Below are 288,358 nucleotides of genomic sequence, written 5' to 3'. Positions count from 1 at the left end.
GAAATTGCTGAATCCTGATTGACCCTGCATCCTGTAAGCCTAAGTGGCACCTGTCTCTGCGTTACCCTAAAGATTCCTTGTGGCTACATATGTACCACACTTGCTTTACCAAACCTCTCATTCCTCAGAGGGTATTTTGTCATGTGTTTCATCAATTCATACCCAAATACATTGTATAGCATTATCTGCCTTTTAATTGTACCATATTTGTTAAATTGTTTTTGAATACCAAAATCATGGCCCATCCCTTGTCTGGGTCTCATGTATGCATGAACGACAAAGTGTGACAGTGTACCAGGGCCATATGCAGGGTTTGGGTAAGGTGCCTCCAGAGGAACCAGCTACCTCGGATAATGTCCATGAAAAGTCCACACATGTTAGGACCCTGACAGTTCACACGCTGAATCACATTGCTCACAACATATTGATGGGCCGTGTGTGGTGAAAAGCTGCGAGAATAATCAGCACAGAGGCTATGATGTTCCCAGATGCAGTGAGAATTTTAGAGGCCAACCTGTGTACAAATGTTGTAATGACACCTGCCGGAACATGACACCTGAGACATTATCTCACTCAGCACACCAAGGTTGCCCTGTTGACAGTCTCATAACAGGTCTTCAGTGACAGGGTGGGACCATCCCCATGTAGGCTCTCATGTCCTCATTGACTTTACTCACATTGATCTCCGAAGGATACTCAGTAGATACAGGAATAGCTGCCACTTACTCATTATGAGACCTGGATGTAACTGTGACATCATACACAACTAAAAATATACATGATAAACATTGGACCACACACATGAACAGGACATCCCTGTGCAATTGCTCACTGGAAAAATGTGGACACATGCTGCCTCGTCTGCTGGTGCACCACAGCCACTGGAGAGTTGTGGCTCAGTTATATGACCTCAACGGTGGCGTCATCATACATTTGTGGTTCACCTTTGGCTTTCTGGGCCAATTACATGGTACCCACTTCCTCAATGCATGTGTCTGACTCACTGTGGGATTCACCAACAAGTGAGTAGGAAGCTGGTATCAAAAATCCAGGACGTAGGATGGTGAAATTGTGGACCATTGACATGAACAAGCGTCTGCCATCTATCTGGTGCATGCTTTGTCATTTGTGGTGTCTACGTTACCCAAAATCTTGGAAGTGCACACAACGGATGTTGCTTCATGTATGACTAACACATGTCCTCTCTCATTTCCACAATGCCTTGCATCTACGGTTTGGACACATTGACTTCACATTCATTCAAGCATATTTGCAATAATGCATCTTGTGATGCACACCCACTGGGTCCACTAATACATTAGTAGCCACTGCACACACATTGAGCAATAGGCATTGAGGTATTGTACTCATGTGCGTCACCTTGCAATCCTCTCCTGATGCTAAACATGCCCATCTGTAGGCCACACATATGGCCATCTAGTGTGTCAGCCAAGTGTCAAAATCCTGTTAAGGAAGTAGCGGATCATGGTCCGCTGCAGTATGATGTCTCACAAGTGAACATACACCAACCACACCAAAGTGGGTGCAATCAGCCTATCTCAGGTGTGTCCCAAATGTAACATAGCATTAAAATGGAAAAAATCCCCAAAACCAGTTCATGCCCTGAAATGTTGACGTTTTTATCGTTATGCGTCATATTTTTTCACGTATACAGATTGTGCGTCATATTTTTCGATGCACAGGAGTGAAAATTAGGCCGCATCCAAATAATTGTAAAGACTATTTACTATTAATTGGATGCGGCCTAATTTTCACTCCTGTACGTTGAAAAATATGACACACAAACTGTATGCGTGAAAAAATATGACGCATAGCGATAAAAACGGCGGCCATTTTATGCAGGAAGCAATGTAATAGGATATCCTGTTTACAGATTATATACAGTGGGTGTACTTTCACTTTCACTTTGCAGTCTGTGAATCTTCTAGACTGTGTGGCTATGTTCAGAGTGTTGTCCAGTGATTTTGTGCTTTTGTGTCCTGTGTGCTACCTTACTTGTTACTTTGTGAAATAAATATTGTTGTTGTATACTGTCTGAGTGTGTTTTGTTTACAATTGCCCGGTATTGTATTGTATTTGTTGTGTGTGGGAGTCTTTTGTGTGTAGTGCTAGTTTGGGGATAGTTGGGCTCTTTAAGTTGTTAAGTTTACTTATTTTTTGTACTTCTACTATCTCCCTTTTCTCCTTTCTTCTTCTTTAATACCTATTCCCCTTTCCGGTGCTGAGATGTTGGGTAGGCCACGTCTTGGCAGGATGGGTGAGGAGGAGCTTGGCAGTTTTATATGGCTGGTGTGCCATTTCCTCCCACTCATGATCGAGGCAGGGTGATACAAGGGCATCACACTGAGGAGTGACGAATCCGGTGGGGAAAGGTGCTGCATCACTTGCAGCGCGTGTATGGGAGCCAGAGGAATGACCACCAGCTGAAGCCCTGTTGGGCTGACATCATCACCAGGGAGCAAGATCTGCTGGACCACCTGGGAATAGTGATTGGTGGCACTGTTGGTGAGTACAAATCATGTAAATCTGCACAATTAAAAGCTCTGTAGTGACATCAGATGATTTGTACAATATCTGCCGGCTAAGTTTCTGAGTGTGTGGAATGCTGCGGAAACATACAGGGTCATTGATGGACTATGTGAAGGACCACAATTGCTAGCTGTCATGAAACATGTGCTCTGCAAACTTACTGAATACTTTTGCTTAATGTAATTTGGTGCCGCCTTTGCGTCAGACAGCAACACAAAATAGGAGCCAATCATGTCTATATAGGTCACATTTGCCAGTGAAGTATAGATTTACTAAAATATTGGCAACATTTGTTGACGCAATAGCTACACTGACTTTAGAAACACTACATGATGCACAAATTGAGTGCTGGCTTCACGTCAATTGATGATAGCAATGTGGCCCAGAAATATGTCTCATGTGTGTCTGGTGAGTGTGTAAGGAAAGCGTTTTTGGAACGTTAGGGATTATTGTGGTCCTTCATTTTTTTGGATACATGTCAGATCTGGATTTGAAAACATCAGGAAATGTTGTAAGGTGCCCTCAGCTAACATCTTACACTGGTATTTGGAATTTGTTGTACCACATTCCAGTTAGGGATGGCAGTCCAAAGGTATGCACATGGGTTCATATCTCTATGTTTGGTGCAAATAACCATTGCTGGGCCACATCAAATGAAGAAACTGTAACAGCATGAGGCCTTACAAAAGTCCCTGCCCCTCTTTACATTGTACCTATGTGTCATAAATGTGTCATGGCCACATAGGCTGTTTGACTGGTAATGCAGTCCTCAAGTAACCAGGCTTTGGATGTCTCTCTTGGATGCACATGATGAGACGATTACACTCCATTATTATTTCTGCTCACTAATGAAGGAGCATGATAGCCACCACATGATAGTTAGGGACACTGCATGTGTGCAGATATGTGTGTAATTGTCACAGGAGACCCATGCTATGTACATGTTAGCCTTGCTATATCAGATGCAGTATCATCATGTCTGAATGGCTTTCATTACTTATGTAATCTTACACATTGTTTTTGTCTTTGGAATTGTTGGTCAGTGCACAGACTTCAGCACATTTCTTCCTTCAATGCCTTACAGGTGGACCGGCACCCTACACTGTGGGAAAGATGGCTTCATTTGAGGACCCCGACCGCTCCAGTAAGTGTTGATATGTCTGTTGTGTGTTGTGTTTGCTGGTGATGTGTGATGGACTCCTGTGTGTTGAACACATAGCAAGGTGTGATGCGCTGGCCAATCATTTGTCTTGTTCCATGAGTGGGATTTCATTTTCTCACCATTTTTGAGTTGGCCAATGTCTTATCCTATTGTATTATCTAGGGATTGTAGGTCATTCCTGTAGGCCCCGCAATGAGAACTGGGATGAGTCATGTGGATAACACTTGTATCAACAAGAGTCAACCTGGAACTCATCTCAGATTTAGTCTGCCTGTCAGACCCACATTCTCCCAGATTGGGACTGCAAATCGCTTTCCAACAGACTTCTGCTTCCCTATTCACCAAAGTACTTATTAAAATGTAGGTTGAACTTCCTAGCAGCATGTAGCTCCACATGTAGTGCTACAAGTGTGTGGCACTTGAGTGCAATGGCTTAGGTGTGCATGCAAATCATGATCATGGGTGTTCTTGCAACTCTGTGTATGTTGTAAGTCATGCCTTACTGGAAGTATATGATGTGGACAAAGGACTGCATTTCCTGACATGTGTGGCGCTAGGATTGGTCAAGGGTTTGCTGTCTCCTATTTGTTGATAGACCTTACCTGTGGTGTGTGTGTAGAGCCAAACACATTTCCATATTTCTATAGACTCCTGGGTGTCCATGTTGTTTGGAATTGTTCATTGTTTCTCCACCCCCCCACCCTCAAACAAAGGCATGGGTTTGTGAATAGGGTACCTAGGACTGATGCTACCAGTATGTTACACAGACATGTGAATAAGTGAATGTTTGGTCGGAACCTAGTATACACACTCAGGTATGGCACATGAGTACCATACTAGCAAGTCCAATTACAACTTGCAGATCATGTGGCTTTAGATTTCCATCCCGTACACTGACATCTGTAGCCTTGGCATTGGCTGAGGATGTGCAGCATGTTTGTTAGCTGACAACTGGCAGAACTCAGATGCCAAATAAATGCCAGTTGTTACCCATCTTGTAGGGTTTGGATGTGCTATGTGTGATATGACCTTTGTAGGCTGCCCTGCCATGTACTTCCTCAGGTACATTCAATGATCTGTATGGTGATGTGAGCTGTTACAAGTACAGTAGATGTACTGTCTGATTTACTTCTTGTGCCATTTCACACAATGCAGTTCCTAATGTAAATTGTTTGCCTTTGTCTTCACAGCTGCGAACATGACACCCATCCAGGTCCGTGAGTTCTAGAGGTGGGCTATGAGGTACCAGCATATCCTGCTGGTAGAGTCGGGGTTCAGACGGATGGCCCGAAGATACCGGAATGAACGGGCCTCCGGAGCATGGAGGGCTTTCCCACAGGGTGGCCCTCCTTTGCCCACCACAGCCACCACCAGCACAACCTCCACTTCCACCCAGGTGGCACCACCCACAGCTGGGACTGTTGTCCCAATGTCTGCAGTTGCTCCAGGCCCCAGCAGTGGAACACCTTCAGGGCAGCCCACAGGCATTGACTCTACATGCCCACACACATCCTCCGCTGGTACCCAGTCTGCCCCAGCTGCTACAGTTGACCCTGCAGCTTTTCAGGCAATGGAAAGAAAAACGGACCGTGTGCTATGGAAAATCAGTCACCTGCAGCGGGATGTTCGACATATGAACAGGCGGGTGCAGTCCATAAAGCGGACCCTCCGGAGGGCCTTCCTCTAGACTTTTAATATGGACATGATTCCCTCCCCTTCCTCCTCTTTCCTTGTTCTTATACTTAGTGGGCTTAGGGGGCTTAGTGTTAGGTTAGTATAGGCTGTTAGTTTAGTTAGTGTTAGTGGGTGGGGGGGTCCTGTTTCTTTCTATTTTTACTTTTTGAGTGTGTGGGTGGATGGGTGGGGTGCTATGTTGGGGTTCTTGTGTGTTTACAAAAAAAAATAAAAAAAAAAAATGTAAAAAATATCAACAACAAAAAAATATATATTTGTTTAGGATAGTATAGTATGTGTTTGGGTTAGTATCTGTTGTCCTCCATGTGTCCCGCCTCATAAGGGGGGTGGGGGGTTGATGTTTAGAATGTTTTGTTACATGTGATAAGTAAGTTTAGGTTAGGTTAGTTAGGGACAGTTGTGGGTAATGAGTAGTTATGGTAGATTAGGGTAGGTAAAACTTTTCCCCGAGTTTCCTCTTCTGTCATTACCGTTTAATAAATATATAGTGAACCCTTTTCAGTATGTGTTAAATGCTTGTTGATCAGGGCCTTGGCATTAGTGTACTTTAATTTTGTTCTATTACATTTGTGTCCTATGCTACGAACAAATCCCAGCTGAGCTGTAAGATTGGCAGCTACCCCAGAGCTACCTTGCAAAGATTCCACCATTCATTGCAACCACCAATCACAGTTAATATTGATCCCAAAGTGTTTTTGTCAATAAGTATGTTTTCAAAGTCACAAACAGTGCTTCCAGATTTGGTATTGGGGGAACTGTTTTAGGTGTGACTGCAGTGTGATGTTTAAGGACACCCTTATAAGGTGAGTTGTCATAAGCACTCTTGTAGTATCGTCTTCATGACTCACAGACATTATTTGTGACACTGTTTAGTATGGTTTCTCACTTCATCAGATATTACCCTCAGGAAGGGCAGAGTATGACGCAATCCTGGCCAGTGTCCAAATTTATCTGACTACATACTTTCAGGACAGTTGTATTGTCAAGCTATGTAATTTGGCAGGAGTCACATTTCAGTTATCTACTGCACAGTTAAAGTGTCACATTACACAGAGACAAAGTTGTTGTGTAAGTGCTATTTATTGAAATGTGCTGTAGTGCTATATGTACATTGTCCATGATTGTGAGTCCATTACAGTGACATCTTCCATTGTGATCCTATACAAGTGGTAAAGGGAAATGCTTTTGACATGCTGGGGTGATGTGTCAGAAAGTGCAGAGGGACAGGATTTGCCAATGAGTAAGTGAGAGACAATCACTGGGCAGGATAACAAGATTAACAGTGGTTTGCAGAACAGTCATTGAGTACAGTTGTTGTAAGACTGGCATGTTACAAAGCGCTGGACCTTGGTAATAGTTGGCCATGTGGCAGGGACTAGTGCTTCCGGGTACTTTTCCGTGTGAAGGTGATCTGTTCCATGTCTTCTTCTTCTGATGTGTGTGTTGCCTCCTCTGTCCTTGGTGGTGGTGGTTGTGAAGGGGCAACACACACCTCAGTGTTAGAAGACGTGGAGTCAGACATCCCGGTCACTGCTACCTGTGAAGGTCTTAAGGGCAGTACTGCTGCGAGGAGGATCTGCTGATTCTTAAGAATAGCAGCCACATCACGATGGTAGGCAGCCAGGTTGGCCCTGAGGGGGTCGTAATTAAATTAGTGCATGCAGTGGAAGGTTTGGGGTGCGAGGTGTTGTGGCAACTCCCTTACTGCAGTGGTGAATTCCTTGACAGTTTCTGGTAGTCCTTGCAGGATGGATGTTAGGGCTTGCATAGCTGCTGTCTGATCTGTAGATGACATCATGCACAAACGCACCCCCTCTAGGCTGGCTGCCATAGTTTGCATCCGCACCGCACCTCCTTGGCCAGCTCCCGCTGTACTCCAACTACAGTTCTCTCAAAGCTGGTGCCTGTGTCGTCTGAGTCCTCAGCTGTATTGGAGTTGGCAGGTCATACAATTGGGGTGGTGGGTGGATCCTCTGTGATGGCTGCTTGTTCTGTGCTCCTCCTTGTGACTGAAGGTGGGGTCTGGAGGGTTCCAAGGACATCTTGGATGGTCTGCTCGGGAATGTTTGTCAGCTCGTCATCCATGTCATCAGGGTATTCCGGGACAGGCATATTTACAGGGGATCCATCGTCCTCTGAAATGAAATAGGGTACAACTAGTGTGTGTGTGTTGTGGCATTTGTGATGCGACATGCCTGCCTTGTGATGATTTCACATTGTGATCTTGTTTCCTGTTCATTGCTCCAGTCTTTCAGATGGGTATTCTCCCAGGCCTATGGCCCACCTGCATGTCACATGTATTGTTTTAAGTTATTGGACTTGTCAGCATCATCTCCTCTAGTGTTGTTTTAGGCCAAATAATGAATTGCCACCTTCTTGTCCTACTCAAGCCTCCTTGTACATCCATTCTCATAGTGAGACCTTTCACTGGCTGTGGGTGCTCTGATGGCACTGGCACCACACTTAACCATCTGGACCTGCCTCAGTCTCTGATCTTTCACATCCACTTATATGTAGTTGACATGTAGTGTATCCTATGCATAGCATTGTTATGGCACGATATGGATGTTGGCATTGGTAATGTGTACAGCTGATGTTAGGGAATGTGTGGTACATTGGATTGCCCTGATAGTCGTAGCTGTGTCCTATTTCCTTCTCTGACTGTGCAGGTGTATGTCAGTGATCAGTTACATGTGCCCTCCCCCTCCATGCTGTTGTCTGAGCAGTATGACATTTGGGATGTTGCCTTCTGACCCAGGCACAGGATGGACCCTGGCATATGCAGCATGGGTGTGACCTTAGTGCTGTGTAGCTCCTAATGTGGATGACATTGGCTGATGTTTGCAACAACTATGGGCATTCACATTTGACAGGACTGGAGCCTTTGTCTTGTTTCAGGGGATTGTTGAAGTTGTCATCCTCAACCCTCTCATTTAGGTGTGTATGATCCATGGGGATGTTACTGCCATTGGCTACTTGAGCTGCACACATAGCGGAGGTGGTAGTGGCAACTGTTGTCACTGTTACATTCCAGTTGTCGGTATGACTAGAGGTTGTTAATTGGGCCCTAGTTATTGTAGGGGGTATAGTGGCTGACGTGTGCCAGGATGTCAGTTTGACGTTGTGCCCTTCCCTCCTGGCGTGGCTTTACCTTTGCTCCATCGTTGGCATGGCAGCATGCCCTCATGGGACTGTTGTTGGTGTAGTGTTATGGTGTGCCCCAGCTTCTCTCTGTGCAGGCCATACCCCCATGCCATACCCCTTTACCCATGCCACTCTATGTAAATGATGACTGCCATGCATTTTGTGGTCGGTACCCCCCTGCTTACAGTAGAAATTAGTGCATTATGATTCCCCATGCGACTTACCGTGCATGTTGTCTCCTGGTAGTCTGCGCTGTCCTGTCCTTAAATCCCTGTGCCAATCTCCTCAGGGATGACGGCTGCGACCATCTCCTCCATGTGGTCCAGGGCCTCCTGGTGTGCTGGACTCCCACCTCCAGTCTGCAATGCCGCCTTCCGGTTCCTGGCCATCTTTTCCTTGGTCCTGAGCTTGCAGTCATGCCAGCGTCTCTTGCACTCAATGACTGTTCTGCGTACTTCTGCCACACTATTAATCTTGTCAACGATTTGTTGCCATATTGCCTCTCTCCTACTGATTGGCAACCTTGAGGTGACAAACAGTTGGTGCTGGTGTTTCGTCACCTCTTTAACCAGAATTTCCTGCTCCTCTTCACTGAAGCCACACTTTCTTTTCTTCTTAAAAGTGTCCTGGTTCTTGTGTGGGTCCTCCTGACTGGTTCCTGGTCTGTTGTCATCTTCCTGGCGTCTGTACAGGCATCTGGGATCCATTTTGGCTCTCCTCTGCTGAAATGGCTGTGTTCGCTGGGAATTTTGACGCTATTGCGTCAAAAAACGCCGCATATCCGGTGTGCGGGGTTGTAAATCGACCCACAGTCATTTCCGCTGCGTTAACGTCGTTTTGCTTTACGACTTGACGCTGAGGTGCGCGTAAAAAAAAAAATGACTTACACCTGAATTGTGGAGTGCTAAGGCCAGAAAAAAATTCCAACAGCAAAAATAGGAAGGGTGAAAGCAAAAGGTTTGGGGAAAATAAATCTAATGCTTGCAGGTCTATCACTGACTAATTAGTGACCTCTGGTAACTGCCTTATGCTGCTGTGCTATTCTTTTGCTGAGTAACACAGTAACACAGTATAAAACAAAACATTATAAGAAACATGTTGCCCTATAACATTGTTGGAAAAAAACCTATAAGCTCAGCAGCCATGTGCTGAGTCCCCATATAGGATGATAAAAATGCAATACAAAAATCTGGAAAATAAAGAACAAAAATAAAGTTCTGTGAGGCCTGGCCTCCTTGCAAAGAATGACAAGTTGAAAAGCAGAGTAATGTGGTCAGAGCCTTTGTGAGCTCTACCCAGAGACACATAAAAGCATAGAAAGCAAAGGAATTAACAAATAAGATGTGCATTAACAAATACCATGGGAAACAGACATTACAACAGCCATTACAGCACAGCTGTTTCCCCTTCTAGCCTTTACCACCCATGCATTACAATGCATGTGTCATTACCACAAATAGCCTTTACCATGCATACCTTTACAACAAATTATCTTGTAATGGTATGCATAGTAAGGCCTTGGCGTGGTAATGATGGTGAAGGCTAATTGCGTCTTTAGAGGAAATGGAAAGATCATTCCGTTTCATCAGAATGAGCTGCACTGTGCCATAGGAGTGAGGTAAGGTGGATTAGGCCTGGGGGTTGGGGGATACTGTTTTAGGGAGGGGGCAGGGGTGGGGAGATTATGTTTTATGGCAACAAGATGGTTTTTTGGGTTTAGGGCAAGCAGGATTGGGTGGATTGGGCCTTTAAGTGGGGGGATACTGTTTTAAAGAGGGAGCGGGGTTAGGTTTTAGGGTGGGGTGGTTTTCAGGCTTAGTGCAGAGAGGATTGGGCCTGGGGTGGAAGGGTACTGTTTTAGGGAGTGGGCAGGGGTGGGGGGATTAGGTTTTAGGTTGGGGGAGCTGGTTTTCTGGCTCAGGTAGGGAGGGATTGGGCCTGGGGCGGTTTTAAGCCCCTCGCTAAATCAGTGCACCCACCCCAGACCCAATCCCCCACTCTAAACTCGAAACCACCCCACCCTAAAACCAACCCCCGCCCCCTCCCTAAAACAGTAACCCCCACCCCCAGGTCCAATCCTCCCTCAGCCCAAAAACCTTCCCTGCCCCAAAACCTAACCCCTGCACCCTCCCTAAAACAGTACCCCCCGCCCTGAGCTCTAAAAATGTCTCCCTGCCATAAAACTAAACCCCAAACCTGCACACCTTCCATAAAGCAGTACCTCCCACCCCCAGGTCCAAACCTCCCTGCCCTAACCCCAAAAACCGGCTTCCCCGCCCTAAAACTTAACACCTTTGCCTCCTCCCTAAAACAGTATTACTCCACCCACATGCCCAATCCCGCTGCTCTAAGCCTGAAAACTGCCCCCCTGCCCTAAAACCTACCCGCCCCTTCCTTAAAACCGCCCCAGGCCCAATCCCTACAGAAGTGCTAAGCAGGGCCTGGCCTAGCTGACCAGGCCCGACCTTGTTTAGTGCTTCCAAGATCGGGTACATTCAGGACTCCACGGGTCATGGAACTCCTCCTCTGTGGAATTCCACTGAGTCTTTTTTTTAAGTCTGTGGAATTCACCTGAGTCAGACTCTGCTAACTCCACCCAGGCTTTTTTAAAACACATGGGACCATATTTATACTTTTTGACGCTAAACTGCGCTAACGCAGTTTAGCGTCAAAAAATTTAGCGCCGTCTAACGCCATTCTGAAGCGCCATGCGGGCGCCGTATTTATGGAATGGCGTTAGCCGGCGCTAGCAGACCGGCGCTGCCTGGTGTGCGTGGAAAAAAACCACGTAGACCAGGCAGCGCCGGCGTAGGGGGAAAATGGCGTTAGGGCGTCTTAAAATGGGGCAAGTCAGGTTGAGGCAAAAAAATCGCCTCAACCCGATTTGCGCCATTATTTTCGACGCCCAGACGCCATTTAAATGACTCCTGTCTTAGTAAAGACAGGAGTCATGCCCCCTTGCCCAATGGCCATGCCCAGGGGACTTATGTCCCCTGGGCATGGTCATTGGGCATAGTGGCATGTAGGGGGGCACAAATAAGGCCCCCCTATGCCACCCAAAAAAAATTAAAAAATATAAAAAAATATACTTACCTGAACTTACCTGAATGTCCCTGGGGTGGGTCCCTCCATCCTTGGGTGTCCTCCTGGGGTGGGCAGGGGTGGCAGGGGGGGTCCCTGGGGGCAGGGGAGGGCACCTGTGGGCTCATTTTGAGCCCACAGGCCCCTTAACGCCTACCCTGACCCAGGCGTTAAATAGTGGCGCAAATGCAGGGTTTTTTGACCCGCCACCTCCCGGGCGTGATTTTTGCCCGGGAGTATAAATACGACGCATTTGCGTCGCCGTCATTTTTTTAGACGGGAACGCCTTCCTTGCATCTCATTAACGCAAGGAAGGCGTTCACGCAAAAAAATGACGCTATTTGCCCATACTTTGGCGCTAGACGCGTCTAACGCCAAAGTATAAATATGGCGTTAGTTTTGCGCCGAATTTGCGTCGAAAAAAATGACGCTAATTCGGCGCAAACGGAGTATAAATATGCCCCATGCTTTTAAACATAATTGTAAAGTTCTGCGTGGTAAAGTATAAGTGTAGTAATGGCATTCTTGTTGTAATGCACGCATGGTAACGAGGTGCATTATAACGGAATGCGTACTTCCAACATATAACCGATAATACTAGCTGTCCTTGTTGGCCTCTTATCATGTATAGTCGTATTGCAGTCTTGATGCTGTCACACCGTGAACTCTTGCGACAGTCATGTTACAGATTCATGCACTGCTAGCTCCCGTAACAGCTGCTGTAAATAGATGTCCCTGTGAAGTCAGAGAACACTGCAGTACCACATGCTGACTTAATGCTAACAGCTAGTACAAGTACTGAATAAATATACTTATTTAAAAAACGTTATGTGAGGAACGCAAATAATGCATTCTGCATTGACTGTTATTTTTTAGGAAGTAATACAAAGATTCAAGAATACTTTGTGATTTGTTTAAAACAAAACATGCAATACAAACAAACTACAACTCTAAAACAGTATTATGTAATGTGAGACAAATCAAAAAATGAGAGTGATATGGTGGGCATGAAGGGGGAAAATCTTTGCAAACCTAAAAACATATAAAGAACAGACAGGTATTGTAGAACGCAAAAACACAATCTGTTCCATCGAGTTACGAAGGGCCATCTAGCGATAGCTATTGCAACTGCATTCTTCAAAGTCACAGAGTAACTGCATCTGTCACCTCTAGTTACACCTCGTATTTCTGCACTCTTTTCCTGCTGACTGCAGTAACACAGCCAATTAATAGCGATCCATTAGAAGCTAGGAGAACATTGCGTTTTTGAGACTATTAAAAGATATCTCTCTGAAATAAGTATATTACTTACCAAATAGACCAGTAATAGGCTCAACTACTGCCTTGTTAATATTTGAACCAAAAGGTTATTAGGTGAAGTGCTCATTAAAATGTTAATGCATGCACTCAGATTTTTAAAGTCAGCCTAAACCCTGCAACCAAACGCAAAAAGCTCTGTACAGGTGGGTAGTTGTCTGCGGACATCAAGTCCAGAGCGTGGCCAAAAATCACAGCCCATCCCCATGCGTAACTGCACATGGCTGAAGGGGATGCATAATTATTTTAATGTATGCAAAAATTAGGTGCAGTGCCTAAGCAAAGGCCAGATCGTCCACCCTGAGTTTGCTGTCCTGTGGCAAATATCATGCACAGCTGGGTTTGTTGGAAAAGTGGCTGGGCACATTTTGCCTACTGCCTATGTTGCATGCCTGAAGGATAGGTGCAGTAGGTTCAGCAAACAGTGAAATTAAGAATAGAGCCTTATTGAAGGTAAAGTCCTGCACCCACATTACACTGCTCACAGTTGAATGCCATGTACAGATGGTTTGGTGGGTGTATGGGCTTCAATCTAACCGACAACAGGCACACCAAAAGTTATGCAGTTTGGGTTCCTTCTAAATGGATACAGGCCTCCACACCAGCACACAAACTATACCAAGTAACTAGACTCGTGCTGTGCAGACTAAGTGCTAGGGGATAAAAGGCTGAGTGTACATGCTAAGGAGTTGTGTTGAAACACGTCTCGATGTATCTGGTTAATGATCATACACAGAAATTCTTTACATTAAATAGAGTGCAGAAATATTACAAACCCCCCAAAAAACATTGAAAAGTGTTGTTAAAGAGGGAGTTATTATTAAATACTTAAAAGACAAATAGAGACATAGGCGGTCATTCTGACTTTGGCGGGCGGCCTCCCGCCGTCAGAATACCGCTGCGCGGTCAGAAGACCGCCGCGGTAATTCTGAGTTTCCCGCTGGGCTGGCGGGCGACCGCCAGAAGGCCGCCCGCCAGCCCAGTGGGAAACCCCCTTCCATGAGGATGCCGGCTCCGAATGGAGCCGGCGGAGTGGAAGGGGTGCGACGGGTGCAGTTGCACCCGTCGCGATTTTCAGTGTCTGCTTGTCAGACACTGAAAATCTTGGTGGGGCCCTGTTGGGGGGCCCCATGACACCCGTTACCACCAGCCAGGTTCTGGCGGTCAAAACCGCCAGAACCAGGCTGGCGGTAAGGGGGTCGGAATCCCCATGGCGGCGCTACCTGCAGCGCCGCCATGAAGGATTCCCTTGGGCAGCGGGAAACCGGCGGGACACCGCCGGTTTCCCGTTTCTGACCGCAGCTGTACCGCCGCGGTCAGAATGCCCATGGATGCACCGCCAGCCTGTTGGCGGTGCATCCGCGGTCCCCGGCCCTGGCGGTAGTCAACCGCCAGGGTCAGAATGACCCCCATATTTACTAAACGTTCAAGCAACACAGGGCTGCAAGCAAAGTGTTGCGCTGCCCTGCATGAATGGGCAAGAGCTGAACAGCCCCACATCTAGTACAATATGATTGATGCTTTTCAGCTCTCTACCTGCACTGGCACACTTTAGGCTGTAAACTCCAACACAGACACTTTTGGACAATGGTGCAAGGATGTCTGCATTATGGAGAAGATTATTTTCATGCAGAAAAGGATACCTAAGAGGCAATTTACTCATTCTATGTGTGCTGCACTATATGTCACGCATAATGAAAGAAAGTAAAAATATTTCTCCTTGTTACACCATGTTCGGGATGAAGTACTATTTTGGCTCAATTCGTGGTTTCCTGGTTCCATTAAATGTGGGGTTCCATCAAATTCCATGGGTGGATGCATGTTAATGTTCATGCTCAACCCATGGAATGCCTACAAATAGGAAATGTAATGCAACGCATTGTCAGCCACTTCATTGCCTTACATTTCTTTACAAAGTCACACAACGCAATGGAAATTGCCCCTGCGTAGCTTTGTAAATCTGACTGAGTCTTTTGCATTGCCTTGTGATGCATTCCCCGCTTTACTAGCTTTAGTAAATCTAAGAATGCCAACTCCCATGCTCCATCCATGGAACGCCTTCATAGAGCAATGTAACATATAGCACTGCCTTGCATTACTTTGTATTTAATAAATGGATAAAAGGATGTAGGCACTCATTATGAGTTTGGCGGGAAACCCAGCCGACCGCCATGCTGGTGCCCACCAAAAGACCACCAGTGTCGGCAGAATGCAGTCTGCCGTGTTATCAGAACAAAAAAAACAAACCGCCAAAAATATGCCAACCATCACCCACCGCCAGGACCAAGGTGGGACTCATCAATCCATCACTGCCACACCAACAAAAATCCACCCACAAACTTATGACCCATAAATGAGCCCCATTGTCTTTCAATGGGGGTATTCCATTGGCGATACGGACTGCTGTGGTCAGTAATGGCACCCACCAACAACAACTGCATGCATTGTGTTATTCAAAAGCCCCACACCTGAGACACACATGACACACACCCACACACACTACTATAAAACACACATCCCACAATCCTTTGCAACACCAATTGCATGATAGCTATTGCCACAAACACTACTCACACCCTCTTCAAACCTATTACACAAGTCACACACACAAAACAACATGCATAACACACCTCCACACACCCACAATCATGACCCACACATACACACACACTACACCACCCCCACCAACTCACCCTCAGAACACCATACAAATCACACACCCTGGCACTTCCTAAGCACCCCCGTTTCACTCCCAGTGAGCTAAGGACCATGGTGGACGAAATACTCAAGGTCGAACCACAGCAGTTTAGGGCACTGGTACAGCAGACATCCATCACCAGGAAGATGGGGCTATGCCAGTGAACGCAGTGGAAAAACATCCGCGGACAAGGGACGACATCAGGTAGTGGTGAAACGACCTGCTGAGGAAGACACGTTCCATGGCATCACAACATCAAATTGCAGTACAGAAGACTGGAGGTGGCCCCTCCAACCTGCGAATACATTGACTGGAAGCAGAAGGTCTAGGCTATCCTGCACCCGGAGGGCCTCACTGAACTCACTGGAGGACTGGGCTCAAGTAAGTCATATAAAATCCCCTTCCATGTATCCCACCTGTAATGCATGTCTCACCTTACCCCTCTCACTACCACCAAGCACCCTACCCCATACACAGTCAAAATACCCAATACAACCGCAAGTGACTGGGAATGGAAGCACACATAACAGGTGGCTAGTGCTGCAAGGATATGGCAATGACAGCTTAGGGGGCAGAAGACAGGAGAAAAACATGGCAATGGCAACAACTACAAAACAAACACATATACTACAACTAAAATACTCAGGGACAGTACTGTCAATGCCACATCCCCTCCAGCACTGACACTGCACTATCACCCACTAGCCACCAGACACAACACATTGCAGGAAACCAAATTCTCATTCATGAGACACACAGGTACCATAGTCCATGCCACCCGGCCGGAGATGGCAAGATGTGCAAGATCCCCACCAGAAGAAGAATGCCCCAGTGAGTAAAGTTCAGCTGGATTTCTGGACCAAGAGAAATACCATGGCCCATGCCACAGCCCTGGGCAGTCAGCCTCCAGACGCCCCACCCAGGACACCACTGACATCCCCACCACTCAGCCACCACAACAGCCATGGCCTAACATCCCCACAACAGTGTCTGCAGGCCCCAAACAGTCTTCCCACCTGTACAGGGACTGGAGTCACCACCCACCACCAGGCTGGACGATGAAGGCCCCAGTCCAAGTGGGACTGGGTGACCTGTGGCGGGGACACAGGCACAGGGGGTTAAGCCCAGTAGGAGGGTGTCAGTGGCCCAAGGGGGTGGGCAAAGGAGGGACACAGCTGCCCATGAGGCCATATGTGAGGTCTTGGGGGCATACCATAATTCCCGGGACAAGATGGGCCAGATCCTGGCCAAGTTGCAGGACAATCAGAGGCTGCAGGTGGCACACCACCAGGAGGCCATGGAGCAATGAAAACAACTCAATGCTACCATGGCCTCCATTGCTGCACCCACCAGCAGGCCCCTTGTACTAGCCAGGACTTAGCCCAGCCATCAACAACTGCAGAAGCTAGTGGAATCATGGCCCTGCCAGAGGACTCACAGGGCACCGGCACCTCTTCTCCTGTAGCCCAGGAAGTCCCTCGCAAACATGGCCAGAGAGCCATACATCCCAGTGACTCTGTAGCCAAGACCAAGCCCACCGCCAAGAACTGACTCTGCCCTGAACTGTCTCCCTTGTGTGCCACTGAGCCAGCTTGTTGACTATCCACTGCCATTTGCCAATTTCACATTGGCCCCATGAATTCTGCACCTGTGCTACCAACAGCTGCAGAAATGAAACTGAGTATTCCGTTCACCATGTGCCAAATCCCTTCCACATTCCCATCCATTTTGTTATGCACAAAATCAATAAACATTACAGGATCACAAAAAATGTTAATATTTCAAAACAATGTATCAAATTTCAATGTATCCTACATCATCAAACATGAACCTAAGTACACACATCTTGCAAGAACATATTGTACAGAGAGGTGGGTGCTAAGTAAGTGACACTGCACACTCCAGGAGTGTTAGATAGATCCCTTCATCCTCCATGATGTAGCCCTATGTCAGGTGTAGGACATCATAGCTGAATCTGTCTGCAAGAGAAATGTAACACATTTCAACTGCACTGTACTAATACAACAGAAGCCACATTTGCTGCCAGACCTACACACACACTCCATTTCAGCATAGGAATCTAGGTTAAAGTTAACACCTATAATCAATGTGGGATATGCACTACTCAGACATGGTGCAAATACACATTTTCACACATATGAATGTAGAGTGGCAGATGGAAACTAAACATAGCATCATCCACTGTAGTGTATAGGTATGCCAACCTGTCAGTACAACTGTCAGCCCTTGCCTCACCACAAGTGTCACATCCATAACAAATATCCAGATGAGCTCCAGACAACAGCCCTGTCAGAGGTATGTGGAGAACAAAAACATCACTGTGTCATGCAGGTAATGATGATGTGTAAACCTACTGTGACCACTCTGTTCAATACTCAGCAGATGGTCAAAAGTGGATCCCCAAACATCCACACATAAACATATTCCTGTCCACACTGTACTGTGGAGGTACAGTCTCCATCTACCACTGCCATCCGGCCCAGTCTAGCTAATACCACAGTGCTATGTGTCCCTAAGAGTCATTGGAAGTAGAGCTGTATTAGCAGGGTCCTGGAGTCAACTTCTTTATCCTCTTCTTCTCCATCATTGTCATCCATTGCCTGAGATCCTATGGGTGGGACTGCAGCATCCTTCTCTTCCAGTAGTGGAAAATGTTTCCTCAGAGCCAAATTATGGAGCATGCAGCAGGCCACTACAATCTGACACACCTTGTCAGGGGCATAGCACAGTGATCCACAGGACATGTGCAGGCAGCGGAATCTGACCTTCAGGAGCCCAATGGTCTGCTCAATCACCATTCTTGTGCGACCATGGGCATCATTATACCAGTTTTCTGCATCTGTCCTGGGATTTCTCACAGGTGTCAGGAGACACTGCATGTTTGGATATCCCGAATCACCTAGGAAGAGGGGTAAAAGATAGTTCAAAATACACTTTACTGCGATGCAAACAATCTGACATCCCGGTATGACTGAAAATCTGTGTCATACACACCCACCTATTAGCCAGGCTCCCTCCCCCTGTAGTTGTGTTATCATGTGTGGATCAGCACTGTTCCTCAGTATGTAGACACCATAGACAGATCCAAGGACTTGTGCAACCACCTGTGAGATATACTGATCTGCAAGTCAGACCAACTGCACATTAATCGAGTGGTAGTTTTTGTGATTCCTGTACACCTGTTCATAGGCTCTGGTGGGTATTAGGAGTATGTGGGTGCCATCTATGGCACCAATCCCACAAGGTATTTTGGCAATGGCATAACAATTTGACTTGATAGTAGTGAAATCAGGGCTTTAGGGAAACTGTATACCTTTGCATAAGTTGTAAGAAGCCATGCAAGAAATGCATCAGAATGTTGCTGAACCTTGGCTGTGACACACTGGATGCCATGCCCACTGTCCCCTGAAATGACCCAGTCACAAAGAATGTAGAACTGATAGTACCTGCAATGTTGGAGGGATAGCATGAGGGTTTCTGATTGCAGGCACTAGGTCAGGCTCCAATCAGGCACACAGCACACGGATTTTGTAACGGTTCGAGCAATAATTGAGGATGATGTGGTGCTCCTCCATGGTAGCCAGATCAACCAGTGGTCTGTAGACAGATGGTGCCCTCCCTCTCCACATGGGTCGATAGTTATGAGGAAAAAAGGTAGATACATGTTGAGTAGGACTAATAACTCTCCATTCATATTTCACATCCATTGCATGTGTATTCCACACACATTTCACACTATCAGATACGAAGCAGTATCAAACCCAGAATGGACAATGTGTTGTGATTGCTGTGGAAGGGACATTTAACATTGTAGGCATACTTGCACCCATAATATGGGTTTAGGCATTAGTTATGGCACCTCTAAGTCCCTGACAGTAGATGAAATTGTGCCATATACACTGCCCCTGTCCTGTTTTTGGTACATGTTCTGTTCATAAAGCTGGCAGCCTCCAGTCATACAGGTTGTAGAGAGTAGGAAGTGACGTCATACCGCTGGCATGTGTCGTCATGGCGGTAGGAGCTGTACACCACCGTGCAACTGTTCATTGGTTAACATTATTGTCTATGGGAAACAGGGGCCAATCATGATCACCACTGGCGATGACGGTGCACAACGCCGTGGTCTACACTGCCATTTTGGTTTGCCTATGCCACTTAACTACTGCAGTTCAAGACGAACACTACTCCACTGCATGTGCTGCTGTGTCCTGACTGTGGTCCTAGAAACAGCATGGGCTACCGGGGTACAGGCCCCTGGCTTCACATCGAAGGAGTTGGAGAAGCTGGTGGAGGGGATCATACCGCTGTACGCAAAGCTGAATGGATGACAAGAGGTCCAGGTGAGTTGTATTCATGCGTCCTAGGAATGTGTGCCAATGCATTGGATGCTTGTGTGCGTGAATGTAGAATGTGGGCATGGATAGTTGCAGTGTGCCAGGGCATATGTGTGTTGGCTCATGGATGACAGTCATTTTGCATGGTAAATTAGCAGATGCTGTTGTATTCTATGTGTTAATGGTGCATCTCCTCTCACAGCTACATTCAAATCTGTGTGTTACATTCAGGTTAGCGCCCATCAGAAGAAGGGATTCTGGTGAGCCAAGAAGTGCAGACTCTGAGGTTTTACAGCCGGTAGAGCATCCACTGCAGGAAGCAGTGGGAGAACCTAAAACAGTGGGCCCGGAAGACCACAGAGACCCAGCTGGGGACAGCCTCCCAAAGAGGAAGGGGTCCCTGTCGGACACTGACCACCCTAATGGCCTGCATTCTGGCGGTGGCCAATCCGGAGTTGGATTGGTGCTTGAAGGCAGCACAGCAGCCACAAGGAGGTGAGTACCAGCATTGTTCAGATTGCTTTTTGTAATGTATAGGTTCAAAAGGGTGAGTGGCAAGTAATGGCTGGGTTGTACACAGGTGTGTCCATACAGGTGTCCCCCTCTCCGTCAGTGGAATTGTGAAGTATTCTTGGAAGGGGTGCGAACTTGCCCTGAAACAGGTCCCATGGGTGGGCTAGCAGATCTGATGTATGTCCTCTGAGACTAGTCACATTGTGGTGGAACAGCATCCCTCTCTATTGGGCCAACTCATTCTATTTTGAGATGTAGGGAATGGATGGTGATGTAGTTGGCCAGTAAAGTCTAGGTAGGTCAGTGTAGTGTGGGAGCTAGATCAACAATCAGAGGTACCAACCTTGATGTAGTGGGTGATGTTGAGGGATAGTGTCTGGGATGGGTGGGAGTGTATTTGTGCCAACATGTCATTTAATCAGGTATTGACAGCCTACTTTCTTTTTTTTAACCCCCGTGCTCTTGTGTACCTGTGTGCATTAGCATCAGCTGGAGAAGGAGCAGAGGCACTGGCAAATGGGGAAGCTGCTGTTCACGGGACCCAGGAGGCTGATACCACCAACAGAGTCAATATCCGTTAGCCTAAAAGGGTGTCTAGGTCCCAGTTCACCATCAACATGGACTATCATTGTCTCTTAGCACTTTTTCATGCTGTTTTCACTTAAAATTTTGAAAACTCCTATATGTAGTTCACCTTTCTGGAATTTTGTTTTTTGTTTTTTGTGACATCTTGTTTATTTTAATTTACTCTAATTTTTAATTTGGTTATTCATTTGGATTTTTTATTGTTTGTTAATTTGACTTTATTACATTTTTTTTATTGTAAAATTACGTTATGCTTTGCCCATAGCTACCATGGAATTGAGCTGAGGTAAATTTTGTGACTTTCTTCGTTGGATAGTGTTGTTATTCCTCAAGTTGCTCAACTGTCCATCCCAAATATATATAGGTGTATCTTGGATGCCAGCCCCTGGATGGCATTCACTATGGTTGACAGCACGACAGAGATGGATCTCAGGAGGTCACTAGCCTCCTCAGTGAGGGCAGCAGGGCTGACTGAGGCAGGGCCTGAGGTGCCTGCAGCGAGGGAGATGCCCACCCTCCTGGGTGAACAGGCACAGGCAACTAGGTGGGGAACTACTGGTAGGGCAGTGCTGTACGGGGGTGGCAGAAGATGTTGTAGCCGGGGTGGTCCCAGAGAGGTCCGCCACCACCAGGGAGCTTCCATTCCAGGAGTTAGATGTTGTAGCTCCTGTCTCCCCCATGGTGCTCCCTCGCCCTCCAAACCACTAGTCCCCTCGGCGTCAATGGACTCTGCCTCCTGGGTCCCGTGGGCTGCAGCTCCCCAACTCACCGGTGTCCATACTCATTCGCCAGATGATGTTAATGCACACAAGCACAGGAGGAGAAAAGGAGAGAGGGTGGGAAAGAAAGAAAGGGAGTACAGGGTCAATTACAGCAACAACAGCACATATGGCATACACATCATAAACAGTCAGTCACTGGGACTAACACAGTGCAGTATGATCCACAATGCCAAACCATTACCTGGGAACAACAGCGAAAATGAACCCAAACACCACCATCTGCACACCTACTAGGACTCACTAAGCCATGTCTGCCATGGTATGCCAGCTACTTGCCATTACTAAATATACATACCACCCTAAGTTGCTAAGCAGGACTCCACAAGATTAGCTATACCGGCATATTGGGGCATCCACTGATGTGCCACGATTCCCTGAGGAGTCTATCTTACCATGAGCTCGGTTGTCACAATCATCTCTGTCAGAGATGGGGTGCTGCTAGTTACCCAGAAACCCCGGATTAGGCTGACAGGTGTCACCTGGTGTGGAATTGTACTTAGTACCCACAACCAAGGAGATCCTACTGCCAAAGATCCAGTAGCCTCATTACCCTAATGAGAACCACATTACGTGACAGTATAGAATAAGAATAAGAACGTCTAAAGAGAATGAGTTGTGCCAGGCAATGTGGCAAGAACTACAAAGAAGTTGTTGGGCTCTTGCACATCGCAATTCAGATCAGGCAATAAATGATTTGGGTGTGCATGGTATTTAGGAAGGTGTCCCATCTATAGAGTGTTTTAAGAGTGGAGTAAATAGCAATATGAAGAACTCTTATCAAAAAGATCCCTTGCATGGGGAGTCCTGAATGATTATGAGACTCTCTGATATCAACCATATTTTGAGAAAGGATGGTCTTTAGTTTTGAAACTAGCCTTCTTGCATTTCCGATTTGGGAAGCTGCCAGGTGAAAAAAATAGTAATTTATGGGAAAAGGACACATTGCCAGGGTGTTGTAGGCTATGTAAAAATGGAAAGAGGAACCTTATTAATTTTTTGTGTATTTGTCCAGCTCTGGTGCAGGAAAGAAGACTTTTGTTAAAATCTCTTTTAAATCAATGTGGCATACAGACGTAGACAACTAGTAATAGCATTTCCTAAACCAACAGAGCCAATACTGAATTCCTGTATGATGAAACTACTAAAAGTCACAGGGAAGAAGCTAGTTCTTCATGATGTTAGCCATGGTATATACGTAAAATTGAGAAAACCTTTTTTGTAGCTGGCCCAGACTAAAATTGTAACATCTAGCATGTGAATGATTTGTTCTGTCAGATTTGCATGTACATTAATTCTGTCTTAGATTTCACAATTGCACTCTGCACAAACGTTAATTGCTGGTTAAAGGGTTTAATTCTGTAATCAATGCAGCGCTTGGTGTTACAGTCAAGCAGAAATTGCTTGACTTAAACCAGTAGACTCAATATTGAATTTCCACATGGTAAACCGATGAATAGTCGTAGGGAGTTAGACAGTCCCTCATGATGTTAGTAATGTGGTATACCTCTGCATGTAGTTGGTGCAGTCTACAATAATGTCTTATAGCATGTGAATGAATTGTTTTGTTGGATTTCAATATTAAGTACATTTGTTTCAGCTTTGCACAATCGCATCTTGCATAAATGCTAATTGCTGGAGATAGAGGGTTTTACTTTTTGATCTGTATTACAAAATACTTTTCTTAGAAAAGCAGGTGTTTGGGATTTGGGTGGTACCCTGTAGTAGAATTTTAGAAAGGATCAGAGTTATTTGTACAGCATTTTTACTTTTGTTTCCAATAGTGCATTTTGTAGTGTTTTTTTGATAAATGGAATTTTATTTTTTTGTTTTGATACATGTTTTTGTAATAGTTTTAATTAACTATATAATAAAATAATAGAGTATAATACAGTACATCACAGCCATTATTGTACATGCCTTGAAAAAGCCCCATGCTTTTGAGCCAGGAAAGTGTGAAGCACGTGTTGGCTGTCTTTTTTTAAACATTGGAGTCCAAATTGTGAATCCTTGAGGGCTTTCCACAGTTGCAATGGATTAGCAACAGGCTTTTGCACCAATTCTGAACATTGGACTCATTGTGTTAATTCAGGATTACCGTAGCACATCAGCTCTGCCCTTCCATTCTTAGTGAACTTTGACTGAATGGGTTAGGGGGATCCCATTCTCAGGGACACCTGAGCATCTGATTTTACCTATTAATCAAGGGTTGGCAACATCTAGGACTTTTAACCTTGTTCCTCAGTGACACTGTCCTGGACTCCTGCTTTGCTGTGCTGACATGCTGCCATCTTGCCTGGGTGAGAAGGACATGACTTGATCTTTTGAACCCACAACCCAGAGTGCCTCCAAGGGCTAGTTGGCTGGCCTCCTGATCTGAGCCCTCAGGGACAGAACAGGCTTCCAACCTCTTGAACCTGGATTCTGCTATTTGTTAGCCTATCTTGCCAAGTGGTGTCACCCCAGCCCTGGACCCGTGGCAGTGGGCCTAAGGTGCTTTTCAGCCAAACTGACTCATCTTCTCTGCTGAGTGGCACATCCCTGAGCAGAACTAATGCATCTCCTGAACTGAGCAGTGTATCCCCAAGCGGAGCAGATGCATCGCTGATGGTGCATGAATTGGACCCATTGCAAAGACCTACATCACGTACCACAGTTCTTGAAACTAACATATGATCCCCTTGTCCTGTTGAAACGATATTCACCAACAATGCAACAGGACCTTATACTGCCGCCTTGATGCATCTTGGAACCAACGCATCAATTTGGCTGGGTAGCGCATCTTCAACATGATTCAAGGTACTGCTCCAAAACCACGATTTAAGTTACTCTGGTCAATGGTTCTAACTAGGTTCCTGTAGCTGACCTGCGCTCCATCCTGGTCAGCATGAACTTGTGACTTTGTCCTGGTCCAGCTCAACCAGATATCCCCAGTAGCTCTTTATGCCTTTTGGTGCTATTTTTACCAAAAAATTTAAAATTCAAAATCTCTGGTTCAACTAAATGGATCGTTGTCATTTTGATATTGTTTTATTCATTAAAAACTACTCTATGTTTCTAACTCTGTTGTGGACTCTTTTGTGGTGTGTTTGCACTGTGTTTCTATTTGAATTGTTGCACAAGTACTTTACACATTGCCTCTGGGAAGCCTGATGCTTTGTGCCAAGCTACCAGAGGGTAGAGCACAGGTTAATTTGGGATTTGGTTGTGTTTTATCCTAACAAGGGTTATGGTTGCTGCTTGACCAGGACTCATAACCTAGTTAACAAACAACCCAATGTCTTACATATATAATGCAATCTGTAACCTAATAACTGATTCGCATAAATGTCATATTAATAATCTGGATTGTCACTGCTCTCATTTCACAGCAGTGACAAAGGAAATGTATTCTTCACTTCTGTGATGACACCAAGAAAAGTGTTCACATTGTTTGCATTTCCCTCACCTTATCTAGGATACCCAGCACCCAAGAGATATGGGCTAAACAATGCTCCTCCTTTGTCCATTCTTGGGCCCATCTAAGGTGAAGAAATACAGATACTGTTATTCTCCTGCCAGCTTACATCTTCACTCTTAGATGCAGGCCTGGCAAGGCTGTACTGACAGGGCACTTTTCTCCATGCTGATGAGTATGTCTCACAGAGCTGCTTCTCAATGCGGAGCAGACTCTCCTCTCAAGAGCAGGAAATAAGTAGGAAGCAAAGAGGTAAATAATGACATGATGAGTGTGGCCGGATATCTGGTAACTCTTTAACATTGTTTAAAATTTGGCCAGGTGGGAGCACTGCTGAGAGTGATTGGAGGGGACAGATAATCAGTGGGTGGGATTGCTACCCGGCTAATTTTCACTGGCATGAATCACCTAAAGGCCATATCAAAATGAATCCAAGATATTTTATATAAAGTTTTAATAAAGTATCCTGTCTGGGCCTTTGCACAATCTTAAAATGTGAACAAATAGGCAGCACTTTGCTGTGGAAAAAGTAGCAACCCTATAGTGGGTAAATGGAGTATGTGACAGAAAGAACATCAGACATAATTTTCTTTTTGTTGTAATACCAGGTAAATAGGTTGAGGTCAGGTTGTTCATGGCTTCCTATGAGTTTTATAATAAAGATCCTATTAATTGTACCTCAGTGGTACCAGGCTTTGGTGTCAAACTCTAGGATTACTGTTCCCCTGAATTTTGAAAGATAAATGGCTTAGGTTATGAGAAGTGAAAAAGTGGGTTGAATTTGAGAGTACTGCAAGAGTAACAACTATCAGGGAAAAATTACTGAGTATTGAAGCAGCAACATCAAATACAAATTCTGTACTGGGGCAAGGTTAACATGGAAGGAAAATGAAAAAGAAGTCATAATTGGTTTCAATAGCCATTGTCTGTTATTATAGGAAGCTATTTGCCAGGGACTTTGTGATGCCCCCATTCATATTAAAAAAACATGCCATTGAAAATTGGCCTTCTCTAGGTCAATTTACATAATACTGAACACTATGGCCCTCATTACAACCCTGGCGGTTGGTGTTAAAGCGGCGGCAATACGGCCAACAGGCTGGCGGAAAAAAATTAAATCACGACCATGGAGGAAACCGCCAACATAGACAGCCACTTTAACATTCCGACCGCCACGGCGTTAGAAACAAACACCGCGTCGGTCACGGCCAACAGACAGGCGGAGGACAAAGTACACTGTATCACAACAGGCCTATCCACCACCTTTTCCGGGGCGGAACCAACGCTATCAAAAGCACGGCAGAAACAGTACACAGAAAGGAAACCACTCACCTATCGACACCCAATGAGGAACCAGGACGCCATGGAGCCCAAACTGCACGTACTGCCTATGCTGGTCTTCCTCCTGCTCTATCAGGAGCAGGACAGACACCGTCGACGACCACGGTGAGTACTGCACCTACAACACAGGGGAGGGGAAAGAGAGTGACACACACATGCAAAACGCAATACCCACCCCCACCCTCTCCCACAACAACATACACACAAATAACCGCAGCAACATTACATATACACCCCCCACCCCCTGGAAGAACGCAAGGACAAAATGAAAAGATTGTAACAATTGTAATCATGAAAAATCAGATAGTGAAAGTTCAAAATTCAGTAAATGCAAAAATGTACACCAACTACACAAGTCCGGATAGTGTACCAATCATTGTCCGTGGACCAGTGGTCCCAAAATGCATCAGCAAAGCACACACAAGATACCTGACTTGAAACGGTGAGAACACTGCAGGGGCGTCAGATCAAAAATAAACAGGCACCTCAGGGGGAAGGGAAGAGGGGACACCTCAGCCGGATGAACGTACGACGCCATTGCTTCACGAGGGGGCTCCATGCCCATTGCTGTATCCTGGGGAGTGCAAAGCCACAGTCTCTCAAGTCTCTTCAGTGGGTGGTTTCCCCACTGCTTTATTCTGGGGAGTGCAAAGCCACAGTCTCTCAAGTCTCTTCAGTGGGTGGTTTGCCCACTGCTTTATCCTGAGGAGTGCAAAGCCACAGTCTCTCAAGTGGATAACAGTTTCCACTGGTTCTGGAGGGGGCATGGTGCCCAGAGTGCTTCATCCTGCCAAGGACTGAGGTAGTGAATCTGATTCTCCACTGGTTCTGGAGGGCGTCGGGTGCCCAGAGTGCTCCATCCTGCCAAGGACTGAGGTGGTGAATGTCATTCTCCACTGGTTCTGGAGAGGGCATGGTGCCATGGTGCCCAGAGTGCTTCATCCTGCCAAGGACTGAGGTAGTGGATGTCATTCTCCACTGGTTCTGGAGGGGGCATGGTGCCCAGAGTGCTTCATCCTGCCAAGGACTGAGGTAGTGGATGTCATTCTCAACTGGTTCTGGATGGGGCATGGTGCCCAGAGTGCTCCGCATGCAGTGTGGCCGGTCCCATTCCCTCACCTGGGTGTGTGTGCCATGAGATTGCCTAGGAACAGGTAGCATGATACGCCATGGAGGCAGAGACATACCCCACACTGCTGTGGCTTTGCCTTCCACCTGCAGGTGCAAACAGTGATGGAAGTCATGCCTCATGGAAGCTGGGCAGGGTCCAGAAAGTCTCCTCCAGCCTCGGACGACTGACCTCTGGCGATGGTAGCCATGTCAGCGGTGGTGCCACTGTCCGAGCACGTCGCGGAGCTTGTGGCCGTGCTTGCAGCATTGTCTGTGGTGGCGTTGTTGGCGGTGGTGCATGGATCGGCACCTGTTGAGGGACACAGCAGTACGTCTCCTGCAGCCTCAGACGGCTGCCCACTGGGGAAGATGCTGGGGACTGTCTCTAAGGCTGCAGACGTGCCGGTGGCAGTGCAGGTGGCTGTTCAGGTGGAGGTGCAGGTGGCGCTGCAGGTGGCTGTGCTGGTGGCGGGGCAGCTTGTGGTGTTCACCGCCGTACAGGTTGGTGTAGTCGTGGACAGGAGGGGTGACACTAGTCCCTCAGTCGGTGCCACCGTGCCCTGTCCTGACCTTCTCTTCTGCTTTTGTCCCTTCCCCACCTTTGATAGTGCTGCAGGTGTCTTGCCACTATCCCATTATGTTTTGGCGGAGCCATTGGTGGCTGGTAGGTGCAGCTTTTCCCTCTGGGATGTGGGCACATTCTTCACCTTGGCAGGTGGCGGAATGTCCTTGCCCTCGCTACGTAGCACACTGGCAGCCCTGATTGGTGGCGCACTCGATGACCCCGTAGTTGCTGGCACCACTGTGCCTGGGGATTTGGTGGCTGAGGGGCTGGGCTGGGACCTGGAAGCCTGGACCAAGGGGACGGAAGGGGGGAGGTGAAGGGGAGACGTCAAGGTTTGCCAGGAAAAGTTTTTTAGACACACTGGGACGGGAAGATGGAGTGGGTTTGGGAGTGGGGGAAGAGGTGGTGGTTGTAGGAGGTGCCCGATTGCTGAATTTGGGTGAAGGTGCATGGGCCACAGGCCTTTGTGAGGTGGATGGCTGTTGGATGGGTGTGTTCCTGCATTTGTGTACTTTGGGAGGAGGGCTCACAGACACACTGGGAGAGGACACTGGGGATGTGTGCACAGTAGTGGGGGTGGTGATTGCACGTGAGCAGTGTGTGGTGATAGGCGTGCTGGTGATGGAGGTAGTGGATGAAGATGTAGTGCATGCAGGTGTGAGTGGAGACAAGACAGGGAGGGAGGAGGAGGACGTGGAGGAGGAGGACACAGTGGAGGCAGTGGATGTTGGTGTGTCTGTATGGGGATGGTGCTTGTGTGAGTACCTGTGGGATGTGTGGTGCTTATGTTTTCCATGTGCACTCTTGTGTGTTGATGAGTGTGCATGCTGGTCTGATGGTGTGCTTGGGATAGGCTGAGGTACAGGGGATTGGGTTGGGGTGGAGGAAGTTGTAAGGGGGAAGCTGGACACAGGGACAATGGCTGCCATCAGTGCTGAGGCCAGAGCCTGAAATGCTCTCTGTTGGGCCGCCTGACCAGAATGAATGCCCTCCAGGTATACATTTGTTTGTTGCAAATGCCTCTCAACACCCTGGATGGCATTCAAAATGATAGATTGCCCAACAGTGAGGGATCTCAGGAGGTGAATAGCCTCCTCACTGAGGGCAGCAGGGCTGACTGGGGCAGGGCCTGAGGTGCCTGGGGCGAAGGAGATGCCCACCCTCCTGGGTGAGCGGGCACGGGACACACGCTGAGGGGCTGCTGGCAGGGCGGTACTGGTAGGGGGGTGGCGGCTGTACCTGTTGATGCGGTGGGCACAGAGGTGCCCGCCACCGCAAGTGAGCTCCCATCAGAGGAGGAGTCGCTGTCATTGGTGTATGCTCCTGTCCCCGTCGTGGAGCTCCCCTTACCCTCCGTCCCACTGGTGGCTTCAGAATCCATTGCTTCACCCTCTAGGGACAAGTGGGTTGCAGCTCCCTCCTGCTCTGGTGCTATTGCACACAAGACAGGGAGACAAAACAAAAAGGGGGGGGAGACAGAAGAAAAAGATGTTCAGTGCATGCAACACCACTACCGTTGGCGGACACAACACACAGGGAGCAGCCCTCAGCACTATGCCATTCACTAACAGTTCATAGCAAATTCACATGCCCATGGGGTACGAGGCCCAATTGCTGCACACCTGGAAGTCACAGGACCCTGACCAGGTGTAGATGGCTATTACCACTATTGGGGTTGGGGTGCCACAGAGCCTGCCTCACAAGGGATCTTGCCTAACAAGTTCATCCTGGCCTAGGGGAACCCACTGACCACCTCCCCCACCCAGACACCTCGTAATGCGCACTGGGTCAGCTGAATGAGAGTGTACTCACCCCCTTGTGGCTCCTGTGATGCCCTCAAGCGCCCATCCAACTCCGGATAGGCCACCTCCAGGATCCGATACATCAGGGGGGTCATGGTGCGACGAGCACCTCTTCCACGTTGGGAGGCCATCCCCAACTGGCCCTCCACCGTCTTCTTGCTCCAGCGGCACAGGTCCTCCCATCTTTTACGGCAGTGGGTGCTCCATCTGTAGTAGACCACCAGGGTCTGGACGTCCTTGGCGATGGCACGCACAAATATCCTTCTTCTGGTGGGCGCTGACCTACAGGAAAGGTACAGGAGGAAAGGAAATTACTCACCCGTCCGGACTGTCATACTCATTGCCCACCAGTTACCACCCATGCCCTGACGCACATTCACTCACCATCCGCACATGCAGGCCTCAGACCCCCATGTATCTTCCATCCACACCACTCAAAACAGGCATTGCCCATGCAGCATGCTCACAGTGTACTCACCTGTTTGTCTGGATGACCGTACAGTTGTGTGTACTGGGGGAGGACCTCATCCACTAGTTTCTCCAACTCCTCCGAAGTGAAGGCAAGGGCCCTTTCCCCAGACACTGTAGCCATCGTCGCTTCCAGACACAGGTCACAGCAGCACTTGCATTGTAGGTCCTCTCCTGTTGAAGGTCAGGTATCAAGTGAGTGAACAGATAGAAAATAGCGGTCACGTCCGCGGCGGTGCGTACATCGTCATTGGCTCCTGGGACCCATAGGGCCCAATGTTAACCAATGCAGAATTGCACCGCGGTCTTCGACCGCCCACCGCGACGGTGTACAATGCCAGCACAGTTACCTCATTTCCCCTTGTCCCACCTCACATGTCAGGCAGTCACCAGTTCAGGGCGCCACATGGGATGGATAAAAAATGCGTCACACCTATCTAGGCGGGAATACAGACAGCTACCGGCACATTGCGAATTACCAACTTTTCTTCAAATAACACATTGTGATACCTCATTGTTGGATGACTCTCTGCTCGCTGTTCTCCATAGGGCACATCTGCTGGGGCAGGTGATGACATGGTGGCATCCTCCGGTGTACAGACTCCTGGTGGACCTGTCGACAATGGAAGAGAGACACATCACAATCACATACAGACTTGATTGTGCAACAATCCTGGAACTGTGTGCCCAGTTGGAGCCAGACCTGATTTCAGCTATCCGCCATCCCAGAGGAATCCCCCCTCTAGTGCAGGTTCTGTCTGTGCTCCATTTCCTGGCCAGTGGGTCTTTTCAAACAACAGTTACGATGGCATCAGGGATATCCCAGCCAATGTTCCACTGACGTGTCGTCCAGAGTGTTATCTGCCCTGCTGAAACACATGCACAGCTACATCGTTTTCCCTCAGGTGGAGGATTTGCCCACAGTGAAAGTGACTTCTATGCCCTGGGACATATCCCCAACATCATTGGTGCCATTGATGGTACACATGTGGCATTTATACCCCCCGCAGGAATGAACAGGTGTACAGAAACAGGAAAAGCTGCCATTCGATGAATGTGAATATGGTGTGTTTGGCAGACCAGTACATCTCCCATGTGAATGCCAAGCATCCTGGCTCAGTGCATGACGCTTACATTTTGAGGAATAGCAGCATCCCTTATGTGATGGGGCAACTCCTGAGGCACCGTGTGTGGCTAACAGGTGTCTGGGTATGGGGTTGTCCCTAAGGGTTAGTGTCTGTCTAACAGTTGTCCCTCAACATTTGCAGGTGACTCTGGTTACCCCAACCTGTCATGGCTACTGACCACAGTGAGGAATCCTAGGACAAGAGCAGAGGAACGCAACAATGAGGCACATGGGTGAACTAGGAGGATTATAGAACGTACCTTCGGCCTCCTGAAGGCCAGATTCCGGTGCCTCCATCTGACAGGTGGATCCCTATACTACTCACTGAAGGTGTGTCAGATAATTGTGGCATGCTGTATTCTGCCCAACCTGGCTTTGCGACGCCAGGTGCCTTTTCTGCAGGAGGATGGGCAGATGGTGGTCTTGTGGCAGCTGTGGAGCCTGTGGACAGTGAAGAAGAAGAGGCAGAAGAAGAAGATGTCGACAACCCAAACAACATCATCATGCAATACTTCCAGTGAGACACAGGTAAGAAGATGTAACTGCTTCCCACATCTCATACTATTGTTTGAGCTAGCATGAGTCTGTCATTTTCACTCCGTGTATGGATCCTGACTTGTTACTTTGGCTTTCATTTCACAGATCTGGGTCCTACTTTGTGCCCTCTGCTATGTTTACTGTTGGCCTACAGCTGTGTTACATTGGTATGTGAACAAGTACATTGACATTGCTATATTCCAGAGATATTGCAATTACACATTTGTGAAAGCACAGACGGACTCCAGATTGTTTTGTAATTCAAGTGTGTTTATTTCTGTGCAAATAACTGGAGGGGGTTGTAAAATGGGCTGGGGTGATGGTGAAGGAATGTCCATGGCAGAGTCCAGTCTATTTGTTTCACAGGTGCATTGTCCAATGGGGCATAGGAAGTGGAGCAATGGCAGTTTAAGGTGGACAGGGTGACAAAGCGGGACAGAGGGGTGACATTCAGGGGAGTCTTATTTCCTGGCGGGGGTCTTGGCAATGTTCTCTGTCTGGTTCCTGGATCTCAGGGACCGTTTGCGGGGTGGTTCTCCATCTTCAGGTGGTGGGGTGCTGGTGACCTGTTGTTCCTGTGGCGGTGCCTCCTGTTCACTAGCGCCGGTGGAGGTGGAGGGCTGTTCATCGTCCAGGCTAGTGTCAGGGGCCTGTTGGTGTGCCACTGTGTCCCTCCTGGTGTTGAGAAGGTCTGCCAGCACCCCTGCAATGGTGAAAAGGGTGGTTTTGATGGACTTCAAGTCCTCCCTGATTCCCAGGTAGTGTTCCTCCTGCAGCCGCTGGGTCTCCTGTAACACGGCCAGTACCGTGCCCATGGTCTCCTGGGAATGGTGGTAAGCTTCCATGATGTTGGAGAGTGCCTCGTGGAGTGTCGGTTCCCTGGGCCCCTCCTCCCCCTGTCGAACAGCAGTCCTCCCAGCTTCCCTGTTATCCTGTGCCTCTGTCCCCTAAACCGTGTGCCCACTGCCACTGCCCCCAGGTCCCTGATCGTCCTGTGTTAGTGGGTTTGCCTGGGTTCCCTGTAGTGGTGAACACACAGCTGATTGACGTGTCCTGGGGACAGAGGAATGGGCCAGCTGGGTGGGTGCTGTGGTGGTGTTTCCTGAGGGGGGAAGTTAAGTGGTGGTTTGTGACTGTGTCAGGGGAACCAACTGTACCGAGGTCCCTGATGGCCGGGCTGGTCATCTTGATCCAGGCGTGCAGAGCTGCTGTTGTCACTGTGGGCCTCTTCTGTGGGGGGACTGGATGTGGCTGGCACCTCCTGTCCGGTGACATTGGGTAGGGGTCCTGTTGGGGTGCAAATGCATAGTTATTGTATCTGTGTGTGCCTTCTGGTGCAATGGGTGAATTACCCTCTACTCCTGTGCTTGCATTATTGGCTTGGCCCTTGTGTGATCTGTAATTTTGGCACATGAGTGAGTCTCTCTACTGGACATGCTTTGGGGATGGGTGTCCATGCATTGGTGTTACATGCAGGGCTTGGTTTTGGGATGTGTGGGTTGTGTTAGTGGGGTACCTGTGGGTTGTTGGGGTGATGGGTGTGAGGGTGAGGGTGGGAGTATGTGATGGCATGCAGGTTGGGTGGGGGGATAAAGTAGTAAATATTTGCCTTAACAGAGTCTCCTGCTACTCCTGCGAGGCCCTCAGGATGCTTGATCGCCAAGACTTGCTCCTCCCATGTTGTTAGTTGTGGGGGAGGATGTGGGGGTCCACCGCCAGTCCTCTGCACAGCAATCTGGTGTCTGGATACCACCGAACTTAACTTCCCCCGTAGGTCGTTCCACCTCTTCCTGATGTCATCCCGTGTTCTTGGATGCTGTCCCACTGCGTTAACCCTGTCGACAATTCTGCGCCAGAGCTCCAGCTTCATGACAATGGATGTCTGCTGCACCTGTGATCCGAATAGCTGTGGCTCTACCCGGACAATTTCCTCCACCATGACCCTGAGCTCCTCCTCGGAGAACCTGGGGTGTCTTTGAGGTGCCATGATGTGATGTGGGCAATGTGTGAGGTGCTGTCTGTTGTGATGTGTGAGGGGATGTGTTGGTGTGTGTTGTTTGAGGTGCGTGGATGTTGTATAAGTGATGGTGAAGTGTGTCTGTGGATGCTGGTGTTGTGTTAGTTAGTCTCTCTCTCTGGCCTTCTTTCAAATTTTTGGCTGTAAGGGTTTGTGGGTGATGTGGGTGTGTGCTTCATATTGGATTGGGTGTGTGGGTGTGGTGTGTGTATGTGTATCAGGTGTGTGTATTTTGAATTGTCCAATGAGGTTGTGTTTTGTTAGTGTGTGTATTTTGAGCGCGGCGGTGTGTACCGCCAATGGTTTACCACGGTTGAAAGATCTCTGCGTTGATTCATGGGTCGTAATAGTGTGGGTGTATTCCTGTTGGCGTGATGGTTTGTGTTTTGGTATCACCAGTTGATCACTGACCTTTGGTGTGGCGGACTTGTGTGGGTGTCTGTATTGTGGCGGATTCCGAGCTTTGGGTCGTAATACCTGTAGCTGAATTCCACTGCTGCAGTGGTATGTTGGCCGTCTTCTGCTCAGTGGAAAGTGGGATTTACCGCCAGGGTTGTAATGAGAGCCCATATTGCCGCTGGTTTGAACTTTTGAAAAAAGAGAATGAAGGGGGTTTGGCTTGGCCGTCGTTGGAGATGGCCACCTAGATTCCAAGCTCTGCACCATGTCTTACTTTTGCATAGCACTGGAGTTACCTTAGAGGCCCTGGTGGACAGGACAGTGCAGCAGCATCTTTCTGGTGTTGTTGAGGTGTGCTGTAATACTTCTTCCTCTCCCGAGAAGCTTTTTACGATTAAAGACTCATGGTTACTAACTTTCTCACAGATGCTGGGATTGTTGGCCATTTTCTTACAGCGATGGAGCTGTGGAAATAAAGTTGGAATGTCCTTTTCCCTCGCATACTCTGTTGCCACCTAGCTGCTTTCTCTATTATTGCAGCGCCACTGTGGATAATGTGGAATTAATTTATTTGACCAAGAATGTCACAAGTCTGTTTATGGGTGAGCCTTCTTTTCTCTTTTACTTTGAGCACATGACTTTGTATTTTTCCTTATCATCAACTACTGCTTTTTCACCTCTGCGATTATGTCCGTACTCCCCCTCTTTCTCAATGTCCTTGTTTGGCCAGTATTAAAGGAATCAAATATAAAGTGACTCTGGCACTAGAAAGACCCCTGACCTCTGCACCTTGTATGCACAAGATATCACACAATACAGCTTCTAGTGAGTTGCTTCCATTGGCTATTAGGAAACTTCTGGCATAGTCTTCCTCCTCCAAGTTTTATAATGCCTCATGTACAACCAAGAGACTTATGTGGTCATTATAACTTTGGCAGTCTATTCTGAAGACCACTGTGATGACGGCTGCCAACAGACCTCCGCAGAGGCAGAAATCTGCCCACCGGAACATGACACACAAACACAAAACTGACAGTAACCAGCCACAACAACAATTCCGCCACACCCAACGGAGGAGAAAAACTGTCAGACGCACCACCCTCCCCGCTACACCAGCAATACACCGCCCTCCAAATTAAGGACCACAAATCACCACAGCAGACACTCAACGGCAGTCAGCTTTTGGCGGTGCACACCACCATGGTAGAAATGGGCACTCAACACCAACAGAAGCCAACATTGATCAGATTGAAAAACCCACACCTGACATGTATACACACACCGTACACACCCACCAACAGCACTATAAAACACCCCCACAACTCACAATCCTCTGCAAACATGAAAACCTAACTACACCTTGCCAGCAAAAGATAATACAAGAACTGGACTCACAAACCACAGCCACCTATCAACCTTTCATGCATCACACACCACACATTATACCCCAACACCTATTACACTTTCCACAACACACACACTACATCCAACACACAATAGGCATTTCCCCACAGAAGAATCCCTGTTTCACAGATGAGGAGTTGCGGGTGATGATGGAGGAAATCATCAGGGTAGAGCCACAGCTGTTCTGTGCACAGGTCCAGCAGATATCCATTTTCAGGAAGATGGAGCTGTGGTGGGGGATTGTGGACAGGGTGAACTCTGTTGGAACATATCCATGCGCAAGGGATGACATTCGTAAGAGATGGAAAGACCCACATAGGAAGGTGTGTGCAGTGGCTTTCAGGCACCAAGCTGCCATCATGAATACTGGCGGTTGACCCCCAACTCCTTCCCCACACTTGACAGCATGGGAGGAGATAGTCTTGGCAATCCTGCATCCTGAGGGCCTCAATGGAGTCACTGGAGGGCTGGACACTGGCAAGTCACCATTACTAGCCTACCACCACTGATACCTGCATGGCATGTCACCCCTTCACCCTGACTCCCTTCACCCCACTCCATCCCATACAGTGAACCACCCCCATAACCACCCTGCAAACGTTCCCTGCGACAGACACCAAAGGCTGTTACCAAGACCCAAACCACTGGCAGGAAATAAGCCCTCCTGAATCTATCCCTTGTGTGCCACTAAGACACCTTGTTCATTTTGGACTGCCATTGCTCCTTTTCCTATGTCCCCATGGATACACATGCACAAACATACACACAACCCCCCCCTCCTGTCGGAGACCCAACTTACTTGTAGTCAGGGGGTCCTCTGACAGGAGACGGGACGGGGCGCTGTTGCCACCAGCAGCGTCTGCCACCAGAACACCGGCAGGCATCTGCCGGCATGGCCACAGACGGATTTCCACCATCCTTCTGGTAGAAATCCGGCTATGGTCATATTATGGCTGATGGCTGGTAGCAGCGGCAATGATCTTTTGCCAGCCGTCGCCACAGCGGTAGGTGGATTTTACCAACATTGTTATAATGAGGGCAAATGTTTGCAAAAGGGGAATTCCCCAATTAGGGTGGGTAAAAAAAAATTGCTCAAAGAAATCTAAAAGATTTTTTTGTGTCATTTCTTTGGCACTTTTAACACCTGCTCAGAGCAAGCATTAAAAGGACACACACCATTGTTTACAATAAGCCTCAAAGGGCTTTGCAGTATTAGTGTCAAAATATTTTATGCTAATCCTGCAAAGCTCCGAACTAGCATCAAAAATGTTGACGCTAGTTCCCTAACTACCGCCATGGTGTGCAGTATATTAAATACTGCACACAAATGGTGGAGTTAGGGAGGGCACTAAGGCGCACAAGAAAAGTTGTGCTGACCCAGGTGCAGCACCACTTTTTATAAATCCACCCCTAAATACCCCTCTAGATGAGGCCACTACATGTGTAGGTGAATATACTAGCATATACAGTAAACAAATCACATTCAAATACCTCAAAGGATTTTTTTTATTTAGTTTGTAATTCACAAACACTATATTTAATTTGACTTGAATTTGGCAAATTAGTTTGAAGCATTTCTATTGTTCAGTTAAATATATCCGGTAGTTACATTTCGTCAATAATATTTTTAGTACTAATATTTCTTTAAACGATTATGTCAAGGAACATGAGGAGTTGTTCTATCTTGTTTGTTGGATATGGGAAGCGCTTCAGTGTCCAATAAAGTCCCCATAATACTTTCTTGTAGAGAGCTGCAATAATGAAATGTCTGTTCTCTCCAGGCATGCATTTATTCACTGATAAGCAGTACCCAGAACTAAGTTAGAATGACAGATAAAAACACAGCAATTCCCTCGGTGTGCATATTTCTCCATCTGGTGCACTATCTTCTGAGCTCATATCATTTGGTTTTCAAATGCTAGCAGACAGCTGGTCTAAAGGTTCTCATATTTACTGTGCACATGACCATACTTCATATTGTTTGCAGCATCCTCCACAGTAACACTCTTTGTAGATTTTCTACAGCTGAACACATTTTGTATTTGAGAAATAAAATGGCAGCTATATACAGCTTACGGTGCACATTTCTGTCTTGTTTTGTTATCTCACAATAGATATTTTTAAATAGGATAAAAAATGTAGTAACATGAATACGTTGGAGTATATGAGAAAGTCGTTTTAATGCTATTCATGCACAATTCTTCCACACATGCATACTTCTCATTTTTTTCATCTCTAAGGAGGATAATATTGAGTGATTTTAGAGTGTCTGCATTTTCAAATTAGGGAAGATGAAAATATTTTATGATGAAGAGGAAAGTTTCATTGAAGTCTGTTTACAGTCGTTTGTGAGTTTTGAAGATAAGGCTGAGACTCTCCAAATGAGGGTGACTTCAGAGGTATGTTTGTGCATATTTCTAGGCGTCATCCATCACCCACCAACCCTTACTGAATCCTAAATGACTCTTTCCAGTTCAGTCCTTATTGAACAGTTTAAAAGATGAAACCTCATATTTGATTTTTCTGTGCCACCGTGTCAGCATCCTTGTTTTTAATGCATGACTAGCCAGTTAGTGTTCATTGAGGGAGGCTTTGCTTTATTCAGTTTGTTGTTAATTGCTTCTTGTTACCTTCAGTCATCTTCAAATAGTTCACTGAATGTCAAGATGCATTTCACCTGTCCTCACTTTTAATGGCCTTGGGCCCCATTCACAAAGATACTTGGGTCTGTCAGCCATTTTGGTTCCAACAAATAGACTGATTTGCAAATGTCCTGTCTAGAAATGTCGCTTTTGCATTAAAAATGTATTTACTCTGACAAAGAATGAAATATGAGTAAAGCTATTCCTGCAGGCCAGGAGCACGCTGCCTAGGATGGGACTGTCTTAGAATTTGTGACAACAGACAAATATACTTTTGTGGTTATTCATAAATTATTGTGTGTCACTCTACCCTCGAAATAGTTGGAGATCTACCTCTTTCTAGATACAAGAGTGAATCCCTTTCCTGGGAGCACAGGAACCATGATAACCCCTCCCCCAAATGCAAAGGGGAGTAGGGGAAGTGTTTCCTCATTATGAAAAATGTATATCTTCCATGTGGATAAGAAAAGAGAAATACATCAGCATTTCCACACCAAATTTGAAGTTTCTCGCTTTTTATGTGAATAAATCCTCTTGTACACAAAGAAGTAGTTCACAATACATTTTCAGGAGGCCACCATACACCTGGAAAGATGGCAGCAGCCTCATGTGCTCCAATGCATCGTAGAGCTTCCTATCAAGGGAAAAGCTGTTCCTGCTTCTGCAGTTAGTCCCTTGCATCCCGATCTGGTGCTGAAATGCTACTGAATCTGGAGGTGGGGTTGTTTTCTATCAAACTGAGTAGTTTATAAGCCTATTTTCCCTTTCAGTATAAGCCGCTGCTATTTAGAATGGAATGCTAGCAACTAGTTTTTCTTCAGGAAGCTCTCCTGAGGAATTGAGGTTCTTGATCCACTAACCCTTACCTCTTCAGTTAATGGCCTTGTTTACTTGCATTTTGGGCTCAAGGAACTTGCTTTTGGTTGTGTGATATTCTGACTCAATGCTCTTTCATCACAGATGTTTATACTGTTAACGCCAAGTTTAATAATGAATATTCATGTATTTTGAGTGTTGAATTTGCGTAGAAAATGTACTAACTTAGAGAGACAAATAATGCACACATTTGAAGGTGCGCCTACCAGAGTGGCCGTCAATGTTCATGAAATGTACTTATCAATTATTGATATGAGATCTTGAGGTTATGTTTGATTAATGTAGTAGTATGTCATAATTAAGGGTTATACATTATGGATTAGCTTTATTAATTGTAGGTCTTAACTCATCGAGGTCTTGGCCTAGTTGCACTGCCTCACGTCAAGCTGCATTGCTTAGGCATTTAATGAAATGGTTGCTTAGAGAATTAAACTGTGATTTTTCACTGTTCTGACCATTTGCTCGTAGCTGAAATTCTTTCTCATGAGAAACTGCTTGCTAGAAGATGCTGTACTTGCTAGTGAAACGATGTTTAATGTAATGTGTGTAAGACTGACCATCCCAGCAGAAGACAATGGATGCACTGACTGGAGTATAAACTGCAACAATATTGATACCTGATGAGCCAAATGACAGGAGCGGGAAAAGAGGAGCCAATCGTCGACATCTGAACCATGTAGTATTAAAATTGTAGGTTTGAGGGTTTAGTTTCATTGCACTTAGTGTGAATATGCAATCCCCTAACCAATTAGTATGTGGAAAGTAGTTTTAGGAAATCTAACTTAGCCGTACTGCACTTGGAGGGGAGCAGCCATTCTCCTCATTCTTCTTGAGAGTTTACGTAATTAGCTATATTCTTTGCATAGAGAGACTTTGTTTTTCTGAACTTTGGTGTTGAATCCTGATGTATTGCTGACCAAACTGATGTCCTATTGACGAAGACTGTCTCAGCTTTCTGAACCATTTGAGGACAGTTATATAATTAAGTTACTGATTGTTATGTCTCTTTGCTTTTGTTTCTAGGTACCAACTGTTCTTTTGAAAGAGCCATAGTTAGATGTTTTTCCAAATTTGTGTTGAGTAAAATTGTTTTGCATGAAGTCCAAGCATGCTATTCTAATTTGATGCTACTTAGGGTCCTCACTGATTATGATTGTTACATGTTATAACAGTTGATGTCTTTTCTTTGCTGAATCTAAATGTATGTTATTTCGTTTGCGTAATTTTTCTTGTTATTAATTTGTACTGTAACATTAGAACGTGTAGTTGCTCAAGCTTTGATTAGATTGCCATTCTTTTGTCACTTTGGTCAGCCAGTGTTGTTTCTGTATGTTTATCATTTGATTTTGAGACTAAGTCACGTGACATTAGCATTGGTAATAAAGAGAAATAAACATTCTAACTTTACATAAAGGTGTGGTTATTCATGGTCGCATGGTCATAGTATGTGGAAATTACTGACTCCTATTGATTTTTGATATTATTGATTGTTATCGTTATTGATTTGTATTGGTTCGGGGGTTACGCTGTGAGAAAAACTTCAAGCGCAGTCAAAAGGTCCATTCACCTATTTGTGTCTCCTTGTAAGTTTCAAGGTCTGACGCACTAACAATACTTTAACTTTAATTTGGTAATCTTAAGGTATCCTCTCTCCTATCCTTTTTTTTCCTGCATGATATTGTTCTTTGCTACTTCCCTGCAGTTATCTAGTATGTGTGGAGAGCAAAGGCCCAGATGTAAGAAAAGTTAGCCACGCTTTTGCGTCCATTTTTTTTTACGCAAAAGGAGCGCTAACCAACCACCATATTTAGATTTTGCCGCCATAGCAATCTAGCAACAGAATTCCTTAGTTAGGGTCATTTTTTCAGAGCGCCACCTCACATTGCATCGTATAACGACAATGATATGCAAGGTAGGTGCCTTCCCTTCAAAAAATGATGCTAGCCCGTTAGCTCCATATTTACAAGCTGACGGAAAAAAAAGAACACATAGGACCCGGTTCAAAAAATGACTTAAAGTCTGATTAGTGTCAAAATGTTAATGCCTGATCAGACCAGGCGTTAAAAAGAGCCCCAGCCACAACTACATAAGGCAAACACACAGAAGGAATACTGACAAGCAACTGGACAACATGGACCAGTTATTGCTACAGCTCGGCACCAGGAGAAGCCGACAGAGATGACACCAATTTCCACCAGCACCAACGTAGCAACCTCAAACACCACCACTGCAGCCACAAAGGCAGCGTAGAAGGAAGAAGAGGATATTTTGCCAAGCATATCCATCCTTGCCCTCAGGGAAGGAGAGATGATCAGACTCTACTGTCTGAAGCGGGAGTCCATTGTACGGCTGCTCCACCACATTGCTCCTGACATCACCACAGGAGTGGAGAGCCACACAACCATACCACCCATGACCAGACTCCTGGCTGACCTGTACATGCTGGACTCGGGATCATTCCAGACCACTGCTGCACGTGTGGGTGGTCCCTCCCAAACATACCTTTCTATCTTCATTCCCAGGTCCTGGATGCCATCATCCGCCTCACACCCCACCACATCCAGTTCGCCAATACCCAGCAACAACAGCAGGAGAGCAAACAAGGATTCTACCAAATTGCTGGGTTCCCACATGTGCTGGATGCAATGGACTGTACCCATGTCCAACTGGTTGCTCCTTTTGCAATGGAACACCTCTACAGGAACCACAAACATACACAATCAATGTGCAGGCCATTGTGGACCACCATGGAATATTCTCAAACAACCTTGCAAAATATCCCAGCATCGTCCCTGATGCCTACATCTTCAGACACTTAACTATCAACCAACAATTCCAGGATGGTCAATATGGCAATGGCCTACTCATTGGTAAACCAGCACATAATTCATAACACAGACAACACACCAAACTTGTGGAACAAACAATACATACACCAAAAGAAACACACGTCACACGCCACGCTACACTGAATTCAATGCACATCACCCGCACATACGCCCATATGTACAAGTTCATTTCACCATCTGACTGACACTTTACATGACCGACAGGTGGAGCCATATCCCTTCACATTGAAAAGCTGAGCTCAAAACACTACATATGTCCACAGGTTGAAAACAAAATACAGATCCTTCACACATAACACTTACCAAGCAATAGCTGAGCTATGTGTCTTGCATTGGCCATGCCACAGTCAAACAACTGACACATTGGCACTGTCTCACGTATACAATGCTGTAGAAACCTGAGGCATCATCAATATTTAATGCCACCCGAGTGGTGCCATCACTAACTACATATCACCAAAACATACCTGATATACTCATTGTGTAGACTTTTTTCTTTTGTGTGGTGCATAGTGAAGCACACATTGAAATACAACATCACCATCTTTGAAATATCATGATACGATTGAGGAGACATGAGATTTTGCAGGGCTGGAATGGTGATGTAGGGTAGTGCAGTGCAGAAAAGCATACCATGCCCTGTTCTGTCCCACAGGTGTCTGGAAGCTCTTGCCTACATACAGCCCCTACAACTGTGCATATGAACCTCATGCACATTTGAATGCCAGCCAGCGATTAGCAACAACAACACTTTGTGCAAGAGAGGCATTTCAAGGACAAAGGGTTGGGATCTTCATGCAACACACATGGTGCAACACCTGTTTAATGTTACACAACACACAAAATAGGTACAAATTTACCTAACATCACTCTTCTGCAGGTCTAAAGTTAAGGGACTAAGGGACACATGTTAGAAAAGTGGCACAGCATCTAAAGCAGCACCACTTTTCTTGCACCCCTAGGAACCCCATCTACTGGCACCATGTGAGTGCCATATTCAATATACAGTATACAATATACAGTGCACCATGGTGGAAAGTAGGTGCAACAGTGTCAAGATATTTGATGTGTTAGAAATGGGGTCTTTGGTTGGCAGTCAGGTTACCAACTGTCCAAGCAAGGACCCTCTCTCTAGTCAGGGTAAGTCACACACAATCCAAATGATCCTGTGCCCACCCTTTGGTGACGTGGCACAGAACAGTCAGGGTTAACTTAGAAGGCAACGTGTAAAGTATTTGTGCAATAAATCATGCAATAAATCATGCAATAACACATGTATAACACCACAAAAATACACCACACAGGTTTAGAATTTTTTTGAATATTTAAATCAAAACGATAAAAAATTGATAAAATACAAGTTGCAATATCACTTTTGGAATGATAAATAGCGTCTTTCAGTTCTTAAAAACAACAATGGTCTCTTGTGAGTGCAAAGTATCTGGTCTGCATCTAAATTATCCGCACAGGATCACAGAGGAGGAGATGCATGGAAAACGAGGAGGAATGTATTGGTTTCTCCAGGCGCACATAGTGCTTTTACATGCAGCAAGGGCTTTGAGTCAATTTCCGTCCAGCAGGCTTGGACCCTCTTCTGGCTGCGGAGTAATTGGTCACCCTGGGGATGATGCACAGATATCCTGGGCATGCAGGATGAAGTCACAGGAGCTGCGTCGATCCAGTGGGCGATACAGGGAAATTTCTACCGCACGGCAGGCACTGCATCAATTCTTCTCGCAGGAAGTTGGGATGCGTAGATCCGGTAGGCCGCGCGTCAAAGTTCCAGTTGCAAAACTGGTGCTGGCAGCCAGGCTGTGTCATTCTGGTTTGGCAATGCAGTGTTTTTCTCACCGCAGTGCAGGCTGTGCGTTGAATCCAGCAGGCTGTGCATCGATGTTCGTCGCACAAGGAGTTCTTTGCACAGATGAAGTCTTTTTGCCCCTGAGACATCAGGAAACAGGAGGCAAGCTCAATCCAAGCCCTTGGAGATCACTTCTCAGCAGAGCCAGAGGGCAGCAAGGCATCAGGGCAACAGCAAGGCAGCAGTCCTTTACAGAAAAGCAGTCAGGTGAGTCCTTTGGGCAGCCAGGCAGCTTCTTTTAGCAGGTTGCACATTCAGGTTCAGAGTTCCTTTCCCAGTAGGTATCTTGTTAAGAAGTGTCAATGAAAAGTGCATTTATGTAGTAATGTGATTCGCGACTATTGGTTATGTTGCAGAATTCTGAGTACTTATGTGTTCTACTGTGACGACTGCTTATTCTTGCAGAGTATTAGTAACCTGTGTAACGTTCTGACAACCTCTAAGGTAGCAGGGTATTACTGACATGTAATATTTGGTCTAATTATGTTTTGTGCAATACAATTTATTTTTACCTAGCTCAGTGTTGTGTTTACTTTGTGGTGTATATATATTGTGTCACGTGTGTTGTGTGTGTTTTGCAAACGCTTTACACATTGCCTCTGGGGTAGGCCTGACTGCTCGTGCCAAGCCACCAAGGGAGTGAGCAGGGGTTATCTTGGACGTGTAACTCCCTTACCCTGACTAGAGTGGATGGGTTCTTCCTGGCATTGGTGCATACCCTAGCCAACCAGAAACCCTATTTCTAACATGATGTTATTGATGGACTGTGAAGGATTAGTGCAATATTTGTGGTGCAAATTCTGCTCACTACATAGGGGCCCATTGAAAGCAATGGCATGCCTCTTCCTAATATCTGCTCTGTGCAGGTGTTAGAAGTAACCACTAAAAATGAAGCTTTGGAACCTCTTAGATTCCTCTGTACTATGTACATATACTTATGCGTTTTATATGTCCTAACAGTGAAATACTGCCAAATCCGTTTTTCACTGTTGCAAGGCCTATTCCTCTCATAAGTTAACATGGGGGCTGCCTTTAAATATAATTAAAGCGTAGATTCCCTTTGGGATCGGAAAAACATGTGTAGTTTGGGTTCTCTGAGCTCACAATTTAAATAAAGATGCATCTTTTAGTAAAGTTGTGTGTTTGAAAATGCCATTTTTAGGAAGTGATCATTTTCTTGCTTAAACCATTCTGTGACTCTGCCTGTTTGTGGATTCCCTGTCTGGGTCAGTTTGACAGCTGGGCTGTTTGCACCTCTCTCTAGACAGTTAAACAAAGGGAGCTGGGGTGTAGGCTGCATTTCCTGATGAGTCGTCTGTGCTAGGAGGGAGAGGAAAAGTGGTCACTTACACCTGAAAGGGCTGTGCCTGCCCTCACACAATGCAGTCTCCAACCCCCAGGTGTGTGTCTGGGGCCTGGGCTGGGAAAGGCAGGATTTCACAAACAAGAGAGACTTTCCTTTGAAGTAAGCCTACTTCAAATGCCAAAATGTGTATCAGAAGAGCACCCAAAATCACAGACTTGAGATCACTTCTAGACATCAAGAGGAACCTCTGCCTGGAGAAGAGCTGAAGAGCTGAGAAGTGCTGCCCTGCCTGTGACTGTGCTTTGTGGAGCTATCCTGCAGTTGCTGCGTCTGCCTGGTGAAAGAGGACAAAGACTGGATTATGTTGTGCATTCCTGCTTGTGAAGAAATCTCCAAGGGCTTGTTCTGAGCTTGCCTCCTGTTGTTGAAGTCTCAGGGCCATCAAAGACTTCCCCTGCCAGCACCTAGTGAGAGTCCTGCCCTGCCAAGTTTTGCCCTATCCATTTCCTGGGGCCTTGACAGGTGAAGCTGTCAGACATGCGGGGAAATTTCAGACGCAATCACCGAGATGCGGCTGAAGAGATGATGCGCCACCGGCTTTGCAGCTGAAATCGACGATCCACCTGCAGCACGGCTGAAGTTCATCGCATGCGGCTGGAGAAACGAAGCGCCACACTGCTAACGGATGCTGGTAACATCGCAACCCACACAGCTCAGTTTTGCTGATACCGTGCGGCAGGATTTTCGTTGCACACCTTGCTGCCCGAACCCGAGTACTTGCCCCGATCGCCGCATCGTTCTCCTGCAGAGAGGAAAAATGACGCACGCCAATCCAACCAGAGAAGGAAAAACTACACAAGTTTCACTTGCGGGTGAGCAATCAACGCATTGCTTAACTTTTTTGACGCACACTCGCCCTGACGTGTTATTTTGACGCTACCCAGGTACTTTTCAACGCTAACAGTGTTTTTACTGTTTATAAAAGAATTTAAAACTCTTTTGCTTTTAAATTAATAACTTGACTTGTGTATGTTGGATTTTTGTCGTTGTGGTCCTATTTTGTTCAGATAGATATTTCCTATTTATCTAAACCTGTGTTGTGTCATTTTGTAGTATTTTCACTGAGTTACTGTGTGTGTTTGGTCAAATACTTTACATATAGACTCTGAAGTTAAGCCTGCATACTTGTGCCAAGCTACCAATGGGGTAAGCAGGGGTTAGCTGAGGGTGCTTCTCCTTTACCCTGACTAGAGTAAGGGTTTTTGCTTGCCCGCGGGTAGCCTGACTGCCAACCAAAGACCCCATTTCTAACAATATATGACACAGAATCCTGACACAGACATCATAGTGCTCTACTAATGCATCGTATTGTTTCTGTACACTCCAGTGGTGGATAGTAGAAGCTCATAAGTACCATGCCGAGGTAAGGCACCCTGCATACCTTATCCTATCCAAAATCTAATTTCCCCCTCTCAAAACTGACACTGCATGTAGTAGGCATTCCATGTGTATATTTATGATCTTCCCATGAAACATGTGTGACCCACCCAGCTTCTGATTGCCTTTACAAATTTTACGCATCTGTATTTGGTTCATTGCAGTCCAGGAGCTCAAGGTTGGTGTGTGAGTGACAAGGGAGTGTGTTATAAGTTTATATTCCCAAAGACTGTAGTTATTCATTATGTGTTGCTTTGTGCATCACATATAGGGCAAACTTTCTGTGTATTTGGTACATTGATCCCAGACCACCATTTTCCTTGCAGCACCCTTACCCCAGCCACCAACACCATGGAACCTTGGTATTTACATTACTGGTCACCATGGTGGACATTTCCCCAGTAGCCTCTTGTTTTTTTCACAATTGTTTTGATTTACTGCATTGGCACCATAGATTTTGTAACTAGTGCAGCAAAGCACAGCCTCCACGAGTGGTGTTTTGCATTATGATTGCCTTCTGAACTTGCAAAAAAAATGATCTAACAAAAAAACTACACATTGTCAGGATTTCCACTGAAAAACCTTTTTGAATGTCAAAAAGTCATACATCTCAATGTAAGGTAATAAGACTGAGGGCTGATTACCACCTTTTTGAGAATGAAACTCCTGCCTCTGTTACGTGGGAAGCATTCACTGTGCAAAATGTTTCTCCTCTGGCGATTCCTCGTAATGCATTGATAAATTAATATTGTAATCTTGCGGATATGTGAACCACTAAATAATGCAGCGTGTAACTAAAGTTCCATTGCATGAAACAGGTGAGTCTAAATGGTATCAGCAAGAATGCAAGTTATATTTCCTTATGGAGAACATGAAGTAGGAACCAAATAAAAACAAATAAAAACATATTTCTGTGTCCTTTTTGTATTTGCAGCAACTATTGAGGATGCCAAAGTGGAGCAGTGAGCAGCAAAGACACAGGACCTCAGGTACAGGGCAGAAACTTCAGCAGCCTAGAATAGGACAATGAAGTAATTGATGGGGAGAGTGTGCCCTCCTGAGATGAAAAAGATTTGAAAAAAAGACGCCTGCTGGATGTTACAGCCAGGTGTGAGGTGATCACAACTGATATCACATGCCAGGTGGAGACTGAAGATGGGGCTACACCTAGACAGGAAGAACCTGTGATGTCAGAAGGCCCCTCTAAGATCGTGGTTTGTAACCACTACCATGGCTACCAATCAGTTCCCTACAATATTGGGGCATGAGGCTATCCCTCAAATGACAACATCGCTGAAAGAGAGTGCCCAGGTCAGCAATGTCTGAGGTTGTGTTTTGGCAAGGGCGCTCTCGTGAGCACTCACATAATTTACATCCTCTGCCCTTAAATGTGTTGCTTGGAAGGTGATCTAGGAGTGGTTTGAGAAGGTGGATGAAGGACCACAGGCCATATTGCAGGTGCTTGAGTGGGTTGGGAAAGAATTGTTGGCATCCTCAAGGAACTGAAATATGCCCAAATTGCCTGCTACTTGGAGTTTACCTCCTTTCCATCCTTGTGGGCTGACACTATGTCCTAACCAGTTTCCCCTCTCTCTGCCCCATGCATTGTTATTATTGGTGTAATCACCAGACCCTTCTTTTCCACCAACATGGATCCTGCATCTGAAAAAAGTATTTTGCATTCATGCTGCTTAACCATGTAAGCAGGACATTTGTGCATTTCCCTGCCCAACTGAATCCATGAGACTGACTCTCTTTGTTAATTTGGGAAAGTTATTAAAATGTTACTTTTACAGGTGTCTTCATCACATGAATGTAGTTTAGCACCAGGATTACTAAGTGGGATATATTCATGCATAAACTAAAAAACACAAGGTTGAGGTGATAATGGTGGAAATGAAGTAAGTCCATAGGTTGCCAGAGATCCCAAACAAGCTGCACTTAAGCTACACTCTCCTCTTTACTTTATATTAAATACTCAATATTCAAATATCACAACCATTCCCGAGACACTCTGCAGGCCTGTGGTCTAAGAAAGATTTCAGTTCAAGTCCCTATGAATAGTGCATAAATTACTCCATGGCCATACCTTGCACTACCACACTAATGTTTGTCAATCCTGCCAGCCTCCCATGCACGTGAAATTGTCTTCCTCGAATCTGCTGTAGGAATGTCCATATAAGCTCAAAGCCTTCTGTGGAAAGAATCCTCAACTCTCTCCTGAAAATAATTTTTAAGGTCCAATCTTGAAAACACTTCTTCCACTCTGCTTGTGTCTCATGATTAAGAAGTACATATTTAAGGCTCTGTTGCTTATTCTTGCTTACCATCAGATGCCACCTAAGGCCCTAGTCCCTTGCCAAAGATGGGTATCATCATTTGTCCCAAGTAAAAAAGCTTTTACCTCAAATTTACACCTGCAAAATTGCATCCTAAACCCAAATAGTCAGGGTTATTTCATCCTTATTCTTCTTGCAAATCATCAGAATATTTCAACCCTTTTATATATCTTTTCTTTCCCTTGTCTTCTCTAGTGCTCTTGTGTGATATGCATACAGAATTTAGCAGTTTCCAAATAACTACCCAAAAATCAATTTATTGAGACAAATAATGGTCCACCATAAACTCAATACTCAAACACAATAAAACACAAGAAAAATACCAACCACATTTTAAGAACTAAACCCGAGATTTCATAATATTCTTAAAAATTATTCTACCCTAAGAGCAACGGAAGGAGATTTTATATCAGTTAGGCACCCAAAATCATAATTAAAGCTCTAATACAGCTTTCTTTAAGTACGTGTCGAAAGTACAATCCAGTAGTTTGGTAAAACAACAAAGGAGAATCTGAGCCTGGTTGTTGCACCTTTTGGATGGAAAAGGTCAGTCTTTGCTTAGTCCTACTAGGTTCCCTTTCTTTCTTTATTATATTCTTGGGCGATTTCCAGTCATAAAAGGAAAAGAATTTGCCTTAACACCAATTCTGGAATGAACCTGAGATATTGTGGCATTATGTAATATATGTTAAACTGAGTGAGGAGGGTTAGCATAGGCATGTTTTTGTTTTAAAAAAAGAACAAGTCACAAATAAAAACAAAATCAACTAAAACAGTTTTTAACTTTATCAACTGTCCACAGACTATCCACTCAAATAGGGAGACAACAGGGAGCTGTATCTCAAATGTCGCAAAGAAGTTCTATAGATCTAGAGCAGGTCTACTGTGTTGCTGATGTTTATGATGGATTGCCACAATAGAAACTCAAATTAACATTACAAATTTAAACCTAGATCATCTGATTTAATGTCCATAAAATGCAGGCCAAATTCCATGCAGACTACTTCAATCTCCATTGAATGTGGCAGTGTCAAGAGTCTTGCTCAAAATCATTGTTATGACTCAGTATAGTACACTAGAGGTGCAACGGTGCCTGCGTTGGCGCTAGGCAGCTAATTTTAGTGCCAGTGCTAGGGAAAACACTGGGGTGAGCCATTTTGTATTAAATACGGCGCATCCCTGTGTTTCTGAAGTGACACAGTGCGGTGCTGTCAACTTTGGTGAAGCGCTGCACCACTGCTTTGAGGCCAACACTACCAGTCTGTCCCAGTAAATCGCTGCACAGAGATCAAGAAAGCATACATGCCCTGCATAGAGAATATCCGTGGTAGGAAACACACTGAAAACAACTGATGCGCTGTAATACAGCATGAGCAAAAGTCACCTTGTTCCGTGCGTATCAGTGCCTGCAACGCTTTCTCTAAAAACTGAAAAATTACAGAATCAAAGATTTTAGAAGCAAAATCTAGAAGTGAAGTAATTCAAAAAGACACAGGTTTTTCCATGATGAGCGTTAAGGATGAGTGAAATCATTTCGAGGGATCTCATCTGGAGTGCTCAATTTTTCTAAAAACTGGCTGATACTCACCCAAACTTCATGAGCTTCTGTTTTTAACTACATTGAGGATGACGTTACGACCCGGCAAAATACTTGTTTGTTTTAATTGCTGATATCGATAGGAATTCCCAGTCTAAAGATTGTTCATGAAAACATAGGGGATAGAATTTTTTCCTCATATGGGGAGATTTCTTGCATTCCTTGTTGGGTGGGGTTAAATACACACAAGATCGTGCTATCCAGGTATTCAATTTTCCTCTTTAAAATGTAATTGTTTACGTATCATTTTTGTTTGCCAGTAGATAGTGAAGAAAATCAAAAGCCACAGATGGATTCACCTGTTTTAGAGCCGAGACCAACCATGTCTGAAGGCTCTGTGTCTGGTGTATCTAATCAAGACTCTCCGTGGGCCAAACACTACAGTAGAATCCAGTGAAAAATGATTTGTTAACAGAAATATGTCTGTCTAATAATATCCAATTTTCTATGAATAAATTAAAAATTACATGAAAAATGCATATATAAACGACGTCATTTCATCTACGACGGTCGATCTATATGAATCCAACTTTCTTAACAATATGGTTTTTGGTTAAAAATCTAGGCCCATATTTATACATTTTTTGTGCCGCATTTGCGTCATTTTTTGACTCAAAAGTGGCACAAACCCACAAAATATGGCCCATATTTATACTGTTTTAATGCTGCATTTGCGTTTTTTTTTTCTTACCCAAAAGCAGCGCAAACTTACAAATTACAATTATGGCCCATATTTATACTTTTTTAGTACTGCATTTGCACCGCTTTTTGATGCAAAAATGGTGCAAACTTACAAAATACAATTGTATTTTGAAAGTTTGAGCTGCTTTTGCTTAAAAAAATGATGCAAATGTGGTGCTAAAAAATTATAAATATGGGTCTATATTTTGCAAGTTTGCGCAGGTTTTGGGTAAAAAAATTATGCAAATGCAGCGCAAAAAAGTAGAATTATGGGCCCTAGTGTGGCAAAATGAACGTTTCTCGTGGGGGATCAGTTAAGTATACAAAAAATGACTGTCTTTTTAGATTGTTACCTTTATTTATGAACACCTCCAGACAGTTTTTTTACATCATCTAGTGACATGAGTTCACAGTAGATCAACAAACATATTTGCATATTTGGAAGGAAGCTCTGCCTGGTCTTATCACAAAACCGACTTTCCGTACTGAATTTCAGGAAGCACTTCTCGGCATTCTGCTTAACCATTATTTCAATTTGTGTTAGCCCCAAACACAAACGCTTGTAAATGTCGATATTCTGAACCATCTAATCATGCTTTCTTACCGTCTTCCTGTACGTGAGGTTTCATAGACATCCATTAAGGCTTAAAGTGTTTCAGGATTACTCACTGATTTGGCACGAAATAACGGTCTTAAAAAGTAAACCGTGGAAGGGGATATCCACCAACTAGAAGTAGATAAAAAATAAAAATTATATGAACAAGTATTCCAACTCTGTTTTTCATTCTAGTAAGATACAATTATTTTTTTAAAGAAATACAACCGTAAATAAAATATAAAGGACCTTATTTAACAAAAATGGTGCAGCGAAGTTGTAAGTAAAAAAAATCACTCTGAGCTAATGCCATTCCTTAGTGCCAGCTGTGCGCCATATTTATAAAATGATGCACAGTGATGCTAAGGAATGGTTAGATTAAAACAAAGTGACACTAACCGTGCGACATGGCGTAATTAAAAATGGCACTAATGCTGCAAAAGTGACGTTAGAATGTTTTGTCTCATGTTTTTTGACACAATATGTGTTAGCACCTCTTTGTCACCTCCAAACCTTTAAGAATGCACTGGTGGCGCTATGCACTCTGAAATATACACAACGTGATCTTAAAACACCAGCTTGTAAATATGGCCTGTACACACACAGCACTTTGCCTGGAAGGAGCAAGCAATCAGTGTGGCTGTGCCACAACAACACCCATTGCATATTGTTGTTGCCTCAGATCCAAGACTACATGTTAACCTGAGACTGTGACTAAAGTCAACACCACCCCAGGGGTGGTGTTAGAATGGCGCAACAAGGGGAAATGCTTTCCTTCCTCCTCGTGTCATTGCCCTTCTTATGTATGCTGCATCCTGCTGCACAATAGAAATGACAACTTGCCATAACAGACTGTTTATGAGCAGGAAGGGACACCTTCCTGCATATAAACAATCTATCCCTTCAGTGCAGGCACCCTTGAACTATGATGCAAGGATGCCTGCATTGATGCAGGGAACTTAAACCTGTGCATAGGGGAAGCACAGAGGTGTGCTGTATTCCTGTAAATACTGCCTATCCCTGTGTTTCAAAAGTGCAGCACGGTGCAGCTATTTTTCCCGCTGCACCAAGCTGCTCCACTTTAGGAAAAATCAGGACGTCTGTGTGCAACATGTTCTACGCAACTTGCACAGGATGGCCTAACAACAACTCTCACTTACCTCCGTGCACCATTTGGGAATGGGCACAAAAGTGAACATATAGAACATATGGGGCATGTCTGTGATCATCATTTGTGCTGCTGTACAAGGAGCTTCAATTTCACCGTATAACAAGGTTGTCTGTGTTGTGGGAATGGTTGGTGTTGTGCATAAAGGGACACCTTCATGCGTAAGAACAGCCACAAGTGGCATCAATGGTGCACTACGGGCACATTGTCAGAGCCCGTAATGTATCAGTACCATCATACAAATAGATGCCAATGTGAATCCAAGCTGCCCATTCTTCTCGTGCCACATTAACCAATACTCAAAATGCATCCACTGATCTATACTGTACATCCCTACACCAACATATGCCTGTGGCGGATCTGCTGTATGCAAGGAAATGTCTCTAATGTAAGGAGGGACAAACTAATAGAGCTTACAATCCATTAAGTTTGCACTGTGCCATCCAATTAGCACATGTGTGAGGCCTGCTAAAGGCAGATGACAAAGTTACACAAGCATGTAAACAATGGACACCCCTGTGCTTTGCTGCACTAGTGCCATCATTCATGGTGCCAAAGTAGTAAAACACCAGAACAGTGACAGCATTCATTACACTAGTGTGGGAATGTGGACCATGCTAAATAGGAATGTAAACAAAGTGCTACCATGGTGTCAGTGGCTGGGGCAAGGGGCCTGCAAGCATTATGGTGGTGTGGGATCAATGCACAAAATACCTTGAGAGGTTGTCCCATGTGTGATGCACAATGCAGCACATGATAAACCACTACATCCTGGGGTCAGTATCATGCCACTGAGCCACCAGTAGCAAGTAAATGATGAGCCACGTCAACAGCCAATACAGTCAAAGATTGACATTTCACTGTCCCATTGCAGAGGATGATGCTTTAGCTCCTGCCGACATGCCTGTCCTGGATTTTACAGTTGACATGGATGACCAGTTGCCAACCATCAATAAAGAGACTCTCCAGGATGTCCTAGGTTCCTTCCAGACACCACCTCCAGTCGCAGGGAGGACACACAGCATTGCGGGGTCTCCCTATGAACCACCCAACTAGCAACATACAGCACCCACCAGTCTTGCCACTGCCCTGGACTCTGAGGACCCAGATATCACCTTCCAGTGGGAGCTAGTGCAGCAGGTGCAGGTGGGGATGGAGACCATGGCAGGCAGCCTAGAGGGAGTGCAGAGGTGCCCCAGTCTAAATAAGGACAACTCAGCTGCCATCTGAGGTACCAACTCCCCGCTACATGGACCACAGCAGATCCTGGCCAACATAGCTACTGTCATGAGGCAGAAGCTTCAACATTTGCCATCCCAAAGTGGCAACAGCATGATAGATAACAGGCTTGGGGCAATAGAAAAGGTCCTGGAGTACAGTGGGAAGTGGCCTACTTCAGGGAATACCTGGCCGCCCACCACCGTGATGTAGCTGTGGTGTCGAGAAATTAGCAGTCCCTCATTTCTGGAGTGATGCCTTATATGTTCCCATAAATGGCAGCTGCTGGGAACTTTGATCCCACATCTCTATCCCCTGATGTGGGTGTGGCCCAGTCAACTTCAACAACAGCACCGCCCATGGCACTTGAGGCACCACACACATCAGAGGATGAAGATGTGAAAGGAACAACATTCACACATAAAATCACCACATAGCACCAGTCTGTGCCAAATAGAAAGTATCTCCTTAGCTCTGTGCTCAAGATCATGCCAGTATTGTGACAGCTGGCAATGTGTCCTCTTCACTCAACCACTATTGACTAATCTACTATAAACTGTCATTATCTCAGTTCCTACCTATTGCCAATTTGGACACCTCCTAACTATTGCACACTTCTCCTACCCATATTTCATGACATGCCCCTCACTCCTGGACTCTGAATGTAATCAAATGGCTCAGGATATCTCATTTGGTCAGTGAGTTGGACATTGTACTGCATTAGAAAAATAACTTGCACATGTAAATAAATGTCCATATTCACACGTGTCGTGCCATCTTTTATTGTGATCCATCAACCCATCTACATTTATGCATTGTGTGAAGCTATGTCAATGAGAACAGAACCTAATTGCATGTGTGGCTTACTGTAAGACACAAAGCCACACACTAGGGGCCAGATGTATCAAAAAAATATTTTGCGACTTGCAAATTGCGAGTCATAGCGACTCGCAATTTGCAACTCGCAAAATATTATGCAGAAAGGTGTCTCAGACACCTTCTGCGACTCGCTATGTTTGCGACCCCATAGCGAGTCCATGCACTCACAGGGATTGTGGCCTGTGACTGCTTTTTTAATAAAGCAGTTTTTTTTTCTTTTTGCAGCCCGTTTTCCTTAAAGGAAAACGAGCTGCAAAAAGAAAAACTTCAGAAACCATTTGGTTTCGGTTTTTTCAGAGTAGGCAGTGGTCCGTAGGACCACTGCCTGCTCTGAAAAATATTTTTTGGGGCATTCACAAATGCGAATTGCGAATGAGTTACCATCCACTTTAAGTGGATGGTAACTGCGAGTTGGTTTGCGACCGCATTCACGGTCACAAAGCAACTCAGCATGGCGATGCGGTCGCAAATAGGAAGGGAACACCCCTTCCTATTTGCGAGTCGAATTTGCGGTTGTGCATCGCGTTTGGCCTTTTGCACGTCGCAAACTGCGTTTTTTGCAGTTTGCGGCATGCAAACGGCTACCTACATCTGACCCTAGGACTCTAACATGAAAAAGGTGGGTGATAATGCTGTGGGCTACAACTAACTTACAGAGCCCTAAAAGCATGTATTGAACAGATATCCATGCAAATTGACATATGGCATGTATGGGTCACAACTCAAGTGTCTGGAATTTTTCCTGGTGATAGCACTATTACAGCAAACATTTGTGGAACAGAAGAGGCAAAATTGATCAGTGACAGGCAGCTGTCAGTGTGTCAGGATTCATACCCTAAGTAAGGTGAAGTAATATGTACTACACTTTACACAAATATTTGTGACAGACCTTAGTGATGACAGGTGATGTTTCATTCTTTCTTGTCAAAGATTTTGGATACGTACATACTGTGATTGTCAGGAACTGGGGATGAAAAATATTTTGAGTAACTGATGTGATATTGCAGCCAATCTGACAGCTCCTTGGTCATAGGGTATCCACAAAGTCATACATGTAAATCAATACAGAAAGCATACCTTAAGGTATTCCTCTATCTTGGCCAGTGTCCACATGAGAACACCCAGACACTTAATCATCATGTACACCTAATTGTCTAAAACTAACAGGATCTATTGGTTCTTAAAATCAACACCTTATAAAAAGCTATACTAAACACAATCCTGCACTAAGATAACCTACACTAACTTATCTAAACTTACAGCTATCTGTCCTCATCTAAACCTATCTTATACATGTAACGCCACACACTAAACACTGCCCCCACCTCCCTTAAGAGGCAAGATACAAGTAAGAAAACATAAACTAAAGCTACACACATACTAACTTAACCTATACCTTAAACAAATATTTATTCTATGTGGGGAGGCAAGCCAAGCCCCCATGAGTTCTCCCGCCAATATCTCCTGTTTATCTTCCTGTATCCTGCTTGTACCTCCATGATGTGGTAGAAACGCACTGCCCTGTTATCAAAAGCACACTTCTGTGCTGAGGTCATAGTGGCAGCTAAAACATGACAACAATATGGCATCAAATTCTGCATTGGGTAGAGGTAGAACAAACAAGTAACCTACTGAGGTGAAAGACTACAGACTGTTTAATGAAGTATGAAAATTTAATGAAGTAAGACAGAATTTGAACTACATTTATCATGATGCAATGGGGCTGACTGCATGCTGGGATGTCAGGCAGGGTGCTTCCAACTATTGTGCATTTAAAAAGGCTCCCACGAGCCAACGAGCTGATGAGCTCTGGTTGCAGCGCTGGCATGCCAGTGAGAGGTATTGAAACATGAGATGATTTGTGGCAGCTTTTCCTGCACCCGAGAGATTAACCTACTGATCTCTGCTGATGAAGGGATGAATAAACAAATACATGTCCAGAGATGAATGAAATTATACAGCACTGGCTGCAGCTACTGAGGTGAAATACTACAGACTATTTAATGGAATATGACAATTTAATGAAGTAAGACAGAATTTGAACTACATTTATCATAATGCAATGGGACTGACTGCATTTTGGGGTGTGCAGCAGGGTGATCCCAACTGTTGTGCAAACATTCAAAGTATACAGCATCATCAGATGATACATGCTGTCCACCAGATATTCCACAACAATACCAATTACTGAATCAACACTAAACTTCCTACCAGCCATCTAGAGTATCATGTTCATGTCACAGGGTTAATGGATAACCATTGTTGACCATGGGGTCCCAGAGGTAACTTGGACTAGTGCCTCCTTGTTCCACATTTCTGGATCATACTTGTGAGTATCAAGAGGCCCAACAAGTACCATATCCTTGTGCCATAGTCACTGTTGAAAATGGGGTCTTTGGTTGGCAGTCAGGTTACCCCCTGTCCAAGCAAGGACTCTCACTCTAATCAGGGTAAGTCACACACAATCCAAATGATCCTGTGCCCACCCTCTGGTAGCTTGGCACTGAGCAGTCAGGCTTAACTTAAAAGGCAATGTTAAAGTATTTATGCAATAAATTGTGCAATAATGCAGTGGAACACTACAAAAAGACACCACACAGGTTTAGAAAAAATTAAGATATTTATCTGATAAAAAGCATGTCAAAACGATCAAGATTTGATAAGTATATGTTGAAATATCACTGTTAAAATGATAAATAGAGTCTTTAGATCTTAAAAAGCAACAAGTGTCTCTTGCAAGCACAAAGTACCTGGTTTGTGTCTAAATTATCTGCATGAGACCACAGAGGAGGAGGTGCTTGGAAAACGGGGAGGTGTGTGTCAGTTTCTCCAGGCACACATAGACAATGCGTTGATTCTTTTTCATGCAGCAAGGACTATGAGTCGACTTCCAGCGTGTGGGCTTGGGTCCTTTTCAGGTTGCGGGGTATTTGGATATCCTGGGGACGATGCAGAGAAATCCTGAGTGTGCAGGATGAAGTCACAGGAGTTGTGTCGATCCGGTGGGTTATACAGGGAAGTTTCTGTTGCACGGCAGGCGCAGTGTCGATTCTTCTCGCAGGAAGTCAGGCTGCGTCTTTCCAGCTCAGTGATACAATTATTCGGTGGACCGTGCGTCGAAGTTTAGGTCGCAAAGCTGGTGCTGTGTCGATCTCTACTAGGGGAGCTAGGCTGCGACTTTCCAGTTCAGCAATGGAGTGATTTTCTCATCAATTCTGGCAGGCTGTGCGTCGATTTTTGCTGCACAAGGAGTTCTTTTGCAGAGATGAAGTCTTTTTAGCCCTGAGACTTCAGGAAACAGGAGTCAAGCTCAATCCAAGTCCTTGGAGAGCATTTCTCAGCAGAGTAAGAGGCCAGCAAGGCAGCAGGGCAACAACAAGACAGCAGTCCAGTGTCTGAGTTGGTAGGGTCACGGACCTGGTATAAATACCCAAATTTTCCTTTGAAGTGGGGGAGACTTCAATGAGTGGCTTAGAAGTGCACAAGGTACCCTTTCAGTTCCATCATGTCTGCCAGGGTCCCAGTAGGAGGTTTGGTAGTCCATTGTGTGGGGGTAGGCCATGTCCTTTGACATGTAAGTGTCAGGCCCTCCACCCTCCCAGCCAAGGACGACCCATTCAGTATGCAGATATGTGCAGGAGTGACCTAACATCCTATGTTTGGGGTTGTCTGAGTGAAATGCACAAGGGAGCTGTCAACTAACCCAGCCAGATGTGGATTGTATGGCACAGAAGGATTTAAGTGCAGAGAAATGCTCACTTTCTTTTAAAAGTGTAATTTCTAAAATAGTAATATTAAATCCAGCGTCACCAGTCAGCAGGATTTTGTATTACCATTCTGGCCATACTAAATATGACCTTGTTACTCCTTTCAGATCATAATCTACCACTCAAACAGTATGTGAGGGAGCCCCAATGCTAGCCTATGAAAAGAGCAGGCCTCACAGCAGTGTAAAATGAATTTAGGGGTTTTACACTACCAGGACACATAGAACAGCCATGTTCACGTCCTGCCTTTTACTTACATAGCAGCCTGTCCTATGAGTTACCTAGCGCCTACCTTAGGGGTGACATATGTGTAAGGAAGTTTAAAGCTTGGCAAGTACTTTTAAAAGCCGAATCAAAGTGGCAGTGAAACTGCACACACAGGCCTTGCAATAGGAGGCCTGAGACATGGTTACAGGGCTACTTATGTAGGTGGCACAATCAGTGCTGACAGCCCACTAGTAGCATTTAAACTACAGGCCCTGGGCACATGTAGTGCGCTTTACTAGGGACTTAAGTAAGCCAATTTGGTATGAGCCAATGTCACCATGGTTTAAGGGAGAGAGCATATGCACCTTAGCACTGGTTAGCAGTGGTAAAGTGTACAGAGTCCTAAAACCAGCAAAAACAGTGCCAAAAAGTGTATGGAGGCAGGCAAAAAGTTGAGGGTGACTACCCTAAGGCTGTCAAGTCTAACAGTCACAAAGTCGTGCAACGCATGCATTCAATTACTTTGACACCTCTTGCGCTACATTAAGCCTTGGCCAGGCATCATGGATGCAAGGTAGGGTTCACCTGGTAGGGGAGCAGGAAAAATGGCACTTAGACTTTTAAGAAATTCCAATACATCATGTATGTTTCCTTCAATTACCACCTGCTCAGAGCAGACATTACAAGGGTCATAACATTGCTTACAATGGGCCCCTATGTACAGTTCAGGGTTAGTACCAACATCGTTTGCCCTAAGCCTGAACAGTACATCTATAATGTCTACAGATTTTGTACCTCTTGCCCCCTACTCTGTGGAATGGTGTGCAACATTTCTTATGTGGCCCACACATGGTGGTGGTAGGGTGTTCTAAGGGACACAGGAAGAGTGGCGCTGCACTGGGGGCAGTGACAGTTTTCCTTCTTATTGAACTACCTATGCACATGCATGTTTTACATATCCTAAGTACCAGGTATACTCTCAGCATCCACATTCTATACACATGTGATGTGTCCAAACTCAGTCACAATTATCAAGATGGGTAGATTGTGTAGATTAATCTGCACACATCTTGTTTGCACCAATCCATAGACATGTCCCACATCTATCTGCAGCAGAGGTTAAATCTCATTGTGTACTCAACTGACTGTTGCCCAGAACAAAAAAGCTCCTTTCACTGCCGCTGCCTTACTTAATTTCAAAAGAGTAGTCAGACACAGGTGCAAGTGTCTCCTTGACAAGCTCCCTACAGACCTCACCATATGTAAATAATTTGTGCCATGTCCTAAGTAAATGAAAGCAATGTGTGGCACACAGTACTGCAAAATGTGCTGTGACAAATATGTTGGCAACAGGCATATTAATCAGATAAAGAGACCTCTTACACATATCTTGACTGACATCACTATTAATTTAGGCATGCTTTCCTTTTCCCCATAATTCAATAGCAGCACACATTAGCACTTGTGCAACAATCAACTTAATCTACGTCCTCAGCATTACATCAGACATGGGCCCTCATTCTGACCTTGGCGGGCGGCGGAGGCCGCCCGCCAAAGTCCCGCCGTCAGATTACCGTTCCGCGGTCGAAAGACCGCGGCGGTAATTCTGACTTTCCCGCTGGGCTGGCGGGCGGTCGCCTTCAGACCGCCCGCCAGCCCAGCGGGAAAGAGGCTTCCACGATGAAGCCGGCTCGGAATCGAGCCGGCGGAGTGGAAGCTGTGCGACGGGTGCAGTTGCACCCGTCGCGTATTTCACTGTCTGCGCAGCAGACAGTGAAATACATGTAGGGGCCCTCTTACGGGGGCCCCTGCAATGCCCATGCCAGTGGCATGGGCACTGCAGGGGCCCCCAGGGGCCCCGCGACCCCCCCTACCGCCATCCGGATCCCAGCGGTCGGACCGCCGGGATCTGGATGGCGGTAGGGGGGGTCGGAATCCCCGCGGCGGCGCAGCTTGGAGGATTCAATGGGGCGGCGGTACACTGGCGGGAGCCCGCCAGTGGTGCCGGTCCGACCGCGGCTTTACCGCCGCGGTCGGAATCCCCATTGGAGCACCGCCGGCCTGTCGGCGGTGCTCCCGCGGTCCTCCGCCCTGGCGGTCAAAGACCGCCAGGGTCAGAATGAGGGCCATGATGTCAATACCCAAACTCAGATGATGTTATCTTATTGATCACACATCCCATTTTAACATTGCATTGTACACATCATACTCTCTTACACAAAACCCTGGAAAGACACATGTGACACACAAGATGACACTTACTGGCTGCATGGGGGTCTTCAAACAGGGACACCTCTCCAATTAGGTAGGGTGGAGGTCCACCTTGAAGACATGACAGTAACACAGCTTTGTGGTTATTAAACATTCATGAGCATGGACAACTGTTACACATTCAACTGTGTCATACAGACTTTACTGGTTTACCTTGATGACACAAACCAACCATTGTAGGTAATTGATAACCCTTTCCTGCCAAAGCCATACACTGGTACAACAGCATTCACTTGTATTTCCAGATTATCTGCAGGCATATGAGAAGACAACACAATTGTGTGAAATGTGTCTAAGAATGTACATTGGAAGTGCTACAGACTAAGCCTCTATTCCACCTACACATTCATGTGGTGGTGCATTCTCCCATTTTATTAATCATTCTTGGCTATGGGGCATATCTGTAGAGAGTGGATCAGCATCCATTGCTGTTCCACTTGTTTTGCTGACCTAAGCACACTCCACAGCCAACTTGTGTGTGATATATTTGAGAGACAGCCTGTCAACGAGACCGGATCCTCTAAGTTTGCACCTGTTCCCAATATGTCCACCTCTTGGCAGCTCCAAACTCTACTAGATATCATAGCACAGAGTTAAAGATTGGCCAAGTGGGGGATGGGGTTTAGGTTGGGAACAGCGGGGAAGGAGACCTGTGGAAGCAAGAGTTAAGAACACAATAGCACGGTCATTCACATTAATCTTCATGAACTTTGTTTTAATTCTTTATGCTCTTATAACATGAGAGATCAAGAACTTTTCAATAACTTGACCGTTTTATAATCATATAATCTGCACATTGAACTCTCTCAAGTTAATTCTTAGAATAGCAATTACATCACAACAAGAGTCAATAAGTACATTCGTTCCCAAAGAATTAACTGGTATAGGATTCATGAATGACACTGTAGAATTTGCAAACTGACTAAACGTGTTTTGTCTAGAAAGATCACACTCTGTTTGATCTAAGTTTCAAGATTCAATTGCCCAGAAGTTATTGCGCACCTTATTGCCAGACTGCTCATCAAGACTCAAGTACCTGGAAGATCATGCGTTCTGCCGATCTGAACTGCAAGGGTTAATTGCCAAGAATGAATCGCGCAGACTGGTGCAGATTCAACAATCAAGATTCAAATGCCTCGAAATGATCGTGCACTCTGCCGATACGAACTGCAATGGTTAATTGCCAAGAATGAATCGCGCACACTGTTGCCGATTCAACCATTGAGATTCAAATGCCTCGAAATGATTGCACACTCTGCCAATCCGAACTGCAAGGGTTAATTGCCAAGAATGAATCGCGCTCACTGTTGCTGATTCAACCATCAAGATTCAAATGCCTCGAAATGATCGTGAACTCTGCCGATCCGAACTGCAAGGGTTAATTGCCAAGAATGAATCGCACACTCTAAATCACAAAGCCAAAAAATCAAATGTTTCTAGAAAATGGAGTCGAAGGTCTATCCTGAACTCCGCGTTAGCCCCCTGCTTGAAGATCAGCAAGATAATGAGGACAGGGCCAGGAAATGTCCAAGTAGACCTCCGGAACAGGAGCCCAGGAAACTGCTGCTGCTCTGCACCGGGACCTCTGAATAGTGAGCACGTGGAGCTGGGCTGGGATCCTTAAATAGACCCAAGCCCCGCTCACATGCCACACCCAACCAGGCCGCAGGAAAGGCTTGAAAATGAACAATACATTACAAACAGCATTAATGACATTTCAAGATAAATACCTGCAATGCAAAAAGTTAATATGGAATATCAACACACAATGCATGAATTATTACACTGCATAAGGTTTGGCGTTTTGCATTATGTTGCCCGTAGAGCGCGCACTGTCATGTTGTTGACACAGCCCACCATGTGGCAGGTTTGGGGCCAATAACTCATATGGTATGTAACGGCATTGATAAACTGTGCAGGCTTAGGGTCAATCTTCTGGCCCAGATCAGTACATAATGGCACATTGATACCAATAGTGTTCCTACTTGTCACACCTGCTCAGTGCTGGTGTTACAGCTACCCGCCTGAGATGTGACACAGTTTAGTTCCTTAGTTTCAAGTACACCATTTTGAAACAGCCCCTACCACATGTACGCCCCCTGTTGCATACATCTTGCCTGGCGTAGGCATGATGTGGTTCAGGGGGTCAGAGTTGGTGAAATTAATACATTACCCCACTTGAGCCCAGATTTATACTTGTTTTGCACTGAATTAGCGTTCTTTTTTACACTAATTCAACGCAAACTTAACTTCATATTAACATTTTGGCACTAGACCCATTAGCGTCAAAATATTGCAATTAAAGTAATTTTTTGGATGAGTGAAACCACCTTGCGTCAAAGAGATCCAAGGTAGGTTTCCCATCCAGAAAATGACTCAGACCACAAATGCCACATTTATCCACCCGTGCTAAAATGACGCACGGGTGTGAGACGGACCCAAAAAATGACGTTAACTCCGATTTGGGTCAAATTGTAATGCCCAAGTCAGACCAGGTGCTAAAATGAGGCCCACACAACACTACCTAAGGAAAACACAAAGAAGCAACATTACCAACCCACAGGACAATATGGAAGTGCTACTGCCTCAGCTTGGTAGATGACTCAGAGGACAGCAACAACAACTGCAACCACCACCACCACAAGGGGGCCCGCAAAGGCAACACACAAGGCAGGAGAGGATATTCTAAGACAGCCTCAGGGAACAAGATATCATTAGGACATACAGACTCAACCGGCAAGCCATACTACACCTGCTGCACCACATTGAGCCACAGATCACAGCCAGCCTGCAGACCACACATAATATACCACCTGTCACAAAGCTCCTAGATGTCCTGCACATGCTGGCAAGTGGCTCATTTCAGACAATGTGTCACAGCCGTCATTTCTCGGTGTTCCTGATGAAGGTGTTACCACATCATCTTCCCCAACACCCAGCAAATGCAAAGGGAGATAACACCAGGGTTCTACCAGTTTTCTGGCTTTCCTTATGTGCTTGGTGCAATGGACTGCACCCATGTGCGACTTGTTCCACCTTTAGCAACAGAGCATTTATACAGAAATCGCAAACACATGCATTCCATAAACGTACAGGCCATAGTGGACCACCAGGGACTATTTACAAACATTTTGGCCTAGAATCCTGGGGCCGTCCATGACGCCCACATATTCAGGCACAGCAGGATCAACGAACACTTCCAGAATGGGCAATATGGAAATGGCCTCCTTGTGGGTAAGTCAACAAACCTAGCAACATACACACAACACACCAACCCTGTAGGGCACACAAGACATACACCACTCCAAAAATACTTGGCTAGGGTAACACAGATGTGCAGGTAACAACACATATGCAACATGCTGCAGTACAGCACAATCAGTGCACATCACAAACCCATACACCCACATGTACTTAACACACCCACAACTTGACAGGTTCACCACATGAAAGACAGGTGCAGATATGTACCTTTGCTAACAGAAGATGCCCACAAACCACTACAAGTGCCCACAGGTTGCCTACTACGTACACTTCACACACACACTGTACACCAAACAAAGAATAGCACAGCAATGCCAATGGCATACACCATGCTCATATAACCTAAGGTCACACATAGGCACAGACCACTTAATCATAGTCACTGTTAAACAGTGCAGATCATGGATGCCATAGTGGACCCAGTAGGAGTATAGAGGACATCACTGACCTTACATGCACTGTGCTAAGGGACACATTTGCTAAGTAGCTGGACTACATCCCATAACCTGCACTGTGCATGTGTCAACAGTATATATGGTGATATAGGTAGTGGAATACAGGAGGGACCTGGTAATAATGTTGATCATCCTGAAACAATGGGCTACACACCCTTGGACACCTGAGCTGGAACAAACATCAGCTGCCACACAAGATCACTAAGGGACATATGTAAGTGCCCCTAGTGTCATTGTCATGGCCTGCACTGTCTGTACAAATTGGCGGATTACCACTCTTTTGTAACTTGAAGCCACATTGTAAATTGGGCACCCTCCCACACAGCACTTAGCATGGAAGTGGCGTGGAATGTGTATTGCTGGAGGTCTATCACCAAAAGATTCATAGCATGAAGATGCTGACTCAAATGTAGGTGTCACCCAAAAGCTGAGGCAGTGCCAACAACAAACACCACCCCAGGGGCGCCGTTTGCAGGTTGGAATAAGAAAATAGACTGTGATTTGACCTCATATGAATGTGCCACCTATGCATGCAGCATACTGCTGCCCACACAGAAAGAGCCAATTGTTCATCAAAACAGTATATGAATAGGAAGGTGTCCCTTCCTGCACAGATACCTCCACCTCCAGTTAGCCAAGCTCCACTGGGCAGCTAGCCAAGCACCATGGTACAAGGTTGGCAGTTTTGGTGCACGGCTACATATTAGACGCAGGTGCAGGGAACGACAAAGGGTTGCCTATTAACATGTCACACATAGTGCATTCCTGCATAGAGAAAATGACGCAGCACAGTGCTGCTAGTGTCAGAACTGTGTTGTGCATTGTCACTTAAAATGGGCCTTAAGTGTTGCATATCATCTGTAATGGCACATGTCAAAATGGCTTGGATGTCCAGGCTCTGTATGGCTACCACATTGTCACCACATCTGACCCCATTGTGTTGTGAGGATGTGTTATGTCTCCTCTTGTGATAGCGCACTGATACAAAGGTGGACTACCCAACACTTGGTACATACATACTGAGCATCAGTCAGGAATTCTATTGATATGTACCAGGTCCTTGACCCAAAACCCAAGATTGTCATGTCCAACAACACAGTGGCAATAAAACGTATGACAAGGCCAGGAACTCACACAATACCACAAACGCGTATGAGTCACAACCAACTCCAAATAACAACTGCCATGCTACACGACAAACCTGAACAACAACTTACATCTTTCATCTTTTGCAGCTGATCAGGATTATGGCATACAGCCGTGGCTGATGACCACATTTGCAAACCCAAACACAGCAGCAGAGCGTGCATACAATGAGAGACACTGTCAGTCACGGAAAGGACATTTGGCAAACTGAAATCAAGATTCAGGTGCCTGGACCTGTCAGAAAGCAGCCTCCTTCATGCCCCACACATTGTTTGTAAAATCATCCTGACAAATGCCATCCTGCACAACCTATGTGTGCAAATGAACGTTCCAGTGCATGACCAGGTTGCTGACTTGCCTGAGGAGGAGGAGAATGGTGCTGATGATATGGAGGGGGACCAGCACAACACAGCTGCTGAGGTATGCCGGGGACTGTAAATTGTCAAAGATGTTTTCACATAAAAATCACTGAAATCACCTTGTTCTATATGTCTATAAGCACTTCACATATACAACCAAACCTGTTTTGGTCTATTCAATCTCCACTACATATACCATAGTAATCTTAGTCTTACCTCAGGGAGTATGTAACAGTTGCCAATCTTACAAGTGATGTCGTAACATAATATGTGATGTGTAACATTGTACTGCCACCATCACACAAATCACTTACAGCCTGATCACTAATATGTGACAACAAAAGGACACAATCCATGGACCACAACACATATTGTACATTCATGTTGCCAACTTACTAATCAATAGCTCATCACACCCAACCACATCATGTCCCATTATGTCCTAATAGGATGTATGCAAGGGGCCCACACCTGAGGTTGAGGATGTTGAAAAATAGAAATTAAGTCATGTTGGAACTTAACACTGTCACAACTCAGTGTGAGAGTGGCAATGGCTGTATGGGACAAGTGTGGCGAGGCGGGGACATCTTTGGTATGGTGATCATGACATGCCCAGGGATTGTAACCAATGGAAGAAGCTCAGCCTGCATAGTCAATACATGGTAATCTGTCCTGCCACTTCCATGGGGCACAAGCTTGACACAGGGTAAACATGACTTCACTCATTGCACGGACACATCTGTGGTATGCACATTAGTAGGGATGAGAACATATGCAGCTAGGGCTGCAGGTCTATCATACAAAAGGCAACAACCATTGGTAAATGCAATGATTGAAATCCAAAATATGTGATCCTACCATATTCTGGGTGGAATGCACACATGTACCAAATATGTACACATGTCAGGCAAACATGCTGTCTTCACACAACTCTCACTAAACTCTAAATCCAAATATGGAGACAGATGTCGGGTCACATTTTCTAGGTAGCAATAGTTTGCCCATCATCAACAATGCCTGACCTGCGCATGCACCTCCAAAATAGTATGCTCTTTATGACAACATCACACATCACATACCAATTCACAATACACAATCAAATATCAGAAGTATTGCATTGTACTGAATGGTAAACATATGTGGACACACTGTTGTTACAGATGCACATATATATGCATGGCATGCAAAAATTTGCATGCTGTTAACACACACATTGGTTGAACAGACTAATCACACCCTTAACACATTGTTGCATGGACTACCACATGAGGCCATACCCAATAAGCCACACTGCAGCACAGCCCAAGTCATATGTATGTTGATTCAGTGTGCATCTACGAACAATGCAAAAATCCATGCAATCAGAAAATGAGTAATAAAATATGAAGCAAATGCATCTAAAACATCTGGAAACTTGACACATGGGCCCTTAGCGTGAATTGTATCTTTGCTCTCCTTTTTTATGCAGCCTTCTGTGAAATCGACTCACAATCATCATACGTCAATGTAAATGACCCACGTGCATTATGCATCTAAAAAAAACTACACAAATGTGAAATGCATCAAATTAATACCCGCAAAACTGAAACATATGACGCACGGGGATAGGAAGTGATGTAATAGGAAATCCTGTCTACAAGCATGGTACAGTGGGTTTAGTTTCACCTTCTCTTTGCAGTCTTGCCTTTGTGACTGTGTGGTTGTGTTTTGGAGCTGGTGGTTGAGCATTGGTTATGTCTTGGAGTTTGTGGTATCCCTTCTGTTGTGTGATCCTGTATTTTGTGTGCATTTTGTTCCAGTAGTTGTGGTTTTGTGTAGTTTTTGTATAGTTTTCTCTGTGTGCTATGGGGTGTCTGTCCAGTGTTGTTACTAATTTGTGATAGTTGTGATAAGTTGGTTGGGTTAAGTGTCCATTCTTTTTTTTTCTTTCTTTGTTTTTGGGGTCAACTCTGACCATAATTCAACATGTCTGGAAGGGGGACGATGACAAGGATTTCCGAGGATGCGCTAGTTAGATTTGTGTGGCTGGTATCCCACTACCTGCCTATGATGCTTGAGAAGGGTGGCCGGGACATCCAGGGATACTGGACCGAGGCCAGGTGGCTGCGGGGGGGGCAGGTGCTCCACCACCTGAAGAGAATATACAGGACCTGGAGGAATAAGCACCACCTCAAGCATCGCTGGGCAGATCTGGTGGCCAGAGAACAGGATCTGTTCGATTACCTTGGTGTTGAGATTGGCGGACCTGTTTGTGAGTCTCACATTGGCATACTATTTACTGTTCACTGCTTTTGAAAGACAGTGGCAGATGAGTTGGAGTGCTGCATGCACTTTTTGCAGACAGATTGTTTGCAACCAGAATGAAGTGTATCTGCGTCAGTTTAGGCCTGGAGCTCACATGTCTAACTATGATACCAATGCAGATAAGATGTCTGATGAGTCCTGCACAACCATCACGAAGGCACACATTTCAGAGGCCATAGTGACACCTGTGCCCCGGCATAGTGTTATGTAAGAAATGCAGAGGCACCATCAGCCTACCATATTTTCCCTGGACTCTGTCAACAAAGTTGGGCAATGCATGTATAGCGCAACTTTGTCATCATTTCATGCACATGACCCCTTCCATTGTGTTAGCAAAGGGGGTTTACCCGCCTTAGGGAGCAATGAATATGGGGCATTTGATACCATTAGACAACTTTGTCACGTCAGTCATGGATTATTCAACGTGTGATCATTGCAGACTTAAAACTGAGCGACAAGTCTATCACACACAAAGCACCTCTGGGTGCCTTGTAGGACAAGCTTGAGTACCTGAGTCATATGTCTTGTGAAGTGCCAGGGTAGTGTCAACTCCCCCTTATACCATGTTATTCTGTCTTCTATAGATGGCCCACATATGGTTGTTGCAGGGTGTAGCACTACATTAGTCTCTGACCCAGTGTTAGTGTTCAGATATGTGGCTTTAACTCACCTGAGTGTCTGTGTCATTGTGTGTTTGTAGTGGTGTTTCGGTTGCACTGTTTTCCACTAGGTTAACTAGCTCACTCCTCTCAACTAGTTCACACTGAAATTTGTTGTTTGTGATTTGACACTAAGCATGGTTTTCCATTCATGTCTTACATGTATCCCTGCCCCCTACACGATTGGTGAAGTGGTGCAATTTGAAGATCCAGCTGTATCCCGTAAGTGTGATCATGTGTGTCCTGTGAAGTAATCCAGGTTTGGTGTGAGTGAGTCATGTGTGTTGAATACAACGCCAGATGTGATAAGCTGTCCAATTATCAGATATCAAAGTAGGCTGGATGATGACACTATGGCCCTCATTACAACATTGGCGGTAAAAGCTGATTACCGCCGTGCAGAAGACTGCCAACACACCACCGTGGAAGCGGAATTCTGCCACAGTCATTATGACCCACAGCTCAGAATCCGCCAAAATTTAGACACCCACACAAGTCCGCCACACCAAAGGTCAGTGATAAACTGACGAAAACAAAACCTCCACGTCACGCCAACAGGAATATGCCCACACTATCACGAACCACGAATCCACGCGGCAGTCTTTCAACCGCGGTATTCCTTTGGGGGTACACACCGCTGCGCTCAAAATACACACACATATACAAAACACTACCACATTGGACAATTATAAATACACACACCTGATACACATACACACACCACTCCCACCCACAATATAAAACACACACCCACTTCACCCACAAACCCCTATGACCAAAATCCCGAAAAAAGGCCAGAGAGAGACACTACAAACTACAACCAAGCATCCACAGCCACATAACTTCCACACGCCTCACACAACACACCACACACCACCCCACACATCACCCACACCACCCCATGGCACGGCAAAGACACCCCAGGTTCTCTGAGGAGGAGCTCAGGGTAATGGTGGAGGAAATCGTCCGGGTGGAGCCACAGCTATTTGGATCACAGGTGCAGCACACCTCCATAGCTAGGAAGATGGAGCTATGGCGAAGAATAGTGGACAGGGTCAACGCAGTGGGACCGCACCCAAGAAATAGGGATGACATCAGGAAGAGGTGGAACGACCTAGGGGGGAAGGTGTGTTCCGTTGTGTCAAGACACCAACTTGCGGTTCAGAGGACTGGCGGCGGACCCCCACCTCCTCCCCCACAACTAACAACTTGGGAGGAGCAAGTCTTGGCTATTCTGCATCCTGAGGGCCTCGCAGGAGTAGATGGAGGAATGGACTCTGGTAAGGCAATCTTTACTACTATATCCCCCACCCTACCTGCATGTCATCACATACCCCCACCTTCGCCCTCACCCCCATCACTCCAACTCCTCACAATTGTCCCAATATCACAAACCACACATCCCAACACCAAGCCCTGCATGCAACAACAAAGCATGGACACCCATCACCAGAGCATGGCCACTGCACATACCCACACACCCCCCTAAACCATCATCACACAAGGTCCCACACAGTAATGCAAGCACTGGGGTACACGGTTACCCACCCATTGCACACCATGGCACACACAGATGCAATAATCATGGTTTTATACCCCTGCAGGACCCCTACCCAACGTCACCGCACAGGAGGGTCCAGACATGTCCACACCACCAACAGAAGAGGCCCACAGTGATGACAGCAGCTTTATCCAACTGGATCTAGATGACCAGCCCGGCCCATCTGGGACCACGGGATAGTTCCCCTGACACAGTCACGGGCCACCACAGAGCTTCCCTCCTCTGGAAACACCAGCACAGCACCCACCAAGCGGGCCATACCTCTGTCCCCAGGACACGTCAATCAGCAGTGTTTCCACCGCTACAGGCAACCCAGGCTAACCCACCACCCCAACAACAACAGGGACCTGGGGGCAGTGGCAGTGGGTACACGGTCCAGGGGACAGAGGCCCAGGGAAACATGGGAACTGGGAGGGCTGCTGTGTGACAGGGAGAGGACAGGCCCAGGGAACCCACTCTCCACGAGGCCCTCTCCAACATCATGGGAGCCTACCACCATTCCCAGGAGACGATGGCAACGGTACTGGCCAAGTTTCAGGAGACCCAGCGGCTGCAGGAGGAACAGTATTTGGGCTTCAGGGAGGAACTCAGATCCATCAATTCCACCCTGGACACCATCGTAGGGGTGCTGAAGGAAGTCCTCAACATAATGAGTGACACTGTGGCACAACAAGGGGCCCCTGACACTAGCATGGACGATGAACTGCCCACCATTTTGTTCCAGGTGCCTACCCAATAGCCACAAGTGGTGCCTCTGGAGTTGCCCCATCACATAAGCGATGCTGCTATTCCGCAGGATGTAAGTGTCATGCACTGAGACAGGGAATTTGGCATTAACATGGGAGATGTACTGGTCGGCCAAACACACCATCTGCACATTCATCGAATGTTAACTCTTCCGGTTTCTGTACACCTGTTCACTCCTGCGGGGGGGGACCAAGGCCACATGTGTCCCATCAATGGCACCTATGATGTTGGGGATATGTCCAAGGGCATAGAAGTCACCTTTCACTGTAGGCAAATCCTCCACCTGAGGCAACATGATATAGCTCCAGTTTCAGCAGGGCAGACAACACTCTGGACAACACGATGGAAAACATAGCCTGGGACATCCCTGATGCTATGGCCACTGTTGTTTGAAATGACCCACTTGCAAGGAAATTGAGTACTGACAGCACCTGCACTTGAGGGGGGATTCCTGTGGGATGGCGGATAGCTGACATAATATCTGGCTCCAACTGGGCACACAGTTCCAGGATTGAGGTACGTAAACACAGCTTACTCAGAAAACTATTCATAAACCGAAATTTGCCTGTATGGGTGTTGAGCCAAGGCCTAGGTATGTGTGACGCAGTTAAAAATAAAGCCATGTGGGCACCTGAAATGGCGGCTGCCTGACCTGTAAAGTGGGACAATGGGACATGAGGTAACTGCGCTGGAGTTGTACACCGTCGCGGTAGGCGGTCGAAGACCGCAGCACAATTCTGCATTGGTTAACATTGGGCCCTATGGGTCCTAGGAGCCAATGACGATGTACGCACCTCCGCGGACGTGGCCGCTATTTTCTATCTGTTCACTCACTTGATACCTGACCTTCAACAGGAGAGGATCTACACTGCAAGTGCTGTTGTGACCTCAGTCTGGAAGAGACAATGGCTTGTGCGTCTGGGGAAAGGGCCCCTGCCTTCAGCACGGAGGAGTTGGAGAAACTCATGGATGGGGTCCTCCCCCAGTACACGCTACTCTACGGTCTTCCAGACAAACAGGTAAGTACACTGGGAGCATGCTGTATGGGCAATGCCTCTGTGGAGTGGTGTGGATGAAAGATGGGGGGGAGAATGAGGCGTTCTTGAAACGACGGTGAGTGCATGTGCCACATGGCAAGGGTAGGGATGCGGGCCAATGACTGTGACAGTGCAGTTGGTAATAACTTCTTTTTTTCCCCTGTACAATTCCTGTAGGTCAGCGCCGACCAGAAGAAGGATATTTGGTGCCATCGCCAAGGACGGCCGGACCCTGGGGGTCTACCACAGACGGAGCACCCACTGCTGGAAAAGATGGGAGGACATTCACCACTGGAGCAAGAAGATGGCGGAGGGGTGCCCGTAGCACCATGACCCCCCTGATGTTCAGGATCCTGGCGGTGGCATACCCGGAGTTGGATGAGCGCTTGAGGGCATCACAGCAGCAACAAGGGGGTGAGTACACTCTCATTCAGCTGATTCAGCGCGCATTGTATGTGTCTGAGTAGGGGAGGTGGGCTGTGGGTTCCCCTAGGCCAGGGCGAGTTTGCTAGTTAAGTCCCCTTTTTCAGGCAGACCCTGTGGCACCACACCCCACCTGGGTACAGTGCCAACTACACCTAGTCAGGCTCCTGTGATATCCGTGTGCAGAAATCGACCATAGCCTTGTAAGCCATGTCCCAGGGATTGAATAGTGGACCCCAAGCGCGCGGCGTAGTGCAGGGGGCTTCTGTGTCTGTCGTGTCCGCCAACTGTAGCGGTATTGCATGCACTCAACATGTCTTTCTTCTGTCTCCCCCCCCTTTTTTGTGGTCTCCCTGTACTTGTGTGCATTAGCATCATAGGCGGAGGAGCAGTGGCACCAGAGCAGAAGAGAGCTGCATCCCAGATAGCCCTGGAGGGCGACACTACGGACTCTGAATTCACAAGTGGGACAGAGGGCGAGGGGAGCTCAACAGCGGGGACAGGAGCTGACAGCAGTGATATGGAATCCTCCTCTGATGGGAGATCCCTCGCGGTGGCGGGCCCATCTGTGCCACCCACCTCTACAGGTACAGCCGCCACCCCCCCTCCAGCACCGCCCTCCCAGCAGCCTCTCAGCCTTTGCCCCGTGCCCGCTCACCCAGGAAGGAGGGCCCCTGCCCCAGTCACCCCTGCTGCCCTCAGTGAGGAGGCCATTGACCTCCTCAGGTCCCTCACGGTTGGGCAGTCTACCATTTTGAATGCCATCCAGGGTGTAGAGAGGCAGTTGCAACAAACCAATGCATTCCTGGAGGGCATTCATTCTGGTCAGGCAGCCCTTCAGCGAGCTTTTCAGACTCTGGCCTAAGCACTGATGGCAGCCATTGTCCCTGTTTCTAGCCTCCCTCCTCCAACTTCCTCCACCCAGACCCACACATCTGTACCTCAGCCTATCCCAAGCACACCATCAGACCAGCATACACAAACCTCAACACACAAAGGAAGCTCAGGCAAATATAAGCACCACACATCCCAAAGGCACTCACACAAGCATCAGACACATGCAGACATACCAACATCCACTGCCTCCCCTGTGTTCCCCTCCTCCTTGTCTCCCTCATCCCTCCCAGTCTCGTCTCCACTCACACCTGCATGCACTACAACTTTAGCCACTACATCCATCACCAGCACACACACCACCTCACCCCGCTCACGTGCACTCACCTCCCCAACTACCATTCACACATCCCCTGTGTCCTCTCCCAGTGTGTCTGTGAGGCCACCTCCCAAGGTACACAAACTCAGCCACACACCCACCCAACAGCCATCCACCTCATGACAGCCTCCAGCCCATGCACCTTCACCCAAAGTCAGCAAACGTACACCTCCTACAACCACAACCTCTTCCTCCACTCCCAAACCCCCTCCATCTACCCATCTCAGTGTTCCTAAGAAACTTTTCCTGTCTACCCTTGACCTCTTTCCCTCACCTCCCCGACCCTGTCAGTCTCCTAGGGCCCGACTCTCCAGGTCCCAACCTAGCAACTAAGCCACAACATCGACGGGACCAGTGGTGCCAGTAGTCACCGGATTCTGGAGTGCACCAGGCAGCAGGGCAGCCAGTTTGGCAAGGAGCTAGAGCACGGATAGTCCCCCACCTGTCAAGCATCAAAAGTTGGCCAGTGCCCGGCGGGAGAGGGGGAAGACACCAGTCAGCAAACCTGCTTCCAGGGGTTCAGGTGGGAGTGTGGAGTCAGCTGCGACACCTTCCAAGGTGGGAAAGAGGCACAAGAAACCCCGCAAGTCCGGGAAGATCAGCACGGCGGAGAAGACCGCCATCAGCCCCGCTGCCCAGGAGCCGGCCAGCAGCAGCCCCGCTGGCTCACACATGACAGCCAGCAGCAGCCCCGCTGCCCAGGAAGCGAACGCCAGCAGCAGCCCCGCTGCCCAGGAGGCGACCGCCAGCATCAGCCCCGCTGGCCCAGACAGGACCACCAGCATGAGCCCCGCTGCCTAGGAGGCGACCGCCAGCAGCCCTGCTGGCCCAGACAGGACCGCCAGCATCAGCCCCGCTGCCCAGGAGGTGACCGCCAGCAGCATCCCCGCTGGCCAGGAGGCGACCGCCAGCAGCAGCCACGCTGGCCAGGAGGCGATCACCAGCAGCAGCCCCGCTGGCCAGGAGGCGACCTCCAGCATCAGCCCCGCTGGCCCAGACAGGACAGCCAGCATCAGCCCTGCTGCCTAGGAGGCGACCGCCAGCAGCCCCGCTGGCCCAGACGCGACCGCCAGCATCAGCCCCGCTGCCCAGGAGGTGACCGCCAGCATCAGACCCGCTGGCCAGGAGGTGACCACCAGCATCAGCCCCGCTGCCCAGGAGGCGACCACCAGCATCAGCCCCGCTGCCCAGGAGGCGACCGCCAGCAGCAGCCCCGCTGGCCAGGAGGAAACCACCAGCATCAGCCCTACTGCCCAGGAGGTGACCGTCAGCAGCAGCCCCGCTGGCCCAGACAGGACCGCCAGCAGCAGCCCCACTGCCCAAGACAGGACCGCCAGCAGCTGAAGCACTGCCAAGGACACCGCCGCCACAATCACCGCTGCCAAGGACACCGCCGCCACAAGCACCGCTGCCAAGGACTCCGCCGCCACAAGCACTGCATGCCCATGAGCGCCAAAAACACTGATGCTACTGAGGCCGCCACGAGCAGGATGAAGCACTCTGTGCACCAAGCCCCCTCCAGAACCAGTGGAAATGTACATCCACTACCTCTGTCCTTGGCAGGATGAAGCACTCTGGGCACCAAGCCCCCTCCAGAACCAGTGGAGTATCACATCCACTACCTCTGTCCTTGGAAGGATGAAGCACTCTGGGCACCAAGCCCCCTTTAGAACCAGTGGAGACTGTTATCCACTTGAGAGACTGTGGCTTTGCACTCCACAGGATTGAACAGTGTGCAAACCACCCACTGTAGAGACTTGTGAGACTGTGGCTTTGCACTCCCCAGGATTGAACAGTGGGCATACCACCCACTGTAGAGACTTGTGAGACTGTGGCTTTGCACTCCCCAGGATTGAACAGTGGGCAACCCACCCACTGTAGAGACTTGAGAGACTGTGGCTTTGCACTCCCCAGGACAGTGGGCATGGGACCCCCTCATGGATTTGTCGTCATGCACTCAACCGGTTGAGGTGCCCCCCCTTTCCCTTCCCCCTGAGGTGCCTGTTTTATTTCTATCTGATGCCCCTGCAGTGTTCTCTCCATCATGTTCGGGTATCTTGTGTGGGCCTCGCCCATGCATTTGGGGCCCAGTGGTCCACGGACTTTAAGAGTGGAATACCCTGGACTAATATTCTTGGTGTATATATTTGTAAATAGTGTATGTATATTATTCGACTACTGAACTTTAATAGATTACAATTGTTCACCTCATTTCCTTTTGTCTTTGCATTCTTCCAGGGGGTTTGGGGGGTGTAACTGTAATGTATCATGCTGTATTATTGTGTGTGTTGTCGTGCGTGAGGGAGGGGTTGGGGGTGTTGCGTGTTGCCTGTGTGTGTCACCTTTTTCCCCTCCCCCTCCCCCTCCCCTGTGTCGTAGGTGCAGTACTCACTATGGTCTTCGCCGCTGGCGTTCGTGCTCCTGGTAGAGGAGCAAGAAGATAAAGGCTGGTAAACGTGGAGCTCGGGTTCCATGGCATCCTAGTTCCTCGAGGGGTGTGCAGAGGTGAGCGTTTTCCCTTTGAAGTCCTGTTTCCGCCGTGTTTTCGTTCGCGGTGAATCCGTCCCAGAAAAGGTGGCGGATTGGTAGGTTGTGATACTGTGGGCGGTTCATTGTCTCCCGCCTGTCTGTTGGAGGTGACTGCCACGCTGTTTGTTTGAACCGCTGTGGCGGTCGGAGTGTTAAAGTGGCAGTCTTTGTTGGCAGTTTCCACCACGGTCTTAATTCCATTTTTTGTTCCGCTGGACTGTTGGCGGTCTTACCGCCGCTTTAACACCGACCGCCAGGGTTTTAATGACCACCTTGATATCACTTTTCAGTGATATCTCAACATTTACTTATTGCATCTTGATCATTTTGACCTGCATCTCATCAGATAAATATCATATATTTTTCTAAACACTGTGTGGTGTATTTTTGTGGTGCTATATGGTGTTATTATATACTTTATTGCACAAATACTTTACACATTGCCTTCTAAGTTAAGCCTGAGTGCTCAGTGCCAAGCTACCAGAGGGCGGGCACATGATAATTTGAATTGTGTGTGACTTACCCTGACTAGAGTGAGGGTCCTTGCTTGGACAGGGGGTAACCTGACTTTCAACCAAAGACACCATTTCTAACAGCGAGCAAAAGAGCTTGCTATGGCATAAAGCTGTACATGCTGTGTGAGAGCTCTTCTGACTATGTGTACAGCTTGAGAGTGTATAAAGGGAAGGACTCTAACCTAAACCCTGTAGGTTGCCCTTCCACATTAGAGGTCACAAGTAGGATTGTATGGGAACTTGTTCAGCCATTTCTTCACAAAGGTTATCACCTTTATGTGCTGTTACAGAAGCAGCAGCAGCCTCCACCGCACATATTTTGGAGGATATGTCAAGGCTGCAGGAGTGACACTTTGCTGATCGCATTCCTAAAACACACAAAAAGGATCGTCCATGTCATCACTGTAAAGTGTGCTCAAAGCATGGAAAGCGGCAAGAGAGTCGATATTACTGTCCCCAGTGCCCATCTCAACCAGGCCTCTGGGTCCCTACTTGCTTTATGTTATCTCATACTAAAGCAAAGTTCTGGGAAATCTCCTGTGGTGGAGCTGCTGTTAGGTAATCCTTTCAGTGGCTGTGCATGGATACTGAACGTCCATGGGCCACTGCTCGTTAGGCAAGCAGCCACAGAATTCTATTTCATCTACTTTAGGAAATCACAGACTTCCTTATGGCCTGCTTGACACCTTTATCACCGTCAGAATGTGGTAGGTGTTTTGTTCAATTAACATGCATTATAGTCCCTATACTGCACATACTAGCGGCCAGAACATATGCCCCACTGTCACAGAGTACCCTGTGTGGTAAAATGTTAAAGGCATGACTGAATTTTGAAGTGCTTGTTATGGAACTTATGTATGCTACACGAGGACCACCATGAATTCCGATGAGAGTCAGTGTAAGGTAGTAATTTTGACTGTGGAGGTCTTTACCGAAGACCGCCGCATAAGTCTGTGCAGGGAAAAGATTGACGCCACCGGCTCTGCAGCTCAGAAATGCGACCAAAGAATCGACGCACAGAGCAGGAGAAACGATGCGCAGCATCGCTGACGGAGGCTGGGAGATCATAACCTGCGCTGTGGGGTTTTCCGATCATCGTGCAGCTGGATTTCCGACTCAAGTACCGCTGTGCGTGGAAAAACAACACAAGGCCTGCCCAGACCCAAGAGTGCTGACCGGATCGATGCATCGCTCTCCTGCGGAGAGAAGAAATGACGCGCCCCGACCCAGCAAAAGGAAAAACCGATGCACGGTCCCACTCATGAGTGGAATTAATGCCTCGCCAGCCCTTTTTGACACACACTCGCCTGTGCGGGGTTATTTTTGACGCGCACCAGGTATATTTTCCCGCTAGCAGTGCTAGTGTGTGTTTAAAACTACTTAAAGACTATTTTTGCATTTTTATTGATAACTTGACTTGTGTAGTGTGGATTTTTGTCATTTTGGTCTTGTTTTGTTTAGATAAATATTTCCTATTTTTCTAAACTGGGGTTGTGTCATTTTGTAGTGTTTTCATTATGTTTCTGTGTGTGTGAATTCCGATGAGAGTCAGTGTAAGGTAGTAATTTTGACTGTGGAGGTCTTTACCGAAGACCGCCGCATAAGCGGCCACCGAAAGACCACCAGTGATGGCGGTCTGAAGACCGGCGCATTACGAGTCACCAATACAACTCTGTCAAAAAATTACCCAAAAAATGACACCGTCAGCCAAAACAAAGGTGTGAAGGAGGCGTCTGCACTACAAACACCGCCAATCCAAGAACATCCCACCAACCAAATAACGATTCACAAATCTGCACTGCAGTCTCAACACAGCGCTATTCCATTGGCAGTCCGAACCATCGCGATAAGAAATTCACCTCCACCAGAACACTGCACCACATTGGACAATTGGACAATACCATTACCCCACAGCTGATATGCATACACTCAACTGGCCATTGCATTATACAACACCCCCCCACACACATACCCAGAACCCTTTGCACCCAGAAACTTTGTTAGAGTGAGGCAAGAGCACACTGAAAGAAGGCACTGCACCTCGATATCACAGGCCCCATCACACTGAACACGCATCACACAACACACCAATGCACACAAACACCACAAACAACACGCACATCCCATTACCCAAGTTCACACCAACAAACAGCACACCCAGGATCCCTGCACAACACATACCCCCCACTCAGAACCCAAGCACAATGGCACCACAAAAACACCCCAGATTTACAGACGAGGAGCTCAGGGTAATGGTCAATGAAATGGTCAGAGTGGAGCCTCAATTGTTTGGAGCATAGGTCCAGCAGACATCCATTTGCTGGAAAAACGACATATGATGGAGGATACTTGTCAGGGTTAACACTGTAGGGAACCATTCACGCACAGGGGAGGACATAAGGAAGAGGTGGAACAACCTACGGGGGAAGGTACAGGTTATGGCTTCCAGGCACCAAATCGCTTTCATGAAGACTGGTGGTGGGCTCCCACGGCCTCCCTCAGAATTATCATTGTGGGAGGAGAAAGTCTTGGCCATCCTACTCCCAGAAGGGCTCACTGGAATACCTAGTGGACTGAACACTAGTAAGTCAACTACACAACCTGGCCAACGTGTCCCCGTGCACAGCAGGTACCCCCACCACCCTCTCACCCCCTCACACCACACTAACGTGCACAAACCCACCATGGACCCAATACCCACCCTTGCATGCTACAGCTCCCTACTGACACCATTCCCTCATAGGCCCACCTAGTGCATGGATACCCCACCCTGAAGAAAGTACTACAACTACTACAATGCAACACTCTTGCATGACTACTACATCCACTTCACATCTCTGAACTTACACGTTAAACCTTGTCACTCCCCTTCACCAAAACGTGTTTGGAATGCACATCAGTGCATGACAATGACAGTAGCAATACAAATATAAACTATTCCCCAAAATATGTCCATTGCAACATTCCACTGATGGAAACACAAGCAGTGGTCTAGTAACTGTCAATGCCATTACTGCCCTGCAAATCCAGTCAATGATGGCATACAACCATTCTACAATAGCACCATTTCACACAATACCTCTCATTCCACAGTTCTCCCAAATACTGCACACAGCAGAGGAGGCCAGTGACAGAAAGCCCAGGCCTGGAAGGAGGTCCAATAGTGGATGAATCCCCTGAATGTCTGGATATGAATGACAAATCTGGCCCATCAGGCATGAGTGATCAGTCCACCACCATCAGCCTCACCCTGCCCACAAATGAAACAACCTCCCTTGTGGCATCCATTGCACAGCAGAGCCCACCTTCCCAAACCTGTGTCCCAAGGTCACATCAATCATCAGCGTGCTCCACAGGACAGGAGTCAGCTGTGCAAACCAAAGACAATGAAGGTCCTGGTGTCAGTGGGAGGGGGCATACTGCACCAGGGGCATAGACATAGGGTGCAAGGACCAGTGGGAGGGCAATCACGGGCCTAGGGATGAAGTAGGTGTTTGTATGTATGTTCACTACTATTGATTGTGTGTCATTGCTACATACACTTTATGGTATGAGTATATGTGTGGTGTTTCACAATGTGCCTATCTATGCCTGCGTTGAGGTGTTAGTGGTCCAGTTGTCATTGTGTGGTTATGGGTTGTTGTGTATGGATGTGTATAAATGTGTTGGTGGTATTTGTGTGCGTTGTACTGTATGTTTGGTACATATCTGCTTGACTTTGTGTGTGTATTGGGTACTTGGCTTTGACGTATTTTGTGTGTGCCTGGGTGCGTGGCCTTCACTTGTTTGTGCGGGGAATGTGTGTTATGCGTGGGAGTGTATCACTGTCACTTCCTCCATTCTTTGCTTGGTGTACTTACGATTGTCGTCTTCATCGTTTATGCTGGCCCTGAAGGTGTCAGGCGACATACAACGCTGTGAGGACTAGTAGTTTGTTTGCTGTGGAAGCCGTGGATGCATTTCTGTGCCTGGAGGTGGGTGTCTCTGTTAGACTTTTCATCTTTGGCGTGGTCTCCCTTAACATTGTGCCTCTGTTCCCCAGGTTGTTGATGTGTGCTGGACTCATAATTTACTGTTTTTGTTACTCTGGGCACTTTACCACTGCTAACCAGTGCTAATGTGCAAGTGCTCCTTTACAAAATATGTATGTAATTGGCCTATCCATGATTGGCATATTTGATTTATTAGTAAGTCCCTAGTGCAGTGCACTAGGTGTGCCCAGGGCCTATAAATCAAATGCTAATAGAGGGCCTGAAGCACTGGTTGTGCCACCCACATAAGTAGCTCTGTAATCATGTCTCAGACCTGCCACTGCAGTGTCTGTGTGTGCAGTTTTAACTGTAAATTCGACTTGGCAAGTGTACCCACTTGCCAGGCATAAACCTTCCCTTTTCTTACATGTAAGACACCCCTAAGGTAGGCCCTAGGTAGCCCCAAGGGCAGGGTGCAGTGTATGGTTGAGGTAGGGCATATAGTAATGTGGTTTATATGTCCTGACAGTTAAATATTGCTAAATTCGTTTTTCACTGTTGCAAGGCCTGTCCCTCTCATAGGTTAACATGGTGGCTACCTTTAAATCTGATTAAAGTGTAGATTCCCTTTGTGAGTGGATGGACATGTGGAGTTTGGGGTCTCTGAGCTCACAATTTAAAAATACATCTTTTAGTAAAGTTCATTTTAAGATTGTGTGTTTGAAAATGCCACTTTTAGAAAGTGGGCATTTTCTTGCGTATACCATTTCTGTGACTCTGCCTGTTTGTGGATTCCCTGTCTGAGTCAGTCTGACAATTGGGCTGGTTGCACCTCACACTAGACAGTGACACAAAGGGAGCTGGGGTGTAGCCTGCTTATCCTGATGAGCCATCTGTGCTAGGAGGGCAGGTGGAGTGGTCACTCACACCTGAAAGGGCTGTGCCTGCCCTCACACAATGCAGTCTCCAACCACCTGGTGAGTGCCTGCGGCCTGGCCTAGGCAAGGCAGGATTTCACATTCAAAAGAGACTTTACTTTGAAGTAGGCCTACTTCAAAGGAGAAATTGTGTATAAGAAAGGCACCAAAAACCACAGACTTTAGATCACTTCTGGACATCAAGAGGAACCTCTGCCTGGAGAAGAGCTGAAGAGCTGAGGAGAAGTGCTGTCCTGCCTGTGACTGTGCTTTGTGGAGCTATCCTGCAGTTGCTGCTTCTGCCAGAGTAAGAGGGCAATGACTGGACTTTGTGTGCCTTCCATCTTGTGAAGAAATCTCCAAGGGCTTGATTTAGAGCTTGCCTCCTGTTGTTTGAAGTCTCAGGGACAGCAAAGACTTCTCTCTGCCAGCACCCCGAGTCTCTGGAGAGACTCCTACTCTGCCCTGTGGTGTCCATCCAGTTCCTGGGACCCTGAAAGGAGAATCTGGCAGCATAAAGACAAGGAAATCCACGCACACAGCGCTGTGCAGGGAAAAGATTGACGCCACTGGCTCTGCGGCTGAGAAACGCCGCTCGCAGGAAACGCGACCAAAGAATCGACGCACAGAGCAGGAGAAACGATGCGCAGCATCGCTGACGGAGGCTGGGAGATCATAACCTGCGCTGTGGGGTTTTCCGATCATCGTGCAGCTGGATTTCCGACTCAAGTACCGCTGTGCGTGGAAAAACAACACAAGGCCTGCCCAGACCCAAGAGTGCTGACCGGATCGACGCATCGCTCTCCTGCGGAGAGAAGAAATGACGCGCCCCGACCCAGCAAAAGGAAAAACGATGCACGGTCCCACTCATGAGTGGAATTAATGCCTCGCCAGCCCCTTTTGACACACACTCGCCTGTGCGGGGTTATTTTTGACGTGCACCAGGTATATTTTCCCGCTAGCAGTGCTAGTGTGTGTTTAAAACTACTTAAAGACTATTTTTGCATTTTTATTGATAACTTGACTTGTGTATTGTGGATTTTTGTCATTTTGGTCTTGTTTTGTTTAGATAAATATTTCCTATTTTTCTAAACTGGGGTTGTGTCATTTTGTAGTGTTTTCATTATGTTTCTGTGTGTGTTGGTACAAATACTTTACACCTAGCACTCTGAAGTTAAGCATATTGCTCTGCCAAACGACCAAGGGGGTAAGCAGGGGTTAGCTGAGGGTGATTCTCTTTTACCCTGACTAGAGTGAGGGTCCTTGCTTGAACAGGAGGTAACCACTGCCGGTGTGATGGCCAGGTTACCATCAAACTTGGAATGACCACATAAGTGCAATAAGTCAAACATATGTCCTGTCCGACATATTCACATTTCTACTTTTTTGAAAGTGTGCAAACTCTATTTGTAGTTTTACTTTCAAAGCAAAAGTAGAAGTGTTGGTGAATGAGTCCCACAGGATATCTGTTTGACTTTTTACTCTAGAGACCTTAAGATTTCTTCACCAGCATGTCTGCATTAGTTTCAACCGTAGATATATCCACCTACCAAGGCATACTCGGACATCCCTAACTTGCGTCCACAAACTAGTATGGGTTCACTTAGCATTTATACAGGATTAGTCAGGACTCTGATGAGGACAGAGACATGAATAGGTAATGAAAGCTTATGGTAGGTGTGCCTTGACAGGGATTTTGCACAGGTAGAAGTTAGACAGTAATGGTAGTACAGATGTACATCATCTACACCTATGGATTCAAGCCCATTGGTGTCATCCAAACACTGAAGGACAATGACACGTAGGGGGTCAGTGTTTGTCCTGCTTTTCATGTTCATCCTCCATCAGAACTTAGTAGGTGTTCAATTTGCTGTATGATAAGTGCTTTATAGTCACAGCACTGCACATAATGTTGGCCTGGACATATGCAACATTCTCACGGACGACCCTGTGTGCCAAACACTACCCTTTTTCATAGCCTATGGCCTTCTCTTTAGGGAACATCACAACATTTCCCCCCTAATGTCTGCCTTAGTTTTAAAGATAGATATACTTGCTCAGTTCGAGGAATCGCTTTGTGTGGCATACTCGGATACCCCCAACTTGCATCCCCACACTGGGAGGAGTTGGATTTATCACAGTTAGTGAGCTAAAGGCACTTGAAAAACATGCCTTCCTGATCCTCGGAGGGCCGTCATGGGAGTCATTAGTAAAGGTTTGTTACGCATGCCTTCGGTAATGTTCAGGAAGAAGAATGTGGTTACTTGAAAGGTGGTAAAATGTAGTCAAACTTATTCCGTCATGTGGCATATGAATGTGATGGGCTCGTGTCTGGTAGCGGTAAATTGTGCAGCATTTGGTTGGATTTGGCCCGTGGCCGGCAGTATGAAAGGGTTGTTTGTTGTGCCTTAATGGTGTGTGAATGGACCATAAAGAGGTGGTGCCTGGACGTGGCTTTATTGCCCACCTTCAGAGGGCTTGGTTTCAATATTTAGATACTTTGATAAGTATGCATACAATATCAAACAAAGAAAACCGTGGCTGCGTGTGGAAGGTGCGCACTTCCAAAGGCTATTTGTTAGTAGAATACAAGGTTCATAAAGGCAAAGTCTCTTCTTGGAGAAAAGGAGTGCTCAAGTGGTTAAACACCCAGCCACAGGGTGTGTAAAGCTGTCGCCCAAAAAGTGTCCCAGTCCATGTATATAATGAGAGAACCACGGCACATCACAGGATCATAGTGTGAAACATTTAATAATTTGTAGTATTTCAGGAAAAACAAATATCCTGATTCAATATAATACACTCATAAGGTTGCTTGTAGATTAATTCCATAGTGGTAAGAAAACAGCCGACACGTGTTTCGTCATCCTTGACTTTTTCAAGGCTGTGAAAGATGGAATATAACAATCATAAAGCTAGTTGGTACTGATGAGATGTATTTTAGTGTGAAATGCAAATGAATATAAGGTGTATAAGCCTAATAACGAAAAGGAAGAAGAAAGAGAAGACCCCGTGTTATAGATGTGATCCGAATAAAATGTAGAACAAGAATATTATGTCACCTTGATAGTGTAGTGATTCTATATATAAAAAATTGCCAGTGAGAAAGTGGATACTGATATAGCACTGCAGTGAAAAGTCGTGGAAAGAGTGAGCAAACCAACTGCAACAGCAAAGTGTTGGGTGGTCTAAGAGTAAGAGCACATCACCACGTATAGCTATAAAGGTATGACAGTGTGTGTCCAGGCAAGAAAAAATAATATATACAAATAGGACATACCTATTTAAATTGGAAAGGTTGAATGAATGGTGGAAGTTCCATGTTCCGACAAGTTTGTAAGTTCAATCAGTATGGCAGAATGATAGAAGGAGTCACAAGACCATGGTAAGTCTGTAATATGATAGGGGAAGCACGGATCGTAAGTTGAAAGCGGTCAAAAAAGGAAAATGAAAAAGGACAAAATATATGCTTATATATCCGATTGGAGAAAAAAATATTCTAAAAGCAAAGGTTATCGGTCCTAAGTCTGAAAAATGGAAATTTAGAAATTTCTTGGAAATAGAGTAAGTTGCTTAAAAACGACACTACAATTAGAAGAATCCTTGATGTATAGAAGAGCCACAAAGGAATTATTGACGATGAAACAAAAGAACAAAAAACCGAAGAAATCGGCAGTCCCAATATAACTTGGAATCTAGTAGGAGGGCATGTAGTCGCCGTAACTTATAAGTATACGGTCAAATTATGGAGGTATAGAATGCTGAAAGCGAGTAGGAAACTAGTGGAAACTTACTGGTTGCGAAGGGTGAGAGAAGATAGCCTGTTAAACTAAGTCTCTTAATATAGCACGCGTTGGCTCAACAAAGATGTACGGCAATTAATTGGTACAAGAGTGCGGCACAGTGTGTAGCAATGCTCTCGGAGAAAATAGTAACAGAGCGCCCTTACCTGCAGCCGAACTATGAGTTGTTTGGACCGGGTGCCGTGTTGTAACTAAGGCGGACGTCGGCAATGCGTTTTTTAAGACGGGACAGACAATGGAAATGAAAAGCGGACTAAAAGAACGATGATGGGGTCCGCCATCTTAAAATGGTGCAAGGACACACAATGTCAATAATAGTGAAAGGAGAAAGAGAAATTATACGTGATGTGAAAACGGATGAATTGGGAAATTGAAAACCTAGCACATATGAATGTCAATTAAATGTGTGTACTTAAGTATAAATGTACTGGTGGTTATATGAGTACTGATTGTGTGTGGTTTGTCGTTACAATGATACATTTGCATATTACAACATTACAAAAAAACTGGAAAAAATCGTTGGGTAAATGAAAAGGGCACAAATATCGTTTTTGACAATATCATCAATAATATGCGGTCTGTACAAATGTGTAGAAACTTGCAGATCGCATTGGAAAATAATTTTCAAAAATATCAACAAAGGGAATGAATAATGAACTTGTCGCATGACTGATGACATAGTATATCGGTAACACAGTGCAATACACAGGTGGACTACAAAGGTGAAATGCAAAAAACCACAGGAATATATTATAAGCAAGTTACAGAAAAACATGTAAATCCTTATCTGAGTTTAACCCTTCTTCTACTGTGCGGAGTCTGATTATCCACCTGCTCTCTAGTTGTCTCAGTAGGAGAGTTTTATTACCACCCCTATTGACTCTACCAAGGGTGGCGATGCCATGTGTTTGTATGTTTAACCTTTCTTGAGATGGATGTTCTAGGTTGTAATGGACTGCAAATGGGTAATCCTTGTTGTTGTTTTTGATCGCCCGCATGTGCTCTTGCAGTCTTTCTTTGAGTGGTCTAATAGTACTGCCTACGTATATTTTCTTACTTATGCATAAAATACAATAGACAACGAATTTGGTATTACAATTCATAAATTGCTTTATCGTGTGTGTCATTTTGGTATTATAACAGACATTTTTTGTCTTATCTAGAGTGTATTCACACACGTTGCACTGGCCGCATTTATAAAATCCCAGTGGCGGGGAAGGTAACCAGCTTTCGTTAATTGCCTTTGGTAAGCAACTATGACATAGTTTGTCTCTTAGCGTACGGCCCCTGCGATGGATTATGACCGGTTTGTGCTTGAGATTTTTCTTGAGAGTCTCATCGGAGAGTAAGATCTGCCAATTATTTCTGAAAATCTTAAAGACCTCTGTGCTGGCACAGGTGTATGTTGTTACGAAGGCCGGAGTTTTCCTCCTGTCGACCTGTTTGTGCGTTTTTTTGGAGAAAAGGGATAGTCTATCCGTTTTTAAAATTCTGTCACGAGTGTTATTCAACAATTTTTTGGAATAACCTCTATTTAGAAAACGACGTTCCAGTAAATTTAACTGTTTGAGAAATTCAGAATCATCTAGGCAATTACGTCTGATTCTCACTGCTTCTCCAAAGGGGATAGCTTTGATTTGGAAGTAGGGATGTGCACTACTGGCAAGAAAAACTGAGTTGGAGGCTGTGGTCTTTCTAAAAAGTTTAGCTAAAATTTGATTATCTTGAATGTATAATGTCAGATCTAAGAAGTCAACACTCACTGTGCTGGAGCAACTGGTGAAGTGTAAGTTATAATGGTTGGTATTTAGATATTGGATGAACCGTTCCAAGGAAATGTGATCACCTGACCAGAAAAGAAGAATGTTGTCAATATAACGACCCCAGTATTAAATATGCTGTGTAAGTTCTGGAGGGCCTTTGTTCCACAGATGATAGTATTCGTAGTGTCCCATATACAGGTTGGCAAAGGAGGGTGAAAACTTTGCTCCCATGGCCACCCCCTGTTTTTGTCTATACCAGGTCCCTCTGTGTAGGAAAACATTGTTGTCCATAACTAAGTTGATCAAATCCATCAGCATGTTGGAATGTTCATATAGAGTCGCTTGTCTTTTGTCCAAAAAATGTCGGATGGCAGCCATGCCCTCTGCTTTGGGCATACAGGTATATAATGAAGAGACATCTAAGGTCACTAAGAAATGACCTGCCGTCCATTCGAAATCTGCAATGAGACTGAGAAGATGTGTTGTGTCTTTGATGTAAGAGGGTAGGTTACACACAAACGGTTGTGGAAACAGATCAATAAATTCGGAGAGTTTTTCGGTGGTTGAGTTGATGCCGGAGATAATGGGTCTACCCGGTGGAAAAGGTGCTGGCTTGAGAACTTTGGGGAGAATGTAAATGCATAGAAATACAGGCGTGGGGTTGTAAAGATACTTGAATTCTATATCCGTTAGGAGACCCCTATGTCTCCAAAAATTTTGTTTGATCTCTATGTCACTAATGACTTTATCTATGGGGTTGTTTGGGACCTTGCAATAGGCTGTCTGATCTTTTAGTTGTCTGTCTATTTCCTCAATGTAGTCAATTCTATTCATTATGACAATATTGCCACCCTTGTCTGCCTCTTTTATTATTATGTCATCCATGTTCTCAAAAGAAAGTAGGGCTTTACGTTCTGATAGACTTAAGTTGTGAGGCCAGGTTTTTCTCCTAAGTATGTACTGATTTTCCAATTTATACAGATCTCTTATTACCAATCTGTGGAACACATCAATTGAGTTGTCTGAAGAGAAAACAGGTGTAAATCTAGATCGAGGTTTCAGACCACTAGTGCATGTGGCAGTACCGGAAATGCCTAAGTCTGTTAAAATGTCAGTACAGGTGGGTGTGTGGCTGCTGTTAACATTGTCCTCCAGGGAGAGCAGGGTTTGTAAGTCCCTTATGTCCCCAGCGGAGAAATTACATGTCTCTGTGTCATCCCTGTAATAGGAATTGAAAAGATGTTTCTGGTCAACATTTTTTAGTAGTTTGCATTTTCGTACAAACTTGAAAAGGTCGATATGCATCTCAGTAAAGTTTGGAAATGTGGTGGGTACAAAACCTAAGCCTTTCTGAAGGACCCTACATTGGGGGTCGTCGAATTCTCTGTCCGATAAGTTGATGATGCATAGATCATCATCATGCATTGTGTGATTGTTTAATTCTTTGTGTTGCGTGTGACTGATCTCGTTGTCATGCCTGACTTGCTGTTGGCCGACTCTGCCCCTCTTTCTCTTGCCTCTCCTGGTTCTTTTATGTGTGTGACTTGTGCTGATCTGTTGTGTTTTTGACCCCTGGGAAATCTTTCCATTTCTAATAAAAAAGAGGATTTGTTGTGTTTGGTGCCTCTTTGTTCTTCTAGGGAGCTGCTAGCCTCCCCACTTGTGATGCTGGAACAGCTAGACAGGTCAGTGTCACTAGTTGCAATATTTCTTGGGACACTATGGGCTGCTACTAACATTCTATTCGTCCTAATGTCAGAATTTGAGTTGTCAAATTTACGTGCAAAGGTAAAAATCCTGCCTGTGTCATAGTCATTAGCGTTGCGTCTAAGTTTGCGCGTTTTCTTTTCCTTAATGTATTCCTGATGTTGTTGGAGTACATTTTTCAGAATGTTGTAATTTTTTTCTATTGTTTCTTTAAGGTTTGTGTCTTGTATCTCCTTTTCCAATGTGTCTATCTCTGCAAGTAATCGTTCTCTCTTTTCTTTGGCGTAACGAATAAGTATATCCATGATGCCAAAAGAAGAATTGATCAGTAGTTGTTCCCATTCTTGCAATAGTATAGGGTTAAGGTCCCCAAAGGATGGAAAGAGTACAACTCGAAGACCCCTTGGAATTTGTTTAATTTGTAAGTATCTTTCCAAAATGGTGAAGTCCCACCATCTTGAAAGCTCTTGTTTCTTTAGGCGTTCTAACCTTATAAATTTCATTTTTAAACCCTCTGTTTTATTGTTGACATTTTTATTTTTGTCATAACCATATTTTTATTGGTGCTGAAGAGTTCTTCTAACAGGGCCTCTCTATTGTCGCTGAAAGTTGCCATTGTTCAAAATTAGTAGTAATTTATCTATATGTGCCAGGAGTGCGACACCGTACACTAAGTATGCATACAATATCAAACAAAGAAAACCGTGGCTGTGTGTGGAAGGTGCGCACTTCCAAAGGCTATTTGTTAGTAGAATACAAGGTTCATAAAGGCAAAGTCTCTTCTTGGAGAAAAGGAGTGCTCAAGTGGTTAAACACCCAGCCACAGGGTGTGTAAAGCTGTCGCCTAAAAAGGGTCCCAGTCCATGTATATAATGAGAGAACCACGGCACATCACAGGACAACCAGTAACTGATGTGTTTTTGTGACCACTGTTGGATTTTGTAGTGTACTAACAACTGAGTGATGTTCTGAGAACTGGTTATGTACAGGGTATGATTGATACTTATTGTTTAGCCTAATGATATTTTGTTTTATACAGTTTATTTTTATATAACTTGGGGCCAGATGTAGCAAAATAACATTTTGCGACTTGCAAATAGCGAGTCATTGCGACTCGCTGTTTGCAAGTCGCAAAATGTTATGCAGAACGGTGTCTCAGACACCGTCTGCAAGTCGGTATGGGGTCGCAATGACCCACCTCATGAATATTCATGAGGTGGGTCGCAAATTGGGGCCCCATACCGACTATGGGCACTCGCAAACATGGAGGCCTGCTGTAGTCAGCAGACCTCCGTGTTCGTGACTGCTTTAAATAAAGCAGTTTTTTTTTTTTTAAGTGTAGCCCGTTTTCCTTAAAGAAAAACGAGCTGCACTTAAAAAAAAAAACGAAACCTTTAGTTTCGGTATTTGTTCAGGGCAGGGAGTGGTCCCTTGGACCACTCCCTGCCCTGAAAAAATGTTTCTGGGTCCAGTCACAAACTGGAAGGGGTCCCATGGGGACCCCTTCCAATTTGCGAGTGGGTTACCATCCACTTGAAGTGGATGGTAACTGCAACACCATTTGCGACCGCATATGCGGTCGCAAATGGTGTTGCATACCACTAGGAATCGCAAATAGGAAGGGAACACCCCTTCCTATTTGCGATTCTGAAATGCATTTTGCAAGTCGGTCCGACTCGCAGAATGCATTTCTGCATAGGAAAATGTGATTTGCAACTCGCAAACGGCAGTTTTGGCCGTTTGCGAGTTGCAATTCCTTTCCTACATCTGGCCCTTGGTGCTGTGTTTCCTTTGTGGTTTATGTAGTGCACCACACCTGTTATGTGTGTTGTGCAATTGCTTTGCACATTGACTCCAGGTTAGGCCTGACTGCTCGTGCCAAGCTACCAAGAGGATAAGCAGGGGTTATCCTGGGTGTGTAACCCCCTTGCCCTGACGAGAGTGGGTGGGTTCTGCCTGGCTTAGGTGCATACCCTAACCAACCAGGAACCCCATTTCTAACAGAAGTCTCTCTAGAAGCCTTCTTAGACTCTCTGTTGCTGACCCAGAGGTCTGCCACCTTGGCAAGCTTCCTGGAATCAGTAAGCCTGCTATACTCTTAGGTGCTTATTTACAAGCCCCTGTGTGCCACCGGAAAATCACTTTAATGATGATCCGGAGGTGCACAGTGCAGATCCATATCTACAAGACCACATAAAGCTGCCCTGCATGGCTTTTTATGGCCCTTTAGATATGGAGCGAAGCAACACAGCACAAGTCACTGCGTTGCCTCACACTGCGTTAGGAAGGCGTGCCATGGGCCTTACAATTGGTGTTCCCAAGTGACACGGATGGCAAATATATTCCCAGATTTACAAGATTTCGTAAACCTGGCAATCTGCCCACTGGAGGCATAAGGGAGGTACAACGAGGAGAAATACTTTATTTCTCCTTGTTTTTTTATTTTATTTCTATGTGTGCTGTTTTCTGTAGCACATATAGAAAGAGGAAAAAGAAAGCCTCCATTTATTATTTTTGTATAGGAAGGACTCCCTTCCTGCACAAAAACAATTATGCATACAATACCGACACACTTGCACCTTGGTGCAAGAGTGCCAATGTTAGCGCATGGCAGCCCTTGTGTGCCAGTGCAGGAGGAAAGGACAGGAATGCACTGTATGTCATAGACATGGAGCATTCCTGCCCTTTCCTTTTGGTGCAGGGCAGTGCCACAAGAACCCTTGCAGCACTGCCTTGCACCAAAATCTTGTAACTGAGGCCATAGGAGTTGGCACAGCTCTGTAAAACAATGATTGAGCATGTGCTCCCTCAGAATTATGTTGTACAGCCTAGTAAAGTAATCTAGTTTTCTTCCCCTCACCCAGCCTATCAGGGCCTCACTGGCATAATCTACAATATCCACCCTAGACTGGTTTGGGAGCTTGTGGCTGCTCCTGGACCTCTGGCAGTACTTCTCAGGGGTCAACTCAAACTTAGTAACAGAGATAGGCTTCAAGAGGATATACCTGGTCTGATCCCCTGCCTCTAGAGATCCCCCCCCCATTGTGGGCATGTGATTCCACAGGCTTCCCTATCCCCCCAATATTCCTCTGGGACCCTGTCTACCTTTAGTGCAACTTCATAAGCAGAAAAACACTTGTCTATATCATCTCTGACCACATAATTAGGCATCAACTCCTGGGTTATGCAGACTCTTCCCTCTCAAGCAGATACTGTTTGTATGCTACCACCATCACAGTTGGGTCCTGTAAGTTGCGTTGTCTTTAGCTCCAGTTCATTTCATGCTCCAAGAGTAGTTTTTTTTTAACTAAAGCCTCCCAGCCTCAGCTTTCTCCCTTGCCAAGGCCCTCTCAGCCTTCTTCTTCTCCAGTTGTAGCTTAGCCAGCTCCGGCTCCAGCTTAAGCTTCCTCTCCGAACTCCTCTTCTCCAAGTTCTCTGGTGACAGGCTCCTAGAAAACACATTGCTCCCTTTCCCATCCTGGGCATCCTGGTTCCTCTCTGGAAAAGTGGTGCTCTAACTGCAGCTCAGGGTTCCCCACTAGGACTTGGTCCTCATCCTTTCTCTAATCCAGGTACCCTCGGGATCATTCTCTACTTTTGCTGCCTGGAACCTCCTCTTGACATCCTCATAGGCCTGGAGGACAATCTGTAGATCCACTTTAGAAGCTTTCCTGCCACATTCATCCCACTTTCCATGCAGAGCCTTTGCAGCTCAGGCCTAGTGATGCTATCAAGATCCGCTTAATCTCCCTGGTAGCAGAGAACGGTAGGGTCACTTAAGTTTAGAATATGAAAAATAGCCAATTGAGTCTAGAATTTTATAAGGTTTGAGTTGATATCAAATTATGTACCTGGGATTTTGTGTTACACAACTTACTGCATGGCACTGCATAAGCACATCCTAATCCAAATGCTGAACATAAATGTTAGAAATTGGTTAGTGGTTGACTAAGGTCTGAGCCCTGGCCAAGCAACCGCCACAGTCCCTTGCTGAGTGAACCACAAAAAGTCACTAAATTAACCTGTTCTTGAGCATGGGTAGCTTGGCACAAAACACAGTCAGGCTTAAGTTAGAGGTAAAATGTAAATTAGTTATGCAGCACATGAACAACAATAAAGTGAAAACACAAACCAAGAAAAATGTCAAACCTGTTTAGAAAAATACAGTACATTTTAATAATTTATTTGACACCAATACCACAAAACGTTAAGCAGTAGAGCCAGAGTTATGAATTTTTAAAGTTTTTACTGGAAACTAGCACCTAAAAGAGAAAAGAGCCAACTGTGAACATGTGGTCACACAAGACTGGGTCAAAGTAAAAAAACATGGCTGACTGCAATAGAGCACAGTTTGGATACAAGAAGTGGATTGGGCCTAGACAGTTCTTACCTTCAGACTTAGAACACTTCCTGAGACAAATGTTCTCAGAAGGTAAAGATCAGCATGGCAAGTCTGCAGGAGGTGTCTGGGGAGGGAATGTCTTTATCGGATAGACCTGGGTCAAGCTGTGGTAAAGATATCTATGCTCGGACTGAGTTGTTGATATGGAAGTTGACAATCTCCGGGGAGATGAGACATAGAAATGTAGCAGGAGATAGTTCCACAAGGTCAGATACCCCTTTGGCAAAGGACCGCTGAAAAGGATTTGCTGCTGCAGAGAAGAACATAGCAGGTGAAGCTGCAAAGTAAATACTACCAGCGATTCACCTCTGGAGGATTAGCGAGCAGGATGGTCCCAGCCTCCTCCTGGTTCTCAGACCAGATTTTAGTCAAAAAGTTTTAAAGTCCCCAACTTTGGACCATGGCTATCTGGGGACTTTTAGCACCACTTTCAAGGGTCCATGACTGAAAGGCCACTGATTCGAGGGTCAGGACTCCCTCATGCTGGATGAGTCCTGTGCTGTGGGTTCAAGATAGAGGAGGACTTTTGTGTCCCTGTGTCTCTGAGCAAGAGGCCAACAAACCAGCCCTTCTGAGTCACTATAGAGGTCCAGGGGCAGTTGAAGACCCAGTCTTTGTCTCCAGGCAGAAGGTAGCAGAGCAGCAGGACAATCAGGGTAGCAGTCCAGCAGAGTGGCAGATCTTCCAACAGCACAGTAGTACTTTGTCCTGGCAGAGAATCTACAGGTTACAAAGTGCCCTGACCTGTGGGCTACTGGGGTACTACCTTGGGGGTGACATATATAAAGAAAATGTGAGGTTAAGACTTGACAAGGGGGTTTTAATTTTAATGCCAAACCAAAATGGCAGTTTAACATTGAATTCAGGTTGCAATAACAGACTTGGGGTACGTTTTAATGTGCTGCTTGCTTAAGTGGGTGGCACAATAAGTGCTACAGACCTACTGGTACCATTTAATTTACAGGCCCCCATTATAGAGTATACCAGTCTACAAGGGACTTATAAGTAATATAAATATGTTAATGTGTTATAAGTCAAAGTAATCATGTTTTAGGGAACTCTGCACAAGAACTTTAGCACTGGTTTGCAGTGGGAAAGTGCACAGAATCCTAAGGCCCACAAAAATAAGAACAGCAAAGATAGGTGAGACAAAAGGTTTGGGGTAAGAACACCCTAAGGCTGACAGGTCTAACAAGAGCCAAAAATTGTTACATGTCTACAGCAGCTATCTGGTTGCATTTGATCTGGACCGAGGTGTGATTTAAGGCTGACCACTATAGAGGGCCGATCAAATCCAAAAACCAGCTTCAATCCCTTCTGATATTTTACCTATGGACTTTGTCTCTGATATGCAAGTTAAAAATCCTTAGCGGGCAAGGCAGTAGGCTGTGGCAGAGAAGGGCTTCACAAGGCCTGATATGCATTTGAGTTTGGAAAGCTTAATGTGGAAAAAATTCAAAATCTTTGCAAAACAGAGATCCCTTGTTGGCCAGATGCTTTTGCTGTCTTCTCCTTGTGAGAAATTTTATATTGAAACTTAGTCACGGAGTTTGGATTCCTCCAGTGATGTAAGGCTGCAAGCTGTAGCCAAACAGGGCTCCATGAAACAGGATACCCTCTTCCCAACATCTAACTGGAAAAGATTTGCTGCTGTTAAAAAGCTCCAAGCTAGAGCAACCTGAATCTTTGGCTCACTAGCAACAAACCTTTGTTAGATTGACTTGGCCAGTTCATCCTGGTCCTCGGGAGGTCTTTAGAACCAACAAGTTTCTAACCATAGGTTTTTCAGGATGTTAGAAGGAGTAAAGTTTGACATAGCCGACGTTCTCAGAACCTCAAGTACAGCACTTAGGGGATCAAGAATCAATCCAGCAGATGCCAGAAGCAGGGAGTAGGGTAGATTACAATGGATCTAGTCAGCTGGACTCTTCACAAAAATCGACTTTTAAAAGTTTCTTATGTCCCTGTAGTTTAACAGGGGGATGGTTACCTGACACCTGAAGTCCACTTCTTTGTCCTGGGTATAAGTGGGAACATATCCAGCCTTTCAGCTCTCTTCACATGACTCAATAGCAGGTGCATTCTTTCTTCAGTCTTTCACAGACCCAATAGTATTCTAAAGAAAGTGTCAAGGGGTACGGCATTTATGTCTGCCATGAGCCTTGTGGTAGAAGTGATTCCTGACCCCCCCCTAACCAAGAGGGGAAAAGTTCCCAATGACAACACTACCTACTTTTGTAACAGATATATGTGTTTACAATGTGGCACTTGCAAAATAAATGCAAACTTTCCACAGATATGCAATTGAAATCATACAATGAAGGTCCCCAGCTAAAATGCAAATAAGTATCTCTCTATTGAACATTATCCCATAAGAAAAGTTGAGTAAACCCCCACATTTAGAACTCCTTATATACTCCTGAAAAACATGTAAATATCTTTTTAATGTACAAGTCATGTCTAAGTACCACATATTCATTAAAACTGTAAACGCTTGACTACAATCAAATTTCCCATATTTTATCTGTGTTGGCCTTAACAGTGCTTTGGTGGAAACTAATAAAATAAGAGAAGCATTGCATTTTACCTTCAATCCGCAATTATAGTTTCCATTCCTATCTAAAAATTCCCTTTTGGCAGAGGAGCACATTAAAACTGGATTAATGCTTCTCTAAATGTTAACAATGCAAATTGTACAGCTTTATTTGGTAAGGAGTCCACATATGGGATCGTCTCATCATTTTGCAAAGATTGCTTCATCAATTGGTTACAGGTTTTGCAATTTAAAGGCCTAATTTAAGGAAAGTGTCACTGCACACATTGACGCGCCACTTTCCTTGTGCATCTCAGCGACCCCCCCTAACGCAACCAAATGTGCACTGTATTTAAGATGTGGCGCACAATGGCAGTAGTTAGGGGGACTAGAGTCAATATATTTGATGCTAGTTTGTAGTTTTACAGGACTAGCGTAAAAAATGTTGATGATAATTCTTCAAAGCCCATTGAGGACCATTAAACAATGGTGTGCCTCCTTTTACCATTTAACACCTGCTTTGAGCTTAATCCCTTGGATTTCTTTGTGCCATTTTACTGGCACCCCTTGAGGGGGTAGGCCCCCTTTGCATGCATTATGTCTGGCACAAGCATAATGCATGCAAAGGGTTACACAGTGGTGCAATGCATGCATTGCACCACTTTGTAAATTTGGAACAGCGATTTTGCCTTGTTGGGCCACATTAGCATAAAACAATTATGCTAATGTGGCACAAGGAGGCGCTATGGGCTCTTAAATCAGCCCCTAAGTTTCTAAGGTCATGTTCTCGAGTATGCATTTTTATTATTGCCCTGAGTTCTACTTTTGATAGCCTAGCTTGAAATTCATCATTAAGTGGTATTGATGTTCTTTTCACTATCTCCCAAAGAATTTGTTTAGGTGAGTTGGCCCAGCTTAATTCCCTATTAAGTATATTAACTTTACAATAAGTGGCAATATTTTGATTAGGGATATTCACAATGTGATTCCAAAAGCTGAGCATATCTGCAGAATCTACAAAACCCCAGGCCCCTAAATCAGTTTCCATTCTGTCGTGGGTCAATTTTAGTTAGTCACTTGGGCACAGTGATTGCTCAGCTTATGCTTGTGGCCTGTGCCCTTTTACCTAGTTATTATGCTTTTAATTCCTGCATTCATTGTTATTCATTTATTAATAATATTTTGTATTGCTGGTCACAAGACTGCGTAAACAGTGCAAGGCTTAGGTACATACTGCATCAGGTTTCTGTGCAGGAACATAAACAATTCCCCTATAAACACATATTTTAAGACAAAGGGCATTTTAGGGGGTTTCCATTTATGCTGCATGCTGGTTTATAGCTGACCTCAGTCTTTGTGTCTCCGTGGATCCTGATCTGGAGACTGGTGGCCTCACCTTGTACCAAGGTAACAGGGCTGGGGTGTGCTTCTCATGGACACTGTATGGACAGATTTGGCTTCCATCACCATGCTCTCGCATAGGGGCTACAGATTAGGCTTTTAGGTAGGAATTGTGTGCTCATGTTATGACAATATGTTGGGGTTGGAATATTTAAATCACTCATTTTCCCAATACTGATTTTGTTATTTCTCTATTAATCATTGTAGCTCATGCATTTTATCATAGATTGCAGTCCTTTCAATAAAAGTATTGACAACTTTCCTGCATCTCTTTTCTTGCCTATGTGTGTGTAAGAGACTTGTAAGTGGAGAGAAATGGGTAAGGCTTGTTTCCACCACGATTTCCCTGAGGGGTTTTCAGAGTCCATGTAAGGCTGACACAAATCACCTTCACTGGTTGAATTTTTGTGAGGTACTGCTATTGAGAGAGGAGGGTTGGTCCAACAGCTGCCAACTGATGTGGGAGTGACTCAGTCACCTACAATGCAGAGGCGCTGCTGCCCCAAATCCAGCAGTCTTGTCAGAGAACAAGAGTCCATATGACAATTAATATTGACTCGATCATTGAGGAAGGTGGTCATAATAGCAGTTTTTTTTACACATTCACCTTGTTCACAAAGCTATTCTAGTGTTCAGTATGACGCAAAAGTGCAATCCAATATTGATATTGTGAACAAACTGTAGCTGATTACATACATATTGGCCCTCCATATTGTTTATCAAACTTCCTTGGCCCTCTAACTGATGAAAGTACCCTTGCCTGCAGGGAGTCAATAAGTCCTTTCCACTGCAGGTTCCTATTGAACCACATCTCTAAGTATTTATGTCTGTTGACTACCTCAACTTCAGTTTTACAGAGACACCATTTTCATTTCCAGTTCCTTTCTCCTAAAGGAAGTAGCTTGGTTTAATTCACATTACCTGTTAATTTGTTTTCTGAACTATTGAAAGAACAGATCTAGCTTACTCTGTGGTTCGATTGGAGTCATATTCATATTGATCAGATCATCTGCATATAGGAGGCACGTAATATGGGACCCATTCATTTTATGACCCATTCATTTTAGTTCCTGTGTGCCCTCTGACAAGCAATCCCACAATGCCTCTCTCTACCTAAACCAAGATGGCTGAACTTTTCGCTTCTTATGTAGCGCTCCTTTGCCCATCCAGGAGATGTGGCCATAAAAATGAGCAACCCCTCCTTCATGGTCACTCTAAAATAGTTCTGGGGAAAGCTCCTCTCCCATTGGGATTAGTCGCACCTGACTAGGTGAACAAAAGATGGCCCTGCCCAAGCGTCAGACAAAATTTGTCTGTGACAGGGTTGACCTCTTTGAAGTTAACCAAGTTCCTATGCACAGTCCAGAAGGTCATCCTGCTAGAGGAACAGAGCACTCACACACACATAAAGCCTTTGTCTCAGCTCTGGAAGCAAGTTCACACCTCTTCAAGGGACCTATTCAGCTCCTGGTTAACAGCGAGATGTTCATGCAAATACAGTTCTATGGGGCTTTAGTTAAGAAAAAGGTAACTTTCTAAAACGTTCTAAAATTATTTATTACAAATCTGACTTAACCAGTGAATTGGGCTTGTAAAGTTGACAAAATTGATTTTGCAGATGTTAAAGAGCCACAGATAACATTATTACATTTGATATTGTATCCTAATGATTTCCTATGGAACAGATAACCCTGCTACAGTGAAAATAGCTTTTGTGGACTTGTATCCTTAAGGACATGCTTAAAACTGAATTTTTACATGTCCTACTTTTAAATGGCCTGCATCCTGGATTATGGACTGTAAGGCCTACTTAGAGGTGACTTTAATATCTGAAAGGAGGATTTAGGCCTTTCATGTTGATTTTGTTTAGCAAGGTTGAATGTTCAGTGTTAAAACTGCACAGACAGGCCACAATGGTAAGTGTGCAGTCATGTTTGCACTGTCACTGTAATGGGTGGCACAATTGGTGCTGCAAAGCACCATTGACATTTAACTATCAAACACTGGGTATTCCTGTACCATATACTAAGGACTTATTGGTAAGTTAAATATGTAAATTAGGAGGGGCATGGCTTGATGCCAGATGAAGATGGCCGCATTTGACAGAGCTTTGGTACGGTCATGAAGAGAAGTCAGTCTGCTGCTCATCCATTGAGTGCCAAGGACTACAGAAACAAGGGTACAGCAGGAGGAACAATAAGTGTTGAAAGGGTTTACTATTGGAAAACATGAGCCATGTTGCTGGAGAGCTTTCTTCATCTGGCGGTGTGTGTTGCATCAGTCATTTTTAATGAGTTCTAAGGAGCTAATTGCTTCTCATCATGCTCTGCTCTCATCTAAAGCAAGTAGTAGAGGTTGTATGACGGAACCATGCATTCCGCTGCAGTGATTCACGTTACAATGCAGGCGTTGCAACACAAATGCCATTATCAAGCATAACGTTTACCACGCATGGTTTTACATCAATTATGCCTTCACCACACATGCCTTTCCAAAGAAGTTCATTGTAAAATCATGCTTGTAAAGGCATAAGTGTGGTAAAGGTTTCACCAGTAAATATAAGTAATTTACAGGTAAGTAAAAACACTTTCTATATATATGCATATATATTTTCCTTTTAAAATACTTACATTTAAGTGGTAAAGATATACATGGTAAAGTCATAAGCTTTAAAAAAATGTACAGGTGGGTACAAACACTATATATATTCACTTAAAGAACCAAAGGTTTCAGGGATTTTATAGTTAAGCTCACATTTTAAACATACAAAACCATAGAAATTCACCACTTATAGTTAGAGTTACCTCAAGTAATTATAACTCATGCTCTAAGGCAGTGGTCTTCAAACTTTTTAATGGCGCGCCCCCCAAGTTGAAAAAAAAAAAGCATTGGGCCCCCCTCAGAATTTTTCACAATTATTTTAGAAAGATGGCAATGTTTAAATAGGTCTATACCTATTTAAACATTGCAGTTAAGTACTGTTACCTTTTAAAAACTGCAATAACCTGCTTCTGCTTAAAACAAAGGCATGTTATCTGTTTAATATTTCTTTTGGCCAGAGTTTGGCGCCCCCCCTGGGATCACTTGAGGCCCCCCAAGGGGGGCCCGCCCCCAGTTTGAAGACCTCTGCTCTAAGGTAACTATAACTCGCGTCCTATTGCTTCAGAAAGCAGACCTTTCATCTCTGTCCCCTGCATACATTTTTGTGTGCAGGGGATATAGATGAAAGGTCTGGTTTTTGACAGGGGGACCTGCTTGACATGTATGCATAGCTCTTAGGAGGTGGTGATCCATGGGGCTAATGGGGGTCAGAAACAGACCTCCTTGACATTATTGAGTATGCACCCCAGTAGGGTGGTGGTCTCCAGGGTGTGGGGGTGTGCAGCCCCCTTGCTCATAATTCATTGTAGGCCCGGGGCTGTAGGGGAGGCCATTGAGCCTCCCCCAAATATGAAAAACATGTTTACCCTGGGGGCAGTGGTCCTTGGGGTGGGGGGTGCTGCGCTGCCCCAATTCAAAATTCATAAAGCCCTGAGGAGGTGGTGGACCCCGGGGCTGTGGGGGAGGCCATCAGGCCTCGCCCAATTCTTAAAAGCATTTTTGCCCTGGAGGGTGGTGGTTCCTGGGACGTGAGGGCCGTGCGGCCCTGCTGCTTATATTTTACAATTTGCATCAGGTAGGTGGTGGTCCCTGAGGCTGTGGGGGTCCAGGAGGGCCCCATCAAAAAGAAAAAGTGCCCCCGGGACCTGGCCTACCCAGGGGCATAGATAAAAAGAGGTGTGGGAGCCCACGCTTGTTTTTAAAGCAAAATGTCTAAAGCAGATTCACTACTCCGTTCCAAAGTTGTGCTGAATGTTTTAAAAAAAAAAATGCTTTTTAGCCCTGGATGGGTGGGTCCCTTTGGGACCCCAGCATCAGAGCTTAAGGGTCAGGGTGTACTCTAGCTCCTTTTGTATTTATTTTTTTCTGGGAATCAGCTTCAGCCAAGTCCCAAGATGGCTGACAATACTTCAACAGCTTTGTTGTTGAAGTATTGTCAGCCAGATAGATCTCAGCAAGAGATTGGGAAGGATTGTAAATCCTTCTCATCCCTATAGATACAAGTTTGGATTTTCTTTAATTTTTCTAAAACTACTGAACAGAATTATACCAAAACAGGTCACTTTCTGGACCAGGACCTATCTTTCTGCAAAATTTGGTGTCATTCTGCCCTGTAGTTTTGGCGTCATTGCTGTTCAAAACCCCTATGAAAAATCTATTTGAAAAATGTGTTTTGGGACCCCCCTTTTTCTTGTCCCCCCTACGAAGGATCACTCCAAAACTTTTCAGACAGCAGCTGACGTGAATGGCAAATTGGTTTGTAAAGATTTGTGAAGATTCATCAAGCGGTGCCAAAGATATGGGCAAGTAAAAAATGCTTTTATATAGAAACTAGGTCCTAACTATAACTACCTAGTGGTTACTGTCACTAGGTAATATATATGTTGCAGGGTGCTCCTTACTAGAGCTGCTCTCCACCTAAACTTGGGAACTACCCAGAGTTCTCTATTCTTTTTTGCATATATATATATATATAGATATATAGATAGATAGATAGATAGATAGATAGATAGATAGATAGATAGATAGATAGATAGATAGATAGATAGATAGATAGATAGATAGATATAGCTAGAGATAGAGATATAAATATGTGTGTATTTTCATATAGTCACACACACATAAATACATAAGAATATGCTTCTGTGTGAGTGTGTATATATATATATATATATATATATATATATATGTGTGTGTGTGTATTTTCATATATTCACACACATATATAGTAAATAAATGTATATATCTATATATAAATAAATATCTTTAAAACTCCAGTCCCTCAAACCAAACCCACCCTAAACCTTAAAATCATGCTTTCCACCCAAAAACCCATATCCACCTAAAGACCCTAACATTGCCCTTGCCACCCAAAAACCCATACCCACCCTAAACCCTAAAGTTGCTCTTGCCACCCAAAAACCCATACCCATCCTAACCCTAAAAATTGCCTTTGCCACCCAAAACCCCATATCGACCCTAAAATTACCCTTATAAACCTGTAATTCTTACCTGATGCTTACATTTAAAACGCAACCCAAATATATATGTACTTACCTAATACTTAAATTTAAAACACATTTGCCTTTACCATTAATGCCTTTACAAGACATTTGTTGTAAAGGTACTCATGGTTAAGGCAAATATATATTGAACATTTCTGTGTGGTAAATGTGATGCATGGTAATTGCTGCACAATGGCTGCATTATAAAGTCAAGGAGTTGTAACAGACGTGTTATATTTGCTGTTTACAGTTAATAGATATAAGCCCTCATTATGACATTGGCGATAAGTCCTACTTACCACCATGCTGACTGCCGCCAACATATCGCAGCCACGGTAGTTTACCGCTACCCATATTATGACTCACACATAGCAATCCGTCACTATACTGTACAGCCACACACACAAGTCTGCCAGCCCAAAGGTCAGTGATAAACTGGCGGTAGCACAACCCACACCGTTATGCCAACAGAATTAAGCCCACAGCATTATGACCCACAAATCACCGTGGTGGACATTCAACTGTGGTAAACCATCGGCGGTTCATACCGCCGCGCTCAAAATACACACAACCTAACAAAACAACACTACATTGGAAAATTCAAATTACACACACCTGAAACACATACAGACACCACACCCACACACCTACATCACTATAAAACACACACACACTACCCACAACCCTTTGCGACTCAAAAAAATTGACAACAGAGAGTGAGAGACACCAAGAGCACCCACAGAAGCAGAGCCACAGAACACTATTACCCATATACCATCCACGCACCTTACAGCACACACCCCAAAACATCACCCCACACACCCTCACACACACCACACACACAACACCCATGGCACCACAAAGACACCCTAGAAATTGAAAACAGAGAGAGAGACACCAAAAACACCCACAGAACCAGAGCCACAGAACACCATCCACACACCTCATAGCACACACCCTAACATATCACATCACACACCCTCACCCACACTACTCACACAACACCCATGGCACCACAAAGACACCCCAGGTTCTCTCAGGAGGAGCTAAGCGTCATGGTGGAGGAAATCATCCGGGTGTACAGCTATTCAGATCACAAGTGCAGCAGACATTCATTGCTAGGACGATGGAGCTATGGCGGAGGATCGTGGACAGGGTCAACGCCGTGGGACAGCACCCCAGAACAAGGGACAACATCAGGAAGAGGTGGAATGACCTACGGGGGAAGGTACATTTCGTGGTAGCAAGACACCAGATAGCTGTACAGAGGACTGGCGGTGGACCCCCACCTCCTCCCCCACAACTAACAACATGGGAGGAGCAAGTCTTCGCAATCATGCATCCTGAGGACCTGGCAGGAGTAGCAGGAGGACTGGACTCTGGTAAGTCAACTCTTTACTACTTTCACCCACCCCACCTGTATGTCATCACATACCCCCACCCCTACCCTCACCCCTATCACCCCACCACCTCACATACACCCCACCATCACAACCCACCCATCCCAATACCAAGTCCTGCATGCACCTCCAATGCATGGACATCAGTCACAGTCCTGCATGGGCACCCATCACTAAAGCATGAACATTAGAGAGAATCACCTAGCCCACAAAATCACTACTCACACAAGGCAAAGCTGACAGGGCAATCACAACCATACAGGGCAACACAACCATGCACAAGATGTCACACGCATAAACAATAACACTGCATTTACATCTCCACAGGCCCCCCACACAATGTCACCGGAGAGGACGTGCCAACAATATCCAGTCCCCCCACAGAGGAGGCCCACAGTTATGACAGCAGCTCTGGACACCTGGATCTGGATGACCAACCTGGCCCATCAGGGATCTCCAGACAGTCGGTTACCCAGGCACAGTCCCAAACCACCAAAGAGCCTCCCCCTCAGGAAATACCAGCACAGCACCCACCCAGCGGGCCCATACCTCTGATCCGAGGACATGTCAATCAGCAGTGTGTCCACCACTACAGGGACCCCAGGCAACCCCACAAACAAAGGACGATCAGGGACCTGGGGTCAGTGGCAGTGGGCACACGGTTCAGGGGACAGAGGCACAGGACAACAGGGAAGCTAGGAGGACTGCTGTGTGACAGGGGAAGAACAGGCCTAGGGAACTGACTCGCCAGGAGGCACTCACCAACATCCTGGGAGCATACTACTATTCTCAGGAGACGATGGGCCAGATACTGGACAAGTAGTAGGAGACCCAGCGGCTGCAAGAGGGACAGTAACTAGGGATCATAGGGGACCTGAAGGACATCCACCCCACCCTGGTCACCATTGCAGGGGTTCTGGCATACATGGCCAACACCATGAGGGAGGCAGTGGTACACCACTGGGCCACTGACACTGGCCACACAGATGAACAGCCTACCACCTCCGCTGCCGCTAGTGGACAGGAGGCCCCGTCACAGGAACATCAGGTCACCAGCACCCCACCCCCTGCAGACGGAGAACCAACCTGCAAATGGTCCCTGTGATCCAGGCAGAAGCCAGTGAACATTGCCAAGACCTCTGCCAGGAAGAAAGACTCTCCTGATTGTCACCCTTGTGTTCCACTCTGTCAACCTGTCCACATTGAACTCCCATTGCTCCCCTTCATATGCCCCCTTGGAAAATGGACCTGTGATACAAATAGTCTGGACTCTATCCTGGACTTTCCTCCACCATCACCCCAGCCCATTGCACATACCCGTCTACTTATTAGCACTCAAATAAACACACTTTGAAAAAATACAAGTATTGAATATGTCAAATGATTTAACTATGTATTTGTTTAGCATGGTTTAAACACTGCAATACAACTGTACAGTAATGTAAACATAGGAATGACCTGTAGTTGGCTGCTGTCAACACACCAGGTGCCAGAGTGAGGCACGGATATCTGAAAATGTAGATGCTAGAGGGTACAGTAAGTGGCCACAGAATTGGGAGAATCTGCCTGCCATGTACAATGTCAAATACAAAACTTTCAATACAAAGTGAAGTTACAGTGTCTTACCTGTGTGTCCCTAGAAGAACTGTCATATAATAGCTCTTCTTTTGTCTTCATCCTCATCCTCTGCCTCCTCATCTTCACTGTCCACAGGGTCCACTGCTGCCACACGCCCTTCTCCAGCCTCATCCTCCTACAGAAAAGGCACTTGGAGTCTCAAGGCAAGGACTGTGACAAAGGCTTCCATGCCACTGGAAAACCACTCAGGAAGCTGTGTGTCGCAGGAGAGAGTGCTGGGTACCGGAGCTACAAGATGCACAAAGGATGTGGAGGAAGGATGCCAACCAGCCTTGGCAGCTGCAAGGGATGCAGTGCTTGGGGGTACTGTCTTGCGTGGGGAGGCAAGGTCTTACCTTCACCAAAGCAGGACAGCTGGAAGAGAGGACCATCGGGCCCACTTCAGTCCACCACCCATGATGCAGGATCCACGCAGTTTGCAGGAGAGGGGATCCACACAGCCGGTCATTCTCACAGTTAATGCCTGCTGAAGCAGGGGAGCGACTCCTTCACCTCAAGGCAGATTCCTTTGCTCTTCTGATGCAGGGGTGTCCTCAGATGATGCATGACCAGGAAACTGTTGTAGTAGCTGGCAGGAGCTGGAGATACAATGTTGCAGAAGGCGTCCTGCTTCTTGGTTGCAGCTTGTAGAGTTCCTGGAGGGTCCAGATGCAGTTTCTGCAGTGAGAAGTTAATGTGGAGGATGCAGAGGATTCCTGCTGGAGTCCTGCAATCCGAATCTGAGGACCCACCCAAAGGAGAGGACTTAAATAGCCCTGAAAGGGGCATTGGTCTCCTAACCAGGTAAGCACCTATCAGGGGAGGGCGTTGACGTCACCTGCTGGCACTGGCCACTCATATGCTACCAGAGTTCCCTGCCAACCTTGAATCCAAAATGGCAAAACTCAGAGACCCTCTGGAGGAGCTCTGAGTACCACCCCTGGGTGGTGATGGACAGGGACATGGTCACTTCCCTTTCCTTGGTCCAGTTTCACGCCAGAGCAGGGGCAGGGGTTCCCTGGACGGGTATAGACTGGTTTATGCAAGGCGAGCACAAAATGTGCCCTTCAAAGCATCTCCAATGGCTTGGGGAGGCTACCCATCCCAAGCCTATAACACCTATTTCCAAAGGAAGAGGGTGTAACACCCCTCTCCCAAAGGAAATCCTTTGTTGTGCCTTCCTGGCGGTGTGCTATTCAAGCAACAGGAGGGCATAAACTTGTCTGGGAGTTGGCAGCAGCTTGTGCTGCCTGGAAACCCTCAGAAGGCTGTAACAGCAATGATGGGGGTCCTCTAAGAAGCCCCCAGAGTGCATGGAATCATACAACCAATGCCCGCAAAAGCCTTGGGGTATGAGTCCAACATATTTGATACCAAACATGCCTATGTTTGGAGTTACCATTATGTAACTGGACATAGATAGTGACCTTTGTCCATTACATGTGTAAAATGGTGTCTCCGCAGTTCCGAAGTTTGGGAAAATGGTCCTGGAGTTCGTGGGGGCACCTATGCTAGTGAAGGGGTGTCCTCACACACTGGTACTTTGCACCCTGGCCTCAGGGCTGGAGAACCTGCTATAGGGGTGACTTATAAGTGACCTGGTGCAGTGAAAATGGCAGTGAAAGGGTACTTGCACATTTTCACGCAGGCTGCCATGGCAGTCCTACAGAAGCCTTTGCATTGGCTCCCTATTGGTGGCAAAATATATGCTGCAGCCCATAGGGATCCCCTGGAACCTCAATGCCCTGAGTATCTAGATACCATATACTAGTAATGTATAAGGGGGGAACAGTATGCCAATTGTGGGTGAAATACTGTGTTAAAAGTAACCAACAACCAAATTTAAGAGAGAGCATAACTACTTGGGTCCTGGTTAGGCGGATGCCAGTAGACACAGTCAAACACACTGACAAACAAGCCAAAAGTGGGGGTAACCAAGCTAGAAAGAGGCTACTTTCTTACAGTTACCCCAGCTATTTTACATACAATTATTCCAACTACTTTGCCCTGTTGTTGGTCTTGTAATGTTGTTGTTTCTGACCTGAAACACATTCTATTTGAAGGTCCATGCACATATCAGTTTTGACTGGCAGCTTGGAAGAAGATCAATACTGTATTTAATTCTCATATACTATTTATTTACTATTATACATGTATTTTTAGGACGTCTTTTGAATGATTGAAATAGTTGTTCACAACATGTTGATATTTTATATTTATTACTTGCAGTTGCTTTAAAAAAATAACTAAACATTTTAAAACTTTGTCAAACATTTCCTTTCGATTCTGGTGGTATTGTATGTCAACCCATGTGCTCTTGCTATCAAACGAGACATTGTTTAGTCACCTGTGTTCTTCTAGTTCCTTCCACTTTAACCGTCAATTCCACTAACCACTAATTAATAATAAACCTCCTTGACATCTTGACTGTGCCAAACAATATTTTCAGTTTTATTAATATTGTTCCTGTTACAACATTTTTCAACTTAACTCCATGCTTTTATTACCTCAGCACAGTAAGGTGTTGTTTCATAATATGCTGTTTTTTTCTTTTTACTCCATTTGTACGATAAGCTTTTTCATTTTCTTTCTTTTCTGCTCTATTATTTCCTATCATTTCTTTTTATGCCCTTTTTGATATTCAATATATTATTATACTAATGACTGTACTGTTTCCTTGTTACTTACATTGTTTTGTTTTATCAAAGATCTTTTTTTAAATAAACGTTATCCTTTAAAACTTAAAACACATATGTCAAAATTGGGACTGTAGCCAATTTCCAACTTGTTTTAGGGGTCAGAAAACTGGGGTTCTCTTCGGCAGTGCCCCAGTGCACAAAGTCAAAATAGCTAGCAGCAGCAGTTTAGAGAACAATGGAAGTGATCAGGCAAACATGCACCTTGCATATCCTAAAGAAGACACTTGTCACCTTCCACATTTATTATTATGTTCAGGTCAGGGTGGCACAATGACAAAATGGAGGAGTCACCTTTTCTCTGGCAATCTCGAAGGACACTCAGCAGGCCCACATTGCATGCAGACCATGGCACTTCCCACTATTCGAAGCCAAGTTCTAAAAGTGTATCACATCAAAAGAGCTGCATGTTCTTCAAAGTTTCGGTTATGCTCCCATTTATCTGCTTCTGTTGCCATTCTGTAATCACAGTATTTTAAATAGATTGTATCCTGATTACAGGGAAAACCTTCACTGTGTTACACAGCTGCTTTCTTGTTAGGGATTCAAATGAATAAAAAATAAACTGTGTCCTGATTACAGGGAAAACCTTCACTGTGTTACACAGCTGTTTTCTTGCCAGGAATTCAAATTAATTAAAACACCTAGCATTCAGCGATTTGGTTAACAGCTTATTCATATTAAGAAATGCATCAAAAACAAGAAATCTTCTGGATGTGAGTCCAGCAAATTCTTACATTTGAATTGATTGAAGTGGGTCAGTTTTTGCCCACTGCAAGCACCTCCATTTATTCGATAGAGCCTCAGCACTTGGTCCACTCTTTCTGGTCACCACGGAGGCAGAAAACAGCAATTCCAAAATCAAAGGGTTGTAGTCAGTATTTGGTCTTTGAGCAGCTAAAAATACATAAAATGCTTAAACATGGCTGCTGGAACTAGTTTAAGACTGTGAGAAAACAGGGATGATTGCAGAGGCCCCCTAACTTTTCGCCCCTATTTGTCACTTTTTGCGTGTGTTTTCCAGACTTTTATGGTGCTGTGGGTACTGCTAACCAGTCCCAGGGCCTGTGCTCTTTGTAAAATGAGCATGGAAATTAGGCGAATTATAATTGGCTACGTCAACCTACCTATAAGTCCCTAGTATATGGTAGAGCAATCAATCAATCAATCAAAAAAATGTGTAGAGCGCGCTACTCACCCGTGAGGGTCTCAAGGCGCTGGGGCGCAGGTTTAGCAACCCCAGCTTAGGTGGTGCACTCATAGGTGCACTGCTGAGGTGCCCAGTGTCATTTTAAAAGTAGGCCAGCCTTGCTAACTGCTTTTAAACTAAAGCTATATGCAAATTCAACTTTGGAATTAAAAGTACTTCCAAAGTCTTAAACTACAATATTTGCACATCTACGCCACCCCTAAAGTGTGCCCTAGGGTTGGGTGTCATGTAACTAAAAGAAGATACCCTATAAACATTGTTTTATAAGCCCTGGAGAAGTAAAATAGCCAAATTAGTTTTCCCCCACTGTAGTGAATGGCCTCCATAGGCTAAAATGGGGAGACATTATTGTAATTAATAAAGTCCCCTTAAGTGTCAGATACCTTGGGTTTGGTATCAAAGTAATTGTTTTAGTATGTTCCACAGATACAATTGTCGGATTTAATATAAATAGTTCAGGTAAAGAGTTTTAAAACTCTGCCTGAAAGTTGACAACTTCAGCTCTGCAGTGCCCGTCTCTCATTGGCCAGCCTCTGGCAGCCTGACCAGGCTGACTTGATGAGGTGTGAAGTGGCCTGGGCTGAACATAAAGGATGTGCCTCAGGGAGGAGATCTGCTTCAGCAGATGGGGAAACAGGAAGGGGGGAGGTTGCCAAACTTGTGTCCAAAGACAGGGAAAGGCATTTGGAGCAGCTCAGCACCTCCCTCAAATCCTGCAACCTCAGACAATTAGGTGCTCTCTTGATTAGATTAGGAGAGGGCAGGAGAAGGGTGTTTTTAGGATGTTTAGCCACACCAGTGGATGGGTTCATCCAGATCTAACCTCCAAAAATCATTTTCAGCCATGTCATGGCCTCTGGAAGAAGATCCAGAAGTTTGGAGACATTTGGTGCAACTCCATAAGTTAAAGAGGTGCATTGTGGGAGTTGTAGTCCCAGACCCCAAGAGGCAAACCAGAGCCTGTAAAACCCTTGGCTATTGCAGTGGACCACTTTCCTGAATCAAGAAACACTTCTGAAAAAAGTAACTGTGACAGTGTTACCTCGTGGGTGGCTTGAACTATGGACTTTGTCCCTTTCCAGTCTGACTTTTTTTTAACCCTTTGAGCGTTAGTTGCTGCTATGCACTAGAAAACCTTAATTCTTAAGGAAATTACATCTCTGGTTACCCTTATTTGATTCTAATCATTTTGGTGTAATTTTAAAGATACAAATATAGGCCCTCATTACAACCCTGGCGGACGGTGCAATGTTGGTTGTAGGACCGCAAACAGGCTAGTGCTAATTACCGCCCCATTATGACATTGGCAGTTTGGCACATGCCAAACCACCAATGTCCCAAACCGCTGCCACGGCGGTAACGACAGCCAGGTTGAAGACAACGGTCTCCAGCCCAGCGGCCGTCACTAGTCCGCCTGCGGGGTCATGACCACGCATACCTCCATGGATTTTGTGGATTTTGAACCGCCACGAAATACATGGCGGTACGCACAATCAGTGCAGGGAATTCGTTCGGCACTGGCAGGCTTCAGCGGGACCTCAGCGGTCTTTAAAAAAGACCGCTGAGGTCGAAATGAGGGCCATAATGTATTTTTATAAATTGGTGTTGGATTTTTATTGTGTTTTACTTATTCACTGTTTTGTAATGCTTAAATGCTTTACACACTTGTCTCCTAAGTTAAGGCTTGTTGATCGGAGCCAAGCTACCAAGGGCTGAGCTGGGTTTCATTTATTGAGACAAAACTGGACCTAATTGGAGGTTAATGGCCTGTTGTTAAGTGTAGGTACTTACCTGCCCCTACTAATAATCCACTTCCCAACAAAGACCAATAACTGCTGCTGTCAAATTGTTGTGTGCTGGTCTATTGGTATGAAAGCATCATGAAAAGCTACACAAATAAATTAACTATGACTTACCTACCTCACCTGTCCCTTTTAGAGCTGTGCACAATATGGACAAGGACATTATCAATCATTTCTTGGATAAATTCCAAAAGTGTGATATCAAGACATTAAGGGGGTCATTCTAAGTCTGGCGGGCGGCGGAGGCCGCCCGCCAGATTTCCCCCCTCCAAAATACCGCTCCGCCGTCGCAAGACCGCTGAGGGTATTTTGGCTTTTGCACTGGGCTGGCGGGCTACCGCCAAAAGGCCGCCCGCCAGCCCAGTGCAAAAACCCTTCCCACTAGGACGCCGGCTCAGAATTGAGCCGGCGGAGTGGGAAGGTGCGACGGGTGCAGTGGCACCCGTCGCGTATTTCAGTGTCTGCAATGCAGACACTGAAATACAAAGTGGGGCCCCCAGGGGCCCCACGACAACCCATACCGCCATCCTGTTCCTGGCGGGAGAACCGCCAGGAACAGGATGGCAGTATGGGCTGTCAGAATCCCCCATGGCGGCGCAGCAAGCTGCACCGCCATGGGGGATTCCCAGCGCAGCGGAAAACCGGCGGGAGACCGCCGGTTTTCCACTTCTGACCACGGCAAAACCGCCGCGGTCAGAATGCCCTGCGGGGCACCGCCAGCCTGTTGGCGGTGCTCCCGCCGACCCTGGCCCCGGCGGTAAGGAACCGCTGGGGTCAGAATCACCCCCTAAAAATCTTGGTTTTGAAATTACCCCATTATTATGGCCAGAAATTCTCAGAATCATTTTATTAAATGCACCTGATAAATTCATGTAAGTCTTAGAAGTAAGGGGAAATACTTCCTCCAAAATAGTTATTAAAATAACTAATACGAAGGTAACTCAGGCCGTATGACCATAATAAAAAGACCAATTACTGGATCTGTTCCTAATTGAAATCCAGCCTGAAAAAAACCCACATCTCTGGAACTTCAGAAGAAGGGCCCTTTTTTGGGGAACATATTGTTAGTATACAGAATGATTAGAACCCATTGGTGTTGTAGGCTAAGACTTTGGGCCTCATTATGAGGCTGCCAGTCCAAGGACCACCAGCTCAGTGGCAGTCCAACAGGGACAGTACCACCCATGCAGGCAGACCCACCAGGGGACTGCTGTCCCTGCCAGGAACATAATTCCCACCAGGGTGAAGGCAGTCGGAGTAGTACTCAGTCAGTCTGATTACAACTCAGCGTTCCACCAGCCTTTCCATGGTGGGGAACTTGCCATGGGGTGGCAGAAAACCATTGCCGGGGGCCACATAGCATGGGCTGTGCAGGGCGCCCCTGCCCCCACGACCGAAATACACACTGTCTGCTCTGGTGCTGGTTTGCTACGGTATTGGCCTCAGCTCCCTTAAAGGAGCCAAGGCCAATATTGTAGCACTGTTCCCACCGGACGGCCCAGCAGGAATGCATAATATAATGTTCACTCCGGTCAGCTTGGTGGGAACATTGTAATACGCTCTGGGTGCAATCGGTATGACATGGAGTCCTCCCCGTCTGACTGCCAAACTCCTAATGAGGCCCATTGTCAGATAAGCTTAAACTTGTGGCATTCCACAGAGGCGAGTTTCTAGGGTAAACCTACTAAAATAACATAGAAATGGCATGAGAGGGAAAGGCTTTGTCGTCTACACCAATAGATGGAGTTGCAGCCATTCTAATGTCTGTTGCTCTCTCTAGTGACTGGAATGCTGAATCAATGCTTCATACACCAGCTGATTAATTTATCAGGTTAAAATAAGAGCTTCTAGAAATGTAATATATCAGTTCATTTAAGAATCTATGCTGCATGTACTTGGTTTCACTGCGTTCATAGGTGTTGTTAAATTTACGCAGAGATGGCCAGCTTTTTTTGTTACTGAAAGTACAGAACACACTGCAAACAATCTACCTACTTTTAATTTCGTGGGACATACATCTTACATATTGTTATTGAAAATTAAATTGCTGAGTGTTGAACATTTTCCATCTTTTTAATATTTTAAATTGTGTCTCAGGAAAAACGGATAAATCTTCATCAGTTTCCTCATTTGAGGGAACTGTCAATAAAAATAAATACAAATAAACTTTGGATTTCCGCAATTGACAGCAATAGTTTAAATAAAAGTTACAACACACAATTACATCTTTCACTCTTACATCTTGCCAGACTTTTACTAAACATTTTTCAGTTTTGTTTAAACAGGATTGAGTTTCTTTAGGCGCTGTTCAATAACTATACGGCCTCAGAATTCCTTATTAATGATAACGTCATCAGCTCATCTTAAATATAATAATGTACAAGAATGATGAAAAAAAAATATTAAATTGCTTATTTGAATTGCACTGTTCACAACCATTTGCAGGCCGTGGCATGTTGCAGGTTTGCATTTAATAAGTACTATATTTCTCCTGTCGCCCCAAGATAAGGATATCTGTAGTGATAATTGGAATGACATTTATAGATACGTAAAAGAAAGTGTTTCAGGAATGCATTGCACATTACCCTGGGTTCTGGTAATTTGAATACATTAGTGACATTATACTGATGCATTTGTAGCTAGGTTATCATAAGAACTTTCAGAAGAACAGAACTGAAACTTTAGTTTGAACACTAAAAACAGACGCCAGTTTTTAAAAATGTCTGCACGCCTGAAATGTATGTGCACAAATGGTATTCTCACAGTCAGGAACTCTTGATCGTTACACTCGAAAATGATCCGCTGTACCAGAAAATCCACCTGGAACATTGTCGTTTTTGTGGAACTGGCAGGGGGTGGGGTAATTGCATATGTATGTCCTTGTGGCCATTTCAAACATTTGGAAAGTTTCCCCTGTCCTATATGTACATTTTACGTCGCATCTAGAAAAATCGATTTAAGTGATGTAGCTAATGTACAATAAACACCAGCGTATTCTGTGGGAGCGTTTGAATATCTCTACAAAAGGTTTTCCATACAGTCAAAAAAGAAGAAAAGCGAAAAAAATAATTTTAATTTGCACATGGCTCCTAAAATATTTCTGCACAGAATCGCAGGACTAGCATTAGGATTGACAAGGTGTATGTCATAGCAATACTACAGAGTTCAGGTGTATTATCCCGCAGGTTCCAGAAATTCGTACTTTGTCAAATATATGCCACATTGATTTTGTAAATCAGAAATTTCAAGTGTAGGCTCGTGTAAATTGCCAAATTTGGCAGCGCCGTGTCACTTCATAAATGCAGGGATGTGCCGTATACACCAATGTGGCTCACTACTGGGTTTTCCCTAACGCTGGTGCTAAATTTAGCTGCTTACCGCCAACGCAGGCACCCTTGCATCATAGTGCAAGGATGCCTGCGTTGCAAGGAATTAATGTTTATGTTCAGGAAGGGACACCGTCCTTCACATAAATAATCATTGATGGCGTTTTGCTCTTTCTATGTGTGCTGCAAAATGCAGCACACATAGAAAAGCAAAAATAACGAGAAATAAAAGTATTTCTACTTGTTGCGATATGCTAACGCCACCCCAGGGGTGGCGTTAGTTTTTGACACTGCTTCAGGTTTACAAATCCTTGCATATCTGGGGCAGCGTCAAAATGTAAAGGACCTTGCAGTGGAATGCCCACCGCAACACCCATTGTATACCCCTTTCATGCAAAGTGATGCATGTAAAGGGGCCCTATCTACAAGGTGGAGTCAAGCCACAAAAAGTGGCTTAACAATGCCTTGTAAATATGGAAAAGGGCACAGTGCCTCCAGAGCGTCCCTAAAAGAGACGCTCTGATGGCACAAGGGGCTCTCAATGTGGCCCTTAGGGCCTCCTTTACAACAAAATGTTGGAGCACAGAGCTGCACCAAATTTGGCAGTGCTGCACTCTGACATTTAAAAAACGCAGGGATGCATCTTATTTACAACAATACGGTGCACCCCTGTGTGTTACCTAGTGCTGGTGCTAAAATTACCCGCCTAGCATCAATGCAGACACCCTTGCACCATAGTGCAAGGGTACCTGCATTGCAGGGAATTAATGTTTATGTGCAGGATGGTGTACCTTACAGCACATAAACAATCAATAATTGTGATTTGTTACTTCTACGCATGCTGCAGAATGTAGCACACATAGAAGCAGCAAATCGTCATTATTTAATGATTGTTCATGTGCAGGAAGAGGCACCTTCCTGCACATAAACAATCATTGATGGTGTTTTGCGCTTTCTATATGTGCTGCAAAATGCAGCACACATAGAAAAAGCAAGACTAAGGAGAAATAATAGTATTTCTCCTCACTGCACCATTTAAACGACACCCCTGGGGTGGCATTAGTTTGTCTTAGGTTTACGATTTATGTAAAAATGCAATGTGTGTTGAGGTGGGACGCCCACAGAAACACCTATTGCACACACCCTTTACGTTAAGTGTTGCATGTGAGGGCCATATTTGGAAGGTGGCATTTACCCACAAAAAGGGGCTTATCGTCGTGTTGTAAATATAGCGCAGGGAATTGTGCCACTGGAGCGTTGCTAAAAGTGACTTTCTGATAGCATAGGGGTCTCGTAAATGAGGCCCATAGTCTTTAGTATTTAGGAATCCTAGGCAGTATTACTTAAAGTGCCTGAGGGGTGTAACAGGTGTTTACACCTGTATTCAGTGCCACTGGGACAATTTAGCATTAAAGAAGAGGCTTAGATGCTTGTGCTGCTCCTTTAATAAATATACACATACCAGCACTACATGTGCACCAGTATAATCTCCAGATGGCCTTCCCTCATTTCCTCTCATTTGCATGGAGTGTGACCACATGCAAATGAGGGAAAAGGATTATCTTTGCACAAACACCATTTCATGAATGCAGGCACAGAGGCAATTACACTGTTAGCAGGTTTACTTATTGTGTGCCACAAAGATGTGTCATATAGCAGTGTGCCTCATGAAGACGCCCCATAAAGGGGGAAAAGGTGTCCAATGGACTTCCTAGATGGCTCTCTTCAGGGGGGTGCTGTCACTCACCTCCCTGCAAGGAGATCTTTGTACTCCTTTGTAAAACAGGCCTCATGGCATCTCTACTGTTAAAGACAGAACTGCTCTGCCTTTTAACTAACGTTCAGCCCCCTAAGCAGCCATGAGTTAACAGCTGTCCCAGAGGCAGAACATTGATTGTAATAGGGCATATTGACCAGGTCAGTGCTTGGTGCACTTTCTTGAAGTTTTTAGTGCAGCTGACCAGGGCAGTACATCCTTTTCCAAACACTTTGCCTGGTTTGAGCAGAAAAAAACATCTGTAAATCTGTATCAGCGCTACTTCTTCAGGTGCTGTACTACTAACATTTCATGCGCATTGTTTGAAATTGTACGCTCAATACATAGAGCTGCTATCTCATGTCCCCTTTGTGCTTGAGGGCATGCCTCTCATACAAGTTAAATAAACCCAGATGACAGCCAAAAAATACTACATGTAAATCTTATATTTTTTATGACAATTAGAACCATTATTGGTTGAAAAATACAAAGATTTGCCTACCAATAGACCCGATGTGCTTATTGATGTGCTGTTCTGATAGTCTCTGCTTTAGTTGGTCTTGTTTATTGCACCTTTGATGAGGATACACAATTATGACCCAATGGAGAATTGATTTCATTTGTGTAGCATGTCAAACACCCCTGAATGAAATTTGAGGGCCTTAGAATACTCAAAATGATTGGAGGAAGGTAAACCTATGTTCCATGCAATGTAGGATAGATCAACATCTAGTGGAAAAGATCATTCTGGGAGGTTGTAAAGCTGCTCAATTTGTGGAAAAGGTTTTCTACAACATAGCCAAAGACCAACATGTACATTGACTGCATAGTATTGACTACCAAACTACACTTTTCAAGGGCACTGAAGGACCGCCAGAGCAGCACTCACCTGCCCATCAAATTTAGACAGCTCTGCCTGCATTGTGGTGACCTCTGTGTTTTAAGTGTAACCATTCCAGGGCACATTCTCTTAAAGCAATCTTGATATTTTCAGTGGTTACTAGGTTTTAATGCAGCCACCCACCAAATACGTTTGGAATTCAAAAAAAGCTCCCACAGCAGGAATATATTTGTAAAAAACAAAAAACTGCTGGCCCTGTAACTTTTGGGGTGCACTTATATATATATATATATATATATATTTTTGGGTTAGAGACTGCCAGGCTTTTCTGGAGGTCCTGACCTGAAAACAGTATTTCAGAAGATTCTACCAAAGTAGAGCAGACCATCTGTGGTACTTACACTTATGGCAAATGTCCACAAGGGCATCAGTCTGAGGTTTCTGGTTCATATGACAGAATTGAGTGAGTGAGGCAAGAGGGGAGCACAGAGAGTCTACCAAAACTCTAAATAAGCCCCCAAGATGTGAAGGTGGGATGTTTCTGGAGTTACATGTTTGGCTATTCATGCCTTAGTTGTATTCTGCCCTTACAGTGCTTTTCTTCAGCTGTTATTTGGATAAAGGGAATAATGAAAGTATAAGTAGTAATGGTTATTATTTATTAACAAGCCCCTTGCACTGCCGGTGCATTACTTTTTCTCATACAAAAAAGGTATGCACTGGCAGCGCAGGGGGCTTGTAAATAAACCCCTTAACATCTTACAAAATCACAGGTATAGGGAAAGGTTCTGAAGAGTAGCTGTGTGTCATATGCCTGTTATTCCTGTTTAACTGAATACCAGTAACTGGAATCTTTACTGATCCTTTAACATGGTTGAACACTCACCATTGAACCATGAGTCAATTGGCAGGTTGCAAGTCTGAATCCCAGCAAAGTCGACTGAGCTTGACCTCTTTTCAAAGGAAGCAGATTAAGTATCATTAAAATGAGTAATAGTGACACCTTTTAATTGCAACTATTACCAATGGTCGATGTGTGCCATAAAGCACTATATAAAACAAGTTTTATTATTGAGGGACTTAGGAATTACTTTCTTATTCATGTCTGTCAAAGATGCAAGTTGTAGGATTGGTTCTAGATCTTCCCTAAACATCTGAAGGAGGATTTGAGGCTCTTATACCTTTGTGTCATACTCTATCATGGCCAATTAACTATTCCAATTGATATTATGTGTGTTTCTAACTGGGAATGAAGGTCTATTGGAACTTTGATTGCTGGGGTTGTGGGCCCTTGAAAATTCAGATCTCTCTTGAGATTTGAAAGCATCTCTAAGTTCCCTGCTATTTTTTTCCATAAATCAATAATTTCAAAATCAAATTCAATATAAATTGAAAGAAATAGTGATTTGGAAAGATTTTTCAGTACATATGCATTTTTGAAACAATTTGTTAAACTTTGCATGAAAACCTTTTTTCATTTGACAGAAGAAGGGTGAAGGAGTCAGTCGTCCGAACAGTATCTCTTCCCAGGCCCTGAGGCCCAACCATCATCCATGCAGAGCAGAAGGGGAATATTGGCCCAAAGGGGATGATGGGCACAGGACAATTTATGGCTAGGATATTCTTCGAGAATGGGCTATAATGGCACATAAGGACATTCTTTCATTATGCATCAGTATTTTCCTATGCCTTATTAGTTTGCAATAGCACACTTTTTTGGTAATTAAAGTCAAAAGCCCAGATTTACTAAGATTTTGCATTGTGGTTGTGTTATTTTTTGGAGTGTAGCTCCAATGAAAAATCTATTTTGGCATATTGGGTCTGATTATGAGTTTGGCGGTCCGAGGACCTCCATGTTGGTGGTGACGGTCACACTACCACTGGGCTGGCCATGCAGACCACCATGTTATGAATTTTGCGGTTGAGAAAATAGAAGACCGCCAGTGGTCAACCGCTTCCACCAGACAGCACAGAACACAGCGGTCCCCTGGAAGCACAAACATGCCAGTGGAGATCATGTTTCCGTCTGACCTATGAGGAGGTTGCACAACGCCAATGTGACTGTGGCCGGCTGACCAACAGATATCAGAAGGCAGAAATGGACAGTATAAAGGTCTAGACTCACCTGCAGACAGTCATACAAGTCCAAAGCCGCCAAAGAACCATTCTAAAAAGTCATGCCGCTGTTCCTGCTCACTGAAAGACAATGGATTCAACACTGGTGTGGACGACAGCAACCGTAAGTACAAAAACCTACCTGTGTCAGTGATATCATACAAAAAATAGTACCGCTAGTAAACACATCATTGAGGGACAGCACAGGCTACAGCTACTCCTAACATTCAACACTCACAGACTGCAACATAGACACCCACACAGTCATAACAAGCACACTTCAGCCAGCAAACACCCACTTCATGGCAACACCACACATGTGCGCATGGCTACACAGTACAGGCCCAGGGACACAGCAGGCCACACAACATTCTCACATGCAGAAACAACAAGAAACAACAACACAACTACCTCATACATACAAATACATTCCGCTCACTCACACCCAACAATGGCCAGGGACTGGCCACACACACAACACACATATTCATACATATGCCATGGCACACACACAACACCACTATCAAACAACCATACTATCGACACATACATCACACACACACACACATAGCACAGCAGAAGCATAATACTCACCGAGACAAATAGACACAAGACACAAAGCGTAGCACCACAACAATACCTGCACAACTGGGATAAGAGCATCAGGACCATACATGGAAGGAGGCTGCACTGGGACACGTATCACTTTGAACAGGGCCACAGACAACATTCACACAGGAATTGGCACCAACTGGGTCTCAGAGACAAGCAATACACATACCAGTTGTCATGCACAGTCACACAATGGGGATGGGCAAGGCAATAAAGCACACACAACTCACATTCCATGTGACATACCACTATGTCAACCAGCTATGAGGGACAGGCACCTAAATTGACTCATGCAAGCCAAATGCAAAGCAGTATAGAGCAACTCAACACACACCATGTCTGCACTGGCAAAACTCAAGAATACACCCTCCACATGTAGACAATAGCCATATCAGGGGGAAAAGTCCCACACCATGCATACCCATATAGCACAACACAAAAAGAAAAACATACCACAACAAACAAAACTCAATGCCATGACACCAACATTGCAGCTACACAAACATACCCATCACACAACACACACCCTTACCTTGGGGAACAACAGCAGTGCACACAATCTCACATACTGAAAAAAACACCACATGGAGCAGCAAGCAGTCCTAACACACACAACTACAGGCACCCAGCCAATGTCACTGAGGAACACCAGAAAACTAGGGAAGGAAATGCAGGACAAAGGTGTATCTAAAAAAACAACAACAGGTTGGCTTTATTGATAAATAAGGTCTATATACCAAAGTCTAAGGCCATTGGCCAGTCCAAACCACAGTACTGGGCCAAAAGGCACATTGTTGGGCCCCTACTTAACTCTTGACTGCCATGTAACCGCCTCAGGTAGAGGCATCAAGGGGGCAGACCCCTCAAGAATAATTGGGGGAATAGGGGGTTTGGGATTGGGAGGGGGGATCCTTCTGGGGAGGGGAGGGCTTCTTGTTGGGGAGGGGAGGGGCATGTGTGCTTGCAGGGGCAGGGCGAGGCCTTGGAGGTGAAAGGGAGGGGTTTTGGGAGGGAAACTATCCTTTTGGGAATGGCACAAGGGCGAACAGGGGTAAAGTCGATGCTACAAAGGAACACTTTTATAGACACATGGGGATGATCATCAGAAAGGGGTTGGGATTTGGAGGCTGAGGGAGTGGTTGTTTGACGACTAGATAATGATGTCTTGGGTGCATGTTTGTGGGAGATGTGCTTGTGTGTGGTGAGTGTCTGTGTGTTGGGTGAGTGAGGGCGTTTATTTGTTTTAGGATGGGATGTGGTGGTGCAGGGTGATGCCGTGGTGGGTGGGTGGATGTCTGTTGGGGTGGTGAATCCAGGTATGATGGATATACTGCATGCAGGTGTGTCTGTAGTTGTGGTGTCTGCAGGTGTGGTGACTGGGGTGAATGTCTGAGGGTCTGCTGGGGTTACGGGTAGGATGGCTGTTGTGGCTGTATCAGTTACAGTTGATGTTTTGTCTGTAGGTGTGTCAGATGTCTTGTGTGTGATGCTAGGGGTGGGGGTCTTCCAGGGCAAGTTGTGACTGTTGCTGTGTCTGCAGGTGGATGTTGTCTCTGTGTGTGAACAGTGTGTCTCGTGGTGCTTGTGTTTATGGGAACTGGGAAGAAGAAGGTGGAGAAGTGATGGAAAACAAGGGGTGACTGGCTGCCATCAGTGTGGAGGCCAGAGCTTGAAAAGTTCTCTGTAGGCCAGTCATTGCACCTGGCATGCACCTCCAGGAAGGCATTGTACTGTTAGATTTAGGTTTCCCTCCCTGGATGGAACTTCACAATGGTGGACTGACCCACAGATATCGATCTCAGAGGGTCAATAGCCTCCTCACTGAGGGCAGCAGGGGTAACAGGGGCTAGGGCAGAGGTGCCTGCAGGAAAGGAGACTCCAAGCCTCCTGGGTTAGTGGGCACAGCCAACTGGGTGGGGAGCAACAGAGAGGGTGTTGATAGAACTTGGGTGGTGGACAAAGATGGTACTGGGTTGTCCCTGATGGGTATGCCACCTCTGGGGAGTAGCCACTGGAGGATAAATCCGATTTTGATGAAGAACATTCAGTCTCCCCATTGCACTCCCCTCACCCTCCCGGCCCCTGTGTCCCTCTTTGTCAGTGGTGTTAAGATCGGAGGTCCCATGGCTTTCCCACTCAGCACCGCCCCATCTCCTTCTCCTGTCATTGCTGATGTTGCCAAAAAAAGTGAAGTAGGGTCATGACATGGACATGAAACACTTCATTCACAACTCTGAGAGACCCAATATACTATCATGTCAAGTAGCCCCACGCATGAAGTGCCAGCAAAGTGGTACCATCATGTGCCAATACCAAACCATGCATGCCACCTGGAATTAGAAAGGTAACACATAAGAAAAACTTGGTCTCTGACAATTACAACTGCATGGATGGAGTCTAGCTACCGCACTAACCTTAACACAACTAGGTGACAACTACACCCCAAACCTGTGCCACATACACCACACCCCCGAGAACCAGTATCCATAAATTGCATCTCATTGTAAGGTACCGTACCAACTGCACAGCACAAGACTATGCACACATCCAACCTTCCCTGATGTAATGTATCAACGATAACAGATGTTTTTAAAGTAATGCAGACAACACTGGTACAAACATGCCATACATGGATTAGAAGACACGGAAACATCCATATCACTGTGGACAAATCCCAACAATATACAGTCCTACAACTTACACCTGCCCAAAATGAGTTCAGGAGGCAGTAGCAAGGCCACTCAGACATGCCCCACTTGTGATGTTGCAAGGAAAACAATGAAGTCAGGTCCTAACTATCATGGAGACATGTCTCCTGAATTCACACAAGGATGGTCCTGTAGGGCCCAGGACAGCCTCCACAAAGGTCTCACACCCATTTCCATGTTTGTTTCTGGGAGTGTTTGTAGTAGACAGCTGTACCATGCAAGAAGGAGGGATACAAACCATGCAACCACTATCTGAAGGACACCAAATTGTTGTACAATGAGAAGCTACATCACTACCCGCATATCAAACATGGCAAGTATGGCATCTTTCCCTTGTGCCGAAACACATTTGAAGCAACCATAACTACAAGTCAATCCATGATGCATCAAAAAAGTCAGTACACAATTCACAAACAACACACAGGTGCTGTGCACCTGCAACCATCACTCTACATCAAGGGTACAAACGGTCATGAAGTGGATCCACACTCTGGTCCTACCTGTCACGACCATCATGGCTGCTGCAGATACACATGACAAATTACATACTATGAGGCATGAATGTATCTGTCTGACAACATGTAATGATGACACAGTCCTGCCTGGGCTATCGCAGTAAATGAACAACAATTGCAGATGCACCGTTATGACAACAGGACACCATGGACATATATGGGAAAGATTCCACACATCATCTCATCTGCCTTATTAGCACATGCCTACATCTAATGCATAGTCATCTATCCTAATGGGAGTGGAGCACATGCAAACACATAGGCAACTGGATTGTTGGCTACACTGATGATACTTCACTCATGACAATGTCCAAGGTGCAAGGAGACACATCTGAGGTAGATGAAAGAGACAACAGGGCTGTGCAATCGAGGGACCTGTCAAGACTATGGCTCTCATTACAACCCTGGCGGTCGGTGATAAAGCGGCTGTAATACCGCCAACAGGCCTGCGGTAAAAACAATGGAATCACGACCATGGCGGAAACGGCCAACTCAGACAGCCACTTTAACTCTTCGACTGCCACAGTAATAGAAACAAACACTGCAGCAGTAACTGCCAACAGACAGGTGCAAGACAATGTACCACCCACAGTATTACAAGGCACCAATCTGCCAGCTTTTCCGGGGCGGAACCAACGCCATCAAAAGCATGTCGGAAATTGTCTTTGCAAGGGAAACCACTCACCTCTCGACACCCAACGAGGAACCAGAGTGCCATGGAGCCCGAGTTACAGGTGTTAGAAAATGTTGGTTTACCTCCTCATCTACCAGGAACATCAAAGACGGTGAAGGCGAGGACGACGACGGTGAGTACTGCACCTAGGAGACGGGGGGGGAGTAACAACACACAACACCCCCACCCACAACAACATACACACACACATATCCAATTACATCACAGATACAACCCGTCACCCCCTGGAAGAACGCAAGGACAAAATGAAATGAGTTTAACAAGTGTAATAATCGAACAATCAGGTAGCCCAAGATAACTTTAATTCATCAGTATATACAAATATTTACAGCAAGTACACAAGTCCGTACACTGTCCCATTAAATGTCCGTGGACCAGTGGTCCCAAAAAGCATGGGCGAAGCCCACACATGACACCTGCCTCAAAATGGAGAGAACACTGCAGGGGCATCAGGTCGAAAAAAGCACAGGCACCTCAGGGGGAAGGTGAGGGGGGCACCTCAGCCGGATGATGGGACGACACCACTGCTCCTCGAGGGGGCTCCATGCCCACTGCTTGGTCCTGGGGAGTGCAAAGCCACAGTCTATCAAGTCTCTCAAGTGGGTTCATTGTCCACTGCTTGGTCCTGGTGAGTGCAAAGCCACAGTCTCTCAAGTCTCTCAACTGGGTGGTTTGCCCACTGCTTGGTCCTGGGAATGCAAAGCCACAGTCTCTCAAATCTCTCAAGTGGGTGGTTTGCCCACTGCTTGGTCCTGGGGAGTGCAAAGACACAGTCTCTCTAGCGGATGCTGTTCTCCACTGGTTCTGGAGGGGGCACGGTGCCCAGAGTGCTTCGTCCTGCCAAGGACTGGGGTAGCGGATGCTGTACTCCACTGGTTCTGGAGGGGGCATGGTACCCAGTGATGCTGCACCAGTGGTGTGGCAGTTCTTATTCCCTCACATGGTTGTCTGGGCCATGAGATTTACTGGTGACAGGTAGCATGAGACTCCATGGAGGCAGAGCCACACTCCTCCTTGCGATGACTAAGGCTGCAAACTGCTGGAAGTGGCAGTGCTTGTGGTGGTGCCTCATGAAGTGTGTGCAGGTTCCAGGACGTCTCCTACAGACTCGGACGCCTGCCCATTGCGGATGCTGCTGATTTTCGGACTGGCTGGGCACGTCACGGGGCAGGTGGCGGTGGCAGTGGCGGTGTCTGCGGCCGGAGATGCTGCCGGTGGTGCAGGTGTCTGCACTTGTGGATGGAGACACCAAGCCATCTCCTGCAGCCTTGGAAGGCTGCCCACTGAGGATGATGCTGGTGACTGTAGTTGAGGCAGCTGCCATGCAGGTGGCGGTGCAGGTGGCGGTACAGATGGCGGTGCAGATGGCGGTGGAGGTGGCGATGCAGGTGGCGGTCTTTGCGGCGGTGCCCACTGCGGTACAGGTTGCTGGGCTGTCTTGTGTGAGTGCCTGTGGGATGTGTGGTGCTTATTTTTGCCTGAGCCACTTTTGTGTGTTGGTCTGATGGTGTGCTTGGGATAGGCTGAGGTAGAGGAAATTGGATTTGGGTAGTGGATGTTGGAGGGGAGGCTGGACACAGGGACAATGGCTGCCATCAGTGCTGAGGCCAGAGCCTGAAATGCTCTCTGTTGGGCCGCCACCCCAGAATGAATGCCCTCCAGGTATGCATTTGTTTGCTGCAAATGCCTCTCGACACCCTGGATGGCATTCAAAATGGTTGACTGCCAACAGTGAGGGATCTCAGGAGTTCAATAGCCTCCTCAATGAGGGCAGCAGGGCTGACTGGGGCAGGGCCTGAGGTGCCTGGGGCGAAGGAGATGCCCACCTTCCTGGGTGAGCGGGCACGGGAAACACGCTGAGGGGCTGCTGGGAGAGCGGTGCTGGTAGGGGGGTGGCGGCTGTACCTGTTGTTTCGATGGGCACAGATGTGCCCGCCACCGCAAGGGAGCTCCCATCAGAGGAGGAGTCGCTGTTGCTGGTGTCACCTCCTGTCCCTGTCGTGGAGCTCCCCTCCCCCTCTGTCCCACTGGTGCCTTCAGACTCTGTACATTCACCCTCCTCAGCCAGATGATGCTAATGCACACAAGGACAGGGTGACAAAACAAAAAGGGGGGAAAAGACAGAGGAGAAACCTAGTCAAAGCCAGCAACACCACTACCGTTGGCAGACACAACACACAGGGAGCAGCCCTATGCACTAGCCCATTCACTAACAGTTCTTAGAAAATCACCTGCCCATGGAGGACGATGCCTAACCCCATTTGCTGCACACCTGGAACCCACAGGAACCTGACTAATTGTAGATGGCCACTATCACTATTGGGGTTGGAGTGGCACAGAACCTGCCTAACAAGGGACCTACCCTAGCAAGTTCGCCCTGGCCTAGGGGAACCCACAGCCAACATCCCCCACCCAGACACCTTGTAAAGTGCGCAGAGCCAGCTGAATGAGACTGTACTCACCCTCTCGTGGCTGCTGTGATGCCCTCAAGCGCCCATCCAACTCCGGATATGCCATCGCCAGGATCCAGAACATCAGGGGGTCATGGTGCGACGGGCACCCCTTCCACATTGGGAGGCCATCCCCAGCTGGGCCTCTGCCGTCTTCTTGCTCCAGCGGCGCAGGTCCTCCCATCTCTTGCGGCAGTGGGTGCTCCGTCTATGATAGACCCCAGGGATCCGGACTTCCTTGGTGATGTCACGCTAAATACCCTTCTTCTGGTGGGTGCTGACCTAGAGGAAAGGTAAAGTATGAAAGGAACGTACTCCTCCGTCCGGTTCTTCTTACTCATTGTCCACCAGTTCCCACCAAGGCCCTGAAACCCATCCACTGACCATCCTCACATGCAGGCCACTGCCCCCCCCAACATGTATCTTCCATCCAGACCACTCCATACATTCATGTCCCATCCATCATGCTCACAGTGTACTCACCTGTTTGGCTGGAGGACCGTAGAGTAGCGTGTACTGGGGGAGGACCTCATCCACCAGTTTGTCCAACTCTTCCGCGTGAAGACAGGGGCCCTTTCTCCAGACACTGTAGACATTGTTGCTTCCAGACTCAGGTCACAGCAGCACTTGCAGTGTAGGTCCTCTCCTGTTGAAGGTGAGGTATCAAGTGAGTGAACAGATAGAAAATGGCGGTCACGTCCGTGGTGGTGCGTGCTGTCACCGCTGGTGTACATCATCATTGGCTCCTGGAACCCATAGGGCCCAATGATAACCAATGCTGAATTGCGCGGCGGTCTTTGACCGCCTACCGCGACGCTGCATTAGGCCGCGAGTTACCTAATTTCCCCTTGTCCCTCCTTACAGGTCAGGCAGCCGCCATTTCATGGGGGTACATGGCAGGGCACCTAACTGCGTCACAGCACATTTGGGGAGGAATACGGACTGATTAAATCACATGAGTGCAAAACACCCTTGTGCAACCTATGTGGTACATGGCCCTCTGCTCACCATTCTCCTCCATAGGGCACATCCGCTGGGGCAGATGATGAGATGGCACCATCCTCCGGTGTACAGACCCCGGGTGGACCTGTCAACAATGGAAGACAGACACATCATTATCACCTACAGACTTGATCGTCCCACAATCCAAGAACTGTGTGCCCAATTGGAGCCTGACCTGATGTCAGCTATCTGCCAGCCCACAGGTATCCCCCCCCTCTAGTGCAGGTCCTGTCAGTGCTCCATTTCCTGGCCAGTGGTTCCTTTCAAACAACAGTGGCTATGGCATCAGGGATGTCACAGCCAATGTTCTCTAACGTGTTGCCCAGAGTGTTGTCTGCCCTGCTGAAACACATGTGCAGCTACATCGTTTTCCCCCAGGTGGAGGATTTGCCCACAGTGAAAGGTGACTTCTATGCCCTGGGACATATCACCAACATCATTGGTGCCATTGATGGTACGCATGTGGCATTTGTCCCCCCACGCAGGGATGAACAGGTATACAGAAATCGTAGAAGCTACCATTCCAGGAATGTGCACATGGTGTGTTTGACAGACCAGTACATCTCCCATGTGAATGCCAAGTATCCTGGCTCTGTGCATGACGCTTACATTTTGATGAATAGCAGCATCCCTTATGTGATGGGGCAACTCCAGAGTCACCGTGTGTGGCTACTAGGTGAGCCCAATGTCCCCACACAGTATGAATTGGTGTCTGGGTATGGGTTAGTCCCTAAGCGTTGGTGTATGTCTAACAGATATCCCTCTACATTTGCAGGTGACTCTGGTTACCCCAACCTGTCATGGCTACTGACCCCAGTGGGGAATTCCCAGGGCAAGGGCAGAGGAACGCTACAATGAGGCACATGGGCAAACTAGGAGGATTATAGAGCGGACTTTCGGCCTCCTGAAGGCCAGATTCTGGTGCCTCCATTTAACAGGTGGCTCCCTATACTACTCACTGAAGAAGGTGTGCCAGATAATCGTGGCATGGTGTTTGTTGCACAACCTGGCTTTGTGACGCCAGGTGCCTTTTCTGCAGGAGGATGGGCCTGATGTTGGTCTTGTGGCAGCTGTGGAGCCTGTGAATAGTGAAGAATAGGAGGAAGAAGAAGAAGATATTAACAACAGAAACAACCTCATCATGCAGTACTTTCCGTGAGACATAGGTAAGAGGCTGGCACTGCTCATCTCATATCAGACTACTGTAGGACATTGTATGAGTCTGCCTTTTTACACCTGTGTATGGACCCTGACAGTTCACTTTGACTTTCCTTTTCACAGATCTGGGTACCACATTCTGCCCTCTGCTATGTTCACTGCTGCCCAACAACTGTTATACTTTGGCATGTGCAAATGAACAGTAACATTAATATTTGTCAAAGAGGTTGTACTAACACATTTGTGAAAGTACAGACTGACTCAGATTGTTTTGTGATTCAAGGGTGTTTATTCAAGTGCTAATAAGTGGAGGGGATGTGCAATGGGCTGGGGTGATGGTGGAGGAATATCCATGGTAGAGTCCAGTCTATTTGTATCATTGGTGCATTGTCCAAGAGGGCATAGGAAATGGAGCAATGGCAGTTCAAGGTGGTCAGGGTGACATAGTGGGACAGAAGGGTAACAATCAGGAGAGTCTTATTTCCTGACGGGTGTCTTGGCAATGTTCTCTGTCTTGTGCCTGGATCGCAGGGACTGTTTGTGGGGTGGTTCTCCTTCTGCAGGGGGTGGGGTGCTGGTGGCCTGTTGGTCCTGTTGCGGGACCTCCTGTCCACTAGCGCCGGTGGACGTGGAGGGCTGTTCATCGTTCGGGCTGATGTCAGTGGCCCAGTGGTATGCCACTGTCTCCCACAGGCTGTTGGCTATGTCTGCCAGTTCCCCTGCTTAGGTGACCAGGGTGGTGTTAAAGGACTTCAAGTCCTCCCTGATCCCCATGTACTGTTCCTCCTGCAGCCACGGGGTCTCATGAAACTTGGCCAGTACTGTGCCCATGGTCTCCTCAGAATGGTTGTATGCTCCCATGATGTTTGAGAGTGCCTCGTGGGGAGTGGGTTCCCTGGGCCTGTCTTCCCCCTGTCGCACAGCAGTCCTCCCAGCTTCCATGTTGTCCTGTGCCTCTGTCCCCTGAACTGTGTGCCCACTGCCACTGACCCCAGTTCCCTGATTGTCCTGGGTTAGTGGGTTTGCCTGGGGTCCCTGTAGTGGTGGACACACTGCTGATTGATGTGTCCTGGGGATACTGGCATGGGCCCGCTGGGTGGGTGCTGTGGTATTGTTTCCTGAGGAGGGAGGTCCAGTGGTGGTTTGGGACTTTGGCAGAGGAACCGACTGCCCAGAGGTGCCTGATGGGCCGGGCTGGTCATCTTGATCCAGTGGTGCAGAGCTGCTGTCGTCACTGTGGGCCTCTTATGTGGGGGGACTGGATATGGCTGGCACCTACTGTTCAGTGACGTTGGGTAGGGGTCCTATTGGGGTGTAAATGCATAGTTACTGTATCTGTGTGTGCCATCTTGTGCAATGGGTGAGTTTACCGCTACTCCTGTGCTTGCATTATAGCCTTGGCCCTTGTGTGAGTGGTGATTGTGTGCCCTGGCTGGGTCTCTCAACTGGACATGCTTTGGTGATGGGTGTCCATGCAGGTCTGTGATGGGTGTCCATGCATTGTTGTGACATGCAGGGCTTGTTATTGGGATGTGTGGTTGTGATAGTGGGGTATCTGTGAGGTGTTGGGGTGATGGGTATGAGGGTAGGGGTAGGAGTTTGTGATGGCATGCAGGTAGGGTGGGGGATAGAGTAGTAAAGATTTGACTTACCAGAGTCCAGTCCTCCTGCTACTCCTGCGAGGCCCTCAGGATGCATGATCGCCAAGACTTGCTCCTCCCATGTTGTTAGTTGTGGGGGAAGAGGTGGGGGTCCACCGCCAGTCCTCTGTACTGCTACCTGGTGTACTGATACCACGAAACGCACCTTCCCCCGTAGGTCGTTCCACCTCTTCCTGATGTCATCCTGTGTTCTTGGGTGCTGCCCCACTGCGTTGACCCTGTCGACGATTCTCCGTCATAGCTCCTAGCAATGGAGGTGTGCTGTACCTGTGATCCGAAAAGCTGTGGCTCTACCCAGATGATTTCCTCCACCATGACCCTGAGCTCCTCCTCAGAAAACCTGGGGTGTCTTTCAGGTGCCATGATGTGGTGTGGGTGATGTGTGAGGTGATGGTTGATGTGATGTGTGGAGTGATGTGTTAGGGTGTGTTTTTGAGGTGCGTGGATGGTGTATGAATGATGGTGTTGTGTGCCTCTGGAGGCTGGTGTTGTCTCTGTTATCCTCTCTCTCCGCCTCTTCAAAAACTGTTATTGTAAGGGGTTATGGGTAATGTGGGTGTGTGTTTTATAGTGGTGTGAGTGTGTGGGTGTTGTGTGTGTATGTGTGTCAGGTGTGTGTATTTTGAATTGTTCAATGTGGTTGTGTTTTGTAAGTGTGTGTGTATTTTGAGTGCGGCGGTGTGTAACGTCAATGGTTTACCGCAGTTGAAAGACCGCCTTGTTGATTCGTGGGTCATGATAGTGTGGGCGTATTCCTGTTGGCGTAATGGTGTGGGTTTTGCTATCGCCAGTTTATCACTGACCTTTGGAGTGGCAGACTTGTGTGGGTGTCTGTATTGTGGCGGATTTCTAGATGTGGGTCATAATACCTGTGGCGGATTTCTGCCGTGGCCACAGTATGTTGGCGGCAGTCAGCACAGCAGTCAGCGGACTTTAACGCCAGGGTTGTAATGAGGGCATATGTGACACACATTGTCAGAGATGAAAAGAGATCATCATTCACAGATCACCAGCATGCACCAATGCAATTCCCATATTAATCAGTGAACAGAGGGTTAGTAAGCTGCATATTGGCAGAGAGGAATGATTCAGCAACATCACATGTTGTACATGGGTACAGGGTGTGGGCAAAGTGTCACACTTGCGTTGCAAAAGGGAATCCATACCAGCCCAGGTTTCGGCTGATACTGTGAGTAACAATAGACAGGTCACGGTCTCTGCAGGATGAACAGACAGACCTACACAAAGCACCATATCTGACAAATCACATGCATCACAGTACATCTTGTAGTCTACAGCCAATTGCTGTTGGTTGTCTATGTGAAAAGCTAAGGGGTATTGTGAGTCATTACCTGGCTGCAGATGAATAGTACAACAAGGCCAGATGTGGCCAGAGATCACTGTGCAAACACAGAAAGATCTCAAATAGTGAACAACTGATACATACCACATGCACCCACATCTCCTGCTGTAATTCAGTCACATGTGCCCACACATGATACCCAGTTTATGGTTGCCTGGGGGTGGCTGTCATGCAGGATCTCAGGACAGTGTATGTCGATGGGGTCCACCCTCTGTGTCCTTAGGAGCACGCTCGATGCTGTAAGAGGAGTCCAAGGGTACCAGTCATCGTCTTAGAAGGTGCCTGCAAGGGAGTGACTCCGTCACCCCACTGGAGATTTCCACAGTCCTTCTGGTGCAGGATGCAGACAGGGAGTCCTCAGAGCGTGCACACCATGGAAACTGTTGCAGTTGCTGGCTGGAGCTGAAGTTGCAGAGGAAAAGTATCCCTTGTGGGTACTTTGTTTCTGTTACAGCGGTTCCTCGAGCAGAGGATGAAGTACTAGTTGCAGAGGATTCCTGAAGGAAACTTGCAAGCAGAATCTGAAGAGAACCACATGAGAGACCCTAAATAGCCCTTAGAGGGGGATTGGCTACCTTATCAGGTAAGGACGTATCAGGAGGGGTCTCTTAAGTCACCGGCTGGCATTGGCTACTCAGAGCCCTCCAGAGTGCCCCCACACCTTGCAAAGCGATATGGTTGAAGTCTGGGACACACTGGAGGAGCTCTGGGCACCAATCCCAGGGGTGGTGATGGACAGGGGAGTGGTCACTCCCCTTTCCTTTGTCCAGTTTCATCCCAGAGCAGGGACTGGGGTCCCTGAGCCAGTGTAGACTGGCTTATGCAAGAAGGGCACAATCTGTGCCATTCAAAGCATTTCCAGAGGCTGGTGTACGCTACCCCTCCCCAGCCTGTAACGCCTCTTTCCAAAGGGAGAGGGTGTAACGCCGTGCTCTCAGAGGAAATGCTTTGTTCTGCCTTCCTGGGACTGAGCTGCTCAGACCCCAGGAGGGCAGAAACTTGTCTGTGAGGTAGCAGCAGCTGTAGCTGCAGTGCAAGCCTCAGAGAGCTGGTTTGGCAGTACTGGGGGTCCATGGTGGAGCCCCCAGGATGCATGGAATTGGCTCCCCAATACCAGATTGTAATGGCGTCCCGCACTCAAAAAGTCCCGGGAAATGGCCCGAAACAATGTTGGGGCACCTTTGCAAGTGCAAGGGTGCCCTCACACTTAGTAACTTTGCACCTAACATTCAGCAAGTGAGGCCTGTGCAAGGGTTTGTCTGAGCTCCCTATGGGTGGCAAAAGAAATGCTGCAGCCCATATGGATCTCCTGGAACCCCAATGCCCTCGGTACTTAGGTACCATATGCTAGGGACTTATAAGTGGGGTCCAGTGTGCCAATTGAAATTGGTAAATGAAGTCACCAGCCTACAGTGACAAATTTAAAAGCAGAGAAAGCATAAGCACTGAGGTTCTGGTTAGCAGAGGCTTAGTGACACAGTCAAGCACTATACAGACACTCACATTAGACTACAAACTATGAGGACTGGGGTCCTGGCTAGCAGGATCCCAGTGAGACAGGCAAAACACACTGACATATAGGTTTTTATCTATGAGCACTGGGGTCCTATCTAGCAGGATCCCAGTGACACAGTAAAAACACACTGATACACACTAACAAACATGCCAAAGGTGGGGGTAACCATGCTAGAAAGAGGCTACTTTCTCACTCTAGTACACAAGCCTCATTCTCAAAATGAGACAAAGGAGATGAGGTTTTGTGTAGATTATAGAGGGCTCAATACAGTCTCAAAGACTGATGCTCACCATATACCGAGGGCAGATGAGCTTATAGATCCACTCGTATCCGCCAAGTATTTCAGCACTTTTGACTTGACTGCAGGGTATTGGCAGATCGAGCTATCAGAAGAGGCAAAACCAAAAACTGATTTCTCTACCATTGGAGGGCATTATCAGTTCACTGTTATGCCCTTTGGTTTGAAGTATGCACCGGCCACTTTTCAGAGGTTGGTGAACACAGTCCTCCAAGACCTGAAATATTTTTGTGCAGCATATCATGATGATATTGCCATCTTCAGCTCCACCTGCGATGACCATCTGGTCCACCCCTGGAAAGTTTTGGGTGCCCTGCAAAAGGCAGGCCTCACTATCAAAGCTTCAAAGTGCCAGAGAGGGCAGGGGAAGGTGGTTTATCTGGGACACCTACTTGGTGGGGAACAGATTGAACCACTACAGGGGAAGAGCCAGACGATCTTAGACTGGTCTCCCCCTACAACACAGACCCAGGTCAGAGAATTTCTTGGTCTCACTGGGTAATAAAGGAGGGTTATTAAGAATTATGGCTCCATTGTTGTCCCTAATAATGACCTCACATCCAAGAAGATGCCTAAAAATGTATTGTGGGCTGCTAGCTGTCAGAATGCTTTGGAGGATCTTAAGCAGGCTATGTGTACTGCACCTGTCCTGAAAAGTACAAATACTCAAAGACGTGTATTGTCCAGACAGATGCTTCAGAGGTAGGGGTTGGGGCTGTGCTATCACAACTTAATTCAGAGTGTCAGGATCAACCTGTTGCTTTTATTAGTAGAAAGTTGACCCCTAGAGAAAAGCGTTGGTTAGCCATAGAGAGGGAGGCCTTTGCTGTGGTCTGGGCCCTAAAGAAGTTGAGAACATACCTCTTTGGGACTCACTTCATAGTTCAGACAGACCACAAACCTCTGTCATGGTTAAAACAAATGAAAGGTGAAAACCCCAAATTGTTGAAATGGTTCATTTCCCTACAGGGAATGGACTTTACAGTGGAACATAGACCTGGGAGTAATCAATCCAATGCAGATGGACTCTCCAGATATTTCCTCTTAGACAATGACGACTCATTTGGGCAAGGACAGCCTTATTGTCCCTCATTTGGAGTGGGGTTGTGTAGGAAGGTACCCTCTTTTTGGCATGTTACCCCCAATTTCTGCCTGATGTCAGTGAGTTTGACTATGTCACTGGGATCCTGCTAACCAGGACTGCAGTGCTTCTGCTCACTCTCCTCTAACGTTTGTCACTACATACTGGTAGCCCAGTATTTCACCCAATAATGACATACTGGTCACCCTTTAAAAGTCCCTAGTATATGGTACTTAGGTACCCAGGGCACTGGGGCTGCAGGTGATCCGTATGGGCCGCAGCATTTATTTTGCCACCCATATGGAGCCCATGTAAAGGCTTCCACAAGAGTGCCATTGAAGCCTGTGTGAAATGGTGCATACAACCTTTCACTGTCATTCACACTACACCAGCTCGCTTATAAGTCACCTATATGTCAGGCCTTCCAACCCTGAAAGCTAGGTGCAGAGTACCTGTGTGTGGGGGCCCCCCTGCACTAGCAGAGGTGCCCCCACATCGTCCAGGACCATTTTCCCAGACTTTATGCGTGCACTGGCCATATGTCACTAGCTATGCACAGCTTCACAATGGTAACTCCGAATATGGCCAAGTTTGGTATCAAACATGTTGGAATCATACCCCAAGGCTTCTGCAAGCATTGGTTGTATGATTTCATGCACTCCTGTGGCTCCTCAGAGGACCCCCAGTACTGCCATTACAGCCTTCTAAGGTTTTCCAGGCAGCCCCAGTTGCTGCCACTTCACAGACAGGTTTCTGACCTCCCGTTGCTTGAGCAGCTCAAGCCCAGGAAGACAGAACAAAGCATTTCCTTGAGAGCAGGGTGTTACACCCTCTCCCTTTAGAAATAGGTGTTACGGGTATGGGAGAGGTAGCCTCCTGCAGCCTCTGGAAATGCTTTGAATGGCACAGATGGTGCCCTCCTTGCATAATCCAGTCTACACCAGTTCAGGGACCCCCAGTCACTGCTCTGGCACACAACTGGACAAAGGAAAGGGGAGTTACCACTCCCCTGTCCATCACCATCCCAGGGATGGTGCCCAGAGCTCCTCCAGGGTGTCCCTGGTTTTTGCCATCTTGGACTCCAAGTTGGCAAGGCACTCTAGGAGCATCTGAGTGGCCAGTGCCAGAAGGTGACATCAGAGCCCTCCCCTGATAGGTGCTTACCTGTGTAAATTCTAGTGTAAATACTATTTATATTAGTTACCTCCTAAAGGAGTATAGTCTCTAAGGTATTTGTGGCATTTGTGTCACCAAAATAAAGTACCTTTATTTTTGTAACACTGAATATTTTCTTTCATGTGTGTGAGTACTGTGTGACTACAGTGATATTGCATGAGCTTTGCATGTCTCCTAGTTAGGCCTTGGCTGCTCATCCACACTACCCCTAGAGGGCCTGGCTACTAGACTCTGACTATATCTCACTAATAAGGGATAACTGGACCTGGTATGAGGTGTTCCCGTCCCCGTTCTACAGTGCATCGTTTTTTCGCTGTCCACTTACATCAGACTGGATATCTGACGTGACGTATGTGACATAGGGGGTTATTCCAACTTTGGAGGAGGTGGTAATCCGTCCCAAATGTGACGGATTTACCACCAGCCGTATTACGAGTTCCATAGGATATAATGGACTCGTAATACGGCTGGTGGTATATCCGTCACTTTACCGTCACTTTTGGGACGGATTACCACTTCCTCCAAAGTTGGAATAATCCCCATAGTATTAATATTATTATTCATCTGCCTTTTATATGTTAGGACTCACACAGAGTTAAGAGAGAATTCAAAAGGCAGTCCGAGAACATCGGATCATTGGAATTAAAGTAAGTTAATAAATTATCCATTACAGCTGCCCCCAAAACATCCATACTGCAGACTGCAGAGAGTATAAGACCCGGCACTAACATGCTTCCCTTATTGTTGCACATTAAGAATACTACTATTACTTGTGCTGCATATATGTCTTACTCATTAATGAGAGATAATTTTTGCACACAAGGTGTCTGTTCAGTTTTACTCTGAAATCTTTAAACGTGTGGCGTCCTGGCTTAATTCCTAGCAGTCAGTGCTATTGTTATGTGATGTTTTGCATGTGTAGGGAAAACCTCTACCTCTGACTAATCACATCAGATATTCCAATGGCCCTAGGGGGGCCAGTAATGTTTTGGTACTGTGACACTATAAACAAGTGTTTGCACTGAGCATTTCAATTTGTATTTTTCATCGTTTTTGTTTCTTGATATATCTACTCCTGCTGCTAGAGCACCACCATCCCTGTAGGAGATAGCCACCCGGCTGCAGCATCACAGGATTGAGGCCATCCAGGCAGAACATTGCCAGGTGGTGGCTTTGGTGGAGGAAGAGTAGGAAGCAAGTGCCTCTATTTCCTCCGGTCAGCCAGTCCTGCCTCCATCCAAGCCACACCCTAAGTAGTGCTGCTTGCAGCTGGGATTCAACACTGCTGCCACCCAATCTCTCCATCAACAACAGACCACCTCCTCTGCAGGACCTATGTGAGCTGGCGTTGATTTGCCTGGGTCAGGGGAACCTGGCTCTAAGGTTGGCATGCCTTCATTCCCCCCTAGATGCCCTCTAAAGCACTTTTTTTAATATTGGGAAGGAAAGCTAGGGAAAGCACTTTGGAGTTCTTTGCAAACATGTTGCAAAGAACTCCAACATGTAGTAGACCTACAAATAGCTGTTGCCTAACCCCCACAACAGAGATCTCGCATGCATTGATACACATGTAATCAGTTGCTTAACAACTGATCCACATGGCTGTTGTCAGGTGGACAATGTGATCAGCACTCTCCTGCAATGCTTATTCAATTAATTACAGAACATCGTGATGTATCTCTGGAACAGCAACTGTGGCAAAATAGGTCAGGCTGGGAACCTTCCATTTTGGGCAGACGCCCACTAAAATTCTAAAAATTCCACTCCTTGCACAAATGAAAAATGGAGGAGGTCCAGGGCTACCATTTTAGCCAGTTTCCCGTTGTACAAAAGTGCCTTTGATTAGTTACATTTGTAGGGCCTCTCCTGCCTAAACATACCTGTAAAAATAGCTTGGATTTTTTTTTATTTGTTGTGCCACTGATGCAAGCGACTTTCAGAGAAAATCAGGCGGTTGTAGACTCAATGTGTATCTTGGAGTAGTCATTGTATGCAGTGGTGTCTCCATTGGTGTCTTGTGCCATTTTGAGATTGCTGATGTGGGTGATGCCAGTGTACTGCTGGGGATAGGGCTGCGTTGTGTAAAGCCATCACGTTCTTCTTCCTCATCACCTCCCATTGTGATCAGAGCTGATTCCCCTCTCTCATCCCCGCCACTACCTTACAGCAATTTTCTTAAGGTGCTCCTCCTATCTGATTGTGTGATGTTTTTTCATATAGGTCTTTGGCCTCCAGTTTCAATATGTTTGAACCAGTCTTACCTTGACCAACACTTGCATGGCAAATTTAACATATTGCAATGTTATCCTCCTGCTTGCGAATCGTAAAGAAGCCCCAGAATGGGAAAGGAGAAATAACTATTTTAATGTGCCACGGTTGCCACCTTCAATGCTCGAAGAGCTGGAGTTAGGTGAGTGTGTCAACAACTGCCTCTCTGCAGTGCACATCCGACTGAGGCGATGAAGGTCTCAGTGGAACCTGGAGGTGGTGGTGTTGGAACCAGTACCATATCCATCTGAGCAGCTTGAATAGAAGGGGTAATGTCAGTGTCTTTTGAGCCAGCTTCCAATATAATGACTGTCTAATCTTCCTCATCTTATGCAGGTCTTAGGGTCCAAACCATGTCCAGAGCATCAGAAGGGGACTTGGAGAAGTACCCTTTCTTTGTCTTGCTGGAGATCGGGAAGCCAATATTTCAAAAAGACGAACAACTTGCTCTGGTGGAAGCTCAACCTCTTGTTTTGCTCCCACTTTAGGAAGAACTCTTTCTGGCTGTTGCTCCTGTTGTTCACTTTGCTCAGTTTTCTGCAACAATTAGGTACTAGTTTTCAGCTGAAACAACTTCAATTAAAATGTACTACTTATCGAGGAAAATATTATAATCTGGTGTGTGCAGGCAGGGGGTTCGGGGGAAATGGGATAATCCTTAAAAAATGAATGCTGGTGTGTTCATGTGGCAAAGGGGGAATGTATGAAAATTGAATATTAATCCTTAAAAAATGAATGCTGGTGTGCACTTTTGGCAGGTAGTGGGTCTGGGGAAAATGGAATAACAATTAAAAGATGTAAGTTGGTGAGTGCCTCTGGTGGGCAGAGGGTGCAGTGAAAGTGGAATAATCCCTCAATAAATAATACAGGTGTGAGCCTATGGCAGCCTGGGGGTGCAGGGGAAATTGAATGAATCCTTACAAAATGAATACTGTGCATATATGGCTTAAGAGAAGAATACCCTAGCAGACGGGGTGGAGGGAAAACATAAAAAGAAATAATTGTTGAAGTATCACTAGGGGAAATGGGAAATCCTTTGGGATGCAAGGAGGTGCAGGGAAACATGGAAAAATGCATAAAACAAGGCATCAGAACTGTGGCACAAACCCCTAAATCATATTTATGAAGCCACGAAAAGCCACTTGCGTGTCTTTCAATGGCCTCATAAATATGGAGTAAGGCAGGGCAGTGCAAATTGCTGTGTTGCCTTACCCTGCGCTAGGGAGGCGTTCCGTAGAAGTTGCAGTGGGGGTTCCTATGCAACATCTATAGATTGTAACATTTTAGACCTAGCACCTTGGCGTGGTATCCTCTGTCTTTTTTGCCTCTGCTTCCAATCTTTTGAATGTATGCTGGGCTCTGTTTTTGCTGTTTTTGGTACTTTGGGTACTTTATCACTGCTGACCAGTGCTGAAGTGCAAGTGCTCTCTGTGTAAAATGCATATGTGATTGATTTATCCATGATTGGCATACTTGTTTTACTAGTAAATCCCTAGTAAAATGCACTAGAGGTTCCCTGGGATGGTAAATCAAATGCTACTAATGGGTCTGCAGCACTGTTTGTGTCACCTGAATGAGTAACCTTGCACACATGCCTCAGGCATTCCACTGCAGTGTCTGTGTGTACAGTCTTGCACTGGCACTTTGACCAGGCAAGTGTATCAACTTTCCAGGCCTAAACCTTCCCTTTTCATACATGGAAGGCATCCCTACGGTAGGCCCAAGGTAGCTCCATGGGCAGGGTGCAGTGTATGTTAAAGTTGGGACATGTACTGATGTGTTTTGCATGTCCTAACAGTGAAATACTACTAAATTTGGTTTTCACTGCTGCAAGGCAAATCTCTCTTATCATGGGGGCTGCCTTTAAATAACTCTTAAGTTCAGATTCCCTTTTGGGAGATAGATAGAAATATGGAGTTTGGTGTCTCTGAACTCACAATGGAAAAATACATCTTTTGGTGAAGTTGGTTTTTAACTTGTCAGTTTGAAAATGCCACTTTTAGAAAGTGGGCATTTTCTTTGTTAAAACCATTCTGTGACTCTACCTGTTTGTGGATTTTCTGTCTGGGTCAGACTGACAGTTGGGCTGTTTGTAAAACCCCTCTAGACAGTGAGACAAAGGGAGCTGGGGTGTAGCCTGCATATCCTTGTGGACCATCTGTTCTAGAGTAGACGGAAGAGTGGTCACTCACTCTGAATGGGCTGTGCCTGCCCTCTCACAATGAAGCCTTCAACCCCCTAGTGTGAGTCTGGAGCCTGGCCTGGCCTGGACAAGGCAGGATTTTGTGAACAACAGATACTTTTCATTGAAGTTTGTCAACTTCAAAGGCAGAAAGGGGCATAAGTAGTGGTCCCAAAACCCCAAATTTTCAGATTTCTCAAAGAATTCAAGAGGAACCTCTGCCAAAGGAAAAGTACTGCCCCTGCCTGTGACTGTGCTTTGTTGGGCTATCATACAGTTGCTGCTTCTGCCTGTGAGAGGGGACAAAGACTGGACTTTGTTGTGCATTGCTGCTTAAGAAGAATCTCCAAGGGCTTGAATTCAGCTTGCCTCCTGTTTTGAAGTCTCAGGGCCATCAAAGACTTCCTCTGCCAGCACTTGGACTCTGCTGAGACGCCTGCCCTGCCAAGTGGTGCCCTATCCAATCCCTGGGCCCTTGAGAGGTGAAGTTGGCAGAACAAGAGCTGAAAATTCACGCACAGAATGCAGTGTGGGGAAGCCTTTGACGCACCACCCACAAAGCAGATGAAAAACGATGCGCTGCCAGCTTCCTGGCTAAAATCAACACTCCACCTGCATTGTGAATGGGAGATCGGCGCTTTTGCGATGGAGAAATGACGTGCAACAACAGCTTGCAGCTGCTGATAACGACACAAACCCATGCAGCATGGTTTTCTAACACCATGTGACCGGATTTCCCACGCATCGTCCCTGGGCGTCAAAGTCAACCCGACTTTGCGTGGATCTGATGTGCCCCATTCGGAAATTGATGCATCAATCTCTTGCGAGGAAGAAAAATGATGCACCGCGGACCTGACCGGAGAAGAAACAATGCACGGCCTCCCTTCCGAGGAAGGAATCCAGGCATCACTGACTTTCCCGACGCAAGCTCCCCGTGCAGCTTTATTTTTTACACTAACCAGTTACTTTGTGCAAAATCATAGTTTCCATTGTTTTCTATGGAGTAAGACTCTTGTTCTTTTGAAAATTCATATCTTGACTTGTGTATGCTCGATGTTTGTTGTTTTGGTCTTGTTTGATTTAGATAAATATTACCTATTTTTCTAAACTGATGTGGTGTCCATTTTGTAGTGTTTTCACTGTATTGTTGTGTGTGTTGGTACAAATAATTTACACATTGATTCTGAGTTAAGCCTGCCTGCTCGTGCCAAGCTACCAAGGCGGTGAGTGGGGGTCAACCAGTTCTCCTTTGCCCTGACTAGACTGAGGGACCTTGCTTGGATAGGGGATAACCTGACTGCCAACCAAAGAAACACATTGGCGATCAGCGGTTGGGATTGGAAATGTATTTGTACTCGACATACAGGCCCTCATTGCAACCCTGGCGGTCGGTGATAAAGTGGCAGTAATACCGCCAACAGGCTGGTGGTAACTACCGCCAATTTATGACCATGGCAGTGAGAGCTCAGATAGACAGCCACTTGACCACACTGACCGCCACTGCTGAAATAACAGCCACCATGGCGGTAGCCGCCAACAGCCAGGTGGAAGTCAATGTTCTGCCCACCGTATTATGACACAGGGAACCGCCACCTTTTTCCGGGGTGGTACCAACGACATCAAAAGCCTGGCAGAAACACTGCACAGAAGGGAAAGGAATCACCTTTGGAGACACAGGGAAGAACCACACCACCATGGAGCCCGAACTGCAAATATTTCCAATGATTTTCTACGTCCTGCTCTACCACGAACAGCAACAATGACGAAGACGAGCACGGTGAGTACAGCTGCCTAGCACACAGGAGAGGGGGTAGGTAAAAGAGAGTGACACACACCGGCAACACACACACACCCCCACCCCACCATACACACAATCAGCTGCAGTAATAAAACATATTTACCCATGTACCCCTAAGGAATAATGCAAGGACAACAGGAATGTGCAAAAGTGAGTGTAATAATAACAACACAGTAGAAATAAAAAAATGCAATGTAATGGTGTATACATATGTACAGTTTAAGGGACACTGACCAGTCCTCAGTGTGCGTGGGCCACAGGGCCACAGGCCAAAGTCCAAGGCCCCACTTGTCACCTGCACCAACACTGAGAGAACACTGCAGGGGCATCAGTTGGAAAATAGGCAGGCACCTCACGAGGACGGGGAACGGGGGCACCTCAGCCGGCAGATGGAACAAGACCACGGGTTCTGGAGGGGGCGACATGCCCTGTGCTTGGTCCTGGGGAGTGCAATGCCACAGTCTCTCAAGTGGGTGACTTCCCCACATGCTCTGGAGGAGGCAACATGCCCTGTGCTTGGTCCTGGGGCGTGCAAGGCCACAGTCTCTCAAGTGGGTTACTTTCCCACTGGTTCTGGAGGTGGCATTGTGACCTGTTCTTCTGATCCTGGGGAGGCTGGGGTTTGTGGGTGTCTTCCCCATTGGTTTTGAAGGGGGCATAGTTCCCTGTGCTCCTGATCTTGGGGAGGCAGGGGTTGGTGGGTGCCCTACCCACTGGTTCTGGAGGGGGCATTGTGCCCTGTGCTTCTGATCCTTTGAGGCTGGGGTTGGTGGGTGTCTTACCCACTGGTACTGGAGGGGGCATCATGCCCTGTGCCTCTGATCCTGGGGAGGCTGGGGTTGGTGGGTATCTTACCCACTGGATTTGCATGGGGGAGGCCGCACAGCAGCCCATGGAGGCAGGACTACAAACTGTCTGCTGGCGGTGATGGCTGCTCAGTGGTGGTAGTGGTGCTGCTGCAGCCACTGGTAGGGGGAAGCTCTGACCGATCCCCTACATCCTCGGATGGCTGCTCACTGGTGGTGATGCTGCTGCTGGTGGGGGGAGGCTCCAGTCCATCCCCTGCAGCCTCGGATGGCTTCCCACAGGTGGTGGTGCTGCTGCTACTGGTGGTGGTGGGAGGGGATGCTCCATCCCATCCCCTACAGCCTCGGATGGCTGCCCACTGGTGGTGGCAGTGCTGCTGGTGCTGGTGGTGGTGGTGGGGGGAAGCTCCAGCCCATCCCCCAAAGCCCCGGATGGCTGCCTGCTGGTGGTGGCGGTGCTGCTGGTGGTGGTGGGGGGAGGCTCCATTCCATCCCCTGCAGCCGCTGATGGCTGCACTACCATGGTTGGTGGGTGCTCCATCTGAGTCCCTGCACCAGGCCCCTTGTCCTTCCTGCCTTCTGGTGCTGCCTCCTTGCCCTTCCTGTCAGCAGCTGTGGCTGGAACTTTGACCTTCATGGCAGCAGCTGGGGCTGGCTCCTTGCCCTTCCTAGCAGCAGCTGGGGCTGGCTCCTTGGTTTTACTGGCAGCAGCTGGGACAGGCTCCTTGCCCTTCCTGGCAGCACCTGGGGCTGACTCCTTGGTCTTCCATGCCGCAGCCGGGGCAGGCACCCTTTCCTTGAGGCTGCCTGGTGCAGGCTCCGTCAACTTCTGCTTCAAAAATATAAGGGGATCGGAGGATTAATGGTCCAGTGTAGAAAGATAGGCGAAACACTAGGGAGTCCTAACTAGTAGGAGCAAATGTCCTCACACACCCTATTGGGTGTCATGCTTCATCATCGGACAGGCTCCTCGTCAGACCGGCGCTGCAATGTCTGACGGGCACCCCTCGTAGGGGGGCTTTTTGCCGGAGATCTTTTCTCGATGATGCCACAGAACCCAAATGTGGGTCAGAAGAGAGAGAGGAGAGATCAATAGAGAACAAAATTGGCTCACAAACCCTCACTAAATATTCATTTATTCGCCGATGTTGGGCGATGGCAAAGATTAAAAAATATAACAAGGGAGTGGGGTAGAGATAATGCTCAACCACTCACTAGCCACTTGTTAAGGAGGAGAGAAAGTCAGCAATTGCCAGACATTCCTCGAAATGAGGTCGACATGTTTCGCGTCTCTTTGGTCCAACGGGATCCACTGACGCTTCTTCAGGACCTAAATTATCTTTATACTTCTCCAACAAAAAGACAAACTCATGCAATCTAATGACAGTTAAATTGTCAACAGTCACTTACACGAGTCCACTCTGACCAGGACTTGCTGTTCCTATTAGTCACCCTAGAGATATATAAAAAACAGTTAACAATGAATGGCTTATTCACCAACACATCATTGTCCCGATGAGTGCGCAATCATGTCAATCAAACATAATAAAAGTGGCAAACTGTGCAACACACGGTGGTAATGTGGGTGGTAGCAAACGCATGCTAAATGAATGAAGGTGAGCTTACCCTCCCAAGTCGAGATCGGGCTTCATGGGATCACGCAGGCCTATTGCCAGGCTTGCAAAGACTCTAATCATAAAGTTAACAAAGACACAAACAGAGATACACAAAAACCACTATTATAATACACCTAGGGACACCATCCACCCTAGGGAAGAGTGTGATCAATATTTGAAACACTCCTCAAAACAGTTCCACTCATCTTTAAACACATGCTAACCCATCCTTAATGCAGTCATCAACACTGGTTGTAATCGCAAAGGAACATGAGACCAGTATAAAACCGGGGTTGCTGTGTCTGATTATAAATTGTAAATAAATATCCTTGCTTAAGCCCCACAAGAAGTAATGGACAGTAAGGTTGGGAAAATAAAAGAATCTTAACATGCACTGATTGTGCAGAGCTAACTGGTGCGTGTAAAAAATCGTATGGTCAATATATATAAACAATAGCCTGTCAAGTCCTAATACAAGAGAACCCGGTTCGCAATCCGAACCCTAGGCATCTCCCTTCATAGTGCCGAGCTAGCGTGTATGAAATCGACGGCTCCAGAGCTCCGGGAGCCGTGGCATTTAACTATACAGAGGAACGACATGAAATATCACAACAGCGGCTAGAGTAACAAAAAAAGGCAAGCGATGCTGGCACTTACTTTCAAAAAGCCTGGTTCGGTACACTCGACCTACCCCTGGCCGCGCTCCCAGATGTACGGAGAGCTTCGCACCACAGGGTATAAGTAGAACGTATCCAATACGCGAGAGCAGCATTTGCTGTTCTCGTTGCCAGGATACAATAACACGTGGGGCAGGTCAAAGTCATTGCGCGTAGTGCTATTGATAATGAAAAGGATAAAGCCTCAGATCCCATTTCTTCAGTAAAATATATGGCGGCCATCTTAAAGTGTTGTTAGACCTCATAAACACCTATCAGGGCAGTCATCAGATGGATCAGAATGAACCCCCAGAGGGCCATAGTATGAAACAAAAACAATAATAGTGGTGTGGCTGATAGTTCTGATTCTGTCATTCATACAAATGTTATGAAAATTGCAAATAAAAAATTGCAAATAAACTACCAATCAACTCTATAATCAGCCCTAATGTAAATGATGCAGGCTCAAACATTATCCATGATAAATAAGTAGGAGGTAGACAATGTGGGTTGATAGTTATCAAACCACTAGAATGCTTCAAAGAGAAAGGTATCCCTCAGATAAGTCATTGATTGCTGTACAAGAGGCCGTAGGAAATGATCACAAAATGAGGATAGAGGTTCAAGAATAGATCCTATCCCTGAAACTATAGGGCGACCTGGAGGAGGGGTCCTACCTTTATGAATCTTAGGGAGACAGTAGAAGTAAGGTATACGAGGATTCACAGTGTCCAGGAATTCTGCTTCTCTCTGTGATATCCAAGAGTTCCCAACGGCCTCCTCTATCATTCCTCGAATCTCAATCTGTAATCTGGCTGTGGGATCGTGATCAATCTGAGCATACTAGGTGGAGTCACCAAGGAGACGTAAGCACTCCTGTCTATAGTCCTCTGTGTTCTTTACAACTATGGCCCCACCCTTGTCTGCTGGTTTTATGATGATACTGGTGTCAGCTGGCAAATCCTTGAGGGCGTTGCTCTCAGCTTTGGGTATATTGACAAAACTGTGTTTGGGTCATAATTTAGTAATGTCAGTGGAGACTGCCTTTTCAAAGGCCAGAACCTCGCAAGGCATAGAAGATGAGGATGGCATGAACCTGGAAGGTTTTTTAAGACCTGAGTCTGAAGGTAAATTGTCAATAGGTTTATCTTTGAAGAAGAATTGCAGTCTGATTTTTCTAAAAAGCTGAGAGAGTTCACACTGTAGATGGAAAAGATAATCTCTAGGAGTTGGTACAAAGCCCAAACCTCTATTAAGAGCCTTACTTTCATCAGAGGAAAGAAGTCTAGAGGACAAGTTGACCACTAAGTCATTGTTTGTTGGACTTTGCCCTGGCTCCGAGTGACAATCTGTGGTTCTTCCTGAGCCCAGTGGCCTCTCCTGCCTCTTCCTCGCCTTCTGCCTCTTCCTCTGCCCCTGCCGTGGCCTAAAAAAGGCAAGTATGGTAGCATGGGACGGGGTTGGTAGAAGGGGAAGGGTTGTTGCCATGCTAAAGGTTGACCAGGATGATAATGGGGAAATTTGTAATACGGTTGTGATCTCTCGTCATCAGTACTCCAACCGTCAGAAGAGGAACTATGACTGTGTTTACGAGGTCTCCTACTTGAGGTAGAGGATTCATCTGACGAAACAGATTGAGTATCTGCGGTATAGTCTTCCTTGATATAAGGATAGACGTTCTCTCGATTGAACTTGTTAATATCTTTCTGTAATTTAGTGATTTTTTGTTGGGTTAGGAATTCTTTTGTTTCATTAAGGTCAGAATTTATTTCCGCTAGTCGACTCTTAAACGCCGAAATGGAAACTGTGGTTTTAAGTGTATTTTCCATGAGGGTGATCTGTATGGCCATAGATTCAGCAAGTCGTCTGGACGTGTTGATGATAAGGACAAGCCAATCACAAGTGCATTTCCAGGATATCTGTGCCCAGTCTTTCCTAAAGACTAAGGGGGTCATTACAACATTGGCGGTAAAAGCCGCTTACCGCCGTGCAGAAGACCGCCAACACACCGCAGTGGCCACGGAAATCCGCCACAGCTATTATGATCCACATCCCGAAATCCGACAAAATTCAGACACCCACACAAGTCCGCCACACCAAAGGTCAGTGATAAACTGGCGAAAACAAAACCTCCACCGTCACGCCAACAGAAATACGCCCATGCTATCATGACCCACGAATCCACGCGGCGGGCTTTCAACCGCGGTATTCCATTGGCGGTACACACCGCCGCGCTCAAAATACACACACATCTCCAAAACACCACCACATTGGACAATTCGAAAGACACACACCTGATACACATACACACACCACTCCCACACACTCAATACTATATAAAACACACACCCACATCACCCACAAACCCCTACGACAAAAAAATCTGAAAGAAGGCCAGAGAGAGACACCACCATCCACAAACTAGCAGCCACAGGCACTCAACACCATCACGCACACTACTTCCACGTACAAAACACCACACACCACTACATATCACCACACTTATCACAACATACACCAACCCACACATCACCTGCACCACCCCATGGCACGGCAAAGACACCCCAGGTTCTCGGAGGAGGAGCCCAGGGTCATGGTGGAGGAAATCGTGCGGGTAGAGCCACAGCTATTTGGCTCACAGGTGCAGCACACCTCCATTGCTAGGAAGATGGAGCTATGGAGAAGAATAGTCGACAGGGTCAACGCAGTGGGACAGCACCCAAGAAATCGGGATGACATCAGGAAGAGGTGGAACGACCTGCGGGGGAAGGTGCGTTCCGTGGTCTCCAGACACAACATTGCGGTACAGCGGACTGGCGGCAGACCCCCACCTCCTCCCCCACAACTAACAACATGGGAGGAGCAGGTCTTGACAATAATGCATCCTGAGGGCCTTGCAGGAGTCGGTGGAGGAATGGACTCTGGTAAGTCAAATCTTAACTATCATATCCCCCACCCTACCTGCATGCTATCACAGACCCCCACCCTCGCCCCACCCCTATCACTCCAACTCCTCACAAATGTATCAATATCACAAACCACCCATCCCAACACCAAGCCCTGCATGCAAAAACAAAGCATGGACACCCATCACTAAAGTATGCCCACTGCACATCCCCATGACACCCCCCTCAACCATCATCACACAAGCCCACACACAGGAATGCCAGCACTGAGGTACACGGTCACCCACCCATTGCACACCATGAAACACACAGATGAAATAATCATGCCTTTCCACCCCTGCAGGACCACTACCCAACGTCACCAGACAGGAGGGTCCAGACATCTCCACCCCACCCACAGAAGAGGCCCACAGTGATGACAGCAGCTCTGTCCAACTGGACCTAGATGACCAGCCCGGACCATCGTGGGCCTCGGGACAGTCGGTTCCCCTCACACATGCACAGCCCACCACAGACCTTCCACCCTCTAGTAACACCAGCACAGCACCCACCCAGCGGGCCCATACCTCTGTCCCCAGGACACGTCAATCAGCTGTGTGTCCACCACTACAGGGAACCCAGGATAACCCACCACCCCAACAACAACAGGGACCTGGGGGCAGTGGTAGTGGGCACACGGTCCAGGGGACGGAGGCACAGGAACACAGGGGAACTGGGAGGGCTGCCGTGCGACAGGGGGCGGACAGGCCAAGGGAACCCACTCTCCACGAGGCCCTCTCCTCCATCATGGGAGCATACCACCACTCCAAGGAGACGATTGCAACGGTACTGGCCTAGTTTTCAGGAGAACCACCCCGCATGCGGTCCCTGAGAACCAGGAACAAGACAGAGCACGATGCCAAGACCCCCGCCAAGAAATAAGACCACCCTGATTGTCATCCTACTGTCCCACTTTGTAACCCTGTCCATATTAGAACTGTCCCAGCTCCACTTCCTATGCCCATATGGGCAATGCACCTGTGAGACTCATAGACTGGACTCTGCCATGGACAGTCCTCCACCATCACCCCTCACCAATTTACAACCCCCCTCGAATATTTAGCACTTAAATAAACACCCTTGAAGCACAAGACAACCTGGAGTCAGTCTGTGATTTAGAAAATGTATTATAGCAATGACAGTGACAAAATGCGTTCTCAAATGTAATTTCAACATACCTATGTCACACATCTTAAGTCCATGAGGAATCTAAGCAGATGACACACGTTGGAAACCACACCTGTGAAACCGTAATGGAAATGTACAACTCAGTTACCATATACTGGTTGAAATCGACAGACAGGATAGAGGTAGAAGTGTGAAAGTACTTGAAGTAGGCAGGAATGTATTCTCACCTGTGTGTCACTGGAAATATTGCTGAGTCCCTGTTGTCAATGTCTTCTTCCTCTGCTTCCTCCTCATCACTGTCCACAGGCTCCACAGCTACCACAACACCGTCATCTGGACCATCCTCCTGCAGAAAAGGCACCTGGCATCGCAAAGCCAAATTGTGAAGCATACAGCAGGCCACGATGATCTGGCACACCTTCCTTGGTGAGTAGAATAGGGAACCCCCTGTCATATGGAGGCACCTGAACCTGGCCTTCAGGAGGCCGAAGGTGCGTTCGATCACCCTCCTAGTCCGCCCATGGGCCTCATTGTAGCGTTCCTCTGCCCAGGTCCTGGGATTCCTCACTGGGGTCAGTAGCCATGACAGGTTGGGGTAACCAGAGTCCCCTAATAGCCACACCAGGTGCCTCTGGAGTTGACCCATCACATAAGGGATGCTGCTATTCCGCAGGATGTAAGTGTCATGCACTGAGCCAGGGAACATAGCATTTACCTGGGAGATGTACTGTTCTGCCAAACATACCATCTGTACATTCATGGAATGATAACTCTTCCGGTTCCTGTACACCTGTTCACTCCTGTGGGTGAGGACCAGAGCTACATGGGTCCCATCAATGGCACCTATGATGTTGGGGATATGTCCAAGGGCATAGAAGTCACCTTTAACTGTAGCTGGAGAAGCTCGTGGACGGGGTCCTCCCCCAGTACACGCTACTCTACGGTCCACCAGACCAACAGGTAAGTACACAGGGACCACGTTGTATGGGCTATGCCTGAGTGGAGAGGGCTGGTTGTAAGAAGGAAGGGGCCACGGTTCTGCGTGCATGATGGACTGTGAATGCATGTGCCACATGGGAAGGGTAGGGATGTGGGCCACTCACTTTGACAGTGCAGTTGGTAATGACTTCTCTTCTTCCCCTGTACATTTCATTTAGGTCAGCGCCCACCAGAAGAAGGATATTTGGGGTGCCATCGCCAAGGACGTCCGGACCCTGGGGGTCCACCACAGACGGAGCACCCACTGCCGTAAAAGATGGGAGGACATTCGCCGCTGGAGCAAGAAGACAGCGAAGGCTCAGCTGGGGATGGCCTCCCAACGTGGGAGGGGTGCCCGTCGCACCATGACCCCCCTGATATTCCGGATCCTGGCGGTGGCCTACCCTGAGTTGGATGGGCGCTCGAGGGAATCACAGCAGACACAAGGGGGTGAGTACAACATCATTCTGCAGACTTTGCGTGCAGTGAAGGTGTCTGGGTGGGGGAGGAGGCTGTGGGTTCCCCTAGGCCAGGGTGAGTTCTGTAGGCTAGGCCCCTCCATAATGCAGGCCATGTGGCACTCCACCCCACCTCTGTAGAGTGCCAAGTAGAGGTATACATGCCCCTGTGTCATCTATGTGTGCAGATGTCGACCATAGCCGTGTAGGCCATATCCCAGGAACTGCATCTGTAGAGCCCAACAGCGCGGCGTAGTGCAGGGGGCTGCTGTGTCTGTATTGTCCGCCAACGGTAGCGGTAAGCCATGCACTCAACCTGTCTTTCTTCTGTCGTCCCCCTCCCTTTTTGTGGTCTCCCTGTTCTTGTGTGCATCAGCATCATCAGGCGGAGGTACAGTGGTACCGGAGCACAGTGGCACCGGAGCACGAGGGAGCTGCATCCCACATGGCCATGGAGGGCCACACCACAGACTCAGAATACACCAGTGGGATGGAGGGCGAGGGGAGCTTTACGCCAGCGACACAGACTCGTCCTCCGATGGGAGCTCCCTTGTGGTGGCGGCAAAATCTGTGCCCCCCACTTCTACAGGTACAGCCGCCACCCCCCCTACCAGTACCGCCCTCCCAGCAGCCCCTCAGCCTTCGCCCCGTGCCCGCTCATCAAGGAGGGTGGGCATCACCTTCGCCCCAGGCACCTCAGCCCCTGCCCCTGCCACCTCTGCTGCCCTCAGTGAGGAGGTCATTGACCTCCTCAGATCACTCACTGTTGGGCAGTCTACCATTTTGAATGCCATCCAGGGTGCAGAAAGGGAATTGCAACACACAAATGCATTCCTGGAGGGCATTCATTCTGGTCAAGCTGCCCTTCATCGAACCCTGCAAACTCTGGCCTCAGCACTGATGGCAGCCATTGTCCTTGTGTCTAGCCTCCCACCTCCAACTTCCTCCACCCAGACCCAATCCCCTGTACCCCAGCCTATCCCAAGCACACCATCAGACCAGCATGCACACACCTCACCACACAAGGGAAGCTCAGGCAAACATAAGCACCACACATCCCACAGGCACTCACGCAAGCATCACACACATACAGACACACCAACATCCACTGCCTCCACTGTGTCCCCCTCCTCGTCGTCTCCCTCCTCCCTCCCAGTGTCGTCTACACTCTCACCTGCATGCACTACCACTACAGCCACTGGGTCCCACACCAGCACACCCACCACCACACCCCACTCACGTACACTCACCACCCCCACTACCATTTACACGTCCCCTGTGTCCTCTCCCAGTGTGTCTGTGACGCCCCCTCCCAAAGTACACAAACGCAAGCACACACCCACCCAACAGACATCAACCTCACGACATCCTCCAGCGCATGCACCTGCACCCAAAGCCACAAAAGTTACACCTCCTACAACCACCTCCTCTTCCTCCACTCCCAGACCCCCTCCAGCTACCCGTCCCAGTGTTCCTAAGAAACTTTTCCTGACCAAGCTTGACCTCTTTCCCACCCCCCCCTCCAATTCATTGGTCCGGTACTAGCACCTCAGCCAAAAAATCTCCGGGACCAGTGGTGCCTGTTGATAGAGGTATGTGGAGTGCACCGGGCACCAGGGCAGCCAGTGTGACACGGAGCCACAGCACAGCCAGTCCCCCCCTGTGAAGCACCAGAAGTTGGACAGTGCCCGGCTGGAGGGGGGGAAGACTCCAGCCAGCAAAGCCGCTCACAAGGGTCCCGAGGGGAGTGTCCACTCAGATGTGACTCCTCCCAAGGTGGGGAAGGGGCAGAAGAAAAAAAAAGTCTGGGAGGAGCAGCACGGCGGAGAAGACCGCCATCATCCCCGCTGCCCAGGAGGCCACCGCCAGCCCAATCGTCACTGGCCAGGAGGCCACCGCCAGTGTCAGTGCCCAGGAGGGCAGCCCCATCGTCAATGGCCAGGAGGCCACCGCCAGAGTCAGTGCCCAGGAGGGCAGCCCAATTGTCAGTGGCCAGGAGGACACCGCCAGCCACAGCCCATCTGCCCAGGAGGGCCCCGGCAGCCACAGCCCAGCTGCCCAATGAAGGACTGCCAGCCCCAGCCCAGCTGGGCAATGAAGGACCGCCATGGCAAGCACCGCTGAACAGGGCAAGCACCACTGAACAGGGCAAAGACCGCCATGGCAAGGACCGCTGAACAGGGCAAGGACCGCTGAACAGGGCAAGCACCGCTGAACAGGGCAAAGACCGCCGTGGCAAGCACCGCTGAACAGGGCAAGTACCGCTGAACAGGGAAAAGACCGCCATGGCAAGCTCCGCTGAACAGGGCAAGCACCGCTGAACAGGGCAAGGACCGCTGAACAGGGCAAGAACCGCCAACTCAAGCACCGCTAGCCAATGAGCGGCAGGGGCAGGGACGCAACTGGGACACTGGGACCGTCATGGGGAGAGTGATGCACTCTGGGCACCAGTCCCCCTCCAGAACCAGTGGAGACATGCATCCACTACCTCTGTCCTGCACAGGATGAAGCACTCTGGGCACCAGTCCCCCTCCAGAACCAGTGGAGACATGCATCCACTCAGTCTGTCCTTGGCAGGATGAAGCACTCTGGGCACCAGTCCCCTTCCAGAACCAGTGGAGACATGCATCCACTACCTCTGTCCTGCACAGGATGAAGCATTCTGGGCACCAGTCCCCCTCCAGAACCAGTGGAGAAAGGCATCCACTACCTCTGTCCTTGGCAGGATGAAGCACTCTGGGCACCAGTCCCCCTCCAGAACCAGTGGAGAAAGGCATCCACTACCTCTGTCCTTGGCAGGATGAAGCACTCTGGGCACCAGTCCCCCTCCAGAACCAGTGGAGAAAGGCATCAACTACCTCTGTCCTTGGCAGGATGAAGCACTCTGGGCACCAGTCCCCCTCCAGAACCAGTGGAGACATGCATCCACTACCTCTGTCCTGCACAGGATGAAGCATTCTGGGCACCAGTCCCCCTCCAGAACCAGTGGAGAAAGGCATCCACTACCTCTGTCCTTGGCAGGATGAAGCACTCTGGGCACCAGTCCCCCTCCAGAACCAGTGGAGAAAGGCATCAACTACCTCTGTCCTTGGCAGGATGAAGCACTCTGGGCACCAGTCCCCCTCCAGAACCAGTGGAGACATGCATCCACTCAGTCTGTGCTTGGCAGGATGAAGCACTCTGGGCACCAGTCCCCCTCCCGAACCAGTTGAGACGTGAATCCACTCAGTCTGTCCTTGACAGAATGAAGCACTCTGGGCACCAGTCCCCCTCCAGAACCAGTGGAGACATGCATCCACTACCTCTGTCCTGCACAGGATGAAGCACTCTGGGCACCAGTCCCCCTCCAGAACCAGTGGAGGAAGGCATCCACTTGAGAGACTGTGGCTTTGCACTTCCCAGGATTGAACAGTGGGCAAACCAACCACTGTCGAGACTTGAGAGACTGTGGCTTTGCACTCCCCAGGATACATCAATGGGCATGGAGCCCCCTCGTGGATCTGGCTTGGTGCACTCATCCGGCTGAGGTGCCCCCCTTCCCTTCCCCCTGACGTGCCTGTTGTATTTGTATCTGATGCCCGAGCAGTGTTCTTTCCGTTTTGATCAGGTATCTTGTGTGGGCCTCGCCCATGCATTTTTGGCCCAGTGGTCCAAGGACAATGACTTGTGCATTACCTGCACTACTGATCGTGGTGTATATATATATATATATATATATATATATATATATATATATACATATATTTGGTTACTGTATTTTGATATATTACAATGGTTCCACTCATTTCCTTTTGTCTTTGCATTCTTCCGGGGGGTTGGGGGTGGTTACTGTAATGTTTGGATATGTATTGGTGTGTGTGTTGTAGTGGGTGAGGGTCAGGGTGGGGATGGGGGTGTTGCATGTGTGTGTCCGTGTCTTTTGCCTCCCCCTCTCCTATGTCGTAGGTGCAGTACTCACCGTTGTCTCCGCCGCCGGCGTTGATGATCGTCGTACAGAAGCAGGAAGACTAGTGTAGGAAGGATATGGAGTTCAGGCTCCATGGTGTCGTTGTTCCTCATGGAGTGTGTAGAGGTGAGCGTTTTCCCTTTGAAATGGCTGATTCTGCCGTATTTTTCATCCGTGGTGAATTCGCCCCGGAAAAGGTGGCAGATTGGTAGGTTGTGATACTGTAGGCGGTACATTGTCTTCCGCCTGTCTGTTGGCGGTGACCGCCGCGCTGTTTGTTTGTACCGCCGTGGCGGTCGGAGTGTTAAAGTGGCTGTCTTTGTTGGAGGTTTCCCCCACGGTCATAATTCCCATTTTTTTACCGCCGGCCTGTTAGCGATCTTACCGCCGCTTTAACACCATCCGCCAGGGTTGTAATGACCCCCTAAGTCTTGTAGGAAGATCCTGGGCATATTAGACACAAGTAGTCCATTAGGGGCTATGTTTGCTCTGAGGTATTCTGTCATAATTGTCCCATGTAAGACTGTTTTGACCAGATCTCGTTTTAGTGCGGACAGTTTGTCCCATTCTTCCTTGGTGGGACCAGATGGCCCCATATATTTTACTGAAGAAATGGGATCTGAGGCTTTATCCCTTTCTTTATCTCTAGCACTACGCGCAATGACTTTGACCTGCTGCACGTGTTATTGTATCCTGGCAACGAGAACAGCAAATGCTGCTCTCGCGTATTGGATGCGTTCTATTTATACCCCGTGGTGCGAAGCTCTCTATACATCCGGGAACGTGGCCAGTGATAGGTCGAGTGTACCGAACCAGGCATTTTGAAAGTAAGTGCCAGCATCGCTTGCCTTTTTTTTGTTACTCTAGCGCTCTTGTGGTATTTCATGCCGTTCCTCTGTATAGTTAAATGCCACGGCTCCCGGAGCTCTGGAACCGTCGCTTTCATACACGGTAGCTCGGCACTATGAAGGGAGATGCCTAGGGTTCGGATTGCGAACCGGGTTCTCCCGTATTAGGACTTGACAGGCTATTGTTTATACCAATTGACCATCTGATATTTTACACGCACCAGTTAGCTCTGCACAATCAGTGCACGTTAGGATTCTTTTATTTTCCCAACCTTACTGTCCATTACTTCTTGTGGGGCTTAAGCGAGGATATTTATTTACAATTTATAATCAGACACAGCAACCCCGGTTTTATACTGGTCTCATGTTCCTTTGCGAATACAACCAGTGTTGATGACTGCATCAAGGGTGGGTTAGCATGTGTTTAAAGATGAGTGGAACTGTTTTGAGGAGTTTTTCATATATTGATCACACTCTTCCCTAGGGTGGATGGTGTCCCTAGGTGTATTATAATAGTGGTTTTTGTGTATCTCTGTGTCTTTGTTAACTTTATGATTAGAGTCTTTGCAAGCCTGGCAATAGGCCTGCGTGATCCCATGAAGCCCGATCTCGACTTGGGAGGGTAAGCTCACCTTCATTCATTTAGCATGGGTTTGCTACCACCCACATTACCACCGTGTGTTGCACAGTTTGCCACTTTTATTATGTTTTATTGACGTGATTGCGCACTCATCGGGACAATGATGTGTTGGTGAATAAGCCATTCATTGTTAACTGTTTTTTATATATCTCTAGGGTGACTAATAGGAACAGCAAGTCCAGGTCAGAGTGGACTTGTGTAAGTGACTGTTGACAATTTAACTGTCAGTATTAGATTGCAGGAGTCTAGTTTGTCTTTTTGTTGGAGAAGTATAAAGATATATTAGGTCCTGAAGAAGCGCCAGTGGATCCCGTTGGACCAAAGAGACGCGAAACATGTCAACCTCATTTCGAGGAATGTCTGGCAATTGCTGACTTCCTCTTCTCCTTATCAAGTGGCTAGTGAGTGGTTGAGCATTATCTCTACCCCACTCCCTTGTTATATTTTTTAATCTTGGCCATCACCCAACATCGGCGAATAAATGAATAATTAGTGAGCGTTTGAGAGCAAATTTTGTTCTCTATTGATCTCTCCTCTCTCTCTTCTGACCCACATTTGGGTTCTGTGGCATCATCGAGAAAAGATCTCCGGCAAAGAGCCCCCCTTCGGGAGGTGTCCGTCAGACATTGCAGCACCGGTCTGATGAGGAGCCTGTCTGATGATGCAGCATGACACCCAATAGGGTGTGTGAGGACTCTTGCTCCTACTAGTTAGGACTCCCTAATGTGTCTCCTATCTTTCTCCATCAACTTCTGAACATGTGCCCTGGATCCTTTCACACCACGATTGGGTGTGGTGACTACTGGGCCTTTGGACTGGGTGGCTGAGGTGCTTTCCTGGGATTTTGCCACCCTGGCCAGACATGAAGGATGGGGGAGAGGGGTAGGAAAGAGGTCAATGGCGGACAGGAAAAACTTCTTAGGGACATTGGGGCGGGAAGCGGGAGAAGGTTTGGGAGTGGAGGATGAGAGAATGGTTGTAGGAGGTCTCTGTCTGCTGTGTTTGGGTGCGGGTGCAGGTGCATGGGCGGGATGCTGTTGTGAGGTGGATGGCTGTTGGGTATCTGAGTGCTTGCATTTGTGTACCTTGGGAGGGAGGGCAGACACAGTGGGAGAGGACACAAGGGACGTGTGCATGGCTGTTCTGGAGGTGTCTGCCAGTGAGGTGTGTGTTCTGCTATGTGTGGTGGTGATGCTGGTAATGGATGAGGATGTAGTGCATGCAGGTGTGAGTGTAGGCACGACTGGGAGGGAGGTGGAGGAGGAGGAGGAGGGGGAGACAATGGAAATTGTGGATGTTTGTATGTCTGCATCTGGATGATGTTTGTGTGAGTGCCTGCGGGATGATGTGTGGTGCTTGTGTTTGCCTGTGCCACTCTTTTGTGTTTGTCTTATGTGCATGCTCTTCTGCCTGTGTGCTTTGGATAGGTTGGGGTTGAGGGGAATGGGATTGGGAAGAGGAAGTTAGAGTGGGGAGGGTGGAAACAGGGACAATGGCTGCCATCAGAGAGGAGGCGAGAGCCTGGATTTATCTCTGTTGGGCCGCCAAGCCAGTGTGAATGCCCTCCAGGAAAGCATTAGTCTGTTGCATCTGGGGTGCCAGCCCCTGGATGGCATTCACAATGGTTGACTGCCCTACAGAGATGGATCTCAGTAGGTCAATAGCATCCTCACTTAGGGCAGCAGGGCTAACTGGGGCAGGGCCTGGGTGCCTGGGGCGAAGGAGATGTGCACCCTCCTGGGTGAGTGGGCATGGGCAACTCGATGAGAGGCTGCTGGGAGGGCGTTACTGGTATGGGGGTGGCGGCTATACCTGTAGCTGGGGTGGGCACAGAAGTGTCTGCCACCACCAGGGAGCTTCCATCGGAGGAGGTATCTATGTCCTAACTGTCTCCTCCTGTCTCCGCCATCGTGCTCCCCTTGCCCTCCGTCCCACTGGTGCCCTCACAGTCGGTGGACTCTTCCTCCTGGGTCCTGTGGGATGGAGCTCCCTCCGTCACCGGTGCCTCTGCTCTTCCGCCAGATGATGCTAACGCACCTAAGGAGAAGGTGACAAAACAAAAAAAGAAGGGAGAGACAAAGGATACACTGGTTCAGTGGCTGCACCAATAGTACTGTTGGTGTACACACAACCGTCACACACAGACAACAGCCCTACGCACTATGCATTGCACTACCAGTTATAATAATAGCCACCAAGGCATGGGGATGGGCACATACTGCCAAATGTAGCACACCTGGGACCCACACACCCCTGACCAGTTGTGGGTGCCTACAAGCTTGGTAGCAGAACCCTGGCCAACATGGGACCTACTCTGCAATGTCAGGCCTGGCCTAGGGGCACCCACTGACACACATCCGCCCCCAGGGTACCCCCCTTCCATGGGTAAGATGTACTGATGGTCACTGTACTCACCCCCTTGTGGCTGCTGTGATGCCCTCAAGGTCCCATCCAGCTCCGGATAGGCCACCGCCAGTATGTGGGCCATCAGGGGAGTTGACAGGCACCCCTTCCTCATTGGGAGGCCATCCCCAGCTGTGCCTCTGCCATCTTCCGTGCCCAGCGTCTCAGGTCCTTCCACCGTTTCAAACAGTGGGTGCTCTGCCTGCCGTAGACCCCCAGGGTCTGCACATACTTGGTGAAGGCACGCCATGTACCATTCTTTTGATGGGCGCTGACCTACAGAGGAATACACACAGGAAATGGTATCAGTCTGATCGTCCTGCCTGTTATACTTATGGCCCACCATACCCCTTCACATCACCATTTAAACACACATGGCACAGCACACAAGCTGTACGTCACCCAGGGAACATCCACCCACCCCCCCCACACCAGGCCTTCACACACCACTCCATGCATTTATGCCACATGCATCGTGATCACAGTGTACTCACCTGTTGGTCTGGAGGCCCATACAGCAGTCCGTACTGGGGTAGGACCCCATCCACCAGTTGCTCCAACTCTGCCGAGGTGAAGGCAGGGGCCCTTTTCCCAGTCACACGACCCATGGTATGTTTCAGACACAGGTCACAGCAGCACATGCAGTGTAGTTCCTTTCCTGCTGAAAGTCAGGTAGCCAGTGGGTGATAAATTAGAAAATGGCAGTCACGTCTGTGGTGGTGCATTCTGTCACCGCCGGCGTACATCACCATTGACCACTGTACCCCATAAGGCCCAATGTTAACCAATGAGGAGTTCCACAGCGGTTCCCGACTGCCTACCGCAATGGCGCACAACATCAGCGGAATTACCTCACTTGCACTTGTCCCTTCACACAGGACAGGTGGAGGACATTTCGGGGGGGGCCCTGGATAATAACTGCGTCACAGTTAAAATAGGGCATACAGGACAAATACCACTTAACCATTACAAATAAATATCATGCATTATACTATTGTGGCTCCGATATTCAGTTTGTGACCGTCTCCTCACTCTTTTGTCCCTTAGACTGCAACCACTGCGGAGGAATAGGAGATGGAGACATACCCCCTTGTAGAGACCCCTAGTGACTTGGCAACAATGGAGGACAGGCACATTATCCTAGCATATGGACTTGACAGGGCCACAATCACAGATCTGTGTGCCCAACTGGAGCCTGACCTGATATCTGCTATCCGTCATCCCACTGGATCCCCTCTCTTGTGCAAGTCCTATCTGTGCTCCATTTCTTGGGAACTGGTTCTTTCCAAGTGACAGTGGGCCTGGCAGCAGGAATGTCACAGCCAATGTTCTCAATAGTCCTGACAAGGGTGTTGTCGGCCTTGATTAAATACAAGTGTAGCTACATTGCTTTCCCCCATGTGGAGGATTTGGCCACAGTGAAGGCTGACTTCTATGCAATGGGACATATGCCCAACATAATTGGGGCGATTGATGGAACTCATATTGCATTTGTCCTCCTCGGCAAAATGAACAGGTGTTCAGAAATTGAAAAAGTTTCCACTCCATGAATGTACAGATGGTGTGCTTGGCGGACCAGTACATCTCCCATGTCAGTGCTAGGTATCCTGGGTCGGTGCATGATGCTTTTATCCTGAGGAATAGCATCATCCCAAATGTGATGGCCAAACTACAGAGGCACCAGGTGTGGCTAATAGGTGAGCCCTGGTTCTCACCCAGTAGATGTTGGTGTATGGGTATGGTGTGGACCATATAGGATATTGTGTGCCTAAATGTAGTCCCTCAATATCTGCAGGTGACTCAGCTTACCCCAACCTATCATGGCTACTGACCCCTGTGAGGAATGCCAGGACAAGGGCAGAAGAACGTTACAATGATGCACATTGGCGAAGAATAAGGATAATCGAACCAACACTTGGCCTCCTGAAGGCCAAGTTCAGGTGCCTCCATCTAAGTGGGGGATCCCTGTTCTACTCACCCAAGAACGTCTACCAGAGCATCGTGGCATGCTGCATGTTGCACAACTTTGCCTTGAGACGCCATGTGACTTTTCTGCAGGAGGAGGAGGCTGGATGAGGATGAGGACAACAGAACAGCAGTGATACAACAATACTTCCAATGACACACAGGTAAGACAGTGTTACTTCACATTGCATTCTCATTACTTGTTGTGGGACTGCCTCCCTCTTAATGTTGGCCATGTCTGCCAGTACCCCTGCTATGGAGACCAGGGTGGTGTTGATGGCCTGCAAGTCCTTCCCGATCCCCTGGTACTGCCCCCGTGCAGCCGCCTGTTTTCCTGCACATTGTCCAGGATCCGGCCCATCGTGTCCAGGGAATGTTGGTAGGCTCCCAGGATCTCGGTGAGTGTCTCCTGGAGAGTCAGTTCAGTGGGCCTGTCCTCCCCCGGCACACAGCACTCCTTCCAGTTTCCCTGTTCACCTGCGCCTCTGTCCCCTGAACCGTGTGCCCACTGCCATTGACCCCAGGTCCCTGATTGTCTTGGGTATGAAGTGTGCCCTGAGGTCCCTGTAGTGGTGGACACACTGCTGATTGAAGTGTCCTGGGGACAGAGGTGTGGGTACGCTGGGGTGGTGCTGTGGTGGTGTTTCCAGATGGGGGAGGCTCTGTGGTGGTGTGTGAGTGTGCCTGGGTAACCGACTGTTCAGAGGTCCTTGATAGGCCAGATTGGTCATCCAGTTACAGGTGACCAGAGTTGCTGTTATCACTGTGGGCCTCTTCAGTTAGGGGACTGGATAGTGCTGGCACCTCTTCTCCACTGACATTGGCTGGGATGCTTGTGGGGATGTCAATGCTATGTTGTTGTTTCTGAGTGTGACATATTGTGTATCGGTGGGTTGCCCTCTTTGTTTGTATTTTCCCTGGCAGCTTTCACTTGTGTACGTGTGTAGGAAAGTACCATCTTACCTGGCATGTTACCCCCATTTTTTACTTGTGTGTCAGTTTGTTTTTGCCTGTGTCACTGGGATCCTGCTAGCCAGGACCCCAGTGCTCATAGTTTTTGGCCTATATGTGTCCCCTGTGTAGTGCCTAACTGTATCACTGAGGCTCTGCTAACCAGAACTTCAGTGTTTATGCTCTCTCTGCTTTTAAAATTGTCACTGCAGGCTAGTGACCATTTTCATCAATTCTGATTGGCACACTGGAGTACCCTTATAATTCCCTAGTATATGGTACCTAGGTACCCAGGGTATTGGGGTTCCAGGAGGTGCCTGTGGGCTGCAGCATTTCTTTTGCCACCCATAGGGAGCTCAGACCAATATTACACAGGACTGCCACTGCAGCCTGAGTGAAATAATGTCCACGTTATTTCACAGCCATTTTACACTGCACTTAAGTAACTTATAAGTCACCTATATGTCTAACCCTCACCTAGTGAAGGTTAGGTGCAAAGTCACTAAGTGTGAGGGCACCCTGTCACTAGGCAAGGTGCCCCCACATTGTTCAGGGCAATTTCCCCATTCTTTGTGAGTGCGGGGACACCATTACACTCGTGCACTACATATCGGTCAATACCTATTTGTTGCTCCACAATGGTAATTCCGAATATGGCCATGTAACATGTCTAAGATCATGGAATTGTCCCCCCATGCCAAATATGGTATTGGGGTGCCAATCCCATGCATCCCCGGGGCTCCAGCATGGACCCCGGGAACTGCCAAACTGGCTCTCTGGGGTTTTCTCTGCAGCTACCGCTGCTGCCACCCCACAGACATGCTTTTGCCTCCTGGGGTCTCGGCAGCCCAGTCCCAGGAAGGCAGAACAAAGGATTTCCTCTGAGAGAGGGCGTTACACCCTCTCCCTTTGGAAATAGGTGTGAAGAGCTGGAGAGGAGTAGCCTCCCCGTGCCTCTGGAAATGCTTCGAAGGGCACAGATGGTTCCCTCCTTGCATAAGCCAGTCTACACTGGTTCAGGGATCCCCCAGCCCCTGTTCTGGCATGAAACTGGGCAAAGGAAAGGGGAGTGACCACTCCCCTGTCCATCACCACACGAGGGGTGGTGCCCAGAGCTCCTCCAGTGTGTCCCAGACCTCTGCCATCTTGAATGCAGAGGTGTGAGAGCACAGTGGAGGCCTCTGAGTGGCCAGTGCCAGCAGGTGACATCAGAGACCCCTCCTGATAGGTGCTTACCTGGTTAGGTGGCCAATCCTCCTTTGAGGGCTATTTAGTGTCTCTCCTGTGGGTATCTCTTCAGATAACAAATGCAAGAGCCCACCAGAGTTCCTCTGCATCTCTCTCTTTAACTTCTGACAAGGATCGACCGCTGACTGCTCCATGACGCCTGCAAAACCGCAACAAAGTAGCAAGACGACTACCAGCAACATTGTAGCGCCTAATCCAGCTGGCTTTCTTGACTTTTTCCTGATAGTGCATGCTCTGAGGGCTGTCTGCCTTCACCCTGCACTGGAAGCCAAAAGAAATCTCCTGTGAGTCGATGGAATCTTCCCCCTGCTAACGCAGGCACCAAACTTCTGCATCACCTGTCCTCTGGGTCCCCTCTCATCTTGACAAGAGGGGTCCCAGAAACACAGGACAAGGGACCCTGACAGTCCAGAGGTTCTTTGTGTCCAAATTTGGTGGAGGTAAGTCCTTGCCTCCCACGCCAGACAGTAATCCTGTGTAAGTTGTGAACTGCAGCTGCTAGGGCTTTTGTGCATTTTTGCAAGGGATTCCTTCCTACACAGCATAGCTCAGGTCCCCAGGACTCCGTCCTCAATTGCTCAACTCGCTGAGTTGACCACCAACTTCGTGGGACCCTCCTTTGTAGTGTTGAGAGGACTGCCATGGTCAGATTTCTTGAATGCCTGTTCAAGTGCTTCTGTAGGTGCTACCTTCTTCTGCATGGGCTCTTTCTGTTGCTGAGTGTCCCCTCTGTCTCCTCCTCCAAGGGGCGACCTCCCGGTTTCCCTGGGCCAAGGCAGCACCCATTTTCTTTAACTGTGACTCTTGCAGCTAGCAAGGCTTGTTTGTCGTCTTTCTGCGTGGAAACAACTCTGCATCCTCCAGCATGCCGTGAGACATCTTCTGTGCAAAGGAGAAGTTCCTGGCATCTTCTGTTGTTACAGAATCTTCAGCTTCTTCCACCCGGAGGCAGCCCTTTTGCACCTTCCTCCAAGGTTTTGGTGGGCTCCTGCCCCCCCGGACACTTTCGTGACTCTTGGACTTGGTCCCATTCCTTTACAAGTCCTCAGGTCCAGGAATCCGATTCAGTGCTTTGCAGTCAGTTGTTGTCCTTGCAGAATCCCCTATCACAACTTTACTGTGTTTCTGGGGTAGTAGGGTAACTTTACTCCTACTTTTCAGGGTCCTAGGGTGGGGTATCTTGGACACCCTTAGTGTTTTCTTACACACCCAGCGACCCTCTACACACTACACTAGGCCTGGGGTCCATTTGTGGTTCGCTTTCCACTTTTGGACATTGGCAGTAAATCCTGCGTACTGCCACAGTGACGGCGCCAACATACCGCCGCGGTGGTGAATATCCGTTTGCCATATAATGACACACACACACCAAACCAACACAATACTGCCACATACACAAATCCGCCAGTCCGAAGGTCAGTGTTAAATTGTCGGTGCCAACGCCCATATCGTTACGCCAACAAAAAACGCCCACTACATCATGACCCACTAATCACTACAGAGGACATTTAATGGCGGTAAACCATTGGCGGTACACACCGGTGTGCTTAGAATGGACACCCAAATACTAAACTATGTTACATTGTCCAATTCTAAAAACACAAACCTGATACTCATACACACACCACACCCACATACCCACAGCACTAGAAAACACACACTCACATTACCCTCAACCCTTTACAAATACAAATTATTGCCACCAGGCTGACACCAAGACCACTGCGACAACTAGACACACACACCACATACACCATACATCCCTCACTCACACCACTATGCACACCCAACCACACTACACAACACCCATGTCCCCACAAAAGCACCCTTGTTTCACAGATGAGGAGTTGAGGGTCAAGGTGGCGGAAATAGTCAGGGTAGAGCCACAGCTGTTTGGAGCACAGGTATAGCAGATATCCATTGCCAGGAAGATGGAGCTATGGCAGAGAATTGTGGACGGGGTGGACGCTGTGGGACAGCATCCAAGAACAAGGGAAGACATCAGGAAGAGGTAGACTGACCTATGGGGGAAGGTACATTCCATAGCACCAGCTCACCTTACAGAGGACCCCGACCTCCTCCCCTACAGCTTACAGCATGGGAGGGGCAAGTCTTGGCATTACTGCATCCTGAGGGACTCACTGGAGTTGCCGGAGGTCTGGGCACTGGTGAGTCAATAATTACTACTTATCACCCCCCATGCCTGCATGCCATCACACCCCTTCACCCTCACTCCCATCACTCCACTACATCCCACACACTGCACCTACACATATGAATAACCACAATGTCCGGCCCTGCATGCTATACCGATGCATGGACAGCCCTCCCAGCCCTGTATGAACACCCATCACAAAAGTATGCAGAGCATAGGGGAACTAACAATCCCACAATACATCAACATACACAAACAAAGGTGTCAGGGAAACAGCAACGATAGAGGGGAAGCTACGATGTACAATATGTCACAGGCATGAAGCATAATACATCACTTACATCCCTGCAAGTGCCTCAGCCAATGTCATTGGAGAGGAGATGCCACAACAAACCAGTCCCCAACAGAAGATGCCCCCAGTGATGTCAGTTACTCTGGTCTTCAGGATCTGGATCAACAACCTGGCCCATCAGGGACCACTGGACAGCCGGTCACCCCAGCCCACTCACAGTCAACCACTGAACCTCCCCCATCAGTATGTATTCAACACCACAGCACCCACCCAGCGTCCCCACACCTCTGTCCCCAGGACACGTCAATCAGTAGTGTGCCCACCTGTACAGGGACCCCAGTCTATACCTCACAGCCAAGACAATCAGGGACCCGGGGTCAGGGGATAGGGGCACAGGGCAACAAGGGCACTGGGAGGAGCGCTGTGCACCAGGGGTAGGGCAGGCCCAGGGAACCGACTCTCCAGGAAGCACTCAGCATGATCGTGGGTTCCTACCAAAAATTCCAGGACACGACGGGCCAGATCCTTGACAACATGTAGGAAATAAGTGGCTGCAGGAAGAACACCATCAGGAGACCGGGGAGGACTTGCAGGCTCTCAACGCCAGCATGATCTCCATAGCAGGGGTGCTGGCAGACATGGGCAACATCATGAGGGAATGGACAGCACACCAGTGGGCCCCTACCACTAGCCAATCTATTGACCTTCCTACCACCTCTGCTGCAGCTAGTAGGCAGGAGGCCCCGCCACAGGGCCCACAGGCCACCAGCACCCCTCCCCCTGCAGAAGGTGAACCACCCTGCACATGTTCCCTGCAACCCAGACAGAAGCCAGAGACACTTGCCAAGACAAGACAACCACCTGGATATGAGTCTCTCCTGATTGTTGACATGTGCCCCACCCGTTCACCTTGCCCTCTTTGAACTAGCATTGCTCACCTTCTTATGGCACTTTGGATACTGCACCTGTGCTACAGTCAGACTTGAACAATACCCTGGACTTTCCTCTACCATCACCCCATTCCATTCCACTTTACCCTCAATTTTATATCACCAAAATGAACACCCTTAAACACAACTTGACTGATTGCATTTTATGTGTTGAAAGTGTGCATTTAGGGGATCAGTCATATCTGGTGCAAATTATATAGACATTGTGACAGCATATAATTGATGACCTGCATCTGTCTGTAGTAATCACATCAGGACACTGTTGTCATATCACCAACATCTATAAGATTACAAGCCATAGGTGACAGTAATTTAGATGCAAAGGAAGCAAATGCCATCATACTACTGTCACACAGATAAATCAATATTCAGGGCAATGATCAGTCCCACTGTCTCACCTGTGTGTCATTGGAAGTATTGAAGTATAACTGATGTTCTGTTGTCCACATCCCCATCTTCTGCCTCCTCATCCTCACTGTCCTCAGGGTCCACTGCTGCCACAGGGGCATCTCCAGTCTCCTCCTCCTGCAGAAAAGGCACTTGCCATCTGGGGGCTAGGTTGTGCAACAAGCAGCATGCCACTACTATCTGGCAGACCTTCCCGGGTGAGTAGCACAGGGATCCACCTGTCAGAAGGAAGCACACGAACCTGGCCTTCAGGAAGCCGAAAGTAATTTCAATTATTCTTCTGTTTCGCCCATGTGCCTCACTATACCGGTTTTCAGCACCTGTCCTGGCATTCCTCAGAGGGGTCAGGAGCCACGAAAGGTTTGGGTAGCCAGAGTCATCTGCAAATAGTGAGGGATAAACTTTAGCCTTACACAATACTATGGGGATAACACCTCAGGGCATACACTGACATACAGTGGGTGGGGACTCTGGCTCACCTATTAGCCACACTATGTGCCTCTTTATTTGGCCCATCATATTTGGGATGCTGCTATTCATCAGGATAAATGCGTCATGTACTGACCCAGGATAATTGGCAGTGACATGGGAGATGTACTGGTCAGCCAGGCACACCATTTGCACATTGAGTGAGTGGAAACACTTCCGATTCCTGAACACCTGTTCATTCTGAAAGGGGGGAACTAACGCAATATGTTTACAGTCAATCGCCCCAATAATATTGGGGATATGGCCCATTGCATAGAATCCAGCCTTAACTGTGGCCTAATCTTCCATGTGGGGGAAAACAATGAAGCTGCACATGTGTTTCACCAGGGCAGACAGAACCCTTGCGAGCATGATTGCAAACATTGGCTATGACATTCCTGCTGCCAAGCCCACTGTCACTTGGAAAGAACCAGTTGCCTGGAAATAGAGCTCTGACAGCACTTGCACAAGAGGGGGGATCCCAGTGGGATGACAGAAAGCTTATATCAGGTAAGGTTCCAATTGGGCACTCAGCTCTGTGATTGTGGCACTGTCCAGTCTATAGGTGAGTATAAAGTGCCTGTCCTCCAGCGTAGCCAAGTCCACAAGGTGTCTCTACACGGGGGTTTGTCTCCTCCTCCAATTTATCCACAGTGGTAGGTATCTAAGAAAAACAAGAGTGAGTAAGCTGTCACAATTTGAACAATAGAACCACCACATCAGTGTACAAGCAGCATCAATCTGATGGGACACTGGGAATGGCAAGGTATGTGCTATTTTAGGCAATGACGCAGTTATGGATAATCTGATCGTTGTCCACCACTATGAAATGGCAACCACCTGTCCTGTATCTGAGGACAGATGGAAGTGAGGTAACTCCGCCAACGTTAGGCGTCCTGGCAGAAGGGCGGTCTTGCACCGCCGTGCAATTCCTCATTGGATTATATGGGGCTACAGTGGCCAATGGGGATTTGTGGCAGCGGTGACGGTGTACCCTGCCTCAGATGTGATTGCCATTTTCCATGAAAATCCTCTTTTGATTCCTGACTTTCCACAGGATGATACCTACACTGCGTATGCTGCTCTGACCTGTGTCTGGAACCTACCATGGCCCGTGAGACCAGGGAAAGGGCCCCTGCCTTCACTTCAGAGGAGTTGGAGTGACTGGTGAATGGGATCCTACCTCAGTATTGACTGCTGTATAGGCCTCCAGACCAACAGGTGAGTACACCATGGGCACGATGCATGTGGGAAGGATGCATGAGGATGTGTGCGCAAGCATCCTGTCATCGGGGGGATGTCTGGTAGTAGTGCACATGTTGGGCGCCGGACGACGTGTGTGCCAGTGGTGATGGAAACGGGATTGGTGGGCCATATGTGTGACAGGCTGGATTGTATGGTTAATGGTGTCCTCCTGTCTATGTTTCCTCTGCAGGTCAGCGCCCATCAGAAGAAGGGATTGTGGCATGCCATTGCCAAGGACGTGCAGACCCTGGGGATCTACAGCAGGAAGAGCACTCACTGCAGAAAATGGTGGGAGGACCTGACACGCTGGGCACGGAAGACTGCAGAGGCCCAGCTGGGGATGGCCTCCCAATGAGGAAAGAGTGCCCGTCGGAACCTGACCCGCCGGATGGCCCGCATACTGCCAGTGGCCTACGCAGAGATGGATGGGCTCTTGAGGGCATCACAGCAGCCACAAGAGGGTGAGTACAGTGGGCATTACTACGATTATTGGTAGGTGGCATGGGATCCGGGTTGTGATTGTGAGTTAGCGGGTGCCCCTTAATGCAAGACCAGACATTGGAGTGCAATCCAACTCAAGGGTAATGGGTGTATGGTAAATGCAGGTAACTTAGCTTGTTTCCATGTAAGTCAGGGCTTAGTGGGTCCCAAGAGGGGTGCAGTTGGAGCTGTTTGGCCCTCATTTTGCTGGGGCATCAACCCAAATCAATGGCAGTGCAATGCATAGTGCTCAATCCTGATCCCTGTGTGTGACGGTGCTGTGCATGCCAACTGTGGTGTTGGTGCTATAATTGACCCAGTGTTCCCTATCTCTCTCTCCCCCCTTTTTTTTCTGTCATCCTGTCCATGTGTGCATTAGCATCAACTGGTGGAGGAGCAGGAGCACCGGCGATAGAGGGAGCTACATCCCACAGGACCCAGGAGGCAGAGTCGACCTACGCCGAGGGAACCAGTGGGTCTGGGGGTGAAGGGAGCACCACGGCGGAGACAGGAGGTGACAACAGTGACTGGGATACCTCCTCTGATGGGAGCTCCCTGGTGGTGGCAGACACCTCTGGCACCACCTCAGCTCCAGGTACAGCCACCACCCCCAGTACCAGCACCACCCTCCGGGTAGCCCTTCAGCGAGTTGCCCTTGCCCGCTCACCCAGGAGGGTGGGCATCTCCTTCTTCCCAAGCACCTCAGGCCCTGCCCCAGTGAGCCATGCTGCCCTGAGTGAGGAGGCTATTGACCTCCTGAGAACCATCTCTATAGGGCAGTCAACCATAGTGAATGCCATCCAGGGGCTGGCATCCCAGATGCAGCAATGCAATGCATTCCTGGAGGGCATCCACGGTGGATTCGTGGCCCAACAGAGATCCAGTCTCTGGCCTCCTCTCTGATGGCAGATATTGTCCCTGTTCCTACTGTCCCCCCTCAACTACCACTTCCCAGTCCCAGTTTCCACAACCCCAACCCATCCCTGCACATATACAGACAAGCATGCACACAAGAGTTGCACAGTCAAACACAGGCAGCACACTACAGGCCACAAGCACTCACACAAACAACAGACAGTTGCACACACTATAACATCCACTGCCTCCACTGTCTCCCCCTCCTCGTCCTCCCTCACAGTCACGTCCGCACACACACCTGCATGCACTGCTTCAACAGCCAGCACCACCATTACCACATCAAGCAGCACACACACGCCACTAGCAGACACCTCTACAACATCCATCCACACGTCCCCTGTGTCCTCTCCCACCCTGACTGTCACCCCTCCTAAGGGACACAAATGCAGGTACTCACACACCCAGCAGCCATCCAACTCACATCAGCATACTTCCCATGCACCTGCACCCAAGTCCAGCAGACATACTCCTCCAACAACAGCTCCCTCAACCTCCACTTGCATCCCTCCTCCCTCATCCCGCCCCACCGTCCCTAAGAAGCTTTTCCATGCACAACTTGACCCCTTTCCTGCCCCCTCCACCCTCCGTCCTGCCAGTAAGGGCAAGGTCCCAATGACCCAGCCCAGTACCTCAGCCAAACAGTCCACGGGTACAGTCTCCCCAGCAGAGACAATGCAGCCCTCACCTCCAGGAAAGGCTGCCCAGGGGACACCTCCCCCAGCAGAGACAATGCAGCCCTCACCTCCAGCAGAGGCTGCCTAAGGGACACCTCCCCCAGCAGAGACAATGCAGCCCTCACCTCCAGCAGTGGCTGCCATGGTTATACCTCCCCCAGCAGGGACAATGCAGCCCTCACCTCCAGCAGAGGCTGCCCAGGGGACACCTCCCCGAGCAGACACAATGCAACCCTCACTTCCAGCAGTGGGTGTGTAGGGCACCCTCTAGGGACTGTTGTACAAGGAGCCCCCTCGGGAAGCAGTAGACGAGTTCCCCACCTCAGAGACTGTGACCTTCCACTCCCCAGCATTGGGAAATGAGCATGGAGCCCCCTCCAGAAGCAGTGGACGAGTTCCCCACCTCTGAGACTATGACCTTGCCCTCCCCAGCATTGGGAAATGGGCATAGTGCCCCCTCCAGAAGAGGTGGGCAAGTTCTTCACCTCAGAGACTGTGACCTTGCACTCCCCAGCATTGGGAAATGGGCATGGAGCCCCCTCCAAAACCAATAGGCAAGTTCCCTACTTCAGCTGAGGGGGCCCCCACCCCCTGAGGTGCCTGCCCACTTCCAACATGTTGCCCCTGCACAGTTTGGTGCAGAGAATGTCAGGATCAAGTTGGGGCTTGGACGGTGCCCTGTGGCCATGTGGGCCTTTTGTACTTTGGACTGCACATTGGCCCTTTCTGGACAATTGTTCATGTATGATATTTGTCACTTCGGTACTTATGATGGTTGTTGGCATGCGGATACATTTTCAACTCTGCCTTACTGTTGTCCTTGCATTATTATGAGGTGTGTCCTATGACATTGCTTTTCGTCTGCAGCTGGTTGTGTGTGTGAATGGTGTATGCTGTGCATGTCTGTGTCACTCTCCTTTTCCTCCCTCTCTCCCTTGTGTGCTAGGTGGCTGTAGTCTCTGTCATTGTCTTCGTCAGCGTTGGTGTTCAAGATAGAGCATGGCGTAGAAAAGCATCAGGAAGATCTGCAGTCCCATTTCCATGGCAGCGTTGATCTTTGCTTCTCTTATGGTGAGTCTTTGGTCTTCGTTGTTGTGTTCCCGCCCGGCTTATGATGACAATGGTACCGCCCCCAAAATCGTAGCAGTGTGCTGTGTCATAATATGGTGGGCGGTACCTTGTCTTCCACCTGGCTGTTGATGGCTACTGCCGTGGTGAGTAGTGTTAACACCCTGGCGGATGGTGTGGTACATTGGCTTTCTATGGGAGTTATCACCTCCATGGTCTTAATTTGGCGGTAATCACCGCCAGCCTGTTGGTGGTATTACCACCACTTTAACAGTCACTGTCAATGTCATAATGGACACCTTTTTCTTTTGAAAATTCATATCTTGACTTGTGTATCTTGGATTTATGTCATTTTGGTCTTGTTTGATTTAGATAAATATTACCTATGTTTTTAAACTGGTGTGGTGTCCATTTTGTAGTGTTTTCACTGTATTACTGTGTATGTTGGTACTAACACTTTACACATTGATTCTGCATTAAGCCTGCCTGCTTGTGCCAAGCTACCAAGGGTTTAGAGGGGGTTAACCAGGTGTATTTCTCCTTTACCCTGACTAGAGTGAGGGTCCTTGCTTGGACAGTGGGTAAGTTGACTGCCAAATAAAGACCCCATTTCTAACATAACACATCCTCAGATTTAGAAGGGCTTGCAAACCTGGGGATACTTCGAATCCTTATGATCCCAAGAGAGGTGCAACAAGGAGAAATATCACTATTTCTCCTAGCTTTTCCTCTTTCTAAGTGTGCTGCATTCTGCCACACACATAGAAGAAGAGGAAAAAGCCTCCATGGATTGTTTCTGTGCAGAACGTTGCTCCTTCCTGCACAAAGACAATATGGCATACAACACAAACACCCTTGCACATTGAAGCATTGGAGCTAGGCTGCAAAAGGGTGCAAGTTCATGGGGGAAAGGACAGGAATGCACTGTACTGCTTAAATACAGCACATTCCGTCCCTTTCTCTTTGGTGCAGGGCAGCGCAGCAAGGTGACTTGCTGCTCTTCCCTGCACCAAAATCTTATAAATTTGGGCACCTCTTCATACATATACTACAATGATCCTCAAGCACATTAAATTGATATGAGGGAAAACATAAACCAATAAACAGAAAATGTCACAGAAGTCTTCTATCAATGCCCCTAGAAAGTTGCTTTGAAAACTAGAAAAAAAAATGATTAATACACTAGATGGCTGGCTGAAAATTGCCACCAGCTACATGGTCAAATAACAACAGCAAGAAAGCAAGGAGGCATGGAGAACAAAGAACAAATGCAGGCCTATGGCAAAGAAAAACTTACTGGCAGCACAAAATGGCTGCCGGCTACACGGTCAAACAACAACAGCAAACAAAGAGGCATGGAGAACAAAGAACACATGCAGGCCTATGGTAAAGCACACTGAATGCCTACCCAAAATGGCCACTGGCCAGATGGTCATACAACAAAATCAGCAAGCAAGGAGGCGTGGAAAACAAAAAACAGATGCAGGCCTATAGCAAAAGCACACTGATTGTCTACGCAAAAGGGCCACCAACCATAAAGGCAAACAACAATAACAAGCAAGAAGGCATGGAGCACAAATAACACATGCAGGGCTATGGCAGAGTACATTGACTGCCTATACATAAAGGCCACTGGCCACATAGTCAAAACACAACAGCAAGCAAGGAGGCATGAGAACAAAGAACACATCCAGTTCAATTTCTAAAGGAACAAGGGTCCCTTAGGTGAATAAAATGCACAAGCAAATAAACTATAAAGATAAAATAAAGTCTATGTTTGGTGCCAAAATGGACAATATCATACATTTATTTTTTCAGAGTAAAGAACATTTAGTGGGAAAACAAGAACCAGAAAGGTCATCGAAGCTTAGGCACTCAGGCATTTCTTCATTGACATAAATGAAATACATCAATGAAGTCATAAACTGTTAATACCCATTCTCATATCAACAAATGAACAACTACAACAAGTTGAGTCACAGTGCTGCCACTCAATTTCTTCTGTCTTCCTTAATTCAGGTTGCCTTTTCTGGGGCTAAGGGCCGCAGAGTCCCAGGTAGTGAAACTCACTCCATGGCCATCTTGGCCATGACCCTTGCATTCTTTTTCCCTTATAAAAGATAAAAAAACTAAATCGAAAAAAAAATACTAGTGCCTACTGCAAATCCAAGACACTTACCACAACCACAGTCAAATTTAAAAATTGAGTGAAAGAACAAATACAAATACTGGTGCATGCTCTCTCTCAAAGAACACACTTAACTCACCTGTGATGTCATAAAAATAAGGTCCTTACAATCGAGTAGTATATATTCAGCAGCAATTGCAGACATAGAGATTGATTCTTTCACCTTGAAATCCAAATGAAAAGTGACCAGGAGATGGACAAATCACTGGAAGGAACCTTCCTGACAGAAAGAGGAATTTGGAGTCTCTGGGCCCTTCGTTCCAGTTGAAAAAAAGTAAATAAACAAATGCTTTTTGTATAAAGAAATAACCTGAACCATCCACTGCAGTAGAATATCAAATCGAAAAGGTCTTTTCAAGTTGATTTAGCTGCTTCTTGAGTAGAAAGTCCACTTGAGAAGCAGTCATGGCCACTCTCAATCACTGGCATGACAAACTGGCACCAAATATCACGCTAGTGGGCAGCAAATCTCATTTGCACTCACGAGTGTGCCCTTATGAAGCTTCACGTGCAACAATGGGAATATATTTTCACCTTGGGAAAGATGGCATAATGTAATAAGAACTCCACATTACAAATGTAATGTGGAGTTATCCAGATTCCACTAACTCTATAAGTGGAACTCTATTTCCACCCAGGCCTACTGTTATGTCCCTAAGGCTCAGATCAGGAGTCCAGCAGACTAGCCCTTTGAGTCACTCTGGGGTCCTGGGCTCACAATGGAGTTGCAGGTCCAATTCTTCTTCCCTAGGCAAGAGGGCAGCAGGTCAGCACAGCGGGACAGCAGTTCCTGTAGAACAGCTGTCTAGAAGAGTGACAGTTCTTGTAGCAGCACCGCAGTCCTTCTTCGCAGAGTATCTTCAGGTGTAGAAACATACTGAAGTGGTGGTGTGTGAAGTCCTTCTCTTATACACAGGTTGTGCTTTTGAAAGGGGGAGAAGCTTCTAGAGGCATATCTTTGAAGTGCACTGATGCCCTGCCTTCCCTGCCCCCCGACTAACTACCGGGTATATGCTGCCCTTTGTGTAGAGACAAGACACAGCCTATTCAGGTGTAAGTGAGGCTGAGCCCAGTTACTCCCTCCCATCCTGCCAGTGATGGACAATACAGGAACACAGATGCTCGCATTGTGTGTGGCTATCTAGGAGGAATACACAATGCCGACCTGCCAACTACACCCACTCATGTGACCAGAGAAAGGCTGCAGGAATCTTATAACTTAGGCAAGTAAATACCAATTTTCTGAAAGTGCAGTTATCAGAACTGTAATTTAAAATGAGACTTTACCATATGTTAGGATTTTCTATTAGGATTCCAGAAACACCAAACATGAACAAATTATGGCCCTCATTCTGACCCTGGCGGTCTTTGACCGCCAGGGCGGAGGACCGCGGGAGCACCGCCGACAAGCCGGCGGTGCTTCAATGGGGATTCCGACCGCGGCGGTAAAGCCGCGGTCGGACCGGCACCACTGGCGGGGTCCCGCCAGTGTACCGCGGCCCCATTGAATCCTCCGCGGCGGCGCAGCTTGCTGCACCGCCGCGGGGATTCTGACCCCCCCTACCGCCATCCAGATCCCGGCGGTCGGACCGCCGAGATCCGGATGGCGGTAGGGGGGGTCGCGGGGCCCCTGGGGGCCCCTGCAGTGCCCATGCCACTGGCATGGGCATTGCAGGGGCCCCCGTAAGAGGGCCCCTAAATGTATTTCACTGTCTGCTGCGCAGACAGTGAAATACGCGACGGGTGCAACTGCACCCGTCGCACAGCTTCCACTCCGCCGGCTCGATTCCGAGCCGGCTTCATCGTGGAAGCCTCTTTCCCGCTGGGCTGGCTGGCGGTCTGAAGGAGACCGCCCGCCAGCCCAGCGGGAAAGTCAGAATTACCGCCGCGGTCTTTCGACCGCGGAACGGTAACCTGACGGCGGGACTTTGGCGGGCGGCCTCCGCCGCCCGCCAAGGTCAGAATGAGGGCCTATGTCTTCCCATGTGGACATTACACTTCTAAAATGTAATAAGGCAAATCCACTGTTAGTGTATGAGAGAGATAGGTCTTTCAATACAGAAAAATATATTTAAGAATTTTTCACTAACAGGACATGTAAAACTTAAAAGTATATGTCCGATTGTTTTCAAATACATTGCACTCTGGGATGGACAAGGCCTAACCTAGGGGCAACTTATATGCATTAAGAAGAAAGGTTTAGGCCTGGCAAAAGTTTTATTTTATTTATTTGAAATGGCAGTTGCACACACAGGCTCTGAAATGGCAGGCCTGCGGCATGTTTAAAATGCCATTTATGAGGTACCATATTCAGTGCTGGAGGCCCACTAGTAGCATTTAATTTATAGCCCCTGGGCACATGTAGTACCACATTACTAGGGATGTATAAGTAAAATAATTTTGAAAATCAGGCATAAGTCAAATCCACCATGTTTTATGGGGAGAGCATAAGACTTTAACGCTGGTAAGAAGTGGTAAAGTGCACAGACTCCTAAATCCAACAAAAATGCATTCAGAAAAAAGAAGGAGGAAGGAAAACAGTTTGGGGGTGACCCTGCAAAAAGGGTGTAAGGAAATGCCTCCTTGGCATGGTTACCCCCTGACTTTTTGCCTTTGCTGATGCCAAGTTATGATTTGAAAGTGTGCTGAGGCCTGCTAACCAGGCCCCAGCACCAGTGTTCTTTCCCTAACCTGTACCTTTGTTTCCACAATTGGCACACCCTGGCATCCAGGTAAGTCCCTTGTAACTGGTACCCCTGGTACCAAGGGCCCTGATGCCAGGGAAGGTCTCTAAGGGCTGCAGCATGTCTTATGCCACCCTGGGGACCCCTCACTCAGCACAGACACACTGCTTGCCAGCTTGTGTGTGCTGGTGGGGATAAAAAGACTAAGGGGGTTATTCTAACTTTGGAGGAGTGTTAATCCGTCCCAAAAGTGACGGTAAAGTGACGGATATACCACCAGCCGTATTACGAGTTCCATAGGATATAATGGACTCGTAATACGGCTGGTGGTAAATCCGTCACTTTTCCGTCACTTTTGGGACGGATTAACACCTCCTCCAAAGTTAGAATAACCCCCTAAGTCGACATGGCACTCCCCTCAGGGTGCCATGCCAACCTCACACTGCCTATAGGTATAGATAAGTCACCCCTCTAGCAGGTCTTACAGCCCTAAGGCAGGGTGCACTATACCATAGGTGAGGGCATAAGTGCATGAGCACTATGCCCCTACAGTGTCTAAGCAAAACCTTAGACATTGTAAGTGCAGGGTAGCCATAAGAGTATATGGTCTGGGAGTCTGTCATGCACGAACTCCACAGCACCATAATGGCTACACTGAAAACTGTGAAGTTTGGTATCAAACTTCTCAGCACAATAAATGCACACTGATGCCAGTGTACATTTTATTGTAACATACACCCCAGAGGTCACCTTAGAGGTGCCCCATGAAACCTTAACCGACTACCCGTGCAGGCTGACTAGTTTTAGCAGCCTGCCACACACCAGACATGTTGCTGGCCACATGGGGAGGGTGCCTTTGTCACTCTTTGGCTAGTAACAAAGCCTGTACTGGGTGGAGGTGCTTCTCACCTCCCCCTGCAGGAACTGTAACACCTGGCGGTGAGCCTCAGAGGCTCACCCACTTTGTTACAACACCCCAGGGCACTCCAGGGGCCCGCCCCCTCCGGAGTTGCGGAGTTGCCCGCCCCCTCCGGCCACGGCCCCACTTTTGGCGGCAAGGCCAGAGGAGATAATGAGAAAAACAAGGAGGAGTCACATGCCAGTCAGGACAGCACCTAAGATGTCCTGAGCTGAGGTGACTCTGACTTTTAGAAATCCTCTATCTTGCATATGGAGGATTCCCCCAATAGGATTAGGGATGTGCCCCCCTCCCCTCAGGAAGGAGGCACAAAGAGGGTGTAGCCACCCTCAGGGCTAGTAGCCATTGGCTACTAACCCCCCAGACCTAAACATACCCCTAAATTGAGTATTTAGGGGCTCCCAGAACACAGCAAGATATATTCCTGCAACCTAAGAAGAAGAGGACTGCTGAGCTGAATAACCTGCAGAGACAACGGAGACACCAACTGCTTTGGCCCCAGCTCTACCGGCCTGTCTCCCCACTTCTAAAGACACTTCTCCAGCGACGCGTTCCCAGGGTCCAGCAACCTCTGAAACCTCAGAGGACTACCCTGCATCTAGAAGGACCAAGAACTCCCGAGGACAGCGGCTCTGTTCCCCAAAGACTGAAACTTTGCAACAAAGAAGCAACTTTGAAACAACACACGTTTCCCGCCGGAAGTGTGAGACTTTGCACTCTGCACCCAACGCCCCCGGCTCGACTTGTGGAGAACAAACACCACAGGGAGGACTCCCCGGCGACTACGAGACCATGAGTAGCCAGAGTTGACCCCCCCTGAGCCCCTACAGCGACACCTGCAGAGGGAATCCCGAGGCTCCCCCTGACCACGACTGCCTGCTTCAAAGACCCGACGCCTGGTAAAGACTCTGCATCCGCAGCCCCCAGGACCTGAAGGATCCGACCTCCAGTGCAGAAGCGACCCCAAGGTGTCCCTCTCCCTTGCCCAGGTGGTGGCTACCCCGAGGAGCCCCCCCCCCTTGCCTGCCTGCATCGCTGAAGAGACCCCTTGGTCTCCCATTGAATTCTATTGCGAACGCTTGTTTGCACACTGCACCCGGCCGCCCCCGTGCCGCTGAGGGTGTACTTTCTGTGCTGACTTGTGTGTCCCCCGGTGCCCTACAAAACCCCCCTGGTCTGCCCTCCGAAGACGCAGGTACTTACCTGCTGGCAGACTGGAACCGGGGCACCCCCTTCTCCATTGAAGCCAATGCGTTTTGGGCACCACTTTGTCCTCTGCACCTGACCGGCCCTGAGCTGCTAGTGTGGTAACTTTGGGGGTTGCCCTGAACCCCCAACGGTGGGCTACCTTGGACCCAAACTTGAACCCCGTAGGTGTTTTACTTACCTGCAAAAACTAAGAAACACTTACCTCCCCCAGGAACTGTTGAAAATTGCACTGTGTCTAGTTTTAAAATAGCTATATGTCATTTATGTGAAAACTGTATATGCTATTTTGCTAATTCAAAGGTCCTAAAGTTCCTAAGTGACGTATCTTTCATTTAAATCATTACTTGTAAATCTTGAACCTGTGGTTCTTAAAATAAAATAAGAAAATATATGTTTCTATACAAAAATCTATTGGCCTGGAATTGTCTCTGAGTGTGTGTTCCTCATTTATTGCGTGTGTGTGTACAACAAATGCTTAACACTACCCTCTGATAAGCCTACTGCTCGACCACACTACCACAAAATAGAGCATTAGAATTATCTCTTTTTGCCACTATCTTACCTCTAAGGGGAACCCTTGGACTCTGTGCATGCTATTTCTTACTTTGAAATAGTACATACAGAGCCAACTTCCTACAAAGGGACAACCTCTCTAGCCTATATCCAGAAGAAACTAATTATTACCTTGATGGACTTTCCTGCTTACTCTGTAGAATATGGACAATGAGCCTCTATTGCAGAAGCACTTGTCGGTTTCCAGCCTTTCTGAATTTGATTTGACCCCTCTGTCTATATCCTCCTGATCTACTGAATTGACTTATGGGGAACCCTTTTCCTCACTTGTGGACTGTGTCTGTGTAGTACCTAACCTTACCTTTCTCACAGATGCATCCCAATAGGGGTGCCTCTGCTAGTGCAGGTGTGCCCTCACACACAGGTATTTTGAACACAGCCTTCAGAGTTGCAAGGCCTGACATATAGGTGACTTATAAGTGACCTGTTGCAGTGTAAATGACTGTGAAATGGTGCATGCACCATTTCACACAGGATGCAATGGCAGTTCTGTAGAAGCCTTTGCATGAGCTCCCTATGGGTGGCAAAAGTAATGCTGCAGCCCACAGGGATCCCCTGGGACCCCAATGCCCAGGGTACCTAAGTACCATATACTGGGGACTTAGAAGTGGGCACCAGTATGCCAATGTGGGATGGAAATACTGGGTTACCAGTATGTAGTGACAAATTTGGGAACAGAGAGAGCATAAGCACTGGGGTCCTGGTTAGCAGGACTCCAGTGACACAGTCAAACATACTGACAAAAACAGTGAATCATACTGACAAGTAGGCCACAAACCATAAGCACTGGGGTCCTGGCTAGCAGGATCCCAGTAACACAGTAAAATACACTGACGAACAGGGGATACCAATGCTAGAACAAGGCTACTTTTTCACACAGGTGTTTTGCACCCTATGTCCACTTTACCTGCCACAAGTTCAGGGGTAGTATCCTGAGATTGGCCAGTCATCCCAGGGTCTGTACCTTGAGGCTGAACAAGGGACAGGGATGAGTCACCCCTCAACCTGCAACTCCATCTTGGCTTCCGTTCCTTCCACCTGGGAGCGGTACAGCCAAAAAATTGACCAGTCGTGGCACCCTGCTCGGCCACCACTCTCAATTACCCTGACACCGGGGTCAACTTGCTCCCCAGAATAAAATCTATGGGCATTTGGGGACTAACTACGACCCTCCTCTTAGTCACCTCCTTTCCCTGCTCCATGGATGCCAGGGTTATAGGACAGAAAAAGCCATGATCATGGACCATGGGCCTGGGTCACCTTACACACCTAGCCAGTATACGGCTCTGGGGAAACTAGCCTTTCTACTTTCATGGTCTGACTAGCCCTGGTGTCATCCAAAGCAGTGACTGGGGCAGTGACGACTCCCACCCTCAGGGATCACCATCTCGCCCTCTGAGTGTACCTCCCACCTAAGAGAGATTCTGGCATGATCCATAATCTGTCCCTGGGGATTATTTATCCTGAATGCCACATTGGCCACCTCTGTAGTGTTCCCACCTGTAGTTGGTTTCTTAAGACAGACAGAGGGGGTCATTCTGACCTCAGCGGTAAAAGTCGTTTACCGCCGGCCAGAAGGCCGCCATAACCCCGCCGCGGCCGCGGCAAACCGCCACGGTCATTCTGACCCGCAACTGGCAAACCGCCAAAAACCCGACATCCTCAACATTCCGCCACACCAATGGTCAGCGGGAAACTGCCGATGACCAAACCTCCACCGTCACGCCAACAGAAATACGCCCATGCCATTCCGACCCACAAATCCCCGCAGCGGTCTTTCAACCGCGGTATTCCATTGGCGGTACACACCGCCGCGCTCAAAATACACACACCTTTACAAAACACATCCACATTGGCTAATTCAAAATACACACACCTGAGACACATACACACACCACTCCCACACACCCAATCCAGTATAAAACACACACCCATATCACCCACAAACCCCTACGACCACAATTGCGAGTGAAGGACAGAGGGAGAGAGCACAGCATAGAGTACACCATCACACAGAGGCAAATCACAACATCACCCACACACTTTCCACGCACAAAACACCATACACCACCACACTCACCACACTCTACAACACATACACCACCCCTCACCTCATCCACACCACCCCATGGCACCCCAAAGACACCCAAGGTTCTCTGACGCAGAACTCAGGGTCATGGTGGAGGAAATAGTACGTGTAGAGCCCCAGCTCTTCGGGGCACAGGTGCAGCACACCACCATTGCCAGGAAGATGGAGCTATGGAGCAGAATAGTGGACAGGGTCAACGCTGTGGGACAGCATCCACGCAATCGGGACGACATCAGGAAGCGGTGGAATGACCTATGGGGGAAGGTGCGTTCCATGGTATCAAGGCACAACATCGCGGTACAGCAGACTGGCGGCGGACCCCCACCTACTCCCCCAGAATTCACAGCATGGGAGGAGGAAGTCTTGCACATCCTGCATCCTGAGGGCCTCGCAGGAGTAGGCGGAGGAATGGACTCTGGTAAGGCAAATCTTCACTACTTCATTCCCCCCACCCCACCTGCATGCCAAATCATACCCCCACCCCCATCACACCAACTCCTTGCTAATGGCTCACCTTCACAACCCACCCATCCCAAAACCCAGCCCTGCATGCCTCCCCAAAGCATGGACACCCATCCCCAAAGCATGCCCACTGCACACACCCATCACCCCCACAAGCCACCGTCACAAAAGCCCCCACAAGGGAATGCCAGCACTGGGGACACGGCCACCCACCCATTACACGAAATGCCACACACAGAAGCAATAACCATACTCTTATACCCCTGCAGGACCCGAACGCCACCACACCGCCACGGAGGGTCCAGAGATGTCCATCCCACCCCCAGAAGAGGCCCCCAGTGACGACAGCAGCTCTGTCTCCCTGGACCCTGATGACCAGCCCGGCCCATCGGGGACCTCGGGACAGTCGGTTCCCCTCAGACAGCCACAGGCTACACCAGACCTAACCCCCTCTGGGAATACCAGCACAGCTCCCACCCAGCGGGCCCATGCCTCTGTCTCCAGGACACGTCAATCAGCGGCGTGTCCACCACTACAGGGCACCCAGGTTGATCCACCACCCCAACAACAACAGGGACCTGGGGGCAGTGGTAGTGGGCACACCGTCCAGGGGACAGAGGCCCAGGGAAACAGGGGAACTGGGAGGGCTGCTGTGCGACAGGGGGGGACAGGCCCAGGGAACCGACTCTCCAAGAGGCCCTCTCCTCCATCATGGGAGCATACCACCGCTCCCAGGAGACGATGGCTACGGTACTGGCCAGGTTCCAGGAGATCCAGGTCATGCAGGAGCAACAGTACATGGGGTTCAGAGAGGAACTGAGGAACATTAGTTCCGCAATGGGGACCATCGTCGTGGCCCTAACCCAGATAGTCACCACATTGCGGGACCATGTGGCACCACAAAGGGCCCCTGTCACTAGCCTGGACCAGGAACAGCCTACCACCTCCGCCAGCGCTAGAGGACAGGAGGCCCCCACACAACGACGGGCCACCAGAACTCCACCTCCTGCAGAAGAAGAACCACCCCACAAGCGGAACCTGAGATCTCACAAGAAGACAGAGTAGGATTGCAAGACCCCCGCCAGCAAACAATACCCCCTGATGTCATCCCACTGTCCCACATTGTCACCCTGTCCAACCTTGAACTGCCCCTGCTCCATCCTTCCACAGGCATATGGACAATGCACCTGTGCGACTGAGAACTGGACTCTGCCATGGACATTACTCCACCATCCCCGTTTTACAATCATGTTCCATAAATTTAGCACTTGAATTAAATCACTCTTTGCACTAAAAAAATCTTGAGTCTGCTTGTAATTTGAATAAATGTATTAGACATAACAGTGCCAAAATGTTCAGTTACATTGTGATGACAACATACCACTGTCACACAGCTGTAGTACATGGGCAAACAAAGCAGAGGTCACGCAGTGGGGCCCACAGCTCTGAAAACGGAAGGGAAAGTCACAACTCAGCTAACAGGAACTGGGGGGGAACTCAGACAGTAGAGAGGCAGGAGACTTTAAGTGAATGTAAAATGGCGTGGTTGATTCGTACCTGTGTGCTACTGAAAATACTGTTGTATCACTGTGTCCCTGTTGTCTGTGTCGTCCCCGTCATCCTCCTCCTCTTCACTCTCCACAGGCTCCACAGCTGCTACAACACCACCATCTGGACCATCCTCCTGCAGGAAAGGCACCTGGCGTCGCAAAGCCAGGTTGTGAAGCATACAGCAGGCCACGATGATATGGCACACCTTCTTTGGTGAGTACATTAGGGATCCCCCTGTCATATGCAGGCACCTAAACCTGGCCTTCAGGAGGCCGAAGGTTCTTTCTATAATCCTCCTAGTTCGCCCATGGGCCTCATTGTAGCGTTCCTCTGCCCTTGTCCTGGGATTCCTCACTGGGGTAAGTAGCCTTGACAGGTTGGGGTAACCAGAGTCACCTATTAGCCACACACGGTGTATCTGTAGCTGTTCCATCACATAAGGGATGCTGCTATTTCGCATGATGTACGCGTCATGCACTGACCCAGGGAACTTGGCATTTACATGGGAGATGTACTGGTCAGCCAAACAGACCACCTGGACATTTATAGAATGATAACTTTTTCTGTTCCTGTACACCAGCTCACTGCCACTGGGGGGAACCAAGGCCACATGTGTCCCATCAATGGCCCCAATGATGTTGGGGATATGTCCAAGGGCATAGAAATCACCCTTCACTGTGGCCAAATCGCCCACCTCAGGGAAAACAATGTAGCTCCGCATGTGTTTCATCAGGGCAGACAACACTCTGGACAAAATCTTTGAAAACATAGGCTGAGACATCCCTGATGATATGGCCACTGTTGTTTGGAATGATCCACTTGCCAAAAAATGGAGTACTGACAGAACCTGCACCAGAGGGGGAATCCCTGTGGGTTGGCGAATGGGGGACATCAGGTCTGGCTCCTGCTGGGCACACAGTTCATGTATAGTGGCTCGGTCAAGTCTGTATGTCAGTATGACATGTCGTTCTTCCATTGTCGACAGGTCCACCAGCGGTCTGTACACGGGAGGATTCCTCCATCTCCTCGCAAGTCCCAGCGGACGGTGCCTAGGAAGGACAACATGGAGCACAGAGTCAAGCAACCCACAGGTACGTAACCACAGCTTGCACAGTACACGATTCGCTATGCATTGAATGGCTTGTATGAGTGGCAATGCAAGGCCTAGGCCTGTGTGACGCCGTAGAAATTCAGCCATGTGGGCCCTTGAAATGGCGGCTGCCTGACCTGTGAAGTGTGACAATGGGATGTGAGGTCAATGCGCTGGCGTGGCACACCGTGGCGGTAGGTGGTCGAAGACCGCGGCGCAAAGCAGCATTGGTTAACATAGAACCCTATGGGTCTCAGGAGCCAATGATGATGTGCGCCTGTGGTCGCGGTACGCACCGCCGCGGGCGTGACCGCCATTTTCTAACTGCTTAATCACTCGAGACCTGATCATCCACAGGAGAGAACCTATACTGCAAGTGCTGCTGTGAACTCGGTCTGGAAGAGACAATGGCTGCTGCGACTGGGGAAAGGGCCCCTGCCTTCACATCTGAGAAATTGGATAAACTCGTTGATGGGGTCCTCCCCCAGTATGCGCTACTCTACGGTCCTCCAGACCAACAGGTAAGTACACTGGGAGCACGTTGTATGGGCTATGCCTGTGTTGAGTGGGGTGGATGTAAGATGGTGGGGAGGTGAGCGTATAAGGATAGCAACACACGACAGATGAGAGCATGTGCCACATGGCAAGGTTGGGGAGGGGGGGCCACTCACATCGACCATGCAGAAAAGTGATGATATTTCTTTTTCCACCCTGTCCATGTCACATAGGTCAGGGCCCATCAGAAGATCGACATTTGGCGTGCCATCGCCAAGGACGTCCAGGCCCTGGGGGTCCACAACAGACGGGGCACCCACTGCCGCAAGAGGTGGGAGGACATCCGCCACGGGAGCAGAAAGACTGCTGAGGCTCTGCTGGGGATGGCCTCCCAACGTAGGAGGGGTGCCAGTCGTCAATTGACCCCCCTTATGTCCCGGATCCTGGCGGTGGCCTACCCCGATTTGGATGGGCGCGTGAGGACATCACAGCAGACACAAGGGGGTGAGTATCAGCACATTCTGCTATATTAGCGCACAGTGGAGGCGTCTGGGTGGGGGAGGAGGGCTGTGGCTATCTCTAGGCCAGGGCGGTTTCTGTAGGCTAGGCCCTTCCATTAGACATGGCCCTGTGCCCCCACCCCCCACCTCTGTAGGGTGCTAAGTACAGCTATCCATGGCCCGGGCTCACCTATGTGTGCATTTGTCGTCCATAGACTTGTAGGCCAAGTCACAATAATTGAGTAGTGTACCCTGAGTGCGCGGCGTAGTGCAGGGGGCTTCTGTGTCTGTCCTCTCCGCCAACGGTGCCGCCAATGCATGCACTCAACATGTCTTTCTTTCTTCTCTCCCCCCATTATTTTTTGGTTTTCCTGCTCATGTGTGCATTAGCATCATCAGGAGGAGGAAAAGTGGCATCGGCGCACGAGGGAGCTGCATCTCACATGGCCCGGAGGGCCCTGCAACCGACTCAGATTCAACCAGTGAGACGGAGGGCGAGGGGGGCTCCACAATGGGGACCCGTGGAGACGTCAGCGACACGTCCTCGGAAGGGAGATCCCTTGTGGTAGCGGCACCATCCGTGCCCACCGCAAAAACAGGTACAGCCGCCACCCAGCGCACCAGCTCCGCCCTCCCAGCAGCCCCTCAGCTTTCGCCCAGTGCCCGCTCGGCCAGGAAGCCGGCCATCTCCTTCGCCCCTGGCACCTCAGGTCCTGCCCCAGTTACCCCTGCTGCCCTCAGTGAGGAGGTCATTGACCTCCTCCGGACGCTCATTGTTGGGCAGTCTACCCTTTTGAATGCCATCCAGGGGGTCGAAAGGGAGGTGCATCGGAGCAATGCATACCTGGAGGGCATTCATTCGGGTCAGGCTGCCCATCAGCGATCGTTCAACACTCTGGCCTCAGCACTAACGGCAGCAAATGTCCCTGTGTCTAGCCTCCCCCCTCCAACTTCCTCAACCCAGTCCCACTCCCCTGTTCCTCTGCCTATCCCAGACACACCTACAGACCAGCCTGCACACACATCAACACCCAAGGGCAGCTCATCCAGACATAAGCACCACAGATCACACAAGCATTCACCCAAGCAACATCCACATGCAGACACAGCAACACCCACTGCCTCCACTGTGTCCCCCTCCTCCTTATCTCCCTCCTCCCTCCCTGTGACGTCTCCACTCACACCTGCATGCACACCACCATCAGCCAGAATGTCCATCACCACCACACCCACCAGAACAGTCCGCACACGTGCAGTCACCACCCCCACTACCATTTACACGTCCCCTGTGTCCTCTCCCAGTGTGTCTGTCACCCCCTCTTCCAAACCACACAAACGCAGGCAGCCACCCACCCAACAGCCATCCACCTCACGACAGCCTCCGTCACAAGCACCTGCACCCAAAGACAGCACACTTGACTCTCCTACAACCACATCCTCTTCCTCCACTCCCATACCCACTACAACTACCCATCCCTGTCTTTCGAAATTGATTTTCCTTTCCAACCTTGACCTCTTTCCAACAACTCACCCACCCCCTCCATCTCGTAAGAGTCCAACCAGCACCTCAGACACCACAAGCCCTGCACCTACTAGGACCATCGTTCAGGGCTATTGGAGTCCACCAGCTCCTAGGGCAGGAACATCGGCCAGCAGCAAGGGGACAGCCAACCCACCCCCTGGGAAAAAAAGCAAAAAAGTGAAGGGCCGGCGCCACAGGCCTGAGACGGCTGCCCCCAAGGACACCAGCCTTGCACCGTCACCTGGCCCATCCACCAAGGGAGGCAAGGGCCCCAGAGTTTCTTCCAAGGAGGGAAAGGGCCCCAGAGATACTTCCAAGGGAGGCAAGGGCCCCAGAGATTTGTCCAAGGAGGGCAAGGGCCCCAGAGATACTTCCAAGGGAGGCAAGGGCCCCAGAGATTCATCCAAGGAGGGCAAGGGCAGCAGGGCGAAGATGTCCGGCAGCAGGCGAGCTGACCAGGAGGGCCCCACCAGCCCCATTTGGGGTGTGACGGAGGACACCCACGGGCCCAGGAGTCCAACACAGGAGGGCTCCGCAAGCGATAGGTCGGATGGCGACTGAGCGGGAATGATTGCCCAGATCTGGTTCCCTAGGAACACAAGACAAGCACCGCTGAACAGGGCCCCGCCGTGAGAAGCACCGCTCCGCTGGGCCCCGCCGTGAGAAGAACCGCTGAACAGGGCCCCGCCGTGAGAGGCACCACTCCGCTGGGCCCCGCCGTGAGAAGAACCGCTGAACAGGGCCCCGCCGTGAGAAGAACCGCTGAACAGGGCCCCGCCGTGAGAAGCACCGCTCCGCTGGGCCCCGCCGTGAGAGGAACCACTGAACAGGGCCCCGCCGTCTCTGCACCGCTCCACTGGGCCCTGCCGTGAGAGGAACCGCTGAACAGGGCCCGCCGTGAGAAGAACCGCTGAACAGGGCCCCGCCGTGAGAAGCACCGCTCCGCTGGGCCCCGCCGTGAGAAGAACCGCTGAACAGGGCCCCGCCGTGAAAGGCACCGCTCCGCTGGGCCCCGCCGTGAGAAGAACCGCTGAACAGGGCCCCGCCGTGAGAAGAACCGCTGAACAGGGCCCCGCCGTGAGAAGCACCGCTCCGCTGGGCCCCGCCGTGAGAAGAACCGCTGAACAGGGCCCCGCCGTCTCTGCACCGCTCCGCTGGGCCCTTCCTGTCAAGCACCGCTCCGCTGGGCCCTTCATCTCAAGCACCGCTCCGCTGGGCCCCGCCGTCTCTGCACCGCTCCGCTGGGCCCTTCCTCTCAAGCACCGCTCCGCTGTGCCCCGCCGTCTCTGCACCGCTCCGCTGGGCCCTTCCTGTCAAGCACCGCTCCGCTGGGCCCTTCCTCTCAAGCACCGCTCTGCTGGGCCCTTCATCTCAAGCACCGCTCCGCTGTGCCCCGCCGTCTCTGCACCGCTCCGCTGGGCCCTTCCTCTCAAGCACCGCTCCGCTGTGCCCCGCTGTCTCTGCACCGCTCCGCTGGGCCCTTCCTGTCAAGCTCCGCTCTGCTGGGCCCTTCCTCTCAAGCACCGCTCCGCTGGACCCTTCATCTCAAGCACCGCTCCGCTGGGCCCCGCCATCTCTGCACCGCTCCGCTGGGCCCTTCCTCTCAAGCACCGCTCCGCTGTGCCCCGCCGTCTCTGCACCGCTCCGCTGGGCCCTTCCTGTCAAGCACCGCTCAGCTGGGCCCTTCCTCTCAAGCACCGTTCCGCTGGGCCCTTCATCTCAAGCACCGCTCCGCTGTGCCCCGCCGTCTCTGCACCGCTCCGCTGGGCCCCGCCATCTCTGCACCGCTCCGCTGGGCCCTTCCTCTCAAGCACTGCTCCGCTGTGCCCTGCCGTCTCTGCACCACTCTGCTGGGCCCTTCCTCTCAAGCACTGCTCCGCTGTGCCCCGCCGTCTCTGCACCGCTCTGCTGGGCCCTTCCTGTCAAGCACCGCTCCGCTGGGCCCTTCCTCTCAAGCACCACTCCGCTGGGGCCTTCATCTCAAGCACCGCTGGCCCATTAGCAGGGCCGGATCTGTGTCGGGCAGGGCTTCACGAAGCACTCTGGGCACCATGCCTCCTCCATAACCAGTGGAGTCTGTAATCCACCAGATGGACTGTGGCTTTGCACTCCCCAGGATGGTACAGTGGGCAATCCACCCACTGTAGAGACTTGTGAGACTGTGGCTTTGCACTCCCCAGGATGGTACAGTGGGCATGGAGGCCCCTCGTGGATCTGGCGTCGTGGACTCATGTGGCTGAGGTGGCCCCCCTTCCCTTCCCCCTGAGGTGCCTGTGGTTTTATTATCTGATGCCCCAGCAGTGTTCTCTCCAATGGAATCGGGTTTCGTGTGTGGGCTTTGCCCATGTGTTTATGCACATTGGCCGACGGACAATGGCATGTAGCCAATATGTGCCGGACTTTTGGACTATGTTCATATTCTTCATGTTGTGATTTATTTGTTTAAATAATCTAATATTTCACTTAAGTTCAAATATGCTTTAATATACTTCTATTTTAATGATCATTTTATTTTGTCTTTGAATTATTCCGGGGGGTTTGGGGGGTGTAAATCTGACTTGTTGCTCTGCATTGGTGTGTGGGGATTTGGGGGGGGGGGGTGTCGCGTATGTGTGTGCCCGTAATCTTTTCTCCTCCCCCCTCCCCTGTGTCGTAGGTGCAGTATTCACCGTTGTCTCCTGCAGCGGCGTTCGTGCTCCTGGTAGAGGAGCAGGTAGACAATCGCTGGTAGGATGTTTAATTCGGGTTCCATGCTGTCCAGATTCCTCGTGGAGTGTATAGAGGTGAGCGTTTTCCCGTTCGTGATCTGTTTCCGACGTGTTTTTATCGGCGGGGCTCCCGCCCCGGAAAAGGTGGCAGATTGGTGGGTCGTGATAGGGTGGGCGGTACATTGTCTGCCGCCTGTCTGTTGGCGGTGACCGCTGCGCTGTTTGTTTGGCCCGCCGTGGCGGTCGTAGTGTTAAAGTGGCGGGCTATGTTGGCGGTTCCCGTCAGGGTTGGAATTCAATTTTTTTGACCGCCTGCCTGTTGGCACCGACCACCAGGGTCGGAATGACCCCCAGAGTCTCCCTGCTTGTGTCCTAACTGAGATCAATCAAAGCAGCAGGGCGGGAGATGGGGATCACTCAATCACTGCCTACTAGAACCTCCTTTCTGTTTCTCACAAAGGGCAGTGGAACCCTTTCCTCCCCTTTTCTCTGTGAACTGTCAGAGTCTCCCTGAACCCCCCTCCCTCTGCTGGGGAACCTGAGCCACCCTTCATGGGGTCACTCCCAGACACTTTCTTTTGGGCCCTGTTGCTGATTCAGTGCCCTGCCTCCTTAGCAAGCTTCCTGGGTTCAATGAACTTACTAGCACAGATCATAAAAACAAAGACTTAACATATGCTCCTTTACAATCAAATTGTACAGCCCCTAATAATCCTTTACTTCACTGCTATTCACACAATCATCCATTGCCCTGCAAAAAGAATCTGCACTATCCGCCCAGGTATGTCGGGCCAGCTTCTATCTCTACCAAAGCTTTTGTCTGTACTTCTCTAGAGTCTGCCCATACTTCCTGTCAAGGGTTTACTTCATGGGGGGATACCTCTTTCTGTATTCCTTTTCCAGGGGCAGTAGAATGTCCCCCCACCCTCATTAGGGATATGCCTCCACAGAGTAGCCCCCTGTAGGAGGCTGACCTGGTTGGCAGTGGATACCTAAGGTACTTATACCTTATACCAGGTCCAGTTGTCCCTTATTAGTGAAATGTAGGCAGTGTCTAGCAGCTTAGGCTGTCTAGGGGTAGCTGTAGCAGAGCAGCTAAGGCTGAAGTAGGAGAGATGCAAAGCTCTTGCAATACCACTATAGTCACACAGTACTTATACACAAGAAAAGACAATACTCAATGTTGACAGTACTTTATTTTAATGACACAAGGCCAAAAATATCTTAGAGGTAATACTCTACTGGAGGTAGGTATTATACACAATATATACACTAGACACCAAAATTAGGAAAGTTAACAGTCATCGAAGAGTGTAAACAGCAAAATGCACCATAGATTGCAATGGGCCTACGGCGACACAAACCACATAGTAAAATAGTGGAATGCGAAAGTTGGATTCCCCCTAGGCAAGGGTAGTGTGTGGAGGGGTGCTGGGAGTGTAATAAAACACCAAAGGTAAGTAAAATACCCAACCAAGTGCCCAGGAAAACAGGAGTAAAGTACAGCAAGTTTCCTCAGTGTCAGAATATTACCCATTAAATCAAAATTCCACAGGATTTTATCCAACTCCCTCCAACAGATGCGTGCTCAGACTTTAACTGATTATCTGAACCCTGAATCTGTTAAGGGGAAAGGGGATTGAGAATAGAAAAGGAGAGACTGCCTCCAGATCCAGTTCCAGACTGTGTTTCCCACTAGAACACTGGATATTCAGTGTGTGTTTCTGAAAACCTGCACCTTTCTTCTTATTTAGATTTCTTTAAAGGAAGGACCTGCAGTCAGGTGATAAGAGCATAGATAAGTACATTCCTACTGCGCATTCAACTGTTCAGCCATTGACATTCACCCAATTCTATCATTCTCCTAACCTGGATCACTTGAGAGACTATCATTTCTCTAAGAGAACAATGTTAACTTAATATTTTCTTATCTCCAGGAGTTAGAGGTTTTCAAGGTTCTCTGGATAACAGTAAAAATTTCAAAAAAATTAAAACTACTAATGTCTTTTACAGGAACCGAAAACTCCTTCTCAAGGTTCAGTTTTCTCAATAACAGTCCCTAGGAATTAGTCTGAGCACTGAGGTTTGTCTCTAAGAATGACAAGTCTGCAAAGCAGAGAGTTCTTAAATCTATATGTATATATATATATATATATATATATATATATATACATATATATCTATATATATATATATATATATATATTGGTAAGTCTGGAAATCATACAAAATGATTCCTTACTGCAGTTGTTTGAAGTTCTGTTAAGCCAAAATGAAATTATCCTCAGAAAGCCGATAGACAGTTGTTGGAAGAAAGAAAAAATTCAGCTTCGTCAAAAGGGAAAAAGTAGCACTTCACGAACATTGCTCATTCTCTCCAGGATGACAGTTGAAGTGCAGGGCTCCCAGAGAGAAACTTTTGGAGGGAAGCTTCAGCACGAGACTAAGGTAGAAACACTTGACTGCTGACCTCACAACGATTTGCGGCCACCATCTTGAGTGGCAGTTAAACCTGAAGAATCTAGTTCTAAGAACAGCCTCCGCAAGAGCCACCGGGAGTGAGGATGCCGTTGCAACCAATGGGGGTACAAGGAAAAGGGGAATCGTTTTTATTGAGGGAAGAACTTAACAACATTGGCAATATTTCTCCTGACTACCCCCACCAAAGAACTCCCTTCCATAGAAGGTTTGTTGTGGAAAGTGTCGTGAAATTGCTTTATCAACTTAGGAGCATGCACATTTTGGAAGGCTTCCCAGGACCTTTCTTCTGGGCCAAAACCTTTCCAATCAATGAGGTAATATAATGTTCCTTTTTTAAACTTCAAGTCTAAAATTCTATTTACTTCATATTCTAAATGTGAATCTACTTGGATAGGATCTGGAGGGCTGGTTGTCCTAATATTGAGAGGGCTTCTTTTGAATAGCGAGACATGGAATACTGGATGAACATTAATCTGAGGGGGAAGAGGAGTTTGACTTTTACTGGATCTACAATTTTCTTTGTTTTAAAGGGATCTACGTATCTAGGCTGGAATTTTTTGTTCCCTCTTAAATGTAAATGTTGAGTGGATAGCCATACCTTATCACCCTTGCAATAATCAGGGTTGCCTCTCCTCTTTTTGTCAGCATGTTTCTTGTAACAGACCTTCGCCTTGGTCAAGTGTTCTCTGGTGGATTGGTAGGTCTTTTGAATTTTCTTACTGAATTCATTTGCATCTGGGACCGAGCCTCCCGACCTTCCCAAAATAATGTTTGGGTGCCTACCAGAGTTCAAACAGAAAGGAGAATAACCAGTGGAGGCATAAATAGCATTGTTGTAAGCAAATTCTGCTGTCCAAATGAAAGCTGGCCAATCATTATCTTGGTCCAGGAGATATGAGTATAAGTACTGCTCTATCTCCTGGTTAATCTTTTTTGTCTGTCCATCCATTCCCGGATGATAACTGATAGACTAACGTGAGTCTGTTCCAAGTTGTTTCATAAAGGCCCTCTAGAATTGGGAAACAAATTGGGGACCTTGATCTTAGATTACAACCACCGGAATGCCATGAGCTCTCACTATGTGCTGTGAAAATGACTGTGCCAACTGAGAGGCTCCAGGAACCTTCTTCAGAGTGATGAAATGACTCATTTTAGAAAAGGTGTCTACAAAAACTAGGATTGTGTCAAAACCTTGACTTGAAGGTAAATCTACAATCAAATCCATAGTAATGGTGTGCCAGAGATATGGTGCAATGGGAAGAGGCTGAAGCTCACCTTCAGGAACTAATCATGTAGTCTTTTCCCAAATGCATTTATCATAGGTTTGAACATATTGTCTTATTAGAGGGATCATGGCAGGCCACCAGAAATACCTCCTAATTAATTTGGTAATCTTCAGAATTCCTTCATGGCCAGCTAAAGGATCATCATGACACGCTTGTAGCGCTAGTTCTTGCAACTCATGAGTTGGCAAATATAAAGCATTTTCAACAAAAGGAAGATTTTCTAAAACCCTTCTTCCTTCTTTTTTGTTGGCCCAATCCAAAATTTCTTGGTCAGACATGGATTCTCAAATTTTTCCTTTTTATTTCAGAATATTGTTAGGTACAAACAAACTTGTCTGCTGGAATTATTGGAATCTTTTCAGTTTCTCCGGCTCCAGGTATATTATTCATTCTTGATAATGCATCTGCCTTGCCATTGGCAGAACCAGGTCGATAGGTAATGGTAACATTAAAATCTGCAAAGTACAAGGACCATCTCAATTGCCTTGGAGTAAATGTCTTAGCAGACTTTAAAAACTGAAGATTTTTATAATCGGTGAACACAGTGAATACATGACAAGCCCCTGATAAATAATGTTGCCATTCCTGAAAGGCAACCTTCACTGGCAGTAGCTATATGTCAGCAATTGAATAATTTTGTTCAGGAGGAGTTAATTTCCTGGATCGAAGTGCCAGTGGGTGAAGTTGACCTGTTTCCTTGTGCATCTGAGACAATAAATCCCCAATCACTTGGTCGGAGGCGTCAGCTTCCACAAAAAATAGCTCCTCAGGGTTAGGATGGAGAAGGATCGGGGCTGTCGTAAAGGCTCTTTTGAGGAACTCAAAAGATTCTTAAGCATCAGTTGACCAAGGGAAGAGTACTCCTTCTCTCAAAAGTTTTGTAATGGGGACCACTTTTAAAGAAAACTCTTTTATAAATCGGTGGTAGAAATTGGCAAAGCCAATAAGACTTTGCACCTCCTTCACCATTTTAGGAGAAGGCCAATCCAGAATTGTTTGAATTTTAGCAGGATCCATGGAAACTTCATTTCCGATAAGACAAATCCCAAGAATTCTACTTCCTTCACATGAAAGGCACACTTTTCCAACTTCACATATAGGTTATTTTCCAACAATTTCTTTAGAACTGCTTTCACGTGATCTACATGGTTTTGCAAATTCTGGGAGAAGATTCAAATATCATCAATGTAGGCTACTACAAATTGATAGAAAATCTCTCTGAGAACATCTGGAAAGCGGCCAGCGTGTTACATAGCCCATAAGGCATCACTTGGTACTCATATAGACCAAACCAGGTGCGGAAGGCTGTTTTTCATTCATCTCCCTTAGCAACTCGAATTAAATGGTACGCTCTGCAAAGATCTAGTTTGGTGTAGATTTTTGCATCTTTTTCCTGACCTAGCAGCACTGAAATCAAGGGCAGGGGAATTGATTCTTCACTGTAACTTGATTTAATGCTCTATGATCAATACAAGCTCTTAACTCTTCATTCTTCTTCTTTGGGACAAAAAAAGGGGGAAGAGACTGAGGATTGAGAGGGACGAATAAAACTGTTGAGTAGACTCTCAATATTCTAATGAGACTACTGGATTGTGAATGGCAGAATCGCCTGCTGTGTGGGAGACTGAGTCTGGCCCACTATAGGTGATGCCTGTCGCCCTAATCCAGGTTTTGCTCCGGTTAACTAGCAGTGCCTCATCTCCACCCAAGGGCAGGGATGATTGGGCAGCCAAGCGCATGACATAATTGATTTCTCATGGAAATTGTGGTCACTCAGGTCTCATATGTTTCTCTCAGTTACATTAGTCTCACATACACAATGACAAACAGATGAAGGGACTGCATCTTAGGTAGCAAAGCCTGGGCTGCAATAACCAGGACGATACAGCATGACAAGATTACAATTATGGCAAGGAGAGTAAAGCATAGGAATAACGCTACCATATTGTCAATAGAATCAATAGACTAATTCCTACCCAGGGTATAGTAGAGCACAGCATATTAAGCTCTAATTCTGCCCTTCAGGTTCCCCTGGGAAGTCATCATCCCCCATACCTGAGCAAAGGCCTGAGGTCTGCATAAGCAGCTGTAGTGAAGCATTCAGAAATCAGCATACAGTTTTGGTTCTCTGGCTGGAATCTCCCTTTAACGTGTAAGGGACAGGGAAGTGTGTTTATAATAAAACAGCTGATGTTCTGAGAAAATGTCCCTAAGTAAAGATGTGTGTTTTTCTATGAATGTCAGAGACAAAACTTGTACCACGTTCACCAGCAACCTATCTAACTGCAGCCTTGAAAGAAGCACAGAGTGAGCAAGAATGTCTTGTTTAAGAATGTAATGTTGGACTAGGCCAAAACAGCTAACCAGAGAGAAATAAAACAAGACCGCCAAAAGTGGCTATTGTAAGAATAATAAAACAAAGCTGAATAAAATATATCTGGTGAAAGTGCATAGAGGCAGGCCTAGTATGCTGAAATAACGTGCATGGAGCTACAACTAAAATGACTACACAACAAAACCATTTGCCAAATATTATTTAGGAACTTGTTCTCCATTACAGTAAGGGCATAGATTCTACTGCAAGGTAGATTCACACATGGCTCAAGTTCAATCCTGCAATCATAAGATCTGTGGGAAGGTAGCTTCTCTGCCTCTGCTTGATCAAACACTGCAGACAAATCTTTATATTCTGGAGGAATGACAACCTTTTCCAGAGCACAAACCACATTGGATTTAGTAGCTAAAACTTGAGCGGGAGATAGTGCACTACTTATCTCTTGAGGACCATAACAATGCTTCCTACAGTAACTTGAATTTAATTGGAAAGTCCTATTTTCCCAATTAATTTCAGGGTTGTGTTCCATAAGCCACGGTAAGCCCAAGATCATCTGAAATTGAGGAGCATCTATGAGATTGAAAGAAATCTTTTCTTGCTGTCCTAGATGATCTTTCAGAACTATAGGTTCAGTTTTATCTGTGATAGTATCTGAAGACAAGTTTGTTCCATCTACCACACGAACAGGCTCTGCTATTCTCTGTTTTACAAAATGTATTCCCATTTTTGTGGCATACTGGATGTCACAGAAATTTCCGGTAGCTCCTGAGTCAATCATCACTGAAAACTCTGCAGCTCCTTTTCTCTTGAGATGAGGTCAAAAAAGATGGTACGATGAGGGGAAGTAGACTGTAAGGTGTTTGCCACTAACTGTGATTCAGGGGCTGGTTGGTGTTGTAGGTCTACCAGAGCTTCGCTCTTGGTAGAATTAGTTTTCTTTTTTTCTGAATTATCTTGTTTCGGCTTCTTTGGACATTCTCTTACAAAATGCCCAGATAACCCACAATAGAGACATATGCCCTCAATACAACCCTGGCGGTCGGTGTTAAAGCAGCGGTAATACCGCCAACAGGCCGGCGGAAAAAAAAATGGGATTACGACCGTGGCGGTAACTGCCAACATAGCCAGACACTTTAACACTCGGACCGCCACAGTGGTACAAACAAACAGCGCGGTGGACACCGCCAATAGACAGGCGGGAGACAATGTACCGCCCACCCTATCACAACACGCCTATCTGACACCTTTTCTGGGACGGAACCAACGCGAATAAAAATACGGCGGAAACAGTACACAGAAGGGAAAACACTCACCTCTCCACACCCCACGAGGAACCAGGATGCCATGGAGCCCGAATTGCAGATACTGCCGGCGATGGTCTTCCTGCTCCTCTATCAGGAGCTCCAATGACGGCGGCGACGACCATGGTGAGTACTGCACCTACAACACAAGGGAGGGGGGAGGTTAAAGAGAGTGACACACACATGCAACACGCAACAACCCCACCCACAACACCATACACACAAATACATGCTGCAACAATACATATACACCCCCCTACCTCCCCTGGAAGAATGCAAGGACAAAAGGAAATGATTGTGAGGATTGTAATCAATAAAAATCCATTAGTCAAAATCAAAATCCAGTATATACAATTATGTACACCAACTACGCAAATCCGGATAGTGCACCAATCATTGTCCGTGGACCACTGGGCCCAAAATGCATGGTTGAGGCCCATACATGATACCTGACTCCAAACGGAGAGAATGCTGGAAGGCATCACATAGAAAATATACAGGCACATCAGGGGGAGGGGGGCACCTCAGCCTGATGAATGCACAACGCCACTACTCCACAAGGGGGCTCCATGCCAATTAATGTATCCTGGGGAGTGCAAAGCCACAGTCTCTCAAGTCCTTTCAGTGGGTGGTTTGCCCACTGCTTTATCCTGGGGAGTGCAATGCCACAGTCTCTCAAGTCTCACCAGTGGATGGTTTACCCACTGCTTTATCCTGGGGAGTGCAAAGCCACAGTCTCTCAAGTCTTTTCAGTGGGTGGTATGCCCACTGCTTTATCCTGGGGAGTGCAAAGCCACAGTCTCTCAAGTGGATAACAGCCTCCACTGGTTCTGGAGGGGGCTTTGTGCCCAGACTGCTTCATCCTGCCAAGTACTGAGGTAGTGGATGCCTTTCTACACTGGTTCTGGAGGGGGCTTGGTGCCCAGAGTGCTTCATCCTGCCAAGGACTGAGGTAGTGGATGCCTTCTCCACTGGTTCTGGAGGGGGCTTAGTGCCCAGAGTGCTTCATTCTGCCAAGGACTGAGGTAGTGGATGAGATACATCACTGGTTCTGGAGGGGGCTTGGTGCCCAGAGTGCTTCATCCTGCCAAGGACTGAGGTAGTGGATGCCTTTCTCCACTGGTTATGGAGGGGGCTTGGTGCCCAGAGTGCTTCATCCTGCCAAGGACTGAGGTAGTGGATGCCTTTCTCCACTAGTTCTGTAGGGGGCTTTTGTGCCCAGAGTGCCTCATCCTGCCAAGGACTGAGGTAGTGGATGCCTTTCTCCACTGGCTCTGGAGGGGGCTTGGTGCCCACAGTGCCTCATCCTCCCAAGGACTGAGGTAGTGGATGCCTTTCTCCACTGGCTCTGGAGGGGGCTTGGTGCCCAGAGTGCTTCATCCTGCCAAGGACTGAGGTAGTGGATGCCTTTCTCCACTGGTTATGGAGGGGGCTTGGTGCCCAGAGTGCTTCATCCTGCCAAGGACTGAGGTAGTGGATGCCTTTCTCCACTGGTTCTGTAGGGGGCTTTTGTGCCCAGAGTGCCTCATCCTGCCAAGGACTGAGGTAGTGGATGCCTTTCTCCACTGGCTCTGGAGGGGGCTTGGTGCCCAGAGTGCTTCATCCTGCCAAGGACTGAGGTAGTGGATTCCTTTCTCCACTGGTTCTGGAGGGGGCTTGGTGTCCAGAGTGCTTCATCCTGCCAAGACTGAGGTAGTGGATGAGATATGAATATAAAAAGAGGGTGACATAGTGAGTGATTGGCACTCCTATTCCCAATTCAAACTATGTATATATATGTACCCACAGTGCACAGAACTAAGGTATCCACCCCCCAAAAAAAACCTACACGATAAACCTAACGGTTATCTGACAAAATAAAATACTAAGTAATGGCACACGTGTAATATTATAATATCAATAAACTAGTACATATTTGTGTCAGACCACATAGTGAAACATTAATTATATTAATATCACATGTATAAAATCCTTCCTTGCGTTTTAAATAGTGTTTATTCAGAATTAATTTCACCAGTCCAAATTTAATAATTCATCCAGAATTTCACAGAAATATTTTCTAATCTTCACATTCCAATGGCTTGTCCAACTGTCACATTTTCATATCCAAGAAAACAGAACCTCCAACTTGCTTGTCCGTCAACACGTGTTTCATCCGGGGGAGTACCCCTAGGATTTCTCCAGGACTTCCTAAAACAATATTTCCATACATAATAAATAATTTTCCACATCTATTTTTTTCCCTTAGTCTTATTGTTAATCGTGTACCAGCCGAATCCAATCATGTAGTGAGAACCATGCAAGTTACCACTGTCCCTTTGTGACAAATTTTCATTATTGTGAACAAACGTGAAAAGATTAGTTTACCTAATTAAAGTGAAAAATACTAAGTAAAAATATATAAAAAAAATAAAATAAAGTAAAAACAAAAACAAAATAAATTCAGTATATATTAGAGTGGGATAATATTATTATTGAAGTGTTCCTCGCGGAGAGCATGCTCATAAAGATTTTAGAAAAGAATTTTAGAATTTAAAAAAAAAAAACTTTAGACTACGTCACCCTCTTTTTATATTCATAATCAATATTGTGAGCGGGCAGCTCCTTATTTTCATAGTAAATAATAATAACCAAAAGTTGCACACAACATTATGGAAGATAGAATCAAATCAGCAGAGGAATTATTTAGGAGTCTACACAGTGGATACACAGTACGGCAGGCAACGGGTAGTGGGAACAGTAGGAATAAAGAAGGTCTTAAAGACAAATTTATTAGATTGGAGAGGCTGAAGAAAAATTAGATGTCTAGGTGGTGGGATGCAACCACATTGAAACAATATAAGAAATTAGATAGGATTCCTAGGGGATTAAGGTCACATATTTTCCTTACATATGATGATTTAGATGACGATTTATTGATAAAATGGGAAGAGGAACTTAAATCCAATTCAATTAAACTGATGGATATTTTAATAGAAAATGCAGAAAGAAAGGTTGTGAAATTGCAATCAGACATAGACATATTAGAAAAAGAGACTAATGAGTTGAATCTAACTGAAGCAACTGATAAAAACTATGCCATTCTAAATGATGTGATCATGAAATTTCAGGATGAAATTAAGCAAAGGAAAGCTAGAAAACTGAAGAGAGACGAATTAGACTACATGAATGGTAGAGTATTTACATTTTCACGTAAATATGATCATCTGATAAAGAATGTAGTGTCCACAGCTGAATCTAGTAACTCCATAGACTCAGCGTCAACATCTAGAAGTAGTCTAGTGACAAATACTAGTGATACTGAAGCTAGTGAATCACGCATCGTATCTGATACACAAGTGGTTGGTTTTTTACAAGAACTGAAAAGAATAAAACAGGGCAACTGGGAGGTGAATCAAAAAAGAAATTGGGTAGGAGGACACGGAGAGGGAAAAGGCGACACCTATGTGGGTATGAAGACAAGATCACGGGACAAAAAGATATAAATATAAATACTGATATTGAAAACAATGTGGTCAACTTGTCTAAAAAGCAACTATCCTCAGATATGATACTACTTTTGAATAAAGGATTGGGATTCTGCCCATCGTTCATGGGGAATATATGTAAATCTAAAATTGATTTATTTAAGTTTATTAGAAAGTTGAAACTAAAGAGATATTTTGATTTACGTGTAACAGATAAAGAAATAGCCCCACAAGTCAAAGGGGTACATAGTAAATTATCTATTCAAGATATTTATGATACTGTAGCATTGATGACGATTACTGATTATGAGGAGTACCCAGTAACAACATCTACGATTTTACAATACTTAAATGTACCTTCGGACACACATGTCACTAGTGGCTTAAGACGAAGATCTACTTGGATACCTAAATCTACAATGGACAGTAATATTGAGACTTTCTTCAAACTAGTATGGAGTGATTTGGATAAAGAGGAGATGAAGAAGAAACAATGGAGGAAACCTAATTTGAGACATGAGGAATATACTGCACTAAAGACTTTGAAATCTGATGATGATTTAATTATTAAGAGAGCGGACAATGGGGGAATATAGTTGTTATGAATCGCATAGATTATGAACAGGAAATTCACACACAATTGAGTGATATCAATTGCTATGAAAAGCTTTCACAGAATCCGATACCAGCATTGACAGGGAAAATAAACAGAATGTTAATAAGTTGGAGGGATAAGAATTTACTAGATGAGGACGAATGTCTTCATTTGCAAGTGTATCGCCCCAAGTTTCCATGTCTTTATGCGTTGCCAAAGATACATAAACAGTCCAAATTTCCACCAGGGAGACTTATAGTCTCAGGCATAGGGGGCCCCACCGAGAGACTTTCAGAATTTGTTGATATATTTCTACAACCATTTGTCTGTAATCTACCTTCACATATCAAAGACACCAAACATATATTGAGCCTGTTATCAGATATCCAATGGGAACCAGGTATGATTATGGTAACTTTGGACGTGGCAGCACTTTATACTAGCATACAACATGATTGTGGATTGAGAGCAATACAACATATCTTGAATAGAAGATCAGCAAGTCTATTGGATCACACGCATATGTTGTTGAGCATTATTGATCTCATACTCAACAATAATTACTTATTGGTTAAACAAGATTGGTACAAACAAAAACAGGGTCTGGCAATGGGTTCTAAATTTTCACCCTCTTATGCTAATTTATTTATGGGGTGGTTCGAAGAAAATTGGGTGTGGGGCTCAAAAGCAGCAAGATGGCATTCATATATCCTTTATTGGGGACGGTACATCGATGATTGTCTTATGTTATGGACAGGAGACGTGGCAGCGTTAGAACGTTTTTGCAGTTATCTTAATGAGAATGACGTGAATATTTAATTCACACATAAATATAGTGAGATTAGTATAGAATTTTTAGATGTGGAGCTGTTTGTGGAGAACAACAGAATAGAGAGAAGATTATATCGAAAGCCGACCGCTTGTAACACTTTATTGCATGCGACAAGCACGCACCCTAAGCATCAGATAGAGGCTATACCGTTAGGAGAAATGATCAGAGCAAGAAGAAATTGTAGTAGAGATTGTGATTTCCATGAGGCCATTGAGGATATGGGACATAGATTTAAAGCCAGAGGCTATTCGGAGATGAGTATACGTAAGTCTCGAAATAAGGCTCTTAAGATCTCCCGCCCACAGACATTGTTGCCAGCGACACGGAAAGACAGTGAGATTAAGAAAGACAGTACTCAAAGGATGAGGATTGTTCTAGATTGTACGGAGATTTCTCAGAAGCTGCTGAGAATTATGAAGAAACATTGGTCAATACTTACTCGGGATGAGACACTCAAGAAATATATTGGTAATAAACCAGAGGTTTCGTTTAGGAGAGGGAATACCCTCAATAATAATTTGAGTCCTAGTTATCCATCTGAGGTGACCAAATTAAACTGGCTCAGTGCACGTAATCGAGTTTTCTACAAATGTGGCTCATGTACAATGTGCAAATGGGCGTGGCATGCTAAAAAAGAATTTTATGATAGGAGTGGCTGTAAAATAGACATAAAGTCACATATAGATTGTAACACCAAATTCGTGGTCTATATGCTCATTTGTAAGTGTGAAAAAATGTATGTAGGTAGTACGATACGCCCGCTCAAAATAAGAATTTCGGAACACTGGAGAGCAATCAGGCAAGAAGACGAACGATATCCTATAGCCTTTCATATGAAAACATGCGAAGCACAAGGGTTTTACAAAGAATTTAAATTTTATGGCTTTGAGGACTGTGAATTAAACCCAAGGGGTGGTAATAGAGAATTGGCCCTACGGAGAAGGGAGTCGATCTGGATTATGAGATTAGGTGCTGTGGAGCGAGGATTAAATACAGATTATGAGATGGAATACTTTCTTGGTGATAAGTAAATTAAATATAGGAGAAGAATTATAATAAGATAAGTACGAAGAGAGACAACGGTGGAGGGTATAAATAAAATAGCAAGTAAATATGAATAATAGAATCAGGGAGACAAAAAACATAAGGGTCTAACTTAGACTTTTAGAATGTTTCTTTTATAAATTTACATTTCAATTTTGGTTTATTAGTTTCGAATTTGGTCATTTGATTGTAAGAATATAGGGTTTACAATTTGGTTTATTTTCACTCTTTTTAGAATATAATTTAATAACTACACCAAAAGAGATGGTAATAACATATTTCAGATATAGGGCGTGCTATGTAGGATAGTGCTACTTAATATAATGGGCCTTAAGGTCAAATAAATAAGGTAAAGCATAAGTTAGGTTAGAACATGAGGCGATAAGTCAGTTAGAATAACTGGTTTACAGCTAGCGCATGGATAAAACTATAATGTTGACATAATTTTAGTGTAGAATGACCCAATATACAATATGATACAATTAGGCTCTAGCAGAAATAAACAATTGACCATGTGCATAAATTGCATTGTATGTATTAGGTGTTTCGTTTAGTTTGATTTCTTCTATTTCTTCTTCTATTTCTTTTACTTACACGGACGTACACAATGATATCACAGTCCGTCTTCTATTTCTAGTGTTACTAAGGAAACCAGGAAGTTGTACAAAAAATCAAGTGCGTCTTTCATTTCTTTACACGGATGGACAAAACTATGTAGTCCGTCTTCTATTTTTAGTATTGAATCAGGGCTTTTAAATAGAATGTGCATAGAGGGACACGGTTTAGACTGTGGCATGGTAGCGTACTCGCCGGTAGGGAATAACTTTATAAAGGTAAGATATAAAACCTAGCGTCAGCTTTATAGTGTATTGGACGGGTTGTAACTCGGGAGGTAACTGATCTGAGGTTTATCTCATGGCAGATATCACAAGTGAAAAAGGCAAGGACACAAGATATATTGAAATGTGAAACATTTAAGTTGAAATAGGTGAGCTTTTTGAAAATCCAAATTAACACTAGAATATGAAGTTGTGAAAGAATGCGAGGTATACTAAATAATTACAAATTTCTTATTTTTTCGCCACGTATGTAGACATATTGTAATCTACACAAAAGAATGAGTTTCTGAGATATTAAAGAAGTGAGCAATATTGAAAATATTAAGGTACATTTAATGGATATGTGGGGTTTACATTTGGTTATTGTTGGATATACAGCACTTTCGGGGTGGTTTTTCTAAAGTTTTTCCCAAAAAAATTCTAAAATTATTTTCTAAAATCTTTATGAGCATGCTCTACGCGAGGAGCACTTCAATAATAATATTATCCCACTCTAATATAAACTGAATTTATTTCGTTTTTGTTTTTACTTTTTTTAATTTTTTTATGTATTTATACTTAGTATTTTATACTTTAATTAGGTAAACTAATCTTTTCACTTTGGTTCACAATAATGAAAATTTGTCACAAAGGGACAGTAGTAACTTGCATGGTTCTCACTGCATGATTGGATTCTGCTGGTACACGATTAACAATAAGACTTCGGGAGAAAAATAGATGTGGAAAATGAGTTATTATGTATGGAAATATTGTTTTAGGAAGTCCTGAAGAAATCCTAGGGGTACTCCCCTGGATGAAACACGTGTTGACGGACAAGCAAGTTGGAGGTTCTGTTTTCTTGGATATGAAAATGTGACAGTTGGACAAGCCATTGGAATGTGAAGATTAGAAAATATTTCTGTGAAATTCTAGATGAATTATTAAGTTTGGACTGATGAAATTAATTCTGAAAAAACACTATTTAAAACGCATGGAAGGATTATATACATGTGATATTAATATAATAAATGTTTCACTATGTGTTCTGACACAAATTTGTACTAGTTTATTGATATTATAATATTACACGTGTGCCAATACTTAGTATTTTAGTGGATGAGATACTCCACTGGTTCTGGAGGGGGCTTGGTGCCCAGAGTGCTTCATCCTGCCAAGGACTGAGGTAGTGGATGCCTTTCTCCACTGGTTATGGAGGGGGCTTGGTGCCCATAGTGCTTCATCCTGCCAAGGACTGAGGTAGTGGATGGCTTTCTCCACTGGTTCTGGAGGGGGCTTTCTGCCCAGAGTGCTTCATCCTGCCAAGGACTGAGGTAGTGGATGCCTTTCTCCACTGGTTCTGGAGGGGGCTTGGTGCCCAGAGTGCTTTATCCTGCCAGGGACTGAGGTAGTGGATGCCTTTCCCCACTGGTTCTGGAGGGGGCTTTGTGCCCAGAGTGCCCCACGTGCATTGTGGCCGGAACAATACACTCGCCTTGGTGTGTGTGCCACGAGATTGCCGAGGTACAGGTAGGATGATAAGCCATGGAGGCAGAGACATACCCCACACTGCTGTGGCTTCGCATTCCATAGGTGACAACTGTGATGACAGTGATGCTTCATGGAAGCTGCCCAGGGTCCTGGAACTCACCACCAGCCTCGGACGACTGACCACTGGGGATGGTAGCCATGTCTGCGGTGGTGCCACTGTCTGAGGATGTCGCAGGGCCGCTGGCGATGCTTGCGGCGGTGTCAGTCGCAGCAGTGCTGGCTGCGGGGTCTGTGGCGGCGGTGCTGGCGGCGGGGTGTTTGGCGGCGGTGCTGGCTACGGGGTCTGTGGCGGCGGTGCTGGCTGCGTTGTCTGTGGTGGCGCTGCTGGCGGCAGGGTCTGTGGCAGTGCAGGTGGCGGTGCAGATGGCGGTGCAGGTGGCTGTGTTCTCCGCCATATAGGTTGGCGTGGACGTGGACAGAAGGTGTGACACTGGTCCCTCAGTCGGTGCCACCATGCCCTCTCCTGACCTGCCCTTCAGTTTTTGGCCCTTCCCCACCTTTGATGGTGGTGCAGCTGTCTTGCACTATCCCCTTTCGTTTTCCATGACCCATTGGTGACAGGCGTTTTCGGCTTCTCCCTCTGGGATGTGGGCACCTTTTTCACCATGGCAGGTGGCGGAATGTCCTTGCCCTTGCTCCGTGGCACACTGGCAGCCCTGATGGTTGGCGCACTCCATGACCCCGCAGTTGCTGGCACCACCGTGCCTGGGGATGTGGTGGCTGAGGTGCTGTCCTGGGACCTGGAAAGCCTGGCACTAGGGGAAGGACGGGGATGGGGAGGTGTAGGGAAGAGGTCAATATTAGCCAGGAAAAGTTTTTTAGACACACTGGGACGGGTTGATGGAGGGGGTTTGGGAGTGGAGGTAGGGGTAGTGGTTGTAGGAGGTGTACGTCTGCTGAATTTGGGTGAAGGTGCATGAGTTGGAGGCTGTTGTGAGGTGGATGGCTGTTGGGTGGGTGTGTGCCTGCGTTTGTGTACTTTGGGAGGAGGGCTCACAGACACACTGGGAGAGGACACTGGGATATGTGAATGGTAGTGTGGGTGGTGAGTGCACGTGAGTGGTGTGTGGTGATGGGCGTGCTGGTGATGGAGGTAGTGGCTGAGGATGTAGTGCATGCAGGTGTGAGTGGAGACGAGAGTGGGAGGGAGGAGGGAGATGTGGAGGAGGGGGACACAGTGGAGGCAGTGGATGTTGGTATGTGTATGTGTGCATGGGTATGATGCTTGTGTGAGTGCCTGTGGGATGTGTGGTGCTTATGTTTGCCTGAGCCACCTTTGTGTGTTGATTTGTGTGCATGCTGGTCTGATCGTGTGCTTGGGAGAGGCTGAGGTACAGGGGATTGGGTGTGGGTGGAGGAAGTTGGAGGGGGGAGACTGGACACAGGGACAATGGCTGCCATCAGTGCTGATGCCAGAGCCTGAAATGCTCTCTGTTGGGCTGCCTGCCCAGAATGAATGCCCTCCAGGTATCCATTTGTTTGTTGCAAATGCCTCTCAACACCCTGGATGGCATTCAGAATGGTAGACTGCCCAACAGTGAGGGATCTCAGGAGGTCAATAGCCTCCTCACTGAGGGCAGCAGGGCTGAGTGAGGCAGGGCCTGAGGTGCCTGGGGTGAAAGAGATGCCCACCCTCCTGGGTGAGCGGGCACGGGACACACGCTGCTGGGAGGGCGGTGCTAGTAGGGGGGTGGCAGCTGTACCTGTTGATGCAGGGTGCACAGAGGGGCCCGACACCGCAAGGGAGCTCCCATCAGAGGAGGAGTCGCTGTCACTGCTGTCTGCTCCTGTCCCCGCCGTGGAGCTCCACTCGCCCTCCGTCCCACTGGTGGCTTTGGACTCCATTGTTTCAGCCTCCAGGGCCAAGTGGGATGCAGCTCCCTCTTGCTCCGGTGGCAATGCTCCTCCGCCTGATGATGCTATTGCACACAAGAACAGGGAGACCACAAAAAGGGGGGAGACAGAAGAAAGACATGTTCAATGAATTCAACACCCCAACTGTTGGCGGACACTACAGACACAGCAGCCCTCTGCACTACGCCATGCACTTATAGTTCCTAGATTAACCACATGCCCATGGGATACAAGGCCTAAGCCCAATTGCTGCACACATGGAAGTCACAGGAGCCTGACTAGGTGTAGATGGCACTAACCACTAGTGGGGTTGGGGTGCCACTGAGCCTGCCTCACAAGGGACCTTTCCTACCAAGATCACCCTGGCCTAGGGGAACCCACTGCCCACATCCCCTACCCAGACACCTCGTAATGCACGCAGAGTCAGCTGAATGAGAGTGGCTGCTGTGATGCCCTCAAGCGCCCATCCGACTCCGTATACGCCACCGCCAGGATCCGGAACATCAGGGGGGATCATGGTGCGACAGGCACCCCTCCCACGTTGGGAGGCCATCCCCAGCTGGGCCTCCACCGTCTTCTTCCTCCAGCGGCGAAGGTCCTCCCATCTTTTACAGCAGTGGGTGCTCCGTCTGTGGTGGACCCCCAGAGTCTGGACGTCCTTGGCGATGACATGCCAAATAGCATTCTTCTGGTGGGCGCTGACCTAGAGGAATAGTACAGGGGAAAAGGAAAATCTTTACCCGTCCGGACCGTCATACTCATTGGCCCATGTTCCCACCCTTTCCCTGATGCACACACACTCACCGTCCACACATGCAGGCCTCAGTCCCCCCCCATTTATCTTCCATCCACACCACTCCAAACAGGCATTGCCCATGCAGCATGCTCACAGTGTACTCACCTGTTTGTCTGGAGGACCATACAGTTGTGTGTACTGGGGGAGGACCCCATCCACTATTTTCTCCAACTCCTCCGAAGTGAAGGCAGGGGCCCTTCCCCAGACACATGAGCCATTGTCGCTTCCAGACTGAGGTCACAGCAGCACTTGCAGTGTAGGTGCTCTCCTGTCAAAGGTCAGGTAACAAGTGAGTGAACAGACAGAAAATAGCAGTTACGTCCGCGGCGGTGCGTACCGTCACCGCCGGCGTACATCGTCATTGACTCCTCGGACCCATAGGGTCCAATGTTTACCAATGCAGGATTGCGCCACGGTCTTCGACCGCCTACCGCGACGGTGTACAATGCCAGCGCAGTTACCTCATATCCCCTTGTCCCACCTTACAGGTCTGGCAGCCACCATTTCAGGGGGCCACATGGCATTAATTTTAAATGCGTCACACCAATGTGGGGCTTGAATACACACAGTAACAGGCACATTGCGATTAATAAATGTTTGCAAATGACATTTTGTGATACCTCAGTGTTGGCTGACTCTCCTCTCGCTGTTCTCGTCCACAGGGCACGAATGCTGGGGCAGGTGATGAGATGGCGGCATCCTCCGGTGTACAGACAGCTGGTGGGCCTGTCGACAATGGAAGAGAGACACGTAATAGTCACCTACAGACTTGATCGTGCAACAATCCATGAACTGTGTGCCCAGTTGGAGCCAGACCTGACGTCAGCTATCCGCCATCCCACAGGAATCCTGTCAGTACTCCATTTCCTGGCAAGTGGTTCCATTCAAACAACAGTGGCCATTGCATCAGGGATTTCCCAGCCAATGTTCTCTAACGTGTTGTCCAGAGTGTTGTCTGCCCTGCTGAAACACATGCGCAGCTACCTCATGTTTCCTCAGGTGGAGGATTTGCCCACAGTGAAAGGTGACTTCCATTCCCTGGGACATATCCCCAACATCATAGGTGCCATTGATGGGACACATGTGGCCATGGTACCCCCCGGGAGTGAACAGGTGTACAGAAACCGGAAGAGCTACCATTCAATGAATGTGCAGATGGTGTGTTTGGCCGACCAGTACATCTCCCATGTGAATGCCAAATTTCCTGGCTCAGTGCATGACGTTTACATTCTGAGGAATAGCAGCATCCCTTATGTGATGGGGCAACTCCAGAGGTACAGTGTGTGGCTAATAGGTGAGGACAAGGACCCTATACAGTGTGAATAGTTGTCTGGGTATGGGGTTGTCCCTACGGGTTAGTGTGTGTCTAACAGTTGTCCCTCAACATTTGCAGGTGACTCTGGTTACCCCAACCTGTCATGGCTACTGACCCCAGTGAGAAATCCCAGGACAAGGGCAAAGGAAGCCATCCTCACCTGGAGCACTGCCTAGCCAACTGCCGAGGCACATTGCTTCCTGCCTTCTCCCCCATTTACCTCTGCCTCAGCTCATTACCATCAGGGCACGTCTGCTTGTGACCTTTCTCTCTCGTCCCTCCTCCCACCCCCACCTTAGCCAATATACTGAACACATTACAGGACTTGCTTTTTCCTACCCCTGTCCCATCTCAACCAATGGGCCCTGAGGCCTCCCAGATGCTGTGGCCCCTCAGGTGTAGACCCACTGACTACAGTTGTAAGGACAAGCAGCATTGTACACTAAATTGCATAACTGGTTCTTGTTAACATTTAATAGTTATGTTTTTTCTGTGCATTGTTCCCTTCCTCTCCATCACTGATCCCTCTCTCTTTTCTTCCCCCCTCTCTTCTGCCCGCTCCTCCTTTCCTCCTGTCACTTATGGGCTTGTTGCAGCACCTCCTCTATTTCACACATTCTTTTATTGATCACCCACCCTATGCCTCCCATGACACGTAGCCACCACATATCGGCTCTTTTCTATCCTTTTTACGTCCTGTGGACTGCCACAGGTGCCTGTTCAACTAAACCCATGATCTCCGACTACGCTCTGGTTTTACAATCTCAACTCTCTATAATCGATACAAGTTCTTTACTCTTCATTCTTCTTCTTTGGTACCAAAAATAGGGGGGAAGAGACTGGGGATTGAGAGGGACGAATAAAACAGTTGCGTAGGCTCTCAATATTGTAATGAGACTAATGGATTTTGAATGGCAGAAATGCCTGCGGTGTGGGAGACTGAGTCTGGGCCACTATAGGTGACGCCTGTCACCCTAATCCGGGTTTTGCTCCGGCTAACTAGCAGTGCCTCATCTCCACCCATGGGCAGGAATGATTGGGCAGCCAAACGCATGACAATTGATTTCTCATGGAAATCGTGGTCACTCAGGTCTCATACGTTTCTCTCAGTTACATTTGTCTCACATACACAATGACAAACAGATGAAGGGACTGCATTTTAGATAGCAAAGCATGGGCTGCTGTGACCAGGACGATACAGCATGACAAGATTACAATTGTGACAAGGAGAGTAAAGCATAGGAATAACGCTAACATATTGTCACTGGAATCAATAGACTAATTCCTACTCAGGATATAGTAGAGCACAGCATTTTAAGCTCTAATTCTGCCCTTAAGGCTTAAGGTTCCCCTGGGATGATATCATCCCCCATACCTGAGCAAAGGCCTGAGGTCTGAATAAGCAGCTGTAGCGAAGTGTTCATCAATCAGCATACAGTTGTGCTTCTCTGGCTGGAATCTCCCTCTAATGTGTAAGGGACAGGGAAGTGTTTTTATAATAAAACAGCTGATGTTCTGAGAAAATGTCCCTAAGTAAGGATGTGTGTTTTTCTATGAACGTCAGAGACAAAACTTGTACCACGTTCACCGGCAACCTATATACCTGCAGCCTTGAAACAAGCACAGATTGAGCAAGAATTTCTTGTTTAAGAACGTAATGCTGGCCTTGGCCAAAACAGCTAGAAGGAGAAAAATAACACAAGACCACAAAAGTGGCTATTGTAAGAATAATAAAACAAAGGTGAATAAAATATATCTGGTGAAAGTGCACAGAGGCAGGCCTAGTATGCTAAAATAACATGCATGGAGCTATAACTAAAATGGCTACACAACAAAACCATTTGCCAAAAATTATTTTAGGAACTTGTTCTCCTTTACAGTAAGGGCATAGATTCTACTGCAAGGTAGATTCACACCTGGCTCAAGTTCGATCCAGGCCTCCCAGATGCTATGGCCCCTCAGGTGTAGACCCGCTGACTACAGTTGTAAGGACAAGCAGCATTGTACACTCAATTGCATAATGGGTTCTTGTTTACATTGCATAGTTGTAAATTTTCTGTGCATTGTTCCCTTCCTCTCCATCACTGATTCGTTTCTCTTTTCTTCCCCCTCTCTTCTGCCCGCTCCTCCCTTCCTCTTGTCGCTTGTGGGCTTGTTGCAGCACCTCCTCTATTTCACACATTCTTTTATTGATCACTCCCCCCGCCCCTCCCATGACACACGGCCACCACATATGTGCTCTTTTCTATACTTTTCACATCCTGTGCACTGCCACAGGTCCTGCTCAACTAAGCCCATGATCTCTGACTCCTCTCTGGTTTTTGCAATCTTCATGTCCCCACAACAACTCTTAACCATTGTTTCTTGGAACGCCAATGATCTCACGCACTACATCAAGTGCAAGTAAGTGCTCTCTTAACTTGTTTCCAAAAGTGCCTGCATAGCCCTCCTCCAGGAGAGACACTTCACTGAGGTGGAAGCTGAGAAGCTCCCACAGGTTTGGGTGGGGAAAGAGTGACATCTCTGTTGTCTATCGTGAGCAGCAGATGCCATGCAAATGCCCTGGAAATGCGGCGTGGCCATCCTGATTCAGAAATCATTGCTCTACATAGTGCTCAAACCTGGGTTGATGTGGAGGGTCACTATGCATTAGCCAAACTAAAGGTCAGCTGGAAGATGCTATGCATAGGTATCATATCTGCGCTTAAAGGTCCGAAGTGTGCTTTCCTTCTTCAACTTAGCCGTTTGTGGATGAAGATAGAAACAACCAATATCTTGACAGGCGGGGACTGAAACCTGGCCTGGGATGCGGTCTCAGACCGCACTGGCCTGATTGACATACCCAATAATGTGGAGAGATCCCTATTAAGGGATGTCAGGGACAATCATGGCCTCTGCGATGTCTGGCATCTCCTATATCTGACAGACCGGTACAACACATACCAGTCCCCCAGTTCATGGCACACAATCACGGTGTGAATTGTTTCTGATGGCTCACCCCTTGCTTCCATACTAGAGGGTGTGATCTTGGACCAATTCCCTATTGCCCTACATGCTGATATGGGAGTGTCCCAACAGATTTGCCAGCCCTGGTGCCTTAACCTGGCCCGCTACAATCACCCTACCAGGGGCATAATGACGGCTCAGATGAATCTGCCCTAACCTTATGGGCAGTGGGAAAAGTGACCATTAGGGGGCAGCTGATGAGAGATGCCACCTTGTTCAATCAGCAGAGGGACGAGCGCTAGAAGGCACTTGAAAAAGAAGTAGCCTGCCTCATGTTAGCCCACATGGCCCACCTCTCCATTCTCACCAGATACAGCCTTGAGAAGGCAAGCATGGATCTCAACACCCTCTTTACCTCCAAAGCCGAGTATGCTCTCCAGAGGCTAAAATATTGGCACTACGAACAAGGGAGAAGGCAGGACATCTCTTAGCGGTGCAGCTTTGGCAGAAGGAGGCTTTAAATGGCCATTCCCACTATCTCCACTGACTTGGGGACACTGGTCACTAAACCACAAGAGATTGCAGATACGTCATATTCTACCACAGGACTCTCTACCCCCCAGAAAATGCCCAGGGACTTGTGCAGACAGTCGCCTTCTTAAATAATGTTCACTTACCGCGCCTGATTGAGGATGGCAGCCAGTTGCTCCAGGGCACAATCACCAAGGAGGACAGTGCACATGCTATATCACAAGGTCCCCGTTGAGGACAGTTTTTGCGGCAGAGTTTTACAAGTGGACCAAACCCTACATGGGGAACCTTCTCCATGAGGCTTTCGCTAAGGCTGACTGTATGGGCTCCTTGGGTCTACTGTCTAATAGGCACTGATAAAAGTTCTCGCCAAACAGGAAAGGAACCCCTCCTCTACGGCAGTTACTGTACCATTTTCCTACTTGATAGGGATGACAAAATACTGGCCAGCATACTAGACACCTACCTCAACTGAGTCCTCCCATCTCTTATTTACCATTTGCAAGTGAAGTTTGTTCCGGGTCGCTCATCACAAAACCATCCCTCATGTTAGCACATGCAGTTTGGCAGGAGGCCTTGGCACTGTCGCTGGATGCTAAGAAAGCCTTCAAGAGGGGTGAGTGGGACTACCTGCTTGCTGCACTCCAGAAATTTGGCCTCTGTGACAACTTGATTTCCAGAGTGAGATGGCTTTACGGCTCCTCCCTCAGCACAGGTCAACTGCAGGGGGTTTCTTTCTGATCACTTTTCAGTCTCCAAGGGTATCTGTCAGGATTGCCAACTGCCCCCCTTCTATATCACCTTGCAATTAAGCTTTAACAGCATCACTGCACCAATCAGATTGTATCTCAGCTGGACGCTCGACTCTGTATTTATATTAGGTGCAGGCGTTGAAATCCGCTCCCCCTTCGGTTTTGCCGAAGTTGGGCACTTCGCACTATGAGGAGTAACTGAATTCCGCAATCCTGTGCAAGGTGGAGTTTGTTTGTGTGCACAAGGTTGGGTTTTTGTGCTCTCTCACAAGCATTTACTTGCGCTGCTTCTGGCCAAAACAGTCCCGCTCATGAGCACGGATACATCTGTCTTAGATTTTGTACTTGAAATACATCTAAATCTAGTCACTTCACTTCAAATAAGCGTTATTTCGGTAGCTAGTACCATAGAAGCACAAAATATACACAAAAAACCATCACATTTCATATACATTAAAAATAAGATAAGACAAGGATAAAATAGATACAAAAATAAATATCACTGGGCCCAGGACTTAAACATAACATTTACGCACAGAATACTCTGACACCATATACATAAAAAATATTAAAAGTTATAAATCTGTGCAAAATGCAATAGTTTGTTCAGTGATCAACACCAAATACAATACTAGGAGAGGAAGCACATTCCTAGATGATTTACAGAGTTGATTGCAAGATTTCACGATTTTAGGCCACAGATCCAACAAAGTCACTACACAGTTTCTTTGGCCCAAAAGCACAGTAGTATTATGAATAAACACACCTATGAAACATTCATTTCACAAAAGTGTGCTGAACCATATCCGTCATTGGGAAGGCAACTTGAAATTATGTAAAACTATATATGAAGAAGATAAAATCTTTGCTCTCTTGGTCCACATAGCTCCAAGAAATTTAGCGACAGCAGTAACTAAAACATGATCAGTATCTGATTTAAGAATTCATAAAGCTATAGCAGTCCTACGGACACCAGGTGCAAGCCACTTCCTGGGAGGGATTACATAAGCAGGGCAGAAAAAAAATACATGGGGCAAGTTTTCAATAGGGGGGTTACAAGCTGGGCAGACAGTAGTTCACCAGATAACCAACTGCTACTGAATGATCTTAATGGCAGGATTCCTACACAAAACTTGAAGTACAGCTTATTGTCAAGATTATGGGCCAGATGTAGCAAAGGTTTTTACGCATTCTGTGTCTATGGGAAAAAGTGTTTGTACATATGGCCCTATGTCCCAAAATGCCTCGTAGCCTCATAGCTGCGTGTATCCTTCAGATCAGCAAAAGCATGAGACAGCTTAGAATGAATTGCTACATGCAGTTCTTCAGAATCTACCATCTTCCAATACTTATTTTTAAAGTCAAGCTTCGAGGGAAAAGGCAGCTGTAGTTGGGCGATCCCAGAGCTCACACCATCCAAGTGAATACACTAAGACAATGATTAGCTTCAACTACAGCTTGGAGGGCTTCAGTATATGAGGCAAGCTCTGGAGTAGTCCAGAGCTGTCTTCAATACAGGAGAGGTTGTAAATGGGTTTTAGGGCCTATTCCCTTAATGTCCAAATCCTTAAATAAAGGTAACAACGGGATACTCAATGGTAGAGAAACACGTTTCCTTAAAAAGGTATTTTGGACTATGGCTATTTCTTGAGCTTTAGCAGAGCCCTATAGCTCTGCACCATGTAAAGTGGAACTAACAGCCTTGGTCTCATAGATCTGAAGTGCCGGGTAGATCGGTTTGGTATATGAGGTGCTAAGGTCCTTGGCTAGAACCCTAGTGTACTGTTTTTGCTTCAATGCCACCTTGGTGATATGAGATTTCCAAAACAGATTTTCAGGTATTGTTAAACTAAGGTAACCAAAAGATTTCACCTTTTCAAGTGAGGTGCCTCCAAGAACTACCTTTCCTTTGTATGATTTATGAGGCTTAAACGTCATCAGTTTCATTTTGGAGGTATTGATCTCCAGCCCCAGAGAGAGACAGAACTCCTCAAATCGATTTAGGAGTTTCTGTAGACCATTAGGGTTTTTGGAGATTAGAAGAGTGTTGTCTGCAAACAACAACACAAGAACTTTACATGCACCTACACATGGTGCATCTGCCTCTACCATAGCTAAAAAGGGGACAATATCATTGATATACAATGAAAATAAAGTTGGAGCAAGGACACATCCCTGTTGTACTACCCTTTGTACTGGGATTTTGTCAGAAACCTGCCCCTGATCACCCCACCTGATGCATGCATACGTATCCTCATGGAGGCGTACTTGTAAGAAAAGGAGGTGGGGAGGCATTGCCAAGTCAAAAAGAACTTGTGAGGTACTAAATCAAAAACAGGTTTTAGATCCACAAAATCAATTTAAAGATTTCCTTTGCCAATTAAGACAGTTTTGCAATATAGAATCAAGAATCTAAGGACTTGATCAATAGTGGAAATTTGTATGTGAAACCCAGCTTGCAGAGGGCTGAGAATGTCATGTTCAGATATCCAATATTTTGTGGATGGATACAACAACAGCACCCTTCCACAAATCAGGGATTGGTGCCCCTGCCCCTAATGCATTAGAAAGAATAAGGATGTATCTGGACCAGGCATCTATGTCAGTCAAAAATGAATCTGCCGGTACACCATCCTGGCCAGCTGCCCTACCGTGCTTGAGGGGGCCTAATGAATGCACAACATCAGAAAGAGTGAACAAATGTAGAATTGGAGAGTTGGGTGGTTGATAAATAATGGTGGGAACAGCCCAGTTCTGCTCATGCATTGCATTAGAGCAATCCGTAGAGTATAGTTGACTGAACTGGTTAACCCACTCTGATGAAGCAATATTAGTCCCTATGTGCAACATACCATGATCAGGGCCTTCCACGGCCAAGGACCAAAATCTTACACAATCCTTATCAGATGCAGCATCATTCAGTGCAGCCCACCATTTCTCATCCTGCTAAGCTTGGCTTTACAGATAGCAGCCTTGTAAGATTTTCTGTCTATATGGATAGCGGCTATATCCTTCGTTTTGATAGGTTTGATGAGTTGTTTACTTAAAGCCCGGCACTCCTTATTATACCAAGGATGTTTCCCTTTGAGACTTTTGCCACCAAAGTTACCACCTACCAGGAAATGGGCAACAATAATTTCAAAACAAACAACATGAAATTCAATCAATCTCACATTATTAGTCGTGGAGCCCGTCTCTAGTTGTCCCAGACAAGACCCCCCAAAAAAAAGCATTGACAGAAATTAAAATATCAGGCCGCGCTACTAATTGATGCCACTTTAAATGTCTTTTGTCCGTTGGTGATGCTAATATCCGTTAGTGGTATAGTGGGAATGCTAGGCACAGACAATTGGTCATATACAACCAGCATTTGGACAGAGAGTGGATTGTGGTCACTCTTTATCCTCCCAACAATTATCATGTCAACGACCAGAGGCCACAATCTCAAATCAATTAAGCAATAATAAATTCTGCTTGTATCGTTAGTTTTGTTATAAGTGTGAAAGCCCTTAGCATCTGATTTAGTTCTGCCATTAAGTGCTCTAAGCCCAATTCCATAGTCAAGGCTTTTAACTGCACAGCTGCTTGCAACCATCTATTGATGGGTGGGATGTCTAAGGATGGCACACACCACATCTGATCTTACTCATGTGTGAGGCCGAGGTCATTCCAGTCTAAAGGCTCGAAAGTGACATTGAAGTTGCCTTCTACAATGATTTTAAAATACCGGGGGCACTGACTAAGAACTGCTTCCAGCACAAGGAGTGTGTTGGAGGACAAGTCCCCAACCCCTCTTGCATAGATATTAATAACAATTACTCCAGAATTCGACCCAAATGATAACTGAATACCTAATATATCAAGAGATTCAATGGGTGTCTGTAATATGCAACAGTTTAATGTTGTTCTAACCCATGTGCTTAGACCACCAGAGGGTCTACCCCTCTTGCTAAGAAGTGCTGGAATATGAAAATTCAGAAACCCAGACCGAAAGAACGGATCCACTGCCCATGTTTCCTAGAAAAGGCAGAGATCATATTTCTCAGTAAATTGGTCAAACGCTGGTGAGGAGGTAGTAGAACTTAAACCTGCCACATTCCGGGAGACAAGACGTACCCCATCATTATAAGATGCCGGGTGCAACATAGATGTGATCGTGGCATCATTGGCTGGGCAATTAACTGACTGATTTAGCTATGTCTGGCAAGAGCTGTCAATGATTGGAGAACTAATAGACTAAGGGGCAGGAGCAGGGAGAGCACTAATGCCAGACCCAGTTCCATTATGCAAAGCAGGAATCAATGGTGAATGGAATGGAGCAATCTCAGATGAAGCACTGAGTCAGTTATTGTCATTTAAACCTGATGAGCTACCCCTGAATGAGCATTGTAGTGTGTAGAGAGGGTGAGGTATTTGAACTAAATACAGGAGTTCCTTGGTGGACAAGTTATTGCATCTAAGGCCACCAGATCATCTACCAGACTCTTGTCCCTGAGTGTTAGCTCGATCACATCATAAGGTGTAGCAGGATCTGGTCTCCTAACTGCCCAAGTTATAGCCTCACAGATCACAGATCGACAACCTCTCACATAACTTATCCAATGAATTGCCTTGACTTTAAGGCTTTACCGCTCTTTCTAGATGCAGCAGGGTGTAGTTTGGGTACATTGACCATCAAAACAGTATTTGTAAATTTGGGCCTATCAAAACAGAATCTCGCACACAATTAGAGATAGCATTATCTACAGGCCCAAAGGGTTGACTGTAGTCCCTTGGCTCCTTGACCATGCCTGTGTCACTATAATTGGAAGCCAGGCAAACATTCCCTACCCTCCCGCCTGCTGTCCATTTGCCGAAACAATGACCCAAACTAGCACTAGCAGAGCCAGGCAGGGGTTAAGACTCTTGTTGCAACTGGCAAAGAAAAATTAGGCAACACAGATGATGGACCAAGAGAATTGGACGCAAGGCCATGGGCACCAACCAGGGGAGTCATCAGAGCAAATGGAGCCATCTGCCTCACCATAGAGATGCATGTGGATACCATAGATTTGAGCTCAGCCACCTCAGCTTTAAATCTTGTATATGAGAGAGATTTTGGGACTCAGCCATGTTGGAGAAGACAGTTGTGACTATGGTCTCACCTGCTATAATATCGGTGACAGGATCGTCATGTGTGTCTAAGATGTCTCTTCGAGGACTAAAGCAATTACTGGGATGCAGGATATTACTGTGATCAAGTGACAATTGGCTCACCTGCGTTGGTGTTGTGTGAGTGGCATGACCCCCCCCCCTTTCCCTTCATGCGCACACCCCTGCAGGTCTCGTACTTTAAACATGTCAGGGATTTTTTTGCATTTAACCCCCAAATTTCTGGAAGAACACACACCCTGAGCATGTTCGGGGGCATTGTCGGTGGGGGGGAGGTCAATATTTCTTCACATTCAACTAGAAGTTTATCAATCCTTGTCATCACACAGTTATCTGCTGCATGCTACCAGTTTTTACGTTTTTTGTTCTGCACTATCCCAGCCCCGCTCACTTCCACCTTTCTTTTACCTATATGCAACATCACTTGTTAAGAATCATAAATAAAAAGGCCTTGTCAAGGCCTGATAGATCAGTAACCATCCTGCCAAAATACAACAGCTACAGCTGCAGCTATGAGTCCAATTTGATGATGCGAAATGAAACAAAAATGTTAGAGGGTTGGCCTGGGCATGGCCTGCGCATGTCCCACGCAGTGGTGATCTTGGAAGTGCTTTATAGTGCTCATCGTTGGTGCAAGTGCCAGCAGCTGGGCAAGTAAGATGGCTGCCTCCAGAGGCCAAAAGCAGTCTGGTATGTGTAGTCCCCCAGGCAAAGTTCAGTGCGTCCTGCGCAGCGATGATCTTGGTAGCGCTTTATGGCGCTCATCGTTGGTGTAAGTGTGAGCACCTGTGCAAGTAAGATGGCCGCCTCCAGGGGCCAAGAGTAGTCTTGGATGTGTAGTCCTCTAGGCGAAGTCCATCTAAATATAGCCAAAATCTAGTCAAAAATTGGTTTTTGAGTGGATTTTTTCTCATATGGACCCCTCAAGTTGTTTTTTTTGGATTGAGAATCCCTTTTTTCAAACAGGATGGAAGTGCCCTAGAGACTCCAATGCCCTTTTCCCGTCCAGCAGGCTCCACCCAGTGCTTTGTCCATCTCCTGGTAACTTTTCACTTGGATTTCGAGGTGGAACGATAACTCTCTTTGTCTCCTGGATATTGCTTTGGATTTAAGGACTTTGTTTTTGTGAAATCACACGAGTTAGTTCCAAAACTATTGAATAAGGTGTTGCTTGTTTGCTTGGGCATGCACCAATATTTTTTTGTACTTTAATTTGATTTTAAAAATGTATAGTGGTGGGTGGCCTGGGGTTTAAGAATGGGACTCAATATTTTGCAGTTCATTGATTTTTCATCTTTCGTAAAGGAAAATTGTTGAACAGCTCAGTACCTGTGTTTTCTACATGTTTGTAACATTTGCAATATTATTTTACTGTGTGGCCTAAATTTCCAAAGGGCCATACACCCAGAAAACCAAGTACTAGTAGTAATCAGTGTATGAAATGAATATTTCATTAGTTTATGTTTTTAAACCTTCATTTAGGGCAGGGATAGTATTGAATTAAATAAAAAAGGTTGGCTATTTTTTACATTTCATATGTTTTGTGGTGATTTATGCTGCCATAGAAGAATGTGTCTACTGTTGTTGTGAAATGTTTATAGCTCAGTTAATTTTCGTGTTTTACATTGCTGAATTAATGTTAGTGTTTTCTTCAGTGTTACCTCCATGCTTCCTTATGGCCAGTGTGTGTATATGTATATTTGTCATCTTCCACCATTTTTCATTTTCATTCCTCTTGCTCCTAGTTGTTGTTTGATCATGTGGCTGGCAGCCATTTTGTGCATACAGCCAGTCTTCCTTTGCCATAGGCTTGCATGTTTTCTTTCTTTGTTCCACATGCATCCTTGTTTGTTGTTGTTGTTGTTTTATCAAGTGGCTAGTGGCCATTTGGTCCATCCAGCCAGTATCCTTTTCCATAGATGTGCATGTGTTCTTTGTTTCTGATGCCTCCTTGCTCCTTGTTGTTATTTGACCATATGGCTGGCAGCCATTTTGTGCATACAGTCAATGTTCCTTTTCCATGGGCTTACATGTGTTCTTTTTTTGTTCCCCATACCTTATTGCTCCTTGTTCTTGTTATTTGACCATGTCGCTGGTGGCCATTTTGTCCATCCAACCAGTGACCTTTTGCCTTAGGCTTGCATGTGTTCTTTGTTTGCCATGCCTCCTTGCTCTTTGTTGTTGTGTTACCATGTGTCTGGCAGCCATTTTGTGCATCCAGTCAGTGTGTTTTTGCCATAAGCTTACATACAAACATCGTTAAATATTGATCACTTGTTTATTTTAAGTTTAGATTTTATTCATTATTTTTATTTTCTGTTTTACATTTTTATTTCAATGTTTTATTCTATAATTGTTTAATTAATTTTTAATTTTTTATTTTTATTTTAAGTTTTACATTTTTTTTAGATGTTTTTTTTAACTTCTGCATTTTGCCTTGATCTATCCATCCATCCACATCTATTGCTCCACCTATCCATCCACCAAAGGTGCAAAGTCGCACTACAGCATTCAGTTTCTTTAGGTGCATAATAATACCATTTCTTACTGGGCGCCCTGTCTGCAGAGCACTGCAGACAAATCAGCAGGATAATTCATTTGTTTCTTGATTATTCCATTTCCTGTGGACCACATTGCCACCATAGGTTTTAAAAAAAAAAGAATTGTTCCATTTACCCATGGTCCCCTCTCTGACTATCCCATGTGTCTCCACTACAACAGATTGAGCTAAAGTAAAGAGTTATATCTGTATGTTGTGCTGCCTGATTTGAAATGAAATATTATGGTGTGGTAGTGTGGTTTGACGTTAAAATGTACAATTCAATTGGTATTTATTAGATAAGTAACCAACAGCACTATGATTCCATTTGTCTGTGCTGTTTTAAACTGCAACAATGCCAGGTTTCACTAACTACTTATTTTTCTTGCTTGGTTGCTTTTAGGTGTGCAAGAAAAAAGACCTTACATCATCAGCAATGCTGCCAAAGAGAAGGCCTCCTAGTTACTTTGTCACCCAAACTCTTCTACTGGTGGATCTTAGTGCCTCTGCCAAATTAGAGCTTAAGCCGGTCCCAAAGAAAGTTGCTTCGAAGAAAGTGGTCATTGAGAAGAAGTAGCTTTCTACCAATTGCATGCCACCAGCAACCTTTTTTGGGAGACGTGGGCCTGCCACACCGGCCTCAGGGTGGAACCTGGGAGCAACACTCCTGCATCAACCTAAGCCCAAGACTATGCCTGTCAGTGAGGCAGCCCCTGCTATCATAGCAATGCAGACAAGCAGTGATGTTGAATTGGATGTGTCCCTTTTGCAACGTAGTACCCAATCATTTCAGGAAACAGACCAAAGTGGACAGCAGCCACAGGCAGCAAAAGCAGATCTTCCCAAAGTTGGAGAAGAATAGGAGGTCGAGCTTTCTGCCAAACAAGAACTTCCTCTTTTAGAATCAATGGCTCCCAGATCTCTAGCAATAAAACAGAAAGGGTACTACTTCACCATCTTCTCCAAGCACCACTTCTGATGATGATGAAAGGGACATGGAGTGGCACACAGCAGAGTCTGGGAGACACGAGGAGAGGCAAGAGAAAAGAAAAGATCCAGAAAGCCTTAGAATCATGGAAGGGGATGATGAGGAGGAGAATTATGATGATGAGTCAGTCATTGTGGAAGCTGGCACAGAGGAGTTCGACATTGCTATCCAACCTGCTCCGAGGTATGTGGCACAGGGAGCACCGCCAGCTCCTATATTTGTAATGCCCCAGCAGAGACCTGCACCAACCCGTACCTCAGTAGAAGTATGCTGAGAGGCAATCGATACACCCACCTACCTCTAGTTCTTCTTCAGGCATTGCAAGTGGCCAAATAAAAAAGTACTTCTCCCCAGTTTGGGACTTATATATGATTAGCAAACAGGAGGAGAACATTGTGATATGCTCCATTTGCCACACGAGTGTTCATCGAGGTAAGTCTGGTTCACATTATAGGGCTGAAGGCCAGAAGACCCATATGAAAAAACATCGCACAATCTGATGGGAGCACCTTTAACAAATTGCTGAAAGTGGTTGCGGTGGTGATGGTGAGGGGAGCCGGGACGCATCAGCTACAACTAGTCAAATCACAGTGGAATGTAAGGAAGAAGAGGGTGACATCCTCATGCAAAGCAGCAATGTCCCCAGCAGTGGGCCAGAATCACCTGCCTCAGTGACCTCAAAATGGCACAGGAAGATTCAGAGTCAGATAGATAAACCACAGCATACCGTGAGTGTACTACGATGCACACTGAATCTACCACCACCTACCTCTCAAAAGTTGCCTGTGTCAGTGGCTCCAAAAAAGAATAAAATCCAGGCTACAATTACTGGCATGTTTAGGCAGGAGGGGCCCTATGACCATAACCACTCAATGGCATGTTTGTACAATGGGAATGTGGCAAAAATGTTGCTCCAGACCTCCTTCCTTTTTCTTTTGCAGAACGAGTGGTATTTTTCAGAGTTTGTGTCCGCCATCCGCCTGAAATTGAAGGTTTCAAGTCAGACCTATTTTGCCAGAGTTGCTGTTCCAGTGCTGCATCACGATGGCTTCAACTGATTGGACAAGCTTTGCAGCAAAGTGATGTCCACACTATCCACCTGACGACAGACATGTGGACCAGTTGTCAAGCATCTGATTAAATGTGCATCACTGCATGTGGAAAGTTTTAAGAGCATTCATTGGCATAAAACAGTAGCCATGCTCACCAAGGAGAAATCACACAAATCTGCAAACATCTTGGACAAATTTAATAGCAAGGTGTCTGAATGACTGCAACCCAGTGTTCGAATTGGATTTGTTGCCAGAGACAATGGCATTAACATAGTCATGGCCATGGCAGATGGTGGCTATTATAGGGTGTTGTGTTTAGTGCACTGCATCAACCTGGTTGTGCAAGACTTTCTCAAAAAGGAAGACATAGTGAGCAACATATTTGACTACCTGCAGATGAATCTGCACTAACTTCAGTCTTTCTTTTAAAGCTCAGAAACAATTATGGATTCTGCAGTGTGGTAACATAGTACCAGTTAAACCCCTGATTCAGGAGGTGCCAACACATTGGAACTCAACCTATTATATGTTGCAACGTCCGTTTGAGCAGTACAGACAGATCAATGACTATATCAGTCTAAGAGAAGGGAATGCAATTGGGAAAGCTATGAACATGGATGGGGCCTAGTCAAATGCCCAACACAGATGCTGCTCCCTTTTGAGGTTTTCACATGGGAAGTTAGCAAGAACGACAGTACGATGGGCCAAGCTATCTCATTGTTGCACCTGCTAGAGGACTATATAAAAAAGGTGTCTGAAAGGTTCCTACTCTGAGGTGTGAGTGAAACCCCAGAAGCCTTTGTCTTGGTTGAGACACTAAGCTATCGCTTGAATTGTAATGTAAGACTGCAAAATGATATTATTCCATAAAGAGCGTATCTGTGCCTTCCTACTTGATCCATGCTATCTTCCATTCCCTTTCCTGAAGAGGATGTTTCCAAATACAAGAGTTGGATTGTTGAGCAAGCCAGAGAAGTGAAAAAAGGATGGCTGTAACTTAGAGTCTCACTCCACTGTTCTGGGGTGCCACCTTCAACTTCCAGAGAGGGCCTTTTGTCTCACAGCAGCCAACACCAGCAACAAGAACACCGGCAACAACAGCATCAGAAGAATCAGGCCCAACCTCTGCATTGGCTTGGTTTCAAGTGGGAGGTCTTAAGTCCAGCTCAGAGGCCAAGGCAAAAGAGGTTGAGCAAGTGGCAGCACCAATGACACTCAAGATGATGTTCCAGGAGTATCTTGATGACCCAAAAGAGGTATATGTAGATCAAAACCCATTGGTGTTTTGGTATGGGAAGATGAGCTTATGGCCAGAGCTCAGCAGGCTGACAATAAAGGTTTCTGGATTGTCCCGTAGCCAGTGTGTCTGCTGAATGTGTGTTCAGTGCAGCTGGTGTAGCTGTTACTGTGAGAAGGACCAGTCTCACTTCAAAGCATGGAGAGATTATTCATGATTAAAATGGACCAGCATTTTATACCACCTGATTACACTGTTCCTGAAGCACCACAGGACGAGGAAGAGGATTATTGGTCAGAATCAAGTGTGTTTTCTGATCACAGTCTGGGTGAACCACCTGAGTTTGAGGACAAACCTTGCTTCCTTGACTGAGTATTCCAGCACCACCATAGAATTTTGTCATTATTTCCAGTTGAACTTTCTTTCTTACTTTTTTTGCACAAAAAAATGCTAGTGGAACATTATGTTTGTGTCAGATTTATGCTGCCTTACCATTTTTAATCACATATTATACAGCCAGATTGGAGTTGGACCCTTGTGCAGTGAACAATCCACCATTTTACCTCCAGGACATTGGAGAGGATGTCTGGCACCCTAACATGTAATGCCTATCCTTTCTTTACATCACCTAGCTGGGCTGCCTCAGAAGATCATTGAGTGAAAGATGGCCAGTGTCAATGCAAAATTCTAATATATTGCTACTTGCTACCAATGAGGAGATAATATTTTGTTCAACCACCATGCTTGCATTGGAACTGTTAGAAAAGGCCCTTTTGCAGGGTTATCCCTAAACATTTTGCCTTCTTCCTCCTATTTTTTTCTGAACTGTTTTTGCTGGTTTTAGGACTCTGTACACTTTACCACTACTGAGCAGTGCTAAAGTGCAAGTGGTCTCTGTCTAAATTGGATTGGTGTTTGGTTTATCCATGATTGGCATATTTGATTTACTGGTAAGTCTCTAGTAAAGTGAACTATGTGTGCCCAGGACCTGTGAATCAAATGTTATTAGTGGGTCTGCAACACTAACCTGTCTCAGACCTGTCACTGCAGTGTCTGTGTGCAGTATTTCTTTGCAGTTCAACCTGGCAAGTGCACCCACTTGCCAGGCCCAACTCTTTCCTTTTTCTACATGTACGTCACCCCTAAGGTAGGGCCAATGTAGCCCTGTGGGTAGGGTGCCGTGTATTCAAAAGGTAGGACTTGTACTACTGTGCTGTACATGTCCTGATAGTGAAATACTGCTAAATTCATTTTTCACTATTGCAAGGCCTATATCTCCCATACAATAATATGGGAATTGCCTTAAAATATCCTTTAAGTGTAATTTTACATTGGGAGCAGATAGGGATGTGGAGTTTAGGGACTCTGAGCTCACTATAATAAAAATAAATCTCTTTGTAAAGTTGTTTTTTAGGATCTAAGTTTGAAAATGCCACTTTTAGAACATGTCCATGTTCTTGCTTAACTATTCTGTGCCTTTGCTGGGCTGATGAATCCATGTTTAGGTCAGACTGATAGGCTGTTTTTGAATTCACTCTAGAAAGTGACACAAAGGGAGCTGAGGTGGAGGGAAGAAGCTGACACCTGCACTTGAAACGGCTGTGCTTGACCTCACATAATCCACGCTCCAACCCCTAGAGTGTGGTTGGGGAAGGGCATAAAGAGGCAGGATCTTGTGCACTACAAATACTTTCCTTTCAAGTTTGCGTACTTCAAAGGCATAAACGAGTATAGGTATTGGACTGCTGACCTTACAACTTTAGAACACTCCTGTTTTGAGGGCATTCTGCTGGGGAAAAGAGCTGGATGCTTGAGGAGGACCTGAAACTATGTGTAAACGGAAAACTGTAGTTCAGAAGGTAGATATTGAACCTCATTGTTCAACAATTGATTCCTTTTTAGTAAGGGCGGTGGGAATTATCTCCAAGGAAAATGATCTTGCTGAAAGGCACTTATCTCTGGGGGTAGCTGGACTGAGTTTAGGTATAGAGGGACCTCCCAGACTAATAGACCTGGTAACTGCTACAAATCACACTTTAGAACTGGAGGATATAAGGAATGGTGATGACCACTCTGGGTGTATGGCTACAGTTACTGCTACCCTTAAATTAGTCAATCACTCACCCAATGTTAAAAGGAAGAAATGGTGCATAAAGGGGGCTGATAGTGACGTGGGCCCTATAATGCCAGCTAATCCTGAACCCATATATTGGAATGATCTTATATCTGCCTTTATTAATCTGCTTAAAACACTTAGAGATAAACTGGTTAAACTTGAAGAGGAGGTGGGGAAAATCACGGCTATGTATGAGACATTTTCTCTGCCCTTGGTGGCTCCTAGAAACCTAAACAAATGTTGTACAGAATGTTGTACAAAATGAGTTAGGCCCCATAGCTACCCCACAGGGAATAGAGCCTATAGACGAAGTTGGTTTAGTCTTTAGAGAAGTGAAGGGAGGGGTGTGGTCTAGGCCAATTTAGTGGGCAGTATACAATTATTAGTAAGAAGCCATGCAGCTTGCCACCGGACGGCTTAAGATCCATTACAAATTCTAAAGCACCTAACATGTCCCAGTAAGGCAACATCTTGAATTCACAGAATATTGTGTCACCCCCCATTGCAATTGAGGGAGGATTCTCCAATGATTAATTTACAACCAGAGTGTTGCCTCCTTTACGACCTGGTCAGAGAGAACCCCAAGGGAATCTGAAGAACAAAGTACTGCATTGGTGGGTCCAAAACAATTTATTCACAATAGATACTGCCCACCAGATCATCCTAACTCGAAAAGTAGGTTGGGTGGGGCCATTAGTGAAAGAGTGTGGGGAGATTGTAAAATTATTAACTTTAGGAGCCCTAGACGTGTGAGGGAAATTTTATTTAGGGCTACTTTTTATCTACATCATGGCAATACTCCATCACGGCTCCTGTTAGGTGCATTCTGTTGACATTTGCAACCTGTACATTCAGGGCACCCCCCGGTAGACCACTATTCTGAGCCAATTAAAAATGTACACCATTTTCATTCTAATTTTATTATTTTATGGGTTTGAGATTTTAACATCCAATCATGTTCCCTACCTATATCCCGAACCTGTGAGCTTACCAGTCATGAGGGGGTAGGGTATGACCATTTTTGTCATAATGATTATGGAGAGGCGCTCAATATGATTTTGTCTAAATATGATTTGATGTTAATGAAATGTAAACGTGGCGTTAATGGTGAGGTAATGCCATCATTTAGATGTACTAATTCTTCATCTGTAATTGATCATATTGTAGTGTCATCATTTGCCAATAATGTATGTGATACCCCGTATATTGCCCAGTCATTATTAAGTAATCATGATCTGATTTTTATTTCAACAGCATTCTGGGGCCCTAAGGATATGTTCCAAATTACTGCAAACCAGGTAGAGGTACATAGCACAAATGGGGTGAGATTGAAATGGAAAGATATAGATCCAGCTGACCTTTTACAGAATATTGTACGAAGGTGTTTGGCCGAAATGAACTACTGCCTATAGGAAATTGAACCCTTACGGTTGCTTAGTAGTTTTAGTAAAGTAATTGTACAAACTAAGGGTCTTCTGACATGTTACCCTCAATTTAGGTAGACCAAGAATTGGTTTGACCATGCATGTACCAAAGCAAGGGGGATCTTAAATTAGCTCTTCATATATCACCCAGAGACCCAGTGGCAATTAGGTCACTGCGGGTAAAATATAGGGAAGCCCTGGAGCGAAGAAAGAGTTGAGGGAAGAAGCATGGTCAAATTTGGTGCTGGAGACGGATTCAAATAATACTAAATTGTTCTGGGAAATAGTAAATTACCCCTTTTGTCCAAATGGGCGCCTCCTGATCTTGGTTCCAGTGTATCTTGTGCAGCATGGGTGGACCACTTTTCAGAGGTCTTTAAGAAAAGGAGTGGGCAGGTAGACATAGCTAGGCAACTGGAGCTGGGGTATCCCAACCACTTACATATTACCACGGATGAGGTTTTATCAGCTATTTCAGTTAGTGCCAGGGGTAAGGCCCCAGGCCCGGATGGGGTGCCTGTGGATGTTTTTAGATATAAAAGTGATTTTTGGGTACGTATTCTGACTAGGCTGTTCAATATATCTATGATTTGGGACATGCCGATGTCCTGGACCACGTCCATTATTATACCTATATACAAGAAAGGAGATAAAGGGGATGCCAAAAAACTATTGCTCAATCATTGTTGGACTCATCCATGAAAATTTTTATCAGGGTCATTTAGGCAAGACTTAGAGCCTGATTTATACTTTTTCAGTGCTGCATTTGTGTCATTTTTTTATGCAAAAGCGGCGCAAACTTACAAAATATTATGGAATTTTGTAAGTTTGCACTGTTTTTGCATCAAAAAATGATGCAAATGCGCAGCTAAAAAAGTATAAATCAGGCCCTTAATGCCTGGGTATTGGATAATAATATTTTTTCACCCGTCCAGTTTGGATTTAGGACAGGATTGGGCACTATTGAGCATTGTGTTAACCTAGATCTGATCATAGGGAAGTATACAAAGGCCAAAAAAGGGTCTCTCTACCTCTGCTTTGCAGATCCTAGTAGTGCTTTCGATCTAGTGGAGCATGCCCTTCCTTGGACCACATTACTAGATATGGGTGCCCCAAGGTATAAAATTTACTTCATTGCCCACATATATGCAGATTTAACATGCAAAGTTTTCTTTGGGCAACTGGGAGAATGCACCACCCCTTTTAAAATTGGAAGAGGTATTCGCCAAGGTTGTGTACTCGCCCGCTACTGTTTTCTTTATATTTTAATGGGGTTGATAAGTTCCTGCAGGAAATTCAGGTGGACCCCCCACGAGGCAGGGTGGACAGTACCCGCATTACTTTATGCTGATGATGTTCTCCTGAATTCTAGGACCCCAGTGGGGCTTCAAAAACTAATGAATGACTTTGAACAGTTCATGACCTCAAAGGGCATGGTGACTAACAAATCTAAAATCTTTACTATGGCCTGTGGCCAAAAGAAATAAAAGCAGGAGTTTTTATATCCATAATACGTAGATTACTACTGTTAATTCTTTCAAGTATCTGGGTGTATTGTTCTCGAGCAATGGGCAATGGGAACAACATATTCACTCGGGTAAGGATAAGCTAAGAATACATTCTTGCACTATTTTTTGATTTTCTAGTAATTTAGGGAATCATCCTATATCCACTGTGGTAAGCATCTATAGGGCTAGAGTATTATCCATGGTAGTGTATGGATCAGGGGTATAGCGATACACAAAAAGCACCCCTTTACAATTAGAGGAAAAGCGTTTTTTTAAACGTTGGCTATGTTTACCCACTTCAGCATCTAATTGGATTGTACATCAAGAGGTGGGTCTCCAATTTTTGGAGGAAGTGCTGCAGGTGAGCCCCTGGCTCCTATGGCGTAGTATTTGATCCTAGGAGGAAACCGTTTTCACTAAGCAAATTATTCTAGATTGTTTAAAATTGGATAATGCTCTGCATATTCCATGGCTCGTCTTTATTGACTCTTTTTTGAAATCTGTATTCAACATAACTATAAATTCAGACCCAGAGGAAGGGCTGATATTATAAAAGTAATTTATAAAGGACACTTTTTAGCAATATAGGGTGGGATGCAGGAAAACAAATGAATCCATAAAATCCACAGTTGATATATATATGTCCCTTTCATTGGAGGCAAGTAGAGAATGTTATCTACTTGGTGTTACTAATATGCAGCATCGATTAGTTCTGGCAAGATTAATACTGGGAATAGCACATAATTTAGTAGCATTTCCTAGTATGATGTCTTGTCTTCATGAGACATCCAGTTACCCCTGCGATGGGACAAGTAAACAAAGCACTTTGCACTTTATGTTATTTTGCAAGTTGTATGAACATCTTAGAATTATTTTATCTTAAACCCTTTTTTGTGACATACAGTATAAGAACTCATCTGGTGGCACTGGAATTTTTATTAACACTTAACAATTTACATGTGTGTTCTAGGGTGGCATTATATATTTTAAATGCCATACAAGTTAGGAAAAGTATTTTTTCTGTCTCTGGTGAATCTGCAGAAGTGCAATAATTAGCTTTTTATTATTCCTTTTATGATAATTGTTATTTTGAATTTGGGGGGGTCTGTGTTAGTGCTTTTATATATTATTTATTAATCCTTTTATCTATTATGGTTAGCTAGTATCTGTATCTGTATTACGAATTAGGATGTGATTATGTTGAATATGTATTTATATTTATGAACTTTTATGGCTATTTTGTATTGGCCAAATAAACTTGATGATTGATTGACTGACACCTATAGAAGGCAAGGGGATGAAGGAGAAAATGGAGTAATCCTGAACAATAGTACTGCTGCTATGCACCTGTGAGGCACCTACAGCAGGTAGGAGATGCAGGAGATAATTGAATAATTCTTAAAAAATGATTGCTGGTGTGTATCTATGAGATGCCTATATTAGGCCTCAAGTGCAAGGTAAATGGACAAATCCTTTAAAAATATTTTTGATGTGGGCCTATGAGATGCCTATGTCATGCAGGGAAAAATTGAATAATCCTGAAAAAATATGGATGGTGTGTTCCTATGGCCTATGAGACTATGAGACTATGGCAAGCAGGGGGTGCAGGAGGATATCAAATAATTGAAAAACACATTGCTAGTGTCTCCCTAGAAAATATGAGATATCCTATAGGAAGCAAGGAGACACTGGGGAAAATGGAAGAAAATCCTTCATAACACTTTACTACAATCATCTTCAAGGACATTAAACTTATATCAGGGAAAAAAGAAAAAAATGAACAAAAAACAAAGAGGCTATGCCTCTTCTATCAATGTCACTAGAAAAATGACTTTGAAAATGTATTTACACAGTGTCTACACAAGTGGCCACCAGCCACATCTTCAGATCAGAACAAGAAGCAAGAAGGCATGGACAACAAAGAACACTTGCAGGCCTATAGCAAAAGCAGACTGTCTACACAAAATGTTTGCTGGTCACATGCTCAGGTCAGAACAACAAGCAAGATGACATGGACAACAAAGAACACATGGAGGCCTATGGCAAAAGCACATTGGATTCAAGAAATAATGAAATGGCTGTCCTGTCACATGGCAGGGAGAACAAAGTAGGCCTAAAAGACTAAATTGTGGCCTAGGGCAAGCACACACTAACATTCTGGCCACAGAAAAATGGCCACCTGACCAGCAAAGAAAGGAGCCATGGTAAATAAAGAACCACACGTTACCATTAATTCAGCATAGCCAAAAATGAAAAAAGTCAACTTTAAAAATTCCCCAATTACAAACTTTGCAAGGCATTGACAATTACGCCACTGAAATACACTTTAACACTTTGCAGAACAACATAAAGTACAAAAAACACATTGGGAGTCATTATGACCCTGGCGGAAGGCGGAGAAGCAGCAGTAAGACCGCCAACAGGCTGGCGGTCTTTTTTTTTGTATTATGAACATGGCGGTTACCGCCATGGTCATCCGCCGGTTCTCCGTTCCGTCCACCAGGGCGGAGACGACCGCCGGGCTGGAGACCAGGGTCTCCAGCCCAGCGGCCGTCACAATACCGCCGGCGGTATTTGGACCCGGCTGACCGCCATGGATTTCATGCGGTTTGAATTCCTTCCCTGGCACTGATAGGGGTCTCCCCCACCCCCCACCTCGACTCCCTCCCCTACACCCCCCAACCCCTGCCACCCCCCAAAGGTGGAATGACCCCCCTCACCACCCCGACCCCCAATATAACATCACGCATACACACACGACACGTACGCAGGCACCACCAACACACATACACGCACACACACCGACATACATGCAAACATCCACGCACACAGTCAGACACTCACACCCATATTCAAACATACACGCACACAACCATACAGACATACCTACAGACATACACGCACTCGTTCCCTAACACGTAACACCCCGCAAGCATGCACTCACACACCCCCTCTACATACACACACGCACACCCCCATGAACGCACACAACACACAACACCCCCCCACTCCCACTCCCCTCACGGACGATCAACTTACCTGGTCCGACGATCCTCCGGGAGGGGACGGGAGCCATGGGGGCTGCTCCACCGACACCACACCGCCAACAGAACACCGCCACGCCGAATCACAGGATGTGATTCACTGGGCGGTGTTCTGTTGGCGTGGCGGTGGAGGTGGAGCAACCTCCACTTCCCCGCCGCCCGCCAGTATGGCTGTTGGCGGCTCTCTGTCGGTAAAAGGATGGAGAGCTGCCAACGGTCATAATAGGCCGAGCGGCAAACCGCCAACACTGGCGGTCTTCCGCACGGCGGTCAAAATGACCCGCATTGTGCCTTAAAACCAAGGAATCCATAAATGAATAGATGTTTTAAGAAAAACATATAGTGCAGAAAAAGATTTTTTTTTTTTAAATACAGTCAAGCCTAATGCTGACAAGCCATAACATGTGGGCAAACTAAGCCTGAGACAGTAAAATGAGTAAAATACTAGGGCGAAATTCACAAACAACACCCAAGAAAATGAACTACAAAAACAAGCCCCCATCCCTCCCAAAAATGTACAAAATGTTTCCTTTGCAAAAAAACTAAAAATGTGAATGCAAAATAGGCCTCTACTGCAACTCAAGGCCACCTACATTCAAATTTAAGAATGTGAGAAAAAACACAAAAGGTAAACAAATATTAGTGCAGGATCCCAATCAAACAACAAAGTCATTTAATTTACTTGATGCCTCACCCTTAAAATCAAATGGTATAAGCAGCAGGGTTTTCAGACAAAGAAGAGAATGATCCTTTCCCCTCAAAATCCGAATGAAAAGTGACCCAAGGATGAACAAAGCAGAGGGAGGAGCATTCTGGATGGGAAGAGGAAGTTGGAGTCTGTGTGGCACTACTGTTGAAAACAAGGTAAAATTAAAATAAATGTATTTTGTGCTAAACAAAGTGACCTGAACCATCCATTTGAGTAGAATATCTACTCAAAAATATTTAAGGGTGATTTTGCTGCTTCTCGATCAAAAATCTACTCAAGAAACAGCCCTGTGACTGTGACCACTCGCATTGGAAAAACACGCAGGAAGGCTTTCAAGTGACCAGAAATCATGCTTTGGGATGTCAAATCTCACTTGTGCTCATCAGCTTGCTTGCTGGAGCCTCACTTTGTTCTATTGTCATTGCATTGTTCAAACAGGAAAACATTCCAGCACTCTAATCCACTCTACAACACTTTTCCAAACTCTATGAAACACCGCTCTACTATACTGTGCAATACTCCACTCTCATTTATGTATAACACTTTGGGGGTGATTCTGACCCCGGCGGTACTAGACCACCGGGGCCAGGGTCGGCGGGAGCACCGCCAACAGGCTGGCGGTGCCCCGCAGGGCATTCTGACCGTGGCGGTTCAGCCGCGGTCAGAAGAGGAAAACCGGCGGTCTCCCGCCGGTTTTCCGCTGCCCTTCTGAATCCTCCATGGGGATTCAGACACCCCATACCGCCATCCTGTTCCTGGCGGTTCGCCCGCCAGGAACAGGATGGCGGTATGGGGTGTCGTGGGGCCCCTGGGGGCCCCTGCAGTGCCCATGACAATGGCATGGGCACTGCAGGGGCCCCCGTAAGCGGGCCCCACTTTGAATTTCACTGTCAGCATTGCAGACAGTGAAATTCGCTACGGGTGCAACTGCACCCGTCGCACCTTCCCACTCCGCCGGCTCAATTCTGAGCCGGCGTCCTCGTGGGAAGGGTTTTTGCACTGGGCTGGCGGGCGGCCTTTTGGCGGTCGCCCGCCAGCCCAGTGCAAAAGCCAAAATACCCTCAGCGGTCTTGCGACCGCGGAGCGGTATTTTGGAGGGGGGAAGTCTGGCGGGCGGCCTCCGCCGCCCGCCAGACTTAGAATTACCCCCTTTGATTGATTCTATGCTATGCCTGTTCACTCTGATGAACTCCACACCACTGTACTACACAAATTGCCACTGCACTATATGCAATTTACTCCACAGTACACTGTGTCACTCCACTGTACTCCACTCCACGCTACTGTACTGTACAACACTCCACTCTCTTCCACTGCACTCCGCACCCCCACACTCTACCCCACTCCACTATACCCACTCAACTCTATAATATTTAAATCTACACCACTGCACTCTATGTCACTCCTACTCTACACCACTCCACTGTATGCTATTGCAGTATACAGCACTCCACTGTAACATTCTCCACTCTACTCCACTCTGCTCCACTCTACAACAGTAACTTCTATGACATTACACTGTACAATATTCTATTCTACTCTACTGTACCCCACTCCACTTAACGACACTCAACTTGATGACAGTAAACTCTATGATTTAAAACACATTTTTAGGAAAAATAAAAACTCTCTGAAATTCAAATTAAAAAAACAAAGGTGAAACCTTTGTTATAGTTAGGAAAAGTGTATTTATTCTTTCTAAACAAACCAAACCTAAAATACACAAACATGACAGATTCTAAAGTAATAGTTATTGCTTAAATTTATATATTACGCAAAATCTTTAAATCAATATAACTTTATTTATTCTTTAACTGCAAATGAAACTACACAAAATTGAAAAATTTGAAACTTATAACTTTAATTTATAATTAACGCATGTTGAAAAGTGGATTATTGGTAAAGGTAGGTAAGTACCTACACTTATCAATAGGTCACTAACCCCCACTAGATCCAGTTAGGTCATAATAAATTAACCTTACCTCAACCCTGGGTAGCTTGGCAACGGGCGACAATGCTTAACTTAGGAGACAAAGGCCCTCATTATGACATTGGTGGTAAATCCCGCTTACTGCCACACTGAAGGCCGGCAACTTACCGCCATGGCAGTGGATATCCATTCACCATATTATGACACACACACCAATCCGACAGAATTCAGCCAAAGGTCAGTAATAAACTGGCGGTATCAAAACCCACACCGTTGCGCCAACAGAGCAACGCCCACCACATTATGACCCATGAATCATCATGGCGGACATTCAATGGCGGTAAACCATTGGCGGTACATACTGCCGCACTCAGAATGGACATGAACAGACAAAACAACATCACATTGGACAATTAAAAAAACACACACCTGACACCCATACACACATCACACGCACACACCCACACCACTATAAAACACACACCCATACTACCCACAACCCTTTACGAATACAAATCATTCGCACACGACTGACACTAAGACCACCTAACCAACTAGAGCCACACACACTCATACACCACTCACGCACTACACATCACCCCCCAAAAAATATTACCCAACACGCCCTCACCAACACACCTCACATAACACTCATGGCACAACAAAGACACCCCCGTTTCACAGAGGAGGAGTTAAGGGTCATGGTGAAAGAATTTGGCAGGATAGAGCCACAGCTATTTGGAGCAGATGCAGCAGATATCCATTGCAAGGAAGCTGAAGCTATGGCGGAGAATCGTGGGCAGGGTCAACCCAATGGGACAGCACCCAAGAACAAGGGACGACATCAGGAAGAGGTGTAATGACCTACGGGGGAAGGTACATTCCATAGCAGCAAGACACCAGCTCACTATACAGAGGACTGGTGGTGGCCCCCCAACTCCTCCCCCACAACTCACAGCATGGGAGGAGAAAGTCTTGGCAATACTGCATCCTGAGGGCCAGGCCGGAGGCGGAGGAGGACTGGACACTGGAAGTCAACCTTTAACAATTATCACCCCCCCATACCTGCATGCCAATCCATACCCTCACCCTCACTCCCATCACTCTACTACATCCCACACACTCCACCATCACATCTTTTCAATCCCAATGCCAAGCCCGACATGCTAAACCAATGCATGGACACCCCTCACAGACCTACATGGACACTCTTCACTAAAGATTAAGAAAGAGTTGTGGCCGTGTAAAGATGGTGCGCACTTCCAAAAGATAAGCTTGGGTGAGACAGCAAAGCGCATAGATGCTCAAGTCTCTAATGTTGCGAGGAGTGCTCAAGTGGTATATCACCCAGCCACAGGGTGCATCTCTGAGACTTGTGAGCTGAGCTGCGGCCATGATCCCGGAAATGCAGCAAGGCAAAGACGTATCATGGTCTGTGGACGCATCATACTTTGCTCTATCTGAATAAATGCAGCATCCAACGGAACTTGATGTCAAATATTTAATACTTCCCAAACAATTGGAGCCTTGAAAAAGTCATTTGTGACGAAACATGTGTCGGCTGTTGTTTTTCCTGAATATGAAAAATATGTTGGCCTATTGACATCACGCCCACATGTCTTACTGGGCTATGGATTGTTTTTTCTGCTCTTGCACAAAAAAATTAACGGACGTATCAACTAATCTATGATGTGCCATGGTTTTTCCTTTCTCTACTCTTCACTAAAGCATGCATAGCAGAGAGAGCTAACAATCCCACCATACACCAACATACACAAGTAAAACCTGGCAGGGCAACACCAACCACAGAGGGGAAGCCAGGGATGTACAATCTGTCATACACATTAACCATAACACATCATTTACATCCCCAGACAATGTCACCGGAGAGGAGGTGCCAGCACTATCCAGTCCCCCAACAGAGGAAGCCCACAGTGATGACAGTATGACTGGTCTTCAGGATCTGGACAATCTACCTGGCCCATCCGGGAACACTGGACAGCCGGTTACCCAAGCCCAGTCACAGACCACCATATAGCCTCCCCCATCAGAAAACAACACCACAGCACCCACCCATCGTACCCAAACCTCTGGCCCCAGGGCACGTCAATCAGCAGTGTGCCCCCCTCTACAGGTACCCTAGGCCACACCTCACCCCCAAGACAATAAGGGACCTGGGGTCAGTGGCAGTGAGCACACAGTTCAGGGGACAGAGGCACAGGCCACCAGGGTCTCTGGGAGGACTGCTGTGTGCCAGGGGGAGGACAGGCCCAGGGAACTGACTCTGCAGGAAGCACTCTCCGAGATCCTGGGAGCTTACCAACATTCCCAGGATACAATGGGTCAGATCCTAGACAACGTGCAGGAGAGCAGGCGGCTGCAGGAGGGATAGTACCAGGGGATCAGGGAGGACTTGCAGGCCATCAATAACACCCTGATCTCCATAGCAGGGGTGCTGGAAGACGTGGCAAAATTATGAGGGAGGGAGTCTCACACCAGCGGGACCCTGCCACTAGCCAGTCATCTGAATAGCCTTCCACTTCCACTGCTGCTAGTGGCGAGGAGGCCGTGCAACAGGACTCACAGGCCACCAGCACCCCTCCCTCTACAGAAGGTGAACAACCCCACAAACATTCCCTGTGAGCCTGACAGAAGCCAGAGACCCTTGCCAAGACCCCCACCAGGAAATTAGATTCTCCTGATTGTCCCCCTTGTGTCCCACACAGTCACCCTGTCCACCTTCAACTGCTATTGCCCCCCTTCCTACGTCCCCTTGGACAATGCACCTGTGCTACAAACAGACTGTAACAATACCCTGGACTTTCCTCCATCATTACCCCATCCCATTGCACTTTCCCCTTATATGTTAGCACTTCAATAAACACCCTTTGACAAAAATCGATTTAGAGTATGTCATGTGTTTGAAATATGTATTGATTGAAACAGGTACAACCAGTGCAAATGAACTGTACATAGAATGAGCATAGAATTGATGAGCTGTAGCTGGCTGTAGTGATCACACCAGGAGTATTTGTCATATCACCAACATCTGCGAAATGTATAGCCAGAAGGAACAGTAAGTGGGCATAGAAGTGGGAAATACAAGCATGCCAATGCCACACAGAATACAATCAAAGTCATCGAAATGTAATGTTCCACTGTCTCACCTGTGTGTCATTGGAAGTATTGATGGATTAGAGTTGTTCTGTTGTCCTCATCCTCATCCTCTGCCTCCTCATCCTCACTGTCCACAGGGTCAACTGCTGCCACAGGGGCATCTCCAGTCTCCTACTAATGCAAAAAGGGAGATGGCATCTGAGGGCAAGGTTGTACAACTTGCAGCATGCCACCACCATCTGGCAGACCTTCTTGGGTGAGTAGCACCGGAACCTGGCCTTCAGGAGGCCAAAGGTTCTCTCAATTATCCTTCTGGTTCACACATTTGCCTCATTATAACATTCTTCTGCCCTTGTCCTGGAATTCCTCACAGGGGTCAGCAGCCATGATAGGTTTGGGTAACGAGAGTCACCTGTAAATATTGAGGGACAACATTTATCCACACACTAGCCTATATGGCAACATCATACACATACACCAACATATACTGGGTGGGAACCAGGGCTCACCTATTAGCCACACCCTGTGCCTCTGTAGTTGGCCCATCACATTTGAGATGCTGCTATTCCTCAGGACAAAGGCATCATGCACCGACCTGGGATACTTAGCACTGATGTGGGAGATGTACTGGTCTGCTAAGCACACCATCTGCACATTCATAGAGTGGAAACTCTTATGATTCCTGAACACCTGTTCATTGTGGCGGGGGGGACAAATGCTATATGTATTCCGCCAATCCCCCCAATTATATTGGGGATATGTTCCATTGCATAACATTCGGCCTTCACAGTGGCCAAATCCTCTGCCTGGGGGAATGCAATGTAGCTGCACATTGTATTGTATTGTATTGTAATCGTATTTATATAGCGCTTACTACCCCTGACGAGGCGTCGAAGCGCTTTTCGATGAGTAGCACGCTACTCCGGTACCCAACAAGAATTCGTGATGGATTAGTATAATTTAATAAGGAGTACAGTTTTAGTATTATTATGAGTTAATTTGAGTTGCGGATATGAGAGTTTGTTAGTTAGATTGACTGGAGTAATGGAGGGGTGGAGGAGGAAAGAAATCCAGAAGTGTTAATTGGGAGTTTATCCTTCATTTACTCAATCCAAAGGCTTGAGATGAATAAAAGGGGAGCGGAGGGGAAAGAGGATGTGGAAGGGTTAGGGAGAGCATAGTAGCAGGGTGAGATGAATGCAGGAGAATTTAGTAGGGTTGTGTGGGAGGTCACAGAGGTAGAGTGAGGTTTGGTGAGTTAGATGTGGAGGTGGAGGGACGAGCTTAGGCAGAGATATTTAGGAGATGAAAGTGGTCGAAGGGATTTGGGATGAGTCCGAGTGAGAATGGAGGATAGTTTGATAGAGACATGACATAAGAGTGATGAGAAGATAAGTGTGATAAAAAGAGAGCAGAAATTCGTAGATATCTAGTATAACAACCCAAAAAACCAGGAGCCATGCAATGATCCACAAACATGCCAGGCACAGAAACAACATATACACATACATACACATATATATATATATTTGTACACACACACACATGAATACACACACATATGCACATAGAATACATAATTAGAATCATGGGTAAAAAAATACTTAGTCAGACAGGTTTAAAAGAGTGTGTGTGTATTTTATTGTTATTGGTTTAGTTTCTGTAAAATGAGCATCGTGGCCTACCCAACCAGAGAATTTTCTACGAGTATGTCAGTAAGCGTAACCTAGCATGTTTTATACGCCCCGTTTATATTGTACACTAAGGGTACGTGATGGGCCACGGGGTAAACGTCTCCAGCAACCTTGTGTGCCTTTGGCAATGTGATTGTTACTAGTGCGTCTTTGTGGAGATGTCATTGTGCTTCTGAGCATCAACAACGCACCACCAGAATCGGCGGTAAAACGCATTGGGGTCGTTTTGGAAAGCTGTCCATCATCCTGGTAAAAAGCGGGAATTCCTTTACCTACTTCGAGGTGGACGGGGCGTGGCTCAGTGGGCGGAGCTTACAGGTGCTTTATAAAGGGAGAACCTTCTACTCTGTGTCTCCAGCAGAGGAAGATAGAACCTGCGCGTCTCAGTCAGATACAGATTACGCTCCAGTACATCATCAGTTCACCTCCAGGATGGATTCTAGATCTTTTTCTGCTATGGGAACTCTGAGCGCACAGCCTTGCTTTATCTTTGCCAAGCCCAAGAGTTAGGGTGGCTTGTCCTTTCCAGAAGCTGAGCTTTAACTGCGGCACCTTCTACGATTATATTTTGTAAGTGCTTCCTTTGAGGTTTAGTTTCTGTAAAATGAGCATCGTGGCCTACCCAACCGGAGTATTTTCTACGAGTATGTCAGTAAGCGTGACCTAGCATGTTTTATACGCCCCGTTTATATTGTACACTAAGGATACGTGATGGGCCACGGGGTAAACGTCTCCAGCAACCTTGTGTGCCTTTGGCAATGTGATTGTTACTAGTGCGTCTTTGTGGAGATGTCCTCGTGCTTCTGAGCATCAACAACGCACCACCGGAATCGGCGGTAAACGCAGTGGGGTCGTTTTGGAAAGCTGTCCATCATCCTGGTAAGAGGCGGGAATTCCTTTACCTACTTCGAGGGTGGACGGGGCGTGGCTCAGCGGGCGGAGCTTACAGGTGCTTTATAAAGGGAGAAACCTTCTACTCTGTGTCTCCAGCAGAGGAAGATAGAACCCGCGCGTCACCGTCAGATACAGATTACGCTCCAGTACATCATCAGTTCCCCTCCAGGATGGATACTAGATCTTTTCTGCTATGGGATCTCTGAGTGCACAGCCTTGCTTTATCTTTGCCAAGCCCAGGAGTTAGGGTGGCTTGTCCTTTCCAGAGGCTGAGCTTCAACTGCGGCACCTGCTACGATTATATTTGTAAGTGCTTCCTTTGAGGTTTAGTTTCTGTAAAATGAGCAGCGTGGCCTACCCAACCGGAGTATTTTCTACGAGTATGTCAGTAAGCGTAACCTAGCATGTTTTATACGCCCCGTTTATATTGTACACTAAGGGTACGTGATGGGCCACGGGGTGAACGTCTCCAGTAACCTTGTGTTCCTTTGGCAATATGATTGTTACTAGTGCGTCTTTGTGGAGATGTCCTCGTGCTTCTGAGCATCAACAACGCACCACCGGAATCGGCGGAAAAAACGCATTGGGGTCGTTTTGGAAAGCTGTCCATCATCCTGGTAAAAGGCGGGAATTCCTTTACCTACTTCGAGGGTGGACGGGGCGTGGCTCAGCGGGCGGAGCTTACAGGTGCTTTATAAAGGGAGAACCTTCTACTCTGTGTCTCCAGCAGAGGAAGATAGAACTCGCGTGTCTCAGTCAGATACAGATTACGCTCAAGTACATCATCAGTTCACCTCCAGGATGGATTCTAGATCTTTTCTGCTATGGGATCTCTGAGCGCACAGCCTTGCTTTATCTTTGCCAAGCCCAAGAGTTAGGGTGGCTTGTCCTTTCCAGAAGCTGAGCTTCAACTGCGGCACCTGCTACGTTTATATTTCTAAGTGCTTCCTGTTGAGGTTTAGTTTCTGTAAAATGAGTATCGTGGTCTACCCAACCGGAGTATTTCTACGAGTATGTCAGTAAGCGTTACCTATCATGTTTTATACGCCCTGTGTTTTATCTGGGCAGACAAGACTCTTGTCAGCACTATTGAGAACACTGGCTGTGGCATTCCAGCTGCCAAGCCCACTGTCACTTGGAAAGAAACAGTTGCCAGGAAATGAAGCACTGATAGAACTTGCTCAAGTGAGGGATCCCAGTGGGGTGACAGATAGCAGATATCAGGTCAGGCTCCAATTGGGCACACAGCTCTGTGATTGTGGCCCTGTCCAGTCTATAGGTGAGTATAATGTGCCTGTCCTCCAGTGTGGCCACGTCCATAAGGGGTGGGGGTTTGTCTCCTCCTCCTATTCATCCACAGCAGTAGGAATCTAAGGGACAAAAGAGTAAGGAACCTGTCACAAACTGAACAATGGAGTCACAACAAAGGTTTGTAATCTGTATACATGAAATAGGTCTGTGTGATCTGTCCAGTATGTGCCTATTTCTACTGTGATGCAGGATTATTCCATAGGCCTGTCCCCCCCCTGAAATGGTGTCTGCCTGTCCTGTGTGGAAGAACAGTTGGAAGTGAGGTAATTCAGCTCATGTTGTGCGCCGTGGAGGTAGGCGGTCGAAAACCGCTGTGCAATTACTCATTGGCTAAAATTGGGCCCTATGGGTACAGTGGCCATTGGTGACCAATGCTGGCGGTGACGGTGGCGGGCACTCCCCAGGACCAAGCACAGGGCTTGTTGCCCTCTCCAGAACCAGTGTGGGACACACCCACTTGAGAGACTGTGGCCTTGCACTCTCCAGGACCAAGCACAGGGCATGTTGTCTCCTACAGAACCAGTGTGGGAGACACCCACTTGAGATACTGTGGCCTTGCACTTCTCAGGACAAAGCACAGGGCATGTTGCTCCTCCAGAACCAGAGTGGGAGACACCCACTTGAGAGACTGTGGCCTTGCACTCCCCAGGACCAAGCACAGGGCATGTTGCCCCCTCCAGAACCAATAGTCTTGTTTCCGTATCCAGCTGAGGTGCCCCCTCCCCCTCAGATGCCTGCCTATTTGCCAACTTATGCCCCTGCAGTGTTCTCTCCATTTTGGTGCATGTAACAAGTAGGGCTTTGGACTTTGCCCTGTGGCCATGTGGCCCCTGTGAACTGAGGACTGGGCAGTGTCCCTAATTTGTAAATTTGTACATATCTGTTGCATTGGCAAAACATATTAATAATTTTGTGTTGATCTTATTACAATCACTTTAGTCAATTCCTGTTGTCCTTGCATTATTCAGATGATTTATTGGGATAAATAGTTTTCTTGTGAAGCTGGTGTGTGTATGGTGTGTTTGTATGGAGTGTGTGTTGTGCGTGTGTATGTCACTCTCGTTTTCCTTCCCCCCTCCCTTGTGTGCTAGGTGGCTGTACTCACCGTCATCGTCTTCGCCGGCATTGGTGTTCGTGGTGGAGCATAACGTAGGAGATCATCAGAAATACTTGCGGTTCGGGTACCATAGTGGCGTGGTTCTTCCCTGTGTCTCCAATGGCGAGTCCTTTCACTTCTGTGCAGTGTTTCCAGCAGGCTTTTGAGGGCATTGGTACCTCCCCGGAAAAGGTGGCGGATTGTGTTGTCATATTATGGTGGGTGGAACTTTGTCTTCCCCCTGGCTGTAGGTGGCTACCGACCTGGTGACTGTTATTTCCGCGCTGGCGGTCGGTGTGGTACATTGGCTGTTTTTCGGAGATCTAACTGCCAGGGTCATAATTTGGAAGTACTTACCACTAGCCTGTTGGTCCTAAAAGCGCTACTTAGGTTATCTGGTCGCACCTCGACAGGGGCAAAGTCAAAGTTTAATGCTGACCACGATGGAGTGGGAAGACTCAGTCAAAAGTTTACCTTCAGAAATATGCCCTCATTGTGAACCTGACGGTGGGTGATAAAGTGGCAGTAATGCCGCCAACAGGCTGGTGGTAACTACTGGCAAATCATGACCATGGCGGTGATATCTGTGAAAGACAGCAAATGTACCACATCGATCGCCAGGGTGGAAACAACAGTCACCACGGTGGTAGCTGCCTCAGCCATGCGTAAGACAAAGTTCCGCCCACCAAATTAAGACCCTTCAACCTATCACCTTTTCCGGGGTGGTGCCAATGCCATCAAAAGCCTGGCAGAAACAGAGCACAGAAGTCAAAGGACTCATCATTGGAGACACAGGGAAGAACCATGCCGCCATGGAACCCGAACTGCATGTTTTACCAATGATCTTCTACGGCATGCTCTACAATGAACACCGGCGAAGACGACGACGGTGAGTACAGCCGCCTAGCACACAAGGGAAGGGGGAGGAAAACAAGAGTGACACACACACATGCAAACACACACCCGACAAACACACGCCATACACACAAGCAGATGCACAAGAAAATCAATTAGTCCACGATAATCAGCAAAATAATGCAAAGACAACAGGAATTGAATAAAGTGATTGTAATAAGATCAGTATCAAAAATAATAAGTCGATGTGGCAATGCAACAGATATGTACAAATGTACAAAAAGGGTACACTGCCCAGTGCATAGTTCACAGGGCTTATATGGCCACAGGGCAAATCCAAGGCCACACTCGATTCCTGCACCAATACGGAGAGAACAATGTAGGGCAATCAGTTGGCAAATAGGCAGGCACCTCAGGGGGATGGGGGCACCTCAGTCGGATTTAGAAACAAGACCCCTGGTTCTGGAGGGGGCAACATGCCCTGTGCTTGGTCCTGGGGAGTGCAACGCCACAGTCTCTCAAGTGGGTGAATACCCCACTGGTTCTGGAGGGGGCAACATGCCCTGTGCTTGGTCCTGGGGAGTGCAAGGCCACAGTCTCTCTAGTGGGTGACTTGCCCACTGGTTCTGGAGGGGGCAACATGCCATGTGCTTGTTCCTGGGGAGTGCATGGTCACAGTCTTTTGAGTGGGTGAATACCCCACTGGTTCTGGTGGGGCAGGCCGTACAGCAGCCCATGGAAGCTGGACTATATGTGTCTGCCGGTGGTGACAGCTGCGCTGTGGTGGTGGTTGAGGGAGGCTGCTTCTCAGCCCCTGCACCCTCCGATGGCTGCAATTTGGGGCTAGTTGTGGGAGGCTCCTGCTCAGCTCCTGCACCCTCCGATGGCTGCACTGTGGTGGTGGTTGTGGGAGGCTCCTGCTCAGTCCCAGCACCCTCCGATGGCTGCACTGTGGTGGTGGTTGTGGGAGGTTCCTGCTCAGCCCCTGCACCCTCTGATGGCTGCACTGTGGTGGTGGTTATGGAAAGCTCCTGCTCAGCCCCTGCACCCTCAGATGGCTGCACTGTGGTGGTGGTTGGGGTAGGCTCCTGCTCAGCCCCTGCACTCTCTGATGGCTGCACAATCACGGCTTGCGGTGGGGGCTCTGTGACAGCTGCTGGTGCAGCCTCCTTCCCCTTTTTGTGGCTGGTGCATGCTCCTTCCCCTGCTTTCTGGCTGGTGCAGGCTCCTTCCCCTTCTTTCTGGCTGGTGTTTGCTCCTTCCCCTTCGTTGTGGCAGGTGCAGGTTCCTTCCCCTTCTTTGTGGCTTGTGCAGGCTCCTTACTCTTAAGTATTTGTGGCCTGGAATGCTTTCCACCACAAGTAAGTGCTGCTAACACTGGGCCCCTGGACTGTTTGGCTGATATGCTTGGCTGGGTCCTTGATACCCTGGCCATACGTGCAGGACGGGGGGGAAGGGGAAGGGAAGAGGTCAATGGTGGAAAGGAAAAGCATTTTAGGGACACTGGGGCAGGAAGAGGGAGAAGTAAGGGGAGTGGAGGATGAGGGCGTGGTTGTTGGAGGTGTTTGTCTGCTGGATTTGGGTGCAGGTGCATGGGTTGTATGCTGTTGTGAGGTGGATGGCTGTTGGTTGTCTGAGTGCTTGCGTTTGTATACTTTAGGAGGGGGGACAGACACAGTGGGCGAGGACACAGGGGACGTGTGCATGCATGCTGTGGAGGTGTCTGCAAGTGAGGTGTGTGTTCTGCTTGGTGTGATGATGATGCTGGTAGTGGATGATGATGTAGTGCATGCATGTGTAAGTGTAGACGTAACTGGGTGGGAGGTGCAGGAGAAAGAAGGGGGGAGACTGTGTAAATACTGGATGTTGTTGTGTCTGCAACTGGATGGTGTTTGTGTCAGTGCCTGTGGGATAAAGTGTGGCGCTTGTGTATGCCTGTGACACTCTTGGGTGTTGTCTTGTGTGCATGCTCGTCTGGCTGTGTGTTTGGGATGGGTTGGTGTCTTATCCAGGTGACCGGTTGACACCTGTTCGGTTCGGTATAAGTCAATAAGGACGCTCATTGAAGGACCACATGCCAATTATGAATACAATTTAGCTTTACTAGAAATCCAGGTAAATGTAGGCATTTAGCACATTAACAATAGTGGAATAAGAATAGCAATGAAAGCATCTATTTATAAATAAGTACACTACAAAGAGCATCTATGTATACGTATGAGCAAAGAGTTCATTGACAGAATAAGAATAGCAATGAAAAGCATCTATTTATATATAAGTACACTACAAAGAGCATCTATGTATACATATGATCAAAGAGTTCATTGACAGATATAAGCTTGGAATAACTGTATACCAAAATGTGTTACACTACGATGTTCAGGAAGTAAAATATAAACAAGTTGAATACTTCAGATAAGCTTTGATTTACTGCACACCAAAATGTATGTTTCAATTACTGCAGCAGGCTCACACTACGATGTTCAGTAAGCAAAATATAAACGAGCTGAATATTTCAGATAAGCTTTGATTTACTGCACACCAATATGCATGTTTCAGTTACTGCAGCAGGCTCACACTACGATATTTAGAAAGCAAAATATAAACGAGCTGAATACTTCAGGTTATAAACACAGTGCAAGCATAAATAATCAATCATAATAATAGAGCAGAGAAACAAAGGCCTTTCATCCCTGTGTGGAACTTAACTTAGTCCACGAAATGCTGGGAAGCCCTCTACCGCCTGCTTGGACCTCTCTCCCCCTCAAGCATCACGGTCAGCAAAACAGGGAGGCAGCGCTGGGCCATGGCAGCTTTCACAACTCCATCTGCGAGCTTCAAATCCCTCACCCACACTTTAGTGCTTAAATAACTCGAAGCTTGGATTCTATCTCTTTCTGGCATTTTCTAGCTATGTTATCAGCACTTGGCTGCTCTGCCCTTCCCCAGCCTTTGTTTTCATTCCATCTTCTCCCTGTACTCTCGTTCTCAAGGTTGAGACGGAGTCTTCTACACAAATAAGCTTGAAAATAATATCATGAACTTTTCCACGTTGCTTGGGGGGGGTTCAGCAGGCATCATGCTCATCTACACTGCTCAAGCTAATTAACCCTTTGCGTCACAATGTCTTCCGCACCTTTCCCTATACTGATCAGTTGGGGTTGAGGAGAATGGTACTGGGAAGTGAAAGTTGGAGGGGGGACGGTTGAAACAGGAACAATGGCTGCCATCAGAGAGGAGGCCAGCGCCTGGATCGATCTCTGTTGGGCCGCCAATCCACAGTGAATGCCCTCAAGGAATGTATTAGATTTCTACATCTGGGCTGGCAGCCCCTGCATGGAATTCACAATGGTTGACTGCCCTACAGAGATGGATCTCAGGAGGTCAATAGCCTCCTCACTCAGGGCAGCAGGACTCACTGGGACAGAGTCTGGGGTGCCTGGGGAGAAGGAGATGCCCACTCTCCTGGGTGAGCGGGCACAGGCAACTCGCTCAGAGGCTGCTGGAAGGGTGGTGCTGGTACGTGGATGGCGGCTGTACCTGTGGCTGTGGTGGTCACAGAGGTGTCCGCCACCAACAGGGAGCTCCCATCGGAGGAGGTATCTGAGTCTGTATTGTCTCCCCAAACTTTATCCACCATGGCGCTCCCCTCGCCCTCCATCCCACTGGTGCCTTCAGTGTCCGTGGACTCTACCACCAGGGTCCTGTGGGATGCAGCTCCCTCTGTCGCTGGTGCCTCTGCTCCTCTGCCAGATGATGCTAATGCACATAAGGACAGGATGACAAAACAAGAACGGGGGAGATAGACAAAGGATACACTGGGTCAATGACTGCACCAACACCACCGGTGGCGTACACATCAGCCTCACATACAGGGTACAGGCCTACGCACTATGCATTGTGCTACCAGTGATATTGCTATCCACCAAGGCATGAGGAGGAGCACACACTGTCAAATGCAGCACACCTGGGACCCACGCTTGAAGCGCTGAGCTTCAATGCTGGCCACTGTACTCACCCCCTTATGGCTGCTGTGATGCACTCAAGTGCCCATCCAGCTCAGGATAGGCCACCGCCAGTATGCAGGGCATCAGGGGGGTCAGGATCCGACAAGCACCCCTTCCTCATTGGGAAGCCATCGCCAGCTGAACCTCCTCAGTCTTCCGTGCCCAGTGTCTCAGGTCCTCCCACCGTTTCCGACAGTAGGTGCTCTGCCTGCCATAGACCCCCAGGGTCTGCACCTCCTTGGCGATGGCATGCCATATACCCTTCTTTTGATGGGTGCTGACCTGCAGAGGCAATACAGAGAGGAGAACACCATTAGTCAAACAGTCCAGCCAGTAACACGAATGGCCCACCATACCCGTTTCCATCACCATTGGCACAAACATAGCCCAGCATACAACGTGCACACAAACAAGAGCACATCCACCCACCCCTTACACAATGCCTTCACACACAATTCCATGCATTCATGCCACATGCATCGTGCCCGCAGTGTACTCACCTGTTGGTCTAGAGGCCCATACAGCAGTCCGTACTGGGGTAGGACCCCATCCACCAGTTTCTCCAACTCCTCCGAAGTTAAGGCTGGGGCCCTTTCCCCGGTCACACAGGCCATAGTAGGTTTCAGACATAGGTCACACGAGCACATGCAGTGTAGGTCCTCTCGTATGGAAGGTCAGGGATCAATTGAGGAATATGATGGAAAATGGCAGTCACGTCTGTGGCGGTGCATACTGTCACCGCCGTCGTGATCACCATTGGCCACAGTACCCCATAGGGCCCAATTATAACCAATGAGGCGTTGCACAGTGGTTCTGACCGCCTACTGCCACGGCGAACAATGTCAGCGGGATTACCTCACTTCTACCTGTCCCTCCAAACAGCACAGGCGGAAGCCATTTCAGGGTGGAACATGCCTATGGATTAATGCTGCATCACAGGATGAATAGGCACATACTTGACAAATTACAGTGTCCCATAACATGTTTGCAGATTAAGGACTACTGTTGTGGTTCCATTGTTCAGTTTGTGAAAGCCTCCTCACTCATTTGTCCCTTAGATACCTACTGCTGTGGATGAATAGGAGCTGGAGACACACCCCCATGTACGGACCCCTGGTGGACTTGGCCACACTGGAGTACAGGCACATTATCATCACCTAGAGACTGGACTTGGCCACAATCACAGAACTGTGTGCCCAATTGGAGCCTGGCCTGATATCTACTATCTGTCAGCCCACTGGGTTACCCCCTCTTGTGCAAGCGCTATCAGTTCTCCATTTCCTGGCAACTGATTCTTTCCAAGTGACAGTGGACTTGGCAGCAGGAATGTCACAGCCAATGTTCTCAATAGTGCTGAAAAAAGTGTTATCTGCCCAGATAAAACACATGTGCGGCTACATTGCATTACCCCAGGTTGAGGATTTGGCCATTGTGAAAGACAGGTTTTATGCAATGGGACATATTCTCAATATAATTGGGACAATTGATGGAACACATATTGCATTTGTACCCCTCTGCCAGAATGAACAGGTGTTCAGGAACCGTAAGAGTTTCCACTCCGTGAATGTACAGATGATGTGCTTGGCGGACCAGTACATCTCCCACGTCAATGCTAAGTATCCAGGGCCAGTGCATGATGCCTTTGTCCTGAGGAATAGTAGCATCCCAAATGTGATGGCCCAACTACAGAGGCACAGGATGTGGCTAATAGGTGAGCCCTGGTTCCCTCCATTAGATGTTGGGGGGTATGGGTATGGTGTGGGCCATATGGGATAGTGTGTGGCTAAATGTTGTCCCTCAATATTTGCAGGTGACTCTGGTTACCCAATCCTATCATGGCTGCTGACCCCTGTGAGGAATTCCAGGACAAGGGCAGAAGAACGTTATAATGAGTCACATGGGTGAACCAGAAGGATCATTGAAAGGACCTTTGGCATCCTGAAGGCCAGGTTCCAGTGCTTCCATCTGACAGGTGGATCCCTGTGCTACTCACCCAAGAAGGTCTGCCAGATAGTTCTGGCATGCTGCATGTTGCACAACCTGGCCCTCAGATGGCATGTACCTTTTCTGCAGGAGGAGGAGACTGGAGATGCCCCTGTGGCAGCAGTGGACCCTGTGGACAGTAAGGATGAGGAGGCAGAGGATGAGGATGTGGACAACAGAACATCTGTGATCCGTCAGTACTTGCAAAGACACACAGATGAGACAGTGCAACTTTACATTTCAATGACTTTGGTTGTAATCTGTATGGCATTGGCATACTGGTATTTTCCACTTCTACGCCCACTTACTGTTACCTCTGGCTATTCATTTTGCAAATGCTGGGGATTATACAACTACTCCTGGTGTGATCACAACAGCCAGCTACAGGTAATTGATTCTATGCTTATTCTATGTACAGTTAATTTGGAATGGGTGTACCATTCAATACATATTTGAAATACATGTCAAAATTGATTCATATCAAAGGGTGTTTATTGTAGTACTAATATATAGATGTGAAAGTGCAATGGGAGGGGTGATGATGGAGGAAAGTCCAGGGTATTTTTCCAGTCTGTTCGTAGCAGAGGTACATTGTCCAAGGGGACATAGGAAGGGGAGCAATGGCAGTTCAAGGTGGACAGGGTGACTGAGTAGGACACAAGGGAGACAATCAGGAGAGTCTAATTTCCTGGCAGGGGACTTGGCAAGTGTCTCTGGCTTCTGTCTGGATCACAGGAAACGTTTGCGGGGTGGTTCACCTTCTGCAGGGAGAGGGGTGCTGGTGGCCTGTGAGTCCTGTGGCGGGCCTCCTAGCCACTAGCGGCAGCGGAAGTGGGAGTGTGTTCAGATTTCTGGCTGGTGGCAGGGGCCCGCTGGTGTGACACTGCCTCCCTCATAATGTTGCCCATGTCTGCCAGCACCCCTGCTATGGAGATCGGGGTGTTGTTGATGGCCTGCAAGTCCTCCCTGATCCCCTGATACTGTCCCTCCTGCAGCTGCCTGTTCTCCTGCACGTTGTCTAGGATCTGGTCCATCGTGTCCTGGGAATGTTGATAGGCTCACAGGATGTCAGACAGCGCCTCCTGGAGAGTCGGTACCCTGCTCCTCTCCTTCCCCTGGCACACAGAAATCCTCCCAGTTTCCTTGTTGGCCTGTGCCTCTGTCCCCTGAACCGTGTGCCCACTGGCCCCAGGTCCCTGATTGTCTTGTGAGTGAGGTGTGGCCTGGGGTCCCTGTAGAGGTGGGCACACTGCTGATTGGCATGTCCTGGGCCAGAGGTTTCGGTATGCTGGGTGGGTGCTGTGGTGTTGTTTCCTGATGGGGGAGGCTCTGTGGTGGTCTGTGACTGGGCTTGGGTAACCGGCTGTCCAGTGGTCCCGGATGGGCCAGGTAGATCGTCCAGATCCTGAAGACTAGAGTTACTATCATCACTGTGGGCCTCTTCTGTTGGGAGACTGAAAAGTGCTGGCACCTCCTCTCCAGTGATATAGGCTGTGGTATCTGTGGGGATGTAAATGATGTATTATGCTTCATGTGTATGACATATTGTACATCCCTGGCTTCACCTCTATGATTGGTGTTGCCCTGTCACCTTTTACTTGTGTATGGTAGTATATGGTGGGATTGTTAGTTTCACAATGCTGTGCATACTTTAGTGATGAGTGTCCTTGCAGGGCTGTGAGAGGTGTCCATGCATTGGTACAGCATGCAATGCTTGGCAATGGAATTAGTGAGATGTGATGGTAGAGTGTTTGAAATGGAGTGGAGTGATGGGAGTGAGGGTTAGCGTATGTGATGGCATGAAGGTATGGGGTAATAATTGTTGAAAGTTGACTTACCAGAGTTCAGTCCTCCTCCGACTCTGGCCAGGTCCTCAGGATGCAGTATTGCCAAGACTTGCTCCTCCCATGCTGTGAGTTGTGGGGAAGGAGATAGGGGTCCACCCCAAGTCCTCTGTATATCGAGGTGGTGTCTTGCTGCTATGGAATGTACCTTCCCCCGTAGGTCATTCCACCTCTTCCTGATGTAGTCCCTTGTTCTTGGGTGCTGTCCCACGGCATTGACCCTGTCCACGATTCTAAGCCATAGCTCCATCTTCCTGGCTATTGATATTTGTTGCACCTGTGCTCCAAACAGCTGTAGCTCTACACTGACAATTTCCTCCACCATGACCCTTAACTCCTCCTCAGTGAAACAGGGATGCCTTTGTGGTGCCATGGGTGTTATGTGATGTATATTGGTGAGGGTGTATTCAGTAATGTGTTGGGGTGTGTGATGTGGAGTGTGTGAGGGGTGTATAGGTGTGAGTGGTGCGTGTGTCTAGTTGTGGTAGTGGTTTTGGTGTCAGTCTTGTGCCAATGATTTGTCTTGTGGTTAATGTGGGTATGTGTTTTATAGTGGTGTGGGTGTGTGGGTGTGGTGTGTGTTGTTTGAATGGTCCAATGTGGTGTTGTTTTGTCTGTGCGTGTCCATTTTGAGCACAACAGTGTGTACCGCCAATGGTTTACCGCCGTTGAATGTCCGCCGTGGTGATTCTCGGGTCATGTGATGGGCGTTGTATTGATGGCATAACGGTGTGGGCTTTGGTGCGGTCAGTTTATCACTGACCTGTGGTCTTGCAGATTTGTGTAAGTGGCTGTATTCTTTCAGATTGGTGTGAGTGTGTCATAATATGGTGAATGGATATCTGCCACCAAGGCGGTAAGTTGGTGCCCGTCAGCATGGCGGTAAGTGGGATTTACCGCCACAGTCCTAATGAGGGCCTTAAGGGCATATTTATACTCTGTTTGCGCCGGATTTGCTTTGTTTTTTTTACGCAAATCCGACGCAAAACTAACTCCATATTTATACTTTGGCGTTAGACCCGTCTAGCGCCAAAGATCTTGGAGTTTGCGTCATTTTTTAGCGTGGACACCTTCCTTGCATTAATGATATGCAAGGTAGGCGTTCCCATCTAAAAAATGACTCCGAGGCATGTGCGCCGTATTTATACTCCCGGGCAAAAATGACGCCCGGGAGTGGGCGGGTCAAAAAAAATGACGTCCAGCCGATTTTGCGTCATTTTTTAACGCCTGGTCAGGGCAGGCGTTAAGGGACCTGTGGGCTCGGAAGGAGCCCAAAGGTGCCCTCCCATGCCCCCAGGGACACCCCCTGCCACCCTTGCCCACCCCAGGAGGACGCCCAAGGATGGAGGGACCCATCCCAGGGAACTTGAGGTAAGTTCAGGCAAGTACTTTTTGTGGCATAGGGGGGCCTGATTTGTGCCCCCCTACATGCCACTATGCCCAATGACCATGCCCAGGGGACAGAAGTTTCCTGGGCATGGCCATTGGGCAAGGGGGCATGACTCCTGTCTTTGCTAAGACAGGAGTCATGTCAATGGAGGGTGGGAGTCAAAAAAAATGGCGCTAATCGGGTTGAGGCAGATTTTTTGCCTCAGACCTGACTTGCCCCATTCTTTGACGCCCAAGCTCCATTTCCCCCTACGCCAGCGCTGCCTGGTGTGGGTCATTTTTTTTTACGCACATCAGTCAGCTCCGCCGGCTAACGTCATTCCATAAATAAGGCGCCCGCATGGTGCTTTGGAATGGCGTTAGCCGGCGTTAAATTTTTTTACGCACAACTGCGTTGGCGCAGTTGTGCGCCAAAAAGTATAAATACGGCCCTTAGTCTTTTTCTTGAAGATTTTTCTCACCAGGACAAAGTCATCAGTCTGATCTGACCTCCCTGGAGCCCTCTTCGGATACACATAGCAGGAGCCCTCAGAGAAGAATTCTACCTTCTGACTTAGACTATTTTTCAGAACGGAAATATTTGTCCGGGCCAAAGTTGAGTCTGGATCTGACTTCCCTGGAGCCCTCCTCGGATATGCTGCACATGAAGCCCCAGTCAACATTTCACGTTCGGACTTTGTCACTTTTTTGGAGCTTTTTCCTTCTGATGGCGGTCGACCCTACACAGCAATCTGATTTTGAGGGGAGGTCGTCACATTGCCTTGGGGTATTGGGGTTCAAGGAGATCCCTATGGGCTGCAGCATTTCTTTTGCCAGCCATAGGGAGCGCAGACAATTCTTACACAGGACTGCCACTGCAGCCTGAGTGAAATAACGTCCACATAATTTCACAGCCATTTTACACTGCACTGAAGTAAATTATAAGTCACCTATATGGCTAACCCTCACTTAGTGAAGGTTAGGTGCAAAGTTACTAAGTGTGAGGGTACCCTGGCACTAGCCAAGATGCCCCCACATAGTTCAGGGCAATTTCCACGGACTTTGTGAGAGCGGGGACACCATTACACGTGTGCACTACATATAGGTCAATACCTATATGTAGCTTCACAATGGTAACGCCAAATATGGCCATGTAACATGTCTAAGATCATGGAATTGTCCCCCATGCCAAATCTGGTATTGGGGTGCCAATCCCATGCATCCCCGGGGCTCCAGCATGGACCCCGGGTACTGCCAAACCAGCTCTCTGGAGTTTTCACTCCAGCTACCGCTGCTGCCAGACCTGGGCAGCCCAGTCCCAGGAAGGCAGAACAAAGAATTTCCTCTGAGAGAGGGTGTTACACCCTCTCCCTTTGGAAATGGATGTTAAGGGCTGGGGAGGAATAGCCTCCCCCAGCTTCTGCAAATGCTTTGAAGGGCACAGATGGTGCCCTCCTTGCATAAGCCAGTCTACACCGGTTCAGGGATCCCCCAGCCCCTGCTCTGGTGCGAAACTGGACAAAGGAAATTTAGGGTTTCTCCTGTGGACTTCTCTTCAGAAAACTAATGCAAGAGCTCACCAGAGTTCCTCTGCACTTCCCTCTTTGACTTCTGCCAAGGATCAACCGCTGACTGCTCCAGGACGCCTGCAAAACCGCAACAAAGTAGCAAGAAGACGACCAGCAACATTGTAGCGCCTCATCCTGCCGGCTTTCTCGACTGTTTCCTGGTGGTGCATGTTCTGAGGGCTGTCTGCCTTCACCCTGCACTGGAAGCCAAGAAGAAATCTCCTGTGGGTCGACAGACTCTTCCCCCTGCCAACACAAGCACCAAACTTCTGCATCACCGGTCCTCTGGGTTCCCTCTCATCTCAACGAGCAGGGTCCCTGGAACACAGGAGCTGGATCCAAGTGTCCCGACAGTCCAGTGGCCTTTCTGTCCAAATTTGGTGGAGGTAAGTCCTTGCCTCCCTACGTCAGACAGTAATCCTGTGTACTACGTGAACTGCAGCTGCTCGGGCTTCTGTGCACTTTTGCAAGACTTACTTCATGCACAGCTTAGCCCAGGTCCCCAGCTCTCCGTCCTGCATTGGCCAACTCGCTGAGTTGGACTCCGACTTCGTGGGAGCCCCTTTTGTTGTGCAGAGTCGAGCATCATGCTCAGCTATTCTGAACGCCTGTTCAGGTGCTTCTGTGGGTGCTGCCTGCTTCTGCATGGGCTCTGCGTGTTGCTGAGTGCCCCCTCTGTCTCCTCCTCCAAGGGGTGACCTCCTGATCCTTCCTGGGCCCTGGCAGCACCCAAAACCTTCAACAGTGACTCTTGCAGCTACCAAGGCTTGTTTGTGGTCTTTCTGCGTGGAAATAACTCTGCATCCTCTAGCATGCCGTGGGACATCTTCTGACCAAAGGAGAAGTTCCTGGCCCCTTCCGTTGTTGCAGAATCTTCAGCTTCTTCCACCCAGAGGCAGCCCTTTTGCACCTTCATCCGGGGTTTAGTGGGCTCCTGCCCCCCCTGGACACTTTTGTGACTCTTGGACTTGGTCCCCTTCCTTTGCGGGTCCTCAGGTCCAGGACTCCATCTTCAATGCTTTGCAGTCAGTTGTGGTCTTTGCAGGATCTCCTATCACGACTTTAGTGTGTGTCTGGGGAAGTAGGGTCACTTTACTCCTAGTTTTCAAGGCCTTAAGGTGGGGTATCCTGGACACCCTTAGTGTTTTCTAACACTCCCAGAGACGCTCCACACACTACACTAGGCCTGGGGTCCCTAAGTGGTTCACATTCCACTTTCTTAGTCTATGGTTTGTGTTGGCCCTAGGTCTATTGCATCCTATTGTATTCTACAGTGTTTACACTACTTTTCAAACTGTTTACTTGCCTGATTTTGGTTTGTGTGTATATTTTGTGTATTTTACTTACTTCCTGAGGGAGTATATCCTCTGAGATATCTTTGGCACATTGTCACTAAAATAAAGTACCTTTGTTTTTAGTAACTCTGAGTATTGTGATTCTTATGATATAGTGCTATATGATATAAGTGGTACAGTAGGAGCTTTGCATGTCTTCTAGTTCAGCCTAAGCTGCTCTGCTATAGCTACCTCTATCAGCCTAGGCTGCTAGAACACTACTAATCTACTAATAAGGGATAACTGGTCCTGGCACAAGGTGTAAGTACCATCAGGTACCTACTATAAGCCAGGCCAGCCTCCTACAGAGGGAAAAACACATTTGGCTATTTTTCCTCACCTGGGTATATAAAACACATTTTATAAGGTCCCTGCTTGTAGTTACTTAGCACCCAGCCACAGGGGGACTGAGGGCACACCTTAGGGGTGACATATGTAAAAATAAGGTAGACTTTGGAAGTACTTTTAATTCCAAAGGTGAATTTACATTTAACTGTAGCTGAAAATCAGCCAGCATGGCCGGCCTGCTTTTTAAATGACACTGGGCACCTCAGCAGTGCACCTATAGGGGACACCAACTATGCTGAACCTAGATGCCCTGCCATATACTAGGGGCTTGTAATCAGAGTGATACTGCCAATTATTGTTAGCCTAATTGGCATACCCACTTTACACAGATCACTGGCCCTGGGATTGGTTAGCAGTACCCAGGTCACAGCCTATAGTCAGTAGCCAACAGTATCTGAACAAGACGTTTGGGTTGACCAGGGCAAAAAGGAGGACAGAACAACTTCAAATTATTATAACTTGTGCACCTCCAATACAGTGTACACAATTCGGTAGCCACACTAATTTAATTGTAACTTGCCACATTGCCATGTACTGTATTCTCACAAAAGAAGTGATTTGTGGTGTCACTTTTTTAAATGGTAAAAGTGATACAATATTAAAGGCAGTGCATGGAGAAGGCAACATCTGAATCATTATAAGTTGCTGACAATTTCTAGTTGAAAGGTCCGTGTATCAGGAACTCTCTTGTCTGATACAAATGTAGAAAAAAGTACTCCCTTCTTGCAACATTGAGCACTTTCTTTCTACTTTGAAAATGACTGTGTTGACAGGCTTCTCCAGCTCTGACTTTAACCTCTGTCTCCACAACACTTATTCAGAGCTAATAGCTCTGGCATGATAACCTCTATGGGTGAAGAGCTTCATGCCCAGCCAAGAAAGCCTTCTTGTTCTTTGGAGCTTGTTTCGTTTGGAAGGAAAAGTCCTGAAGATCCTGGCACAGAGGAAAATGTTGCCTGGCTTCAAGATATGTAAGAAATCAGTTATAACTAAACCCTTTTCCCACTTGCTTCTTCACCTTTGAGCCTGTAAAATGCAGAAAGCCCTATCGATGAGGAAGACAAATGCAGCTGTTGAGGAAACCCCACAGAAGGAGGAGACTTGCATATTGCTGTGGAACACAAGAGTTATGTTGAGCCCCTTGGAATAGTAGCCCTTTAAATGGGACCTCAAGTATCAACCCAGATAATCTGGAGAAATGTGAAAACAATACATAAAAGTTACCGGACTTTATTTATTAAAGTTTGCATTTGCAAAATATTATTTTTGAGGACTGAGACAAGGTGACTAGTCTAATGGAAAAAGACAAGTCGCAAGTGGATTCATCTTGCTGCCATTTTCCACCTGTACGTTTTGCATGCATATCCAGCTTTCTTGACAGAAATTACATGCAGTCATGGAACTTTTATTTCCTGCATCTTCCATCCATACCCTGCCAATACTCTTCAAACAACAGATAAGAACTTAAATCCAAGGGTAAATGGTTTTGCTGGGATGAACCAGCAACATTTATCCAGCCTCAAACGCATTACACTTTGAGCAGGAGGGATTATGTGAGACTACACTTAGAATGCCCTTCAAAACTGTGGTCATTCTTTCAATAACCTATTAATTCGATTTCCAACATGAATTTGAACAAAACAGCCCATACAAGTTAGGGGTTGTAGTTTTCACGAGAGAAGGTATCCTAGCAGTTTGGGCTAGTTTGTTATTTTGTGAAAAGGTGTTAGAAATGGGGTTTCTGGTTGGTTAGGGTAAGCACCTCAGCCAGGCAGAAACCACCACTTTAGTCAGGGTGAGTAAGTTATACACTAAAGATAACCTGTGCTCATCACCGGTAGCTTGACACACAGCAATCAGGCTTATCCTCAGAAGTCATGTATAAAGTGTTTGCGCAACTAACTCACATCATTGACACAATAGATACACCACAAAGGAGATTTCACACAGGATTATCTAAAAATATATTCTTATATTATAAATCAATATATCATTAGGTCACACAATATGAATCACAGGTACTGGTTAGACACTTATACCCTAGTAGCAAAATAATTGTTTAATTTACCCATATTGTGAAGGTACCTACATACATCAGTGGGACAGAACATTATAATTCACCATTACTGTGTAACTGCCCATATATCTTTAGCCTAAACTGGTATAAATCCTAATGTTGTGCAGGCACATATATACATGTATCTCACCAACCAACTACAACATAACTCATAAATTGTGTGCATAATGTGCAATCCCAGAATTTGTACTCATTATGCTGTCAATGTGGGAATGAAAACGTAATATATTATTATATCAGGGAAGACCTGTGGCATGAAATGTCACATTTAATTAATAAAGTGCAGAGATCCCCAAATACCACCCTGTGGTGGGCTCCTTGGGGAGGGGGAAGTTTAATTAAATGGAAGACACAAAACGGGTTATATTCTGAATTAATCTCCCAGATTTCTTTATTTTTAATTACTCTACTGGTGAAAGAGAAAACGTTTTTATTTCATTGTCCTTTATCTTTTATATTCCTTCTGTTCGCTTTCTTTAGTTCTTCTCCGTTATTCTTCTCCAGTCCTGTTTCTATTCACTGTTGTTTTCTTGTATTCGTAATGTCTCTTAATTCATAACTTCCCTTAACTGTCCATTTCCTTCTTTTCTTTCTTAGGTATTTACTCTTCAGAGTTTCATTCCCAGATGATGCGGCGTCATGCGGAGAGAAAAAGAACCATGGAAAAAAGAAAGGTAAGTGGATCTTGTTTATGTTTGGTGTCTCTTCTAATTAGATTATAGGGAGGAAGGGAGGGCGGTCAGAGTTGTGCATGGGGAGTGCATAGAAAGAAGGAAAAGGAAAATGTCCTGTGAGAATAGGGAGGGGTCCATGTACAACACCCCACAACACTCCTGTGTGAGCCGGCCTCCGAGGCATAACAGTCCCAACTCCCGGGTCACGAGATCCCTTTCCCTTTTGTTATCCCTCTCTTACCCCTCCTTTTCCCCTTTGTTGTCCCTCGTCCCTCCTCCCGCCTCCCCACTTCCACCAAAAACCCCAAGTGCTGAGGATACGAGCACGCACCTGCATAAGCCACGTCCCTCCAGGGACGTGGCAGGGTTCTCTGGTCTGTCCTGCTTCCTCGTTTTCAGTATACATCTCAGGGACCTTCCCCTGTACAGCGTCTCTCCATGCCTTCAGTTGGATGTCTTCCTTTTCGTTTTACCTTGTGGCAGCCTCTATCTCCTCCAGTCATGTCCGCGTTCCTTTGGTCTCCTACCTGTTCGTTCCTCCCGTCACTGGTCTTTCTTCCTCCTCTCTCCCTACCGCATCTTCCTGATTTTGTTTAACTCCGTATTACGGATATCCGGGATTCTGGTCCGGTCCGGTCTTTGATTCCCCCTTTGGGACCCCCGGGATACGACCACATCTGCCCGGTCGTGTCATTCGGAGAGAGGGACACAGCAACCCTGTCACACACCCTACGATAAGAACATGACTAGGAGGCAACACATGAAATGCATCTGAAACACATGATGCAGCACACCTATGCTCTTATTAAGTGTTATAAGGTAGTCAAGCATACAAAAAGTTACCGGTGTACTGGTACACCTATTACAGATATTACAGCACTTGAGGCAATGTCCCACATTTCGGCCGTGAAGGTCCTTCAGCTGTAAACAACAGGCCCCTCAGGTATGCACCAATACAAAGGGCGGAGGCTGCACAGTCGAACTCGTCAGGGAGACCTCGCTGGGTCTTCCTGTGCGCCAAGTAGATAACTGCGGATGCCCGCATCGGGGAAGGAAATTCTGTACCTGACTTGGCTTAGCAGTCTCAGTTCTAGGGCCTGCTTTGACAGTGCTGGGGTTTTGTGGGACGCAGGGTGCATCAGTAGGCTCATCATGTCAAGTGCACACAACGGTCCTCTGTGCTCTCTCCCAATTGTAGGCCTGGGGGCTGCTCACACTCTCTGCTAGGTGGGGCTGACAGGGCGGGATCCTTGTGACTGCAGAGGGAAACATACTCTGGCATAGCTCCCACAACAGAGGTGGGCTGGGTGGAATCCTTAAATGCTGTTGGTGGGCGAGAGACACGTTGCTGATTACTCCTGCAGTCCCAGGGCAGCACACCTCGCATGCTGCAGCTGTGCTTGCTTACACTTGAAACGTGCTAAATTGGCACAGACGGTGCAGGAAAGTATCCAGTGCCTAACACGATAACTGCAAAGTAAAACACTCACTCCTCTTTTGCAAAGTCAAGCCCCAAAATCCCAACTGCCCCAAAATCCCAACTGCCCCAAAATCCCAACTGTCCCAAAATCTCAACTGCATAGGAACTCTGAGGGAGCTGAGGTCCTCCCGTCGCCGCTGGAGAAAACTTGTAGTTGGAAAAAGCAGGCAGGCCAGCACACCAGGGCACAATGGTGGCTCCTCTGGCAGTCCCACAGGGTCTGGTGACTCCCAGTCACTGAACAGCTGGTAGCAGGACAACAAGCAGAAAAGCAATCCAGATGAGTCAGTCAGTAATCAACTTTATTTGGCCAATACAAAATAGCCATAAAAGTACATAAATACATATTCAACATATTCATATCCTAATTCATGATACAGATAATAGCTAACCATAACAGATGAAAAGATAAATATAACATATTTAATAATACTAACACAGACCCCCCCAAAATCAAAATAACAATTATCATAAAAGGAATACTAAAAGGCTAATTATTGCACTTATCCAGATTACCCAGAGATAGAAACATAGACTTTTCCTAACTTGAATGGCATTTACAATATATAATGCCACCCTATAACACACATGTGAATTTGTAAGTGTTAATAAACATTCCAGTGCCACCACATGAGTTCTTATACTGTATTTCATGAAAAGAGGTTTAAGATAAAAAATTCTAAGATGTTCATAAAACTTGCAAAATAACATAAAGTGCAACGTGCTTTGTTTACTCGTCCCATCACAGGGGCAACTGGATGTCTCATGAGGACAAGACCTCATACTAGGAAATGCTACCAAATGATACACTATTCCCAGTCTTAATCTTGTCACAACAAACCGATGCTGCATATTAGTAACACCAAGTAGATAAAATTCCCTACTTGCCTCCAATAAAAGAGACATATATATACCAAGAGTGGATTTTATGGATTCATTTGTTTTCCTGCAGTCCACCCTATATTGCAAAAAAGTTTCATTTATACATTTCTTTGATAATATCAACACTTCCTCTGGGTCTGAATTTATTGTTATGTTGAATACAGATTTAAAAGAAGACTCAATAAAGGTGAGCCATGGAATACATAGAGCATTATCCAATTTTAAATAATCTAAGATAATTTGCTTAGTGAAAACGGTTTCCTCCTTGGACCAAATATTACGCCGTAGGAGCAAGGATGAAAGAATATTATAGTCCAATGCCCAGTCATTTAGTCTTGCCAAAAAAAACCTAAAAAAAAGGGCGATAGTTTTTGGGATCAGCTTTATCACCTTTCTTGTATATAGGTATAATAATGGACGTGGTCCAGTAAATCGGAATATCCCCAGTCATAGCTATATTAAAACAGCCTAGTTAGAATAGGTACCCAAAAATCACTTTTATATTTAAAAACATCCATGGCACCCCATCCGGGCCTGGGTCCTTACCGCAGGCACTAACTGAAATAGCTGATAAAACCTCATCCAGGGTAATGTGTAAGTGGTTGGATACCCCAGCTCCAGTTGCCTAGTTATGTCTACTGGCTCACTGCTTCTCTGAAAAATGGTCCACACATGCTGCACAGGATACACTGGAACCCAGTTCAGGAGGTGCCCATTTCGACAAAAAGGGTGAATTTACTATTTCGCAGAACAATTTAGTATTATTTGTATCCATCACCAGCGCCAAATTTGACCATGCCTCTTCCCTCAACTCTTTCTTTCTTCTCTCCAGGGCTTCCCTGTATTTTACCTGCAGTGACCTAATTGCCACTGGGTCTCTGGGTAATATATGAAGGGCTAATTTAAGATCCCCCCTGGCTTTGGAACATGCATGGTCAAACCAATTCTTGGTCTGCCTAAATTGAGGGTAACATGTCAGAAGACCCTTAGTATGTACAATTACTTTACTAAAACTACTAAGCAACCGTAAGGGTTCAATTTCCTCTAGGCAGTAGTTCATTTTGAACAAACACCTTCGTACAATATTCTGCAAAAGGTCAGCTAGATCTATATCTTTCCATTTGAATCTCACCCAATTTGTTTTATGTGCCTCTACCTGGTTCTCAGTAATTTGGAAAACATCATTAGGGCTGTTGAAAGAATAATCGGATCATGATCACTCAATAATGACTGGGCAATATAGGGGGTATCTCATACATTATTGGCAAATTATGACACTATAATATGATCAATTACAGCTGAAGAATTAGTACCTCTAAATGATTGTATTACCTCACCATTAATGCCATGTTTACATTCTATTAACATCAAATCATATTTAGACAAAATCATATTGAGCGCCTCTCCATAATCATTATGACAAAAATGGCCATACACTATCCCCTCATGACTGGTAAGCCCACAGGTTCGGGACATTGGTAGGGAACATGATTGGATGTTAAAGTCTCTGACCCATAAAGTATTAAAACTAAAATGAATAAAACATAACAATTTATATAGGTTCTGATCTAGAGCATGAACTACTCTGCAGCGGGTAGAATCAAAAACATTATTATAATAATTAATCACCATGGTCATACTCTTATGTTTCAACCACAACAATTGAAAGTATTGAGTCTCCCAGGAGGTCTTTTTGACCACTACAGGAAGCTTATTTGAAGTAAGCACCTGGAGCTTACCCGTAGCCCTCCCAAATTGGGAACGAGTAGCTGGTAGGAAATATGAGCTAAATCCTTGCATATGAACTGGGGAAATGCACCGTGTTTCTTGGATACATATAAGCTCAAGTTTATTCAATGATGTTACCCCACTCCTCTGTCTCAGTCTTACTACGTAGACCTTGGACATTCCATATAGCAAAGTTATGGCACTCTTTATTATTTCTAATATACTCAATATCACCATTCCTTGCCTCTATTTAGCTATTGGTGCTTAAAAAATTTCCAATTAGTTCCCCATTACAAGTATTAATACATGCCTCGGGGTTCACCCCTTCTGTCCCCTGGGTGTCTGTGGGGGCATTACTAAAACCAATAGACATTGGTGGTCATTACAACCCTGGCGGACGGTGTTAAAGCTGCGGTAATACAGCAAACAGGCCGGCGGACAAAAAAAGGGAATTATGACCATGGTGGAAACCACCAACATAGACAGCCACTTTAACACTCCGACCGCCACGGCGGTACAGACAAGCAGCGCGGCGGTCACCGCCAACAAACAGGCGGGAGACAATGTACCGCCCACAGTATCACAACCCGCCAATCCGCCACCTTTTCTGGGGCGGATTCACCGTGGATAAAAACACGGAGAAAACAGCTTTTGCAATGGGAAAACGCTCACCTTAACACACTCCACGAGGAAGGAGCCCACCATGGAGCCCGAACTACAAATACTTTCTGCGCTTGTCTTCCTGCTCCTCTACGATCACCAGCAATGTAGGCGCCGAAGACAACGGTGAGTACTGCACCTACGACATAGGGGAGGGGGGAGGCAAAAGTCAGGGACACACACACGCAACACCCCCACCCCCAACCCGACCCTCACCCACTACAACACACACACCAATGCATTTCCGAACATCACAGTAACAACCCCCAACCCCCCCGGATAAATGCTAAGACAAAAGGAAATGAGTTCAACCATTGTAATGTATCAAAAATCAGTAAGCACATATATACATCAATGTATACACATTCCAAATATATACATCACGATTAGTAGTACAGGTATGCACATTTCAATGTCCGTGGACCACTGGGCCCAAAATGCATGGGCGAGGCCCACGCACAATACCTGTCCTGGAACGGAGAGAACACTGCAGGGGCATCAGATAGAAATACAACAGGCACCTCAGGGGGAAGGGAAGGGGGGGGCACCTCAGCCGGATGACAGCACCGCGCCAGATCCACGACGGGGCTCCATGCCCATTGATGTATCCTGGGGAGTGCAAAGCCACAGTCTCTCAAGTCTCTACAGTGGGTGGGTTGCCCACTGTACCATCCTGGGGAGTGCAAAGCCACAGTCTCTCAAGTCTCTGCAGTGGGTGGATTGCCCACTGTACCATCCTGGGGAGTGCAAAGCCACAGTCTCTCAAGTCTCTACAGTGGGTGGGTTGCCCACTGTACCATCGTGGGGAGTGCAAAGCCACAGTCTCTCAAGTCTCTACAGTGGGTGGGTTGCCCACTGTGCCATCCTGGGGAGTGCAAAGCCACAGTCTCTCAAGTCTCTACTGTGGGTGGCTTGCCCACTGTTCAATCCTGGGGAGTGCAAAGCCACAGTCTCTCAAGTCTATACAGTGGGTGGTTTGCCCACTGCTTTATCCTGGGGAGTGCAAAGCCACAGTCTCTCAAGTGGATGCAGGTCTCCACTGGTTCTGGAGGGGGACTGGTGCCCAGAGTGCATCACGCTCCCCGTGACGGTCCCAGTTTCTTCACTGTCCCAGCTGCACATGGGCTAACAATGCTTGATTTGGCAGTGCTTTGTCCTGTTCAGCGGTCTTCACCATTGCAGTCTTTGCCCCGTTCAGCGGTGCTTGCCTTTGCTGTCTCTGACCTGTTCAGCGGTGCTTTGCCCTGTTCAGCGGTCTTCACCATGGCGGTCTTTGCCCTGTTCAGCGGTGCTTGCCTCTGCTGTCTCTGACCTGTTCAGCGGTGCTTTGCCCTGTTCAGCGGTCTTCACCATGGCGGTCTTTGCCCTGTTCAGCGGTGTGTGGCATTACGGTCCCTCAGTGCACAGCGGGGCTGTGGCTGCCAGGGCCCTCCAGGTCACTGACGCTGGCGGTGGTCTCCGGACCAGTGACGATACTGCTGCCCCCAGGGCACTGACTCTGGCGGTGGTCTCCGGACCAGTGACAAAACTGATGCCCTCCAGGGCACTGAATCTGGCGGTGGTCTCCGGACCAGTGACAATACTGCTGCCCTCCAGGGCACTGACTCTGGCGGTGGTCTCCTGACCAGTGACGACAGTGCTGGCGGTGGCGTCCAGGCCGGCGGAGAGGATGGTGGCACTCCCCCCGGGACCCTTGTGAGCTGTTTTGCAGGCAGGAGTCTTCACCCTCTCCCGTCGGCCACTTTCCAACTTAAGGTGCTTTACAGGGGGTGGACTGGCAGTGCTTTGGCTACGTGTCACACTGGCTGCCCTGGTGGCCGGTGCACTCCACACACCTTTAACACGCACCACTGGTACCGGACTTTTTTTGGCTGAGGTGCTACTACGGGACCTATGAATTGGAGGGGTGGGGGTGGTGGGAAAGAGGTCAACGTTGCTGAGGAAGAGTTTCTTAGGAACACTGGGATGGGTAGCTGGAGGGGGTCTGGGAGTGGAGGAAGAGGAGGTGGTTGTAGGAGGTGTAACTTTAGGTGATTTGGGTGCAGGTGCAGGTATTGGAGGCTGTCATGAGGTGGATGGATGTTGGGTGTGTGGGTGCCCGCGTTTGTGAACTTTGGGAGGGGGCATCACAGACACACTGGGAGTGGACACAGAGGACGTGTAAATGGTAGTGGGGGTGGTGAGTGCAGGTGAGCGGGATGTGGTGCTGGGTGTTGTGGTGCAAGTTCTAGTGCCTGTAGATGTAGTGCATGCAGGTGAGAGTGTAGACGACACTGGGAGGGAGGAGGGAGACGACGAGGTGGGGGACACAGTGGAGGCAGTGGATGTTGGTGTGTCTGTATGTGTGTGATGCTTGTGTGAGTGCCTGTGGGTTGTGTGGTGCTTATGTTTGCCTGAGCTACTTTTGTGTTTTGAGGTGTGTGCATGCTTGTCTGATGGTGTGCTTGGGATAGGCTGGGGTACAGGGGACTGGGTCTGGGTGGAGGAAGTTGGAGGGGGGAGGCTAGACACAGGGACAATGGCTGCCATCAGTGCTGAGGCCAGCGATTGCAGGGTTCAATGAAGGGCAGCCTGACCAGAATGAATGCCCTCCAGGAATGCATTACAGTGTTGCAACTCCCTTTCTACACCCTGGATGGCATTCAAAATGGTAGACTGCCCAACAGTGAGTGACCTGAGGAGGTCAATGGCCTCCTCACTGAGGACAGCTGGGGTGACTGGGGCAGGGGCTGAGGTGCCTGGGGCGAAGGTGATGCCCACCCTCCTGGGTGAGCGGGCACGGAGCGAAGGTTGAGGGGCTGCTGGGAGGGTGGTGCTGGTAGGGGGGGTGGCGGCTGTACCTGTAGAAGTGGGGGGCACAGATGGTGCCACCACCACAAGGGAGCTCCCATCAGCGGACGAGTCCATGTCGCTGTTTGGTGATCCGGTGACCAACGTGAAGCTCCCCTCGCCCTCCGTCCCACTGGTGTATTCAGAGTCCGTGGTGTGGCCCTCCACGGCCATGTGGGATGCAGCTCCCTCGTGCTCCGGTGCCACTGTACCTCCGCCTGATGATGCTGATGCACAAAAGAACAGGGAGAGCACAAAAAGGGGCGGACGACAGAAGAAAGACAGGTTGAGTGCATGGCTTACCGCTACCGTTGGCGGACAATACAGACACAGCAGCCCCCTGCACTACGCCGTGCTCTTGGCCTCTACAGATGCAATTCCTGGGATCTGGCCTACATGGCTATAGTGGACATCTGCACACATAGATGACACAGGGGCATGTATACCTGTACTTGGCACTCTACAGAGGTGGGGTGGAGTGCCACATGGCCTGCATTCCGGAGGGGCCTAGCCTACGTAACTCGCCCTGGCCTAGGGAAACCCACAGCCCTCCTCCCCCACCCAGACCCCTCCACTGCGCGCAAAGTCCGCTGAAGGATGTTGTACTCACCCCCTTGTGTCTGCTGTGATGCCCTCAAGCGCCGATCCAACTCAGGGTAGGCCACCTCCAGGATCCGGAACATCAGGGGGGTCATGGTGCGACGGGCACCCCTCCCACGTTGGGAGGCCATCCCCAGCTGAGCCTCTGCCGTCTTCTTTCTCCAGCGGCGAATGTCCTCCCATCTTTTCTGGCAGTGGGTGCCCCGTCTCTGGTGGACCCCCAGGGTCCGGACGTCCTTGGCGATGGCACGCCAAATGTCCTTCTTCTGGTGGGCACTGACCTACATGACATGTATAGGGGAAGAAGAGAAGTCATTACCATCTGCACCGTCGAAGTGAGTGGCCCCCATCCCTACCCTTGCCATGTGGCACATGCATTCACACTCCTTCATGCTCGCTGAACTCTGCCCCCTTCCTTCTCACAACCAGCCCTCTCCACACAGGCATAGCCCATACAGCGTGCTCCCTGTGTACTTACCTGTTGGTCTGGAGGACCGTATAGTAGCGTGTCCTGGGGGAGGACCCCGTCGACTAGCTTCTCCAACTCCTGAGCAGTGAAGGCAGGGGCCCTTTCCCCAGACAGCAGACAGTGAAATACATTGTCTCTTCCAGACTGAGGTCGCAGCAGCACTTGCAGTGTAGGTCCTCTCCTGTCGAAGATCAGGTATCGAGTGATTGAACAGATAGAAAATGGCGATCACGTCCGCGGCGGTGACATCCGCGGCAGTGCGTATCATCCCTGCCGGCGCACTTCATCATTGGCTCCTGGGACCCAGAGGGTCCAATGTTAACCAATGCAGCATTGCGCCGCGGTCTACGACCGCCTACCGCAACGGTGTGCAACGCCAGCGCAAATACCTCACATCCCATTGTCCCACTTTCGAGGTCGGGCAGCCGCCATTTCAGGGGCCCACATGGCTTCATTTACTACTGCGTCACACATACCTAGGCCTACACTCAACACACATACAGGAAGAGTTTTGTATTTGGTGTCGTGTTCTGTGTAGCTGTGGGTACATACCTGGGAATTTGTTGACTCTGTGGTCGCTGTTGTCCTTCTTAGGCACCGTCAGCTGGGACATTTGAGGAGATGGCGGAATCCTCCGGTGTACCGACCGCTGGTGGACCTGTTAACAATGGAGGAGCGACATTTGATCATCACCTACAGGTTTGACCGTGCCACAATCCAGGAACTGTGTACCCAGTTGAAGCCAGACCTGATCTCACCAATCCGCCATCCCACAGGAATACCCCCTGAAGTACAGGTGCTATCAGTGCTCCATTTCCTTGCAAGTGGATCATTTCAAACAGCAGTGGCCATGGCATCAGGGATGTCCCAGCCTATGTTTTCCAACGTGTTGTCCAGAGTGTTGTCTGCCCTGCTGAAACACGTAAGGAGCTACATTGTTTTCCCTCAGGTGGAGGATTTGGCTACAGTGAAAGGTGACTTCTATGCCCTGGGACATATCCCCAACATCATAGGTGCTATTGATGGCACCCATGTAGCTCTGGTCCCCCCACGCAGGAGTGAACAGGTGTACAGGAACCGGAAGAGTTCAAGTTCACATAGCTTTATTCGGTTTCTTTCAACCATAAAAGTAAACAACCAACAATTAAATAAAAAGAAAAAGTTAAAAAAGAGAGAGGAGAATAAAATAGAATAACATATGTTCAGCCTTAAAACACATAAAATTACTTTCCAAAATGCACCTAACCCCCTGGTATCTATCATTTAAATTAAACATGGGGCTTTATTTCAGTCTTAGGTGCATAGTTAAAATTAGCAACTAAAACACTTTTACTTATTTTTTTTTCTTTTAAAATGTGTACCTCATCATCATTTTTTCCCCAGGGAACTAATACGTATATGCCAAGCAGCTACAATATACTTGCTAACCCTCATCATGATCCTTAAGCCATACAGGTGGTCATTCTGACCCTGGCGGTCTTTGACAGCCAGGGCGGAGGACCGCGGGAGCACCGCCGACAGGCCGGCGGTGCTCCAATGGGGATTCCGACCGCGGCGGTAAAGCCGCGGTCGGACCGGCACCACTGGCGGGGTCCCGCCAGTGTACCGCGGCCCCATTGAATCCTCCGCGGCGGCGCAGCTTGCTGCACCGCCGCGGGGATTCCGACCCCCCCTACCGCCATCCAGATCCCGGCAGTCGGACCGCCGAGATCCGGATGGCGGTAGGGGGGGGCGCGGGGCCCCTGGGGGCCCCTGCAGTGCCCATGCCACTGGCATGGGCATTGCAGGGGCCCCCGTAAGAGGGCCCCTACATGTATTTCACTGTCTGCTGCGCAGACAGTGAAATACGCGACGGGTGCAACTGCACCCGTCGCACAGCTTCCACTCCGCCGGCTCGATTCCGAGCCGGCTTCATCGTGGAAGCCTCTTTCCCGCTGGGCTGGCTGGCGGTCTGAAGGCGACCGCCCGCCAGCCCAGCGGGAAAGTCAGAATTACCGCCGCGGTCTTTCGACCGCGGAACGGTAACCTGACGGCGGGACTTTGGCGGGCGGCCTCCGCCGCCCGCCAAGGTCAGAATGAGGGCCACAGTGTCTTATCCCCATATTTCTACACACAGGTCGTAACCACTTCCGTCGCGCAATCATATATGCAGGGCATATAAACATAAAATGTACAATGGATTCTGAAGAGTGATTACAACTAGGACAAGGATCAGATCTTGTAATCAAACTCTGTGTACTACCATAAGATTTAAGAGGCAGACAACCATATCTGAACTGAATGTATAAACTCTTACTTAGTGGGTCAAGAATTGTATCCATAAATGGTTCCAGATGTGGATACCATTTGAAATAAAAAAATTGTGAGGTCAATCTGCCGTGTGTTGAGCACAGCAGGTAGTTTTCCCTGACATATATCCAGTAAACAGTTTTCAAATGGTTCTTCTGATCCTTCCTTATACTTTCTGGATGGCTCCAAAACTCGCTAAGACCCAATCTATAAAACCATTTTGAGATGTGATTAAACCAAGGAATGGTAAGAACATTTGGTCTAACTAAAATGTCTTGAATAGACTCCTTATATGTGGATAGCTCAGGGGTAGTCCATACACGGACCCAGAAAATCAATGGTCGTAGGGCAATTACATCTGAGATGCATGAAAGGCCAAGGTCCCAGAACATTGGCAGCAGTGGGGTATTACGAGGACAAGCCAAAGTTGACCTTACAAAGTTGTTTTCCCCCACTGCCAACTTGCCAGTGTTCGAGGACCCCCAGATTTCTGCTTCATAGACCGCAGCACTCTGTGCCTTAGCTTGGTAAATTTTAATGGTTGGAGTAATCACTCTCTCAGAGGTAGACTTGTGGAAGCGTAGAATAGCCCCAGATCTCTGGTCCAAAAGAACTAAACTTTTATCAATTTGGGCCCCCCAATGCAGATTGTTGCTAATTCTCACCCCCAAATAATCTATGGAGCTTACCATGCCTAGGGGGTTCCATTATAGAAAATTGAATATCTCTTAGTGGGACCACAGCCCAGGGTCATAAGTTTAGTTTTGCTGTTATTAAGTTCAAGTCCATAGTCACCACAAAATGAACTAAACTTATCCACAAGTACCTGGAGACCCATAGGAGTTCTGGAGATCAGGAGGGAATCGTCAGCAAATAGCAAAATTGGAATTTTGAGGTTATTCAGGGATGGAGCATCATTTTGGCAGTTGGTAACGACTTGCACCACCTCATTAATAAACAATGTGAAAAGAGTTGGGGCAAGAACACAACCTGGCGCACTCCTCTCCTAATATCTATTTTGTCGGTGAGTTCCCCCCGATTGCCCCATCTAACTTGTGCAAATGTTTTTTCATGTAACCTTTGAATTAAATGCACTAAGTTTCCTGGGATACCGATTTTGTTTAATACTCCCCATAGTTTCTCTCTTGGGACAAAGTCGAACACAGATCTTAGATCTACAAAAGCAACATAGAGTTTTTGCTTAGATAGGGTGACATACTTCCAAAATAGTAATGACAGCCTGAGGACTTGGTCCATGGTGTTAGTTTTAGGCCGAAAGCCGGCCTGTAAGGGGGATAAAATTTGATTATCCTGAATCCAATCAGTAAGCCTATCTAAGACTTGCTTAGCAAACGTCTTCTGAAGGATATCGATAAGGCTGATTGGTCGATAATTTGCAGGTGAACCTACATCACCCTTTTTGTGAATCGGAATTATTTCTGCACCACGCCAAGAATCTGGAATAGGGCTACCAGCTGCTATGGCATTAGACAATAAGTTAATGTACCATGCCCATATCTTTGGTTCTGATTTAAACAGGTCCCCTGGAATCTTATCTGGACCAGGAGCTTTAGCTGGCCTCAGAGAATTAATTGCAGCTGTTGTTTCGGCTAAGGTAAAAACAATGCTCTCAGTTGAAGTCTTGGTAACAGCCCAACACTCATCATATCCAGGGACCTCCAGTGCTTGCGGTGCAGGCAGAGCATAAATTCCGGAAAAATAGGACAGCCATCTTTCAGGCTGAATATACATGCCAATGTCATCATTACCCCTTTTCGAGCTGGAGGTCAACAGCCGCCAAAAGGAACTATCATCTTGATGTTTAACTGCTTCAAGCAGCTTCTGCCATATCTCATTATCCCAGTCTTTTTTTGCTTGTTTCAGGGCATTAGCATACCTACATCGGGCCTCTTTAATAGCCTCTTGGGTAGAGTTTTTTACAGCCTCGTTTAAATTAGATCTTGCTCGCACACAATCCTGATTGTACCAGTCCCTACGAGGGATATCAGCAGGTCTCGGTTTAGAAGGGATTTCCCTATAGAAGATACCCTGTAGGGAATCCACCAGTTTGTTTTGGATAGCCATAATAGGAATATCAGAGGCTTCTTGTTCTTCGTAATCTGCAAAAAGTTTTAAAAATGATGAATATATTTCCCTAATCAAGTACGAGTTGGATTCAACCTTCGGCCAACAGACCCTAGAACGTCTATGATTCAAGTAAGGGAGTAGGACGTTAGTAATCATTGTGTGCTGGACTCTTAAAAATGCATGGTTGGTCAGTACAAGGCACAAGGGGTTATGATCACTGTCCAGGCGAGGTAATATTTCCATGTCCAGTGAACTTGACCATAGCCTAATGTCCACCAGAATATAATCAATAGTACTAAAGGAAAGCCCTCGCTTGAAAGTAATAGCTCGCTCAGGATCTGATTTAGTGCGGCCATTACATTCTCTCAAACCATAATTCAGACAAAGGGAAGACAACTGAGATGCAACACGGGAAACAGGCAGACACGCCATTTCCTTAGATTGGGGAATACCCCAATATTCGTCCTCCTCAGTAGTCAGATTGCTGATGGTATTGTCCAAAACAAAAGAGCAATTAAAGTCACCAGCTATAATCAGAAAATCTGAAGAGTCCAAAAGCTCTATATAATCCGTCAGCTGGGTGAGAACAATTGATTCCGACCCACGGGGAACGGATCTTGCATAAGTATTCAATACTATCATCCTAAATCCAGGTCGGATTGTAAGTTGCACACCCAGCAGATCGTAGGAATTAAACTTTATCATAGAGTGGTCACATTCTAGCTTGTTGTTCAATAAAATCATTAACCCTCCTATCTGTCTTCCAAAGCCACCAGAGGCAGGTTGGGCAGCAGAAAAATAGGTTGTAAAGCCTTGAATGGATATCTGTTCTGCAGTCCAAGTTTCCTGAAAAAGACAGATATCTTGTTTATTAACAAGGCTTACCCATTCCGGGTCATCCAACTTTAACTTAATTCCTGCAACGTTCCAAGATATAATATTGATTTTGGGAGGCGTAGATATTGACTTAGTTCTCAATAAAGAGGCAGTAGATGGAGTCCGGAAGAGTTATCATTCCATGAATGTACAGATGGTATGTTTGGCAGACCAGTACATCTCCCAGGTAAATGCTATGTTCCCTGGCTCAGTGCATGACGCCTACATCCTGCGGAATAGCAGCATCCCTTATGTGATGGGTCAACTCCAGAGGCACCGTGTGTGGCTATTAGGGGACTCTGGTTTCCCCAACCTGTCATGGCTATTGACCCCAGTGAGGAATCCCAGGACCAGGGCAGAGGAACGCTACAATGAGGCCCATGGGCGGACTAAGAGGGTGATAGAAAGGACCTTCGGCTTCCTGAAGGCCAGGTTCAGGTGCCTCCATATGACAGGTGGTTCCCTATTCTACTCACCAAGGAAGGTGTGCCAGATCATGATCGCCTGCTCGATGCTTCACAATCTTGCTTTGCGACGCCAGGTGCCTTTTCTGCAGGAGGATGGTCCAGATGACGGTGTTGTGGCAGCTGTGGAACCTGTGGAGCCTGTGGACAGTGATGAGGAGGAAGCTGAGGAAGAAGATATAGACAACAGGGAGTCAGTCTTACAGCAATATTTCCAGTGACACACAGGTGAGAACAATTGTTTTACTATTACATTCACTTTCACACTTTTACCTATATCCTGTCTGTCAATTAGTAGCAGTATTTGGTAACTGAGTTGTACATTTCCCTTACGGTTTCACATGTGTGGTTTACCAACGTGTGTCATCTGCTTGCATCCTTCATGGGCTTGTGATGTGTGACATAGGTATGTTGGCATTACATTTGAAAACGCATTTTGTCACTGTCATTGCTAATACACATTTTCCAAATCACAGACTGACTCCAGATTGTTTTGTGGTTCAAGGGTGTTTATTGAAGTGCTAATTATTGGAGGGGGTGGCAAAATGGTGATGGGTGATGGTGGAGGAATATCCATGGCAGAGTCCAGTCTATAAGTCTCACAGGTGCACTGCCCATATGGGCATAAGAAGTGGAGCTGGGGCAGTTCCAATCTGGAGAGGGTAACAAAGAGAGACAGTGGGAGGACAATCAGGGTGGTCTCATTTCCTGGCGGGGCTCTTGCCATCTTGCTCTGTCCTGTTCCTGGATCTCAGGGACCGCTTGCGGGTGGTTGTTCGTCTGCAGGGGGTGGGGTGCTGGTGTGGTGGTCCTGTGGCGGGGCGTCCTGTCCACTGGCGCCGGTGGAGGTGGTGGGCAGTTCATCGTCCATGCTAGTGTGAGGGGCCCCTTGGAGTGCCACAGTGTCCCTCATGGACTTTTGTATGTCCTTCAGCACCCCTACGATGGTGCCCAGGGCGGAGCTGATGGTTCTGAGCTCCTCCCTGAACCCCAAATACTGTTCGTCCTGCAGGCGCTGGGTCTCCTGAAACTTGGCCAGGACCGTCACTATCGTCTCCTGGGAGTGGTGGTATGCTCCCATGATGGAGGATAGGGCCTTGTGGAGGGTGGGTTCCCTTGGCCTGTCCGCCCCCTGTTTCACAGCAGCCCTCCCAGTTCCCCTGTGTTCCTGTGCCTCCGTTCCCTGGACCATGTGCCCACTACCACTGTCCCCAGGTCCCTGTTGTTATTGGGGTGGTGGGTTACCCTGGGTTCCCTGTAGTGGTGGACACACCGCTGATTTACGTGTCCTGGGTACGGAGGTATGGGCCCGCTGGGTGGGTGCTGTGCTGGTGTTACCAGAGGGTGGAAGGTCAGTGTTGGGCTGTGCCTGTGCAAGGGGAACCGACTGTCCCGAGGCCCGCGATGGTCCGGGCTGGTCATCTGGATCCAGTTGGCCAGAGCTGCTGTCATCACTGTGGGCCTCTTCTGTGGGTGGAGTGGAGATGTCTGGACCCTCCTGTGTGGTGACGTTACGTAGTGGTCCTGCAGGGGTATAAGAGCATGATAATTGCATGTGTGTGTGTCATGGTGTGCAATGGGTGGGTGTGCGTGTACCCCAGTGCAAGCATTCCTGTGTGGGGGCTTGTATGATGATGGTTGGGGGGTTGGTATGGGTATGTGCAGTGAGCATGCTTTAGTGCTGGGTGTCCATGCTTAGTTGTGTCATGCAGGGCTTGGTGTTGGGATGTGTGGTTTGTGTTATTAGTACATTAGTGAGGAGTTGTAGTGATAGGGGAGGGGGTGAGGGTGGGGGTGTGTGATAGCATGCAGGTAGGGTGGGGGATATGATAGTTAAGGTTTGACTTACCAGAGTCCATTCCTCCACCGACTCCTCCGAGGCCCTCTGGATGCATGATGGTCAAGACCTGCTCCTCCCATGTGGTTAGTTGTGGGGGAGGAGGTGGGGGTCTGCCGCCAGTCCGCTGTACCGCGATGTTGTGCCTGGAGACCACTGAACGCACCTTCCCCCATAGGTCATTCCACCTCTTCCGGATGTCCTCCCGATTTCTTGGATGCTGTCCCACAGCGTTGACCCTGTCGACGATTCTTCGCCATAGCTCCATCTTCCTGGCTATGGAGGTGTAATGCACCTCTGCTCCAAATAGCTGTGGCTCTACCCGTAGGATTTCCTCCACCATGACCCTGAGCTCCTCCTCAGAAAACCTGGGGTATCTTTGGCGTGACATGGGGTGGTGTAGGTGATGTGTGGGGTGGTGTATGTGTTGATGAGTGTGGTGATGTGTGGTGGTGTGGGATGTTTTGAGCGTGGATGTTGTATGGGTGATGGTGTTGTGTGCCTCTGTGTGGTGGGGTTGTCTATTGCTGTAGTCTCTCTCTGGCCTTTTTTCAGTTTTTTTGGTTGTAGGGGTTTGTGGGTGATGTGGGTGTGTGTTTTATATTGCACTGGGTGTGTGGGAGTGGTGTGTGTATGTGTATCAGGTGTGTGTATTTCAAATTGTCCAATGTGGCGGTGTTTTGTAGAAGTGTGTGTGTATTTTGAGCGCGGCGGTGTGTACCGCCAATGGAATACCGCGGTTGAAAGACCGCCGCGTGGATTCGTGTGTCGTGATAGCATGGGCGTGTTTCTGTTGGCGTGACGGTGGAGGTTTTGTTTGCGCCAGTTTATCACTGACCTTTGGTGTGGCGGACTTGTGTGGGTGTCTGAATTTCTGCGGATTCCGAGATGTGGGTCATAATAGCTGTGGCGGTATTCCGCGGCCGTGTATTGGCGGTCTTCTGCACGGCGGTAAGCGCCTTTTGCCGCCAATGTTGTAATGACCCCCATTATCTTTTCAATAAACCCACCATACTAGGCCCCCTCTTTAAACTACCCACAGGTCCCCTATATTGTTGTCAATCATTATCTGAAAGTGTACTCAAGACCTGATATCTATTGCTTACTAGCACTGAGGGAGTGTGGTGTAAATTTTTAATTGGCTCAGAATAATGGTGTACCGGGGTTGCCCTGATTGTACAGGTTGCAAAGGTCGATAGAATGCACCCAACGGAAGCAGTGATGGAGCATTGCCATGATGTGGATAAAAAGTAACCCTAAATAAAATGTCCCACACAAGTCTAGGTCTCCTAAAGTTAATAATTATACAATCTCCCCCACACTCTTTCTCTAACGGTACCACCCATCCTACTGTTCAAGTTAGGATGATCTGGTGAGCATTATCTATTGTGAATAAATTGTTTTGGATCAACCAATGTAGTACTTTGTTCTTCAGAGTCCCTTGGGGTTCGCTCTGACCAGGCCGTAAAGGAGGAACATTAGCCATGATAATAACATAAGGGCAACACTCTGGCGGTAAATTAATAATTGGAGAATCATGCCTCAATTGCAATGGGGCTGACACAGTATTCGGTGAATTCAAGATGTTGCCTGACTGGGAATACTAGGTGCTTTAGAATTTGTAGTGGATCTAAAGCCATCCGGTGGCATGCTGTACAGCTTCCCACTAATAATTGTATACTGCCCACTAGATTGGCCTACACCACAGACCACCCTTCTCTTCTCTATAGAATTATACTTCACCATAGGGCTCGAAACTAAACCACCTTTGTCCATAGACTCTATGCCCTGTGGTGTAGCTATGGAGCCTAATTCATTTTGTGCAACATTCTGTACAACAGTTGTTTGGAAGATAGGAGCCAACAAGGGTACAGAAAATTTCTGACACATAGCCATTATTTTCCCCACCTCCCCTTCAAGTTTATCCAGTTTATCTCTAAGTGGTTTAAGCAGATCATTAAAGGCAGATATAAGATTATTACGGTATATGGGTTCAGGATTAGCTGGCATTATAGGGCCCAGATCGCTATCAGCCCCCTGTCTGCACTGTTTCCTCCTTTTTTACGGTGGGTGAGTGATTGACCAATATTAGGGTAGCAGTAACTGTAGCCAAACACCCTGAGTGGTCATCACCATTCATTATGTCCTCCAGTTCTCTAGCGTGATTTGTATCAGTTGCCAGGTCTATTAGTCTGGGAGGTCCCTCTCTACCTTTGCTCAGTCCAGCTGCCCCAGAGATAAGCGCCTTTTGGCAAGATCAATTTCCTTGGAGATAACTCCTACCGCCCTTACTAAAAAGGATTCAATTGTTGAACAACGAGGTTCAGTATCTACCTTCTGAACTACAGTTTTCCTTTTACCTTTAATTTTATAACATATATTAACACCCACTTCAAAAAATCTATTTGCAGCTGCAGAAGAGCTGGCACCCAAAATAGGAAAACAATAATAGCACACTTTAACGTCTAAAAATACTTGCTCATCAAACATTATGGTCACACATCATTTCATAAACAGCCTAATCAAACATTAATAGATCCCAAAGCCAAGAGAGTAGGCCCAGCCCAGCCTTGTTCGAATGCGAACGGGCACAGACGGGCCCGCTCTTGGCACGGTCTTCGTCAGGCGTTCTGTGCAGCGGAATTTGTGTGCGCTCGGGCGCTGCAGTGTCGTAGGTGGCCTTTTCCCGCCTGGGAGGTGTGGTCCGGTTGAGCCCTTCGCTCCCTGTGGCCAAGAGCAGAGTGTTTCGCGCAGCGTAAGTACAAGTCCTAATTTATGCACTGTTAGGCTCTGCAGGGCACCGTAGGTGGCCTCCTCCCGCTGGTGTAACTGGGAGGTGTGGCTCAGTGGAGCCCTTCACCCCCTGTGGCCAAGAGAAGAGTGTTGAGATGAGTCATTTCTCATTTCAGCAGTTCTCCAGACAGAGGTTTGGTCCAGCTCCAAAAGTGCTCTAAAACCAGGGAGCTACAGCCTCTCTACTTATACTCAAAATACCCAGCTTCTAGAAGGTGGGAGAAGCTTCCAGCCAATCTGAACAGTTCCTAGATTTTTCCTTCTCTATCCTGGCTCCAGACGTCAGTGGTGGGTAAACAAGCCCTTTGAGTGAGTGCAGGACACAGCCTATACAGGTGTAAAGTGTGACCCGCTTCCCTACTCTCCCAGCCCAAGAAGACCATTAGTATGCAAATGTAACCCTGTTGTATCTAACATTCCCTGATGACTGGCTGTCTGGGTAGTATGCACAAAGTGGAGCTCTCACCCTGCCCCAGACATGGATTCGAGCCATGCTTCAAAGCACCAGATTTGTAAGCACAGAGAAATGCCAACTTTCTAAGAGTATCATTTGTGAAATAGTAACGTAAAATCCACTTACACCAGTAAGCGGGATTTCTCACTACCCTTCCAAACTTACCAAACATGCCCACACTACTCCTTACAGATCAGAAATTGCCACTTAGACAGATAGAATGGAATTTCTGATGCAATCCTATGAGAGGAGCAGCACTCACAGTAGTGAGAAACGTAATAGACTGTTTGTCACTACTCTGACATGTAACCAAAAAAGACATATGTCCTACCTTTTACATAAACAGCACCGTGCCCATAGGGCTATCTAGGGCCTACCTTAGGGGTGATTTAGGTGTAGCAAAAAAGGAGTCTAGGCTTTGACATGTTTGAAAACTACTTCTGTGAGTGGAGCAATCTGTGCTGTACGCCCACTACTAGCATTTAATTTACAGGCCCTGGGTATATGGTATACCACTTTACAAGGGACTTACACATAAATTAAATAAGCCAAACAGGTATAATCCAATTATACCAAGTTTTAGAGGTGAGAGCCCAGAGTCCTAAAGCCAACAAAAAGAGGGTCAGAAAATAGGAGGAGAAAGGCAAACAGTGTGGGGATGACACAGAAAGATTAATTTACAACAAAGAGCAACAACCAATTGGAATATGGTTGGTCCCTTTCTGAGATGGCACTGATTAGCTAAATAATTTGTAATATAATGCATTTGAAGGTATTTCCTAGTGGTTTATCATACGTTGCACATGTATGATGAACTGCTAGTCCTAAGGTCGCTGTAGCAAAGAAGCTCAATCTGCAGTTCACGTATGAGGCGGACATTATTTTGTGGTTGTTTGGGGAGAATGCTGCCACATTCCTACTAATACGGCTGGATTCAGCTTGAAAGATTTACCAAATGAATTGTGAACGTAGGACTGGGCAGTTGTGATGGACTTCAGACCCCCGTCGATTCCATTGCATCCAGAGAATGTCTACTTTTATTTTGATTGTACCCCTTACCTCTTAAAGGGCCAGGATAGCACAGAACAAATGAAATACGCGTTCTGTGAAGGGCATCCCAGCAGCATCCAATGGTCCGCAGTCTGTTCCCTCCAGTGATGACAGCCTACATTCATAAAGTCGATGGTGAACATTCCAATCAGGTTTCACGAGGTGAATGAATACTAACCCCCTTTGGTTATCATCATCAAAATAATACTCCATCCTTGCTTCAGTTCGTCAATTTCTAATTAGACCCGTTCTTATTACAAGCCCTTTACTAGATCAGACCGTGAGTCCACTTTAAAAAAAAATGGAATTGGGTTAAGGGAAATATGTCATATTAGGAATGGCTGATATGTGTATAATGTATAAGGTAATTGTCTCCGTATTTATTTATCATTGGGAATATGTTTTAGTCTTTCAAATGTTATGGGGTTTAATAAGGCATGTTGCCTTTCAACTGACTGAAAATAAACCGAAAATATTAGACTCATTTTTTCTTTAAAAGATAAAAAATTAGTTTTTTAATTAATCGTTTTATGTTTAATTCTATGTTGTTTCCAAACTTAAACAGAAATGAGAGACTTACCCTTCACGCATATATCAAGGACACACAGTGACCCAACGAGTGCAACAGAAATGAATACAAATTGACTGTTATCATTTGATTCAAAATGAAATTCATATTTTGAATTGTATCCATTAGTCTCATCATGCATGATATCACATTTCAATTATTTATTTCACATTGCCTTTTCTCATTACATTAAATAATAAATCATCAACAATTCTTGTTATGAAATCTAAGTAATAAACTCAAACTGTTTGTGTGTGGGTGTGTGTGTATGTGTGTACCTGTGTTCGTTCATATGTGTCGGTGTCCTAACGCATATTTCGAATATTGACATTTGCAGCAATGGCTCTGGATTTTGTCCTCAGTTCCAGATTTGTATCTCCTAACGTCGCCACATAAAAATCGTCCTCTTTATATCTGACAACCTCACAAGCCCGGCCCTTTCTTCATCCACAGCGTGCGCTTTCATATGAATCAAAAAAACATAACCATATGCAAGCCTACCCATAAGTCTTTTTAGATCTCACGGAAGCCAGTTTTAGCTGTTTAGAGGCCTTGTGTTACCAATACTTGACCAATTCTATAGAAATGGCATAAAAAGAGAGACAACTTTGGGACACTTCCCTTCAGCAGCCTTTGATGTGTAATTAATGGTTTCGTATTACTTACATGGGCTGTCCACCAAGACCATTACTATCCATGGAAGGTTACACTGTACTATCATTGATCCACTTAGGATTCATGATATGACATAGAGAAGTAGCCCTACACACCTATTTCCACTGTCCTTTCATATTTTCACTTAACTTGCTCCCTTCTCTCTAACCCCCTGTCCTCTCTGTTACTCCCCACAGATACTTCACCCTGCTACAAAAAAAACTGTGCTAGTGTCCGGCCAACTCGTGCAACCTCCTAACTCACTGTAACCTACTACAGAAAGGGCATGTGTCTGATTTAATAAACCTCTAGGAATCACTTAAAGTAGTGCAGCCAGCTGCAAAGGGATTGTGTCTGACTGCAGGGACCTCTAATAATAGCTTGAGGTACTGAAGTATGCTACACCAAAGATTTATGTCCAATTTTAGGGACCTCTAGTAATGGCATATAGTTTGGCAGATGGTTTCAGTAGTGAAGTGCCAACTACAGTTTTACAAACCCCCTAGACAGTTCATTGTGATATTTGACTGAGGGTTTTTTATGTGTTTTATGTTTAAATCAATGGTCCACATATGCCCACAGCAGATATTCTAATTAGTGCGACTGAGCATGCAGTCAGGACAAGAATTTGGAAAATGGATACGACTGGTTTTCATTTCAAATTACAAGCTAGACCTGTAGCAAATTGCTAAAGTTATCCGTTCTTGATAAGCCGAATTCTCACAAGCATCATGAGTGCTGCAGAAATGTTGATCAGCCACCTGCTTGAAAACTGTTCTTAAGCTATTCCCTTCATTACAAGGTCATGTACGATACCTTCGTTTTAAATAGTTCACACAGAGGTAAATTCACTAAAGTATTGAACTGGGTCTCCTGTGGCATAAACATTTCAAAACGTTGTGCCTATCTACTAGCCATTTTAGAGACCTACGAACAAAGGGCAGTTTTGTGTTGTGTGAAAGTAGCCCTCTTGTAAATATTAGTAAATCCCCAAATGTTTAGAATGATCAATACCAATCCATATTTATGGATCTAAGAAGATAACACTGTCTTGGCCAGACACAACATTGCCAAAGGGGTAATGAACAACAGATGTGTAGCTATCCTAGCGCAGCAAATGCAATTGACAATGTAATCTAAGGACTACTGCTTGCCAATTGTAGCTAGTTCTTTTCAATGAAATCAACAGATGAGGCCAATTTTCCTTACTTTCATTCAGTCGTACTGCACCATTGCTATACCGCTGCTGAATACGTGACATAAATGGAATATTTCAGCAAAACAAATAGAGTTATATGAACGCATTCTCTTACACAAGGTACAGACTTAACTGCAAACACAAATTAAGAAAAAACATTTATTTGGCAGAACTGCTTAAACAAATAATTGAAAATTGACCAGAGCAACAAAGTGAAAGAGAGGACATTATTACATGACTTCAAAACTTTGTGCATTTTCCAAATTCTTCTGAGGGAGGTTTATTAAAACATTCATATTTAGGAAGTCCATTGTTTCCGTGTGGCAGAAGGTATCCAAAATAACTATCAATCAATCAATCAATCATTACATTTATAAACCGCACTACGTACCCGTGAGGGTTTCAAGGCACTGGGGGGAAAAGGAGGGGGTGCTGTTTACTGATCGAAGAGCCAGGTTTTGAGGAGTCTTCTGCATGCGAGGAGGTCTTGAGTCTAGCGTAGGTTGGTCGGGAGGGAGTTCCAGGTCTTGGCGGCGAGGTAGGAGAAGGATCTGCCGCCGGAGGTTTTTCGGTGGATGAGGGGGACGGCGGCCAGGGCGAGGTTCGTGGAGCGGAGCTGGCGGGCGGGGGTGTAGAAGTTGAGTCTGCTGTTAAGGTATGCAGGTCTGGTGTTGTGGAGGGCCTTGTGTGCGTGGGTGAGTAGTTTAAAAGTGATCTTGTCTACAGGGAGCCAGTGGAGGTCTCTCAGATGGTGGGAGATGGGGTTGTGGCGGGGTACGTTGAGGATCAGTCGGGCGGAGGCATTTTGGATGCGCTGGAGGCGTCGTAGGTGTTTGGCAGGGATGCCTGTGTAGAGTGTGTTGCCGTAGTCTAGCTTGCTGCTGACGAGGGCTTGTGTCACGGTTCTTCTTGTTTCAGTTGGGATCCACTTGTAGATCCTGTGGAGGATGCAGAGGGTGTTGCAGCAGGAGGAGGAGACTGCGTTGACCTATTTGGCCATGGAGAGGGGCAACAGAAGTGAGTATTTTGTCACTAAGGTATGAACATAACCATGTGAACCCTTTTTGGCTACTCAAGGGAAATCTGGGGAGAATGAAACAATGCACTCTCTAGGTTGATATGCTGTTGTTTCTGTAGCATTAATATTTATTAGCTTTTATTTAGTTTAATGTATTATGTAAAGGAATCCAATACAAACTTTTCCTGGCTGATCCTTCCTGTAATCTCAGAGAACAAAGAATTACATTAAGGGCCATATTTATACTCCGTTTGCGCCGAAATTGCGTCGTTTTTTTGACGCAATTTCGACGCAAAACTAACTCCAACTAACGCCATATTTATACTATGGCGTTAGAGGCGAATAGCGCCAAAGTTCCCGGAATGTGCGTCATTTTTTAGCGTGAACCCCTTCCTTGCGTTAATGATATGCAAGGGAGGCGTTCCCGTCTAAAAAATTACTCCCAGGCCTTTACGTGGTATTTATACTCCCGGGCAAAAGAGACGCCCGGGAGTTGGCGTGGCAAAAAACGGCGCATTTGCGCCACTTTTTAACGCCTGCTCAGGGCAGGCGTTAAGGGGCCTGTGGGCTCAAAATGAGCCCACAGGTGCCCTCCCATGCCCCCAGGGACCCCCCCTGCCACCCTTGCCCACCCCAGGAGGACCCCCAAGGATGGAGGGACCCACCCCAGGGACATTCAGGTAAGTTCAGGTAAGTATAATTTTTTATTTTTTATATTTTTTTTTGGTGGCATAGGGGGGCCTTATTTGTGCCCCCCTACATGCCACTATGCCCAATGACCATGCCCAGGGGACAGAAGTCCCCTGGGCATGGCCATTGGGCAAGGGGGCATGACTCCTATCTTTACAATGATAGGAGTCATGTTGATGGGGGATGGGCGTCGTTAAAAAATGGCGCAAGTCGGGTTAAGACGATTTTTTCGACGTAACCTGACTTGCCCCATTTTAAGACGCCCATGCGCCATTTTCCCCCTACGCCGGCGCTGTCTGGTCTACGTGGTTTTTTCCCACGCAAACCAGGCAGCGCCGGTCTGATTGCGCCGTCTAACGCCATTCCATAAATACGGCGCCCGCATGGCGCTTCAGAATGGCGTTAGACGGCGCAAAACTTTTTGACGCTAAACTGCGTTAGCGCAGTTTAGCGTCAAAAAGTATAAATATGGGCCTAAATTTGACATTGCTCTATGGTTTGCTTGGAATCCTGGGAGCAAAACATCTAACACACTCAAGTAGGACTTTGAGGATGGCAAGCTTCAGTTTCTGTACCGGTTTCATTATGACTTCACCCAATTCATGGAAATACAGCAAGTATGGGTGAGTATATTTTCATGAGGGTGGGGTCTATTTTCCCAAGCACAACTCTGCAGATGATGTTTGAAATTCGTTTAGTCTCAACACTAGTAAGATTATAGATCATCAGTCCATTGAGCATTGTCACCTATACATTATGTTGACAACAGTAATTTCAAGCATATTTGCAAAACATTGTGGCCAATTTTGCCAAAGGTCACCCAGTACTGTGTTGCATAACCTTTTCTCAACAGGGGCTGTGGCACAAGGCCACATGTGCAAACATTTGGAATTGCGAATTGCGATTTACTATTTGCGATCCCATGTGAATGTAAGAAAGTCCATTGAGTTTCTTTTTTGATTCCCGGCAGGTTGAGTATAGACCTCCCTCATTTATATTAATGAGGTAGGTTGCAATTTGAGACCCACTGGGAACACAAAAATCACAGGGATGGTATCCTACTGGGGTCAGTAGACCACCATGTCTGTAATTGCTTTTAAATAAACCAATCTTTTTGTTAAACGCAGCCCGTTTTCCTTAAAGGAAGACAGGATGCACTTAAAAAGAAAAAAATTAAACATTTCATTTCCATTTTTTTAGAGTAGGCAGTGGTCCGTGGGACAAATGCCCGCTCTTAAATATTTTTTCCATGCATTCACAAAGGGGAAGGTGTCCCCAAGGGACCCCTTACCCTTTGTAAATGAGTTAGCACCAATTTTACATTGGTGTTAACGTGATTGTTTTCCTACTGCATTCATGGTCACAAAACAATTATACATACCATTCAGATCCAGTATTAGGAAGGGACACCCTGAACTCGCCCCTTCCTAATACCTCGAATCCACCCATTTGGTACTACAGAAATGCTTTGTACATGTGGCCCATAGTTATTACGCACCATTCAACAGTGCAAACACCTGCATCATAGCACAACACACCGTTACTCTCCTCATCATTTTTGGAAGCTAATCTTGAGTGAAGCAGCTCGATGTAAGGCATCCTTGCATTACTTTCCCTTAAAAATCAATTCAAATACAATGCAATATTTCTAGATTGAAAAGAAAGAGAAGATAGTAAGTCAAGAAAGTGGTACCAGCCACAGCAAATGGATACACAAGAAAAAATGGATAGGGGCAGGAGGGTTCCAGAAAGCTGGACTTTTCTCAGGTGGAAATACAATTTTAATTTCTGAGGTGAAAAAGTAAGTGTTGACTTGTCACCTCAAAATGACCATTATCCAAGAAGGCAGCCTAATCGAGAGCTACAGTTCCCAAGCTAAATTTAGTGGCACCAAAATAAAGGACTGTAGAAGAATGCAAGAAGATGCAGCATGATCACAAGTGTAGAACAAAGAGAAACCTGGAAAGGCACTTTAAGGCTGCAATGACACCTCACTGAGGTCCAGAAATCCTTGAGGACTTGTCACCAATGGAGGAGCAAGTTGCAACAGTTATAGGGCCTGAGTTGATTGGTGACAGTGGAGGCTCTGACACTCCTGATCTAGAAGGGTCATTTTCAGGGTAAGTTTACAAAAAGTAAACTTGTGCATGTGATGGTGATGTATCTTCATTTTATTAAAAATGTGTAATTGTTTTTTTTCCTGTTAATATGGAGACATAGGGGGATGATCACGAGGTTGGCGGTCCCATGACTGTCATGCTGGAGGTAGTGGTCCGACCACCAACAGTCTGGCGAGCGGCTCACCATATCATGAGTTTAGCGGTGTAGCAAACAAGATGGCCAGTGGTCCTCTGCCACCATCAGGCAGCACAGACTGCTGTAGCCTCATGGAGGCGCGAACAGTCCAGCAGAGACCATGTTTCTCCCAGACCAATTCCGAGGTTGCACATCGCCAATGTGACTGCCACGGTCCAACCACCACGGAGCACCAGGAGGAAACGAACAGTATTGATGGAGACACTCACCAGCACACAGCCATACACGTCCGGAGCCACCATGGAGTCATTCCTCAACGTCATGCAGCTGCTCCTGCTTGCCAAAGACAACAAAATCAACGCCGACATGGAAAACAACAACCATAAGTACTAACACCTACCTGGATTTTTTTCATTTTTAATAAAATTGTACTGCTAGCAAACACATCATGGGGGCGGACACCAAGGCCAGCACCTACACCTATCATTCATGACACACACTCACATACTGCAACATATCCACCCACACATTCACAACACGCACACTTCAGCCAGCACAGCATGGCAATAATACACATAAGTGCAGGGCTACACATCACTGGATCAGGGACACCGAGGGCTACACAACATACACACATACAGACACATTCCTCACACTCACACACAACACTAGCCACACATACAACACACCTATACACACATATGCCATGGTGCTCCAACAACACCATCAATCAACATTGCAATCGACAAACAATTAGCACAATAGATCATCAATATCATGCACAGTACACACTGACACAAACATACAAAAAACACAATGCAAACCACAACATCTGCAATGGGAGCAGCTTGACACAATGGGAGAAGGCCAATGCTAAGAAGCGCACACACAACTCACACTCCCTGGGACATACCCCTACACCACCCAGCTGACAGGAACACACATCTAAATGGACACATGCACACTCAAATGCAAAGCAAACTACCACAACTCAACACACTTCAGGTCTGCACTGACACAAATCCAGAACATACACACACCACATGTACACAATACCCGTATCAGGGGACAGATTATGCACCATACATGTCCACATTGCACAACACAAAATAAAAACACAACCTACAACAAACGCACCACAATGCCATGACACCAACATTTCAATAACATACACATAACCATAACACAACAGATACCCTACCCTTGGGAGACAACAGCACTGCACACAAACTCACTGTAGGGGGCTGGCCTAGCTTATAGTGGGTACCTTGTGGTATTTACACCTTATGCCAGGTCCAGTTATCTCTTATTAGTAGATTAGAAGTGTTCTAGCAGCTTAGGCCGATAGAGGTAGCTATAGCAGAGCAGTTTAGGCTTAACTAGGAGACATGCAAAGCTCCTACTATACCACTTATATCACTTAGCACTATATCATGAGAAACACAATACTCAGAGTTACCAAAAATAAAGGTACTTTATTTTAGTGACAATATGCCTAAAGTATCTCAGAGGATATACTCCCTTAGGAGGTAAGTAATATACACAAAATATACACACAAACCAAAATCAGGCAAGTAAACAGTTAGAAAAGTAGTGCAAACACTGTAGAATAC

The sequence above is a fragment of the Pleurodeles waltl genome, chromosome 2_1, assembly GCF_031143425.1.
Source record: "Pleurodeles waltl isolate 20211129_DDA chromosome 2_1, aPleWal1.hap1.20221129, whole genome shotgun sequence".
NCBI lineage: Eukaryota > Metazoa > Chordata > Amphibia > Caudata > Salamandridae > Pleurodeles > Pleurodeles waltl.
This window is presented reverse-complemented; position numbering follows the sequence as displayed.